Source organism: Astatotilapia calliptera, chromosome 7 (genome assembly GCF_964374335.1).
Source record: "Astatotilapia calliptera chromosome 7, fAstCal68.1, whole genome shotgun sequence".
NCBI lineage: Eukaryota > Metazoa > Chordata > Actinopteri > Cichliformes > Cichlidae > Astatotilapia > Astatotilapia calliptera.
In genome coordinates, this window is record NC_137428.1 from 5923701 (window position 1) to 6212058 (window position 288358).

At 40.2% G+C, this 288358-nt stretch overlaps 2 protein-coding genes and 1 long non-coding RNA gene across 4 annotated transcripts; 2 read left to right on the forward strand and 1 right to left on the reverse strand.

The window, feature by feature from the left end:
- The first annotated feature begins 282 nt into the window (after positions 1-282).
- On the forward strand, positions 283-89144 carry syt9b (synaptotagmin IXb). Of its 2 annotated transcripts, XR_013910273.1 has the most exons (9): positions 283-1069; positions 48947-49122; positions 52048-52265; positions 52969-53509; positions 74235-74355; positions 74482-74653; positions 74752-74881; positions 81476-82399; positions 82758-89144. XR_013910273.1 is itself a non-coding variant. In XM_026172774.2 (8 exons), exons 1-8 carry the CDS (start codon positions 922-924, stop codon positions 81551-81553), a joined length of 1584 nt encoding a protein of 527 aa, XP_026028559.1. In that variant the 5' UTR covers positions 283-921; the 3' UTR covers positions 81554-89144. The 2 variants fall into 2 exon arrangements, 1 of the variants encoding a protein (XP_026028559.1); XM_026172774.2 differs by having other exon boundaries at positions 81476-89144.
- Positions 89145-107366: 18222 nt separating this feature from the next.
- On the reverse strand, positions 107367-225950 carry spon1b (spondin 1b). The gene is made up of 16 exons (XM_026172776.2): positions 225472-225950; positions 224108-224214; positions 205771-205904; positions 191983-192056; positions 190904-191017; positions 189971-190119; positions 139342-139406; positions 136407-136608; positions 131432-131572; positions 129351-129426; positions 126348-126530; positions 115597-115767; positions 113758-113925; positions 113454-113612; positions 108572-108769; positions 107367-107850 (listed from the first exon to the last, which is right to left on the reverse strand). Exons 1-16 carry the CDS (start codon positions 225695-225697, stop codon positions 107696-107698), a joined length of 2322 nt encoding a protein of 773 aa, XP_026028561.1. The 5' UTR covers positions 225698-225950; the 3' UTR covers positions 107367-107695.
- A 14699-nt stretch (positions 225951-240649) lies between these two features.
- On the forward strand, positions 240650-241269 carry LOC145429850 (uncharacterized). Its single transcript, XR_013910181.1, has 2 exons — positions 240650-241171; positions 241207-241269. It is a non-coding gene; the product is annotated as an uncharacterized LOC145429850 (long non-coding RNA).
- Positions 241270-288358: the final 47089 nt, after the last annotated feature.

Here is a 288358-nt window from a genome sequence, read left to right on the forward strand (position 1 = left end):
GCTAAGATGTGGAGGTCGTTTTTAGCCAAGGCTTTAATGTGACATTTATCCGTCGTTCTCGCCCTTCATTACTTCCATCAGTAAAGGTCAGGCTCGTACATGTGGGCCCTCGCAGGTGTTTGAGCCCCTTACATCTACTACCCAGGAGCGCAAGCGGATATCACATTACTCATGTGATTACCTGGTGAAAGGAATCCGATCTTTGACTTTACGCATGAGATAAAAGAGAATAAGGAGATAACCAGGGTGAGATTCCGTGACATTTCCGTTGTTTAAGAAGAGGTACACAGATCTCTTGGCGGCTTTTCTTCCTCAAAGGACTTCGTTGGTGTGGGAAGGGGGGCGCTGATGGAGGCAGAACTTCCTGTCTGTCTTTTTGCATCCCAGTGCGTGGAGAAATAATTGAGTGCAGTGAAAGCCGAGCATTCATTCAAAGACCTTGACTGGCGCTACTGAAGCCTGGAGGCTCAGTAGTGATTCAGCAGCAGCGGAGCAGCGCTTAGGAGATAGTGGTGGTGAGAAGGAAGGAATAAAGGGAAAAAAGAGAAAAGGAAATTTCAAAAGAAGGAGGTGAACAACGTGAGCCGCGCGCCGATTTGGAGCCGCGTTTTCATCGCTTAACAACACGGAGTGAAAGGGGATTTAAAGAAAAGAGAGAGAGAAGCCGGTGAAAACTTCTCCCATCGCGGCCAAAACCTTCTGATTTTACTTAAAAAACAATTAAACTCCGGGAAATTCGGTTTGCAGCGGATTTTGACGGATGCGCACCGGAGCTATCCAGGGGTGTAGCCGCGATTCCCGTCGTGCGTCTTTGCGCTGTTAGAGGTGGTGTGTGACTGAGTGTGTGTGAGAGAGGAGGATACAGATAGAGGTGGAGGATCAGCCGGAGTGGCCGACCAGCCAGAAGGATGCTGGAGGGCAATGCCTGCAGAAAGAGAGGATGAGATTTGTCGAAAGGCGCTGGAACTGCTCTCGGACCTTTGCTCCAAGGGAGAGGTGCAGGACGACAACTGCCTGGATTTCATTTACTACTTCAGGGATCTGGCCAGACCCCGTTACACGGACTCAGGTAAGGCTCCACGGTCTTCTCTTTGATAAAGTAGGATAGAGTTATATTATATCCAACACTAACTCGTGGCAGTTTAATTTTATTATGAGCTCCAGGAGCTCCAACAAATAGGTTTTTTTTAGTTTTTGCTTTTATCTTTAGGAAAGCACTAAACAAACTCCAGTTTCCCCAAAATACACGAAACCCTCAAACCTTATTCCTCCAGTGTGTGTGTGTGTGTGTGTGTGTGTGTGTGTGTGTGTGTGTGTGTGTGCGTGCAAGACTCCAACTGTAGGAAAAACGGTTGCTCTGTACAATCACCACATTAAGAGAAACGTTCAGGGGAAAAAAGCATTTGAACCTTTTCCTTTTAATTGTATTTTTGCAGTAGTAGTCAGTCTAAACAGAAAAGAACTTTTTTGCTCCATGCACATAATTGTATTTCACTATTTTTCCAGTTCACTACAAATGCATTAAGAGTGTGAATTGTGAACTTGTTGCTTGCATCCATTAGTGCCAGCAGAATCCACAAAACATTTCGGATCTATAAGTGAGTGTGAGTGTTTGTTTGCAAATGCTCCGGCGGCATCCATCAGTTTCTTCACGCAGACTGAAAGGGAGTGCTGCTTTGATTTCTCTTTTACTCTGACAGCCTGGAGAGAGGCAGAGAGAAAGCCCCACCCGATAATTCCACATAACTGCCATCATTGTGCAGACATAGCTCCAGCAAAAGGAAATAAGGATCGACAACTTAAATTAGTTACTGTATTTTACACAATCTGTTGGGCACACCCAATAAATTTAAAGTTTTTCAGCAAAACCTTTAGAGATAAAATGAAGTGTAAAATCAATGAATTTGAAAGTTTAGAGAGTTACTTTTACTACATATTGATATGATGTCCTTCAATCTTTGTTTGTTTTTAAGAATCATCCATTTGCAGCCATCGCAGCCTCGCAGACCCCTGCAGCTGTCACTTTCACACCGTGTTTTCTGAAGTGCCTCCCACATCTTGGTTTGGTTTGACTGACTCTTTTTCTTTCTTTTAAATACCATGTGGTCAGGGGTTAAAGTGGGATTTGGCAGGTGTGCACTCCTTAAGATCTGATGGAGCGGTGAAGTGCGGTGAAATGACTCACTGAAAAATAATTGACTTAATCTTCTCTACTGTAAGCTGCAGTAGATTTTTCTTTGTGGACAGGCTGTGATCATCTGACCTGTGTTGCTGCAGCAAACTCTGATATTTATTGTTCCTTGTGGTCTTGCAGATGTTACATGAGTCATTGTGGGCTCTTTTTAAACCATTAGCCAGTAAAAAGATAATATAAAGGTGGAATTTGGTGTTGCTGAAGCACTTCATCGAATAACTCCTACCTTTAACTTAACTGAGCAGAGAGGACAGTAAACACAGTCTACCCTACACCGGATCTACAGTACCCATTACTGAAAAGTTTGGCTTGTCCTGTATAACCTTTCAGCCAAAGTCAGTCATTTGCAGTAAAATCACCACATAATTTCAGAATCACAACATTTACGCATTAATTGTCTGATGAAAAAAATCGAGCAAACTTACATCACAGTTATCTGACTTTAACTTTTTAAACTTAAACTTAATTTTCAAATATCGTTACTGTGCCTTTAGCTTGCAGACAGATTTTGTGCCAAACTGCATATAAAATACTGTATTTGGTGATATTTGTTAAGCCATTTGTGTGGTTCGCTTCAAAAAAAATCACCACATTTTAAACTCACTCAACTCTATCTGCAGTTGCTAGACGCTGATGTACTGCAGCCACAACTTTATTGAGATCTGAATGCATGAATGCATAACAGGGATGAGAAGGAAAAGAGGATGTGTGGAGAGTGTGCATGCTGGAACATGGAGACACATTACTTTGTGATTTATTGAGTGAGTATCTCCGTGGCATCGGCTAGAACGAATGCCAAGCAGCAGCGTATGAAAAATCAACTCAGTTGATGTCATTATGCATTAAACTATTATTATCCTCTTTTTGATTCAGACACTTCAAACTTCCATTAGTCTGAAAATAACACTTTTTTTCCTCCAAACCTTTTAGTGGCCAGTCTCTCAGATATTGATTGCTCTATGTCAGTGTTTAGGTGGCTGGTTCGTGTCAAAGTAACATCCACACGTAGGCCGGGACCTGAGGGTTTATGGGAGAGCATTGCACTATAAAGAGGTGATTAATTTTCTCCTCTCCTCCTGTCAGTGGTTTTAATGCTGTGGCTCAGTGTATTTCCCTCCTCTTGTCCTTGTGTCTGTGTACACATATGTTGTTTTTTGTAGATAACCGCATCCTTTACACATTCATCATTAAGCATATATGATGAGGCGGAAGTTCAAGCTTCCACTGGCTCCTCTGAGGAGCTCTGACCCACTTCCTCTTGTGTTAGAGTTCTAAAAAATGCACGTGCACTGTTTGATACACAGCAAACAACTGTCCCTTCGGGAATTGCGGGAGACTGGAGCTGGGCACAACTTTCTGATATCAATTAAATCTGATAAAATCTGATTAAAAAAAATCTTTAGTGGGTTTGGCATGAAATGAAACATAATATATATATATACACTGAACAAAAATATAAACGCAACACTTTTGCTTTTGCTCCCATTCCCCATGGGATGGACGTAGAGACCTAAAATTCATTCCAGATACACAATATAACCATCCCTCCCAAACAGTGGTCACAAATCAGTCCAAATGTGTGGTAGTGGGCACATCTGCTATATTGAGATAATCCATCCCACCTCACAGGTGTGCCACATCAGGATGCTGATCTGACATCATGAGTAGTGCACAGGTGTACCTCAGACTGCCCACAACAAAAGGCCACCCTGGAATGTGCAGTTTTGTCTCACAGCAAAATGCCACAGATGCCACAAGCAATGAGGGAGCGTGCAATTGGCATGCTGACAGCAGGAATGTCAACCAGATCTGTCGCCCGTGCATTGAATGTTCATTTCTCAACCATAAGCCGTCTCCACAGGCGTTTCAGAGAACATGGCAGCACATCCAACTGGCCTCACAACCGCAGACCTCGTGTAACCACACCAGCCCAGGACCTCCACATCCAGCAGGTTCACCTCCAAGATCGTCTGAGACCAGCCACCCAGACAGCTGCTGGAACAATTGGTTTGCACAACCAAACAATTTCTGCACAAACTGTCAGAAACCGTCTCAGGGACGCTCAACTGCATGCCCGTCGTCGTCATCGGGGTCTTGACCTGACTCCAGCTCGTCGCCGTAACAGACTTGTGTGGGCAAATGCTCACATTCGATGGCGTCTGGCACGTTGGAGAGGTGTGCGCTTCACGGATGAATCATGGTTCACATTGTTCAGGGCAGATGGCAGCTGAGAATGTCCCAGTTCTTGCATGGCCAGCATACTCACCGGACATGTCACCCATTGAGCATGTTTGGGATGTGCTTGACCGGCGTATACGACAGCGTGTACCAGTTCCCACGAATATCCAACAACCTCGCACAGCCATTGAAGTGGAGTGGACCAACATTCCACAGGCCACAATTGACAATCTGATAGACTCCATGCGACGATGTGTTGCACTGCATGAGGCAAATGGTGGTCACACCAGATACTGACCGGTTCTGGGTCCCCAGACCCCCAATAGCGCAAAATACTGCACATTCCAGGGTGGCCTTTTGTTGTGGGCAGTCTGAGGTACACCTGTGCACTACTCATGATGTCAGATCAGCATCCTGATGTGGCACACCTGTGAGGTGGGATGGATTATCTCAATATAGCAGATGTGCCCACTACCACACATTTGGACTGATTTGTGACCACTGTTTGGGAGGGATGGTTATATTGTGTATCTGGAATGAATTTTAGGTCTCTACGTCCATCCCATGGGGAATGGGAGCAAAAACAAAAGTGTTGCGTTTATATTTTTGTTCAGTGTATATATATATATATATATATATATATATATATATATATATATATATGTATATATATATATATATATATATATATATATATATATATATATATATATATATATATATATATATATATATATATATATATATATATATTGGAGCAGAGGATCGCAAGTTCGATTCCTGCCTGGGGCGTCTGTATCCAGTAAGGGTCCTAAGGCTAGACCCCCTATGCTAAGCAAGCCTACCGCAGACATGAGCGAGACAGATAAATATGAAGGCATGCCGGCTCGGACGTCGCCCGGATCAACAAGGTCCGCGTCAGGTGTTGAGGGACCAGGGCACCCTGACTAAAAGTGGGCTACTGGAACAAGAAGGCATCGGTGGGCAAGAGACGAAAACAGGGCGTTGTTGGAATGCTACTACGCAAGTAACCCCGGCGGAAGGGGCTACATGAATAGGATGAGGGACCTATGGATTCTTCGATACCCAACATCCACAATGACGGCAAAATACCAAGGGCTCAGAGAAGAGCTCGAGAGGATTGGAGGGTGAAGGTAATGGTGGTCCCAGTGGTAATCGGAGCACTAGGTGCGGTGACTCCCAAGCTAGGCGAGTGGCTCCAGCAGATCCCGGGAATAACATCGGAGATCTCTGTCCAGAAGAGCGCAGTCCTGGGAACAGCTAAGATACTGCGCAGGACCCTCAAGCTCCCAGGCCTCTGGTAGAGGACCCGAGCTTGAAGGATAAACCGCCCGCAGGGGCGTGCTGGGTGGTTTATATATATATATATATATATATATATATATATATGATATATCATGATTATAATAAGCCAGGAAGTATTAAAAGAGAAGTTCAAGGATATCCATTTTTCTTCGCAATAATTCTGTTGTACAGTAATTGACTGCAATTAAGCCAGTGGCACAGCAGGGGGCGCTCTCAGGATAGTTCGCGATGAATAGTGTGTCATTATTATGACACATTTACACCTGCTTCTAGACAAAACAAAACCAAAACCAAAACCCTTCCACATTTAATTTAGTCTTTGCATTTAAATCAGAATTCAAATAAAAAAATATTATGATATCCTTTAGTTTTTCTCACCGTGAAGCAAATTTTGCCCTTAAATCACTAGCATTTCAGTAATGCATGCTGATTGGTGCATTAAAAAATCACATGTGTGAAAGAAACAGCTCTCTGATGTGGTTGAAGGTGACGCCTAGAGCCTGACTGATACAAGATTTTGAAGACTGATGCTGATACCAATATTTGCAAGCAAAAAATTTGATATTGCGATGCTTCAGCCAGCATTTTTTTTTCTTTCAAACACATGAATAAACTGATTTCCCCAACATTCCCCATCTTTTATGCTCTACCTGACTCTGCATGGATCTGCTGATTATGTGTGTTGCCAACAGGAAAGTTGCAGATTGCACTCTAGTGCACAAACTCTGCAACATCGCCACTCTTAAGGATGTTTTTTCAGTCTCTCCTTTTTTGTTTTTAACTTTTCATTTACTGGCTGTTACAGCACAGTACAGATAGAGCTGCTGTTATTTAACATCAAGTGAAATTTGCTGAAATTCTCAACCGGCTGTTTTATGTTTAAAATCAGAATATGTATCATATTATCTAAAAATTGAATAAAATACGGCTCTATTCAATCTAGACTATCTTGCGAAGACCCTGTGAGGGCTTTTATGAAATCAAAAGTCTAAAAAGCAGGAATTTTCAATTATACTCACAGTAGTCTGCTTTAATAATGTGTAGATACGCTACCACACAGTTTAAACAGTCAGAAATTTCTAATGTGTGAATGCATCGGTGCAACAACCTGATTGGCTCAAATGATTTCAGTTCATCTGGCTCTCTTTTGGGAAAGACGACAGGATAACCTTCAACTTTGCTCTTACCGAATTCTGCAACAATTTCTTTTCAAAATTGTCTGAATGCCATTTCTCTTTCTTAGACTGCCTCTGACAGTACTTGTCCTCAAGAGGCTAAGGCTGAGTAAACTTGCAGAGAAACGATATATTAAAAATGACAAAAAAACATCCAAAAACAACAAAAAGAGCACACACCTCAAGACAAAAAACGTTTTTTCTTTCTTAATTATATTGAAATTTCCACTCAGCATATGTATGAGATCCTAATTAAATGAGCAGAGAGAAAAACAAAACAAAACAATGCATTTTGCATTTTAAAATGGATTTTCCACTAGTGCATTTTCTTTTTAACTTGTCCCACTTAGAATGAACTTCTCTTCTGTTTCATGCATGTCTCTGTTGTAAAGACAACAAAAAAGGAGCTGGATGAACTGTGCAGATGACTTTATCGCTTCACACTTACCCACAACTATCACTGACATGAGTTTGACGAGTCAAAGGCAAAATGTGAAGTTAAACTTACATTTTAGTTAATGGGAGATTACCAGTAATTCTACCTTCTACTCAAAGGCTTGAGGGGACACTAAACTGAACTATTAGACACATAAATCCAGCTTAAATATCAAAAGCACATGTACTGAACTGAGCAAAACAGCTCTACCCAACAGTAATGATCTCAGAATAAAAGCTCATGAAATCAGAGGCTGCTTTTGGATCAAATCACCCCCGTGCTCTTGCTGGCCTGTGTGCCTGTTAGATTGAAAAGCATGCTTCTTAGTTTCAAACTGAACTTCTCCTGTATCTCTATTTTTAAGCATGCAGCCTGCTCCATGCTGGACCTCCATAATGGAACCAGCTGTGGGGGCAAGATTAGTGATGCAATCACCAAGCTTTTTTTCTTCCCTGCCGTCTCTTATGCACTTGCTAAAACTGCTTCTTTCTGCCCATGAGAACAGTCCAACAAAAGGATATCTTTTTAGATTTTAAAATATTTTTGGAGTCAAGCTTCAACTTCTTTTAATGTATGTTAATGGTATTGAATGCAATAAAATGCAAAAGCAGGATTAACCTAACTAATTTCTTCATCCTTCATGTGCTATGATTCTGCAATGCAAAACAGATGTATTACTAATATGTACACATAGGTGCTGTGCTGTGAGATCCAATCTCCGAGGAAGATGAGGCACTAATTCACACATGCCTAGTTTCCAGTGAAGCTTCATTCAGGATAATTATGTGCAAGATAAACCAATTATATTATGACTCCTACGAGCACTTCTATGACTCACATGTGTGTGAAAAAGAGTTGGACGAGAAACATTTAAATAATTTGCAATTTGCTTCATCCGGGCAGGGATGCACCTATTTTTTATGTTTGTGTATACATTCTCAGTTACTACTAGCTAGTTTAGTTGTTAACTAGTGTTTTTCTGTAACTGGTTACACTGTTAAAACCTTATATTTGACCTCATGAGAGAAGTCCCAATCCAGGAGGAAGAGTTTAGTGAATTTATTCATAGAGATGGTGCAAGTAAGGGTTGCTTACAGGTAGATGGGCACAGGATCAGATATGTTCCATGACAGCAGGATGGCTGTGTGACATATCTCCCCTGTCGTGGAAGATTTGCAGTCGGACTGCGTGAGAAGCTGCTTCACCCATTATGAAGTTCTTACTGGGAGGTATGATTAAGCAGCTCTAATGTCCTGTAATGCTGTTTCATTGTAGCAGCTATCCAGATGTTGTCATTACTGGGCTATGACAAAGAAAAAAAAGGCAGGTTCATGTTCATGCAAAGTTAAGGGAATATCTCTTTTCCTCTCCTTTCATCCTTTGTGAAGAGTTGTTCCCAACAACAACTTTCAACTTTTGATCAACTGCTAAATTCAAACAGAGCAAAAACGAGGAGATCCAGTCCAGTTTTACTTATAAAGCCTATTTAACCTTCATGTCGCGTTTAGGTCAAGTCTCAGTCAAAACAATGAGCATAGGACACTATTTCAAACTGATACGTTAAACATTGTTTAAAAAGATCAAAGATTTAAAAGTGGGCAATACCAAAAAGTTTAATTGTATTCTATGATTTTTATACAGGGAGTGCAGAATTATTAGGCAAGTTGTATTTTTGAGGAATAATTTTATTATTGAACAACAACCATGTTCTCAGTGAACCCAAAAAACTCATTAATATCAAAGCTGAATGTTTTTGGAAGTAGTTTTTAGTTTTAGCTATTTTAGAGGGATATCTGTGTGTGCAGGTGACTATTACTGTGCATAATTATTAGGCAGCTTAACAAAAAACAAATATATACCCATTTCAATTATTTATTTTTACCAGTGAAACCAATATAACATCTCCACATTCACAAATATACATTTCTGACATTCAAAAACAAAACAAAAACAAATCAGCGACCAATATAGCCACCTTTCTTTGCAAGGACACTCAAAAGCCTGCCATCCATGGATTCTGTCAGTGTTCTGATCTGTTCACCATCAACATTGCGTGCAGCAGCAACCACAGCCTCCCAGACACTGTTCAGAGAGGTGTACTGTTTTCCCTCCTTGTAAATCTCACATTTGATGATGGACCACAGGTTCTCAATGGGGTTCAGATCAGGTGAACAAGGTGGCCATGTCATTAGTTTTTCTTCTTTTATACCCTTTCTTGCCAGTGTTAAGGTTCAAAATATTGGGGATGGAGACAAGAGCAAAAACCACAATAACAACACTGGTCCGGCCGGGTTGAGTCAAACGATGATTTAATGATCACACACGTGGGAGATGGACACTGATGCAGACAGCCTCAAAATCTCAAAATGGTGGAGCATTGCTCAAACTTTTATAACCTCTGGTGCCTCCACCTTATCATAAAAAGCCTAAACATTCACATGCTCTCTCTCACACAGCGCCTAAGCTACGACCTTGGCTCCCTGTTTATCTGCTCCTGCTGAAATGGGGCAGAAAACTCCAGCACACTCTGTTCTCTTCTACTCAGACAAATTAGACAATAACCTTCTGCGAACAGTATTTCTTATAACTCAGCAATATAATGCATCATAAAACAATATCATTCATTCACAACAAGTCAGCAATTTAATGTAATGCAAATCAGTTTAACTAATGCAATAGTTATCAGCTTCTTCTAATTCAGGAGAATAATGCAAACTAAAACTACATAATAATTCACAATCTTTAATTAGGGGTATAACATGGCATAAAATAATATCATAATTTTACAATTCCCCCTGATGAGGTCATTAGAATAATGACCTCACAAACACCCTGTAGCCCAGTGTGGCCGGGTTCATCTCTTCTCACTCCTGAGGTCCTTTGTCCCCCTGAGGGGCGAACCATATGTAAGATGACCTCTGTGTTTGCGCAAGTCAGGTGCAAGACAAACTATTACTACAAGGATAGCAGGTCCAGATGACACTCCCCTGTTCTCCCACAGCTTTATTTGATGTTCCCTGATACCATTCAGACGTAGACTAGAACCTCTGTCCGAAGAGCTCTTAACCTTTATTTTATTGCTGCAGCTACCAGTGTCGTCCAGTTGGGTGATCCTCTGCTCTTAATTCCTCAACCTTAGGGGTTAGACAACCCTTCAGTCGTAACACAGATCAGGGGATTATTCTGCTCCGATTTCAAACAACGATCTGTGTATTCTCCAGAAAAAGGAACAGGAAGGTGTCCCCTTTTTGCCCAAAAGCCTCTCGAACTTTGTTGGTCTGGTGTTTCCGGATTTCCGCCAACCCCTTCATGGTTATTGCTGTGTTTATGGGATCCATCCTTTTGTGGTGACTAGCTGGAGCCCAAACGCCATGACCCTTGGACCCAGTTGATGTCTCGGCAGTCACTGTGTCTGACTCTGCTACGGAGGATCCTCGCATCTCTGTGACCTCGTCTGGTGTCTGTTCCTTTCTCTGTAAGAGACAGAAAACCAAAACACCTCTCGTCCTAACCCTAATAATCTAATGTTGTTATCTACTGACCTTCTAGTGATTCAGAATTGGTCTAAACATTCAGAATGTCCCAGGGACTTATTCTAATCATATCTTATGTGTGTGTAAGCAGTGTTTGCATTTAGCCCTCCGCACTCAAGGCATTTCTTACACTTTATCAGTCCGGACAGTCACGCCGAACGAAGCTTCTGACCTTCAAAAGGCCGAGTGCCAACTCGTTATAAGCACATTTGCAAGGTGTGTCTGAAAATTATTAAAACCCCTCTTTTTAACAAAAGACAAAAAATTAACAAATCTTCTAAACGCTATTCAGTTCATTTCAATGAGTAATGATTAAACATGAAAGTGATAGTTTATGCTTTTTCACTGATTCTCTAAAAGGTCCGTCTTCTCGGACCGCTATTAGCTTAAGCTTTACCATTCCTAAATTATTAAAGACACAAATGAAGTTATAAAATGTTCAAATAATCCTGGTTTGATGTTAAAGCTCAACCTTCCCCCCCTTTTTTGACACATTCCAATGTGTCAAATCAACGGAGCTAGAACATTCAAAAAAAAGTTAGGCAGCTACAGAATTTCCCAGACTCTTAAGGTGATCCGCGTGTAACGTTCTGACTCAGGTATTTAATATTTTAATAAATCTCGTTTAATTAACTGCCACTATTTAAACTAACCTTAAAGACATAATTTAAGAAAAGATCACAAAAAATAACATGATATCAGTGTTTTGTAAGCGCATGCGGCCTTCTATGCTCGAAGCCTTTCCCCTCAATAGATCAGTCAGACATTCGCGCTGACTGTAGCTTTTAACCCTTATTAACTTGAGCACAACTCTACAATGAGCAACAAGTTGCAATATGTATAAAAATGATCATGGTTACACCTGCAATGAAAAATTATATCATTATCCTAACACCTGTAAATGGAAGATTCATCAGAGGTTATAACAATCACAGGAACACAGATGTTAGTATAAGGTCAAAAGCTTCAATAAATGATCATCGATGCAATACTTGTTGCATGATTCTCATACAATAATAATGCTGACATTGAAAATAACAGTATAACACCCCCTTTTGTCCCGTTTCACTTGACACCTAAACGTTTATAAATGCCTCTCTAATTCTTGATTTTATTTCCCCCTTTTCTCCCCTTACTGACCACAGCAGGGGGATCTTAGTTTTGAATCAGCCATGAATCCAGCTCACCTGATTCATCAGTGAGCTCCACCATCACTGGCGTCTGACAGGGTGGCGCTGCATACTCTTCCTTTAATGTCACTATTTTCAACCTGTTAATTAAAGTGTTTAAACCTGAAGTCGACTACGTCCACAACAAGTCAATACAGCTGTAAATGAGGCCAATTATCAATCTATTACCAATCAATAACAACAGATAACTTCTATTTTATGCATGCTTTTAATCAACCACTCACCCAGAGGATCTCCAATCCCAGGAAATGCCTTCTCCTCCTTTAATGAGTCTGTCCTCCTTCCATGCCCTGGTAACTGGTCCATCCAGAGCCATATGATCTCAAATATACATACAACAAGCCAAACCACACCTTGGTCACACCAACCCCTTTCCACCCCCAAGATGTCCAATGCCATCCTAGTATGGACTGTCAAAAGTGGCTTTAACGCTGACTGTTCTGACAATCCATTTTATAACGTTCCTGGTCAGATTTGCCAATCTCTGCACCAGAGTTTTAAACGTTTCGCCATTTTCATTAGGTTTTATCTTTTATTTAGTTTCGACTCCAGATTTTCAATTATTTGCCAGTTGTAATTAGTTTTTACCAATTCTTTGCTAGTTTAGTCTAGTTTTTATTTTCTGAAAATCCTTAGTTTCAATTTAGTTTTATTTGTGTTTTGCAAAAGTTAAGTGTAACAAAATCTCAGTTGCATCATATCAGTCATGCTCTTCTAATTATCCTTGGGTATTGAGACTAATAACTATTAACTCTTGCCGCACCGAGTGTTCCTAATTTTGGTTAAAGTTAATTGATAACCTTTTGAAGGCGATTGTTTCACACCTTTATTTAGATGTCCCAGTCCTGTTATCTCGGGATACATCACGCTGCCTTATCTGGGGTTAGCTGTTTTCTTGTGATGCGAGTTAAGTGGGTGAGCTCTTCAAAGAGGGGGAGTGTGCTCCCCCTGATGAGGTCTTCTAGGTAAGCTAGATTAACCTTCTTGTGTGAGCTTTTCAAGTGCACTTTTAAAGTTTGTGGGATTTTTTGTTTTATAAATGTCCCTCAAGACCCCCTGATGACCCAGTAATTCATTTTTGCGCACTGTAGTACACATTTAGTTTTTTGCTTGTAGCTCTCATACTCTACTTGCCACTCCTCTAAGTCCTGATGTTTCTTAGAGAGGACAACAGAACCTTTAAAATTATATCCCATGTGTGGGGGTGTGGCCTTGCCAATTGTTTTTCCCACCTTTTCAAAATGGCTGGCGTGTCCACAAGCACATTTTATGGAAGAAAGAAAGGTAAGCTTGATATTTACAATTAAAATGTTTTGTTAAACTCAGATTTTTATTTTATTCAAAAAATAAACATCTGGTAAATAACTTCAGGGGTCTTTAAGAATTAGGCTCATTTACTTTCACAGGGAACATGACTAATTTATTAATGTGTGCTCTACACATTGGGACTTTATATTTATATTTATTTCACTTTTTCCTAATACCCAACTTTTGACAAAGGCGGAGAGAATTCTTAACACAATTATTAAGGGAGATTCAAACATAGATTTTTCAAAATATGAGAGGGTCAGGACCCACTAAAAGCCACACAAAGATTATCGAGATGCAGTGGCAGATGTAATAGAGAAAGACACAGGGCCACCTGAAATCTGTCGTCCTATCTGGTGCAAAACCAACATGTAGTAGAATCTGGAATTTTGATTTTGAGTTAAAAATAAAATATGGGTAAAATGCAGAAATGTTTTCCAGTAAAGTAAAAAATAAGAGTCGCAATTATAGTTGAATCCATAACACCTAATTGTTCCTACGAGATCACGTCGTTGCTGAGAGTTATCAGTGATCTCAACGTGTGAAAAGAACTCACAGTATCTGGGGTTTAAGCTCCTCTTGGCTGAGAAACCTGGGACAAACATGTGAACAAGACCTGAATAATACCAGTAATGAAGACTTCTCTCCAAAGATCAATAAAAGGAAGCCCCAATCTGATGAGAATCTAGCAAAATATGGTTCACTCCACTTGCCTGAAATGGTTAGCAGTCCAAGGCATTTCAGTTGTAGAATGATTGGGTACAACAATGAAACAGATGTGAGATGAGGGAAGTGCCAAATGTTCCTTTGTGTCTCCAAATAAAATCAGTACTTACTCAGATATCCTAAATAAATTGACTTTTGTGAAATAGAAAGGTCAGTGCCATCACTTATTCCTAAACCAATAGTTTACAGTTAGTGAAGTGTCAGTGACTTCTGGGTTGGCCCCTGATCTTCATCTTATGAGATTGTTATTTTAATAACACTTGATTCATTTAAAAGAAAAAAGAAAAAAAGAAAAAAGAAAAAACGAAAATAATTTCTCCCTGTTTTTTCTTATTCTCTGGGTCTCAGGAGGACATTACGTCCCTCTCCACTACAAGACTCTTGTTATGTCTACAAAACATTTATTTTTAACTCAGTCATATTAAAATCATCCTCAATTCTATTCTGGCGCTGTCTCCCGACTTTTCCTGACCAGATTCTGCGGGTGAACGGAGCAGCAACCCAGACGACTCGACTAACGTACTCCCTCAATTTCACTATAGCAGGGCACGCACACATCAATGCAACCAAACACATTTTGCTATAAATTTAGTTAATTTTAGTTAGTTTTGTGAACATTCAGTACAGTTTTAGTTAGTATTCCTTTTTGTTTTGATTTTATTACCGTTAACGCAAATTCTTTCCAGTTCTACTTTTCGTTATTTCATTTGTTGTCTTTAATAATAATAATCTCCTCTGCACCCTTGAATAAACACCATTAACATGATCAACCTTTTGCTGCTTGTTACTTCACCATCTTATTGAATCAACTACTTCATGCTTATGTGGTTTACGACATTATATTTATCTAAATCTCCACTTTGTGTCTAAATGTTAGAAGAATTTTTGAGGGTCAAATTTTGAGAATTTGACCATAGTGAAAGTTATGGCATTATCACCCCCTTTGGGGATTACCTGTTTCCAGTTTTGATGATATTCCTCCCCGTTCTTTATTTTTTTCAAGTACCCCTCTTCGGTGGCGAGAAACTGTTGGTGTGATCAAGCGGGTGCTGTAAAAACAAAAGCTCAGGACAGAACAGTCACCAGTCATGTACTTCATTCAAAATTAACAAATATTAAGCTTCATATTGATCCTCTGAGTGTAATGGTACATTTTAATTTGCACTTCTAAAAACAATATTTTCTTTATTTTACTCTTGTTCTTGTGCAGCACCACCCCTCAGCACATGCCCCTGTTATTTTATCTTACTTTTAAATTGTTGACTACTTCAAGAGAGCGCCCAAAAGACGGGGACCAGTGTTTATCATTACATATCTCCATTTTGAGTGTGGCTGTCTATCATTCCCCTCTTATTCATAGGCCTCGGTGGAGGGTTTTTTGTTTGTTTGTTTGTTTTTTTTTCTAAAATTAATTGACTCTCTATAGTGACCCACTATGGTTAATAATAACATGCTCAGTCATGAGTGGGATCAAACCTTTTCTTCACTTTAGCATTTAATATTCCCAACAATATAATGTAATACCTTAATTAAAACACAGCTAATAAAACACAATTTCCTTAATGCAAACATCAGTAGCTCAACATTAGCAACCAAAGGGTTCAGTCTGCAGTTCACACTGCTGTGAAGCTACAGCTCTTTAGTCTCTGTCATTCTTCTGTCCTTGCAGACAAAACAAAGCAAAACAAAACATCCACCCTTCTTTTACAGGCTGGGTGAATTGTCTGTGGACATTCAATAATCCTAAAGTCAGCACCGTTTTTGTCTTAGTATCAAGTCAGTTAAACTTTTAGTCGTCAGTCCATGACTTTTAGTCGTCAGTCATATGCATACATCCACACACATTCATACCAAAAGTTGCTGATAATGGAGTCTCACGCGCAGCCTATTCGAGGCTCCATCACCAGCAAGATGACGTCATCATTTTAAAGGAAACAGCTCCTTGTTTGTTTTTCCTTCTTTGGACTGGATTGACTCGCTGCAATCCTTTTAGGCTTCAGGATCAGTGTCCCATATAAGTCAATTTTCTCCCAAGCCCATTATAATCATGGAGAAAAAATACTTTGCGACTGTTTTCAATAAGAATATTTTATAGCGCTTTAAAGTTCAATCTCTCAGGCCTGGATTAAAGAGCTGATTTATTAAATCAGGAACTCACAAAATACCAAAATATCACCACCGGTGGATCACACCTCTCAGATGTTCTTATCTCAGTGCACTGTAACAAAAGCAAACACAGACGTAACCAATTAAACACTCATATAATAACAGATACTGGGGCCCATTGCAAACATGTCCAAAATTCAAACCATCTTTCTCTCTCTTAGAGAAAGAGAACAATCCAAACCTCACTGATAGAATCAACCTAGTGTCAAACAAAACCCAAAGATCAACCAAAACTCCTTTTTGCACCAACAAAACATGTTGGATTTACTTGACTCAATAGTGGACACTAGTTACACACCAACTCTTTACCTTGGCAAAAACGTAAACAACTAAGTTGAATCAACACAACCTTTTCATAATCTCTTCGAAATAAAACTCACACCATTCATTCATCATTTCCGCTCTGTACCACTGCTCCTTGTTAGACTGTGTGAAGCACAGTAAACAATTCAGTGGAGGCTTTGAGCCATAAACAGACATCACGCACAGACATGGCACAGACATTGTTTTCATTATCAAAGTACTTCAGACCATGTCCTCTAAATCTACACAAATGCCCTCTGCGTGGCATGAAATACATTTAAGCAGTAAATAATCAATCAGTTCTTGCTGTTGTAACCAACTCCGTATTTGGATGTTTGTGTGCAGCATTTGTTAGTAAAGCATTCTTCATTGCATCAGCGTGTGTGTGTGTGTGTGTCATTTCTCCCTCAATCAACGAGTGCATATGTTCATATGTATGTTTCTTTTCACTCTGAGGCGGTGCATGTAGATGTGTGTGTTTGTGTGGGTGTTTGTGTTCATCACTTTCCTGTTGTAGTGTTCTGGGTAAACCACGGCCTGAAGCGTGCCCTGGGTCCTGCCCCCCTTTTCAGTCTGTTTGCATCCATTGGTGCTGCTGCTCAGAGTTCTGTCCATACTGGTTCTGGCCCCAATTGAGGCAGTCCTTTTCTCCAGTGTCCAGCATCTTCTCCTTATTTCGCTCCTCCTTAACTTGACCCTTTTGCTTCGGTCTTCCTTCAGGGTTTTGATACGCAGCTCAATTGTCTGGATGTCCGTTTGTTGCTTGCAGAAGTACGACTGCTGTCCGTTTGTTTGCAGGTGGAACGGCTGACATCCAGAAGGTGTATAGGAGAGTCTGCAGCTTCCACCTCCCCAGTGGAAGACCTCAATCTTTGTTCTGTTAGTTTTACACAGGCCTCAAGGCTCTCTGGGATCCCTTCTTGCACTCTCAAGCCCACGGCTGAGGTCGTAGTCGTGGTCCCATTCCAGGGGAATGGAGTCCATGGTTGTTTGGGTGTCTCGGCCCGAGCGTTCAGTCCAGAGCTGGGCAGCCCAGGACGCTGAGCGATCGGAGGACGGCAGAGGCGACAGGAAGCCATCCCCCTAACGTTCGCTCCATAACAGACCGGACAAATCACACTGCTCATCTAGCTCCAGGATGCTCCGGCCTGATTTCAAGTCCGGTGTCTTGGACTCCAAGCCTGATGGGTTCGATTTTCAGCTAGCTCCTCCTGGGCCATGCTCAGTTTCTGCTCTGATGCCTCGAGGTCTTATTGAGGGCAGAAACCTCAGAGTCTTTTCCGTAGAAATCAGATTTAAGTCCATTGATGTTTTCCTTGCTTTGCTCCACGGCCTTTTGCGGCTCTGCTGTTCGGCTCTTCTCAGAGGTCAGCTCCTGGCCGAGCCCCGACACCTGTGCCTTCAGCTTATTTTCTCCTGGTGTTTTGTCCATTCTGAGGTGACCTCAGTTACTCCTCCTGTCCCTGGCACGCCCTTTTTGCTGCCCGATGGTCATTGTTGGTCCGTCACTGTCCTGCACAGCTTTAATGCAGAGTGGTTAAGGTCAGCATGGTTTTGCTCGGCCTCACTTTTCATCTGGGCTTGATGGGCGTCTCGTCACAGCTCTGTCAGCTGAAGCTGTCTTTTTCCATATGGCAAGAATGTAAAGAGTGTGTGAGAGGGGTGTGTCCAATCAGGCACAATGCTGGTGGCTTTGCGAGTGCCTCGTTTTCCAAATCCAGATGTTTATTTGTCACGTACACAGCAACAGAGAGAACAGTCTGTTGTTGGGATGGCTGAGGTCCTTCACCATCTTCCTGGCCTTGGTCCAGCACCGCCTGCTGTAGATTGAGTGCAGGTCAGGGTGCTCGGAGCGGATGGTGCGCTCAGCTGATTGCACAACCCTCTGTAGTGCTTGTCTGTCCGGCATGGTGCTGTTCCCGACCCAGACAGTGATATAGCTGCTCAGGATGCTCTCAATAATTCCTTTATATAAGGTGGTCAGAATCGGTGGTGGGAGCCGGGCCTTTCTCAATCTTCTCATAAAGAAAACACGCTGACAGAAATCTCCCCGTGTAGTGAAACGGGCCTTGGATTACCGCTCTCCGTCTCTGCTGCATGAGATCATTTTCCTGCAGCACTGTTGACATTTTCAAGTTGTTGTGGGTCCAGCTGCTTTAGCATTTAGTCAGGGTCACATCAAAGATGGTAGAGGAGAGAGCAAAGATGGTAGAGGGGAGAGCAGGAGTCCAGGGTCAGCCTCGGCTTTTCCGGGCCGACAAAGCAGCCTGTAATCAAGCATAAAGAGAAAAAAAAACAAAACAAAACAAAAACAAACGAACAGGAAAATCATGTTGTATTGGCTGTGTTACTCAGAGAGGGGAAAAACAACGGGACCAGGCCCTGTGTCAGCCTTCTCTCCCCCTTTTTTTTTTTTTTTTTTTCACCATATAATCCTCTCATAACCCACCAAGCTGACAGGACAACACAGGTACATGTTAAAATTCTTAAGATCATGTTTAAAGCACAAAAATGGAATTTTCTTTCATTTAGTAATCACTTGTATTAATCAATCAGAAGAAAACATGTCACAATTTGACTTTTATTAACCACTAAATTTGTCGTGTTATCACTGGTTGTGATTTTTTTTTTTTTTTTTTTGAAGTTAAGTTGTTATCCTGCAACCCAGAGGGTTTATTTGTTAGTAGTGGATAAACTTTATTGTGTAACGGCGGGTGTATGTTAAGTTTCACTGCTTTAAAGTTGCTGGAAAATCTTCACATGTTCATGGGTGTAAGCTGTTTCTTCATTGCGTGTATGTGCGTTTGTACATGGGCTAATTTAACGTTTTTTCTCAAACGAGGCATTTCTCTAGCACGTGCCTCTCTCTCACATTTCTCTGCTTGTGTGTGTTTTTGTTTCACCTTCTTGTTGTGATGCTCCAGGCGCCTTCCCAACCTCCACAAGTCTGTTGGCCGCAATTTTATGTGTTAAAACTTCTCTTAATTTCTCCTTTAATTCTCTGCTAGCTGCTGTCTTTTCCACAGCTGCTGATTCTTGCTGAGTTTGGTTTCCATTACTATAATTTTGCTTCGGCCGCCGTGCTTGTGGGGGCAGTTGGTCCAGCCCCATAGCCACCTGTATCAACACACTGAGAGATTTATTTAATATCATTTTCATTACTGTTAAATAGACTAGCAGGCAAGACGCCCACCTTTGCACTGCAGACTACATGCCAGTCTCCCAACACACTCCTCTCTGAGTTTCAGCTTTAAACTCCAACATCATTCACACCCCAGTCATTCAACACCTTATTTGTAGTATCATAATCAGCAAAATCAACGTTTTACTTACAGGCATGTATCATTGTTTGCAAATCAAAATTATAAAACTCAAAAACACGCTAAACAGCAACAAAAGTCCTCTGTGCGCGTCACAGCTCATTTGCATGTTCACACACCGTCTAAAAATAGCTCGCAGCGCTGCAGCTGCACGTCACACACAGGGTCACACAAAGCTCAGACAAAACTCTATTATTTTATATTACAAAGACGTCTTATATTTACAATCACTGACAGGCCTGACAGATTCAGCACCTAACAAATTTCGACAAATTTAAAATAACGGGTCTCACCGAAGAAAGTCCAACTTTTTTGTAATCAATTAACCAGTATCTGTTTCCTCCAGAACAGCCTATGGCCTGATTTCTAAAGAACCTAAACAATTTCGACAAATTTATCATAACGGGTCCAACCGAAGAAAGCTTCGCTTTTTTGTAATCAATTAAACAGTATCTGTTACTTCTGGGAACAGTTTCTGACCTAACTTCTAAATCCCTAACTCAATTTAACTTTGTCCAAACAAGCACATGACACCGTTTTAAACGATGAGGAGTCTCGGTAACTCCTAGCTTATTTCGGGATGCCCTGTACCCCACAGTTAAAGCCAAACTGAACTACCCCTGTTCGCCGACAGGTCAAGACCGCGCGTCCACGGCCAGGAGGGAGCGTAACCTCCGGGCTATGTGCTTCTTAGCAGACTTCTGGGCTGCCGTCCTATAATAATTTTCACCTAACCGATTTTGAGAAATTTTACCATAACGGGTCTCACCGAAGAAAGATAACTTTTTTACGACCAATTAAACAGTCTCTGTTACTTCTGGGAACAGTTTCTGACCTAATTTGTAAAACTATTAACCAGTCTCTGTTACTTCTGGGAACAGTTTCTGTCCTAATTTCCCTACCAAACTACCTGAGCCTTCAGCTCAATATCCAGGGACTCAAACCCAACATTCTCTGTTACTTCTGGGAACAGTTTCATATTTCTTCAACTTCATTAAATACTCTTAAGCAACTTTAACTGCATACCACACGGTGATTCTCATCAAAATCAAAACAGACACTCTACCAGTAATTTCAGTGAGTAGACTTTAATTTAGTCATATCCAATTTGGCACATTTTGGAAATAATTCAACAGGTAGTGCCTTACCTTTAGATAAGCCGGCTTTTGTCCACTCACATCAGACCACTGGCTCGTGCCTGTCCGTTCGACAACCTCGGACCGTCCAAACTTTTAAATTCCACCCCAATACCACAGGACGAGCCCCCAAGCTGTTAAGGTTCAAAATATTGGGGATGGAGACAAGAGCAAAAACCACAATAACAACACTGGTCCGGCCGGGTTGAGTCAAACGATGATTTAATGATCACACACGTGGGAGATGGACACTGATGCAGACAGCCTCAAAATCTCAAAATGGTGGAGCATTGCTCAAACTTTTATAACCTCTGGTGCCTCCACCTTATCATAAAAAGCCTAAACATTCACATGCTCTCTCTCACACAGCGCCTAAGCTACGACCTTGGCTCCCTGTTTATCTGCTCCTGCTGAAATGGGGCAGAAAACTCCAGCACACTCTGTTCTCTTCTACTCAGACAAATTAGACAATAACCTTCTGCGAACAGTATTTCTTATAACTCAGCAATATAATGCATCATAAAACAATATCATTCATTCACAACAAGTCAGCAATTTAATGTAATGCAAATCAGTTTAACTAATGCAATAGTTATCAGCTTCTTCTAATTCAGGAGAATAATGCAAACTAAAACTACATAATAATTCACAATCTTTAATTAGGGGTATAACATGGCATAAAATAATATCATAATTTTACACCAGCCACGCTGTGGAGTACTTGGACGCGTGTGATGGAGCATTGTCCTGCATGAAAATCATGTTTTTCTTGAAGGATGCAGACTTCTTCCTGTACCACTGCTTGAAGAAGGTGTCTTCCAGAAACTGGCAGTAGGACTGGGAGTTGAGCTTGACTCCATCCTCAACCCGAAAAGGCCCCACAAGCTCATCTTTGATGATACCAGCCCAAACCAGTACTCCACCTCCACCTTGCTGGCGTCTGAGTCGGACTGGAGCTCTCTGCCCTTTACCAATCCAGCCACGGGCCCATCCATCTGGCCCATCAAGACTCACTCTCATTTCATCAGTCCATAAAACCTTAGAAAAATCAGTCTTGAGATATTTCTTGGCCCAGTCTTGACGTTTCAGCTTGTGTGTCTTGTTCAGTGGTGGTCGTCTTTCAGCCTTTCTTACCTTGGCCATGTCTCTGAGTATTGCACACCTTGTGCTTTTGGGCACTCCAGTGATGTTGCAGCTCTGAAATATGGCCAAACTGGTGGCAAGTGGCATGTTGGCAGCTGCACGCTTGACTTTTCTCAGTTCATGGGCAGTTATTTTGCGCCTTGGTTTTTCCACACGCTTCTTGCGACCCTGTTGACTATTTTGATTGTTCGATGATCACGCTTCAGAAGCTTTGCAATTTTGAGACTGCTGCATCCCTCTGCAAGATATCTCACTATTTTTGACTTTTCTGAGCCTGTCAAGTCCTTCTTTTGACCCATTTTGCCAAAGGAAAGGACGTTGCCTAATAATTATGCACACCTGATATAGGGTGTTGATGTCATTAGACCACACCCCTTCTCATTACAGAGATGCACATCACCTAATATGCTTAATTGGTAGTAGGCTTTCGAGCCTATACAGCTTGGAGTAAGACAACATGCATGAAGAGGATGATGAGGACAAAATACTCAATGCCTAATAATTCTGCACTCCCTGTATGATTGTGTAAGATGAGAATGAGCCAGCTGTGATGCCTTATTCTTTCACACCCATGTGGTGCAGAATAACGATCAGATATTATACACTGTGTGTAAAAGTGAAGTCACTGTGACATCACCCATTGGTTATTGAGGTGTTGTGAAGCCTTAAGTTTGGTATTTGAACTCGGAAATGATGAATGAGGGGCCGTAGATGCTCATGTGTGCTAGTCCCACGTCAATGCATAAGGACTAGAAAAGTGCTATACAAATGCAGGCCATTTACCATTTAATAAGAAACACATTTTATGAACTCAAACTCATGTTGTTTTTAATAAGACTTATTAGAAAGTAATTACTAGATTATTATATTGCTAGAGATCGAGTGCTGCTGTCTCAGACTTTTATGGTTTTACATGTAACAAGAGTAGCTTTGTAAGAAACTTGTGGTCTGCTCAGAAAATGTTGTCACATGCACAAAATTAAATAAAAAATGCAAATAAAATTCCACCCTTATTTGTATAACCGTTTCATGCTCAAATGTACTGCTAACATGAAACAGAGATGCACAATGACCGTTTTAATCATTTAATAAATGACTTGATTTTTTTGTCACACAACAGTTTCTGCCTCTGAATGTTAACATTACTGTTTTATTGTCTTACACTGAACACTAAAACCGGGAGAGACAGATACAATGCAATTCAATTTTATTTATACAGCGCCAAATCACAACAACAGTCGTCTGAAGGCACTTTATATTGTAAGGTAGACCCTACAATAACACATACAGAGAAAAACCCAACAATCATATGACCCCCTATGAGCAAGCACTTTGGCCACAGTGGGAAGGAAAAACTCCCTTTTAACAGGAAGAAACCTCCGGCAGAACCAGGCTCAGGGAGGGGCGGGGCCATCTGCTGCGAGTGGTTGGGGTGAGAGAAGGAAAACAGGATAAAAGACATGCTGTGGAAGAGAGACAGAGTGAGAAAGGTGACTGAAGAACAAACACTCAATGCATCATGGGAATCCCCCAGCAGCCTACACCTATTGCAGCATAACTAAGGGAGGATTCAGGGTCACCTGATCCAGCCCTAATTATATGCTTTAGCAAAAAGAAACGTTTTAAGCCTATCTCTACTAAGAGTAATCTTGAAAGTAGAGATAGTGTCTGTCTCCTGAATCCAAACTGGAAGCTGGTTCCACAGAAGAGGGGCCTGAAAACTGAAGGCTCTCCCTCCCATTCTACTTATAAATACTCTAGGAACAACAAGTAAGCCTGCAGTGTGAGAGCGAAGTGCTCTAATGGGGTGATATGGTACTACAAGGTCATTAAGATAAGATGGGGCCTGATTATTTAAGACCTTGTATGTGAGGAGCAGGATTTTGAATTCAATTCTGGATTCAACAGGGAGCCAGTGAAGGGAAGCCAATACAGGAGAAGTCTGCTCTCTCTTTCTAGTCCCTGTCAGGACTCTTTCTGCAGCATTTCGGATCAACTGAAGGCATTTCAGGGAGTTTTTAGGACATCCTGATAATAATGAGTCCAGCCTGGAAGTAATAAATGCATGAACTAGAGATACAAGTTATAGTCATGGGAACGATGTTCAGCCGAAAGCAGAAAAGCTTTATTTTCCATGCTTTCTAAGAAGAGTGATTGATTAAATGTTAGGAGAAATAGGTTTGGGTTCATTACACCCATGATTGCATTTTCAAGGTATTGTTGCCAGGCAACACAACATTATTGGAAATTTGGTTTAGAAATCTCTGATGATTTTCTCGAATGAGCCCAATAAAGTTAATGTCTCTTCTCTTCTTTGTGAGGTGAATAACACTGATCTTCCTCTTGCAAAACAACGTTGTGCTCAGAAAACCTCAGGTCCTGGCTCACGAGCGAATGTTACGTTGACCTACCTGAACATTGGCAGCAGCCTACTCCAGCAGGATGATGTCTCCTGTCACACCACAAAAGCTATTTGGGATTGGTTTGAGCAGTGCAACAAAGACCTCGGGGCACTGACCTAGCCTCCAGACATCCTGGATCCCAATCTAACACCTCTATCAGCTGGAAGCATCAAAACAAGCTTGAGGCAAAGTCTTCCCCTGCCTCTTAGCTGGACCCTGTTCCTATGCACGCCATCTGTTTTTACACCACCCCATCTACAACCGTTTACTGCTTGACACTTCAAGAGTGTTTTAGAGGATATTATCCCCATTCTTCCCCTTAAACCCTCACTCCTGTGCCATTCCACCCTTTCACCACAGCTATTCTCTCTTATTGACCCACTGCTGACTTGAACGTAGCAGCTTATTGAACTGTACTCAGTACTGTACTCCCTGGAGTGAAGTCAACTGTACATAGAAGAGTTTAATAAGATGACTCAATGCTAAGATCGCTTATTGACAGTGTGAAACTTTACAACACTCAATAAATCGGTTATAACATTGGCTTCGTCCTCAGCTGATTACCATGAAGTTGCAGTCAACAACAACAACAAAAAAAATTCGACTAAAAAAAGAATTCACAATTTTTCTAAATGAAATGAGTCTGTCACATAACGTGGCATGCACTTTATTTATTAGCCCTGTGTTTAACAAGCAGCACAAATTCAGGTTTATTTTTCAACATTTCAGCATAAACACCCGAGAACACAAAATACAGATTACAAAAATTCATATGCTGAGTTACCGGAGTGACGTACAGATTGAGATGTATGATTAACATTAACAAATGAAAGCTGTGTTTGTTACTTTCAGCTGTTTGAGTTAAGTTTAAGGATCTGTATGTGTGTCCCCAAAGCAAGAGAGCTGCACAGCCAATTACTTCTAATTCAACTCAATTCAAGTTTATCCCAAATCCCAGTAACAGTTGCCTCAAGCTCCTTTATACTGCCGAGGATTTCCAACATAAAGATTGTGTTTCACCGTCCTGACCAATCCACTATCTGCTGTGTACACCCGAGATGGGGAGGTGTTACACACAGCCACAGTTTTACTGTTTTAGTCTAGGCGGCTGAGCGGTGTTACACGTTTTGCTGTGATATCAGCATAGTGATATATATGGATATATAGGCTAGTTTCTTTGATCTCTTTACAAATATTTAACTTAAGATTCAGTGTCAAATCAAACGTCAGAATTTAGAGTAGTGGTTACTGCACACTTGGATTATTACACTCTTTGATGTTTACGACAAGCCGTGCTCAAATGTTCAAAAACACTAAGACTGATTAATTGTGTTTATATTATGTGTGAATGTGTGTGTAAGTGACAAAATAAAACATGTGATCTAAATACACTTCTAGTATAACCTACTGAAGTTAGATAAGCTATCACACATGCAGAGAATTCTTGCATTGGAAGTCGTTCAAAATCAAAAGAATTTTGTGAAAAGCTCTGATAATTCATTATTTATAATATGATTTCATATATATATATATATATATGAAATCATATTATAAATATTATATTATGATATTTCATATATATATATATATATACACATACATATATATATACACATACACACATACATATATATATATATATATATATATATATACATATATACATACATACATATATATATATATATATATATACATATATACATACATATATACATATACATATATACATATATACATACATATATATATATATATATATACATATATACATACATATATATATATATACATATATACATATACATATATATATACATATACATATATATACATATATATACATATATATATACATATATACATACATATATATATATATACATATACATATATATACATATATATATACATATATATATACATATATACATATATACATATATATATACATATACATATATATACATATATATATACATATATATATATATATATATATATATACATATATATATATATATATATATACATATATATATATATATACATATATATATATATATATATATATATATATATATATATATATATATATATATATATATATATATATATATATATATATATATATATATATATATATATATATATATATATATATATATATATATATATATATATATATATATATATACTCAACAAAAATATAAACGCAACACCTTTGTTACTGCTCCCATTCCCCATGGGATGGACGTAGAGACCTAAAATTCATTCCAGATACACAATATAACCATCCCTCCCAAACAGTGGTCACAAATCAGTCCAAATGTGTGGTAGTGGGCACATCTGCTATATTGAGATAATCCATCCCACCTCACAGGTGTGCCACATCAGGATGCTGATCTGACATCATGAGTAGTGCACAGGTGTACCTCAGACTGCCCACAACAAAAGGCCACCCTGGAATGTGCAGTATTTTGCGCTATTGGGGGTCTGGGGACCCAGAACCGGTCAGTATCTGGTGTGACCACCATTTGCCTCATGCAGTGCAACACATCGTCGCATGGAGTCTATCAGATTGTCAATTGTGGCCTGTGGAATGTTGGTCCACTCCACTTCAATGGCTGTGCGAGGTTGTTGGATATTCGTGGGAACTGGTACACGCTGTCGTATACGCCAGTCAAGCACATCCCAAACATGCTCAATGGGTGTCACGGCTGGCGGAGTGAGCCGTGTGGAGTGGAGGAAAAGGAGGACCCAAAATGCAGCAAACTGATGATACGAGTGAAGTTTATTTACACGGTGGCAGTGGCAAAAACAGGCAATGAAGCATGAGTAATGACAAACCTAAACTGGGAGAAACTAAAGAGCAAACCTGAAATCTTACAAAACGGAGAGCGGAGCAAAGAGACGCAGACCAAGGACCAGGATACCAAGAAACACAGACGAGCCGACAACGAACACAGACCGACACCCACTAAATATACCCACACAAGGTAATCAGGTAATCACACACAGGAGGGAAGAACAGCTGAACCTAATACACCTGGGGACCGGAGGAGACAAGCTGAACACAATAACAACAGACACAGACCTTCAGAACAGAACAGGAAATCCAGAACACGAGCCTTCAAAATAAAACAGGAAACAGACTGATGTACAACACAACACGGGGACATGAACAGAGCACCAAGGACAGACACAGGTAGGGCTGACAATACACCAAACTTCAGGTTAACCCTAACTAATACAGATCAGAAAAAACGCAAAACGCTGGGTCAACGACCCAGGACCATGACAGTACCCCCCCTCCAAGGGCTGGCTCCAGACAGCCAAAAACAAAAACAAACGACCAACCCAGGGCGGGCGACGGGGGCCCAGGACGGAGGGACCAACACCGAGCAAAACAAGCTCCAGCGGACCGAGGGAATTGTCCAAAACAAAAACACACATGCTGGAGTACAAGGACAAAAACACAGTTCAGGAGGCCGGCCCAGGGGCTGACAGCTCAGAAATCCAGGACAGTTCATCTTCTGAGGCCGGCCACGTCGGCGACGCAGATCCATAAGCCGACTGAGCGGAAGGCAGCGGTGGCGGAGTGGAGGCAGTTCAGGGGGCCGACCGTGCACACGGCAGCGGCGGCAACAGGGAAACCGTTCAGGCGGCCGACCGTGCGGACAGCAACGGCGGCGATGACAGAAGTCTGGAGGCCGACCGTGCGGACGGCAACGGCGGCGATAACAGAAGTCTGGAGGCCGACCGTGCGGACGGCAACGGCGGCGATGACACAAGTCTGGAGGCCGACCGCGCGGAAGGCAGCGGCGGCGTCTAGGAGGTCGTCCATGTTGAAGATGACGCTCCACCAGCGGCCTGGCAGATGACCGCCGATGTCGAGGCGGCAGTTTGGGACCCGAAGGTGGCGTGGCCGTCGCAGCACCAGACGAGACCGAAGCAGAGGCTGGACCAGACGAGGCAGCTGATGAGGATGCTGAAGCAGAGGCCGGACCAGGCGAAGCTGATGCAGAAGCCGGACCAGGCGATGCTGACGAGGATGCTGGAGCCGGGCCAGGCGATGCTGAAGACACGAAGGCTGGAGCCGGACCAGGCGATGCTGAAGACGAAGCTGGACCGGGCGAGGATGAAGGCTCGGAGGCTGCAGCTGGCGAGGATGATGAGGCTGCAGCAGGCGACGGCGTGGAAGCCGGAGACTGTAGCGCTGCAGGCGTGGAAGAAGCTGCTGCTGCCCGCGGCGTGGATGAAGCTGCAGCTGGCGAGGATGATGAGGCTGCAGTTGGCAGCTGGACGGGCTCCTCGGGCCCTCCAGCTGACGAGGCAGGAGGCTGGCTAGGTTCTCCTGAACCTCCAGCTGACGAGTCTTGAGGCTGGACGGGCTCCTCGGGCCCCCCAGCTGACGAGTCTTGAGGGTGGACAGGCTCCTCAGGCCCCCCAGCTGACGAGACAGGAGGCTGGCTAGGTTCTCCTGAACCTCCAGCTGATGAGTCTTGAGGCTGGACGGGCTCCTCGGGCCATCCAGCTGGCGAGACAGGAAGCTGGGCGGGCTCCTCGGGCCCCCCAGCTGACGAGGCAGGAGGCTGGACGGGCTCCTCGGGCCCCCCAGCGAAAACAGTCTCTGGACCAGTGGGCACCGGGGCCCCTGGAACACACAGGTCAGAACCAGTAGGCGCACGGGCCTCTGGCAGGCACAGAACAGAACCAGTAGGCACACGGGCCTCTGGCAGGTACGGGTCAGAACCAGCAGGCACACGGGCCTCTGGCAGGAACAGATCAGAACCAGCAGGCGCACGGGCCTCTGGCAAACACAAGGCAGACTGCAGCTGCACAGAGCATTGACCCAGCTCAGGCAGCGACAGCCGGATACAGTCCTCAGCTGGCTTCTTAATCTCCAGGGGTCCAGAGTCGGCCGGGGGCTGGGACCCAGCCTCTGGGGAGGCCCTGGAGTGTGTCACAGTCTCTGGGCTGGCCAGCTGTTGCGGACTGACAACTGCGTTATGTGGTGTGTCTCTCTGCTTGACATGAACAGGTGAAAAACAGTGCTTTTCCGGTTGGATGGACTCGACTTGTAATACAGGCGGAGCTGGTGAAGATGGTGGCTGAATAGGTGGCTGAGCTGATAATAAAGCTGATGAGTCTCTTGCCAATTGAGCTATTGACTGAGCTATGGATTGTAACCAAGTGTCTAATAGGTCTGGCTGTGACTGTAATGGAGGTGGCGATTGAGAGGCTAACAGAGCTAGTGGCTGCTGGGCGGCTAACTGAGCTACCTGCTGGGCAGCTGGCTCAACAAACACAGCCCCGGAATAAACAGTCATTCGAGCTGGCGAAACAGACGGAGTGTCCTTTCCACTCACCACAGCCGGCAGTTCCGAAGTCCTAATCTCCGGCTGTGGGGCGACGCGCCGACGGCGCGATCGTCGCTTCCTCCCGGGCAAAACCTCCGGCGGGCCGGGCAAAACCTCCGGCGGGCCGGGCAAAATCTTCACCGCCGGGCTGGGTTGGGAAGCGGTAGCGGCTGGTGGGTGAAGGTGCAGCTCGTGAAGGATGAAGTCCTGTGCGAGCGGGTGAAGAGAGTCCAGCAGCCAGGAGTGAGCAGAGATGAGCTGCTGTAGCCTGGCTTCTACGGCGTGGTGAAGCTCTTCCTCCTCATGCTCGAGCCACAGGTTGACCAACCTGGAAACTGTGTCGATCACTTCCTCCCGAAACTCCTGGGACGGCGCGGATGCTGCTGGGTCCATGTTGGTCGGCTCGTACTGTCACGGCTGGCGGAGTGAGCCGTGTGGAGTGGAGGAAAAGGAGGACCCAAAATGCAGCAAACTGATGATACGAGTGAAGTTTATTTACATGGTGGCAGTGGCAAAAACAGGCAATGAAGCACGAGTAATGACAAACCTAAACTGGGAGAAACTAAAGAGCAAACCTGAAATCTTACAAAACGGAGAGCGGAGCAGAGAGGACCAGGATACCAAGAAACACAGACGAGCCGACAACGAACACAGACCGACACCCACTAAATATACCCACACAAGGTAATCAGGTAATCACACACAGGAGGGAAGAACAGCTGAACCTAATACACCTGGGGACCGGAGGAGACAAGCTGAACACAATAACAACAGACACAGACCTTCAGAACAGAACAGGAAATCCAGAACACGAGCCTTCAAAATAAAACAGGAAACAGACTGATGTACAACACAACACGGGGACATGAACAGAGCACCAAGGACAGACACAGGTAGGGCTGACAATACACCAAACTTCAGGTTAACCCTAACTAATACAGATCAGAAAAAACGCAAAACGCTGGGTCAACGACCCAGGACCATGACAATGGGTGACATGTCCGGTGAGTATGCTGGCCATGCAAGAACTGGGACATTCTCAGCTAATGTTTGTCTTCCAATTTTCAACTTATGAACTTAACTAGAGAGACACTGCAGTTTTCTCGGTCAGTTCCAGTTGACCATCCAATGACCATGTGACCAACCAATACAGATTTTTGACTACTCTGATTTTAATTCTGAGAACTGCAACTAACAGCATACACAAACACATTTTTTTGATACAAAATATTATTTTAATGACAAATGATTCAGCATTACAATTTCTACCAAACTGCAATAAGTTATGAGATCTTCTCTCCTTTCAAAATAAAATGCTCCGCTACTGGAAAGATTTAAAAACTACTAACTGAAAATGAGTTGCTGTACTCCCACCTTTACCTCACATATTTTGTCTTACCAAACAAAAGCAGAACCAACAGTTCAAAAACAAAACAATGGTCAGTTATTTACATAATTTTCCAGAAGCATATTTTTATATCTTACAATATAACGACCTGGCTGATTTCTGTTCCTGACACTGACGATTAATGGCCAGTTATAATTTGGTCAGATGAGCACATATCAACCAAACACCTGACCAGTCGACCCCGAGACTATAGTCTTTTTGGTTAAAACGAAAAGAATTTAAAGATCAACAGATGATCAGAACTGATCTTTCTTAGAAGATGAAAATTTGTATCAAATCACATGGATATTTATCCAACCAACTGACTAACACTGCCTCTATTCAGCTAGCATGTGTCAGTTATATACAGATATTTATAGACGAAGATATTAAGCTTCAGTGTAGGACGCAAAAATGCTCTCCTGGTGATGCTTACATCAGTACAATAGTGTAATTGCAGGTTATTGTCTGCGTAGGTGTGCTGGATAGTATACAGGACTAAACAGAAATCATCATGACAGTGTTTTATGTGCCCCTGATTGGCGTCTGCTCTGTACAGAGACTAAACAGAGGGCGATAATCAGATTTCTTCAGAGGCATAGGGACCTTGGTATCCACTCTTCACCACTAATGCATGCAACCACAGAGACGGTAATGCACCGGAGGAGCAAAAACAAAGCCAATAATAATGAGCCAGAGTAGAAAGTCCCCTAACAGTTAACATCAGTTAGAGTAGTGAATGGCAGGCTTATTTCACAAGAATCGGCCCCACCTAGATTCTACCATGTGCGCTTCACATTACTGTAACGTCTCAGTCATTTTGGGCTGTGGAGAAAATTCAAATGTTTCCTAAAAGATGCCCATTATTTTGTGATTCTACAGCCCAAATTACCAAATAAGTCCAGGCAGCCCGTGTGATACTTAGGTGATAAAGGGTTAAGGTTATTATCAGGATGTATAGAGCTGTTAATGAACTGCAAAATGAAGCAGTGAGAGAGAGAAGGCTATGTTTAGACAGCCCTGTGTCTTAAAGGATTCACATTAAACATGATTATTAAATGGTTTGTAGAAAGATATGTCTGATCTACTACAGACCCAGTCTCATTTACATTAGCACCCCCAAATCAACCATATATAATGTACCACTTCCTTTTAAAAGGTTCTGATTGCAAGCTTGTTTCAGCCATCACATAACAAAGACAGATAAAGAGAAACTTTGCATACTGCGAGGCAGAGGTCCTGATTAACGAGGTACTGCTTAGTATACAGTTAATTTGGTCTCACAAAAGCGACATTCTCACAAGATGTGGACAGCTTCAAAGAAAGAAAGGAAGAGGTGGAGAAAACAAACAATACAAAAAAAGAAAACTTGGAAAAAGTTCATACACTGTGTAAAAGCTTTGTGGTTTTGAACAACTGCTAGTTGAGCCATGCTTCTATTTGGATTGTGCTATTAGCTATTAGCTGTTTGTTTGCAGCCTCTGTTAGTCTCAAAGCCTTTTAGATACTTTTGTAACCACAAAAATCTCTTGGATGGAGTGTCATGAAATTTTGGACATCCAGTCAAATAGTTCAATAGCTGCAAGATACCTGCAAGACACAAAAGTCTGTACAGATATTTAAGGGTTTGTTAGCATGATTCTTAGGCTAATACGCTGACATTTCCAGAAAAAAATTTATATTTAAACATTGCATTATTCAATTTCTGTACAGTGTTTGCTTAACAAGGGGTAACGTGGTTTATATGTACATGCAAATGTGAGTGACTGTCAAAATAACGTATGTTAAATTAAACATATGAAACTGGCAGGAGCATTCAAGTCTCAAAGTGCTGGAGGCCCTCTTTAAACCTCAATTTCTGCTTATTCTGAGCCTCAAAACAAGTCAGCCTTTCTGAACGGTCGGGCGGCCTTAAGTGTTTTGCTGATTTAAACAACGCCTCATCAAAGAGAGATTTAGTCCAAATCAATAAAAGCAGCCATCTGTGTGTTCACTTTGGGGTTTTAAGCTTCAATTGGTTCAGAGGCAGGAGTACGCCTCCGCCAAGGCTTCTATCAGGACAATCCATTTGCATTGTTGGGCAGTGAAAATCTAACTCTGATCTCTTCTGCTGATGTGCTTCCTGTTGGTAAAGCATTCTGTTTCACAATCTGAAATGCATTGCTTTTTTCCACCATTTCCTGTGCAACGAGTGGTTGATGGGACTCGTGAAGATGCCTTGTGGCTCATTTGCAATTAAAAGTAATAAAGATGTATCCAAATGGCACCTTTCAGGACCAGATTTGCAAAGTGCTTGTCATTAAAAGCATCCAGTGAGCAACAAAACAGCAACCAACAAAATCAGTTTGTCAAAACACACCAATCTCTTAATTACTCTTACTATGGGTGTTAAGCTGTTGCCAGGTGCATAATAATTATCATATTTAGCCACTTGTATTAAGCATGAGCCCTAATTCTTTCATTTCCATCATCACTGTTCCTCTTACCATGGCAGTAATGCATTATTGGGGATGACAGTGGATCCAATCTCATCTCTGCTTACTATCAGAGCTGCTTCTATTTCCACTTGAAATACTTTTTTTCTATGAATATCTGATTTTCAGCATGTAGCACCTCTGCTTTTACTTCATGTGAATGAATTTACTGTAGAATATTAATGGCCTCACAGCCTGGAATTCTTTGAAACCTTGCATTCAAACAAAGGTCTAAAACACCATGCATTTCTTTTCTTATTCATTTTTAACTAAATGGCTGAGGCAACATAGACATCATAGACAGTGTAGTGGCTATCTTTGTTTCTTCTTGGAATTCTCTATTTCTCTTATATCTAAAATAAGAGTCTGGATGGACAAGAGGCTGTTTTACGCGTCGGTTTGTGCAACAACGACGGTAAAACCATCGTGTCGCTCCGCCATTCGCTTACTTTATTTCTCACAAAACTTTCACAACAAAAGCACCATATCCTTTTCAGGCTTTTCAAAATAAAGCATGTAATAACTATAAATGGCGCTAACATTCCGGCCCCTAATTGTTACTGCTAAGGCATAACAATTACATATTAACACAATAGAGCGTCATTTAATATCAACACTCATAATCTAACTGGCTTAACCAAACATATGAAACATAAGTCATATGTGTTGAACATATATCTGTTACACATGAGGCTGATATTCAAACTGTTGCCTCCATTTCAAGCAACAAACATAACTTGTCGATAGGCCTCTCCAAAACGCTAGTTTTGGTTTTGACAAACACACGTCTGACAAGTCCATGTGAGTCTGGAACTGTTCTCTCAACCTTTCCCATTAACCAGGAACTTCTTGGTGCACTGTCATCGACTATGAGAACAACATCTCCTGGTCTCAGATTTCTCCTAGTCACTAACCACTTCTGTCTTTCTTGTAGAAGCGGCAAATACTCTTTAGTCCAACGCTTCCAAAAAATGTCTGACAGGTACTGCACCTGTCTCCACCTTTTTTTTGCATACAAGTCCTCTCTTTGAAACAATCCAGGTGGCAGTACTGGCTGCCCTTTAAGAAGAAGTAGATGATTAGGTGTAAGTGCGTCTAAATCATTGGGGTCATTAGACGCTCTTGTTATTGGCCTGCCGTTGACAATTGCTTCAACTTCACATAGCAATGTCCGCAAGCATTCATCATCCAGAGGTTGCTGCTTTAGGATCTGGTTAAGAATTCTTCTAACTGAGCGAATTTGTCTCTCCCAGATTCCTCCAAAATGTGACCCTGCTGGGGGGTTAAATATCCAGGTGATGCCCTTTTGCATGAGCATTTCTGAGATTTTTGAATGATTCCATCCCTTGATTGCTTCACGCATTTCCCTTTCTGCACCCACAAGGTTAGTGCCATTGTCTGATCTCATGACAGACACTTGACCTCGTCTTGCAATAAACCTCCTGAATGCATTTATGCAAGAATCAGTCTCAAGTGAGTGGGCAACTTCTATGTGTATTGCTCTAACAGCAAGACATGTAAACAATACACCATATCGCTTAACTCTGCTGCGCCCATGCTTGACCTCAAAAGGTCCAAAATAGTCTACGCCCACATTTGTGAATGGAGGTTTGTCAGGAATCAGGCGATCTTGTGGCAAGTTTGCCATTCTTTGTTCACCAGGTTTCGCAGATGTCCTTCTACATGTTACACACTTTGACAGGATCTTTCTTATTGCTGAATCTGCCTGTGGAATCCAGAATCTTTCTCTCAGCCTGGATAATATGTAATTCCTTCCTCCATGGCCTGTTTCTTGGTGAATGTGTCTCAGAATCAAAGTAGAAACATGATGACCTTTAGGGAGAATCACTTGATGCTTAACATCGGCTGGTAGTGCAGACTCATGCAACCTACCGCCAACCCTTAAAACTCCATCCTGGACAAAAGGATCCAGCTTCACAATGTGACTGCTCCTTTTAAGCTTGTCACCCTTTTGAAGACTTGCAATTTCTTCTGCGAAGCTTTGATTTTGACAAAACTTAACAATCTCAGTTTCTCCCTTTGCAACATCTGCAGTGGTAAGTGAAGATCCCTTAATACATGTTTTGAACTGCTGCATTTGACCTGCAACCTTTTCAGATTTCCTTTTACTGCTGTCACAGCCACTTGCTTGTGACGTGAGAAGCTTCCGATGCGCACTTAACCTGCCAAGCAGCTGCTTGAACGTAAGTATCCAGGAAACTGCCTTTTTTAGACGGTACCAGTCTGAATAGTGAGAGATCAGTTTGTTCACTGGATTTTCATGTAATTTTGTAACATCCACACTCATCACCTCTTTGACTTCGACATCATTTTTTGGTATTTCTTTAATGTCCGGTGGAATTGGCCAGTTTTTCTTATCTTTTGTCAAAAACTCTGGCCCAGCAATCCAGTTTGAACACTTCATGAATGTCTCTGTGTTCATTCCTCTTGAAGCGTGGTCAGCAGGGTTTAATTCAGAGTTTACATACATCCACTGACTTGGTTTTGTGTTGTCTCTAATAAGTGACACTCTATTTGCTACAAATGTCTTAAATCTGATGTTCTCGCTGGAAATGTACTTCAAAACAGTGCTACTGTCAGACCAAAACACAGATTCTTCTTGTGGCATTTGCAGCTCCTTTCTCATGAGCTTGTCCATTTTTACAGCAACTGCAGCTGCTGTCAACTCCAGACGTGGAATTGTTATCTGCTTCAGAGGAGACACTCTGGACTTGCCCATAATGAATGAGCAGTGAGTTTCTCTTTTCTGGTTTGTGATACGGAGGTAAGTAACGACTCCGTAACCTCTCTCACTGGCATCAGCGAAGTGGTGCAATTGTGTAGATATGACCACTCCAAATCCAGCAGGTTTCAAACACCTGTTGACGGTAAAGCCATGAAGTTTTGAAAGCTCTGAATGCCAAACTTGTGACCTTTGAGCCAGTTCAGCTGGGATTTCCTCATCCCATGAAATCTTCCTGCCACATAGCTCTCGCAGGATGATTTTTGCTGTCAGAATGACAGGAGACAAAAAACCCAATGGGTCATATATTGCACTTACAAATGAGAGGATGCCTCGCCTAGTCTTTGGCACAGGTTTTTCAGTTATCCTGATCTTGAATACATCTGTCTCTGTGCACCAGTTCACTCCTAGGACTCTTTCCTCTGGTAGTGCATCATGTCTCAAATCCAAATCTTTCATCTCTTTTGCTCTTTCCTTTTCAGGAATGGAAGCAAGGACAACTCTGCTGTTGCTCATCCACTTTGTTAAGTGAAATCCTCCACTCTCACACAATGCAGTCAGGTCCCTGACCATAGTACATGCCTCTGTTTCATCTGAAACTGACAGAAGACAATCATCTACATAAAAGTTGTTCAGAACAGCATTAACTGCTGCTAGTGGCATTTTTTCTTTAGCATCTTCTGCTGCCTTTTTTAGTGCATAGTTTGCACAGCTTGGGGAGGATGTTGCCCCAAACAAGTGCACCATCATTTTGTATTCTTGCAGAGGTTCATTCAAGTTCCCATTTGGCCACCAGAGAAAACGCAAAAGATCACTGTCCTCTGGAGGTACTCGCACCTGGTGATACATAGCTTCTATGTCTGACATCAAGGCAATGTGATCCCACCTAAACCTTGTTAGTACCCCAATCAGTGTGTTCGTTAGGTCTGGCCCTTGCAAGAGTTCTTCGTTCAGTGATTTCCCTTGAAAGGATGCTGCACAGTCAAAAACTACACGGAGTTTTCTTTTCTGAGGGTGGTACACCCCATGGTGTGGTATGTACCAAACTCTCTCATTTTCAGGGGTAGTCTTTGTGTTTGGTACCTGAACTGCGTAGCCTTTATTCAGCAAGTCAGACATGAAGCTCTGATACTCCTCGTGAAACTCTGTGTTTCTGATTAATTTTCTTTTCAGATTCTCTGCCCTCTGCATTACTGCACTGCGGTTGTTTGGCATTTTGACAGCTTTGTTTCTCAAAGGAAGACCTATGCTATAATGACCATTAATCCTTTCAGCTGTGCCATTGACAGAATCCATAAACATGATGTCTTCTCGTGACATTTCCTGTTTTTCCTCAGAAGCTTTCTCTGGAAAATCATAGTTGAGCTGTTGCATCAAAAGATTCTCAACATTAGTGATAGAGATGCGATTTACTGAAACACTCAGCTCTCTGTCAGAAGGAGTAGAGCAAGAATCTCTCTTGAGAGGGCCATTGATAACCCAACCCAGGACTGTTCGAACAGCATATGGACCGTTATCGTTACTATGAATAATCTCCCATGGTTCCATAGCCTTGTGCACATCACATCCTATCAAAAGTCCAATGTCTGCGTCTGAATGTGGGAACTTGATTTGCCGAAGATGTGGCCACCTTTTTAAATCATCCTGTGTAGGGATGTTCTCTCTAGACACTGGAATGTCTGCATGAGTGTAAATGTCAGGAAGATCTATATAGGTGTTCTCATTTAAACCACACACTTCTAATCCTGACAGGTGGTAACTTGTCACCATCTTTTCTTGTCCCATTGTGCGAAGCATGAATTTTGTCTTCTTACCTTCTACACCCAGTTGTCTCATCAGTTTTTCTGAACAAAACGTGGCTTGGCTCCCATTGTCCATGAATGCATAAGTCTCAATCAACTTATTGCCTTTCTTCAACTTAACCCACACAGGAACGATCGATAACACATGAATGCCTTTTCCGGCCCCCGTGGCTCCACAAATTCTGCCTGAAGTGTGTGTTTCATCACTTGTTGTGGGAATGTCTGAGACATTTCTCTGGATGCAATCGTCTGCCTTACTGTCCTCCTCCTTTGTCCAATGAAGCATACTTGGATGTCTCTTAGAGCAGTACTCACACAATGATCTTTTCTTACAGTCCTTACTCAGATGACCTTGTGTCAGACATGCAAAGCACAGACCCTTTGCTTTAAGGAACTCTAGTCTTTCTTTGTAAGGCTGGTTTCTGACCTTTTGACATTCTGCCAGTGTATGGAGTTTTTCACAGTATATGCATGGTTTCTGGAAGGCATTGCTAGTGTGACAAGAAGCACTTTTATTAATTTCAGGTGACCTTTCATTTGCAGCTTGTGTTACACTTGTAGCAAATGTGCTTCCCCTTTGCCTGGATGATCTAGTCATTCTCACATTTGCAGATGACTTTGCTTTGTCTTCAGCATCCTTAATGTCACCATACAAAGGATCTGCAGCTATTTTTGCTTGTCTGTTTATGAATCTAACCAGATCTGAGAACTTTGCTCTCCTTCCACTTGTTTCTTGAATGTCAAAAGCAGAGACTCTCCACATTTCTCTCATTTTGTATGGCAGTTTAGAGACAATAACTCTGAGGTTCGTGGGGATCTCCATCTCTTGCAGTTGACTGATGTCTTGCATTGCATTGTTACAACCAGTGAGAAACAGTGAATAGCTATGAAGAGCCTTTGCATCATCTGTTTTGATTTGTGGCCAATTGAATGCTCTGTTCATGTAGGCAGTTGCAATTCTCAGTTCATTACCATAATGACAAAACAGCAACTTCCTTGCCTCACTGTAGCCTTGTTGAGGATTCATGTGCTGACAACTTCTTACCAAATCTCTGGGCTCACCTCTGGTGAACTGTTCAAGGTAATATAACCTGTCACTGTCACTGTCAGTTTTGTCATGAATTGTATGGTCAAAGGCTCTTGTAAATGGTATGAACTCAAGTGGATCACCACTAAAGATGGGAATGTCTCTTTGAGGCAAATGTGACAGTCTATGTTGTTTGACTAACATCTCAGTGATATCATTTTGTTTCAACATGACTTCACATAGATTCATTGGAATAACACTGGCATCAGTTTGGTGCAAGTCATCTTCTTGTTTTACACTGTGACTGTTTACCTTTGAATGCCCATCATGTTCACCTTGTACCTTTGGCTCTTGGAAGCTGAATTGCTTAACAGCCGATTCACACTGTTCCACATCATTTTTACAGCTGTCATATTCACAGTCCTCTAACACTTTTATTTTGGCTGTAGAAGCAGCAATAGCTGTCTCGATCTCAAGCTGTTCTCTTCTTGCTTTTAACTTACATTCTTCAATGTCCAAGGCTTGTCTCTGTTTCAAGGATGCGGCTCGTGCGAGCAGAGCAGCGCGCTCTGCTTCTTCTTTCTGCCGTACAGATGATACCGAAGAAGCTCTGGACGATCTTGATGAGCGGCTACTGACTGAGCTTCTTCCAATGCTGGTACCTGATTTCTTTGCAGTTAGTCTAGCAGTCACTGACACGCTGTCATCTGGGCTCACGTCGTCGTGATGCTGATGTCTTGTTACGATGATCCATTTCTCAACTTCAGTCATAAACGCACTGAACTGCTCCTTTTTTGGGTTGAACCAGAGCATCTGGTCCACATTCCTTTCATCTTCTGGCAACAGCGACAGTACATCATCATTTGCCCGTAAGAATTCTTCATGCAGCTTTGAAAAGTTACTTAAATGTTCATCAACAATGTCAAGGCTTTCATTCTCTTTCATCAGTCCGCTAATTTTATTCATTTTTGAAGTTAATTGTGACAGCTTGGACCTTCTTGCGTTTATGTGCCTGCCGAGCTGTTCTTCCAAACCTCTTTCGGTGTACTTTTGCGCCCTCTTGTGGCCAGTCCCGCTACTGCAGCTCTGTGCCCTGGGCCTGCAACCTTGCGGGTCTTTATCTGCCATCTCTGCCCCTTTTACACAACTTCTTATTCAACAAGTGTTCATGAAACAAAATGGTCTATGACACAAAGCTGAGGCTTTCGTAGTTAGTGTCATCTTCTTAAGACCAAAAACACTGTCACTGACTTATTTGTAAGAAGTTGAGAATCGCAATTGTTCAGTTTTAACACGACTTGTAGCTTAGCAGCATATCATAGTCCAAAACTTTATCCATGAAAGCTTATTTCTTCTTTTCTTAGATTCTTCATGCATACAGCTCTGTGCACTTAACTGACTTGCTGTATCAAACTTTGCACGATCTCATAGCGATGCAGTCGTCTTGCTCGGGAGCATGATGGTTTTACTTAATGTAGTGGCTATCTTTGTTTCTTCTTGGAATTCTCTATTTCTCTTATATCTAAAATAAGAGTCTGGATGGACAAGAGGCTGTTTTACGCGTCGGTTTGTGCAACAACGACGGTAAAACCATCGTGTCGCTCCGCCATTCGCTTACTTTATTTCTCACAAAACTTTCACAACAAAAGCACCATATCCTTTTCAGGCTTTTCAAAATAAAGCATGTAATAACTATAAATGGCGCTAACAGACAGGTATACAGAGCATAGACAGGTGGACATAGACACATTCTAAAATATTGTTTTGAAGCCTCAAGATGAGCGTTTCTGTTGTCACCATGTTAGTTCCAAAAGTCGAGATTTCAGGATGGTTGAATGAACTGACAGTGAAACTGCGCGCTCACTTGTCTGCCCTAAAGTGTTAGTGGTCAAGAGTGCAGTTTCATAGCACAGGTAGTTCTCTTTTTTGAAACATGAAATGCTCAATAGTTGCAAAATAGATTCAATTTTTTGTTCAATTTGACCTAAAAAGAGCGACTGGGCCCAAAAACTTGGCATTAAAAGTGTTTATAGAGATCTCAGTCTTCTATAGGAGCAGTGGTATTTTCTTTTTAAACCACAGCTATCTCCATGCAGGCTTTTAGGCACTTTTATAGTGGCTTCAATTTAACTGCATCCATGTTTTATACTGTAATGTCAACTTTATGTATCTAGTGTCTAGAGGCACTTATATAGTATATTTATATACTATATAAAGTGCATATATAGTATATAAATATACTCTGAAATCCTTCATGTTTTTCCTTCTTGTCTTCAAAATCATGCAGTCATTTTTTGCAAAATCCATTAACCTATCAATTTTCTACCACTTATGCAGTGATACTGAATTAGGCATATTCAAGCGTGCATTTTTTCAGAATTAAAAAACAAAGAAAAAAATAACATATGAGATAAAGTAAAAGTCAGGGTGTGCTACAGAGTACCTGTTAGAGTGTGCTCCATGTAGCAGAGCCTCTGTTCTCACAGCAGAAGCCTGGGTTTAATTCTGTCTTCCACCGCAGGCCATTTACTGCATGTCATCCATCACTATCTTACCTTCTGGTTGTTCAGCTGTCACTATCTAATAAAATAAAATAAAGTCTTTAAAAAATATTAGAAGCAAAAATGGAAGATCAATCCTGTCTAGCTACTTTATTAGTCAAGCAACACAGTGGCTGGAGTCATCCTTCATTGTAACTTTTTCCAAGGGAAAATGAACACAATGTTGTCCAGATAATGACTTATGAAGTCTAATTCTGACAGGAGGAATAAATATATTAGCCTAGGTATGAATTAGGCTACAAAGAGAAGCGGTGGGCTGACAGGAAGCATGTTGTACTGCTTTAACATCCACTTCTGCACTGATTGCACTGATATACGCCACCCCTTAAATCCCAGCAGCTATTAGAAACTTTTTAGGTGTACCTGTAATTCCTTTATGTATAGTCACATAAAAAAAAAAAACCCTAGAAACCACAACTCAGACAATTATATTAATCAGAACCTCTCTGACCTTTTTTTAATTATAATTGTCAACTTCCTTTAGTGAGGAGTGAGCTTACTGATTAGTGGAGCTCCTGAATCTAATTAACTGCCACCAGCTGTATAGAGCTGATGCCTTGGCGCGTTGATTGCACCCTGCACGAGAAGCTGACAAGCTGAGACACCCTGTGGCTTTAGAAAGGGCTGTAACAAATGTAACTGGATGAAACCACTAGATCAAAGAACAACAGTGTTTTCAGTATTTAAAAAAAATTCAAATATTGAGCAGAAGTGGGTTTGGAAGGAACACGGTGAGCCTCGAAATCTAACACGGTTGATCTGAGTACAAAATAAAGATATTCTGAGCTGCATTGTGTTTCAGTTTTTTTAAAAGCAGGATTTTGGGTGTGAAATATCGAAGCAAATGCATCACCTATTTGGCACATCAAAGCCAGAGCACAGCAGAACAAGCTGCACGCTTTGTATTTGTGCCAGCTGAGAGCATAAGCCAGGCACTGTGTCGGGGACACATATTGTAGATCATTTTTTTCTGCTTTCAGTTCATCCCAGCTGCTTGCAAAGTGCAGAGCTGCGCACAGGAGGACTGTGTTCTACCTGCCTCATTTCACAAATCATAGTGCTGACTCTGCTCTACTTCTAACGTCCGTGTAATGCAGAGCTTTGTCGACACATTCAGAAAGCTTTATGTTTTACCCGTCTTATTGTGACATGGCATGTCTTTACTGTTGTACACCACCACACTGAATTTCAAGTGAAGCAAATAAAATGGGATTAAAGTGCCTTGTCACACCATTAATTTGTTAATATTGCATGGCATTAAGTGGGGATTTTTTTTACGTTGTCCCTCTATTTTCATAGGTTCAAAAGTAAGTTTTTCCATTATAATTTGAGTGTTGAATTTAATGTTTAAGCTGGGCGTTCATTTGATAGGTGCTCATGGGAACGTGCAGTTCAAAGATGTCTCGAATCATATGGAGGAGGCTAGAAAAAAAAAAAAAAAAAAAAGCCTTTTACATAAAGAGCAGAAACTTTTAAAGTATCTAAATCCACATTTTTTAACTAAATAATTAACTATTTTAGTAACAGGTTTTGCTCCTTTTCCTTCTTTCGGCACCATTATGTGATGCCATGGTGGGTCGCCCAGTTCAACTGTATTTATATAGTGTATCAGTCGCCTGAAGGTGCTTTTATATTGTAAATTAAAGCCCCAACAATCACATGTCGGCCTCTGAACAAGCTTAGCAACAGTGGGAAGAATAATTCCCTTTAAACAGAACCATGCTTGGGGGGCAGGTGGGCTGCCCCTTTCCTTCTCGCCTACATAATGGGAGGTCCCCAGCAGACTAGGCCTTTTGCAGCATAACTAAGGAAAGATTCAGGGTCACCTGATCCAGTCCTAACTATATACTATAAAGCAAAGTTTTAAGGCTAATCTTAAAAGTAGTGGGAGCTGGCTCTGCCTTGCATTTATAACTTTATCTCCAAACTGATCAACTGGACCTGTTCCTCTGATGCACTCACCTCTAGTCTTGTCCATCCTGGGAACTCACAATGAAAATCTTTTTCATCATCATCAATACCATGTTCAGCTCTTCCTTAATGTCTGTATCATCTCCAAGCAATACATCATAGCAGGTTTCACTACCTTGCAAACCTTTTTCAGTCTTGCTGCCATCCGTCTGTCACAAATCACACCTGACAGTCGTCTCCACCCACTCTGCCCAGCCTTCACTCTCTTCTTCACCTCTCTTGTGCACTGCCTGTTGCCTTCGATGGCTGACCCTAGGTATTTTAACTCATCTACTTTTACTACCAGTGACAGGCTTAGAAAAAAAATTAAAAGCACTCACTTGGAGAGTCAAAATTCAAAACTCAGAGGCGCCTTTGTGATTGTAAATACAGAGGATTTACCCACAAAATGTAAACTGTGACTAGGTTTTGGTAAGAAAAAGGTCAAATTAGGCTTTAAGAAAACTTTTTTAAATGCATGTCCAGTTCTGGAGAAAGAACTGCTCATCGTTACTGAAACTACCAGAATCATATGATAAAAGACAGTAGGGAGAAGGAAAGGTTTGTGATCTACAGCACATCATCACGTCATCTATCAAACATGATGAAGACAGTGTTAATTCATGGCTGTCGGAGGAACTGGGTCACTGGGATCATGATGGAAGTAGCAGAATTCTTGAGTGTATAAAGCTGTTCTGTTTGTTCAGATTCAGGGGGATAAAGTAATATGACACATGGATAATAAAACAAAACATAGGGGCAAAAATAAGTGGTAAATCTTAAGATTGCTTAGATGAAAGCAGTAAAGAAATTAAATATGTGCTTATATTAAACTCATCAACAGGATTCTTCTTATTTCCTACTTATTTGCATTCAAATTTCAGCCTTGATTAAAACTGCAGGGAGTCTGGAAAGTAAAAAAAAAGATAAATTCTCTTTAAAATGGTCTTCACTGTCACAGCAGCTTATTCCTTCAGTGTTTGCGTTCTGCAAGCTGAAAACCTCCATGAGTGAAAGTGTATTTGCATCATGCATCTTGCACAGTGATATCGTATTGATCTAATGTGGCACTAGGTATAAAGGTCAGCAATATTAACGCAGCGGGTAATGAGTGTACTAATGTCTGCAATCGACATGTTGGATGCAACCTATCCCTACGTGATGCTACAGTGATGTGTTACAGCCGTAGTGAAGGTAAACAACAGCAACAACCTGATTGAAACTGGCACAAAGTTGATCCTGAGCACATGGTGACCATGTTCACATTCACTGGCTTTGTTGAAGAAGCCAATTATAGTTGTTGCTAAGGAAACCATTCAGAACTGAAATCTCTGTATCTTGTGCCACTTAATGTCCTATAACCTGACTCGATGAAGGTAGCATCTCCAAGGTAAATCATTAGTTGTGTAGCATAATTAACCAGTGTGCACATTCTTTTTTTAATCTATATTTTTGGGGGGCATTTTTGCCTTTACTGGATAGTGACAGTGAAGACAGACAGAGGGGAAGACACAGCAAAGGGTCACAGGTCAGACATGGGGAATTCTGGGCAGGTGGTCACTTGCTCACCCACTAAGCTAAACCAGCACCCCACTGGGCACTTTGAATAACATAGGTACATATGGACTTTATGAAAGTGATTTTCCATTTGTCATGATACTGCTTTTATTCCTAAGTGATTACAGTACATAACTGTTTTTTGATTAGGTATCAAAATACTCATTTACAATAACAAGCAATCATGCAAAGCAGGGATAGACATGTTCAGCAACAATACTCAGGTAGGTGTTTAAGCAATACTCAGTTGGTACTAAGGGGCCTAAAGCATTGCCAAGAAAACATTTCCTACACCACCATCACCATGTTTATGCCAAATGTTGACCTTACAATCCAAATGTGTAAGCAGAAAGTGAGACTTATCAGATCTTCTATTGTTTAATTTTTGTTGAGTCTGTTTGCTGTGCTTCACAGGAATGTCACTGGGTGTGATCATCTGCTGTTGTAGCCCATCTTCTTCATGGTTTAACATGATGTGAATTCAGAGAATTCTGCATACCTTATTTGTAATGAGTGTTTTGTTGAGTTACTGTTCCATTTTTTTCTTGAGAACTGCTGCTCACTGGATAGTTTCTCTTTTCCAGATCATTCTCTGTAAATTCTAGAGGTGGTTGTGCGGGAAAATCTAGTAGATCAGTTGCTTCTCAAATACTCAGACCAGCACCAACAACAATGTCGGCGTTCAAAATCACTTAAATCACCCAATGCTTGGTTTGAACACGTCTACATGTCTAAATGCACAGAGTTGCTGGTGATGAGGATGGTTAGATATTTGCATCCAGTAGCCAATAAGCGTGAAATAAAAGCTTTATTTATAAATATTTATAATAAAAGACTAATTATATGTATTACTTAGAAAATATGGGGTGTTGTGTGCAAATCACTTTCACAGTGTGAAAAAACTCATCTAAATGTTTTTCAAAACTTCAGGATGCTGTTTTCATCTGTGTGCTTAGAACCCGTTTCTGCTAAATTGATTTCAAATATTTCTACATAAATCATTCTGCAAGGCTGCTTTCCTCAGTGATTCTGTATAAAGTAAAAGTAGAAGTTGAAATAAGTTGCACAGTAAAATGCAAAGAAAAACATCAAGTACTAAACTCTAATGGCATCCATAAATTAGCTGATCTAACCCTGGTTTAAGCATTCTCTGCTGTACTGTTAAGAGAAGCTCTTAGCTCTGCTTAGCAGGAACGACAAATAATAAACACTGTTAAAGAAGAATGGGTTCACGACCACAGATGAAATGTAATATAAACATGGCTTTCGGCAGCTGTTAAAAATGTAGAACAGATTCTTGCTCATGTGATGGCATGCCACTGGTACACAACTACTGCAGACATTGTGAATGCTGAGTTTATCACTGCTATTGTTCAAGCATAATCAAGGCTGCAGGGCATTGTACTGAGCAAGGAGCCTCAAAATTTCAGACCTTTGTTTTTGTGCGAGTTTGATTCAAAATGACTTGCAGGAAGAAAAAAAAAGAAAAAAAGGAAGATCCAGAGCGCTCAGTCGTGTCTCTAAGTTTTCCTCTTTAAAGCATCTTATCTCAGCAGACATTCTTAGCCAAGCTTTTAGATGAGTTTGAAAAGGCTGCTTCACAAGAAAGAGGTATCAACAAACATTATCTCTCTGAAGCTACAGGGTGCTATTACCTAGCAGATAAGAGGCAAACTCTCTCCTTAGCTAATGGACGACAACATTTTATCCAGTTGTCTCAAACGTCCATCAATCACTACTGCAGTCTGGAAATAAATATTGCATATTTTATGTGGTCCATACAGATGGAAATACAGAACAGATGCCCTGTAAATAGAGGGATACACAGGGATATTACAATTTTTAATGGCTGGAAACAGCACTGATGAGGACTGTGAGACAAAGAAATAAACTTGTGGCCAATAACCCTAAAACAATGAGTGAGAGACATTAAAATGCATTGCAGTGCGGAACCACAGTTTGGATAATCATTCTCTGTGGGTTTGTCACAACCAGAGACCCTTTCAAGTTTGCTTTAAGAACTGAAGCATTTGCGTCATTGTTTATTTAATGCCCTAATTGTTAATTTAACAATTGTTAATTTAATTGTTAATTTAATGATAAAAATGTAAAACAATACCTAATTTGACAATTTCTGTTTGCACAATGGAACCCACCAAAATCCAGGTGTTTCACATTAAACCTCCTCATTGACATTCGGTCTGAATTCTAAGATGCGTAAACATGTAAATGTTGAATAAGCATGCTCCTGGTTATGGCTGTTTGGACCCTGTACAACCTTCTGTACTTTGGTTTCTGGGTCATATTCAGAGCCCCTCACTCATGCAGAAGTCCGGTCAGTTTGTCAGATATTTTCCCAGCACAATTTGAGCCCCTTAGTACGAACTGAGCATGACTTCAGTGCCACAGCCTGCCTGTTTATTCAGCTAACCATGTAAATTCCTTCATGACTACAGTGTACCATGTCACAAAGCTCAACTAGCCAGTTTCACCAGGGAACTTGGTACTAACTAGGTGTGCCTAATGAAGTGACCAGTTAGCATAGATGTGTACAAGTCATGTAATGTGATATAAGATACGATAATACACTTGTGCTTATACTTATGTATACAGTTGTTTGCCTGTATACATTTTCTGCAGCTTCCGTTGGCTCTCAGTGGCACTCCCGCTACTTTATGTAAGCTGTATTTTCTTAAAGCATCTTTTATTTACTACAGCTTCAAAGGCAGCTGGGCTTTATTTGAAGCAAGCTTTTGTTATTATTAGTATGTGATTAGTGTATGCAGTGTATGTATCCTCCACTAGACAAACTCTCGTTTTTCAGCATTATGCTGTTAACACTAATTCAACAGTTCGGTGTCCATTTCAAATTAAAAGCCCTCTTATGTTTCTGTGCATTCAACAGACCAGGCAGTGTCTGGCCACAACACATTCCTGCACATGTTTTCCTGACTGTAGGTTATTTGCAATTATTTATACATTGGTTTGTTCACCTGCAAAATATCCATCCATTGCGCACCTATAATTATGTGTGTTGCACTGAAAGTGTCAGTTGTTAGATTTGTGCATTTGGATTTTTTAAAAAAAGAATGAGTGACATCTTTCCACATTTTCTTCTATCTATTCAGTTTTTAAAACATCCTAATAAGAGGAAAGATTATATGACTGTTGAAAAAGAATTATAATTAATAATAATTATTTATTAGAATTAGGTAATAATTTAAATGGGTCATCTCTCCCTGATCATTTTTTCCCTTTCAAGATTGTTTAGAATATTTTGATGTGGCCTTTTAGCACCTTATCAACATGGTAATGTATCTCTGTCTAATTGCTGGGATTTTTGGATAGTTCATTAAACATATTTTTTCTTAAACTTTAGCCTACTATGAGAAAATGTTATATTTTCTTCTTTAACTTTGCATTCTTAATAAACACAGTCTGTCCTCCGTAGGGAGCTTGGTTTATCTGTGCCAGCATTTTTCACAGGCAAAGCTGCGTTCACCGTTCGCTGAGCATCTCCGCCTCCTTTTTCTCTTCCATCTCTAGATGTATCGGTGAGCCTGTTGTCTCTGCTGGTGACCACCTGTGGTCTGGCTCTCTTCAGCGTCTCCCTCTTTGTCTCATGGAAGCTGTGCTGGGTGCCACTAAGTGGTCGTTTCCTCCCAGATGTCCTCAAGGGGGCACACTTCTTGGGAGGAGACCAACAACCTGTCCTCACAGAGGTAAGGAGGAAGAGCAGGGTTAATTACTTGTATGAGCAACATTTAGTTTTAATGGGAATATCATGTAAACAGAAAGGAGCAGTAAAAATCATTTTTTTAAAGAATACTTTTCTTTGAATTTGCCAGTATTGAATTTCACAGTACAGATGCAGATAGGAAACCAGGGGTCACAAGAGGATATCACATGCAACCAACGTCGTATTCGGCCAAAATCCAACCCGGTTGTTACAGTGATATGGTCTGCATCTTCGACAACCAGATACTCCAAAAATCTCCAGTGAAAATTGTATTTCACTTTGTCTTATTGCCGCTTTTTTGTATGTAATCAGTCTACTTGCACTGCAAGATTACTCCTAAAATAATACGGCCTTTATAGAATATAATTTATATAAAACTCTTATACAACACAGTTTAATACTTGATATTGTACTTATGTTGTCAAACTGTAATGATGTTGTTAGATAGCCACTGCCAAATTAGAATTAAAATCCATTTTAAAGGTCATACTACAACCTCATACTGCAATATTTAGAGCTGCTCAGCTAATTGGTACACGATGATAACCTGAACTGAAATGCTGCTGATTGCAAGCAGGTGTCATCTATACCATCAGTGTCGCTTCTGCAGCTCTGCTACTGCCAGCCATGTCTTTCTACATTGAGTTTACCTTTGACAATTATAGTCACAGTTGTGCCAGTGTAACAAACGGGGACACTAAAGCGGTTGCGCCAGAATGTCGTGCTAAAAAGAAAGATTCTTTAAAATACAAGGGGGAGCAAGCGAGTCAGATACCAAGGGCACAGAGATGAAGCAGGTCTGATCAGAAACAGTTTATTACTAGTCCAGAAAACACCAATAAAAACCACCCTTAAAAACACACACGATAGAAATATTATTGACAGATAAAGCCCCCCCAGCTAAAACCCAATGCTAAAGCTAGTAAAAATACAATTCTCTACATTTACTAAAATCCCCTGATGTAATGTCCCACAACCCTGGATGCATTATGGGTCCACCAGCAGGCCAGAGATTCCCTTGCATGAGTTGGGTCCATGCCAGCCCTGTCTTAGGCCGACGAGGAGGAGCCTCCTATCCCCCTCTTGTCCACTCACTGGGCCCACCACATCCCAGCCCAGCTTCCATTTCACACCGGAATCCTCCACGCGATGCCACCATGGATCCCCTCGCGTCAGCACCCTGCAAATACACAAATAGGGGCCAGAAAACTCGTCCCGGAAGAGACCCTGGCTTATAGCCATGGCAACCCTTTCCCAGCACAGCTGCACCCAGCATATGACAGTGGGGAAAGCGTTACTCACATATGCCCATGTGCAGTCAGTCCACAGTGGATAAAAACCATGTCACATAAAACACTAAAAGCAATAGAAACAGAATAAAACCATGCAAATAAAACGACACTCATAAATAAACACTAAAAATCAGAATAAAACCCATATACAAGATATACACAAATTTCCACTGTGTGACACCAGCTCACATGTGGCATGGAATGGAAATACCCAGGTTCTGGGATCAGTGCAACTGCTGTACTTTTTGCACATTGGCAATAGACAGATAAGCTGGAAAAGTTGAAAACCCTTTATAAACCCATCCAACTTTCTCTATAACTATATAACTAACTATACTATGTTGGAATTTTTGCGTGAGAATGCAGATACCCAAGGTAATGTATAAAACGGTTCAGGGCTACAGCTATCTTCTTATATATTCTAGATATTAAAAATGTAATGAAAAGCATAAATTATGTAATGCTATTGCCATGATATAGATATGACTATGAAAAGTGGTTTGTGGTCTACTTTTGCTGACAAATGTGTCACATCCAATCTCTACAAAACAAACAACTCACATGAGACTAACCTGTTAACATTGGTGCTAACGAAGAAGCACACGTGTCATGCACAGGTACAAGAAGCAGTGTCTCTGAGAGTCTGCTCTTTTGAATGTTTTGTTGGGCTTGTTGAAGCTGTTGGGACTGGGCAGTGTAACCTTATCATTCTTCTTGGTCTGTAGAGTTTTTTCACTTAAAATAATTCCAGCTCTACTCAACTTTTACATGACTAAAGATCTAATCACCCAGAGTGATCCAAAATGTCCTGTTCTCTATTAATGGCCTTAAAGAGAGAACTTAGTAACATAATTTTGCATCTGTTTCAAGCAGTTGTGCTATTTGAACTATGTATAATTATACACACAAACAGGAAGCCCTTTTTATAATGTGTATTTTCTATTTGACTGGGGTTTTCTACTTGGCATTGTACTGGTGCGAGTACACTGCCACCACTACTTTCAAATTGTGTACAAATTTCATCCTGAGTGTTTGTCGTCTGAGCTATGTTAGCGCAAAGGGAAGCTAAAACAATTGTTTCCTTAATCAATCAAAGCTACAGTCAAAAGATTTGCTTCTTTTTTGGTGGTTGTCTGCCAACTTTACATCGATGATAAGATCCCAGAAACTTAGGAAAGACTTACTGGACTGTCCTTGACCTATTTTTCATTTCATCTAGTTCTAATGCTAAGCTAACAACCTTGCAGATATCAATCTCTTTATTTGATTGTTGCCATGCACTTATTTTTTTTACTTATTTTCCAAGAAGGGCAGTCTTTAGAGCTTCATATTATAACATTTTAACCGTGATTAGTGGCAGTCGCGCTACAGGAATAAGTCTACAACAGAAACACATCATGTTTCAAAAAAGTACATGTCTTTTAAATTTTTTTTTATCTTAAAATAAGAAAAAGGATAATGACTCAAGTATTTAAAGAGGTGGAAGCATTTCAGGTTTAAGGCACTTCTGTTTAAAAATACAGCCAAGAAATTAATTTAACAGTCCAACTAAGCATTCCCACATTATATTTTTTTAATAGCATGCAGTAATGCAGACACTGATGTGTGCTGTGCAGGTGGACGGGGAGGAAAGGGAATACAGTGAAGATGGCTGTGTGAAGGAGCCTTCGGGGCCCCCTTCGGGTGTGCCTGTCCCGGAGTCGGCCTTGAAGATAAGCCACACATCACCTGACATCCCACTGGAGACGCAAACTAAGGTGGAGAAAAACCATGCTCACACTCTGGCCAGGGACAGGGTTCAGAGACAGATTACTGAACCTACCTCTTCTGTACGGTAAGTAGTTCTTAAAACTGTTGTCCAGTATTTAGTGTTGCTGACAGGTTAAATACAGATGACAGACAGAGTTCAGAGATTCTTAATTAGGAAAGTGACAGTATACATCAGGGATGTGTGCTACAAAGCAAGTTCGGGATATCCAGGATATCTTTTTCTTAACTTTCTTAACTTTTTCACTTACCCTGTTGGTTCTTTCATACCAAATGTTAACTTCCAACGTGACATCATTCATTCAACTAATGCCAGGTGAAGCTTCACATCAGCTGTGATTACACTACGACATCCTTAGCATAGAAATAAAGGTGTTTTTAATATTTATTGATGCGTATCTGGGAACAACAGACTGTATATAGTTTGTCAGAACTACAGGACCTATTACTGTCAGTGAAACTATATCTTTGGAATCTTTAAGGAACGGTGACAATATTTAGTTTTTTATATTTTGCTCTCATTTCTCAAAAATAACTCCCTCCAGAACATTTTACATGTGCAGTATAAGTTATCAAGGAAAATTTGTACCAATCTTGTAACACTGAAAACGCAGGGTTAGACCTTAAGTTAGCCTGTTAAACCCAAAATCCTACTTTGTAGTACAGGCCTCAGCTGCTAGAGAACACAGTAGATGCAAAGATTTAAGAATATATTTGCTGAATAATTTGAATTGCCTTATATACCTTCCAATTACACCACTTTGTTACAGGCACAACTCCTTCCGTCGTCAAATGAACTTATCCAATCCCGACTTCAACCCTGCTCAGTTCCAGCGCCAGGAGTCTTTGTCTGGTTTGGGTCGGATCAAACCAGAACTTTACAAGCAGCGCTCAATAGATGCAGAAGATGGCCATAGAACCTCTAACTGTGGGCGCCTTCACTTTATCCTTAAGTTTGACTTTGACCTGGAGCAGCTGATCGTGAAGATCCACAAGGCCCAGGACCTTCCTGCCAAGGATTTCTCAGGGACCTCTGATCCTTACGTCAAAATCTACCTGCTGCCCGACCGCAAAACCAAGCACCAGACCAAGGTGCACCGGAAGACACTCAACCCGGTTTTTGATGAAGTGTTCCTCTTTCCTGTGGCGTACGCAGATCTGTCGAATCGTAAGCTACACTTCAGTATTTACGACTTTGACAGGTTCTCTCGCCATGATTTGATTGGCCAAGTGGTGGTGGACAACTTCTTGGATCTTTCCGACTTTCCCCGGGAGACAAAACTGTGCCGGAACATACAATATGTAACCTCGGTGAGAACTAGCTTCTTTACATTCTTTGACTGTCCATTTTACTCTCTCTTCGTCATATTAAGGCCACATTTATTACATTTACTAAACGTTTTATTATTTATTGTCAGTACCATGAGACTTGATGGCGAGACCGACACTATCTGTAGCTCCCAAAATCCCTTGTCTTTTTTTCAGTCTGTAACAAATCTGCTCAAACAATCAAAAAGAGCAAGAACTCCTGTAAAACCCTGTTATAACAGCAGAGGGAAGGAGATAAGTCAGCGGACTTGTATCTCATTTCCCCTCCAAGTGGAACTCATCTGTGGTTTCAAGAGGCAAAGACATAAAAATATACTTAGACACAGTTAATGTTTAATGAAACCAGTAGGGAACACTTGGGGGTAGTGACCCAGATCTACACATAAGATTAGGGTCGGTTTGACAGAGATACAGTGACACTGTCTATATTACATTATTCACTGGAATAAATCTACAGCATTGGTACACAGAGTAACTCAGTTAGGAAGTTAGATCCTCCTATCAGGGAATTTGTTATATCTTCCCTCCTTGTTGAACAAGAGTTACAGTATGGGATAGACATTTTTGTTGTTGTTTATGGGCAAATAGTGTCAGATCACACTGATTATGAGCAAATGTAATCTGTTTATGGAATCGTAATGGGCGGACTAGGATTAAAAGACCGTTCTGCATATTTAGTCATTTGTAAGTGAAGCATTGCTTCATTGTGTACGGAAGTTTAGAAGTTAAGCCTTACACTAATCATTGAACAGAAATCATAGCATTTATTCCTCAAAACATACTCAAAACAAACTAGTGTATAATCTGATTTTTAGGCTGGTGAGATATGCAAATAGATTTAGCAGAGTAAAAACTCCAAATGAGAAATTCCGTGTTTTATTTAAAGCTGGTATCAGACTTTATCTTCATATTAGTCTTAGTCACGCTGCTGTAATTAGGCCATTTGAACAAAGAGATGCTGAAGTCAGGTAGACAAGTGAGTCAAGGACAAGGGTGGAATAATTAATTTCGTTTTGAGCCTGTAAACAATTTACAGAATAAAAAATAGGCCAAGGCTCTTGATTATGGATGCAGTCGATGTTTTCTGTGCTTTGTCTTTGTAATGACATATCCATTAGTCGTACAGAAATAGTTTGTGTTTAGCACAATAAAACACGCAACCAACATGGCGGTGATGCTATACACCTGCAAAACATAATCAGTTGTCATTGTAAGCTTGCTTGCATGATGATGTTTGCATTTAGCTCAGTTAGCAACGCCTCACTGTTACCATACGAGTGTAGAGGTTGTTGTGCGCCAAGTTGAATAGATGCACTCAGGCAGGTAAACGATGGCTGTAGCTTCTGGGTGTGAAAAGTGATGCTTGTGCAGAAATGCTTTAAACCCCTCTTATTAACTATTCGTAAACTGTTTACTGTAACATTTCTGTAATGAAGTGCCTTGATATTAGTTGTTGAGGTACCTTGCTGATGCATTTGTAGTCAAACCATTTACTTTTTCCCTTACCTCTTGCCGCAGCCCTTTGCTCTGAAACCAAAGACATGATAGTGTGAGTTACATTTTTCAGTTTAGTAGATTTTGCCCTGATTGCAATTCCAGAACCAAAGTGTCCACCAAACAGAACATGTCCTTTTGTCCTATTATGCAACTCCTGTATCAATTGAGCATTCAGTGCAATTGTGATTTTTCTTTGTTGTTTCTGTTCCCTTGTCTAATAACTGTTGCAAGCAGCATTTTACATGCAAATGATTAATTAAGAGTGTTTACATAGCTGAAGATGGTGTTAGACTTGTGTTCCTGCTTTTATCTGTGATTCTGTTTATAAAAGAGGCCCATACGTTTGCACGTCTTTAGAAAAGCATCTGACAAATACAGTGCATATGAACATGTGTGCCAAAGTGTCAGGATTGTGACCACCACTCAGCCTAATTTTGAGGCTTTGAAACTTACAAGGCCAACGCAGCTGCTCCTCATCAACTAATTAAGTTCAAAGAGAGAAAATGATCGTTAGCTGGGCCAGCGTTAAACCAGTTCTGACCTGTTTGTGCCTCGTTAACTACAGTGATGTGAAGACGCAGTGGGACAACACTCCCACCTCATAAACACACACATACTAATCTCGTTGGTTCACAAATATTGTTTCCACACTGCGCAGACTCAACAGCATTGCCAACTAAATAAGGTCAGTCTAATTGGGTCAGGCCCTCCTCTGAGACTTTCAATATGTGATGTATAGCTGTCCTGTCTTGTATGTCCAAGTCATAAGGCGTCCACTTTCTAGATATAATGCCTTTTTAACCATCCACCTTAACACCATAGATAAAAATGGACACTGACAGACATCTCCAACTCTGCATAGTTTACCTTTACCTTTATTTTCGTTTTAAGCAAGAGGATATACAGTATAGTTCAAGATGTCAAACTCAATCATACGTGAACTTTAGTTATAATGAAACAGTGCCATTAATACAGGTTCTATTTGACTGAATCACCTGTACTTCAAGCTGCAAGGCTGAATTAGAAGTCACTTTCTATTTTTTGAATTGGTGAATGGGTTTTTTGAACAAGAACACCAACTTTGGCAGATGGATAGTTTGGATTGGTGAAGCTGTATGTGGTCGTTATTAGGTTGAGTTTGGTTATCACTGAAGTATATTTTTAACCTGTGTCACATCAAGTCAAGAATAGACCAGAAAGAGCCCTGGTACTATGAAAAAGATCACACTCAACACACGTAAAACAACGGACATGTCAGCCTCTAGAAAATGAATGAAATCAACTGGTAAATGGATACATTTAAACACAAAGGCCTCCATCACATAGTTTATATTGTGTCCACTGACTCAACTCTCTGAGAGCCACTGTCACACAGTGGGTAAACAGAGAGGGTAAAACTATCTCACTCTTGCTTATCACTAGGAAATCATAGTTATACACTATTCTATCAATTTACAGTGGAAACCGCATTTTCTATTTTTTTAATGTGACAAGAACAGGAAGAGAGCGAGATCATGCTGAGTTGCATGCTGAACATTTTGTAAATGTTTTCAAAGTATTTTCTCCATATATCTTAATATGACCCAATCTGACTTTTAGCTGGTTAAATTTCACAGGATTAAAAAGGATTTTTGTAAAGTTGCTCGGCAGGTCTTTTATTTTTATTTTGCTGCATTCATGTCAATTTTGTAAAAAATTAAAAAATATGACGTTGACGGCTTGTACAGCAAGTAACGTTAATCCAAACTGTAACTTGAGTCTCTCTTAGCCTTCAGATTAGGCGTCCATAAACGAGGTTACACGTGTAACTGTGCTTCTCTGTTTCCAGAAAGCAGTCAAAGCCCAGAAATCTGTTAAAACAATCCCATGTTTTTATATGCATGCACAAAATACATAGATAATGATTGTTCTCTCTTATTTTTACAGAGAACCAGTTTGATTACTCAGATTTGTGTCTGCACAGCCATGTGAGCGTCTCAGGATTTTAGGTCTATGAGGGAGGTCTAAAGAAAAATATAAAGTTTCTATTACCTCTTTCACTATCCCCAGCAGAACTAGGTTACCTCCCTTGAGGTTACAGATTGGGACCCCGTGTTGGTCTTCTCACAGTGTCTGTGCATTAATCATGGCTCTTGGCAGTGAATGAACCCCTAGCCATTGCAGGCCATATGCACTGGACTCTAATGCATACATGTTTCTGAGTTGCATGCTTATAGACATCAGAGCCATGATGTCTATAAGTTATGGTTATGTATATAAGGTTAGGCATAAAAGCAAATTCTCAAGATCTTGAACCTGTTACTCTAGCATGTTGATTTTTAATTAAAATTAACATATTTCTAGAGTTTTTATAGCCCCAAGCAAGTAATAGAAAGATGTTTTGTGAATTTGTGTCAGAGTTATAACACTTGTTATGTTGTTGTTGTTGCTGTTAATGTGATTAATTACTGGAGCAGCTTTTGAAATCCTACTCTGGAATGCTTTGCTGGCACAGGAAGGAATGCAGCTTCACTTTGTCCTCTATTTTTCAGTAGCACTGCAAAGGACTTCAGTCATATTAAAAAAAAGATATTATACATACGGGGATTTTAGCGATGATGAATTAGGAAAAGGTTAAAATGGCCAGATTATATATCAAGACGCATACTTTTCGTTTTCATCAGTGGATTACCAAATGGGTGAAAAGGAAGTTCTGCATAACATTGTCCTAAAACTAAAAGCTTACTGACTGAACTGCTTCAGTTATTTTGGGAGTTTTGTCTTTACTCATCTCTTTTCACTTTCTATGTGTTTACAGACCACTCTGCATTTAATCATAAGTTATTATTTATTTCTGGATCCCACCCTCACCTTGAACTCAGATGGCCCCGCCCCTCCCTGAGCCTAGTTCTGCCGTAGGTTTCTTCCTGTTAAAAGGAAGTTTTTTCTTCCCACTGTTGCCACATGCTCTTATGATTGTTGGTTTTCTCTATATTATTGTTGGGTCTTTACCTTACATTATTTTTATAGAGCGCTTTTCTACTCTCTCAAAGTACTCAAAGCGCTCTATACAACATGCCACATTCACTTTCTTCTAAACTTTGAGTGCTTCCTAACCAGGGATTGAACTGGTCAGTAGGTGACCTGCTCTACCTCCTGAGCTACAGCCACCCCACTATTACCTTTACATTTAAATGTAATAAGATTTTGAAAATTCATGTTGTCCAGCTAAACTATACTAATGGAAACATAAACTGGAACAAAGAGCTAAGACTTGAGTTCCGAAAGAAGAAGAAAATCTGATATAAACAATAAATAACTAAGAACAAAACCAAAAAGTAAAAAAAAATTTAAAGCCCAAGAAAACTCAAAATTCTGGGTTGGGGACTCAAAACCTTGACAAGCCCTTTCTATATGTTATCTGCATTTTCTCCCTTGAGCTATGCAGCTTCCTTGAATTATTTGCTTTCCAGCAGATGACTTTTTGCCATATAGACGTCTCTGTCCTCTTTCTTCTTAGCGAAAGATTTTTGGGGACAGCAAGGACAATAAAGAGCTCAGAGCCACTGTAACCTGCAGCGTCTGCAGGGCCAGTCAATACTATTGACTGCAATCTGCTTGGCCTGTAATTAGGACAATGATGAATGGGGTCAGCATGTACATTCAAAGTGTGAGTGTGTGTGTTGTTAATTCAGTAAAGGAGCTTTCCATTTCCCGACAAGGTCCTTTATCCATAATAATGGCATTTTTCCTGATTCATTATAAGATTTCTACGTTTCTTAAGTCTTGCTGTAAAGGTATATGCTTTATACGTACATGTACAATGTATTTATATTGAGACAATAAGAGTATGAAATGCCCCCCAAACTGTTCAGTAGCTTGTTATACAAAGCAAACAACTACTGGTAAATTCTACTTCATGTTCATGCATGCACTCAAAACGTGTACTTGCTAAAAACGCTGAGAGTGTATGTGATTGACCTGAAAGGTATGTATCTATCCTCACCTGGTTTAATGTTCAAACCCTTTCCATGCAGGTGAAATCTAGGCTTGCTTGTCCTGTTCAGACACCAATGAAGGTCATAGGAAACAAATAATATCCTATTCAGTGTGTATGTATATATATATATATATATATATATATATATATATATATATATATATATAATAGCAGTCTTTCCTCAGAGGAGCAGATAGGATATTGGCATTCCAAGTCCTCTATTCTCAGCAGACGTTTTTACCCTCTAAAATATCCTGTTAACCCTTTAAAACCGATCAGAGCGGGCACGCTCCGTTTTGTGCAACTACTTTAAAATCCCGGTAGCTCTGCAACCATGTGAGCTAGCGCAATAATTTTTTTTGCATATGAAACTGGAGGAGTTGTACTTACATCTTATGCCATCAGCTTGTCCTCGGTCACAGTTTCCTTCCACATAAAGCTTTGCAAAAACTGCATAAAAAGCGCTTGCAGCAACAAAAACATAATATTCCAGAAACACGCCTTGCCGATCCGATCAGCTGTTCATAACACTTCCTACGTTGGAATAGATGTCAGCGCGAACTATCGCATGTCCGCCATGACCTGCCCGAAACCGGAAGTGACGCAATTTTTGCGGAAATGTAGTTTTTATTACCGTCAGGGCCTCATGTATGGAACGCCAGGACTGCCATAATGAATTAATTAAATACACCATTAAATAATTAATTAAATGTGGCAATAATTAATTAAAATTGGAATTAATTAATTAAATAAATAGTTATGACACATGTAATTAATTATTGACACATTTAATTAATTATTTATGTATTTCACATTTTAATTAATTATTGACACATGTAATTAATTAATTATTGACACATTTAATTAATTATTTATGTATTTCACATTTTAATTAATTATTGACACATTTAATTAATTATTGACACATTTAATTAATTATTTAATGATATATTTATTTATTTCATTTTGGCAGTCCTGACGCCTGGCTCTCGTCATGAAATAATTTTATCTGTCAGCCTCACCCATCAAACTCAGGGGGCGGGGTTAACGCTGCCCATGCAGCTTCTCTAACATTTGATTGGTTGCCGTGCAAAGTAAGTCAAAACAGGTCGATCCTAGAAAATCGATTGCTTGTGTAGACTTGGGGCAGCCAGTTATCCCAGAATGCAGATCAAATCACAAGCAGCAGTGGTGGTGGTGTAGTTTTAAAATACCCCGTTTTTCTGTCACCAGCTACACTTTTAACAGTGTTTTAGCCGCGAATGTCGCGACGTATGTCTGGTCAGGTTGTCAACATAGAACATGTTTGCAAAAGTGCTCAGATGTTTTCAGAGATTTCACTAGCTCTGCTAACAGTTAGCATGCAGAGTGCACCGAGGGGGTTACGTTAACCGGTTTGTTTACATATTCCACTCTCCGTGTTCCACATGTTGCATTCGCAGATTCTCATTTTCACCGAACGATCGTCTCTTTCCGCCTGGTCTTGTGTCTCTGTGCTTCTGTAACATAAAGAACGAGCTGACATTTTTCTCACGAAACCAGCGATCAGCTCAACAGACCCTCAGTTTACCTGCATGCATCCTCCTCCTCATCTGTCAGCTGTTTAACACCTGCTGCTAATTCAAGAAACACGCCTAGTTACCTGGTGATAGTCACAGTTTAACTGGGCAGCCGGTGCTCGATATAACGCAATGTCAGCGCATTTTTCTGCACAAGATAAGTAAATATAGTGTTTTCCCCGAGCGCAGAGCTGCTGGAGCTCGTTTCCTTACAGAGCACTTTATAGGCGAACAGCTTTATCAGCGGCTGATGTCCAATCACCGGCACACAGCTTTGAAACCTCAGCTGAGTTTTAGCTCTCAGTGGTTAAACGCTGGACTTCATTCACTCAGGTTCTGTCTGTCGGGTCACGTTTACTTCGCTGTTTTATTTACAACTGAGCAAATCGGTTTGGCTGAGGTTAAAGTTACGTTTCATAACTGCATAGTTTCACAGACGTTTAATGGTTCACTGGCACATGTGTTAGACTGAACTATCATCTAAATATCATCTGTTTTTTAATAGTTATTCAACTGTATTCTAAGCACCAGCTGTCTGTTAGAATGTGATTTTTTTTCTCTCTCTGTTGGCAGAGGTATAAAAATGCGCAGGAAAATCTGACATGCATGGCGAACTTCACCGACGATATTTAGGGAGGAATAAACACACATCAAACATAAATGAACCATTTGTCTGTCTCCATAATTGAGAGAATTTTCTCTTCTTATGGAGACACTCTCTCTCTTTTTTTTTTCTTTTTTTTTTTTTTCGGTCATGTTATGTTTACCTGTCAAAGGCTTGTTACAAACTATGAAACACATTGTGCAGACTTCTGGATGTTAGAAGAAAACTAATACTGCTCATGAATGAGACTAAAGGCAGGAAGGTGTCCTTTAAAACTAAACATGTTAATAGGACCTCCCTGTTTATATCATAGTTTATGATATAGCACGTGTATTTCAGTAATAGCCTGCTGAGGCCACTATACGTGCTGGCCTCATATCAAATGTGAAGGCAGACTGAGTCTATGTTTGACGTTTTTTATATCTAATCTTCCTTTTCAAACATTTAAACAGCAGCGAGTCTGCAGCTGAGGGAATACAAATTCAAATTGTCGGAACAGGTTTGCTCGTTTCTTGGATTCATTTGGTGATTTATTAAATGTATAACTGTTATTCTAATCTGCTGCTGAGTCTCTTACACTTTTCTTTATGCTGTATATTTTCACGTCTCTGGAATAGTTGGCAGTTAGATAGTCAGCTGGGAAACTTTGTGTTAACTCATGGAGCTGAGGATATCGTGGATATGCTGACCTCGCTGCGTGGTGTACAGAGCGAGGTCAGCATGATTAATATTCACAATAAAAATATTAGCCGAACATCATGAAGTCTGTATGTGTTTCATAGTGTCGAACAACCTTCGTACAGTTAAAGCCAGCAGTTACTACATGACGGAAACACCAACGTTATCTCTTTTATGTGTTTATACACAGGTCACGCTGATTACTGAACAAAAACCCAAAGATCAGATGTTAAACAGATTTATTTGCTCTCTCTCCTCCTTAAACATGTTTTTAATGTTAGTTATAATTCAGAATTGGCGACTGAAACACGTAGTACACATAAGAACATCAGGAAATAAAACATCGATAAATATAACCTCAGTAAAAGAAGTCAGCGGGGGTTACTACAGCTGTGTACCGGGGCCTGCGCTTTGTCGGTGGGATTGCTTGCGAGGCGAGCGGGTCTATCCCACGCTTTGCCGTGAGACTGGGCAGACATCTCCGAAATCATCGAAACACTTTTGCAAAGAGGCTGTATCTTGACAAACCGACCAGACACATGAAGATTAAACCACTACATTCTCGGCTAAAAAAATATTAAAACGGTATTTGGTAACACACAAACAGGGTTTTTCAAAGCTCAGTTCTGTTAGCTTCCACATGCCGGTTGTTGTGTGCTAGAAACAATGGCCACCAGGCCAAAGCAATGGTTTTGACTCGATCAGCGTTAACCCCGCCCCCTGAGTTTGATGGGTGAGGCTGACAGATAAAATTATTTCATGATGAGAGCCAGGCGCCAAGACTGCCAAAATGAAATAAATAAATATATCATTAAATAATTAATTAAATGTGTCAATAATTAATTAAAATGTGAAATACATAAATAATTAATTAAATGTGTCAATAATTAATTAATTACATGTGTCATAACTATTTATTTAATTAATTAATTCCAATTTTAATTAATTATTGCCACATTTAATTAATTATTTAATGGTGTATTTAATTAATTCATTATGGCAGTCCTGGCGTTCCATACTCATGAGCCTATACTGGTGTTTTTAAAAGTTATGTTTGACTTTATGACTTTCTGTGTTGATTCTGGGATGCTTAGGACTCATATTGCACTGCTGGAAATATTTTATTTTGATATATATGCTGTTTTTGCACTATAATATTTATTTTCGTTTTTCCTGCAGTGTATAAAAATTGGTGTTTTTCAAAAATAAAACTATGAAGACACTCAAAATAAATTTCCTGTGGTAGGAAACTATTTTGTGCAACTTTTCTGTATTTACAGTTTTGAGGGATAAGCCTCTTAAATTTCTCTAACTAGAAATATATGTTTAAAAAAAACAAAACGATTTTCAATTTTTTTGTAGTTTATTGCACTTTTTTGCAATTTATGTAATTACTATGCACTTAATGCATACATATTATTAAAATTTAGGATGTAATGGTTGTAATGATGTATAGCAACTTGAAATGCTCCCAAAAATGGCTCCACAGCATGTAAAAATATAATATAAGCTCTGGCGGGCTTGGTTCTATGGTAGGTCTTAAAGGGTTAAAGAGGGTAAAAAGCTAAATCGCCAAAGCTGTAACGTAGTGGCTATAAAAGGTAATATGGACTTTCTAGTACTAACATCTCAGAGGTAATTGGACAATTAACTCACAAGTCATTAGGCTGAAGAAGCAAAGAGAGAGCAAAAAAAGTTAGGAATGGGCAAATCAGTCTGTTAATCTTAGATTGACTAGAGTAAGCATGCATTTTATGCACAGTGTGCCAGAGGAAGAAATGTTCGGATCTATGGATGCATCTCTGCTGGAACCCATGTGACAGAGCAACTTTTCCTTTATAAGTTGCAATGGATTTAGTTTGCTTCTTTACAGATTAAAGTCTTACACTAGTCTTACTCGACTGGACGTTATGAAGGATCCTTTTGCCTAACCTGATTCTGCCAGGGTGTATTTATTTATGCAGCTGAAGTTCAGCCTAGTCAGTGATTTATTTATTTCCACCATGTTCATCCAGGCAGATATATTGTACTTCTGACTGGCTCTCATGTAACAGGATTTCCAGTGTTTAAGGGAGTCAAATGCTCTGATGCTTACTTTTTGGTCCTTGTAGTTTTCATTTCTTTTACTATTCAAACTGAAAAGATGAAAAAGAAAAGAAAAATCTTGAAAATTTGATTGTAATCATAAATAACACTGCAGTGCATATAGTACACAGAGAATTTGTCACAATCAGATTGTGGCAGTTTACAGATATTTATTCCAGAAACAAGAAACATCTAACATCTAATGAAAGGTTGGAATAACAGACTCGGGTACTCCTCTGCAGGAACAGGAACGGGCAACAGGTGTGATCACTGAAGCGAAGGTAACCCAGCCCACATCTCTAAAAGGAAAACAATTTCTTGGCTCAAAGGGACCATGAGTTTTGGGCAGGAAACAAAGGGGGTTGTTACCCTAAAGAGGTCTTGATAGGAGAGCTTCCAGTAACTGCAGAGGTGGAAGTGTTAAAAGCATATTTAATCCAAGTTAGATAGTTAATACAGGAGGTAGGATTTGAAGAAACAAGACAACGTAATCCAACTTCTAACTCCTGATTTGGTCTCTTAGTTTGGCTGCTTGATTGGAGATGGAACCCTGAAGACAAGCTAATAACACTAGGTCTAAATGCCCCACAACAAGTCTTCCCTACTTAGGAGATTAATTGAAGGCCTCTATCTGATACTGTATCAACAGAAATGGGAGAACACGTGCTGGACAAGTAGTTGAGCAGTCTCTGTGGTCAAACGGGGCTTGGGTAATGCTATAAAAGGAGCAGCTTTAGAAAATCTATTGATAAGGGTGAGCATTATATAGTTGCCTTCAGAGGAGGGCAGACCAGTAAAAAGATCCAGAGCTATGTGTGACAGAGAGTGACTAGGAACTGGCAGGGATAGCAATTGACCAGAGAAAAGTGGTTAATAGCTTTGTGGTATTCCAAGTTTCTGAATAAATTGACTGTCTAACAAGCTTTGTTTAGCTCCAGAGTCAATTACAGCTTGGAAAGTCACAGAATCCTGAATAAAACAGAAGGATGCTGGCAACAACATTTTAGAAACAGTTTTAAATTGGGTGCTTTCCACCAACATCCCCACTTCTCCTGGGAGGCATTTTCTTTTGGCCTCCTGGGGCTAATGAAATGGCCGGGTTGGCCACAGTAGATGCAGACTTCAGCCTTGATCCTTTTCTGCAATTCTTGCAAAGTTAGTTTAAGCACGGCTGAGCTGCACTGACTCCTCAGAATGATCCTGTCCACTGACACCGGAAGTGGAAGTTAGAGAGGATCAGGTGGTAGGAACCGCGGATAACTGGAATTTAAGGTTTCTCTCCAGAACCTGCTTCTGCTGGTGATAGTTAACTTTTATGGTTAATGAGATTAAATGATCCAAACTGGCAGGGTCACCTTGAGAAGATAGCTCATACCTGATAGAACATATACTCTCGTTTCAGCATCCAAAACTCAACAGAAATTGCTGCACACTTTCACTTACTTGACATAAATTTTAAACCCTCCTTGCTGCCTCTTCCTCATGAAAAGGATGGTCAAAAACCATCCTGAATCCTCCACAAATCATTCATAAATGAAGGGCTCAACAGGGTTATTGTTTGGGTAAGATTCTTCCCACAAGAGAGCCTCATTAAGTGGTGCATTTAAGAGGGGTCATTTGTAAAGGAGCAAGATGTTTAGCTAAACAACAGTAACCATTGCAACAGAAACCATCCACAATAACCCAAATGACTTCCAAAGGGCTCAGGACATGGAACAGATGGAGGGCAGGGGTTCAGCTTCAACCATCTGAGGCGTGCCTGTGGGTTCAGTGGGGCAAGGCTGTGTCAGCTCATGATTTGAATTGCACTGTTCATTTCATTTATTTCGCCATTTCTTTCTGTTCATTTGAGCCATTGGTGGACTACTTGTAGCTGCTCAGCTGACAAGCTCTGAATCTGCTCGTGTTGGCCAACCAACAACATGACATGGGACACAGCTGCACGCATGGCCAAATCGTTCTGTCATAATGAATTGGAAAAAAGACTCAAAAGGAGGACTCTTACGTCAGTTTACAGATCATTATTACAGCAACAATACCAAATAATTAATCAAAGTAACCGAATCGGGTAAGTGCTGCTCTATAGGAATGGGTCAAAGTTTCCTGTCGGAGAGGGAAACAGGAGTTAGCTGAGATCCACGTGAGTATGAAGTACTTGGTTATCTTTAGCAGCTGACTGCAGGGGAGTATACAGGCAGCCAATGGAGTCCAGAGGGAAAGAGAAAGAAATGAATAAGCAGAAGAGAGCAGGCAGGCAAGTGAGCAAAGCACATCTTCCTCCAAAAAGAAGGTGACTGGCTGGAGTTAAGCAGGTAAGTGTGGCAGAGAGAAACTAGAGATCTTTCAGGCTGGGGAAGATGGAGGACTCTGTCTTCAGCTGTTGTTCTTCAAAGTATCACTGGGAAGGAGACAAAAGAGCATGGTCTCAGACCGAACACACACAAGGAAAACTTGATTTACAGCAGAGGGCCCGATCACCACCATAGGCAATAATGATCTGGCAAGAAATATGAGCACCACCTGGTCCTTAAATATGGCATAGCTTGAGTTTGACCGCTAAAGAGCCCAGCACCCCACTACTCACAGGGCAGGCCATCCAAAGAACCTGACCCATTACTACCCCTGAGAGTAGTAATTGAGTAAGGAGATAAAGGGAGAGAAGAAAGAGAATTGGGGAAACCGAAAACCTCCCATTACAGAGCACAATAACCTTAACGCAATGATTCATTGACATATCTATATATGTATCTCTCTCTCTCTATATATAGGGGTGCAACGATATTCGTATCGATATTGAACCGTTCGATACAGTGCTTTCGGTTCGGTACGCATATGTATCGAACAATACAACATTTGTAATTTATTTTATCAAATTTCCTTCTGACGATGCTGTCTGTGTTGAACGCTCAGTGAATCTGCGTTCGACTACTCCGCCTAGGCTGCACTGTCGAGCGCAGATCCGCTGAGCGCTCAACACAGACAGCATCATCAGAAGGAAGAGCACAGGGCAAGCTAGCCAGACAGAAGTTAAGCTCTCCTTGCAACATGGCAAATTGAACCCCCCCCCACCCTCATTCAGATCTGGCGTTTGGAATTATTTTGGTTTTCATGTGACGTATGACCCTGAAGGTAAGCGAGTCATGGACTAAAGTAAAACAGTATGTTGGATGTGCCACGCAATGCTTAATTACATGGGTGGGAACTAGTGTGTTAGCGCAGTTAGCTCATTAACGTGTTGGCCGTCTAGCCCCATGCACGGGACGATCAGGGGTAGCTGGTTAACGGAGATTTGCCGTGTTGTGGTTAAGGTCATTTCAACGAGATTAACCTGAAAGCACTAGTGGGAACACAACGAATATGACTGCACATTTACATCATCCTAGTGCAAAGACAAGTGGAAGCAGACAAAAACGACAAGCATGCATGCTACAAACTTTACCCGAGTCATTTAGACAGCCGTTAGCACATGATTCTCCTTATGGGGACCTGCTATGTTTAATATGCTGCTGAGAATATGGCCCAGAAGAAGCGTATAGTATAGCTTTTATTTTGGAAAGAGCCATTTCTCTGTAATAAACTCTCTTTTCCAAAGATGAGTGATTCCTCAATCAGATACAGGGCTCGCAAAATCGCTAGCTCGACGTCCCGGGGCTAGCGATTTTTCCAGTCGGGCTACCAAAATCTATCTCTGCCCTGCCCGTCGGGCTATCGTAGGAAGGAAAAATATATGTCAATGCTTTTGCATTCTTTCGGAAATGTAGCTGGGTAATTATGTCATTGGCATCAGTGAGCCACTGTCAATATGTGACATATTGAAATCGCGTTTGAATTTGCGCTTGTCTTTTGCTTTCACTTTGCAATTGCGCGAACTGTGTATAGAGAGCGACGGTACTGATTGGTGAGTGATGATAATTTGCGCACCAATTCCTCTGACATCATCTTATCAATCGTTAGCTTACTACGCAAACATGACGAGTGAAATCTCCCGCAGCAAGCTTAAACATGTGAGAGGATGCAGAGAATCGCTGAGCTTATGTGAATGTGTGTGTAAAAGCAGCAGGATATATATTTTAGTTCTGCTGAGCCAAATAAGACAGGTCAGGGTGAATAAGTGACAGCCAAAGAAAAGCTTACCACAAAACGGAAAAGTTATGACAAATCAGACTATAAGGCAAAAAGAAAGTGCAGCTTTATGGTCAGTGTTGGGGAGTAACGGAATACATGTACCGCCGTTACGTATTTAAAATACAAAATATGAGTAACTGTATTCCGTTACGGTTACCGTTTAAAAAGGTGGTATTTAGAATACAGTTACTTTGTTGAAATAAATGGATTACACTGCGGTACTTTCCTGTTTCATTTTGTCGCGGGTCAGGACTGTTTGGTTTTGTTTGACAGCTACGTTCTGTTGTTCCAGGCGGCAGCGTTACGGTTGCCATGGTTACAGGGCGACGCTCTCTCTCTCTGTCTCTGCGACTGTGTGTTTCCTGGGTGAGAGAGCGCCTTTTCGTTGTTGTTGTGCTAAGCTAACAGACAGAATGCTACAAGCATAGCTCTAAAGAATGTAGCATCATGGGCAGTGTAGTCCGTGTTGCAGGGAGAATGGACTGCCATACACGTTATGGGTCTGTGAGCGCGAGGAGGGAGAAAAAGGGGAGTGGAAAGGTACGAGTTGTCATCGAGGAAAAACGGGAGCTGGAACCATGTAAATATAATAATAACCACTTCAGCCAAGAAGAGTGCCTGACGAGCCCAGTTGTAAGTAAGCTATTAAGACTCAACTGTACACCGTGTTCGTGTTTTCCTCCGAAAACAATAAGTTCCGTTGGAGCAGTCTTTCAACGCCTCTCTCTGTCTCTCGCAAGAAAAGTTGACCCACACAACAAAGTAAAGCTATTTTTCGGCTACGAGCCGACAGGGACCCCGCCGTATTAGTCAGAGGTCCCTTTACTACAGTTCGGAGTCGCGGACCTTCAGTAATAGTAATAAATCACACAGCAATAGTACATTCACGTAGTTGTAAAAAGCATGATAATATATTAAGTAATCCAAAGTATTCAGAATACGTTACTGTCATTGAGTAACGTAACGGAATACGTTACAGAATACATTTTGGGGCATGTATTCTGTATTCTGTAATGGAATACATTTTAAAAGTAACCTTCTCAACACTGTTTATGGTTTCATGGACAAAATAATTTCTGTGGCTGCAATATGATGAGCTATATAACCATAAGTGGTCCGCATTCGCTGTCAAAATAAAAAACACGCAAAGGGTTAGGGTTAAATTTAAAAACTGTACTTTTGAGTTAAAATATATATTTATAATTTTAATCAATGACAAATTAAAAAGGCATGAACATTTTTTTTGTATCGAAAAAATATCGAACCGTGACACCAAAGTATCGAACCGAACCGAACCGTGAATTTTGTGTATCGTTGCACCCCTAATATATATATATATATATATATAGTCACCATCAAGTGCGGGATCTACCAAGGAGATGCTCTGTCCCCACTGCTGTTCTGCATAGGCCTGAACCCCCTCAGTGAGATCATTAACAAGACTGGCTACGGATACCGACTACGGAACGGAGCAGTTGTCAGCCACCTCCTGTACATGGATGACATCAAACTGTATGCCAAGAGTGAACGAGACATCGATTCACTGATCCACACTACCAGGCTATACAGCAATGACATTGGAATGTCGTTCGGACTGGAGAAGTGTAGTCGGATGGTAACAAAGAGAGGGAAGGTAGTCAGAACTGAGGGGACTGAACTACCAGAAGGCAACATTGCAGACATAGAGGACAGTTACAAGTACCTGGGGATCCCGCAGGCAAATGGGAACCATGAAGAGGCCGCTAGAAAGGCTGCAACCACCAAGTACCTGCAGAGGGTCAGGCAAGTCCTGAGGAGTCAGCTGAATGGTAAGAACAAGATCCGGGCCATCAACACGTACGCCCTGCCTGTGATCAGGTACCCTGCTGGGGTAATAGGCTGGCCAAAGGAGGAGATAGAAGCCACTGACATAAAGACAAGAAAGCTCCTTACCATGCATGGAGGGTTTCACCCCAAGTCCAGCACCCTGAGGCTGTACGCTAAGCGGAAGGAAGGGGGCCGGGGACTGGTGAGTGTCAGCAACACAGTCCAGGATGAGACAACGAACATCCAAGAATACATTGGGAAGATGGCCCCAACTGACCGAGTGCTCAGTGAATACCTCAGGCAGCAGAAACCCAAGAAAGAGGAGGGATACGAGGAACCATCATGGAAGGACAGGCCCCTGCACGGTATGTACCACCGGCAGATAGAGGAGGTGGCTGATATCCAGAAATCCTACCAGTGGCTGGACAAAGCTGGACTGAAAGACAGCACAGAGGCACTAATCATGGCAGCACAAGAACAAGCTCTGAGTACAAGATCCATAGAGGCTGGGGTCTATCACACCAGGCAAGACCCCAGGTGCAGGCTGTGTAAAGATGCCCCAGAGACAATCCAGCACATAACAGCAGGGTGCAAGATGCTAGCAGGCAAGGCATACATGGAACGCCATAACCAAGTGGCCGGCATAGTGTACAGGAACATCTGTGCCGAGTATAACCTGGAAGTCCCGAGGTCAAAATGGGAGATGCCCCCAAGGGTGGTGGAGAATGACCGAGCTAAGATCCTGTGGGACTTCCAGATACAGACGGACAAAATGGTGGTGGCTAACCAACCGGACATAGTGGTGGTAGACAAACAGAAGAAGACGGCCGTAGTGATCGATGTAGCGGTTCCGAATGACAGCAATATCAGGAAGAAGGAACACGAGAAGCTGGAGAAATACCAAGGGCTCAGAGAAGAGCTCGAGAGGATGTGGAGGGTGAAGGTAACGGTGGTCCCCGTGGTAATCGGAGCACTAGGTGCGGTGACTCCCAAGCTAGGCGAGTGGCTCCAGCAGATCCCGGGAATAACATCGGAGATCTCTGTCCAGAAGAGCGCAGTCCTGGGAACAGCTAAGATACTGCGCAGGACCCTCAAGCTCCCAGGCCTCTGGTAGAGGACCCGAGCTTGAAGGATAAACCGCCCGCAGGGGCGTAAGAGTTTTTTGTTTGTTTTTTTTTTTATATAGTCAGTAAAATTTAAAGTAGAAGAAGCATGAATGAAAGCTTTGTTTAAAGCTGTGGAGATCTAATGAGCCAGTAAAACTGTAATCAGTTTGCCATGGATACAGTGATTGTTAAAAAAAGAAGAATGGAGTATTTCACAGTCTAAGTGGCATCTAAGTGGTAGAAAAAGTTACTCTCAATCTACAAATGGAATGGAAATTTCTGAGTACAGATTGCAGCTGCTTGCAGTCAGATTCAGTTTATAGAAGTACAAAATACAATTATGTCAATAAAGCATGTGAAATGGGTAGGCCGTATAAAGTTGAGTAAAAACAAAATCTTTGTCAAGTCAGTTCACGTTTGTAAAATTATTTAAATACATATATGGCTGAGCAATGAGAACTTTACAGGTCCTAAATATTAGGATAGCATTTTCTGGGCACCCACTTTATTTTAGATGAATAATTTAACAGCAAATCTGCTTAATAAAGTAAAAGAGGAATACGTTTCTTGTCTAATGGAATGACTAACTCTATTGCCTTGGAGTGCAATTGTTCAGTACTTCTGTGATGCTCTGCAGTATCAGGCAGCCAAACAGTACGGTCTACTACCACAACAACAGCAACTGACAGAGACTCTTATTGTCACAGCACAAAATGATTGTTTAAAGTTGTTTAACATTCCACTATGTGCTGTTTTGGTGGCTGTAGCCCAGGTGGTAGAGCAGGTCACCTACTAACTGGACGGTTGATGGTTCGGTCCCAGTCTGCTCTAGTCTGCATGCCAAGTACAAGACGCTGCAAGATGCTAACCCCATGTAGCTCTCCAACGCATCCATCGGAGTGTGGATGTTGGTTAGGAAGCACCCAGAAAAGTACTGTGTGCAATGTGCACGTTGTGTAAAGTGCTCAAGATAGAGTAGAAAAGCACTATATAAGAACCAGTCTATGTACCATGTGTCATAAAAGATATATTTAAGACGTGGTTCTTTCACGGTGACATGTTAGCATGTACTATTGCCTCACAGCAAGAAGGTCCTGAGTTTAATTTCCATGTTTGTGTGGGTTCACCCCGGGTACTCTGGCTTCCTCCCACAGTCCAAAGACATGCAGTTAATGAGGATAGGTTAATTGGAAACACTAAACTGCCCATAGGTGTGAATGTGAGCATGAATGGTTGTCTTTGTCTATGTGTTGGCCCTGCGACAGACTGGCGACCTATCCAGGGTGTACCCTGCCTCTCACCCTAAGACATCTGGGATAGGCTCCAGCAACCCTGAGAAGCACAAGCGAATAGATGGATGTTTCTTTGCTTCTCATTACCAGTAGAAAAAGTTGCTGTTTGGTGCAGCACATAAAGAAAGTGCTTCATATGCTTTTTTATGTCTGGATGTCTAAGAAATATCAAACACAGTGGTTTATTTCATCATATCAGAATGTTAAACATGACACTTTAAAGACCGGCTACAAGTGGAAGGACGAAGCAGAATGATGAACGAGAGGAGAGTGATCAAGTTAGACTGCGTGATTATGAAAGACACAGCTAGAGAGAGGCTCATAGATAAAGCCTGGCTGCTCCTGAGGGAGAGCAGGTGTTAGTGTTATAATTGGAGAAGATGGACCGTCCATATGCTCTCTCTGCTTTATTGGAGCGCTTTAAAGCACCACTCTAATTTCATTGGCCGAGCGCAAGTGACCATAATCTTGACCGCAGGCTTGATTTGAGTGCTCATAAGAGTAGTGACCGACATCCTATAGTCTGAAAACTTTAGTATGTGTGTATGTGTGTGTGTATGTGTGAAATAGGAGAAGGAAATCACATTATCCTGTAGTGAGCTGAAGGGCTAGTTGATCTACCTTCCCCGCACACGCTTACCTTTATGTGAGTGTCAGAGTGTACATTCCTGTGCTTGTGCCCCAATTTGTGTGTTAAACCTCGAAGGCTTCATAAGCTGCATATCATTAATGCCCGAGGCTCACAGCTACACCAATAATGTGGTGTTGGAGGTAGATTTCGCCTCAGCAACACGTGTGATGAATCAACTCATCGCCCACTTAGAATGTCACAGGTCCTGGACGACGCATGTGCGCGCGTGTGTGTCAGTGTGCTTGCAGGCATGCATATGCTGTCATCTATGATGAATTAACTCATTTTGTTCAATTTGATTTTCAGTGATTTTCAGCTGAAGACTCTGAGCAGTAGCTTCTTAATGGGCATTTCTGCTGCTCTCATAATCAGACTCCAAATCATCTTGTACAGTATGCGATGGAGCACTTATTAATTTCCAAGTGAAACAATGGTGTTCCACTGTCTCTGCTACATCTTTAACAAGTCTTTCTAGTAGACTGGTTTCTCCTGACGAATCTTAAACACATTATCGCTAGTATCCTCTGTATTAATCACTCTTAACCTGCTTTGCTACCCTATCCATTGAAACTTGTATTTTTAGTTCTTATTTTAAAAACTGCAAATCAGTCTTTTGAAGAAAAAAAAAACCTTTTTGTAAATATATCACTTAATTTCTAAGGTTTCCTAACACGAAGCTAACTACCAGCCAGATATGTGAGAGGAGGCATAAAAATAGAAATCAGAGTTTCCCTGTGATAAATCTTGTCAGTGCTTGTACCTCGTAAACGCACTGCTCACTATCACACCATCACACGTTATTTTCAGATGTGTTAATTGGGAAAAGAGTCTGGCATATGCATGAATGTGAATAAGAAGCGGAAGCAGTGACGTTTTTATAATCTTAGTAGTAGCTCAAACTTGATTGTAGATTCCACACATTTTAGCACAGACTGATACTGGGATACAGTAATGCCGTGGTTATTAGTGATTAATGATGAATCATCCAGACATGATTCTGAAAGGCTTCCGCGTTTCAGCCACGATCCATATGTGAAGTTCCTCTGGTGTTACATGTTGGATCCGCTTTAACTGTGCTGCTCATTATAAACCAAAGCTGCTTTTATCCATAATCGGTTTCCTGAAATAGATGTCTCTTAGTTTTTATTTGGTTCCTATTCCTTCATGTTTGTTCTAACAGCAGTTGTGCTTTTCGTTACCCATATAGTATAATTTTATCACCAAACCTCTTAACTGCCAATATACAGATCCCTGTGTATCTGTGACTGTATTGTTGAATCTAAAAAGTTAATTAAAGTTGATGATGTGCAGTGCTAATATAGGAACACAATATATTTGTTTGTAGGACAATGTGGACCTTGGAGAGCTGATGTTCTCACTGTGCTATCTCCCAACGGCTGGCAGGCTTACCATCACAATTATCAAAGCCAGAAACCTCAAAGCCATGGACATCACTGGAGCCTCAGGTGGGTGCCGATCAACAGTACAGTGTGTCCAATAAGAGGTGGTGTAGGAAGATGAGGTATGCATGCATTAGTGTGTGTATATCTGTTTAATTATTTCTTCAGTCTTAACACCTTTTCTCTTCTCAGATCCATATGTGAAAGTGTCTCTGATGTGTGATGGTCGAAGGCTAAAGAAGAGAAAGACATCGACTAAGCGTAACACTCTGAATCCAGTGTACAATGAGGCCATTGTGTTTGATGTTCCTCCTGAGAGCATTGACCAGATCAGCCTGCTAATAGCTGTCATGGACTATGATCGGTGAGTTACCTCTGTACATTTAGCACTCTCATGTGACATGCCAGCGCATTTTAGAACATTTTAGAGTCTCTGTGGGTGCTGATTTTTCTGTCCTCCAGGGTTGGGCATAATGAAGTGATCGGGGTATGCAGGGTAGGCAGTGAGGCCGAGAGCCTTGGGCGAGACCACTGGAATGAGATGCTGACGTACCCACGGAAGCCAATCGCACACTGGCACCCGCTCATAGAGGTATGGCCTGCTTTGTGTACTAGGTGTTTTAAATTGAAGATACACTTGATAAAAGTCTTGTAAAATAAAGCAAAAATATAATTATTTTTCATGAGGATACTGGAATATTTTCTTAATTGTAATGACATCTCTTAACATAGCACTAGACATAACTTAGAAACCACAAAGTCCCTAATGAGGCGGTGGATGAAAGGTTGAACAACCATAAGCCATTTTTCAGTTGGTCCTGAGGGGAGTAGAAAGGTGTCCATCAAATTTTATGGCCATCAATCGAATTCTTTATCATAAATGGTTACAATGTAGAGACATTTAACTGTTAAAAGAAAATATCAAGGCTCAGTGTGGCTCAATCTACAATAATTTAGATATACAATGACAGCTATGTATAGGAGAGAAGGCACTGGACTGTTTGAACCGGATTGATGTTTCAATCATGTGGAGTGAGAGGTCCCCTAAAAAGTGGAGATGAAGTGTGCTGTTTTAAGAGCAACGGCCATGTGCAGAGTAACTGCAGCAGGATGAGGCACACCATGGGTATGGGGTATGGTGTTGAGGCAAAAGTATAGAGAAGGTCAGCTGTTGCACTGTTTTTGTGGATCTACAGAAAGCATATGATAAGATGCCAAGAGAGGAAATGTGATACTGCTTTAAGAAGTTGGGAGTTGCATAGAAGTACTGTATGTGAGGGTGGTGCAGGAAATGTATGAGGACAGCAGAACAGTGGTGAGGTGTGCGGTAGGTGTGACAGTTGTTTTTTTTTTTTGAAACAAAAAAGTGAAGATAAACTGAGGAGAGATTGTGAAGGTAGCGTAGTTAAAATACCTGGGGTCAGCCATTCAATAAAACGGATAATGTGCAAGAGAGATGAAGTAAAGAATGCAGGCAGGTTGGAGTTGGTGAAGATGAGTGTTATCTCCACCAACTCCAACAGATTTGTGAGAAAAGGATAAGATCCAGATTGAAAGGGAAGGTTTGTATGATGGAAGTCAGCCCGAGATGGTTTGGGCAAGTGCAGAGGAGGGATAGCAGATATATTGCTCAAGCGCTGTTGAAGATGGACCTACCAGGCATGAGGAAAGAGGTAAACCACAGAGAAGATTCATGGATGTGACAATTGTGGACATAAAAATAAGAAGGCTAAGGATAGTGTGAGATGGAGGCAAATGATCTGCTATGGCAACCACTAAAGAAAGCAGCCAGAAGAAGGTTTATACTGTATAATGAGAAACACGCATATAAAGATTTCCCCCATACTTCTGATGCAAGGTATAAAAGTTAAGTAGTCACCACAATCATTAAGATCTATCCTCTGGGTACCAATCATTTCTGAACCAAAGAAATGGATAGTCTATATCTGATATGCATTCAGATATTTTACTGAAGAGAGTTTTATGTATTTATGGATTAAAAGTGAGGGAATCACCAGTCAAAGGGATTCATACTCTGGTCCAGAATTTAATATTTAGCTTCTGGATGAATTGACATCAAACAAATGCCATTTGAGCAGGAAAGCTGTGGATCAACTAACTGGCATTGGTTTCCTGACAAGAAAGCTTTTGCCATAGAAAACAATCAATTTAGCATATCAATATTAAGGCTTCTAAGTGGCCATTCACTACTAATGTCTCTATTAGCTTTGATTTCAAATATGGCTTGACTGCTCATCTCTGACTCGCCATAATATACTGTCCATAAAAGATGGTTTGTACACTCTATCTGGCAAGCAGTAGCAATGGAGGGGGTTGGAGAGCTAAGCTATCAGCTAGTATTTGCTAGCTTTGTTAGCAAGATCCATAAACTTTGTGAACATATCACACAGACAGTCAAGTGCTAGCATTTTTAGTACAAAGGACATGAAGTGACATAATTTGCAGAAAATTTTCATTCAGAAGGCAACAAAAAGACATTGTGCTCGATATGTTTATGCTTAGGACACAGCCTGCCTTGGCACTATGAATTGCACTTAAAATATAGACATATATTTTATGAAATTATATGAAACCCATTGATTTGTGAATGCCCATTAAAAACCATATAGTACAGCATTTTCGTCATTGCCTTCCTGGTGTAGATCTGACTGAAACTGTACACATATTGGGATTATATCCTAATATATTATTGTGGCAATGTCTTTTATACCATCTATGAAACTAGCTAAATTGATGTCACAAAGTAAAATAGCCAAGGGAAATTTCCTACACACTTATAAAACTAGAAGTCTTTTTGTAACCACAGGTTTTGTAACCATAGATTATGTCTGGCAGACACCAGGCTCTAAAGATGTTTATGTTTGCTACAAAGTTTTAGCAGCCAGCCTCAAGTGGCTGATTTGGATGTTCTGCCCCTCCATCCCTTTAAAGTCACTCTGAGGCAATGCTTAAGCCAGATATACTTGTGTAATGCTCAAGTAACCATATATACAGAGATCCATTGAGTTACAGTAGTCTGAGGCAGTCCCAAACAACTGCTTTTAAATGCTTCTCTTACCTAAAAACAGTTCTGTCAGAATAGCGCACTATTGCGATAAAAAGAAAACTTATTTTAAATAAGCTTCACATTCCGTGTTAAATTTATGTTTTGTATAGTTCATTTGACGATATAGTGAATGAAAAAGAAATAAAACAAGTACTCCACAACCCCTGTGTATGCTTGACTTGTTTTGTTGTGATTGCCACAGCAGAGGCGCCTAGCTATCAGAGAAAGGGAGGGAGACATACAGAGAGGTGGCTACATTTGGTGAGATGCTTCTATTTCTGAATTCCCAGCCCACACTCATTAAAAAAAAACAGAGCAAGCTAAAACAGATGCTGGACTGATTCATGTAAATTTATGATGAGTTGTCAAAGCCAAACATTTTGGTACTCAGCTAAAGGGGGTCACAAGATAAAAACACCTCAAAATGGAAAGCTGTCCAGGCAAATGTAATGACTGGCATCAGCCATGGCGTGCATTAGCAACTGCCAGCTTCATGTGCCCTGTCACTTATTTGCACAATTTAAAGAAGGACTTTGACTGAAATGAGATAACTTTAGCACCTTATAGTGATTAGCAGCTAGCTAAAGGCTAACTTGCTAGCTACTGACACTGGATTTAGCTATCTGTAGATTTTTTAACACAGGAAGTAGAATGGTCACTATGAAATCAGAAGCCTGGAAATTTACATGGTAACCAATAATAACTATTTCAAAGAATTAATGTGTGATTCTAGAGTTTTTAATAACATTCATTTGTTACGTCATAGCTCCTGCAGCGGTACCATCTGACTTTTCCAACGATATTGTCAATTTAAACAGACTTTTATATGATACCTTTAATCATTTTGGGGTTTGATGCCAGGAGCATACATATAAATTTTAAATGAAACAAAGATGTTTATTATAACTTAATATTTCCCTAGAAAGGGCCTCTGGATGATAAAATATCCCATTCACTAATATTATGTTTATTAACTGGTTGCTTACTTTACACATTTCAATGACTTTAAAACTATTGGTATATATACATTTTGAATTTTTACATAAATTATTTATTAGCATAAAAGAACAAAATGCACATCAATTTAGTGCTTGCCCCTTAATGAATTCCTATTATTTTCTTTTTCTCATTTATAATTCAAGATCATCAAACAAATTTTAATTTTAGACAAAGATGACCAACGCAAATACACAATGCAGTTTTTAAAACATGATTTCATTTGTTAAGCTGCCTGTCAAAGTGAAAGAGGCTAAACACAATGCAATTATATACAATGCAAACAAATTGTCATAAAAAACATAAACATAAGAATCTATTTTGGTAAGTAGAAATACTTTTGAATTAGGACAGCTGGGCTCCTTATATTGTGTGGTAGTCTTATGCTTTAGTTTAACACTGTGTATTTTATGGAGGTGAGTTTTGAACTTTGAAAAGTACCAATTCATGTCCCTTTAAAAAACATTGTTTTTAGTCTTATCTGCTATGTACACCGATTTCTTGGGATTCTTAGAATAAATCTCTAAATTCTTTTCGATTTATTCTTTTCTGTTACTCCTGAAAGGCTCAGCAGTGATTTTTTTAAGATCAAAACTTTTTTTTGTATCAACACTTTGTCTTTGTGTTATTGTCAATTAAACGTAGGCTTCAGATTAGTAGTAATTCATTGCATTTTGTTTTTCTTGTCAATCATTTTTGAAGCTCTGATGCTTTAATTTTAGTTTTTCTATCTCATAATCTGCCTGTGAATGGTTTGCTGCCTCTAAGTTTGAGTGTGTATATTGTAAAATTAAACAAAATTCAACTGCTTTTTGAAAATAACATGCAGGTTGTTAAGTCTCGTTTTACACCACAGTGTCAGTCCCCACTTCTCCAAGTTAACAGCTAAGTGTTGTACTAAGAACCACATAAAGCCATAAAGGAAGCCATCCTAAAATAAAGTAAATGAAGCACTAGCTGTCACACTGTGTACTTTCAGTATTGGTGAGAGGTCAATGACCCTGATATTTCCAACAGTGTTGAGGCCAGAGGAGCTCTTTCACTGTCTCTGAGGCCATTTGTGTAGCACTAACACACCCATCCACACAAACAATGGGCTGTGTCAAACACTCACCAGTAGCATTTCTTGTCTAAGGCCATTAGCAGCAGCTCTGGACTAGAGCAGCAGAGTCTGAGATCTCATCTAATGGCTTATTTGTGTAGAGATCCACACAGAAGACCTAAGGGAAACTGGCTCGGGGGATATTTCACATCCTTGCACACAGTTATACACACATATGTAGCTGAAGCCTATGCATAATATGTAAGCAATGAGTATTCACACATTCGCACAAAATTTATGTTTCAACAAATAAAACTAAACACATCTGACAAGTTGGCTTTCACACTCACACACATGCACACACACGTGGCTTTCACACACACAGACATGTGCATGTCTGTGTGTGTGTGTTTTTCTGACACACACAAACACTTGCTGGTTTCCTGTCCACTTTAGTTTACGGCTTTTCAAAAGTGTTGGACTGACCCGCTGACCACTGAGAGCATTAATAATTCAGCAGCTTGAGCTCTTCGGCCCAGACTGTAAACTCTCTCTCTCTCTCTCTCACACACTCACACACACACACACACACACACACACACACACACACACACACACACTGCACACACACAGTTCAGACGTTACTGAGTAGAAAGTAAAGTAAATGCAGAAAGTTGAAAGCTCGGTTGCTTCCACTTTGTCACATGAATGAGTAACTAGATAACAGACATGCACACTGAAGGGGCTGCTCTCATGAAGTGAGGTAAGTGTGTTCCCAAGCCAGCTTTGGAGTTTATATCTCTGGATTTTCAGTCTCACAGGGCTGGCTCAGGTTAAAACATTTCTCCATGGTAGTGTGCACCTTCATTCTGCTCCCGGGCAGGTTCATTTCACATCAAAGAGGACCACATCAAAATCATAACACCAGCTCTCAGATAAAAAGGCTCACTTTGACAGAGTCCAACCAATTAATTATATAGCATGATTTCCATGGGATTTCTGTGAGGAACAAATTTGTGGTTTATGCATTTTTCACATTTTGCACTTGTCATAGCAGTATTTAAAAGAGAATTTACAAAACAAAAGATGACTGGCGCTTAATTCATCTTCATCTGTGAAGCTTTAAACTGCTCCACATAACCAAACATGACACAGTGAGTATTTCACAAGATTTTTAGAAACTCACCCTGTCTGCCTGCCCACCCAGCAGGGTAACAACAATACCCCATCGGCCTTTTAATGGCTTTAATGGGGTAAAAAGTTTTTTAAAAAAAAACATGTTGAAGATCTGACTCGGGCTGCTGGGGTCATCATGCTGTCTGTGCAGATGTTTGGAAAGAACCGATTTTGTGTTAGTAGCAGTGGAGTTTATGTCTTGGATGCAGTTTGCACTTCAGTTCAATATAGCACCAAATCACAACACGTTTTATATTGTATGGTAAAGTCCCTTTTACAGAAGCATGTAATGTAAATGTGATTGTTGGAACATGCCTGTTAGACGGAAAAATATTGACCTGCACCTTTGTGTTTTGCACTTGGTTTTGCTTTTACCTCCTGGAATGGATTAGGCACTAAAAATACTGGATTACCATAACAAAGATATTGTGGTTTGGGTTGAAAAACATCACTTTGCACTCATTACCATATGGTTTTATATTCAACGTGTTGGGAGTGACAGCCCTGTCTCATACAGCAGACAAGGGATATAACAAATGGGACTGAGAGCAACCTGTTAAATCTGAGGCTAGTTGACTAACTGACATGACTCATTATATAGATACAGTATGTGTCAGGTGAGCCACCCCCATTTAATTTTGAAGGGCATTTCCACATGTAGTTCATGATTTCTCAGCTGCGGAGGCTTCCACTTCTGAAAAATCTTCTTATTTAGAAAAACTGCCACAACTTTCAAAGCACATTAAGGTCTGCCAATTAACCCAACAGTCATAGCAAACCTGGATGCAAACCATCCTGGCTTACAGTGCATATTTACTGAGTATGTCAATCCAGTCTTTGGAAGTTTCTAGACTTTCGTTCCCTTTGGTCTTTAACTAAAACTCTCTTTCTCTGTTGTGGTTCAGTGGGTTGGACAAGGAGCGACGGTGAGTGGAAGCCAAGGAGGATCCACCAATTCCCTGAAGACACCACCATCACCATAACCCCACACACACACACACACGCACGCACGCACGCACGCACGCACGCACACACACACACACACACACACACACACACACACACACACACGCACCAGTATACTTACACCAACACACACAGACACACACAGATATAGAGCCTCAGGGTGGTAGAACAACGGGCCAACAGACAGTCCTACTTGATGTTAAAACATACAGTACAAAGTGTGGCTAAGAAGTGGCTGCAGCAGTGGGCTAACATCAGCTATAAGCCAATACTCAAACTGTGTGTCATTAGATTGAACTAGGTGTTAGTGTGATAAGGCTGGAGCAAAGTCTGATTCCCACTTCCTCTTGTGTCTTCACAACCAAATAAACACTTAACTACATTCCAGCTAAACTAGTACAGTACTTATTGAGCTGTTACTGACAGTATTAACAGATTATCTAACAGATTAAGCTTATGCCTCTTTTTTGTTTATAGGAAAATTGCAGTTTGTGGACCAAAATATTATATTTTTAGGTGAATATGCACAGCTGTGACGGTTGATTTGTGCAAGTGATCAGCTATCGTAGGCAACATATTTGCTCAATAGTAGGATTTAGAAAGGCGAGTTGCAGAATTAGAAAGCATCACTGTTCAGATCAACACATTTCAGCTCTTTTAAAAGTTTTATTTGTTGTGTTGAAGATTCATTCTCATCATGCATTTGGTTATATCTTGTGTTGCCTTTATCACTGGCAGCCGGAGCAGACACGAACAGAGGAGATTCAAATGCAAACCTTAGTTTTACTTCACTGGGCGAAGACGATTTCCTGTTAAGAAGTAAAATTGAAGAGGATTTGATTTGATCCAAGAATTTGTAAAATGTAAGAATGAACATTTTTAGTGCATGTTAAATTGGCATCCTTTTTTTAACAGGGTGTGGTCATAATAAAGGAAACATAAGTTGTCATCGGTGGAAAAAGAGCAGTCCACTCATCTCATCTAAGGCAAATGAATTATGATTGTTTTTAGACATCATCCTGATAACCAGACATAAGTGTCATCATTACTTACTAATGTTATTTGGCTTTACAAGAATTTACAATTACAATTTCAGGACAAACATTAATAACATGAAATAAAAGTTTTACATTAAACTGTATGACTTATGGTTGACACTGTACTCTACTTGGTGTCTCGTCTGTCATGGTTACTTTTGGAAAATGTTTTACACTTTTGCAGATAAATGCTGACTGAAGGTTTTGACTGTTTTTAAAGCTGTTGCACTGGAAACAGCTGTGCGCTTCTGCTGGAAACAAGACTGATGAGCCATGAAAACAAAACATAAACAGGAATCTGTGGACTGTAAGATCTAAAGAAGTTCTGCAGAGCAAAATGGGGTTGTAAACTTCAGTTGTTATTTTCAGTAGCTAAGGCAGGGGTCCTCAACTCCAGGCCTCGAGGGCCGGTGTCCTGCAAGGTGAATGGAAAGGGTCTTTTACAGGAGGCATTACTGCCAACATGAGCTCAGTTTGCTTCAACATGCTGAATTTAGGCGATCTAAATACTCTGAATAAACAGCTGGCTTGTTGTAGTTTGTCTGATTATGTGACTGCTCATGTTTTTCTGTCTCCTGTAGTGATGTCACCATGTTCCCAGATGCTACAAAAAATAAAACCCATGTTGTAACAAATCAGTTATCCTTAGGGACTACACAATGACTGCAGATGTTATTGTGCAACCCCTTTGGGACTCCTTTGTGCCTTTTTAATGTGCTTTGCCATTTTGCCATTCAGTGTTCCAATTTAGAGAGGTGCTTAGAAGACCATAAAGGTGGTAACTCTTAATAATTTGCGAGAAATGAGGAGCTTTTGCAATGAAAGGGGTCCTATAAATTTTGTTTGTTTGTTTTCTGTTATATACAGAATATACAATAGGAGGTGTTTATAATAAAGATGGCCAACATTTAAAATAGTAATCCCTGTGTGCCAAAAGATGTATCTGTTCTTAGATCTGTATGATGTCAGACAGAGGGGATCTCCATAATGTGGTCATTTTAGCACACAGCTCTGACAGTTCAAGTCATTCCTTATGAGGGGCAGCCAATCAGAAGAAATCTGGCTGAAAGGGAGGAGCTAAAAAGGTTTGTTTCAGACAATGCATGAATTGAGATGGTTTTAAAACTTTGATTCATGCAAAGCTACTTTAGTAAAGTCTGATAAAATAAAACAAAGCTGGAAATGAGCATTACAGGTCCCATTTAAGTTAATTGAATGATTCCACAGTGAAGCTGCCCTGTCCCACTGTTATGACACTCAATGTTGCTTTTCTTTAACTGGAACCATACTCTGTGATAGTAATTTAATAAGCCAGTGTTTGTTTGTTTTCTAACTAAAATCTGTTTAATTTCAGATTAATACCAGTATTGTTTATGGCTCGGTATTGGACACTGTCACGAATAACAGTTTCCTCTGTGTTTGTAGGTACCATGCATGCATCATTTTTTTCATGAGTCATTTTTAATAAATATCTTTTTTTTGTGAGATACTAATCATATTGTAAACACAAGATGTATTATGAACCTAAGGCAGAGTGTGTACATTGTCCATTCAGATGTTATTAATAAATATTTCTATATATAGCATGGATTGATTTATGGGTAGTGTGAGATGCAGCGAGAAGATGCTTCAGAGAGAGAATGAATGAGACAGATATAGAGACGTGTATCCCCCTCAGGCCTTCTGCTAACACCTGTGTTGTGAGCTCTCCCAACAGAGTGCTGTGATTGAAAGACCTATGAAAACCTTGTGACAGACACACTTTCTCTTACACACACCCTCAGTGATGCATTTGCTGCGCTAGGACCTCGCGCTCACTCAAAAGTCAACATTTAAAATATCAACATGTCTGGGTCTGGTGTTCCTCCTCTGAACATTTTTCCAATTAGCAATAATTTGGACACATTAAACGATAGCATATCAAGGCTCCGATTTAATTTTTTTTAAAGACAAACTGCAAAGTGAACATTTCCATATAATTTCAGATTTGCTAGACCAAACAATGATTAAACAGGCCCCATGAGCACTGGAGCCATGTTTTTAATCTTACAAAGTCAAATATTCCAATTTTCATCAGCTAATCGCTTTTTTTTTCTTTCTTTTTTTTTTAGCTCACAATGCTTTTAATCACTATGCTGTTTCATTTAGGTTAGTGAACTAATTTATTTTTCAAAACAAGCTCTGGTAAAACTATTCAATGCGTGCAGGACACGTTGTGCCGACATCTGTTCACAGTGATTAGTTGTTCTTTAAAAAAGATATCAATGCCTTTAAATCCATCCATTCGCTTATCCTTTTCAGGGTCTCGCGGGGGGGGGGGGGGCGCTGGAGCCTATCCCAGCTGTCATAGGGCGAGATACACCCTGGACAGGTCGCCAGTCTGTAGCAGGGCCAACACACAGGGACAGACAACCATTCGCGCTCACATTCACTCGCACATTCACACCTAATGGCAATTTGGATTTTCCAATTAACCTATCCCCACAAGCTGCATGTCTTTGGATGGTGGGAGGAAGCCGGAGTACCCGGAGAGAACCCACGCAAACACGGGGAGAACATGCATACTCCACACAGAAAGACCCCGGCCTGGTGTTGGAATTGAACTAAGGACCTTCTTGCTGTGCGGCAACAGTGCTAACCACCGTGCTGCCGCCTTTAAATCCCTATTGCAATAATCTGATCTGTATATCTCACTCAGTAAGCGGTTTGATGCTGCCTCAGTTGTGTGTGGAAATAATGTTGTTATCCATCTGCCCAAGGTTGAGTTTTGTCTGTTGTAAGATGAGCAGTTTTGACTGGGGAGATGACGTCCAGGTTCCAACTACATTTGCTGGAGTTATTGCAAGGTGCTACCGCCAGCAGTTACCGTCAGTATGAAAAAGTTATTTCAGGCTATTGTAATTTATGAACAAATTATTCGTCTTGTGCATTTGTTAAAGTGGCAATATTTGCCACAGCAGCTTTATGCCTGTCTATCATGAAAATATAATGATCCCTAAACCCTGCGTCGTGATTATAGTCCCTCATAAACTCAAACTTTCATTGGTCTCCTCTGCCACTCCTGGATTCATGTGCAGGTGTTTCATTTCCAGTTATCCCAGCAACTGCAGCACAATCTGGCAGCTACGGTTAAGATTCTCTTGGTGGCAGCGACATTCTCCAAAATGGAAACAGCTTTCCACATTAACCCAAGATGAGTTTTTGAGGGTGAAGGAAGTTGTCAGTGTCTTCCTACAATACCACAAAGCTGTATTTAATTTTATTGAAGCCTAAATCAAAACTTTACCACAGAATTTTATAACATGGGCACTTGAAAGTGGCTTCCTGGAGGTTCAAGTATAAGCCTGTTATAGCCAAAGCAGTCAGCATTTAAAGGACACTTTAATATCATCTAAACTGGGGGAGCTGCATCCTGTAAGTCTTCTTTCTCAGACTCTATCGTTTCATTCTTTTGCAACTATTTCTAAAAAAAATATGAAAGAAAAAATTGTCCACAAAGTGTGTAAAATTACCCCCTGTTGGAACTATTTTTATATGTTGTTTACAAGAAACCATGGCTGTGTCCAATGGTAAAATTCAATTTTGTTCTTCACAGAAGAAAATTCACATAACAACACAGGGAGTCTCTCCTTAGATCAGCCTGAAGGTAGTTTATTTTAAGCATTTGGGGAAAAACACGGCTAAAGTTGTTCCTTTTCTGGTGAGGCTCTCAAAAGTTTCAAATCAATTTAGAGCTGTAGCTGGAGTCGAGAGAAACCCAAACAGACGTACATCTCATTAGTGTGCCAGTCAAGTTTATTGTGATGCTTCTCACGCTCAGATCATTACTGCCATGATTTGATTTCCCCCTCCTTTTTTTTTTAACTTAATCTGCCGGTGTTACAAAAGCCTCTGCATAATTAAAAAATAAATAACACGCAATAGTTGATATCTATTTATGATTACATCACCTGAAGCCACTTTATGTTTCAAATAATTTGACTGTAACTAAGACTTTTCATGAGATAGCCGTGCAGTAAAGGATGTCATTTGCTGTGGGACCTGATCGATCTTATCTCTGTGTGTCAGGGATAATTATGAATTCTAAATAATTACTGTAGTAATTGACAATTTTTACCAACTCTCTGACTGTGGAGACACTTATATCAATCCTCCTGCAGTGTGATGGCTAAACAATTTACTAAACTCTGTTATGACGTACAAAAACCCCAAACATTCATTGGCACAAATTATGAATCACTTTCTCTGACAAGTAAGTATTGCATTACATTTGAGAAAAGTAACGAGTAATGTGTAATAATTACAAAGAAGAAGAAGAAGAAGAAGATGAAGACACAGATTGCACTGAGACAGAGAAAGGGTTTCCTGCAGAACCCACTGCAAAAGCAAACACGTCCCTACTCAATTTTAATTAGTTTGCCTTAATTAATCATGTACAGTAGTTTATAGAAGGACTTTTGCTTACATTGAGTTATCTGTTTTATCTGCCTTTGTGTTGATGTGTGCATATTTATTATTGCTATTATGTGCTTAATTTTTCTGAGGGCAGAATAAGTGTGCAATGCAAGTATCTAATGTTTAACCTCAGTTCCTTAAATTAGCAGTGCTGTGATCAATGACGCCTGGTCAATGTTTGTGTTCAGGGATATTAAAATGTTAATTAAATCTGTGTTCCTGTAAGTGTGTGGTGTTCGGGGCACAAGAATGTGACAAAAATGTATCTGAGTCGCACAAAATCTCAATATTGTGTACGAATGTCTACTAATTTAGACCACTCACATTTTCTTAGCATATTTATCATAAAATGCGCTAAAATAAGAATTCAAGTGTGTAACTTGTGTATACGATGACATTTCCATGTGATTTTTCACATGTAAGAACAAGTACAAGTACTATGCACTTCCTAAGTTGTCATTCATTATTGTGATTGAATGAGACTGCATAATTTTAAATACCTGTAGTTAAGCGTACAGTTTTTTAACTGTTTTTTGTTGCCGATTTCTTTTATAGTCTAAAACTGTGTGTTACGTATGTTTACGTTCAAAAACATAAAGGTTATTTTTTTCACTGTTGAAAAAGATGTGGTGAAGAGACACTCTTTGCCAAGTTGCTGAAGCAAAATGAGAAGAAAATGTTTCAACAAAATGAGTTATTAAGCCAATCAACCAGATTTCCCTGGTTGTCTTGCTGCTGAGAGTTTGACAATGAAGACCAAACAGAAACACAGCAGAAAGACAAGAGATGGCTGATTCAACAGCGAGACAATAAAGCAGCAACGGTGTGGAGTGATGTATTCTGTTTGAGGCTTCCTGTGTTACACGTTCAATGGGATGACACTTCCATTTTGGAGCGTACAACGGCACCAGGGGAGCCAAAAAGATTCTCAACTGTGAGAGAGATGAAACCACAAAGACAGAATGCTGATACAGCATTTATGCTGATCATGGCAACATCATCAACCATTTGGATTTACAATTTCAAGACGCAGATCATTCATTACTATCAAATCTGGGGCCCATTTCAAAATAAAGGTGCATTAGGGAAGATAAAGTGCTTCTTGGATGTAATTCAACTTATCAACAGGCACTAGAAATGATCCAATAGCACGGCACCTTCAGGCTGCATATGGTGCCAATTTGTCTGCTTAATTTATCCCTGTTGGGTTCTTGAAGGCAATTTGTAGAAAGCGGCTGCAAAGCACTTTCTGAGAGGTATGTGTTGCTCTGTGGATATTTTGCACTCTGGTGATCGCTCCTGTTGTTGTGATGGCTGCGATGGGTGCATAAGTGCAAGATGAGTCTTATGAAAACACGTCTCACCATAGGTTGGGCAGCACTGGCATGCTGTCTGCAGTCACACTGAATTTTCTTTCTTACTCTGTCGCTTCAGAAAACAGGGAATACATTCAGACAGCCACCGTTACTGTTGCTGCTTTCATTATTTTTTTTGTTTTCTTTTTTTTAATTACAAACAAGCAAACTGTTATTGGTTCTGGGTTTTATTACCCAGGGACTTTGAGGGGCTTTTGGACTTTGTGATTCTTGGTATTTCTTTGGGTAAATATTGATGTGTCTTTTTTCCCATGTGTATTAGTTCTCTCCTTGGTCCTTGTTTTTTTTAAATATTATATTTAGGGTTTCCTACCTTTGTGTAAAGTTTCCACCAGTGATGGTCCCCACGTTTGGTTATTTCCTGTTTTATTTTGGTAAGCTGCATCCAGTGTGTCCTGTGTTCATTTTTGATTTTTTGTGTGATTAGGTTCAGCTGTCTTCCCCTACTGTTTCCCATATCCTTGTGTGTTTATTGTCTTTGTTTCCCCTCGCCCATTATCAAGTCGTCCCACTAGCATTGCTGTATCCATTGGTTTTCCCCGTGCTTCCCATGCTTTATAGATTTGTTGTTACCTGTTTCTCTACCACCTGTACTTGTTCTTTTCTTAATAAATCAACACTTAGCTTTACATATAAATAACTAGGCTTCCGTTTGTGCTTCAGACCTGGGGTTGTGTGTTTTGTGTTCATGTCTCCATATCCCAGATATGTAAAATAAAGATCATTTTTAAAGTAAAAAACCACTTTGAGCCGTGTTTTCTTGGCCCTGAAGAATCCAAAAGAACCGGAATTAATAACTGTCATCTACTGCATCCTGTATTTAGGTCATCAATCTTCCACCACACCTCGCACAGCATAAACTGGTACAAATTCTTTTCTTTTTTTTCTTGGGGGCAGCAGACACAACCTGTGAGCACAACACTGACATATGAAGTCTATACAGCAAATAGTTGCTCATTTATGCAAACAGAAGATAAATATCAAGATCTGCAGTAATTTGTGATCATGTTTGTCTTTTTTTTTTTTTTTGGTGGACATCAGTTCCACCAACAAAATGCTGTAATACTGAGCCTATACCATCAAGTATGAGGCGAGTGAACATGCTGCCCAAATAGCTGATGGTAGCTGCACACAAAGTTGTCTTCCTCTAATTGGCTCCCCCAGCACATGCACATGTCGACTGCAATGCTAAAGCTAATTCACAAACAGTGTATATAAAACACGGATTTAGTTTCCAGGTCTAAAAGGTGAATTCAACACTAAAGTGCATCTTTTTAATCTATATGTATATACAGTATGCATGTATTGCTATTAGCCTTTGAAAATCACCTTTGCCAGAGTATCTGGTGAAGCTCCTCTGTTGAAAAGCGTAGCACTGTTTCCTTGACACGTGGTCTTGCCTCTTTCAAAAAACAGCCTGTGAAGATTTTACCATCAATATCGACTAACCTTGACTGCACAGTTACATTTACATTTTACTGTAATATGCCTTTCATCATCATGACTTTAGCCTTTGGCCTTTGTGATTTTGTAGTTTTACTGTATACCAATGCTAATTCCACTAACATTCAATACAATCATGCTCGAATGAATGAATTTATCTTATAAAGATAAATCGAACACCAACTTTTTTTTACTGAAATACTGAAGTGTTGTGCTTGTAGTGCTGTGATTGAACGTTATTTTGTTTTGAGCACAGATAAAACACCTTGGAGAGGGAAAAAAAGAAAACAAAAACCAACATTTTATATCTTACACAACAGTATTACATGAGTTGTGAGAGGAAAATAATGAAACATAACTAATAGTACTTACACGCAATTCAGTTTTATTTTCATAGCACCAGCCAGAAAAATAGTCACCTCAAGGCACGTTATATTTTAAGGTAAAGATTTACAACATTAGAGTGAGAACTTCAATAAGAAAGGAGAATTCAATTTTAGCAGGAGGAGACCTCTGGCAGAGCCAGCCTCAGGCTCTCTCACAGTAGAGAACAGATGAGAAAACAACAAACACGGCATAACTAAAGGACAAATTGCAATACTGGCGTTAAAGACAGAGAGAGTGGAGACGAGCTTAATTCCTTTATGGGATGTCCCTGAGCAGCTTGTGCAGCCTATAGTAGCATAACTACGATGAGATAACCCTGATCCACTATTAACTTTATGAAAAAAGGGAAAATTAAAGTCTAATCACTCTAATAATAATAAGTCTAATAAGTTCAGATTCCAAGCTGGGACTGGTCCCAGTTTGGGGGGTCCAAAGACTCAGTGGGGTTAGCTGGTGATTCTAAATTGCCCGTTGGTGTGAATGTTTGTCTGTCTCTCTGTTAGCCCTGTGACTGCTGCGATAGGTTTCAGCCCAAACTAACTTTTGATTTTCCTCAATGAGTACAGTTGACAGATTTAAAGAATATATCACAATGAATGTATTATCCATTTGTACAAATGCAAACAAAAACCCTTTCAAAGTAAGATGCTAGCAGAGCTGTAATGGCAATGCCATAGAAGAAGCAAAGCAGGAGATAGTCCTGGAGGTGTATGGCCCAGGCTGAAGTGCAATTTTGGTTTGAAGACAGCTGCAGTCATTTCAGGACAATTTATTTTTCTGAATACTATGATACCACATGTATTTCCTGTGCAGCTTTTAAATAATTTCCTCACTTCTGGCATCAGATGGCTGCTATGTGCTTTTGACCAAGCTAGCATGGGGACCCTTTAGCCACACATTCACAGATTTTGGTGGGATTGTATAATAAGATAAGATAAGATAAGATAAGATAAGATAAGATAAGATAAGATAAGATAAGATAAGATAAGATAAGATAAGATAAGATAAGAAGTACAAGAAAGTACAAGTTTAAGATCAGTAAAAGTTAAGAAATAGAATAAGATAAGATAAAATAGAATAACATAACATAATATAGAACAAGAATAAAATACTTTATACAATAGAATAAAGTACTATAAAAAATAGAATAAAATATGTACAAAATAGAATAAAAATGCTCTGTTATAGTAGGAAAAAATGGTATGCACTTGGTAATATTGCACATCAGGTAGACAGTTACATTTGTGTATGGGATGTGTGTGTGTGTGTTTGTCTGCACATGTGTGGTTATCTGCAGAGACCATGTTGTAGAGTTTGACAACAGTTGGGAGGAAAGACCTGCAGAGTCTCTCCGTCCCACGTCGTGGGTGCTCCCCAGCAGAGATTCTGCCACCCCAGCAGACCGTAAAAGATGGCTGAGGCCACCACAGAGTCAAAGAAGGTCTTCCCTCCAAAAGACCTGAGTCTCCGCAGCAGCCTGCTCTGCCCTTTGCTGTAGAGAGCATCTGAATTATGAGTCCAGTCCAGTTTATTGTTCAGATGAACAACAAGGTACCTGTAGCTATTAAGGTACCTGTATTAATGGGTGTATAGATGGATTGCTACTACACAGTCAACGGAACATACTCACAGGATACAACATCACAACTTGTGGTCATCCTCAAACTTATATATACACTATAATAATAACATCTGCAGGAAGCTCCTGAGGATGTTTTACCAGTTGGTGGTTGCTGGAGTACTTTTCTATGCTGTGGTGTGCTGGGGGAGCAGCACAGCAAAGAAGGACTCATCCAGGCTGGAGAAACTGATCAGGAAGGCTAGCTCTGTGGTCGGCATGAAGCTGGACACTCTGGTGACAGTGGCAGAGAAAAGGACATTAAAGAAACTGCTGGACATTATGAACAATGCTGGGCATCCTCTGCACACGGCCATAAACAATCAGAAGAGTCTGTTCAGTGACAGGTTGCTTCTCCCCAAGACAAGAACTAACAGACTTAAAAACTCCTTTGTCCCACACGCCATCAGACTGTTTAACTCCTCTCTGGAGGGGAGAGGGAGGGGAAACAGGAGGACAAAGGAGGGGGGAACAACTAAGCTGTAGTGCCTCTTCACCTCACTGTACAATACCTTGTGCAATACTTTTTGTAAATAGTCAACAGTGCAATAGACTCAATACTTGAAATGTGCAATTCACTTGTATTTTTATTTTTTATTCCTATTTATTCTATTTATCCCCTTTGTATATTTTATTTATATTTGTCTCTGTATATATATATGTGTGTGTGTGTGTGTGTGTGTGTGTGTGTGTGTGTGTGTGTGTGTGTGTGTGTGTGTGTGTGTGTGTGTGTGTGTGTGTGTGTGTGTATATATATATATATATAACAATTCTGTAACTGTAACTTCGGTCGTTGCTGTGCTTTTTTTTGGAAGTCGAATTTCCCAGAGGAACCCACCCGAGGGATTAATAAAGTTCTATCTTATCTTATCTCTTATCTTAATATAAAATAACTATTGGCTGCTTAAGCATAAAGACATTTGTATATCTACCCAAAAAAGCTGATTGTATAGCGTCACTACAAAACATACATGCCAACACTCCTGGTTTTTCCTGTAGAATCCCGAATTTCAGTGCCCCTCCCGAAAATCTCCCTGAGCCACCATTCTCCCGAATTTCTCCCGATTTTTCACCCGGACAACAAAATTGAAAAATCATATCGCAGATTGACCCAGCCAATTCCAGTTTCCAACCATGGCTACTACTACTGCAGCTACTTAGTTTTAATATTACACTTGTTACTCTTTCTTGGTTGCAAAATAAACTTTTAACATATTTTCAGGCGAGAATGTAGCTGTGTAAACTTCAAATATCTGAGCCGACGAGAACAGCAAACTCCTGACACATCGTTTTCAAACCCCCACAGTCTTTCGCTACTCAGGTTAAACATGATATATAAGTCACTTAGATAACGTAAAAATGTTATTATTTGGCGTTTTTCAGTGTTTTATTTGTTCGTGAGTAAATCGGTTTGGCTGAGATTAAAGTTATTAGATTAGATTAGATTAAATAAAACTTTATTGATCCCTCGGAAGGGTTTCCACACAGCTGTATACCCCCCCCCCCCCCCCTTTTTTTTTTTTTTGAATGTCACCCTAATTCAGAGGTCTCAAGGTTGGCAAGTATGCTACAAAGGCTAAACATTCCAAGTGCTCACAATCACCATTTCCTTCTTTTGTAAGCTGTTAACATTTAATTCAAACGTTGCCTGAGGAAGACCTCAAAAGCCACCAATGTTAACATTGCTGCTGTTTAGACCATGTCTCCAATGAATACTGGCTTTAACAGATCAGGTAAGATTCAATAATGTCTATAAAAACACAAACACCCTCTTTTTGCTCTTTGCTTAGGGAGATCTCTGCTCTTCAACCCGGCTGATCTGATCTTTTATAGTGATATTTAAACATTTTTAACCTAAACTACAAATTTGCTTTAAATTGTGACATCTTCAGAAATTTGGAGGTACTCATCACAAATGCTGTCAGAGTTGTTCATTCTGCTCATGCAGACATGTAGGTGTCGAGCTATGGCTTAATTTGAATACACTCCCACACTCTGTTGCTTTGTGCCGTTTATCTCTCCATTCCCATTTTAACAGATCACTAAGGATACCACATTCAACCTGAAAGGCTCATTTAATTCATTCAGCCAAACATTTACAGGCGGGCTGAAGCAAACCAAAATCAGATGAACTTGCAAAATCAACCTTTAATTGCCTAAGAGGATTTTATAATCAACTTTATAATCATTCACTGCACATAAAACATGGGCTAAGAATAAATACTGGATTTCATGATATTATTTTGTGTATTTCTGCAAGTTTGGGTTTGTGCATGCATGTAGCCATTCTTAGTTGATCCTCAATCCTATGGTCATCCTGGTTGCTTGAATAAGGCTTATAACTGTAAACAAGCAAAAGCAGAACATAACTGTCCTTTTTTTAAGGCGCTGTTAGGGAGCGACTGAGTGAACGAATGCTGCCTATTCTGACCGAGAACTCATTTCCAGAGGATGGGGTAAATGTTGCTCCATTTTTACCTTCTCATTAAATAGAGACTGCATGCATGTGTTTGATCTGTGGAAGAACAAGGGCGGAAGAAGAGAGGTAAAGGGGGTTGGGAGGCAGTTCCGGGATCATCCCACCAGTAAGAAGCACTTAGTTGAAAGAGCAGCAAATGAGGTCACTTGTCTGCAACCACATCATCACCGATGGGATTTAAACAAGCATCAGCTGTGCTACACACATGTGCACAGACGCACACATACTGTAATTGCTCAGGCATGCTAATGGCACCACTATGGAGATCTATTATATTCTTCCTGTCACTGAACATTGAGTTACTAACTTGTTTGTGATCTCTGGGTGGAAACACATGCAGAAACCTGAGCTGATGCCCTCTAAGTGCGGAGTAACAGAAAGTGTTGTTAAAACATGAACCTGGCTACAATGAAAGATGTGCATTTCAGGGTACAATGTCAGCAATAAATTACTAGCTTCTTGGGGTAAAAGACAGAATTTCTTTTGCCCCAGTTAATCCTGAGATGCTGCTTGTGTATGGGCAGAAATCTGTGCCATCAGAAACTGAATTTGAATAAGTTCAATTTGAATTTGAATTGCTCAGATTGAATCTGAATTGTAACTTGAATAAATGCTTTTGAAAACTGAATTTGAATTAGTCTAATTTGAAATTGAATTTATGGTTTGAAAATGATCATCACTAAATTGAAATTGAATTTTATATTTTGAAAATGAATTGATTTGCTTTGAAACTGCATTTTATCCTTTAAAAATTCAGCTCTCGAATAATTTCAGTTTCACTTCTCACCATTCAGTTTCAGTTCTACAATTCAATTTCAGTTCCAAAATTCAGTTTTTTGGAACTTACATCCGGTTCCGGTTCAAGCGCAGATTAATAGAACTAAGTTTTACTAGCGGACCGAAAGTGTTACTGACGGGAATCTACAGCGTCTTGAGCTGAATTAAGACTTCAGAAGTCATTCGTCATGTCGAATGACCAGCGGATAAACTCTCAGGTTGGTAATAAATGTACTACATGTATAAGAACAAGCGTCATGTTAACAAATAATAGCCGTACAGTAACCTTTATGCTTATTGCAGCTGTTAGCTAAAAACTAGGGGTGCAACGATATTCGTATCGATATTGAACCGTTCGATACAGTGCTTTCGGTTCGGTACGCATATGTATCGAACAATACAACATTTGTAATTTATTTTATCAACTTTCCTTCTGACGATGCTGTCTGTGTGGAGCGCTCAGTGAATCTGCGTTCGACTACTCCGCCTAGGCTGCACTGTCGAGCGCAGATCCACTGAGCGCTCAACACAGACAGTATAGACAGAAGGAAGAGCGCAGGGCACCTCCCCCACCCTCATTCAGATCTGGCGTTTGGAATTATTTTGGTTTTCATGTGACGTATGACCCTGAAGGTAAGCGAGTCATGGACTAAAGTAAAACAGTATGTTGGATGTGCCATGCAATGCTCAATTACATGGGTGTGTTAGCACAGTTAGCTCGTTAACGTGTTGGCCGTCCAGCCCCATGCACAGGGCGATCGGCGGTAGCTCGTTAACGGAGATTTGCCGTGTTGTGGCGTTAAGGTCATTTCAACGAGATTAACCTGAAAGCACTAGTGGGAACACAACGAATATGACTGCACATTTACGCCGACATCATCCTAGTGCAAAGACAAAAACAACAAGCATGCTACTAACTTTAGCCGAGTCATTTAGACAGCTGTTAGCACATGATTCTCCTTATGCTGCTGAGAATATAGCCCAGAAGAAGCGGATAGTATAGCTTTTATTTTGGAAAGAGCCATTTCTCTGTAATAAACTCTCTTTTCCAAAGATGAGTGATTCCTCAATCAGATACAGGGCTTGCAATATCGCTAGCCCGACGTCCTGGGGCTAGTGATTTTTTTCAGTCGGGCTACCAAAATCTATCTCTTCCCTGCCCGTCGGGCTTTTGTAGGAAGGAAAAATATATGTCAATGCTTTTGCATTCTTTCGGAAATGTAGCTGGGTAATTATGTCATTGGCATCGGTGAGCCACTGTCAATATGTGACATATTGAAATCGCGTTTGAATTTGCGCTTGTTTTTTTTGCTTTCACTTTGCAATCGTGCGAACTGTGTATAGAGAGCGACAGTACTGATCTGTGAGTGATGATAATTTGTGCACCAATTCCTCTGACATCGTCTTATTAATTGTTAGCTTACTACGCAAACATGACAAGTGAAATCTCCTGCAGCTTAAACATGTGAGAGGTTGATCGCGCAGAGAATCGCTGAGCTTATGTGAGTGCGTGTGTAAAAGCAGCAGGATATATATTTGACTACGATGACCTGGATGACTGAGAACCTTCACAGACAGATATATATTTTAGTTCTGCTGAGCCAAATAAGACAGGTCAGGGTGAAGAAGTGACAGCCAAAGAAAAGCTTACCACAAAACGGAGAAGTTATGACAAATCAGACTATAAGGCAAAAAGAAAGTGCAGCTTTATGGTTTCATGGACAAAAGAATTTCTGTGGCTGCAATATGACGAGCTAAATAACCAGGGCTGCACATAAGTGGTCCGCAGGTGCGCATTCGCTGTCAAAATAAAAAACACGCACAAGGGTTAGGGTTAAATTTAAAAACTGTACTTTTGAGTTCAAATATATATTTATAATTTTAATAAATGACAAATTAAAAAGGCATGAACATTTTTTGTATCGAAAAAATATCGAACCGTGACACCAAAGTATCGAACCGAACCGAACCGTGAATTTTGCGTATCGTTGCACCCCTACTAAAAACGCTAATTTAGCGTAGTTTGCCCTGAATTCAGCTTTGACAAACAAATATGATCGACTGTTTCTAGTAGAATTCCAAAGTTGTCATCTTGTACCCTCTCAGAGTACCCCCTCTGTATGCTTGCAGAGACCCCTACAGTAGGGAAACATGCAAAACGGTGCCCAAACCTTTGTGTTTTAGCTTTATTTATGCCTTACACAGCATCCAACTCTTTAGCTAACTTAATAACTTTAGCTAAAGTGAATAGTTGGTCTAATTCAGTAGTGCAGCATTACTGGATCACCTTTGTTTGAAGTTTGCCACATCTCCTATTGAACTTGTTCGCCAGTTTGTGGGTCCAAATCGGAGGAACCTCAGAGCTGTGAGAATACAGTTTAACCAAACCCAAATCTTAAAACACAATTTTTTTTTAATCAGCCTTTTCTTAAAATTTCACGGGTGACTTGAATGACTCATAGACAGGAAAGTTGGGTTACTACCACTCGGTGTTGTGTCTTTAGATGTGCTCTTTCCAGGTAACACCTGTGTTTCCTTGTTCACATGTGCTCTTCATGGCTGCTTTTACTTCCTGTCTGTGTCTGTTTCCTACACTTGTCCCTCCTTGCCCTCATTGGTTGCATCTGTGTCGTATTTGCTCCGAGTCATGTGCGCCTTTCGTTTGTTTTCAGTCTGTCTGTTTACCTACCCTATCTGATCTCCAGCTGTGTCATGTCTTATTTGCAGTCCACTTCTCCTCGTCTTAGTTCACAACACAGTTGTATCCAGTTAAGTCCTCTTCCTGAATATTTGCATGCAAAACATTTCAGTTTTGTCCCTTTCTAGCGTCATTTTCAGTCCATGCCAATAACATATTCATTCATCCATTTCTATTCAGCAATAGGCATCACATAAATCTTTTCGAATGAATTTTCAAGCACATCAAAGGTGCAAAGAAGCATGTATGTTATTTTTAGAACATGAAATGAAAAGCAGAGAGACTCGATTGACTTCTGTAGATGAGATCAGATCATGCATATTTCACATCTGCTGGCAAGTCAGATCTCTAGACTTTGAGCTCCTGGTGTCTTTCAGTTGTCCGCTAGTAAACTGGATAAAGCAGAGCCCAGACGGACAGGCAGATTGATGACCCTGAATAAAACAGGGGTTTCAAGAAATGCTTTCTGAGGTTCAGGGAACCGCATACAGTATTTTTATGTATGTTCTTTCTTTGGAGATCATGATTATGACTTGCTCTCTGTAGTGTTCTTACTAACTGATCATAAGCCTGAGCATCTGGCATCACAAAAATAAGTGGATTATCGTTGGGATTTTGTTTGTTTGTTTTGGGTTTTTGCTTGTTTATTTGTTTTAATTGGATGGATTGCTGGGAGTTCATATCAGGCATCACCAGCAAGTGCATTTTATTCAGTGAAGTGGGATGCAGTTGCATCCTTGGTCCCAGGAGGGTCCCCTGCTCTGTCATTTCCTCTAGCACTACCACGAGGTTTACAATTATGTAATTCAATGAAATGAAAATGCGACAAAATATTTTTGCTACTAAATTTAGCACACACGTTTTCCTATAAAAAGAAATTGTGGTCACTATCTTGGTATTTTACAATCTTTCACTGACTGTGAGTGGGTTGAACACGTCCACTGCTTAACAGGTGAACTCATGATAAAGATTTTACTCATTTTAATCAGGAAATGTCAACAGTCTAGCATTCCAAACCTAGGTGGTGAATATCATCATCCTAAGCACCTGCCCTATAGCTTAACTTGGGATTCTGCTTGATTGTCCTGTTCCTCTCCAGGTTTTTTAAATTTTACACCTTTAGATACAATAATGTAAAAAGAACGTTTTCAACTTAGCACATATTTCCTCCATAGGAATCAAGAAGGTAAGTAGTAGCCAGGGACTGATATTCAAATGCACATGACATTAACATGGTAGCACATGGTAGGTTTGAAAAGTTGCTTCCATAGAAATGACAAGACTTCTGGAACAATATCCTTTGGAAGATGAGACCAAGGTGGAGATGTTTGGATGCTGCATACCATTTGACAAGCATGGTGGTGGAGGGGTGATTATCTGGGTTTGTTTTGCGAACACAGGACCTATGCACCTTGTGGTCATTGAGCCGACCACAAACTTCTCTGTTTACCAAATATCCTAGAGTCAAATGTAAGGCCATCTCAGTGACAGATAAAGGTCGAACAATAATCTGAGTCAACAGAATGGCTGAAAAAGGAAAGAGCTTTCTGCCACACAAATCCCCCACAATGATGTGAACTAATAAAGTCATGCAGAAATTAATTTAGTCATGTTTTTACTGCTAATGTTGGCTCTACAAGCTACTAAATCATGGGATGTACTTAATTTCCCCAGGACTGTGAAAGGCCTGTGCCTCTGAAATTCTGGACTTTGCAAAACAGTGCCTACTTTTATTGAGTTTAAATGATTGCAGAAAGTTTTTTGTACTCATAGCTGCTGTGCAGTCTCTTAAATAAAGCATTACCCACGTGGCATATGGAAACAATGTATCTATTACTGGAACACCAAGTCATGAAAGTGCAGTCACTTCATATCTTACTGTTAGAATGTTGAGCAGCTTGACCTGAAATCTTGAATAGATGCTTAAAATTTGAGTGTTGAATAAGCAGCTTCAGTTTGCATAACCTCAGATGTTTATATTCTAGTTTGTGTTCTATTTTCTTCTTTGCTGTTGATGCTGCTGTGTCCCAGTTTTTTTCTTTCTTGTGGAAACCACATCAGTTTCTGCTTGTCCTCTCAGTGAAAACAGTGAACCACACAGAAGCCACAATGACACAGGACACAAAGCAAGCTCGGTTCGATTTATTCACATATTACCTGCTGCATGTCCGAGTAGCACTGCGGTGATGGGCACAGCAGATATGGAGCAAAAGTGGGACGAGAGTGGCAAAGAGATGGAAGCAAAAGTGCAAAATGGTGTGGGTATTTTAGTGAAAATGTTCTACAGTATGTGATGTTGCTGTGAGTATAGGTACTTTTATAAAGGATGAGTGTGAAGTCCATGAAAAAAATCAAATGTATGCATCTTTTATTTCATTAAAAATATTGTAGTTTATTGCTAGTTTGCCCCTTAATTGCAGGGTCAGTGATTAGAAGTGTCCTGCTTCCAAAGGATGGAGGTGCAGAAGGAATATTGCTTCCAATAAGGAATGAATGTGGCCTGAGATAATGTGCACGTGACACCCAAACAGTAGAACAACAGTTGACTTCTTAAATTTGCAAGTTAGCAAAACTCTTAAGAAGTATCAGACACAGATACAAATAAGACACTGTCCCTTTAAATCTGCCTTCAAGAATTAACCATATTATACAAATATTTAATCGGATTGCTCTAACACTGTGTTCCCTCTCACGCCCCCTTCCCTTGAGAGATGCTGACATCCCAACGTCTCTTTTGAATGCTCCACAGCTGCTTTTGAAGGGTCTCCAACACTACGGTTCTGCTCACAGCAAGAAATCCATTGAGCATGTTCCCTGAACCATTAAAACTATTTGAAGATTTTCTAGCTCCGTTTGGAAAGGTGAACTTAAAAATCTCAACTCAAAAACAAACAGGTAGATTAACTCGAGAAAAACTTGAGAAAAGGTCAGCCTCAGAAGGCAGAAAGCATTTATGGAGAGTAAATCCAGCAGGGTAAATAACAGGATCCAGCTCTGCCTCTTGTCTTTCTGTCACTGCTACTGTTCCTCAAACAATGCATCATAGCAGGTCTTACTACCATCTTGTAAACCTTCCCTTTCACTCTTGCCGCTATCCTTTTGTAACAAATCCACCCTGACACTCGTCTCCACCCACTCCACCCTTCCCGCACTCTCTTTTTCACCCTGCCATTGCTTTGAATTGTTGACCCAAGTTATTTGGATTATCTACCTTGAGTTTTTATCAAGGTAGATGAATCTACTGCATGTTTACCTTTCTACCTGACACAGGACAGGATGGAGCTACAGCACTATGCAAAAGTTTTAGGCAGGTGTGAAAAAATGCTGTAAACAAAGAATGCTTTCAGAAATATAACTGATTGTTTATTGGCCCCAAATGTAATCTGCAGCAGGACAACGAGCCCAAACATACAGCCAAAGTCACTAAGAACTATCTTCAGCGTAAAAAAGTACTGGAAGTGATGGTATGACCTCCACAGAGCCCTGATGCCAACATCATCGAGTGTGTCTGGGATTACATGAAAAGACAGAAGAATGTGAGGAAGCCTACATCCACAAAAGATCTGTGTTTAGTTCTCCAAGACGTTTGGAACAACCTACCGGCCGAGTTCCTTCAAAAACTGTGTGCAAGTAGAAGAATTGATGCTGTTTTGAAGGCAAAGGGTGGTCACACCAAATATTGATTCGGTTTAGATTTCTCTTTTGTTCATTCACTGCACAAAACCTTTGCACAGTACTGTATGTTTTCATGTTTCATGCATACAACAGCTTCGATCTCTACTTTCCAAATGTTGCAGCAGAAATCAAGTCTATCACGGCATCCACAGATTAGTCATTACAGAGGAGAGCAAAACAGCTGTATTGGAGACAGAAGAACAGAACTGCCATAGTTTTGAGAATATTTGACATGTTGTGTATTTAGAGATGCTTATTCGCATTCCTTTATTCTAACAAATTTGAGTTATTATTGCTTTCCTACCAGCTTGAAGCAGTCTGGCATTGCCTTCTAACCTCTGACATCACCGGATCTTTTCCCTTTTCCGATCCTTCTCTCTAAACTCCAGAGATGCTGGTGTGGGAAAATCCTAGTAGATCAGCAGTTTTTGAAATACCCAGAACAAGCCTTCTGGCACGAAAGTTAATTAAATCACCTTTCTTCCCCATTCTGATGTTCGGTTTGAACTTCAGCAGACTGTCTTGATCATGTCTACATGATTAAATGGAATGAGTTTCTACCATTTGATTAGCTGATTAGATATTTGCAGGAAATTGCAGTGAACCTGTGTATCTAAGTGGCTGGTGAATGTATGTATTTATTATGAGGCTTCATTAGAGCCTCTATGTCTAATGAAGGAAAAAGGCAAACACACAAGCCTGAGTGAACAAATAAGTGATAGTGCAGGCAGACAGCATCTAGTGTAAGCCTTTTTGATTTAGAATATATATTGCACCTATGTGCAGGACACCAGATTTTCTCAAGAATTGTACAGGAGGCATCATTTCATATATTTACCCTTGCCCAGCCAATGCCCCTCTGCTTGTTGCTAAGAATTCAAAATAACAACATGAGTTTTGGGAGTTAAATTATTAAATATTGCAGCAATGTTATCACTGCATCAGGACACCTATCCTCAGATGAGCTTTTCAGGGTCCAAGGTTTTAAAGGAAGGTGACTGCAGTCATTGTCATGGGAACTGTCATAAAGTGCTTGTGCTCTGTTCGGAGCTGAAAGCATGTCTAATTGTTGCTCTCACTGTTTGAGCTGAAACCCAGCAGCTTCAAAACATCATTCAATATTGATCTTTGGTGCATAAAAAGCTATATTGTACTTTCTCTAGCATCTCTTATTCATAAGAATATGATATGTGGGCTGACTTGATGACACTTAAAGTCTCATTGGATTGCACAGGTTTGTTAAACAAGCAGTCAAAGTTCAGAGTTGCAAGTTATGAGGCTTCAGGTTTTATGAGGTTATTATATTTTTAAGTTAAGTCAGTTTAAATATGTAGTTTTTGTGCCTTTTATCTTAATTAATAATAATAATAATAATAATTTTTACACATTTTTCTGGAATATTAGAAATAACAGATTGTATGACTGTGGTCTTCTTATTAGACAGAGAAAACCAACTCCGCTGAAGTCATAGTAATGTCATTGTAGGACATGTCAGGTTTGCCTGCTATCATTGTGAAAGTGTGGCGTTTTATAGAAACTGGTTTTCAATGCAGGTGCAGCAAAAGGAGCCATTATGGGAAATGTATAATTTCATGTGTTGGAACTTAAAAACAAATGACGCAGACTGCTCTACCTCAGCTTTTATTTTGGCCATGTTTTAATGTCAGGTATAAGCATTTCAGTAGATGATAGACAGCAGATGCAGAGTAGGGTTATAGCCATTATGAAGCTGTTAATCTGACTATAAGCCAACAATGTTAACAGACACTGAATAAATCGGACTACATTTTTAGTCCACTCCTACAGAAGAACTGCCGTCCTCATGCCTGTATCTCCATCTAGTGGAATTAAATTGCAAGTACATCAGACACAAGAACTAAATACCACAAAACCGACTGCAGAATAATTACCCTGTCACTGAAGTTCATCTCCTGGATTACTTGTATCTTCTCATCAAATAAGCCTGGCTGGACTAGACTAGGGCCCCAAACTCTGTGCAGTTATAACAGTCAACTACAAGCCAAAATGACTTGTTTAAATCAGTTTGGCTATTATATCATCTATGAGTGTAGCTGATATACTACCACCCAAAAATGTAATTATATTAGAACTATGAGCTACTCAGCACTCACTCCTGTACTAATTACAAACTTTGGGGTGAGGAAAGAACCAGAAATCTTGATTACTATGAAAAAGACTATTATTTATGGTAAGAATAAATAATAAATAAATGAAGATACATATTCTCACTGAACCTGGACTCCTCTTTGTGTCATATTTTTCAATCCATGCATACAGTCATATTAAAAAGCAAATACACCCCGAAAACAAATCATCTCGTCTTAAAACGGTGCTAAAATTAGGCAAATACAACGTTTTTGAGCAACAACATGACATATTACACAGTCGTGTTATTTACTGAACAAAAACTGAGCCAAAAATGTAGATGCAGTGTGTGAAAGCAATGATTTTCAACCTTTTAGAACCATTTTTAGTAGCAATAACTTAATTGTTTTCTGTACGACTATCAAATGCTCACATTGTTGTGGAGGAATTCAGGCCCAGTCTTCTTTACAACATTGCGTCAGTTCATTGAGGTTTGTGAGGATCCATTTATGCACCTTTATCTTGAGGTCCCACCACAGCACAAGTCCAGAGTTGCTGCTGTACTTAGGATCGTTGTCCTTTCGCATCACACAGTTTCAGCCATGGCTGATGGACCTCGCATCTGACTCCAGATTACATTATGATCACTGAAAGGTGAAGTGAGTAACACAGGTCATCTGTTCATCTGGTAGTCAGAACTGTTAGTCCGGCGGATATGTTAGGGAGCAAGTGAAATGTGGGAAAAATGGACACAATTCAGTGATTTAAGCAAGTTTGACAAGGACCAAACTGTGATGACCAGGCACCAGGACTCCGGGCAGTGTTTTGCTGGGAAACACTGGGTCCTGCCATCCATGTGGATGTTACTTTGGCACATACCACCACGTATAATCAAAGGATTTTTGCGCACCATGTACATCCTTTCATGGAGAAGGTATTCGTTGATGGCTGTGGCCTCTTTCAGCATTATAATGCGCCTTGCCACAAAGCAAAAGTGTATCAGGAGGAGGAGAACTACAAGTTTGAGGTGTTGACAACATCTTCTCCAGGCCAGTCAGTCCAATTGAGCATCTATGGGATGTGCTGGAAAAAACAAGTCAGATTCATAATGGCCCCAGAATTTCCACAACTTTGTTGGAAATATCTTGGTGCCAGATACCACAGCACACCTTCAGGGGTCTAAAGAAGTCCAGGGCTCCACAGGCTGGAAATGTTTTGGCAGCAAAAGAGGAATTAGCACAATATTAGGCAGATGGTCATAATGTTATGCCTCATGGATGCAATAACTACTTTTATTATTGCTATTTATTTATATAACTTTTAACATTATTTAACATTAAACAGCAGTATGATAACTAATATCCACTTACCAGTAGTATTGTTAAAATATGTCATTTTCTTATCATGAATTAAAAGAATAATAAATTGGTGTTTTGCAATGTTTCACTACTGATCAGCAAGTTTGTTCTCATCCTTAAGGCATTTAAATACAGCAAATATAGTTTAAGTTAGATCAATTTTGTAGTATTGTAGTCATCACTTAGCACTTTATACAAGACCTAATATTAGTTATCAAGGAACTATTTATTAGCGGTGGTTATTATAAAGTTGTATGTGTTTCTTTTTTTATTTGAAGGACAATATTGCATCTTCACTTGTCACCTTGCTGTCATTGTTGGTTCTTACACAACATTCTGAAGGAAGAGCTTCATTAGTGCAATGACACCATGACTCTCACATTTACCATTTTTTTTATTGTAAAGGTGGTTTCTTACAAAAGAGTCACATGGTACAGACATAAAGAAACAAAAGAAAGAGCCCTGTAAATAAAAGAAAGTGACTTCAGAGAAAACATCTACAGAAAACACACCTTTGTGTTGACATTCTTATAAAAAAAATGCAACAAAATCTGCTAAGTAATGCAAAAAAATAAAAATAAAAAATCCCCAAAAGATTTTACAGATCGATTTTATCTTCACAAAGCGCAGTAAAAACAATACATTGGAAAAATGTGTTGTAACCAAGGTCCCAGTAACAGTCTGCTGTACATTGATCTATCCTACAGGTTTGAATACTGTAGAAACTTCTATATCCTCTACAGTACATATGCCTTTTACAGCCAGCAGATGTGTAAGATGTCTAAGACACTTCTAAGGCTCCGTCTGAACAAAGCAGATACAGTCATTTCGCTAGTGTTTTACGACCACAACTACAGCTGATAAAGCGTGATGTCCAAATAAAACATAATCACCTCTGAACATGCTAAAATAAACTCTTCTGACAGAATGAGAGCTATCGCAGGCTTGATGCTACATCAGCTGAAATGACAGATAAACAGCAGTACAGTATATAAAGACTCATTTTAACAGTATAAAACATCTCCACTGAAATGGTCTGTTCATAAGGAAAGTGGTTTTTAGTAATTACATAGCAGTGTCATTTATATGTGTTGGTTAGATAGTGAATGTACGTATGTCCTCAGATTTTTAGAGACTTCTGTGTTACCATCTATGTCTTGCAAAAAAGAAGAAGAAGAAGATTTTCACAGTTAGTTTGCAGTCAATTATTCAATCCGTGGGATTTTTTTCTCACTAGAACCGAAGCTCATTTTTAAAGCAGTGGGTAATACATCCTAAAAATGTTTCTGTTTCCATTATCTGACGTTAAGTTTATTTCATACAACAATAACACTGGAGTAGCACATTAACATTTTGAGAAACAGGCTTCTTTTACACTGATCCAATTGTGTTGGATGTATAAACTCATCCTCTGATGTTTGTGAGAACCAACTTAGTTTGTTTAGCCTGAAGTCTGAAAGCAAGGGGAAGACTTATCCTGGCTCTGCAATGCAATTGCTGTTTCACTGTCACCCTTACAGTGACTGCACATGTCCAAAAAATAGCCCTTCACAGAGCCCAGTGGAAACTGGTGTGCACTAAACATTTTACATAATGAGTGATGTGTCATTGAACTAGACACACTAGAAGATGGATTTTGTGCTTTTTGAACAGAGCCACTCAGTGCGTTTTCTCATTGTCTTTTATGTAGTTTTCATTTTCCCTCAGCCAACCAGGTAGAAGTTGCATCCTTTTACCACACAAACTAAGAGTAATAATTAAACATGGCATTACTCCAGACAGATCACAACTTCACACTCGGTCACAATCCCGGCTGATTCCCTTCTACACATTCATCCATCCAGCTTCTCCACTGTCACTACAAGCTGCTTTGCAACTGCCTTCCACCCTGCTCCTCCTGTTACCATGTGTCTGACCTTATAGTACAGATGTACTTAATATTCTTTTGAGTATACTAGCTCTCACTGAACTAATATTTTTCCTGTGCAAGAAATCTTAATATTACAGTAGCACTGGATGAAACACTAAATCAAAGTAAAGTAGTATCACAGAATTAATGGCATTTAATGGTCAGATTAAAGTTGTCTGGTAGTGTTATAGGAGGCATCTTAATAGGGACAAAGCAGGTTAACATATTTCCAATACAGAGCGTGTAATCCACTTAGCTAATGCTAATTTTAAATTCTCCCCAGTAGAGCCTTTACATAAACAGTACATTAAAAGTATCCAGCTTTCATTAAAATGCTCAGCTCCTGATTTTTAGTAGCTAAATCAATGTTTTGTAGGTGCTGCAGAGGACAGGGAGATATTGGTGAAAATACACAGAAAATACTTTCCTACTAGGAGTAAACAAAACCCAACTAAAAAGTTAAAGTTTGTTGCAAAATATGTATTAGGTTACTTTAGCGTCAGGTTTCTTTCTTCTTCTTTTTTTTTTGCAGGACACAGGCTTTCTCTAATACTTCCACTATGCTCTAAAAGGAAAATAAATCAACCCAGCTAACTAAATGTCCACAAAATCGTCACTAAAACAGCATGTCATTATGTCTTATTCTTCTTATTCCTTCCCTTTCTTAAATCCTTACTTAAATCCTCAGATTTTTCCAATAATAACCCATAATAATCCTGTACGTCTCCTCCCAGCTACATAAAAAAAATCAATCTCTGTCACCACTGTTTTTAATGAATTCTGATTTTCATGTTTAATCCACTGCACACCTCCCTGCCTCTCTGTAGCTTAGCAGTGCCCCCTAGCATTCCCGAGCGTTACAGGCACGGATCTCCTTCCTGTCCTTACAGCCTTTGGACTTTGTTCTTTTCTTTGCCACCCTGAAACGCTCCTGGATCCCTCCCCCGCACGGTTTGGTGCACTCTGTCCAGCTAGACCACGGCTGCATCCTGCAACCTGATGGAATAAAACAGACTCTTAGTTAATAGAAAAAATTACAAGGAAAAGCAAAATATCCAGAAATTGCATGAACTTAAACATTTGTTCATTATTTCTCTTATACAGAGGCTTCGATCTCAGAAGGAGAGACAAATCCCTTCGGTTGCGTCAGGAAGGGCATCTCGTGTTTTTTAAGAGCAAAAAGAATGATCGGCCAAATCAAAACATGTGGAGCTATCTACTTTAACAGTCTCTTGTGAATAAGGGAGCAGCTGAAAGTAGCTTCACTGAACATCTCTGCTCTGTGTATTCTCATGCTTGTCTGCACTCTTGCTCGACCCTTTGCATCGACTATCTTCTGTTGTGGACATGGATGCTAAAGACTTAATGTCTGTGCGTCACATTTGTTAATGTGGTATATTTACATATTCTATATTTCTATCAGGAAACAACTTTAGTTAAAACAGGTCACAAAATCAAACTCAGGCGATGTCATCGCGAGCCAATGTAACCTCATGGATCTGTTGATACGGTTACTCACGTCTAACTAGCTAGGTCCCACATGGAGCCATGCCACCAAAAACAAACAGCTGCAGATGGACATATCAGGGTTTGTCTAGTATCTCAGTCCTGACTTAAATTGCTTTGCTGGAATAAAACAACTAACCATCTAAAACATCGGCTCGTTAAAATGTCTAAATGCTACATGAAGCAGTTTCAACAGACTACCACGACCAACCTGGCACCTCTTCCTCCTTAATCGGTTTTCGCCGACACTTCCGGAGCTTGCACTTCTTCCTCTGGATGGTCTCAGGACAATAGCTGCCTCCAAACTGTGGCTCCACTTTGATCATACGGGTCCGAATGGTGTGTCCTTTACCACAGGTCTTGTTGCACTCTGACCACTCTGTCCACTCTGAGACCATGCAGTCGACAGCTAGATAGATGGAAGGAAAAAAGGAAGAGAAGAGGAAAAGGTAAACATGGAGGGAAAGACAGGAATAAAGGCACAAAATTTAAAAAGAGCTACTCCAGGATTGGTGAGCTCACTTGACCTCATTATCTTCTCCCTGGCGTTTACTTAGTGTGCTTTTGTCTTGACTTTGTCGGTTCATTGTTACATAGCCCTTAAATATTATTATTATACCATTTTTCTATTTCTATATCCATTTCTTTCTTGGTTTTTGCTTGGATCCTGATTCAGTGCTGTCACCAGCATGACACCATGAGTGCTGATGAACATTTACAGTTACAGCCCAGAACAAAGAGTCTGGAAAAAAGAGAGTGTTGCACACCATGCTAACTGCGGACTGCGGACTATAACGGACTATAAACGACCAGCTTCTTCAATGATGAATGCAGATGCTTCACTGGCTGATGAGCTGAACACGTTTTATGCTCGCTTCGACGCCGCAGCAATTAAAACAACAAACGGCTGCGCGTGCTCGGAGTGCACCAGTGAAGAAAATGCATTCGTCATCACGGAGCATGCCGTGAGGAACACCTTCAGGAGGGTGAACACCAGGAAGGCAGCAGGACCAGATGCAATCCCTGGCCGGGTCCTTAGAGCCTGCGCTGACCAGCTAGCACCGGTGTTCACGGAGATCTTCAACCTCTCCCTGGCCCAAGCTGTGGTTCCCACGTGCTTCAAACAGTCCATTATTGTCCCTGTTCCAAAGAAACAACAGCCCGCTTGCCACAATGACAACCGTCCAGTAGCACTGACTTCAGTTGTAATGAAGTGTTTTGAAAGACTGATGAGAGATCACATCACTTCTTCACTTCCTGCCACCATCGACTCACTTCAGTTTGCTTACCGGACTAATCGTTCCACAGACGATGCCATATCTCACCTGGTCCACACATCCCTGAGTCACCTGGACACTGGCAGAGGGAGTTATGTTAGGATGCTGTTCGTGGACTACAGTTCAGCATTCAACACAATAATTCCCTCTAAGCTTTTCACCAAGTTGACGGATCTAGGACTCAGCTCATCACTGTGTCAGTGGATCCTCAACTTCCTCACAGACAGACCCCAATCAGTGAGGGTGGGAAAACAAGTCTCCCCCTCCATCTCACTCAGCACTGGAGTGCCTCAGGGCTGTGTTTTAAGCCCCCTGCTGTACTCACTGTACACTTATGACTGTGTAGCCACATCCGACACCACCTCCATTGTCAAGTTTGCTGACGACACTGCTGTTGTGGGCCTGATCTCCGACAACATCGAGACGGCCTACCTGGAGGAGATTAGGAACCTGGAGACCTGGTGCCAGGAGAATAACCTCCTCCTAAACATCAGCAAGACTAAGGAGCTGATCGTGGACTTCACTACAAAGCAGGCGAGGAATTACAAACCCCTCATCATCAGTGGCACGCCAGTGGAGAGAGTGGACAGTTTCCGATACCTGGGTGTCCACATCACTCAGGACCTGTCATGGTCCTGTCACATCAACACCCTGGTTAAGAAAGCCCGTCAGCGTCTCTTCTTCCTCAGAAGACTTAGAGACTTCCATCTGCCACTGAAGGTGCTCAAGAACTTCTACTCCTGCACCATCGAGAGCGTCCTGACGGCAAACATCTGCACCTGGTTTGGGAACAGCACCAAGCAGGACAGACGAGATCTGCAAACGGTGGTGCGCTCGGCAGAACGCATCATTCAATCAGAGCTCCCTGACCTGCTGTCCATCTACACCAAGTGGTGCAAGTCCAAAGCTAGGAAGATTATGATGGACCTCTCCCATCCCAACAATGGACTCTTCTCACTATTGAGGTCTGGGAAGCGCTTCCGCTCCGTTAAGGCCAAAACAGAGAGAATGAGGAGGAGCTTCTTCCCCCAGGCTATTCGGGCCCTGAACCAGGTGTAGGACTGGACTCTCCCACACACGTCACCACACGCACCACCACACATTTCCTATAATCCTATAATTTATAATCTTTATAATCTCTTCTGCTATTTGCACATTCTTTACTGTAAATTCCTAAGTTAATTTGTAAATTCTGTAGTAAACTGTAAATTGTAAATATTGTAAAACTTTTCTTCTGTCATTTAATGGTCGGGCATTGTACAGCTACAAGCATTTCACCCCCATGTCATACTGTGTATGGTTGTGTGTGTGTGACAAATAAAATTTGAATTTGAGTTTGAAATTTGATAACTAAGGCTACGTTCACACTGCAGGCGAAAGCGCATCAAATCCGATTTGTTTGACCCTACGCGACCCATATCCGATCATGGTCTGACAGTGTGAACGGCGCAAATCCGATATTTTCAAATCCGATCTGGGTCACTTTCGTATGTGGTACTGAATTCGATACATATCCGATGTTTTAGAAAGCGACTGCTGTTTGAACGGTCATGTCGCATTAAATCTGTCTTTTACGTCACAAGACAGACGCCAATTATCAGCACCGGAGAAGCGCCCGAGAAGACATCGCGAACGCTTCCTGGCCATCCCGTGTAGATGTCAGTGAAACTGTTGGGAAGACAACGTTGGAGAAACGTGATAACTTTATTTGTACTGTATAATCTGCAGATTCTGACAGAAATCTGCAACTATCCTTTGAAGCACCGCTCCTCTAAAACAGCAATAAGGATCATTATTAGGTTATTTACATTATTATGTAAATAACAAAATAACTTAAAGCAAAAATTGGGAAACGTAAAGTCGGAAGTCTTTATATTAACGGCCATCAGTCAAACAATACTGTTTGCTCTGGGTCTAAACAGAGCGCGTTGTGTGTGAAGTCTTCTTTTGCGCATGCGGGCCGCTTTGAGGGTTCACACTAGAGCGCGTTTTCTGTCGCATTTTATTTGTAGTGTGAACGAGCAGACAAAAAAATCGGATTTGATCAAAAAATCGGAATTGAGCATTAAGACCTGCAATGTGAACGTAGCCTAAGACTTAACTTTTGTGTCTGTCTGGATGTACATGCAACTAGTGTATTCACATTAAACAGATCAACTCCTAATGAGCACGGCAGCTGCTCACTTTTATACCAAAATTATAAAGTTAATGCAGATAAAAGATTTCTAAAAGCCAGCAGTGCATGCTATATCGTGATTGGAAATGACCAATCCAATATGGTGTTCAGTCATGTTTTTGTCACACTATAGTGCTACTAGTCACATGTGGCATGTGGTCAATTTAGGTGAATGGGCTGAATTCATTTCATGCAAAGTTGCTACATCTTCAACACGACAAAACGGTTTGTGACTAATTTATCATACCAAAAATTTTTGCTGTGCTCAAAGGCAAGTGATTACTATTGTCAATTCTCTGCCAGTCCCCTGCTCTGCAAGTTTCAGCTCTTAAGCAATGACATATGACTCCACATAGTCCCCAAGTCTGAGAAAAAGTGATGGGGGCATGTTAAATAATTACTGAAATACACTGTAGGCAAGGAGAATAAATCTTACTCTTTGGCTATGAAGATGGGAATGACTCTGTGCTGTGTGTGATTTATGTCTAGTAAGTGTGGCAGCGCCACTGTTTTAGTCCTGGAGGAAATCACTGACACCCTGATTAACTAGCCCCTTCTATAGTCAAACAAGAAAAGAAAAGAAAAAAAACGTTTTAACACCTTTCTTAGTAATATCATTAAAGCCTGACCAAAATGTGACTTTTGAGGTTGATACCTCAGGGGGTAGGTTTTGTTTGAGCATTAGGAGGGGCACAGATGAAGTCCAGGGTCCTATCTGAGGAAATATGGAGGATGAGACTCTTATTTCCTGCATTCTTAGGGATCTTTGTAGAAAGGACACCATTATTACATATCAGCTGAAGTTGTAGTTGAAATGAAAACACAAAAAAATCAGGAATCAGTTCACAGTTTATCATATTGGGATCTCTTTTGCCTTAACTCCTTCTGGCATAGATTCGGTGAGCTCATCAGAACATCCAGTCTTCTATTGTCCACTTTTGGTGAGTCTGTGCAAAATAGCCTCAGTTTGTTAATATTAGCTGACAGGAGTGGCATTCGATGTGGTCTTTTGTAGCCTATTTGCTTTAAAGTTCAATGTGCTGCGAGTTTAGAGATGCTCTTCTGCATCCCATGGTTGTAACAAGTGGCTATTTTGAATTACTGTTGCCTTCCTATCAGCTTAAAGCATTCTCGCCTTTCTCTTCTGACCTCTGGAATCAACAAGGCATTTTCTCACAGAGAAATGCTGCTCATCGGATATTTGGATCTCTTTTTCCCACTATTATTTGCAAACCGTAGCGATAGTTACGTGGGAAAAACCTGGTAGATCAGCAGTTTCTGAAATATAAAGTCACTTAAAGCAATGTTAGTCACCGTTTTAATGGTCAGTTTGAATTTCAGCAGGTTATCTTGACCACCTCCAAATTTCCAAATGCATTGAGCTGATGTGATCAGATATTAGCATTAATAGGTAACTAGTTACTATATTAATATACTCTGGCTTTCTGTATTACTTTCAAATATTTAGTCTCCACTTTTCTCATGTAATCCTGTTCAGTTAATGCAAACAGGGATCGTTTAATCTTCAGCGCTCTTTTGTGTTTGACTGGTTTTAGATGTGAGAGTGTGAGCTGTACCCGGTATCTACCTAAGAAGAAGAAGAAGAACAACAACAACAACAACAACAAAAGAGCACTTACGACACTCAGGAAGCATGCACTTCTCTGTCTGCTCCAGCTCTTCAGTGCACTCTGCAGGATCAGACTTCAGCATCCTCTGCCGTGTTCGGATCCCCCGTCCACATGTGACACTACACTCACTCCACTCCGACCAAGGCGACAGCATGCAGGGGATGGTATCTGGTTTAAGTGATACACACACGTAATTATAGTATTTGCTCATTCATTACAGTCAGCTAAAATAAAATGCAAATGAAGTGCTAATATACCAACAAATGCTCATGCAAAAAAACAACATATGACAAAACAGCAACTGTTGACTCACGGCATTCTGGCATCATGCATTTCTCCACTTCAGCTACCTCGGTCTTACACATGGATCCATCTATAGGGGGCATCTTTACCATACGCTCCCTTCTTCTCATGCCTATCCCGCAGGTGACGCTGCAGGGATCCCACTCCCCCCACTCAGTCACCACGCAGCTGCTGGGTGCTGTTGGAAGGACAGAATACAAAAACCATCTCCATCCATCAGTTTCAGCTCAAAATTGAACATTTACGGCAAAAATGTATCGTTAGTTCACTTTCAGTTAATATATGTTAGTATTTTAAGCACAGTGGAATAACTACTGTGCAAATTTGACCGACCGATCAATAATAGAGGACAAGTAGGAGAAAAAACACTCTTTTTACCTTTAAAAAAACCTAAAAAAAAAAGCCATCACTGTGATGTAAATACGATGGTTTCTACTCTGTATTTTTATAAAGAGCTTATAGATCTGCCTCTCCTTCAGTTTCCACTTAATTCTGACCATTAATAAGAAAAACTCCTTGCTCCTTTAATATGCAAATGTACTCAAGAGATAAAACAGGCTACTCTCCAAATTTACAAATACAGAGCACATGTTTTATACAAGACAGATAACCTTCCCCATCATTCACTTAGTGAATACCAGGAACAAAGCTAGAAGTCTGACGACCTTGAATAGCCATATCTGCTCAGCGTGTCTCTCATGAATTCAATAAAAACATCACAAACAAAGATGATCACAAATAGTGCAATATCGACTCCTATCAAACTACAAAGAAGCAACAGACACTACGGCAATGAAGCCACTGGCATGGACAGTGTAACAAGACTCAGGCACAAAAGGCATCCATGTGGGTCAGTTAGCTCATAACCTCTGTTGCTATTACTGTTTATCAAGTTACACACTCTTCAGCCACACTACAGGGGGAATTATAAAAAGCTTCCTCTGTCTGTTGATCTCAGAGATCTGAGCCAGTCAGACTCCTCCTAGACTACAAAACACATCATTTTTACTTTTTACTACTTCTAAAACCTGTTTTTATGTAAAAATGTAAGTGACTTTACTTATGTTATTACATTTGTAACCCAAAGTGAGAGTTGGAGAACATTTCTTGGTGTGTAAAGTAGGTGTAATGCAACCACTGACATCCCCCAGGTGATCTGGAGGTGTTGGTGAGGAGAGGGAGTCTGGCATCTCTGCTTAGAACGCTGCCCCATGACCTAGTCCTGGATTTGCAGTAGATAATGGATGGATAGATGGACAGATGGATGTTTGCAGAAAGTGCACTGCATTAAGAGAAGTCCAGTCCCCCCACTCTGTTTCAAAATGGATATCAGAAATGGCTGCCTGAATGCCCTCAGAGAAAAATCACATATATCCTACCCAACAGATACGATCTGGCAACCTTATATCGGCTCTATAGGAACAACTTCCTTATCAGCTACACACATTTTCTGGCACCAGTGCATGTTAATGCTAACATCCAGATAAAATTGCTGAAGTAACTTCGCTGCTACTTTCATGTTTTTATTAGGAGCATAAATACATGTGTTCTAAACTATGTTACGGCCATGAAATACACCTTATTCACCAATTAAATGTGCATTATTTATTTCATTTATGTCATTATTTTGTCACTTTGTTCTTTTATGCTTCTTTGACAACGTTTTTTCTTTTTTTGGTTGGACTATTTTGCATATTAAACACGGTGAAATTAGATGCTCTAATTTAAAGACGACAGGCTACATTAAACTCTGTGCGAAAAAGAAATGTAGCAGCTGGCTCAAATTAAAGGCATTGTTAATTTGGTTGGTTGGGTCAATCTGTTCATACGGGAGAAAAAACAGACTCACAGCATTCATCGTTGACAACACACTTCTCTGTCTCCTCAGTGTTGAGCTGGCAGAGCGAGCCGTCCTCGGGATACTGTTTGACATATCGCTCTCGAGACCTCATCCCCATCCCGCAGGACACGCTGCAGGCCGACCAGCTGATCCACTCTGACATCATGCACGTCGAGGGCTCTGTCCAGCAGGAAGAGAAAGCAGACGACCACCAACTTGTTTTTCTTACTGAGTAAACACCAGCATTTGTAATTGAGCAAAATTCAGTGTTGTAATTTGTGCGCAGTGTATGCAGTATAAAAGTAACACTCTGGAAGTCTGTTTCCACAAGACGTCATAAAACATACACTGTCGCCAAAATACTTTTCCTTGTGAACATTCCTTGTTTCAAAAGAGACATGGAGAGGTTAAAGGTCAGATTTTTGGAAATCAGTTTTTTAAATTTTAAAGAGAGTCCTTATTTAAATCTGCTGACTTACAAGTGGCAGCCATGAAAACAAAAAGCCACCATGCTGTCCTGTGCCTGTATGACAGTGAGGTAGCTGATATCAGCCGCTGCAAAGCACAGCTGGTTACTGGAATGAGATCAACGGAGCCTAAAAGCTAAATTATCTGTATATTAACACTAAAACAATAACAAGCAGCTCACCTTACCCACCTTTGGGGAAATGGAAAAACCTATTGATTGAAAACTTACAAACATACATGGAAATACTGTATATAAGGCAAAACCAGAGTTTGTATAATTCTAATAAGTTTAGTCAGTATCTGATATGAGTGCCTTTATTCTTTGTCACAGCCTGAATTCTCTTAGACAAGCTTTTGTGTAATTTCTTTTTAAGTTCAGGAATAGCTCTCCTAAATTTTACACAAATCACTGCATTTCATTTTTTCAGAAGATGCTTTTGAAATGTCAGCTTCTTTAGATGTTTTACATTTTATCCTAGAAGATTTAAACCATTGCGGAAAAAAGACTCAAAAATTCCCAACATTTGCATGCAAAGAAAAGTAATTTCAATAGGAAACGTGTTTTATTGTCCCACCTGTGCCTTCTGCAGAAGCAGCCTTTCTGCTGCTAAAACCCAGTATTGGAATGGGACCTTCAGATCTTCAGTCTAGCACTCTCCCAAGTGAGCTATTTCAGCTTCACTATCTCAGTCAAGAGGTCCTCATCAAAAAGAATCCATACAGGAGCACTTGAGTCACAGGATTCTCTCTCTACACACCAAACCAGAATCCCCCCACAGCTGCTTAGGTTTCAGACTGTTCAGTCATCTCAGAGTTGAAAGTGTCACTTTTAAAAAAGCCCTTCCTCGGACACTGCCTTAACTCTCTTTTAATAAGGCGAGTTGCCTGAGGGACAGTCTTATTCACAGCAGGGGCCTTCAGGGAGTGGAAGTCAATATGTATGACCTCGCTGTGTATCAGCTGAAAAGTGAACTGCAGCTTCTCGAACTTAACAAGGTTCCACTCTGGTATATTTTATCACTATTAGCCAGAATGGTGCTTCGGGATCTCCCTGTTCTTCACTTACAGAGAGACGCTGTATGAGCCATCTTGTTCCAACACCTCTTCTGAGAATAGCGACTAAGACAGTGAATCAAAAGTGACAAAAGGGAGTCAGATACAAAGAGATCGTTTTGTAAGAATTTTTTTAAAAGAAGGAGCGAATGAACTTCAAGCAACTTAGCATGGGTTTTTCTTTTTTTCTTCTTTTTGGAAAAGTATAAGCCTCCTACCAAACTGAGAATAGTGTTACTTATCAGAGGTGGCCTAATAAAGCAGAGCGAAGTGAATCATTAATAAAAGATACAGGTATTTGAAGCTTGGATGAGGCCTCTAGAGAGCCAAAATATTTCCCAGGAATATTAATCACCCTTGGAGGCGGCCTCTATCCAGCCCCAGCATGAACCCTGCAATTATCCATCTCCCACTGCACACTAACGGAGCGCTAAATGAAAACAAAGGAGAGGCGCTCAGGAACAAAAAGCTATCCATGTTGCTGGCTGGTAATCAATAAGAGGAGTAGTGAGGGGTGGAAGTGTGTGCATGTGTGTGTTAGAGGCTTGTTGAGCCTTGAACAGCTGGAGCTTCACTAGTTTGAGGCCTTGTAGACATCCTGGGAGCAAAAGAAGAAGAGCGAGGAGGTGGGTGGGGAGCAGACAGGCGCTGACTTTACTGCCTCCCAGTATTTGTTCCAAACAGACAACTTCACCGAAAAACGGGTAAAAGCAAACTTCCGAAGTTTTCTGCTTGTTTGTGTGCTTGCTGTCATTTTTTTTAAGCAAAGGTCCATCAACTCTGACTGAAATCAGACGAAAAAGTTTCTCATTTGGCAAGAAGAAAGAGAAACTGAGAGTAGGAGGAAAGAAATGTGGAAAAAGTTGAAAGTAATTTGATAACCTAGATTAGCGTGAACTGCCAGCTTAGTAAATATGTTTGTGTGTGTGGGCCCTCACTTTGTGTCAGACTGATAATTGGCTTCCCGCACATACACAATCCTCCACTTGCTCTTATTAGCTTTAACATAAGATTGAAAGCACGGTGCTTTGATTTCTTTTAGAGATAAACACAATCAAATCCTGATTTAAGTATCCTGGATGCAGCAGGCCATCCGGCACCAAGACCTGATCCACATAATCTTTTATGTTTGAGTGAAGTAATTAGGGTATCCAATTACCAGTGTTTACTCTGTGTGATTAGGGATTTCCTGTATTTTGTCACATATTCCCTTGATGAAACTATATAAACATATCTTCAGATATGCGTGGCCTTTTTCTCAAATGGAGCTTTCATAGTAGCTAGCTGGAGATTGATTGAGTGATTGATTGGTAATTTATTTCAACATGTGAACAATATACAAGTACATTTAGAAAAGAAATGAGAGAAAAAAAAATATACTATACAAATTACATACAAAAAAACATTCTGATTAATTTACATGTTGAAAGGGAGTGGGAAGAAGTATACACTTATTTAATCCCACCCCTGTCCCATAAATTATCAGTGAATATTTAGTCAGCTTCCTTACTGATATAATTTGTAATAAAAATAGTGAACAGATTTCTGATATACTATATACTATAATATCACATCATGAATTTTTTGTTTGTTTGTTTTTAAATAGAGACATTCACTTAATTTAAATATTTTCCTTTTCTTTATAGATCGAGAAGATCATATTTTTATAACTCTTTTTGAACAGTTTTATGTTTGGACGTTGCTTTAATTCCATATTCAGTTTGTTCCATAGTTTCACTCCTTGAACAGAAACACAAAAGCCTTTTCTTGTAGTACGTACCTTCATTGTTTTGAAGTTACAAAAACCCCTTAAATTATAACTTCCTTCTTTCAAAAAAAACATACTCTGAATATTACCTGGCAGTTCTTTATTTTTTGCTTTGAATAGAATTTGTGCTGTTTGGAATTTCACTATATCGTCAATTTTCAATATTTCAGACTGCAAAAATAGTGAGTTTGTATGTTCCCTATAACCTGCATTGTGGATGATTCGAATTGCTTTCTTTTGAAGAGTAAAAAGTGAATGTAATGTGGTTTTATAGTTATTGCCCCAGACCTCTGCACAATAGCTTAAGTATGGTGAAACCAGTGAACAGTAGAGAATATGAAGTGATGTTCTGTCGAATACCTGTTTTGCCTTGTTTAGTACTGCAATGCTTCGTGATACTTTGGAATGAATATATCTTACGTGAGCTCTCCAGTTAAGTTTTTCATCTATTATTACCCCCAGAAATTTATTTTCACTGACTCTTTCAATATCAACACCATTTATTTGAATCTTTGCATTTGTATTTAAACTACTATTTCCAAATAACATAAGTTTAGATTTATTCAAATTTAATGATAATTTCTTTTTATCAAGCCAGAACTTCACTTTACTTATTTCATTAGTCATATCCTCCAATAAATTCTGCAGATCATCACCAGAGCAAAAAATGTTTGTATCGTCAGCAAAGAGAACCATTTTTAATACTTTGGACACTTTACAGATGTCGTTAATGTACAAGTTGAAGAATTTTGGACCCAAAACTGACCCTTGGGGTACACCACAAGCAATGTCCATACATAAGGAGCAACCACCATTTATTTTCACAAACTGCTTTCTGTCACTTAAATAACTCCGGACCCAATCTAAAACTACCCCTCTGACACCATAACGTTCCAGTTTTCTTATTAATATATCATGATCTATAGTGTCAAATGCCTTTGTCAAGTCTATGAATAACCCAGCCACATATTGCTTTTTGTCTATGGAATTTGTGATGTATTCTATTGAATCTAATAGTGCCGATGATGTTGATCTGCTTGATCTGAATCCGTACTGACTCTCAGTGAGTAGTTTATGTTTATCTATAAATTTTTCCAGTCTGTTTTTAAACAGTTTTTCAAGAACTTTTGAGAATTGAGGTAGTAAAGAGACAGGCCTGTAGTTTGTGAAATGGTGTTTGTTTCCAGATTTGTATAGAGGTATAACTTTTGCTATTTTCATTCTGTCTGGAAATCGACCAGTTTGAAATGATAAATTACAGATGTATGTAAATGGTTTTATAATAGCCTCAATGACTCTTTTAACCACTATCATATCAATATCATTACAATCCAAAGATTTGTGATTTTTACATTTTTTGACAATTTCAAGAACTTCATTTTCATCAACGGCTGTGAGAAACATAGAATATGGATTTCTGTCAATCAGTGTATCGGGTTTTTCCTGTGCTTTCCCAGGATGAGTGATTGTTCTTGCTAAATTTGGTCCAGCAGTTACAAAGAATTCATTGAGACTATTTGCCACAACATCCATATTGTATTCTTCATGGTCATTACAAATGAAATACTTGGGATAGTTCTTTTGTCCAGTCCCACATTTTATAACACTGTTCAGGATTTCCCATAATCTTTTATTATTATTTCTATTTATATCTAATTGCTTCTTATAGTATTCCTTTTTACTAAATCTAAGTATATTAGTTAACCTATTTTTATATCTTTTGTATCTGATTTCAGCATCTTTAGTTCTCGTTCTTAAGAACTCTCTGTATAGAGCATTTTTCTTTATACATGCATTTTGCAGACCTTTTGTTATCCATGGACAGTCCATATATTTCTGTTTCCTACTATATTGCTTTATTGGACAGTTGGTATTGTACAGTAATGTAAATATTCTAAGGAATTTATTATAAGCACTATTAACGTCCTGTTCCTGATATACTTCACCCCAGTTTTCCTTCAATAAATCTTTTTTAAATGCATTCATTCTTTCTTCTGTTCTTACTCGTCTGTACTCTTTTTTACTGTCCATTTTATTGATCTTGTAATTCCTATCATAGATTGTAAAAATTGGAAGATGGTCACTTATGTCGTTAATCAGGAGTCCACTTACAGTCTTATTTTCAATGTCATTTGCAAAAATGTTGTCTATGAGAGTTGCACAATGTGATGTAATCCTGGTAGGTCTAGTAATTTTAGGGAATAGATTCATACAGTGCATTGTGTTTATAAATTCCTCAGTGGTTTTATGTTTATTTGGGTTTAGCAAATCAATATTGAAGTCTCCACAAATGAAAACTTTTTTGCGAGCTATTTCAATAAATGTTTCTTCTATCCAGTCTTTAAATGTCTCAATACTACTACCTGGAGCTCTGTATATTCACTTTTTAATGACAAAGGTGCCACCTGTTTCCTTCCATAAGCGCACAGTAATCCCTCATAACAATAACCTAAACTGTCACAATGGAATTTAGGTAGAAAATAATTTCACCGGGCTGTGAAATATAACCAAGGGAACAAAATTCAATTGGTTTAAGCCACAATGAACCACCCAGAGTCACTGAGTGCGGTTTGTTTTTGGAATAAGATAAATAGCGAAGCTTTAATCTGCTTATTTCGAGGGTTCACTGATTGCCCCTCTTGTTGATCCGATTTTAATGTCTCAAACTCTAAAAGGATTAGGACACAGGAAATGCAAACTTTTTTTAATGCAATATTACAAAATTGTGTTTTGATTCATTTAGTACAATTTGTGACTGTGACATTCCACGTGTCGTTGCTCTGTTAATTTCTGTAATTATTGTTTGTGTATTATTATATTTTTAACTTCGTCGCTATTAAGTTTAGGTTTAGGTCCACTTGAAACAAGCTGAACATTTCAGTAATGAGACTGAGAGCCAGAGTAGTCAATGTCGTAGCTGTGAAATGATGACTCGGCTTAATGGCAAAGAGAAAAAGCAATGAGCCCAGGTGGTGTACTGTCCAGGTTTTCTGTAGTGAGGTCTCTGCCCTCTCTTCAGGGGAACACAAATGCATTTCACTTGTGTTTTTTAGGTCAGGACACCTTTACAGAATACAAAAACTTCCTGCTAAAGCTAATCTTTGAATAGTGTGATGAGCTTTTTTAACAGACTGAATTTGAAATTGTGAAGAGAAGAGACTCATTAGTTTGTTGAAGCATTTTTAAAAATGGTTGTTGTCATGTTAGTTATACATTCAGTCACTTACATTACAATTTCTATTCCATCGGACATGAGATTTATTTTTCCAAACCAGCCACGAGAAACCAACTTATCTATCTGGCATTACCATTTTAAGGGGGCACTGATGTGTAACCATGCCAACATACTGGTTTTGCTAAGGTTTGATGATGTGGAGCAGAGTGAGGTAAAAAACAGTTCAGCACTCCCCAGCTTTCCTCTGGGTGCAGAAGACAAGTGAGTGTTGGCTGCTTTGATTATTGCTGTCGTAGAGCACAGGTTGAAAATGCTTAACAATTTAACATCAATGAATATAACTCTGGTTATACAACCTGTGTAAAATGTCAAGAAAACACCTGCTAACTGTTTAACCACAGTTAGCAACAGTTCATTCTTTTCTGATACAGGATTCTAGCTTTTCAACAGCACTGAGTCTTCTTTGTCGTAGTTTTCATTCTGGCTGAAATACACACAGACATCCATGTAAATGATGTCTGGATGGGAGCATATCCTCTAAAACCTGTATATACCTTTCAGCACTGATTGGCAGCTTGACCATCTGCAAAGGCACAATGTGGATGTGCATAAAGCAAAGAAGAAACTGCCTCTCTGAGATGCTCTTTTTACACCCAGTCATGTTACTGACCTGTTGCCAGTTAAGCTAATGAGTTGGTTTTCAGTACCACTTACATTTTCATTTACACTGTTTCCGTATCCCAACTTTGGAGACATGTTGCGGTCATAAAATTCAAAATAAACCAATATATTTTATGACATAAGTAAATGTCTCAGTTTAAATATTTGTTCTTTTGTGAGTACAGTTTGGACTTTAATCGTTGAATTCTTTATAGTTACTTTTTACACAGTGTCCTAACATTTTTGGAATTTTAGTGATTTAGTGATTAATCAGAGTTCAAAAATTACACTTTAGCATCTTTAATAAATTTTAATACTTTTAACAACTGAATGAAATTTCAAAATTGTGGTTAACCTGAAATCTCTATTCAAACTTTTGGACCCAAGAAAGTCGCAAACTAAATACCATTTGGCCTTATAAATACACTATCAGCATTATTAGTGCCATTTTACATACTGGGGATCTTAACACCTGACAAATTTATATTTATTTATTATTACAGATCGTAATTTATGTTGATAACTTGGTTAAAAGATGCTTAAAGGATTTGTGAATGTGTTCACTGCAGTAGTACATTTAGTTGAAGATCAGATTGAAACTGAGATTTGAGCCGATTTATGTCACTCAAGGAATTAACAGCAACTTTTAATTTATTTTACACTAGGGGGCAGCAGGAAGACACAAACAATGCTGATTTGGCTTGTGGCAAACTTACTAGTCATAATAACGTACCTTTTTGAAATGAAACAAGGGTCGAGAATATAACAATAAACACAAAAATAAACAGACATTATATAACAGAAATGTTTTTTAATTTTTTAAATCTTTTGTTTCTGTTGTACTGGCTTAAAGGACCAATAACAAGATCATACTGGAAGCCAGAAGTCCAAAACTCTAAAAGCACATTTTTAAGAGGGAGTTCATTTAGTTGTGTTGCACAGATACTTAAACAGTCCTCCAGTTGTTCTTATTAGCTTTAACAGAACAATTTAAGCTTGTTTTGACGTGTGCTGCATGTGTTTGGAAAGAATATAGACATTTAATTATTCTGCTGTCACAGCATGTGGGCAGACGTGTCAAAAACAGATGGACGATGTTTAATTAAAATGCCTAATTTACTGTATAAGAAGGTATTTAATTAAAAGTAATGGTGTCACAATTTAAAGACATTAAAGAAATCTAAATTAGTGCCACTCAAGAGTTGCTCTTAACTTTTACAGTAGGAGAAAACAAATAAATGAAATAAATGTCTATTTTCCACACTGTGAAGGACATCTTTTTTTTACTTCTGAATTTGTATTTTAGATCATTTTTATAATGTTATTTGTAGAATTGTAGAATCAGGGCTCTTTAGTAGGTAAAAATCTTCTCTTTTGGCCGTCCTCAGAAGGAATTCAAAAGCAGTTACTTTAAATTTAATAAGGAAGATGAAAAATGATGTGCATTTGCATTTTGTCAGGGTTATTAGAGGTCCTTCTACACAACTGTATAAATATTATTTAAATGGACTGATTCTTATATAGCGCTTTTTTACTCTCCCGGAGTGCACAAAGTGCTGTATACAACATGCCACATTCACCCAATCACACAAGTACTGTCTCTAAACTGAGTGCTTTTCTAACAACATTCGCACACATTCACAGTCCGATGGATGCATCGGAGAGCAACTTGGGGTTAGTATCTTGCCCAAGGACACTTGACATGCAGACTGGAGGAGCCAGGGATCGAACCACCAAGCTTCCAATCAGTATTTGACCTGCTCCTGAGCTACAGTCACCCGATATTTACTGAAATAAATCTGGCTGAGAAATCTTAATCTCTTCTAAAGCCTCCATTATTAATGCAGACAAAACTTCAACAGCCCTCAATCCTATGGACAATCTGTAGAGAGAGCTGAAGCAACATAAAAGATTTAGAGACCTTCTATAAAGAGGAGTGTGCCAGAACCCCTCCTGGTTTCCTGCCACCATTTGCTAGTAGGGATGGGTACCGGTATCCGGTGCCATTATGGCACCGGTTCTGACATAAACGGTAGTAACCAGACCGAAAAGCAGCGCACATTTCAGTGCTTTATTTCGGTGCTTTTTTTTCCTGAGCTGTGATACACTTCAGATTCTAGCCAATCATTTTACGTTTCCAAGTATAGTAGGCGGGCCCCGGTGCGTAGGTTCTTTTAGAGCAGAGCTACAGATTAAAAATGCCCAAGGCGAAGTGGTCAAAAGTCTGGCTGTACTTCACAGCAAAAGATGCAAACTCTGCAGCCTGCAACAAGTGCTTTAAGCTGATACTGTGATACTGTGTAAAGGAGGTAACTGATGAAACACCTGGCAACGCATAGCGGTTTTTTTTTTTAAAGCCGAGAAATGCGCCGTACCTACTGCTGGTGTGGTGCCTGTTATCAGACCCCTAGTTAGCAACATCCCCCAAGAACCCGAAGAGTAGAGTCCTGGCCCCTAGCCCTGCCAGTGTAGCAGAAATGATGATGATGGCAGCAGCCGTTCTTCTCTGCGTGAGTAGCTTAATGTTGTTCTGTGTAATTTACGTTGAGTAGTAACCACGTTATTACATTAATGTATGTAAGGTGAACTAGCAAACACCATCGAAGTTACATGCGGCTGTCTTCTTGTTTGATGGCAGATACTCCCTTCACCCTGGCCAAAAAGGCTAAAATGACCAAAGAAAAAGTGGAAAACAGCTAAACATGAGAGGTTTTTGGACAAAGTTTGTGTTTTTTCCATTGTTTAAGCACTGCTTCCAGCCAAGAGTGATACAATATGTGCCCTCTAGCTGCAGAAAAGGCTAACATTGTTATCTTTTTACAAAAAAACAGCTAAACATAAGACGTTTTAGAACAAAGTTTGTGTTCTCCATTCTTTAAGCACCGGTTCGAGCACCATTTAACCACCGGCACTGTTTCAAAAGTACCGGTTTGGTACTGGTATCAGATAAAACCTAAACGATACCCATCCCTATTTACTAGTTATGCTTTGCTTGGGGATCTTATTTCACTTAATGACATGCAAATCAATTTAAAACTTTTATGTAATCTATTCTGGGCCACAGAATGAAACTACCATAAAGTAGTATTAAGTAGCAGCCAGGTGCTGCTAATCAAATGCGCCTGATTAACTGATCATCAGTAAGTGTGATGATCTCTATAAAAGCTAAAGCTTTTGCAGTTTGCTGGTGTGAAGAATTTAAGGGTGTGTTGACGCAATGCTACAATCTTCCCAGGTATTCACGTCCTTGCAAATTCACTCCAAGGTCGGAGCGGTGCTCAGAGAAACCACAAGAAAACTTGAGCACTACATCTCAAACTTAAATATTCTCAGCTGTTTCTTTCGATTGTGGTATTATGTGTTGCTTTTAGGGATTCTTTTTAACCTACTTTACTTTGTTAGATTCGGTTCAAGTGACAGTAATCAGTCTTAGGTGCAGCTAGTGAAAGTAAGAAAAAAAGTGGTTAGTCACATTTAATTCATGAGTTAACAAATTACTTTTATCACACAGAGCCAGGTAGGCTTGAATAATGTTCTTCCCTTAATAAATGAAACTGCCATTTAAAAACTGCAGAGTGTATTTGCATGAGTTATCTGTCAAATAATACCTGTGTGTGTCTGTGTGTGTGTGTTTACCCTCTCTGCTGCATCCTGGGCCCATGCAGGGCTGGAAATCTTGAGTGTGGGGACACGGCACGCTGAGATCCAGCTGGGCCTTCAGCATCCTTTGTCTCATCCGGCGACCTTTTTCACATGTAGAGCTGCTACAAGCTGACCAGGGAGACCATCCTGAGTAGATGCACGTCTCAGGTGTGTCATCTACGAGAGAAAGATTGGGATGACTGGGAGAAGAATAATTTCATTTTTTTCAGCAAATAAATTTTCTTTTGCAAAACTTAATTTTCCCTTTCACTCCAGCAAAGTTGCTGAAGTCATTTGTCACATGCAGTGGGAGGGGTGAGGGACTGCACTGACATTGATTGTATAAAAACTGCATCCAAAGGTGATTACCACAGGTAGTCGACCACAAGAGGCCACAAAGTGACATCTGAGGGGGAGAGAAAGGAGCTGAAGGGAGAAGCTGGAGAGGAGTGTGATTTGTGAATGTCCTGTCCAATTATCAGTGATAGCAGAGCTATAAGAAGTAGCAGGGGTACTGGCTTCAATTAATAATGCTCCCTCAGGGCTTCAGAAAGGCAGAGAAAATGAGACGAGAGGCGAGAGAGAATATACTGCCAGGCCACAGAGACAAACGTGAGTGGGTCCAATTCTCTGGGATAAAGTGTAATGACAGGAGAATGAGGGAAGAAAGGAACTGCCAACACTAAGCGGAAGGTAAGAGGAGCGTTGAGCTGATGTGTAAGCGAAAGCGTCAAAGCTTCAGGTGGACCTGGGGGATCAGCCCAAATAGATACTCGTCTCTGTAGTGTCATCTCATGCAGAGATAAGGGAGAAAGCGAGGACAGGTAGCGGAACAGAGGAGGGGAAAGAAGCAAATGGCTCATGACTGACTGAGGAAGACATTCATTAGGTGGCAGAATTCTGCTGTGTGGGCAAAAACCTTCCCTCTTCTCAAAGCCACTTCTAGTAGAAATAGGCTACGTGCAGCATAAACAATGTCATGCGACAACCCATATATGGGCTAAAAACTGTTAAACCATTAAAAAACAGGATTTAAAAAACAGGTTACAGCAGGCAGTAACCTCTGGATCTGAAAAACTGCTTCAGTGTCTACAAACATGTGTCAGTCCTTACAGACTGCCATTTAAAACAGCACTGAAAACATATTTACAGCCTCCTTTCTGTAATTTCCTCCTTAATAACTGTACACTGGGTGGAAAAAAAGAAACACCCTCCGTGCAGCCATTCATCTAGATCTCATTTTGATTGACGGGCATCTCAAATTTGAAAGTGGAAGTCATTTTTTTATACAACTTTTATTAGTCTCTCACATCGTTGAGGAGAAATTTTGGCCCACTCTTCTTTACAAAGTTGAGTCAGTCATTTGATGTGGACTGGGACAGAGGTGGACTGGGGACAACCTCTCAGTTGTGGTCCCCACCCCTTACTTTAGTGGTCCGGTCAAATTTGACCAGTTTGTTTTAATAGCTCTTAAATTAGCATAACAAACATTTTTCACCACCAAATTCAGTTCAGTGGGTCTTTCATTTGGTCGTTCAGTTCCCATTCATTTCCTATGAACACCACAGATGCAACAAGGTTGATTAAAACACTCAAAATTCAACAAAAGGGGGGTGATCATCACTTTTTTAAATGTTCAAGTGCAAAGTGTGCAGGATGTCATAAGGCCTTGAGGCAATCAGACGTAAAACACAATATTTATGAGTGTTTTAATTTGTAAATCTATTAGATTTGACCCAAACATGACAGGTACCACAGGCATCTGTGTACCATCACAGCACTTCAATTTAGGTCTGGACTTCGATTGGGTAATTGAATTCTTTGTCAGCTATTGTGTTGTAAATTTGCTGCTGTGTCTGGGATCATTGTCCTGTTTGGAACAAGCTGTTGGACAGATGGCCTCATATTTGACTCTGGAATACTTTGGCGTCCAGAGGAATTTATGTTCAATGACTGCAAGCTGCCCAGGTCGTGTGGTTACAAAAGAAGCTCAAATCACCACCCCTCCACCACCGTGCTGACAGTTGATACTAAACATTTCTGCTGAAATGATGTGTTTGGGTTGCTCCAAACGTGGTGCTGTGCATTCTGGCCAAATATCTCTACTTTGGTCTCATCTGTCCAAAGGACATTGTTACAAAAGGCTTGTGGTTTGTCCAGATGCTGATGTTTCTTTTTCCTACTATCATGAACTTTAAGATTTAACATCCAGACTGAGTCCTGTAGAGTCTGAATTAAAACAAAAACCTGTGCTTTTACAGAGGAAGGCAAACCTCGTGATCAGGTTGATTTAAATAGCAACACCTTGCTTCTACTTATCATCTTAATTCTCCTTCTTAACAATTTGTAGAAGACGCAACAGAGTCCTGTGAAAACTTTTTCACATAACTGTCTTTTCTATAAAGTTTAATGGTTGAATAAAAATAGAACTACTGTCATAACCGTCATAATGAACGTCTTATGACTTTATGCCAAACAGTTAACTCTCACAAACAGCTTTCATGTGCAGAGCCTCAGCCATCAGTGTCCAGACTGAAAGCATCTCTGCTGCATCACAGAATATCAGGTATGTTTGATAAGGGCAGGGCTTGCTCCAGACGCAACTGTGGGGGTCTGGAGCTGTGGGGCGCCCACCTGCACACAGCAGGGTGGAGACAAAGCCCTGGCAGATGTGTGTTATGACTGTGTGACCTTCCATCTGAGTCTCAGATGATACCAGTCGTGTCTGTAATGAGCTGTGCGTGCGTCCTTGATAATCTGAAGACACTGAATCCCTATTGTGGCTGCTCATTTTGCCAGGAACAAGGTTTAATAGTTAAAGTAAAAGTTTTGCGAACAAAGAGGCAAGTTCAAAGCACAGGAATGCAATATCTTATAATCATGGGGTTTGAATAATTAGTTAAACACTGAGGCTCTCAGGTAATCTACTATGTCTTGTTTGGGGTCTTTCCCTGAACAACTTTAATTAGGAAAGAATGTATGTGAGTGTGTGTTTACCTGTCTCCTTCTCCTCTTGTCCGATATCTGCTACTATGTCATCTATGGTGTCGGGGACCACATTACACTGCTCCCCCTGTGCACACGAGGAAAGATGTGACCACACACTTAAACACTATCAAAAGCATGTTGACAAAGCGTGACTTTGAGACTTTATTTCTGAAGTTAAAAATAGTAGTTTAACATAGGATGAGTAACACTAATTTAAGGCAGACCGCTTATTCATTTACCCTTTTTTCTGCTGTGTATGTACGTACTATATGAATTTTAAATAATAAATTACTTCAAAGTACTTCATTTCAAAAAGTTTTTCTACAGTTGGCTCTCTATGATCTCAGTGAGATCTCACACTTACAGCCGCCCACCTACTCCTGAAATCTTTTGTTTATGAGGGCCAGCCAATTAGGAAAAAGGTTGGCCTAAAGGGAGGGAAAAGGAGCTAAAACAAGGTCCAGCAAAGGTCCCTGTAATTAGGGATAATTTTAATTGTCATGCATAGATACTTCAGTATCTTCACTGCAGTGAAGTATCTTTGCATGGGAATGTAAAGATGCTTTATGATACTTCAAAAAGCAGTGGAAAAACTGCATGGGTCACATGAGGCAAGACTAGTACCTGTGCTGGTGAGCTAATTTGCAAGCAGGTTTGTCATCTGCTGACCTTCACTGGCTTTGCTAACCATTATTACAACACAAACTCAGATTCTAACAAATCCCACAATTAACATAAAAAGCTCACTGATGGCTGTGTGTGTGTGTGACTGGCATTTTTATTAGTCAGATTCAAAACTTTTTTTATGTTAACTTTAAAGTTTAACCATCTACAGCAGGTGTCAAACTCTGGCCCGCGGGCCAAATTTGGCCCGCAGCCTAATTACATTTGGCCCGCGAAGCCACACCAAATTACTATTAGAGCTGGCCTACTGGTATTATACAGCTAATATTTATATTGTTTAGTATTAAGCTTTGTTTGTTCCATATTCAGTTTTCCAGCAAAACTTATTTGAGTCCATAAGAAAAGATTCATTCTTATATCTGGAGGGAGATTTTTTTTTCAATAAATATTAATGTTAGCCCGCGACTTTGTTCCAGTTTTGAATTTTGGCCCACTGTGTATTTGAGTTTGACACCCCTGATCTACAGCAAAGGCATCAACCACAGTAGAATTTCACATAATTTCCTATGAATTAAACTGTGTGCCTTTATTTGTGGTTGGGATTCAAATTTCCCTTATTTCAACATGAAATAAGTTAGGCGTGAAAGTACACATAAAATAGTACACATAAAATAGTACATGTAAAATAGATAAGAGCCAAAGTCAAAATCGCTATTGGCATTGTTAGGATGCCTGGGTCGTTGACCCAGGGTATTTGAGTTTATTATATTATTTATACTTTTTAGTCTTTGGTTTCTTTAAGTTCTGTCTTATGGTTTATGTCTCTGTCTTCTTTAGTTGCTCTGTCTCCCCTATCACCTGTATCCCCTTGTCTAGTTCGCGTCTCTGTGTATCCTTAGTTCCTATATCCCCGTGTTCAGTCAGTGTTTGTGTCTGTCCTGGTCCCACGTCTCTGTTCCCTCTGTAGTGCCTGCATGTGAGTCTGTGTTATGTGTTTCCTGTTTTACTTTGAAGGTCTCTGTGTGTTCAGTTTACGCTTCCTTTTGTCTCATCAGTTCTGATTTGCCCCAGCTGTGTTTCCCTCCTGTTACCCATTCCCTGATTGCTCCCTCTGTGTACTTAAGCCCTGTGTTTCTCTATGTCAGTGTCGCGATCTACCGTTTACCAAGCTGTGTGTTCTGTCAGTCCTCCGGTGTTAGTTTATTTTGATTGTTTCCAGTTATGTTATATTTGAGTTTAACATTAAAGCGATTTTGAGTTCACATCTGTCTCGGGAGTCTGCACCTTGGGTCCTATCCCTGTCCGCACACAGCCCTCACCTAACAGGCATCTGTTTCTGCCAAATTTTTATATTAAACAACAGTGTAAGAATCGGTCCCTTTAAGGTCTCACCACAGTAAAAAGCTGCAATGTATAGTTGTGTTTATTTGAAGCCCTAAACACATTCACACAGATGAAATTTTTACCTTTCTAGCAATGCGTTCCACCACTACCCTGGCCACAGGGGTGATTGCTCCGCCCTCTGGGTCATAGAACGGGCTCTGGAGGTGGTCCAAACTGGTCAGAGGTCGGATCTTCTCCTGAGGAACGGTGGGCTTGTTTGGTGACTAAAAGAGGCAGAAGAAAGGGTGTCGATGAGTTTATAAGGTGTTTAACATGAACTATAAAAAATAATAAAGCATTTATATTATAAGTGATAAAATACATGTACACGCTGACAAACCTAATGATATTAATTTCTATTATGTTTTAGATGTTTTATTGGTTTAAACATTATATAGATTGCTGCATCCCTCTTTTATGCTTTTAGTAATCTCTCTGGGCAAAAATATTCCACCATAGCAAAACTAGACAGATGCTATCGCCCAACTAAAGGCAGACCTGCTATACTGAAATCCCAATCAAAGGGTTCTTACTTTTCACTTTTATCTCCCTAGGTAGATGTCACAGAGTTTCAACGTGAATCTAAAGGTGAATCAGCTCTGACGGCTCTTTAACAATCAGGGGAAAGCGGACGTGTCCAAATAATATGCAATGGCTAAAGAACGGGTCGTGAACTGAAAGAGAGCTATTCACACTCTCCCATATTAGGATTGAGCAAAGCACTTGGTCTAAGAAGAGATGGTGTCCTAGAGGAAAACATCTGCTCTCCTATATTGTGCATCCAAAATGCCAGAAAGAAGAGAGTCCCAGTCCTCCACTGAGGAATGGTTAGAGTAATTAAAGTTAAACAGCAAATATTTAGGGCATGGCAATTACTTGTGGGACAAGAATACTAATCCAATAGCGGCCTATTGTGAATGCATGTCTGTGAAACAGGCGTTTAAAACGGGAACAACATAATTCTTCTTGAGTGAAACAAACAATACAGAAGTGGCTTATTCATAGTAGAATAATTTAAAAAATGAATAGCAACACAATAGCTTTTTGATTTTGATTTTCCATTCTGTTCCAAAATGGAGAGGTGGGGAAGTAAAAAAGGCGTGAAAGATCTTATCGAGTCGCAGATTTTCCCATAAACCACCTGGTCTACAGCTTCATTTCTGTTTGATCTCACCATGCATCATTTATATCCATTCAAACAGACCCTTAATAGGAGATACTTTGTTTCCAGGTATGTGTGTGTCATAGCATGTGTTGCCATGTTCAGTGAGGAGATAAAAACATGTAACAATAATGAATTATTCTCTGTGTTCTCTCAAGTTAACACCGTCCTGTTTTGATGTATTTTAATATATTCAGCACCAGTAAATAAGCCATTAGAGGAGGTACAAAGTTACACTCACATCTCCACTGCAATAGTGTTAATGATTCTCTTCATAACTCTAGCATGGTGACGCTTTGGCGCTGTGTTGGAGCTATGCAGAGCTTTGCAGGTGCACATCTACATGTTAGAGTTGTTTATTGCCACCACAGAAGATGTTAAAATTAACAGGAAATGATTTAAGCTTTACTTTTAATTCAAAGGTTATAGGAATTAGAGCCATAAAAAAAAATCTCCACTTTGATATAGTTATACATATATTATATCCAGTACAGGTCCATATTGGCTTGGATGTCGCCCAGATTAACAAGGTCCGCGTCAGGTGTTGAGGAATCAGGACACCCTGATGAGAAGTGCGCTTCTGGAACAAGATGGCATAGGTGGGTAAGAGATGAAAATAGGGTGCTGTTGGAATTTTACTACACAAGTAATCCGAGAGGAACGGGTTACATGAATGGCATGAGTGACCTATGGAATCTTAGACACCCAGGATCCAGATTGACGGCAAAACAACTAGTAGCTCAGTGTTCCAACATTAGGAAGAAGGAACTGCTCTCACAGCTGGAGATTGATGAGGTACAACACAAATGCTACAGCAGCAACCTCCCTGAACAGGGTCCAGTAACCATCACAGTGGCAGACATCCAAGAAAGGCAGGAAGAGTTGGACAGCACCAGGCCCTGACATGGTTCAGCCAAAAACCTACCTCAGTACCACATGGCAGCTCCTGTCAGGCATCATAGTGGCTAAAGGTTGTCAACAAAAGAATTGTGGTTACTGTAACTTATGCATGTTATGTATCTGCTTAACGCAAGAGGGGGTGTGACACCCTGACATATGAAACATTTTAAGTATGCTTTCTAGTGGGGATTTATGCTGAGGATTGTGATGGTGTATTTCTTCCCACACGTGTGTTTAATAAAATCATTGGTTGTTTGTCTCACACCTCAATCACAAATCGGGACAATGATCAGGCACATGGCTACAATACATGAGCAGGGCACAGAAAGGAATTGGCAAGAATACCAGAGGAGCAAAACACTGACTGACCAACCTGTGCACTGCCTGGATTGATTACAAGAAGGCCTATGACTCAATGCCCCTCACCTGGATCCTGGAATGCCTAGAACTGTACAAGATCAACAGGACCCTAAGAGCCTTCATCAGGAACTCAATGGGGATGTGGCGTACAACATTAGAGGCCAACTTCAAGCCCGTAGCACAAGTCAGCATTAAGTCCGGGATCTACCAAGGAGATGCTCAGCCCCCACTGCTGTTCTGCATAGGCCTGAACCCATATGAGATCATTAACAAGACTGGCTACGGATACTGACTGTGGAATGATGCAATCGTAGGCCACCTCCTCTACATGGATGACATCAAGCTGTATGCCAGGAGTGAACGAGACATCGATTCAGTGAAGGTAACAGTCGTCCCAGTGGTAATCGGAGCGCTAGGTGAGCGACTCCCAAGCTAGGCAAGTGGCTCTACCAGATCTCAAGAACAACATCCGAGATCTCTGTCCAGAAGAGCGCAGTCGTAGGAACAGCAAAGACACTGCGCAGGACCCTCAAGCTCCCAGGCCTCTGGCAGAGGACCCGAGCTTAAAGGATAGACCGCCTGCAGGAGCGAGAGGGGATTTTTCTTTTAAATATAATGTATCAAGTTCAAGCTTGGCAATGTTGGCTTATTAAATGACCATGTACAAAAGACTCTGTTGCCTTGGTTACTGGTTGAATTCATATTATCCTCGCATTTGCTAAACTGAATAGCTTTCTTCCATCTGCTTAACGTCATTTCCCTGCTTACTTTCTCCTACATGTCCACTGGATTATCTAACTAAGACCAAAATGTAAAAAGAAAACCATTTTCTTCTTACATTTTGGTTGAAAAAAAAATTGTATTTGTGGAAGAAACAAAAAACAATAAAAACAGCTTCACTAATGTCTGCAAACACAAAAACTGCAAAAGCATTTTTGTATAGTTTATGAGAAAGTGTCTGGAAGACTACGTTCCTCCATATGTCTGCATGTGGGTGGCAGGAATTCAATGTCTGATGTACAGGACGATGCATTCATTATCTCGTAGTAAAACTTTTACAACAATACATTGTTTTTACCCAAGAAGACATTATCGGCTTGGAATGTGTGCCATTTAAGGACAAAAAAAAAACAAAAAAACAGCAGGGTCTAGGCAATGCATAGTTACATATATTACTTGTGTTATAGCCCACATTTTATACAAAGGCTGACTCATACACAGAATAAAAGAACATGGTTACAAAAATAGCTCACTACTGCTCAAAGTTACATGTTTTTAATGAGGAAACTGTATACTTTGTGTATACTTCCTTTTGAAAATGGTGAGTAAATTGACGACACTTTTATTAATGTCCCTAATTTTATAACTTCGAATACACGTGCATATACAGACAAAAACCTTGAATTATATGAATGTGAGTGTCAGTGTCAGTTAGAGCGCTTAGGTAGAGACTATGTGATAAAAGACTAAGAAGAAACACTTCCATGTTTACAAAGTAACAGACGTGAGTTGAAAGAGGACTGGTTCTATGTAAGTGAGGTTTTTGAAAGGTATTTACCACCTCCACTCTGCAGGGTAAGCTCCTTGCTTATTCATGAGCTTGTAAACTATAAATAAATCCCTTTAGTCTCCAAACGGTGGGTTAATATGGATGAGCACCTTTCATTCCAAAAATGAAGAAAACTAAAGAAGTCTCTCAGAGTAACAGACAGGTGAAAGTCGAGAGTGCTGTGATGTGATGAGACAATTTGCTATAAATTCTGTTTAATGCCAGCACAGCCGCACAGCACTAAACCTTCTAATAACAGGCAATAAACAGTTTTATCTCTTAGAATTCACTTGAAGATATTATACTGCGTAGTCCATCTGATCTGGTGTTAAAAATATATGTAAATATTTGGTCTGGTCAGAACATCATGGAGTAGTATTACACCATGTCTAGAGGTATGCCACAAGCTTGTCTGCTGGAGGTGCAGCGTGCTAAGAGTGGAGCCTACATGCTGGACCCCATGTTGATTAAAGAAAAGTTAAAGATTGATCTGCCACATTTTCCCTCCTGCACGAGCTGATGTTGAGCATTTGATGCTACATAAAAAGGCATATTTCTTAAAGCTAATTGTCCCATAATTCCTTAATGATTCCTGTGGCAGTTTTGTTAAACTGTGACAAATCTTCGACGCCTCTTCTGCCTGTCGCACTTTACAGGTGTCTTCTAGTGGCAAAAACGTTTGAAATAAATAGAAAGGTTCTCCGAGAGTGTTTTCAACCAAGGCCAATGCCTTATTTCACAATGTTAGCGAAAATGATCCAGATACTCAGAAAATTTTCATGGGATGAAATCACCTCAATCGGGGGTGGATGTCGCTCAGGAGGTAGAGCAAATCACTTGCTTATCGTAACGTTGGCGGGTCGATCAAATATCCCTGGGAAACATACTATTCCCAAGTTGAATGTTTGCAAATGTGAGATACACTTACATAGAAAAAGTGCTTGTATGAATGGGAGAATGAGGCAAGTTGTATAAAGAGCTTTGAGTTTGCATTTGCATCAACAGTTATTAACTTTAGCCTGGCACCTTTTATGTGATCTTGCTAACCAACAGCAAAGATCACACTTGTAGAATCAGGATACACCACCTCATATGTGACGCCACTGTCAGTGCCTGCATCCCACGGGATGAGGTCTGTCTCCAGTCTCTGGACCCAGCCACACTCCTTGGTACAGAGGTCCTCTCCTGACAGCCCCACATTCCAGTCTGGGCTGGGCCCGAGCATGGTGAGGAAGGACATCAGGTGACGTGTCCGGTCTACGGAAAACTCTGCTGAGGGAGCTGCTCGCCTAGGAATGGTGGTGGAGAAAGAAATCACAGAAGGTAAATAATTCAAAGCATATCCTAAGTACTACTGTAATGGCAGAGCATAATAATGTCATCATTATATCCAACATTCAGCTGTTGCAGTTTCAGTGAAAAACAGCCAGTTTTGATGTCATGACCTCTGATCTATGCTGCACTGCTAATTGCTCGATAATTGAGGCTCTAAAATGTCCAATTAGCGACTGAAAATTGCTCATCATTACATATTCGCTTTGCAAGTCCAAACGGTAGTGAAAGCACTAAAGCTACTCTGATTACAATAAAGTAAGCAATTTGAACTTTCTTTTAAAAAGACAAAACAAATCTTCTTAATTATCATGTATTAGCAGAGACATATGTGCAAACACAAATATTTCAGAATCACCTGACAAGTCTGCAAACAAAATACAACAAAATGAGCCTATGCTTCAGACGCCCAGTGAGTGTGTGGAGGTATAGCTGTGCAAGCATGTGTGCGAATGTTCTCATTAGTAAATATAATAGTGGCACAATATATCGCAAATGACAGACAACGCTAGGAGGGGTAATTAAACAGATGTTTAGTGAAAGATACAGTACATTAGTGTGTGTATGCGTGTGCGTGTGTTCATGCTCATGCAGTGCTGAGGGCTACAATTGTGATAAGTTTCTAATTGCTCTTGAACTAATTCCAAAGAGAGCACAGGATGCCAGAGTGTGGAACTATTCAAGTGAGCCTGGCTTTGGAGAGGCGCATAAAGAAAACCGTCATAAAACAATTACGAGTATGTTTATTAAAATGTATGCATTACATTACAATAGTATCTGAATTTTAATTATAATACAAAGTTCACTGAGTGTGTCAGAAATGAAACTTTTAGCCAACGTTTAGATACTTATCCTGCAAATTAAGAATTTAATACTGCTCATCAGGAAGATTAGCTTTCGTTTTTTTGTCATTTGCGGAGAGGTCACGATGTCTTGAAATTGCCACCTGGTAATCAGTAACAAAGACAGAAATATGAATCTCGTTCCGCTTTGTCTTTTGAAGACAAAGAAGTAAATCAATAAAAACTAATTCTTTGCTGCGTTGCTTCAAACCAGACAGATTATTTTATGCTTTACAAAACAGACACTTTAAAATAATTTTGGCTTGAAGGAACAATCTTTTCAATTGGACAGATTGATTTAGGGCCTAGAAAGTAACATATTTTTATAAATTTACAAAACCAGGCATTTCAACTACAGGAGATGCAAACTGCCCTGCAAAACAACGGTGCACCTACCAACAACAGTGGCCGGAGTTGGCCAAGCCAAAGATACATAAACATGGGGACAACATTTTACATTCAGGAAAAAAAACATGCAAACGGCACTATTATGTCTGGTTAAATGTTCCCTAGCAAATACTGCACGTATAATGTACGAGGAAGTGAGATTAATGGGCTAGTGAGATTTGTCTCCTAATGGAGACTCCCTTTAAACTTGGCTAACTCAACATGATAAATAACGGTAAACACATAACCCAGTCCCAATTTTGGCTTAATATCAGCTCCAAGCACCACATTTTCACTGCTTTCTTTCCTGGGGACATGTTGTAAGATAAGTATATATTTCCTGGTGAAGGAATACACATGCTACCTGGTAAGCCACACATTAGTATCAACACAAATGGAACCTTGCAGCAGGGCAAACTGTATTAGTCACAAACAGATGGTATAAAGGATGGATGGAGCTTCTGGTTTAAAGGTGAAGCCAACACGGAAGTGGCTAAAACCTGACAGCCTTTTATTGGCCACCAGGTGGCGATACCTGTGGCTGCAAAAAGACTTTCAGTCCTCTAGAGCAGCAGTCCCCAATCGGTTTAATGTCAGACAATATTTTCACGGACCGGCCTTTATGGTGTCGCAGATAAATACAACAAAATAAAATGATACGACCAAGGCAAAAACTGTGGTGCTGTATTTTGTAAATATAATAATAAATGCAAATTCACTGTGTAATTGTGTAACTTTATTAGCAGCGTCCTCTTGTTTTGTTTTCGCTTGGTCCAAAGTTGCTGCTTTCATTCTACACTGCTATTAACTAAAGGTAGGCCATCTATCAGCAAGAAGAAAAAAAAAAACAATAAATACAATTAATTTCACTTTGATCGAGTGAAGAACTAAATTGACTTCCACTGTTTTGAATTGAATGAATCAAATAGCCTATAATCAATGTTCAAGTTTCGAATTTTCCACTCCAACGTTCAGCTTTCACACAAACAGTAAAATAAATATGTTCACTTGTAAACTCAAAAGATTAAGAATTTTCTGCAACACTGTTCTCTTATTTGCAACCAGTGTTGCTTATTGTTTTTAAATTGTTTGACCTTCTTTATATCGCCTATTGTGTCTGAAGCGCTCCATCTGTCTATTTTGTAGAGAAGAAGAGTCAAACGTCATATTAACCCAGATTAACAAAAAAGGTTTAAAAGTCAATAACTATGTTCAGGATACCCAAGGTCTCTGATTGGGGTTCTTTTTTTTATCATTTTGTCAGCTAATACAATGTTAAGGTAAATAATAAATAATACACAAATAATTAGGTAATAATAAAGTAAAATAAAAACTTTAATCAAGAATTTGATTTTATGGCTGATGTTTCACAGGTTCAATTTAAATTTTCAATATTTCCAACCACATCTTTCCAAGATGCATCTCACCCTTGAGCAAAACTGACACTGTAGATATACTTACAGGTTGAAAGGCTGCCACGCAGGCCACTGAGCCTTCGTTTTAATGACGGTCAGTACTTCATCTCCCTGCAGAGCGAAAGATAGAGAGACATTTACAAGAAGTCATTTGTCACTAAATGGATGACTGTAAAGGGACAAAAAAGAAACATTGAAAGAGAAAAGGACAAAATTGACAAATTGACATGACTGAGGGTGAGTACTCCCATCCAAGGACAGCAAAGCGTATTCCACTTTTCAAAGGCTTAAGAGCCTGGACAAAGTGTGTCTTATCAGGACAAAATGACTCGATGCTGTCTTATAATAGCTGTCTGTCATTCTAGCACAGAGCCACACTTTATACTCTGCGCAGCACCCACCACTCTCTATAGTCTCTCGGTAGCATTATGGCCACTTTATGGACCGCGCAACACATTATCTATCATAATGCATCTCATCCAATTATTCAGCCAAAAGCAGGAAGACAAATGATGAATTTAGTGTGGCGCAGCACTTGATTAGAACTGAATTGGAAAGTCGAAATGTGCCCTTTCTGCTTTAATAAGAGCCTTTATTGTGTTTTCTCCACCTCCATCTTTTGTCTCTTTCTCCTTAAAAGACAAACACACACAGACACACACCGACACACACACACACACACACACACACACACACACACACACACACACACACGCGCGCGCACGCAGTAACACACACACTCTTGTTTTCTCCTCACTGCCCCAGGGAAGAGAGGAAGAGAGGAGGCTTTCAAGGCGACTGTAGAACCTTCAGTCAACCAGAAAAAGGGATTTTTTTTTGTTTTGGCATATCCCAAACTGATTCAGGTGTGTGTGTGTGTGTGTGTGTGTGTGTGTGTGTGTGTGTGTGTGTGTGTGTGTGTGCGCGCGTGCGCGCGCGCGTGCGTGTGCGCGTGTATCTTGGTCGGTTGGTTGTTGGGTGTGCGGGTGTTTGCATGTGTATGTACATGGAGGAAAACTGGTGTAGAAGCAAGTGTCCATCTTCTCTTGAGAGTCGCCCGGGGCTCTGTGACTTCTTTGGCTTCAGACCCCACCAACCTCCTCTCCCTCACACACACACACACACACACACATACACACACACATATACACACACACACACACACACACACACACACACACACACACACACACACACACACACACACACACACACACACACACACACGCGCGCGCAGATATTTATATGACTACAAAGAGCCAGAGGAGCGGAAATGCAGTGCCATCTCCAAAAGCTGCCATGATGGACTCAAAAGAGACAGACTCATAAATAGAAGGACACATGAGCCATGAACGGATAACAACACAGGAAGGGCGTCATCCACAGAGACAGCAATAATATATGCGTTTTTTTCATATTTTCACTTGAAGCAAATCTGCTTTTTGTGTTTCTTTCACGAATCCACAGCAGCTCCACAAAGTTCAATTAAAAACAAAAGCTTAGGAGAAAAACAATTTTGTCATGATGACAAAAAAAAAAAGTATCTTGATTGTATAATAGACAACAGAATGCTTTGATTTTATCATCCATCAGCATATTAATACACAAGCTCTCCTCGTTTATGTGGCACTTTCTTCCAAAGTCATATAAGATAGGAAATGATCCATGCTACAGCAGCTTGGTGTGTCACTGAATACATTTTTTCTCTGTTGCTTTAATGAGACACAGAGCAATGACTCATTTCACTTTTCAGTGTCATTTTAGTTTAACTTTAGCTACTGCTCTCACACTGACAGAGGATGGTTTAGGAAAATCCAACAAATCCTCATCACAGAGTCTAAAACAAAACTGCAGTGTCCCCATCAACTGGTAGCACAGAGATATGCAAAAAGGCTTCCATTAGAGCCTTGATACGATGGCAATGGCAAAACTGGACACAGATAACTCTTTTTTAACAGCCTGATAAAGTCTGGATTTGGAAGCCGACTGGGTGGCAATAGAGAAAGCCACAGCGTTTGGGTGCTTTGAGTATTGCCCTTTAATTTGTGTTCGCTCTGTTTAGCTGTGTTTGGGTTTACACACCACAAGCCAAGGAGTACTTTACAAGGATCCACATTTGATGAGTTCAGGGTGACCAAGCCGTCTCACTATTGCCAAAAAACATGGTGTGTTCGGGTGCCAAGTACAGAGAACTGGAAAAACATTAACACATTTAATTACCAACATTTAGGGCCATTTAGTTTTGGATGATTAGGGACAAGTTATAGACAAAAGTTAGTGTCAGTTTGCAAGCAGACCAACGTTTACAGAAGATTTGAAGGGAGAGAACAACTAAAACGTATTCTTACTGATAAAATGACAGTTTATTTGAGTTGCTGACTGGTTACAAATCAGTTTGTAGAAGATTATTATATCTCTTTTATTATAAAAGTTAATAAATACTGTGTAGAACATTTATACATATGTAAGGTTATTTTAAAGGTAAGCCAGACATTTATAAGACTTTTTACTAGTTATTTATCCATGCATACAAAAAGTCGTTGGTTAAGTTTTTCAAAAGATTGGGTTTTTGGTTCAAACATGATGTGTGTTGAGTGAGACTGGTCACACTTTTGCACTTCGTGTGCATCTCTGAGACATCAGCAGCTTGGACTAAATGGAAATGACACAGGGCTCGCTGACCTGGCAAGAGGGATTCTCGTGATCTTGTGAATCGCATAAAGAATCCAGCTGCCTCAGATGGTAATGGGTCAAAATTGTCCAGCAAAGAAGGAAAGAAAATTGCATGTGGCTCATTTTGAAAAGCAGTTTCAGCATCTTTTCATATAGTTTTGCAGACTTCTTATGCCCAACAAGTTGTCAAAATTTCAACATTACATGTAATGTAATAATTCAGTCCAGGCTTTAGGAGACAACAAAGTCGTCTGTGGAAAGGTTGAGGTATTCAACACTGGTGCTGTTTACATAGGTTTTCACACCAAGGAGAAAGTGGGTGAAAGATTATGTACATTATGTACTTTTTTTCTGTTCAAATGACGGATAATAGGCTACTAGTTCCTAATATGAATAAACTAAACATGACTAAACATTTGTCTATGTTTCATCTTTCTTGTTTAAACATGAGAAACTCAGTAATTACACAATTTATACTTTCAAGAAACACATTCTCAGGATAAACATGATGAAGGCAATTTTCTCTGTCGTTCTTTCACCATCTGCCATTACCAGACACTCTGAATGTTTTGGTTCAATTTAGGCTAAAAGAAACAGCACCCTGTTCTTGTGAAACACTCCCGCACATTTTATGGCAGACCTCAGCCAATATCGCATAATGCAAAATGCTTTGTAGAGGCTCATAGGAGATGCAAATCTTCCTGTAATGGTCTTGTTTGTTTATGGCAATTATCGTAATGGCACAAAATGACTGTGATTTAGTAATGTTTAAATGCACATTACATTTTCACGAATGTTTTCGAGGAGAAGAGAAACAGGAGAACAGAAGGACATGGATTTAGAGACGCTTGTTGGGTAAGGACAGAAAACAGGAGGGAAAGATTCTGGAGGAGGAAGAAGAAAAACGACAAGCATTCGTGAAGTGAGACAAGGAGGATGAAAGGAGAGAGATTTTAAAAAGAGCAAGGCAGGAAATGAGAAGACTGAATTTAATGGTGGAAGAAAATGACAATCTGAGAGGCTACGGACAGGATAGAGCTTAAAAAGAGATGCACACATACATTTAGTTTGATTAAAATGACCTTACCTTCATCACACTTCCCTAGCATAATAACTACTCCCTCCATGCTTGTTTTGTTCTATATTACATTTCCTCAGGTTTGGGAAGCCTTTTAAAAACAATAGCATAAGCTATTTGGGGGCAGGTTAAAGTAAAGACTGCTTTGTTTTATTTGAAATTTGTCACTAGCCTAAATTTTTGGTGATCTTGACCGTGCCATGATCATAAAAGATGGATTTTGCTATTGTAAAACAGCATCTCAGGGAGTAGTTTATTGAGGACTTGAGACACAATGAATCAATTCTCTGCACAGTTAAACTAGGCTGATCGCCATCTGATTCTAGGTACATACCGATGTCATGTACAGATATGAGACTGCAATTTAGTTGTCATCTAATTTTTGGAAGGAGAAAATTCAAAAGCAGGCAGCAGGAACAAACAGGAATTAGGATAAGTGAGAAACAAGGAGCAAGGTGGCTGGTGATGAACTAAACAGCCGAAAGATTAGGCCGCTGACAGGTGAAGTGACTAACACTGATTATCTTGTTGCAATGGCATCTGTCAAGGGGTGAATTACATTAGACAGCAAGCGAAAAGTCAGTTCTTGAAGCTGATGTGACAGAAGCCCAAAGAAATGGACAAATATGAGAATCTGGGCAACTCTGACAAGGACCAAATTATGATGGAACACCCCCATATCTCAACATGTCAGCATGTAGCTGCTTTGGCTAAATGAGAGGGACCTCCGCAATAGAAGGAAGGTGGTTTTATGGTGATGATTGACCGGTGTACACTACAGACCCAGTGGAAACTGTACTCCAACACACTGTATTCAAGTTTAGTTAAATGCTTAAGTAAATATGTTGAGATGTTCACTGTAAGAAATCAATGTTTTTCACTTTAATATTTAACTTGTCCGCCTTGGATGCCTACTTTGGGTAACCCTTGTTTCTGTTTTCTGAATTGAATGGTTCAGTCATATTTCTGGCCTGATTCCTGAACAAAATAACCGGGTGTTAGTGAGGTTGACCTCTGCTTATACAGCTTACAAGGGCTTCTCTTGGAATGAGGTGGTCATTAAATGGTCATCAAACCACGTCTTTATTAATATATACCGAGGTGTCAAAGCTCACCATTAAGACTACAGGGGAGGAGGTCAAAACCTATCTTTATGGGGAGAAAAGTTAAGAAAGATTCAATTTTAAGTTTAGTATCCTATTTTACTAACCCCACTAATCCTAAAGTAAAGCGCAGGCTAATGAGTTATAAAAGGTCTTACTATCAACTACAATACTGGAAATCGATGAATCCAGTCTCAGCTGGATTTCATGCATTTGAACCAATAATTCATCAGACATCTCAAAACTGTCAACCTCATGTTGACAGTCATCACTGGTGATAACCCCAACTCTCACCTTAGGCCACCAGAATATTTCATTTTTGTTTTTATTAAATTCTTCTTTCAAGTCTTAGCACTGCAGAACAAAGAAAATAATAATTCTAACTGAAATCCATCAAAAACTATTTTATTATTTCCTCTCTCCAAAAAAGTAGAGTTCGGGTAAAAACAAATAGCGTTAGGACAGGGTAAGAATTTGGTTTATTACCTACGATGACCTCCGAGTCTTCATGGCGATAGTTTTAACAAATGCCACTGGTGTAAAAGTACAGGTCGGTTCTCTCTCTGTGTGTCAGGGCTGAAGACAAAACCGCTTGCTGGTTTGTCTAGACTCTAACTTAATTTATCTTTAAGTTAAATTAAATTAAAGCTATCCAGAAACTAACTATTGTTACACTTTGGCTGATGAAAGCTCCCTCCTACAGTCTTTTCATTAGTAATGCAGGCAACAGAAAGGTAGAAGAGACGCCTTTGGGAAGTAAACAGTTAGCAGGTGAATGAATCTTCTCTGCCACAGCCTTTTGTAAATGAATTAGAGTCTTGCTCTGTTAAGCTGCTAGGGTGGCTAATTTTACCACTTAAAATGAGAGTTGAATGGGCTACTGTACTGAAGTGCCAGGGTAACACAGTATTAGACGTCCACACACATACAGGTTGGCTAAAAACATACATGCAGAGAACTATAATAGTTTTATTACAATACATTTCTTCTTTTCGCCTAATCAACATCACAACATTTTTTAATGTCTTCCACATAGATGCACATTTACTCATGTGTGCAAAGTGTTGAACTGAGAACCCACTGTTGGGTGAGCGCTGCTCTGTCAGAGACTCAATGTCATTCGTGTTCTGTCAGACTGTACAGCAGCAGGTGTCACAGCAGTGAAGAAAAAGCTGAGGCCCAGGACACATATTACAGCAAAATTACAAAGATTAGTGAGTGACACTGCTGGCAAACTCTCGGGCACACGGAGCCGAGGCGAGCAGCTTGAGGAAAATAGTGCTGTGACTCACTGCTGTCCATGCGGCATCTGAGCTGTGACAGCAAATATAACGTCTATATCTGGACAATCAGACTGATGGATGGGAAAATGGTGACAGGGTAAAAGCAAGAGACAGCGACGGAGATCTAGAGCGATGCGGACAAAATGGATAAATATAAAAGCAGAGATGGAAGCGCACCCGACGAGCCGGTGTGTTGCATATTTTTACCAAATTAAAAACTGAATGATGAAGGCAGAAGTCGAGAACTAATGTTTCCCATTAGGGCAAAAAAAGCTTTTAAAGTCAGTTCAGCCATCAATAAATAAAACAGGAAATAGCCAGGGGTTGAAATGTTTTTGCAGTATAATAATTAAGAAAATCATCCCACGATTGTCCAGAATGGTTTCTGCAGCTTGCATCACAATAGCTCAATGGCCAAGGAGGTTCATAAATGTTCACAGACTTGTTGACATAGCAGAACTTCAACCTTCAGCCTATACGCTGATGAAGGCTGTAAGGTCTTAATCAGTTATGCCAGTCAAGTGTGAAGATTTGATCACTTACTAAAAAGCTGATGCACAGGGAGAGATGCCGCAATCTTTGCTCATCCAGTGTCGGGTGTGTTTATGACCTTTTAACCGTTTCTCAGAAAGGAGTTTCAAGTTTTGATTTTAAGCATTGGTCTGCCAATGCATCGTTTTTACATTACATTTTACAGCCACATATAATCATCAGCATCAAAAGAAGACACAAACTTTTATAAGACTTTTTCAGTCTTTAACAAAGACTTAAATTCAGCCTAATTTTATAAATCAATACATATTTAACCAGCAAGCAATTTTGTTGTACTCCTGTACTGTTGTATCAAAATGCAAATGCAACCTTTTTGTTGTTTTTTAAAATTATTTTGGATTATGAAATGACTACGATCAGTGCATTCACTTCAGGTACACACACTACTCTCAGATAGCAAAAAGTCATTTTAATATTGCAGTGAAAAAGTGTTTGTCCTGTTTTTTGGCATATTTGTCACATTGTTCAGAAAGTAAGTAAATAAAAAATGCAGTTTTTAAAAAGACAATTTAATTTATTAAGAGAAAATGTTATACAATACAAGTATAGGAAAGAAATGAATCCAACCAGGAATTTCATCTCATTCTCCAACGTGAGAGAAGAAATGAGACGTATGTCAGACAAGTCTTCTGGGCTCGGAAGGAGGGGGAGGAGTCAATGAGCTGGGTAGTGTTTGCTGAAGAAATGTCTCTGAGAAGGTTAGGTTGAAGTTAAAGCATGTATGTAAAGCATCTTAAAATAATCTCAGGTTAGGGTTGTGTCTGCTTTCTGCAAGAAAACAGTTGCGGTACCGTAGCTATTATCTGGAGTCACGTTCCTGTCTACCTGTCCACAGCTCCACCAAAACTAGGTGGGATTGCAAAATGCTCCACTACGTATATATTAGGGGTGCAACGATATTCGTATCGATATTGAACCGTTCGATACAGTGCTTTCGGTTCGGTACGCATATGTATCGAACAATACAACATTTGTAATTTATTTTATCAATTTTCCTTCTGACGATGCTGTCTGTGTTGAGCGCTCAGTGAATCTGTGTTTGACTACTCCGCCTAGGCTGCACTGTCCAGCGCAGATCCACTGAGCGCTCAACACAGACAGCATAGTCAGAAGGAAGAGCGCAGGGCAAGCTAGCGAGACAGAAGTTAAGCTCTCCTTGCAACAGGCAAATTGAACCTCATTCAGATCTGACGTTTGGAATTATTTTGGTTTTCATGTGACGTATGACCCTGAAGGTAAGTGAGTCATGGACTAAAGTAAAACAGTATGTTGGATGTGCCATGCAATGCTCAATTACATTGGTGTGAACTAGTGTGTTAGCGCAGTTAGCTCATTAACGTGTTGGCCGTCTAGCCCCATGCACGGAGCGATCGGCGGTAGCTCGTTAACGGAGATTTGCCGTGTTGTGGCGTTAAGGTCATTTCAACGAGATTAACCTGAATGCACTAGTGGGAACACAACGAATATGACTGCACATTTACGCCGACATCATCCTAGTGCAAAGACAAGTGGAAGCAGGCAAAAAAAAGCAAGCATGCTACTAACTTTAGCCGAGTCATTTAGACCGCTGTTAGCACATGATTCTCCTTATGCTGCTGAGAATATAGCCCAGAAGAAGCGGATAGTATAGCTTTTATTTTGGAAAGAGCCATTTCTCTGTAATAAACTCTCTTTTCCAAAGATGAGTGATTCCTCAATCAGATACAGGGCTTGCAATATCGCTAGCCCGACGTCCCGAAGCTAGCAATTTTTTCAGTCGGGCTACCAAAATCTATCTCTTCCCTGCCTGTCGGGCTATTGTAGGAAAAATATATGTCAATGCTTTTGCATTCTTTCAGAAATGTAGCTGGGTACTTATGTCATTGGCATCGGTGAGCCACTGTCAATATGTGACATATTGAAGTCACGTTTGAATTTGCGCTTGTTTTTTTGCTTTCACTTTGCAATCGTGCGAACTGTGTATAGAGAGCGACAGCACTGATCTGTGAGTGATGATAATTTGTGCACCAATTCCTCTGACATCGTCTTATTAATCGTTAGCTTACTATGCAAACATGACAAGTGAAATCTCCCGCAGCAAGCTTAAACATGTGAGAGGTTGATCGCGCAGAGAATCGCTGAGCTTATGTGAGTGAGTGTGTAAAAGCATTTCAGTTCTGCTGAGCCAAATAAGACAGGTCAGGGTGAAGAAGTGACAGCCAAAGAAAAGCTTACCACAAAACGGAGAAGCTATGACAAATCAGACTATAAGGCAAAAAGAAAGTGCAGCTTTATGGTTTCATGGACAAAAGAATTTCTGTGGCTGCAATATGACGAGCTAAATAACCAGGGCTGCACATAAGTGGTCCGCAGGTGCGCATTCGCTGTCAAAATAAAAAACACGCACAAGGGTTAGGGTTAAATTTAAAAACTGTACTTTTGAGTTAAAATATATATTTATAATTTTAATAAATGACAAATTAAAAAGGCATGAACATTTTTTTGTATCAAAAAAATATCGAACCGTGACACCAAAGTATCGAACCGAACCGAACCGTGAATTTTGTGTATCGTTGCACCCCTAGTATATATGTAATGATCAGCTGCCTTTTACAGCTAAAAACAATGCTTGAACCAAAATACATAACCAATCAACTCACAGACAGCTGGGCAGGAACTTGGGGTCATATTTTGATTATATTTTATTGATATTTAGTGTAATTTTCTCACAGACACAGTAATCCTTCAGCACTGATTTCCAAGACAACAAAAAGCTACGAAAGTCCACATTCTGGGGCACGTGGGGCAGAAACAAAAGTCCATGTCCTTTAGGGGATTACTTTTTTTTTTTTTTTTTTTTAACACTTTGTTAGTCCTTTCTGAGTTTTGGCTACACAAATTTGCCTCTTTGGATACTGTGATTATGGGTCCATTGACAGTGACAACACCAGCTGAGTAAACTGGTGGAGAGCAGCTGTGCTTGAATTTTCATATTTGTGGTGCAATAAAAAGGTAGAACTGGAGCCCCGTTGATGTGCAACCCGTTCATCTTTTTCTTTTTGTCGTCTGCTTGGCTTCAGCCCAGCATCTGCTCTCATTTTGTTGTCAATATATGTTTATTTTTGTATTGTTCAGACAACATACAACTGGTACATCTACCAGGTGTTCAGCTGAAATCAGGTCATGTAAATATTTGGATTATAATGCAGATTGAACCAGTTGGGTCTGAAAAAAAAACCAGCCAGTGATATTAGTTGGTAATTTAAAAATGCCAAATCAATCCTACAAAAACAAAAACTAAACTACAAAAAAAATTACCAAAGGTGAAGAAACAAAGATACAGAAGGATCCTAGACTTAAATAACACAATAACCAAAGTGTTTCGAGTAGGATTTTTAAGACTGGAATCAATAAAGATACTTTGTGATTTAAAAATCCAATATAATTTTTTTTTTCTTTAGACACATGAATTAGTCCAGGATATTGGCAAATGGCTAATATTGACCGATATAGCCACCCTCCCCATATATAGGCTCTAGTTGCCATGGCGATATTACACATTGTTTGAGTGATAACGTAGTAACATAAAATAATGATCCTTGGCGATATGTGTCCTGTCACTTATCAACCATCTTTGAAACACCTCCAGCGAGCTATCTGCAAGACAGTCTCTCAACTGGGAGGGAATTATATATTCTGTTACACTATCCAATGGGACACAACTTCTTTTACAGGATCACCAGTCAAGCCTGGTAAAAATAACGTCAAAAGTCACAAAATAGCAGTTCTAAAGGTTTTATTCCCAGCACAACAACACGACTGGTTAACATCCTTCCTACTTTTAATAGTTTGATAACTTTTTAGTTAGTAGTTCAGTACGTAAGTGGCAATTATTGGGAAACGCATTGATGGAGGAAGAGGGCGTACTCTAGAAAGAGTAGCTTGTAGCAGTTTATTTAAAATAAATACATAAACAAAAATAAGTAAGAGCTCATTCATTTTAACCTGCACAAACTGAACTTAGAGTTATTCCCTGTGAACATCATCACTTTTAATTATCCGATCAAACGTTATCACTAAAACATCCATTTCCAATGTGTAAAGTAAACTTTGATGCTCCTACATTTAAGCTGCCCAGCACCCAAAAATGGATCCAGTCAAGCGTAGTATTAAATATCCATCTTTTCTAACTTGATCAAAACACGAATTAGCAGAGGGGATTAACGTGCACGAGGGGAACATTGCATTGTAACTAGAGCTGCAACGTTTCATTGAGCAATTCAAAGAATTCGATAATAAACAATTCTGGACACAAATTCTTTGCTGCGATGCTTCATTTAACACATGGCTCTGTACCGCGCCGATGTATTAAACGATGTAAACGTGAGCATTTCACCCACATTCACGACTAAAAACAGAGCTGCAGAAGTACAAACACTTCAGTACTTGAGTAGAATTGATTTTAGGTATCTGTACTTTACTTGAGTTTCATTGTACTTGAGATTATTTATATATTTTTGCATTTAAGAAAATGTTTTCTTAAAAACATTTATTTGAATGTAGCATGTAAAAACAATCAAAGGATTGAGTTATTTGCAGTTGTTAAACTTTAAAGCACTGTAATTTTTGTTTCTTTTCTCTTTTGAATATTTATTATTGCTCATTAATAACACAATAATTATTAAGAATAAGAATTTCTTATGCGATTACTCGATTAATCGATGGGATAACCAATAGATTATTCAAGTATTATAATAATAAGTGTAACACTTACAGATTTTCGAGTACATTTTGTTTGTCAGCTAGATTGAAACATACTCGTGTGCACAGGACAGAGGCAGACACACAGGCAGCCTGCAGCATTCTTTCCCAAATCCCCTCAGTGATCTCAGTTCTGCCCACTTATCACTCAGCTCAGTTTGGAATGAAGTTTTGTCTGCAGGGACTCTGCGACAAGAGGCTCTGTATTGTCTTTCCAAACTTGGTCTAATAAAGGAAAATGAGCCTGGGGACTCTGGGAAAAGGTGTCTAATAAAAAATCAACACTGCACTAATGCAATTACAATTGCATAGGGGCTGTGGAACTGTAACTCAGTCGGATAAAATTCCCAGCTTAGGTCAAAGTGTGGGAACACACACACACACACAAACACACATCCTCTTCTCACATGCACATGCTGCACAAAACCGCACTCAGGAAACCCATTTTGGTTTTAGGCAAAGGTGAGTGCACGATGAAACAATCTAACCTTTTAGAAACAACAATTCTCATCATCTTACAGGATATATCTTCAGTCATTTCTCAGATATTATCTTGCATACACACACAGTATCTCAGCTCGGGAGGTTATTTATCAACCATCTGCGACGTCGATATAAAGCCATGGGGCATTTCACATCATCTGTCCAATTACATTGTAATTTACTTGTCCCTCAAGCTAGGTGCTGTAATTGTACTATACAATATAGCAACCAGTGTTCCCCTACAGCAAAACCAAGAACAGATTTCAAATAAACAAAGCCAATATCTCCTTTCCCCTGAAGACTCACTAGTTCCAAATCAATCATATAATGTGTTTTTTTCCCCAAGACAACTGATGGACTGTGACAGTGAAATGTTTTGTGCTTTAAATGTTTCTCATTTTAATTTTGCTTCTGGAAAGTTTGTTCATTTCCGTGTACATGTAAAACCCACCATAACTCATATTATAGGAATTTGAGTTAAATTTTAATACTTCACATAAAACACACATATTGGATGTCAGCGTTCAAAATCAAAGTAATGGAGCAATAGAAACCACATTAGAAGTGAGACTTTACGACTGTGTTTCTAATTGTAATGATGCTACTGGCAAATGTTGTAATGTCAGCACATTAAAACACACTGTTTTATTTGACGCTGCCAATTAAAATCCTGGTGTTAGTACAGAGAAACAATTCCCCATGGTTTAGGATTTATAGGCGTTGGATCTGCTGTGACAGCAAAAACCACACCCACTGTTTTTAAAGCCACAAAATCTAAAATCTGAGGCAATAACCGATAACACTGAGTATCCACAAGAAAGGTTGAAGAAGAAGAGCAAGGGGAAGGGGGTGGTTGACCAGGCAAATTACAGCTTTGGCACAGCGCACTAGCTGGTTTACTGAAGCCTGGAAAAAAATCTCAGGGGACAGAGATTTGTCACATTGAAGAGGAAAAGGTCCTAGCAAGGATAGTAGATTGGGACCAGAACTATCAACCACAAGATTATTTGACGACTAGGCCTCTGAATCAGTTTTCTGATCCAGTTAAAGTTGTTAGTTCCATCCTTGTTACTTCTTTTAATTTAAAAACACTAGTAGCTTACTTTGGGCATGTTTGGATCTCAGGAATAGCCTTCTCTGAGATGAATACAAAACTTCCTGTTAACTCAGAACAAAGATCATCTTTTGAAAACCCAACATCCTGTCAGAAGCTAGAACAGACTCAAAAACTCTTCCAGATACATCAGCATATAGGGTTGGCACAACAAACAGCAAAACAGCAACTATCTCAGTTCCCTCCACTTTGGTTTCCTTGTTTCGATCTCACAGCTCCACAGTTAATAACCATTTTGCAAATTATAACATAACCTCATGAGATCAGTGGGTCCCACATTGTAATCAAAGAGACGGCCCTGAAAGAGCTGATAAATGGGCTGTTCCGGTAAACTCTGCAACACAGTTCCAGCTGTGAAAACAATGCTTAATGCGGGCTGGCCCCCAGTCGGAAGCCTTACCAATAATATTAAAACCTAGTGCTGAATGTAGTGTCACATGTAATCTAGAGATGGTTTGACAGAGTAGAGTAGAACAAATGCACTGAATTAGTTAAGTAATCTCCTTTGTCAGAAAAACCCCATTTTCTTTCCACTTACAGTCACAAGGTTGACCCAGAGAACCATATTAGAGACACGCTAGCTGCTTTTAGACCAAACATGTCTGGGTGCTACTCAACTTGAGAAGTCACCTGGGAACTAAATATCTTTTAAGCCTTTTTCTGTTTGCAGACCCTCTACTAACAGGAACAGTGGAATCGTGCATTAGCTGAGCAGCTGCTGGTAAAGCAAAGTCACCTAAGATTGTCCCTTACTTTCTAATCCTTGTGTGGGTTCTCTCCGAATACTCCGGGTTCTGTCAGCCCTGTAATAGACTGGCGACCTGTTCAGGCTGTATGTCGCATTCGTCCTATAAGAGCTGACATCGCAACTTATTTCAAAACTGGAAGGCAAGAGTAAAGAGTTGAAAGCACAGCTGAGTGAAGTAAAATGGCTCTGTATAATTTATCCATTTGCCATGCAAACTACTTAGAAACCAATTTTTTTATTTGTAAATTTGTGACAGTTTTAAGTATACTTTAGTTGCAGTGATGTGTGACCAGATCTAGAATTCACTCAGTGCAAATCACCTCTGGTTGGGCAGTGGTGAACCCTGACAGGGGCCCTAAGTCAGTGAGCATCTCCTTTATCTCTCTCAGAAAAGCATGACTTCCCATGTCTGTCTTCACGGCATCCATAATGTGTAGTTTTAGAGGCCTGTGTGCTCCATTACTATATCCTTCAAGTACTGATGTCAACCCAAGGGAACTTTTTAAAAATTGAATTTTTCTAGAATAGGCAAATATTTAAAAACAATAATTGTTATGCTTTCCAGACCAAGTTCTTACTGGTCAGACAATCAAGTCCAGTCTCCATTATTCACCAGTACTGCCTTTGGAGCACTCTGGAGCATTTTTATTAGAAATACGTGAAAATTAACATGGTTTGCTATGAGGTACTGTCCTACAAATGAGTTTAAGCTCCAGATTCTATGAATGAAATTAAGGTATCTTGTTAGCCGGTGCAGTTTATGGATGTAGCTTGTTAATTTTAATCTGTTCTGAATTTTTTCTAATTACATAAAAGTGGCAAAAGCTACAGCACAGAGGCTTCAAAATGCTCATCCACAAACCAGCATGAGACTAGCTGTGTCAGTCTTTTGTACTGTCCAAGATGTCTTTTTACAATCTACTGAGGCTAAAAAGGCTGGCAGGTAGAGTCACTTCACACACTTTGGCAGACTAATTGATTGTTTTAGGAGCAGGTAGGATTGCAGCCAGGATTTTGTTGACTGCAGCCAAAGTGATTTCACATGGGCCTGCCCTCTCCAAACCATTAAGGGCACAGGAAAAAAGGCAATATTTTTTTTTAAAAATATTTGAAACTGTAGCTTTTCATGACATTTAAACTGTGGTTGCTTCCTACTGGTGTAGCTTGGTATTTTAGAACAAAACCGGCATCACAACAGTGTGATGTTTCAGTGTTTCAGTGCCAAAAATGTTTTTATTTGTGTGTCTATGTTTGTTTGTGTTGGTGTGCACATTCCCTGTAACCCGGAGGCCTGGTAATCCATCAAACCCGTGTCAGGTGTAATATGTGATACGTTCACCTGAGGAAACATTGTCACATTAGTCAGTGTGGATCAATGTTGAGTTTTGTCTTGGAAAATCTCTCTGTCGCAAACAACCAAACAGCTACAATTAATAACAGCTGAAGAGCGAGGTTTTTTTACGCCGTGCATGATTTACAGAGCTCCGTGGTAAAGCATATGCACGAGCTTTTATATTTACATGAGCAAAATGCGAGCGAAAGCACACCCACAGATCATCCCACTTTAAAGTGCTAACACACCTATCGTGCCGTTTGTTTATGTGTTTGCCGTGCCATTAACTGTGAGGTAGTTTGGGAAAATGGATGACTACTGAATCAGAAAGGAATTTGTTTTTCATCACCGGATCCACGGAAAAAGAGGAAAACATCAAAACATGTTATGACAGATTAAGAGAAAAATACTTTGAAGCTCAGATGAGAAATTAGATGTTGTCATTACAATAAAAATAAGTCGACTGACATGAAAGCACGTTTGAAAGTGAGTTCTTGCAGTAGCAGAAATGGGGGTGCTTTGGCACGAAGCCTTTTGAATTTGCATTTGAAGTGGATCTGGAAATGACGTTTTAAAGACTTCTATCCATACAAGGCTGCGAGCACTCATCCAAGACACCTCAAAGGCTTTTAGACTAGGCACTCAGGTTTAAATTTGAAACATCATTATCATCAAGATCTACTGGAGATGAGAAGAGAAGAGGAGGGGTAGCCGAGAAGAGGTAGAAAATTTCATCTTATTAACCTGAGTAATTTAGTACCTTGTCTTGTGTAATGGGAGTCTCGTACCATTAGGGGGCTTCTCCTCTTCTCCTGCACACTGTTTGTCCATTTCCCTGTTCCTCTTGGTCCCTGTGGTGACTGCCAATTCTTGCCATATTGTTGCAATCACTCATTTCAAGTAAACCTCAACTGATTGGCTCTTTTGTTTCTGCATTCCGGGGAAAGAAAGGTTCTGACATTTTCTCAAGCTTACAAATGTTGCTTTTAGCATAGTGGGCTACAGATAATTGATCAAAACTGCAATCTTGAACCTTTCCTTAGCTGTAATTTAGGAAGAAGGCAAAGGTCATTATGTGCTCAGCTGAGAACTGGTTCTTTGCTTCTGGCAGCTAAGGTGATTATTTTGAAAGCGCCTCTGGCAGTTTCATTTTGTGCTGTATTATGGTAGACTGAAGGAAAAGAAAGCCCTGACTGACCTGAAAGAAACCTTTTTATATAAAAGAAGGAAGATAACATGCTGCTATTTTTTTAACGCCTAGTTTTTGCTTAAGCGTTCAGGATTTAGTATTTGTTCTCATGCATCGTTGCCTTGCTACGATTGGCTGGAGGGTGGGCAATATTTTCCAGTTACACCACAGCCCTGACGTAGGACTGGGAACCTTACTAAGGTTAACGTTAACATATTTTTTCGGACAAAGCCAGCTGAGACAGGCCGGTGCCAAGGCTGAGATAAACGAGGAGTTATCTCATAAAGAGGAACAAACAGTACTCCAAGAACAGACAAAGCCCAGCAGAAACCTTGAGGAGGAGCTCCATTTGCCCCCACCCGGGAAGAGCCTCAGAAAGGAGAGACATCTAAGGCAAGAAGAGGGGTCCCTATTTGCCTCCAACTCTCTCAACAACACCAACGACCAGGACCAGGACCAGGGACCACGACCTTCCCCAGTCCCCCAAACCCCTGACAGGCCATCACCCTCCTCCCCCTCCCTTTCTCCCTCCTCCCCACACCTGAAATTCACTGAGGAGATGATGGAGCGGGTCAATGCTGGGCTCAGATCTACCCCCCGTCCCAATCCTTTTTTGTCCCCCATAAACCCCTCACCAGAGCGGCCAAAGGTTCGCCATCGAGCCCCACCCTCAACAGAGCAATCGAAGTCACATTGCCCAGCCTCGCCCCCCTTAGTTCCTCTTCATGCCCTGTCTCCGCAGTCTGATGCGTGATGTGTGAAGGGTCCGGGCTGTGAGGATTATGGCAGTGATGACTTTTCCCAGGAGAAGCTGGGACCCTGTTTACTAGAAGGTTTTAAAATTTCTGTACTTTTAGGTGACAGGAGACATGTGGCCTGGTCAAAACACAGAGAGCTGCACTCTAAAAGATCTTTAAACATAGTAAACATACCTTGTGTGCCACAGACTGCTCCCAAACACGAGGGGACAAGTAATGCCTCTAAAACACTTAAGTTGGCTTTATTAAACATTAGATCTCTAGCTGGGAAAACATTTTTAATTAATGATTTAATCACTGAGCACAGCCTTGATTTTATGTTTCTAACTGAAACTTGGTTGGACCAAAGTAACAGTGGAGCTGTTCTCATCGAGACGACCCCTCCTAACTACAGTTTTATCAGTGAGGTCAGGGCGAGCAGGAGAGGAGGAGGGGTTGCTGTCTTATTTAATGAATCATTTCAATGTAAGCAGCTATCTCCTGGAAGTTTTCAGTCTTTTGAATATGTGGCTTTACAGCTGAAGGCCCCATCCAAAGTTGTGTTTCTTAATGTTTACAGGCCTCCCAAATACTGCACAGACTTTTTTAATGACCTCAGTGAACTGCTGTCTGTGATCTGTGTTGATTTTGACTGTGTAATTATTGCTGGGGATTTTAACATTCATGTGGACAACCCTCAGGACAAAGGGACTAAAGACCTGAGTAACACTCTGGGCAACTTTGGGCTGACTCAGCATGTAACAGAGGCCACACATAATAGAGGACACACTCTTGACCTACTGATCTCCAAAGGCCTGAGCATTTCAGAGGTTACTGTGTCTGATGTGGGCCTGTCTGATCATTACTGTGTTTTCTTTGAAAGTAAAATCTCAGCCCACACAAATATATCAACAGCAGTGATCACAAAACGGTGTATAACTGAACACAGTAGTGCAATTTTTAACCAGGTCTTCCCATTAACACCTGACCTGCCCAGAGGGTCAGTCAATGAGCTCGTCAATAGCTTCAATGCTAACATGTTAAATGTAATGGACACTATTGCTCCCATTAAGGTGAAGGTTATCTCTGGAAGGAAAAAGTCTCCATGGAGAAACTCCACACTGGTGAAAAATGAAAAAAGAGAGTGTAGGAAAGCTGAGCGCAGATGGAGAAAAACAAACCTCCAGGTTCACTATGACATCTATAAAGAGAAACTTCACAATTATAATTTACAACTGAGGAGTGCAAGGAGGTCCTACTTCTCTGACATCATCACTAAAAACAGCCATAATGCTCGGGTCTTATTTTCTACAGTTGACAGGCTAACAAACCCTCCTGTGCCAGTGGCAGCTGAACTTCATTCGACCATGGCCTGCAATGACTTTGCCAAATTCTTCACTGAAAAAATCCAAAAAATTAGACAAGCAATTGGTACATCAACAGCAGATCCAGGATATGTACTGTGTCCACCAAAAAACTGTTTAAACACCATGAAACAGTTTCAACCTATTAACAGCAAAGACCTGGAGGACATCTTAGGTCAACTGAACTCCTCCTCCTGCTGTTTAGATGTCCTGCCAACAAGTTTTTTCAAAAAGATCTCAAAGACTTTAGAGTCAGACCTGTTACAGATCGTCAACTTTTCTTTATTATCAGGTGTGTTTCCAGAATCACTAAAAACTGCTGTAATCAAACCTATACTGAAAAAGGACAATCTTGACAAGACACAAATGAACAACTACAGGCCGATCTCAAATCTCCCGTTTTTAAGTAAGATCATTGAAAAAGCAGTTTCTCAACAGCTCAGTTACTTCTTAAAACAGAATAATTGCTACGATGCCTTCCAGTCAGGTTTTAGACAGAACCACAGCACTGAAACCGCTCTGACCAAAGTGTTTAATGACATATGTCTGAATACAGACAGTGGAAAAATGTCAGTCCTAGTTTTACTGGATCTCAGTGCAGCATTTGATACAGTTGACCACAACATATTACTCAAACGACTGGAGAACTGGACAGGTCTTTCAGGAACTGTACTAAACTGGTTCAAAACATACGTAGAAAACAGGAAATACTTTGTATCAATAGGTAACTTCACATCTGAGCAGACAAGTATCACATGTGGAGTTCCCCAAGGTTCCATCTTGGGACCCCTTCTGTTTAACATCTACATGCTCCCACTGGCACAGATTATAAACAACAACAAAATAAACTATCACAGCTATGCAGATGACACACAAATATATATCACAATGTCACCAGGAGACCGAGGCCCTGTACAGGCTCTTGGTAAATGCATTGAGGAAATCAATGACTGGTTGTGCCACAATTTTCTCCAGCTAAACAAAAACAAAACTGAGGTAATAGTCTTTGGCGCCAAAGAAAAACGATTACAGGTCACCAGAGAACTTCAATCTATACATCTAAAAACCACAAACCAGGCGAGAAATTTGGGTGTAGTGATGGATGCAGACCTAAACTTAGAAAAACACATTAAGACAATAACAAAGTCAGCTTACTATCACCTCAAGAATATATCAAGGATAAAAGATCTGATGTCTCAACAGGACCTGGAAAAACTAGTCCATGCATTCATCTTTAGTAGGCTTGATTACTGTAACAGCATCTTTACAGGTCTACCTAAAAAATCAGTCAGACAACTACAGCTCATTCAGAACTCTGCTGCTCGAGTCCTCACTAAGACCAAAAAAGTGGACCACATCAGTCCAGCTCTGAGGTCCTTACACTGGCTGCCTGTCCGTCAGAGGATAGACTTTAAAGTTCTGATGCTGGCCTATAAAGCTCTGAATGGTTTAGGACCAAAATACATCAATGACCTCCTGACCCAGTATGAACCATCCAGATCCCTCAGGTCATCTGGATCCGGTCTTTTATCAGTTCCCAGAGTCAGAACCAGACACGGAGAAGCTGCATTCAGCTTTTATGCTCCTTAGATCTGGAACAAACTCCCAGAAAGCCTCAGATCAGCTGAAACACTCAGTTTATTTAAATCCAGGTTGAAGACTCACCTGTTCTCAGCTGCATTTGAATAAAGCACCAAATCCACACTTTAAGCTTAAATTTCAAAACTTACATTTAACTACTGATTTTATCTACTGTTCTGATTTTATCTGTTTTGATTTTATATACTGTTGTTTGTTTGTTTGTTTGTTTGTTTGTTTGTTAATTAGTTAGTTAGTTTATTTGCTTGTTTTATTCAATTTTAAATCATGCTTTTTATTTGTTCTTGTTTCTAATGTCTCTGTAAAGCACTTTGAATCACCTTGTTGTTGAATTGTGCTATACAAATAAACTTGCCTTGCCTTGCCTTTAAACACATTTGTTCCATTCGTTCTTTGGAGCCTGAATCGGGTTTTTGTAAACACCAGAGGAAAAAAGGAAACCTGTTTGGTCTTCACAGTAAGTCGTGTTTGTGCCGGTGAGGGCAGATGTTAAGGTCTGCTAGTAGAAATGCACCAGGTACAATTTTATTTCCAGTTTCCTCCCAAGTCTGATCTAATTATCTAAATCTGATCATGACAATAACTCTGATTTTCAGCATCATCAAACATTTTCATACGTTTTCTTTAACCCTTTCATGCATGAATTGTGACAGCCGCAATCAGGATTTTTTAAAGTATTTTTATTCATCTTTAGGCATGAAAAATTTTAAACATGTACTTTTCAAAGAGTTTTTTACATGTCCACTTAGGTGGACAACTGGCTGACCAGTAGGTGGCAGGGTATGGAGTGAGACATCAATGTCCAATATAGTGGTTTATGTGCAAGTATACCATCATCACTGACACAAACACAAGAAAACAGCCTTTGAATAGCTGTCCACTGTAGTGACCACTTTGTGTAAAAGGGTTAATGTAAATATCAGTCCACGTACTGAATAAAACACTGACCATTTAAATAATTTTTATCCTTTTTTCAATTTTTTCCTACCAAAAATTCTACAGGTTACAGGGGCAGGGCATCTTTCCACAAATAAAATCTGTATATCCAACTTTCTACAAAATGATTTCTTCAGTGTGCTTCATGCCATGCAGATCGGGCAGAACATTTCACTACTTTTACTGAAATCAAACAAAAAAGCTTAATCTTTAGAGCTGAGAGTTACTTAGAGTCACAAAGCTGCGAAAACAAAGGAAACGTCGGACAGCCGGCTGCTGCATTAGCATTATGAGAAAGCTAGACACAATTACATTTTTCAAAAAAAAATCTCTTTGCCCAAATCAAGCTGCCAAGTTTGTACTGATTTGCATATTTGCACAGCTCATTCTAGCAAGTGGAACGATGCAAGTTGTTCCGGTTTGACTTTGTTATATTGCTCAACAGACGCATGGCTAATTTGATCAGCAGGCAATAAGATACACCTGAGGCTACACAGAAACTGACAGACAGCAGTCACTCACTGATTGGTTGGTGCATCTATACGTAGAAGTTAAACTAATGTTTACTAAGGGACATCGTTTGAGGCAATTCACACAGCTCCCTCTAGAGCCACTAAAGACATTATACAACTGCTTTTACGTAGAAAGTAATCTCTCCCTGACAGTCAAAGTAGCGCTGGCAGGCTACCAAGCTATTATCACATAAATCTGTGTCTGAGTGGTTAGTTCTCTGTCAAAAGTTACCTCTGAAAAAATCTTTTACTTTGAACTGTAATGATAATGACAAGCTGTATGTTAAGATAATCAGACCTGCAGACTTCTTCTGAGGCTATCACCGGGTCTGTTTGGATGAAGTAGCTGGAAATCTTTTACCACAATCAAACCAATCTGCTGCGATCTGTCTGTTATATCTAATCAGGGACTGATTTACACTCCAGATACAAGGTCACTGCTGCTGACCCGACTGTGGTATCAGCAGTAAAAGTCATGTGAACCAGAACTACAAAGTGCGATTTAAAAGCAACTGAATTTGTGTTACAGAGTACAATCAAAGCATCAATGTGACTGAAAAAAATACATTTTGAACACTTGTTAAGCAGAAAGACATGAGTGAGGAAGTAGAGGGGAGTAAGTTCACTAAGGTGCAAAAAGAAAAGCGCAAGGAAGAAAAACAAAGCACAAGTAAGAACAGACGATGGAGAGAAAGCCCACGCAGCGCGATGAGAGCGAAGGAAGTGAGGTCAGGGTGGGGAGTAAGAAAAGTAGAGTTTTGTGAAGAGGAGAGCAAAGAAAAGGGAGAGGGGGGAGGTCAGAGAGGGAGTGAAAGTCCAGTAATTGCTTTGACCTTGAGCTGAGCTGAGGTGTAACTCAGTCAAAGCGAGTGATGAATTCCATGCCCTCGGCCCTGTCGCGGGGATAAAGCCACCGCTCGCAGGGATTTTTGTTTATGACCACTTGGAAAAAAATATGGAGGGAGGACAGAAGAGTCGCTGAAAGAGAGCCTTGCTGGGCAGCTTTCACAGTCGCAGAGGGAAACCAGTAAATGGAAACGGTGAGCTGGAGGGGTTGCTTAAAGGCCAGAGAAACAAGACGAAGTGCAGTAGAAATAATTGTAACACGTTTGGGGAAGATCTATTTTGGCTGTGTGACCTGTCAGACGAATGTTTATGACCACTGACAGACCGAGCTCTGGAGAAGGACTCGGAGAAAGCGGTACTCGCAGAGCTTCTCTTCACTTTCTTTCCGGGGTTATAGCAGCTCCAGCACACATTAGCAGGTTTTTCCTGCTCATTAAACTTTCATAAGTCTTATAGCAGCTACAGGAAAATGTCATATTCTGAACGCCTTATACCATGTCACCCACTGTATGAAGAATGACCTTTTATACGACTTGCTTTTCATAGTGTTTCGAGCACATAAATGATGTCACATTGTTCTAGTGGTAAAAAGTCCTTGAAGTTCGAGACAATTTCATTTTTTTCTAATAAACAAATACGCAAGAGTTTGATGATGACCAACGCCAAAATGTAGACACATATTTTACTTGATACGAAAAACCCTTAAAAAAATGTGAAATATAGCGCATGTTTATTTTCTCAAACTCTGTACCTAATAAAATGAATCAAACAGAAAATGCTGATTCTTTGCAAATTTTGCTACCAGCAAATACTGAAAAAGTATAACCCCATCACCCACCTGATTCTAATCACTGACAACTCACTCTATTATAGGTTGAAACCTCAATAGGAAATCCTCAACTGATGCCGTACCTGTTACAAGTTAGTCAGTTGGGAGGCATCAGCACTGTTAGCAGAATGTGCTGATGGTGCAGACGCAACCATTACTAGGAGTTTGGGCAATTTACCACCACACCTGGACCATCTTCCTCCCTGTTATTATGTGTCAAAACAGCACAGCGTTGCTAAAGTTAGTGAGCTAGGCTAACATGCTTCAATATTATACCAAATAAAAGATTTTGTTAATTAGAACTTAGAACTTGTTCAGCAACATACTTGCCTAACTGGGAAAAATAAGCAAACTTTAGAGATACAGATTACAGTTTGGTTAAATGCACGTTTTTGACCTGCAAATTCACAACAACAAAAATATTTGAATGTCTCTGCAGGATTACTGCCCGTTTCCGAGCGCCTCTGTCAAAAGCTTTTTGGGAATATGGTTACGTTGTATATATTTTAAAATACTTAAATTATAACCAAACTTACTAGGGCTTCATTACTCTGGCCCCTTAACCCTGTCAGATTAAATTAGGTCCCAAGTTACCCGAAATAAATAGCGGGGCCATATTTTTCTCTGAAATGAGGGCTACAAGTTTCTATAAAAGTAATTACTCCGTAAACTACATGTTAGTCTCATTATTTATGGGCACTCTTATGCATATTACGAACACTCTTGCAGATTGCCAAGTACTCTGCACTTTCTACACTGACCACCACTGAAAACATTTCTACCTACGCATTCCTAAAAACAGCCACTAAAAATCCCTGATTAACTTGATGGAAATGACACTGCTCTCTAAAGATGCGACTGCTGCTACAACTTGTACTTGAGTTCCTGGGTCCTCCGTACTACCTGTCTCCCTGAGGAACCCATGGTAATTATCTTGTCATGGGGCTAGATTGGTGTGTTGAACACAACTGATTACACCGAGGCTGATTGGCGCAAAATATAAATGGCTCCAGCGTCACTAATGAAGAGGGATGTGAACTGGTGTCAAGCTGCTGTCACGCAGTAAATGTCAACCCGCATGACACAGCCACTGAGGTTGAGATGATGGCCCTGATTACACCTTATCATCCAATATCCGACTGATAACTGTTAAACAACAGTGGAATGACAGGAATAACATGGAAGAGAGAAATCTGTGGAAGAAATGGAGACAGAAAATGGGAGAGCACAGACAGTCGACAGCATAGAGGAAGACATAATGTCTGCGTGTGACAGGGTATGAAAAGTGAACAAATTATTTAAGCCAACAAAAATGAAATGATGACTATTTTTAAGTTAAATTTCTTGAGATATAGGGGAAAAGTACTGTGAGGACAGATTTAGTGTATACTTTACATAAATGACTTTGGGCCAATCCATGACTGATGTGTGTTTTTCTATCGTTGTCATATTGAAAAATTAAGCTGTTGCCAATTAGATGCTTTCCAGATGGTACTGCATGATGGATCAATATATAAGAGCACATTTTTGCATTCATAGTTCCATTAAATCTGACAAAATCCCCAAACACAGTTCCAAACCACAGCAGAACTTTCACTGTTTTACAGTGTAGACACTTACTGTTGAACCTCTCTCCTCCTGACCCGACCTCCTCTGTACACACTGACAATGACTTGTGTTTCCCTTCCTTAGGAATGGCTTCTTGTATGCTACCCTTCCACTGAGACCACTCTCATGAAGCTTCAGCAAACAGTAGATGGATAAACTGAAGGGTCACATGCATTCTCAGGTCCTGTGTCAGGTCTTTGCTAGATTTTTTTCCCCTTTAGGACATTTCAGACACTGCTGCGGATATTTTTTGGCATCAACTTCTTTCGTCCAACAGTTTCGTTAAAATATTTACGGGAAAAAATGATGTGTTGGCAACAGCCTGCTAGTAAAAATGTGCCTAAAGATATAATTTAAAATGGGTTTCGTTGCCAAGCTGCCCGTTATGTGTAGACACAACATTGGTTCATCACTTGTGTTAGGTGTCTTTTTTATGCTTGAATAAGTAGCTTAAATAATACTAATCTGAAAATAATAAAAAAAAATCAGCCAATGCCCAAAGAAAAACTTTAAAAGACCTCCAGCAGGAGACTACCTGGAGAGCTGGATATGCTTGGAAGCCAATAATAAAGTCTCAAGTGGCCTTTCAAGGACTACATGGCACCTGTGGACAGCAGGTGTTAATACTCATATAACTACTGGCATGCACAGAATGTTAAATTGTTATCACAGGGAGAAAGAACAAGTAATCACAGGCTAATTTCATTTACTCTGTTTTGAACCTGTGATATATATAGGTAATATTTAACCATTTAGCAATCGCAACAGTGCTGTCTACAACTTCTGTAAAGAAACCAAGTCATATGTTTAGGCTGGATACAAGAGCAACAAGCAAGGCTCTAAGACAATGTTCTTCTGAGCAAACACTCTAGCAGCAATCAAAGCCAATCACAATCTCAATTTTATCTGAAAACCAACAAAAGAATAAGAAAGAACAAGTTAAGGTGAGAAGTTTTTAGGTTGATAAAAACAGGGCAGGAAGGAAGAGGAAATGGTCAGGGGTAAAGATACAAAACAAAATATAAGGAAGGAAAAGAGAGACAGTAAAACATCCAGAATAAAAAAAGGAGTGAAAAGTATAATATGTAAGCAAAAAGTAAGGAAAGCAGAAGCTGATTTGAGAAGAAAGTGAGGAGAATAAGTGAAATGCATCAAAGAAAGAAGGTGACAAACAATGCACTGTTTACCATATGTCATTCTGCTGATGTGTTGGGGATTAAAGCTTCGGTCCACATGAAAGAAGCAGCCTCATTATAAAACTCCCAACATATTGCTACCTGGTAGGCGTGTGAAGCTAACAAGCTACTGTACATCTCCCTATTTGTTGTTAGTCATCTGTGCATTCCTGTTACCAACTAGACAACTGATCACCTCACCTCTGTCTCTCTCATGCATGCAAAAAGCCACACGCCCAAACACACGTCTCCTGATCAAAACTTAATCTCTCTTCTCCAACCTAATCAGATACAATGGAAAAAAAATAATTAGGATGAAAATCTATGGTGGGAAGCATGCTAATACGTTAAAAAAAAATCTGCTCATTATTTCAAGACTGGAAGACAGACTCGGATCTCGCCCCGGGGCCCGCAGCTTGGGAGATAATTGGAGATTCATGATGTGATTGTGACTATTGATGATAGAGGAGAGGGGATGGTTGGCCACTGTTAATCTTGACCCGCCTCCAACAGAGACGCTGCTGACATAAACAACAGGTGTGGACTTGGATCTTAGCGTCCATTCACGGCTTTTAATGAATACAAATTCCCAATTAGGAGAGGACACACACGCACATGCACGAACACACAAAAGCTGCAGATGCAAACATAGAAAAGTGGCAGCTGTAAAAACGCAACGGCGCTCCCTGTGGAGTAGAAACAAAGGATTAACAAAGGGGAAGTGAAGGTATGTAATCATTTGTCCTCAGCCTCAAAAAGGTCGACGCTGACTTTGGATAGAAAGCTTAAAATTGAAGATGTGGCTATGAGTGAGTGCAGAGATTGAGGCGACCTTGGATGTGGTAGTTCGTAAAAAAAAGATGTTCACCACAATGCGATTAAGTTTAACAGAATAATCAAGAAAATGACACATTTTGGTGAATTGTTAATCAGTGTTTATTGTCATTTTCTTACATTTTGGATAAAAAGTTGCCAAAGTGGGCAGCTGCAATAAAGGGAGGGTACAATAAACGCAAAGGTGGGGAATAAAGTGAAACATGTAATGCTGTAATGAGCTCATGTAGCACTACCTGCTCGCATGAGGTGGGACATCGTATGTGCAGGAAGAGAGAAGAGGGACATGGTGGCATTGTTTCTTATTTCCAGCATGTCCATCCCAGCAGGACAGCACACAATCACCCTTAACTTCATTTACATACACCAATGACTCAACATGTAGACATGCGGTCAGCTAAACATCATTAAAATTGCCTGGTTCTTTACTTCTTTATAGCTTTTTTTCCATGTGATTTTTTTTTTATATATGGAGAAGTAAACAGACGCGCAGCCCAGTAAGGTACATTACCACTTACAGCTTGCCTAAAAAATAAATATAACTAAAAATCACAGGTGCAGACCCAGCTGGTTTGTAATAGACCGGTGCTAAGTGCAGATTGTTCTCACTGTATCATATGGAGAAAAAAAGAAACCAGTAAATATCATTTGCTCCACTGGCCAAAAATAGTCCAGGTCTGATATCAAAAACTGCAGTTTGTTATGAGGCAGATGGCCAGAGGAAATGTTTCCACATGCAGTGGTGGTGTAGTCAGACACTCTCTTACAAACCAGGAGATACTGAACATATTACCACAACTAGGGCTGCCACAAATGATAGTTTTGATAGTCGACTAGTCACCGATTATTTTTGCGATTAGTCGACTAATCATCATCCATTGGACGTAAAACGTACAGCTTTTTGCACCAGCAGCATCTGCTCTTATATAACTATCATTAGCTTACAGCTTTAAGTGTTTAAGGTAAAAATAAAGAAAAGATTATAGTTTATTACATTTTAATGAAATTTGCAGATTGTTTTGGTGAAGTTTAATAAACTCCTTGCTATCTAAAATATAACAGGACACCGGAGTATATTCTCCAGCATCTCACACTTCTGATAATCAGCTGTCTGCTTGACGTTTATTCAGCTGTGTAAAAACTATAACTTTGATCTCAGCCAAACCGATTTACTCAGGAACAAATAAAATACTGAAAAAAGCCAAACAATAACATTTTTAAGTTATCTAAGTGACTTATATATGTTTAACCTGAGTAGCGAAAGACGGCGGTGGGTTTGAAAATGATTTGCCGGGAGTCCGGTGTTCTCATGGGCTCTAGTGAGCCTTGAACCCGGCTAGCTATCAAGCTAGTGGGTAACAGACGTCTCTGAAAACATCGGAGCGCTTTTGAAAATATGTGGTGTCTTGATAAACTGAGCAGATATTTGAGGTTTACACAGCTACATTCTCGCCTGAAAGTATGTTAAACGTTTATTTTGTGACCCAGAAAGAATAATAAGAGTAATATTAAAACTAACTAGCTGCCGCCATTGTTGGAAACTGAGCTGGGCCGCGCTATGAATTCTGGGACAGAGCTACTTCTTCTTCGGGGTTTAACGGCAGCTGGCATCCTTGTACATGCAGTGCTGCCATCTTCTGTTTCAGTCCGTTATTACACTCTTAAATCCAACTGCTTATTCCTGCGTCTTTTGTGATCTTTCAAAGCTTCAAACAACGCGTCGACTATTAAATCAGTCGTCGACGGTTTTGATAGTCGACGTAATCGTGACTAGTCGACTAATCGTGGCAGCCCTAACCACAACGACAAAAAAAACATAATACAAGAAAAACCCCAAACATGTCTTTCTTTCATACACACAGATATTAGTGACGTTTATTTTTTATACTTAGAAAATCATATTTATGCAAATAATGTATATCTACTTAAAAATGATAAAAACCTGCGGTGTTTGCATTTAAAACATGTACACATCACAATATTTAAAATATGTAGCGTTAAGTGTTGACAGTGAAAGGCGGAGTGTGATTAAACCTGGCACGTTTTCTTGCTTCCTCCTCTTCCCACGTTGCACTCGTTGTTTTTCTAAGTTCTAATTAACAAAAGGACATTGTGCACAACGTACGAGGCAGAAAGCCCAAGAAGGACATTCAGCTAATCTTCTTGAAGAGCAACTTTAATTTGAATTTCTTTCTGAAGACCAAAACTAATCTGCTTATTACTGCAAGAAAAAGCAACAATTTCCTGACATTCGTTATTATAGATTTTTATTGTTAGCTTCTCTTGAACAATTAATTAATTGTAAAAAAAAATGCTACTGCTTCGTGTTGTGTTTATGAACTCGATGATTAAATTATTGTTTGGTTCACGTCTATAATAAGAGCTGCTTTATCGTTGCAATTCTATTCCAGCTACAATTTTAATCAAATTTTCACATTCACAGTTAATTTACTTGACCTAACTGCTGAATGACATTTAATATTTTATCTGTCCCTGTGTTATAATTGTAGTGTGTTTTTACAGCTCAATCTTCAGTCGAGCTGAATGTTTGCAGATCTTAGTTTAAAGACATTTTCAGACTGAGTGCAAACTTCTGGCTGGGAGCAACTTCATACAAAATTAATGAGAAGATGTTAACTCACCCTGTGTAGCAGCAAATGAGGCAGCATTTATGCGTGTTAAAAAATATTTAAACTAAAGCACAAAATCTAGGCTCGTAGTAGGACTTAATGATGAGCAGACACAGCTCTCACTTTGGCCATACTAAAAGGACATAATGGTTGTCTGCTGTTGTGAGACACTGCGGACAAAATGGTTTAAGTCCAATAATCAGATGCTTGGGGTCGGGTGGGTTGGGGAGTGCTGGGTTTTTACTTAGGGGGCTGGAGGGAAAACAGCTGCTCCACAGAATGAGCATTGCTCTTCCTGCGTCTGGTTCAACAGTCAGCCAGAGACTTCATTCCTGCACCCTGGGAGGCAATCTTCTGATAGCTTGATGAAACCGCAGATAAAATTCACTTCACAAAAAGTTTGAAACCACCTCGAGGCGGTGCTCAACCCCTAGAAGAAAGTCAGTCACTCACCCTCCACGGCTTGTAAAACTTATTGCTACTAGGACAGGGTAGCAATTAAAGTAGACTCAGACCTTTTTGCGTCTGGTTTATGACAGCTGGAGTACAAGAGGACACATCAAGTAGAAACTGCAGGCAAATTAAAAACTACTGCAGCAAGGGATGTGGATTACTCCCACTATTAGAAGGTTTAAAAAAAGTACTCAAAGTGAATGGTGACATCATTGAGGCTGATTTTTTTTAAAGGGACTAGCCAATCAAAATAATCTACTTGTGTTAAGCAATTTGTTGTATTAAAGTCTGCAATCTACCAACAAGCAGCCAGTGCTACTTTGATAAGGTCAAGAAAAAAATTAACAGGTTATGTGCATGTCAAAATGAAAGCCCAAACACAGAACACTGAAAGCAGGGACACGGACCAAAAGGCAAGCTTTTCATAATTCACAAAAATGTCCAGAATTCCAGAAGAACAAAGTTTGGAGGGGGCGAAGTACAAAGGTAACAGGACTATAAATCCATATGGGAACAAGAGAACCAATGAGAATGGGGCATACAGTCAGAACAGAGGGACAAAAGGAAAACGCAGGAAGGAAAAACACAATTTGCTTGTTAGGTGTCGACAAAGCGATCCTTTGCTTTTTGCCTTTTTGTAAAGATTCAAGTCCCCAACATTTGTGCATTTGTCACTATAGGCCCAAATCTTTTTTAATGCTTCTAAGATTTCAGTCACATCAAAAAATTCAAACCATGCAGCATAATCTTCATACTCCAGTTGTACATGGGGTCCTCTCAGACATTTACTGGAGAACTTAAGGAAGGTTTTATGTTTTGGGGGGGTTTTTTTGGACTATAATGTGATGTGTTCAGTGTGAACAGTTTTGCACTCTTAGAACTGCAATAAAAGACACAACATTAAAACACAGCTCTGCTTTTGGTTTTGTGGATTTATCATCATTTGAATGGCAAATTTTGGAACACTCAATGCCCTTTGTTCTCCTCTCGCTCTCATTTTCAGCCTTTTCCGTTCCAATGAGGCTTAGGTAAAATCCCTTTACCACCCTCCCTTTTCTTCTGAAACAGGGAAAAGAAACCCTGACAGTGAAATAAAATGACCAAACAAAATAAAACAAAGTAAGACATGCCAAGGACAAGACAGGCCCTGCGGTGCCAGCCAGCCTAACAAACTGTCTCGCCACAGCCTCAATCTCCCCCATTGATTTGCTGACAGGGGATCTTTAGCCCTGAGTAAAAACAATCCATCGGGGACACCGGTTTCTGTCAGTGCTGTGCATTTTGAAATACCTTATTAAACATTTATGACCAGGCACACGTTATTACAACCACAATTCTATTAATCTAATTCATCATTTATACATCACTGGATTATCCATTCGGCTGTGCTGTCACATTATCTTTACAGACTGAATTTCAAAGTGGCCTTTAAAAAGATCACTCATTTATAGGGATCACATACTGTATATTTAAAAAAAAGAACACTGTGACATATCACATTTGATAGGAGATAATTCAACAGACAGTTGAAGTGTCGCAAAAAACATTAAAGAATTAAAATGTGGGAAAACTGCAGAATAAAGGGCCCTTTAGAGCCAGCAGTCATCTCCACAGTAAAGAGGATATGTTACAGCAGAGACCTGTGAACGCGAAAATTCCCCAAGTGCATCTGAGCATTGAGCTTAAATGAAGTCCCACTGCAAAGTGAAGCATTAAAGCCTTTCAAAGTAAGATGAAAGACAGACAGAGGCATGAGATGTGCTATGAGCGCCGTCGTCATCCTGCCTAACACTAGAATGTAATTGTAAACCTTCTTTGATGACTGCTGCTAATAACTATGCTATAAAATCCCATTTGGATTACATAGTCTGTCTAAACTTTATTTGTCTCAGGGAGTCTCTGGATTCTGCATTAAAGCCTTTTGAAAGCCTGACTAACAGCTTTCATGTCGGAATCTCCATATGGCAGGAAGTGGAAAGTGAATTTTAATGCCTCAAATCGGGGTGCTGATGTCCATAAAATGGACATTTATGTTCACTGGGCTAGCTGATGTGTCCCGCTTTATATCAAAAGGGGATGAAGGTGAGAAATATCTCATGTCAGAGAGTCCAGCTGTCTCTGGAGTTCTGCCCAGTGCTGTTAGTGAAAGTCTGCATTTGCCTTTTCAAGTTTGAATTGGTCTCTTCCTCTGGGGGGGTAGAAGGATCTATACCTGACACCAGAATTCAATTTAGGCACAGAGCATGTTTCAGTCCAAGAGCTTAAAACTGCAATAGTAACTATGAGGGCGTACTTAGGCACAGCTGTAGCTTGAGCTAAATGCTAAAATCAGCATGCAAACACATTGATGTTTTCGCGTATTCAAAAACACATAATTACATCCCACCTACACAGATAAAACACAGCCAGTTTAAATCACAGTATTGTTGATAGCCCACGTGTTAAATATAACTGCAAGCACATTTTGCTTGAGTAGCTGTAATTGAATTTTTTTAATTCTCTCAAGTTCGTACAAACATTTGTTTACTACACAGAACATTGAATCTAAATATTGGGAAGAATACAACAGAGCTTATGATTCGATTTCTTTTGTTTCAATTTACACCCAACAGTGTTGCTGTGAACTCAGCAAGTTTCAACTGAGGTGCTATAACGTGCACACGCTTGTGGGTGGAGGACAGTAAGCTGAATAAATGTGTTAGAGTTTTGATAAATGTCTGAAAGTGCTGCAACTACAGTAGAGCTAAATGAACTAAGATGTATTACTCACTGTGCAGCTCTGAAACTTTAAAAAGCTTAAACCCGGATGGTGCAGTTGGGTCTAACTTCAGAGATGTTGTAGGTGTACAAACTGTATTTTTACCATTGAGATAGACGAGTGACAGAAAAAAGTAACATTTGTGCTGAATGTAGACAATTTCAAGACAGGTGAGGGACTGAGTACAGCAAAGAGGGGCCCATGTATCCATAAGAAACAAGGCACTGTCATATAAATGAATAAAGTGTTGTCATTTCAAAACAACACACCAGCAGAGATGTGATGTAATGGGCAGGGAACAGTCTATAGACATAACTGAAAAGAGACAGGCAGCTACATTAAAAAGTATTCCTAATATTCCAACCCGAAAGTGATGAAGCTGTGATGGAGACACATTTTTCAAAGCAGACCGAATGGTACATCAGATTGCCTCAATCAGAGAGGAAAGTATTTTAAAAAAATGCAAATTATTTATTTGCATTTGTCTTTGATCGGCTTTTTAATGTTAGAGTCCAGGTCAATGACTCAAATTAGTAGAAGTGAGGCCTAGTGAACATCTGGCAGGTTTGATAAGCACACGAGTTAATCGAATTGGCAGCGCGTGTAATTTTAAGCCTGAAAGGTCACACGCTACAGTCGTTGTGAAGGGGGAAATTAGCTCAAACTGACCAAAACTGTATTTTTGCCCTGGACTCTAGAAAGTCTTTTCTGCAGGGTTAACTTGAACATTTTTATATTGCAGGAAATCCCCATCACAGGAAATCTCACAGTCTAAGAATGCTAGCCTGTCATTTTTCATATATCCTCCATGGTGAACTTGATGTGTCGGTCCACCATAGTGAGCCCGTATGTGTCAGGAGTATCGAAACAGCTGAAACACATGAAACACTGCGTACCTGTGGCTTTCAAACCCCAAAAAAATGGTGCCCCAAAAATCAGCCCACCCCAAGGATCGGGTCCTCCAACACAAACAGAGTAACATAGTGTACGCTGTTAAGTGCCAGGAGGATTGCCAGGATTTATACATCGGGGAAACCAAACAACCTCTGGCAAAGTAGATGACACAACACAGAAGAGCCACCTCGTCAGGCCAGTACGCTGCAGTCTATTTACACCCGCAGGCCAGTGGACACTCTTTCAATGACGAGGATGTACACATCCTGGACAGGGAGGAACGCTGGTTTGAGCAGAGAGTCAAGGAGACGACGTGAAAAGGGAAAAACATCTGTGAACTACTGAGGACGGGGCCAAAGGGTACATCTTTCACCACCTTACAATGCTGTGATTGCAGCCATTCCCCAACTCTCTGTGAATGGGACTCATGACCATTGATCAATGATGATCAATGGTCTTGACAATTTGCATATTAATGCATATTAATGATCACAGAACTGACCTTTCAGTCATTGTACAAATGTACTGTTTATAAGGTCAGGGAAACCTGCAACCAGCTGAGACTGAAGAAGTCACTTGGATGAGTGATGAAATGCTTCTCCCACTGAAAACGCTACGTCCAGATGAACAAAATCAACTTTTCGGGATTGCAGTCAATACCCATTTTCACTCCGATTTTTACACCTTGGCTCGTGTGATTAGGTAGAGGATCAATAGGGGGCCCATGACCCTCTTGGGGGACACTCACATAGGGCTTAAAATTTGGGACTCTCCACCAGTTGCTCTTAGAACTGAAGAAGTTTCTCAGGTGAGAGGTGAAAGTCCAGATGCTTTTCTTTCCAAGCTCCTTAGACTACGATGACCTGGATGACAGAGAACCTTCAGACAGTCAACAGGTGTTGCTTTGCAGCCTCATGTTGCCATCAGTGGAAATCAAGTCTCTGCCAAACTAAAATATTGGATTTAAAATGAATCAGCTGATGCAAAAAGGAGGCTTTTAATAAACGACTTCCTCCAAACGTATGAAGATTTTTATAGTAAAAACAAATTGTCAGATTGTGCTGTCTGAGAGAAACACCCTGAAAAAAGAAACACTGTTCTCATCCTCTCATTCACTTCACATGCCACGCTACCTCGAAGAAGCCGGCTCCTCACTACGAAGACAAGGATCTGTGTTTAATATTAACAAGATTATTCCACAGTCAGTATAAGGAGGAAACAAAAAGACGAGAGATGCCAGATGCAGTCATTAATTGGTATTACACACTGATGCATGAGTGAGATTGACATGAAATAATTTTTAAAACTAGGGAGGATGTGTCTTGCCTGTCACCGTCCCCACTTCATTCGTCCAGTTGTCTCCCTCCTGCAACTCTCAGCCAATTAGAGCCAGTTGAGAGACATTGTCTGTCTGTCAGCCACCAAAAGCTTTTCAAAAATCCCCCAGGACTGACTCTGTGAACACGATGTGTGCATCTGTGTGTGCGTCCTATTGTTATCGGCTGCTCTCTAACTTAACAAACCTAACGCAGGATCCATAATATTACTCCCACGAGTTCACAAATCAAGATACATGCAGAGGAAAAGTCACACACACACAGACACACATACAGCCAACACTGGGTTGAGCTGTCTCTCATTTTTCCAGCCTCCTCCTGCTCTCACAGACAAATGAAGTCCAAAGATAGTGCAGCTGACAACACCCTTCACAGTAACCTGCTGTCAAATCACCCCAACACCCAGTAAAGAGCACATACAGCACAAACATGCATGAGGTGATAAAGTGCGTGAAATAAAATGTCTAAACTATAAAAAATACACAAGCTAAGCATTGTTTTCTCTAGAGCAGCAGTACTGGGGATAAAAGGAGAAGATATTCTAGTTGTATTTTACTGAGGATGATATGTATCTGACTAAAGAAAGAAGCTGCCTGGAGGCAGAGAAAATGTGTGAATTATCAGTGTGGTGTACGGCAGCAGCGCGAATTCGTCCAAGACACCAAGAGATATCAAGGTGAGAGTCCTACTACAATGAAAAACAATCTTGTAATAAAAACTGAATTATCCAACGTCTCCATCAAGAAACGCTGTACCTGGAAGGCTTGACCAGCTGCCTATCACCCGTTTCCCTGAAAGGACCACACGATGTGAAACAGATGACGTGTATTCACAACAACTACTTACCCTCACATGTGAGTGTTTGCGTGGTACCCTCACAGGTGAGAGCTTTCACTTCCCCACTGAGGCCTTTTGAGCAGAGCCAAAAGACAGTTCTCTCAATGGAGTTTAGAGGCTGTGACGAGTTGACAAAACATTTTGTCAACGCGTCACGGTTTGTGAACATGCAGAGAAAGTACATCACTTAGCATTACTTCCTCGCTTCTAAATGTGACAGATGTCAGCAACGAGAAAGGAATGGAAGGAGAGCTTTGGAGCACTCTCCGAGCGCCTTGCGTTGTCTCTCTTTATTCAGCGGTGCGCTCCTGACTTCTATGGGAAGCAATAAAGATGTAGGGAGTGGTTTTGTGTGTGAGTGCATGCGTGCCTGCCTATCTGTCCTTCTGTCTAGTGGCACGTCTGTAGCAATTTCCTGTGAAGTGTTTTGCAGAGAGAGAGGAAAGTGAAGGATGGAGTTCTTGGTCCTCTTCTCCCTCTCTGTCTATTCATCTTCATCTTACCCCCCACCCTCTTTCTCTGACATTCTCTCTGAAATAAAGACCTTCAAAGCAGGGAGAGATAATGCAAACACTATGAGATTACAGAGAAAGGAAAAAGCAAGAAAAAAAAAGTACTGACATTAGGATGAGAATGTCAAGAAACTGGAAAACCGATAAGACATTGGATGCACATTTTATTGCACGTAAATGCTGTGTGCTTTACATAAAAGGAATGTAGCATATGCCTTTGATTGATTGATCATGCTCATAAGAGCATGAGAAAAAGGAAAACATTTTTGGGTGTTTGGGAGGGGATGCCAGTCAGTTAGGCAGTGAGGTGTTTGAAGAAAATGAACGGGCGAAAAGGAAGCAAAAATCCCGAGAAGAAACAGTAACATTATAAAAAAAGAAAAGCTGAGAAAATAGAATAAAAATAGGAAGCCACAAAGCCTTTTTGAGTTTATTCAATTAAAAGATGACATTCAAATTTAAGGTCATGGCCTGTTCCAGGAACACTGAGATTACCCTTTGTAAATAAATACGCTACATGAAAAAAAAAAACAATAATTAATGAACTTCTTTAGTTCCTCTAGAAATTCATTTGCTACACTGCTCATTATGTGACATCTTTTTCAGTTTGACTTTATGTATTGAATTCTATCACAGAGCCGGCAGCAACGTTGGTGAGAGGCAGCAGAAAGATAGCAGCAACAATTCTACTGCAGAAAAGGGCAACATTTCCTCTACAACATTCAAGCCTGTACAGCTCTGCTTCTCTTACCTGTTGAAAGTGAAGCTTTGGTTGTTACTATTATATTACACTGTTTGGCTGCTGGGTCATTTTCCTCGAGCTCTGCACTACCATTGTGGACTGGCTATGGAGCAGGTTAGCATATTACCTTCACTTTTATAGACGGATAGCTGTCCGTGGTCTGGAAATAGTTTGGACTTTACTGTCATGCTATAATGCATCTCCAACACATAAAATCTGTAGACTGCTAAACAGAGAAGCCCTCTCCCTCTCCCAGCCACCTCTTCCAGCTTGTCCGGGGGAACACCAAGGCGTTCCCAGGCCAGCCGAGAGATATAATCTCTCCAGCGTGTCCTGGGTCTGCCCCGGGGCCTCCTCCCGGTGGGACATGACCAGGACACCTCACCCAGGAGGCGCCTAGGAGGCATCCTTATCAGATGCCCGAACCACTTCAACTGGCTCCTTTCGATGTGGAGGAGCAGCGGCTTTACTCTGAGCCCCTCCCAGATGGCTGAACTTCAAATCAAATCAAATTCAAATTTTATTTGTCACGTACACAGTCATACACAGTACGATATGTAGTGAAATGCTTGGACAACTGCTCGTGACCTAAAGAAAACAAAAAAGGAAAAGGCTATGAATAAGATAGGAAATAAATATGAAAAATTAAAAAGGGTAAATTTAACGAGGAAGGAATAAAATATAAATTAAGGTTAAAAATGAAATAACTGTACAACACAAATTAGAATGAAGGGTAAATTTAACTGGGAAGAATAAGATAAAATATATAAATTAAAGTTGAAAATAAAATAACTGTACAACAAAATACACAATACACAATATAGAACTATATAAGAATGTATGAAGAAATCTAAATATAAATAAATATATACACAATAACAGCAGCTGTACAAGTATTAACTGGAAATGAAGAATATAGTGACCAGTGTTGTGCAAAAACAATGTCCAGAAAGTCCAGTGTGCGTGTAAGAACCATATGTGTGGGTCAGTACTGTGTGGTGGTGTGATTGAGAGACCGTATCGCCTGCGGGAAGAAGCTCCTCCTCAGTCTCTCTGTGTTGGTCTTCAGGGAGCGGAATCGCTTTCCTGACCTCAACAGAGAGAACAGTCTGTTGTTGGGATGGCTGAGGTCCTTCACGATCTTCCTGGCCTTGGTCCAGCACCGCCTGCTGTAGATTGAGTGCAGGTCAGGGAGCTCGGAGCAGATGGTGCGCTCAGCTGACCGCACAACCCTCTGTAGAGCTCGTCTGTCCTGCATGGTGCTGTTCCCGAACCAGGTTAAGATGTTTCCCGCCAGGATGCTCTCTATGGTGCACGAGTAAAAGTTCCTGAGCACCTTGGAGGGCAGTTGGAAGTCTCTCAAGCGTCTGAGGTGGTAGAGACGCTGACGGGCCTTTTTCACCACGGTGTTGATGTGACAGGACCATGACAGGTCCTGCGTGATGTGAACTCCGAGGTATTTGAAGCTGTCCACTCTCTCCACTGGGCACTCGTTGATGACAGGGGTCTGCTAGTTCCTCTCCTGCTTAGTGCTGAAGTCCACTATCAGCTCCTTTGTCTTACTGACGTTTAGAAGGAGGTTGTTCCTCTGGCACCAGTTCTCCAGATTCCTAATCTCCTTCACGTAGGCCGTCTCGTTGTTATCAGAGATCAGGCCCACCACGACGGTGTCGTCAGCAAACTTGATGATGGTGGTGGAGCTGGTAGTGGCCACACAGTCATATGTGACACTTCTCACCCTATCTCTAAGTGAGAGGCCAGCCACCCTTCGGAGAAAGCTAATTTCTTCTGCTTGTATCATGGGAGCCCATCCTCCTGCAGGCCACCCGCAGGAGGGGCCTTAGGGGTTGAGTGCATTGTGTGCCGGGTGGCGGCCAGGAGTGGAGGCCTCGTCACTGGTCGCCAATACTGGCGACTGGGACATGGAAAAGAAACTAACACATAAAAATGGCTTAAAACATGTTAATTTCCCAAAAATAAAAAATACAAATATTTTAATTATTTATTAGAGCCGAGTCTATGACCCAATCATTAGCAACAGCTTTTCCTCTTAAATTTCTTGAAAAATGGTCGTCAGTCTCTTGACAGATTTGGGCTCCCATGGTTGCTTTGTGAACAACATCTAATGGCCTTTGTTACCCTTTGTACAAACAACTTTTCTTAACTTTTCTTTCTTATTTTTTATTCTTATAAGCCTGCTAATTTTGATCAGCTAAGTTTTTTCTCACTCAATACACAACAGTAGTACTTGTGAGGTCGGGCTTTTAACCAGGGACGTGCAGAGGGGGGGGCTAGAGGGGCTTGAGCACCCGCCCCTTTCCTGATGAGTGCCCAAAGTGCCCTTTTGTTGAGGCAACTTTTAAATTTTTTTTATTTATTTATTTATTTTTTTTATGTGTGTGTGCGTGCGGAGTCCTGTCTGTGCCCCTCAACAATAATATTTAACTATTAATCATAGTTTTGCTAAATAAAAGGATCTGGCTTGCATCAGTCACATGATCACATTTAACCAATGATCGCCCTCGACGGCAGAACGCGCTGGTTACGAGCCGGGAACGAGCTCACAAAGAGCACGCGCATTTTTTGCGGTCCGGAGCTGTAGGAGAAACACAAGTTAACTCAGAGACACAGACTGATGCGACAAACCCAGTAAGTAGGTGTACAGCGTACACTGTAGTGTATAGCACCCAGGAGTATTGGCTTATTACGTACACGTTGGTAAGCTGTCTTGTTGCAACTGACGAACTGAAACAAACGAGCGTGCTGTGTGTGCAACAGCGCGACAAACATTACCTGTCCTTTTATTAACTGCACAAGTAGTGCTGGTCATAGCTGCTGGCTACCTGTGTAAGGCTGTCATGGGTCTGTAGCTCTGTCACCGTTTTAGGGAACATATTTAGTTTTAAAGTAAGTTTCTGGGCATTTCCTGCCTTTCTGGAGGGATTATATTTCACTAAAAAACGATCTAATATGCATGTCCACATAATAATTATTATAATTATAATATATTAAAAAACACACGCTGTATTTTAAAGAACATACATTAAGAAGCAGATTATATTAGATTTATATTTTAAATAAGACAAAAGTTGGATTTTACAGCAGTAAAATGATTGTATCTCTACAGTTTAAAAATGTAATAAGCTTTGCCCCTGCACAGAGTGGATAGTGAAACAAATGGAATCATCATAAATACATTATTTCATATTTATTACTTCCCCCTCCTCATTGCTTTATTATTGTAGCTCTAGTAATAAATAATAATGTAAGGATGCCCATAGTATATACAGTATTCTGAAGAAGGTCTAAAATGTCACTGTGTGTGCATGTGTGTGTTTTATTTAGCTGGATTTAAAAAAATATTACTCATGATATAACATTGTGCAGACATGGCTGGTAAGGACATGAGGAGGAAACAGTAGGAGCTGTATGAGGCTACTAAAGGCAGTGCTATAACATTTTTCTGTCATCATTTTATTATAGATTAAGTGCAAGAGTTGTTAGGTGTGGATAATTAGATTATAGTTTATTGCAATAGCAAGTTGTGCCTTGTTCTCAGATAGACAGCAAGTGGAGAGTGATATATGAAATGATGGGAAGGAAGGAAGAAGAGAAGCAAAGAGTGATTCACAGGCAGAGCCGAGTTTATGTCACAGTTTTTCGTTGCCTTATGGTTCCAAGCGCTGTCACCAATCTTTGCATTTTGCTATTATCTCATGACACTTGTTTAATCAGCTACCATCTCTCCTGTGGACTTTTTAATGTCTACAGTCTCAGATCAACACAGCCCTGCCCTTCCCATATTAGATTCTTGATGAATGTGTGTTGTTGTTATTCAGCATGGTTCAATGTGCCCCTTTTTAACTTTGAGCACCCGCCCCTTTAAACCTCTCTGCACGTCCCTGCTTTTAACATCAGAGTTGGAAAAGCTGAAATAGCAAAGGAAGAAAGTAACCTTTTACAGCAGGTCAGCATTCCCTTTCCCCCACTCCATCCCAACTTTTCACCCTCTCTGATACTGGTTTTGCCAGAGGTCTCTTCCTGTTAAAAGGGACTTCTTCCTCGCAACAGAAAGACTTTTAACCTACAATATAAAGCACCATGAGATCACTGTTTTTGTAAACTGATAATAAAAAAATTTAAATTGTATTTAAACTGAACTTTCAAAAAAAAGTATAAAATTTCCTGACATGTTTTAAGGATGGATGAAAAAATTTAATAATTAAATTTTGAACAAAGTGGACAAAAAAGAAACTGCAAAGAGAAACAAAAAGCGAGACAGAAGATAAAAGTATAAGATAAGTAACTTAAGGAACTAAAGTTTTTCCACTTTGAAGAGGGAATGGGGAAAAAAAGAAAATAGATATTAATAAAGGCAATTCCTAATGAAATGAAATAATGAAAATAGGTTCAGACTAGCAGCAGAAAGCCACAAACCTCTTGCCATGACCATCCTCTGTGGCACAGAGGTCACTGTGACACATTTCAAACTTTTTGTGAAAGTGAGATTTTAAAAGCGTCACTTTGGGCAGAGAAAATGTCAGATGCAGTTTTCCCCAGGGAGATCTGATAGGTAGTAGCTCAGGGCAGTAAATGGTCAGGTCTATGGCTCAGGGCAACGTTTGGAGCGAAAACCTGTGTCTGTGACCACCTCTGTCCACCTCTCTTTATACCCCTGCCTCCTTTGTGTCCCTGTTTTAAAAGGAAAAAAACAAAACATGGATTCTGGCTGCTGCCTACAGTGCTAAAAGCTGAACAAAAAAATGGTTTCCACAACAACAGCTGTAGTCATAACACACAGTGCCCTGAAGCGCTTGCTGAGCAATGCATGCGGAAAGAAGAAGATTGCGATTCACCAATCCTTTCAGAGGTAAGCTGGAGTGTACAAGTAAAATCACCATTAAGGCAAAGAACGAAATTAAGGTAATTAAAATGTGACCAACACTTCTTCATTTTAAAGTTGATACAAATTTCTTGTTGGCCAGCAGCTCTTGACATTTCTCTGTCTGATCTTGACGTGATCACAGCTGGTTGAGAGTACGTGGCATTTCAGTGGAAGTAATAAATCAGGTAGCTGCAGGTTTTTTTTGTGTCCTCTATCGTGAGCTGTGGCATTAACAAGGATGAGAACGTAATCCCTGGCCAGCAGCACTTTACATTTTACAACCTCCATTCATGTGATGGTTATAAACTCTCTGCCTCATGTGACATTTGAAACCAATCAATAATTAAATGCGGCGTGTAATTTTGTTTCTTGAGTTGGAGAGTGGTGACATTAAAACATACTTTTGGGTCCCAAAGGGACAAAAATCTCTCATACTTGTCTGCTCTTAACCTGCTGACATGAGTGATTTTCACTTTAGTTCACTAAAGTAAAAACCAGACACTTAGCATTATTATCGCAGTGGTGGCACCAAAGGTTATTTAGGAATCATTTGTGGATGATCAAGAATTTGTAGCATATTTAATAAGCTGCCCCATACAACTTGCCAATAAGAAGATTCCACGTCTTTAAACAGGATTTAAACAGCCAAACCATAAGCGAAACGTCAACATTAAAAACACACACTGATCAGATTAAAACTACCTGACATGGGATTACACTGTGCAGTGATTATCACTGTTTCCCGACAGTAAGGAGGTCCAAACCCAGTGGCTCAGTGGGGCCTGTGTGGAGTCTGCATATTTTCCTGGAGCCTGCACTGTGTTCGCCCATAATAAGGGTGAATCCCGCCTCTAGCCTCCGAGCTCAAGACCTCCAGAAACCCCAAAATGGATATGCATTATCTCATTACAATGCCATGTTCTGCTGGGAAAACTTGGACCCTTTGTCTGGATGTCACTTTCAAATGCATCACCCACCTAAAGTTTGCTGCAGACCTCATTCCTCAACTAATGTCTCTGTAGCCAGCATGAGCAGAGCATGTTGTCATTACAGTGGCAATTCCCCTTAGCAGTGAGCTCTCCCATTAGGATAACATACCCCATCACAGTGGAAACTTGCTGGTTAATTTATGAATGAGAAAAATCAACAAAAAACACAAGGTGCTAATCTAGTCTCCAGATCTCAATCCCATCGAGCTTTAAACAAGCCCAAGCCCTCACAAAGCCCAGAGATTCCATGTTCCCATCATCACTCCAAAGCAAACACTGCATCTGTGCTTTACCGCTAAAAGGATACAACAGCTGACGGTAGCACAGCACCCCTGAATTTCAGGGATTTCACATTTTGCCAGGTGAATTGCGTTTTGATAATCTTGATAACCATCTATCAACATATGAACATATGATTCTTTTATACTTCAACGTTTCTTAATTCGTGTTGTAGTCTAAGAAGCATTTTGTAAATCACCTTTGATTATGTTGCATCCACATAAACAGTCTGTGTGAAGTACAAAAGAAGGAATGGATAACTTTTTAGCTTTAAAAAATGTTTCTGCATCCACTAACAGTGAGAGAGTGCCAGCAACGCGTGTGCTTGCCACACCAAAAGCCCTGAAATATTGTCCAGCGTCCCCAGAAGCAAAGTCAGCAGGTGACCGATAATGGGTTCCCAGATTGCATCGTTTGTAATGTAGGCAGCAGGTTTTGTGAAAGTGTTCTAATTCAATGCATTAATCACAACAAACATTTGCAATACAAGTAGTCAGACCAGGTAAAATGTAGTTATACACACATCTGTATTAAACACATTGTGCTGTGGAACTACAGAGCTGGGCGATATAAGATTTTTTCATTTCACGATATGTTTTTTTCATTTCAGGCAGGCGATAACGATATATCACGATATAAGCCAAATAACTATATTTGTAAGATTTAAATGTGCAGTTGCTCACAAGTAAAATGTGAAATAATCAGCAGCTTGTTTTTATTTAAATATTTATTTCCCATAATAAGTTCAACAGGGTAGATGTACTTAAGGAACATGAGACTTTTTCAGATAAATAAAGGCAAATATTGCAAACTACACAAAAGGCAGCCGCTAAAGCGTTTAAGTTTCAAAATAGAACAACCAAAACAGACTACTAAATTGTCAATTCTACTTGGAAACAAAATATTAATTCTAAAAATAAATCTTAGTTTGTTTTACAGAAGAACAGACAAAATTGACTAACTTTTGTCAATATCAAATAAACTGAGAACTAAAAGGAAATTCTCAATCTCTCCTTGTTGTATAGCTTAGCTTTTCCAACAGTTTTAACAGTTACTTAAAACAAAAGCCAAATGGCGAATTAGCGCTTCCAGTGAGAGATTGAGCATGCACCGGTTTATTGTATTTCCAGACTTGCTTTCGGCACAATTTACAGTGCACGCTACTCTGTTTTTTGTCAGACTTGAAATAGCCGAAATACCTTCACACTACGGAACTTCTATGGCTCTTCCGTTCGACAATCTCTCCGGCATTGGAACCATCATCTGTTTTCTCTTCGGTAACCTTCGGTCACATTCTCGGTTGATTTTTCTCTAGTCGGCACACTCATTTCCTCCATTACCCGGGCGGCACGGCGGCTGGCTGCTTCCCAAACAAATACACATGTGCGGCTTGGCACTTGTGCTGTACGTAGCAAGTCACGTGACGTGACGCTGCGGCTTTGATTGGTTGCTACTTAATTTGGATTGGCTGTTCTTTTTTTTTTTTTAAGAGGACAAGAGCGGTGAGGTCTATCGCAATAGTTAAATTTTTCTATCGAGAAAAAGTTATTTCGCAATAGATATCGTTATCGTTCTATCGCCCAGCTCTACCTTATGGTGATTCGCATGTGTTACCAATTAAATTCCTTCAACTTGCATTAAATATATCCTAATATTGCTAATGATGCTGATTAAACAAACAATGGAATGGCAGTTTTAAAAAATTTGAATAAAATCCTTTAAACTCTACCTGAGTGTAGTCGTAGGATTACAGGTACTATAAAAGGTCTGCAGCTTATTAACTTCAGTAAACTGCCAACAGCACTTGAGGTTACTGGCATGTTTAAATCTGCAATATAATGCTCTATGTGCACTGTGATATGAGCAAATTTTCCACAGGCTCATGCATGTTGGGCTGCGCCCGCAGGGCATTTGTGCAAACGGGAGTGGATGCCAGGTGCAGGAGGAGGACGGACGGCAAGATCGGCAAGTTCAGCTTGACCAAGCAGGAGAGGACTGTTGTAAGTCGTGTCTTTAATGAACGCAGAGGCCTTGTGAAAAAATGTCACAGCTGTTCACTCTTTTGTAATGCGACACACGCGGCTCTGTCAACATCATATTTAGCATCTAAATGTTTATGTACAGAAAACCCTGTGTTTAACTTTCAATAGGTTATTAAATCTCATGTCAGTGTAGGTACATCATCACAGTGAGAGCCCTGAGGTCTCATCTCCCCTCCCCGGCCTGTCTGTGTCTCTGTCTGCCAGTCTGCTTGTCTTGTGCCGGGCTTAGGCGTTTGTTAGATGGGGAGCATTGGCTGGCGCTGCGATGGAGAGGTTGGTCTTAAGGCTTTGTCCACACATCACCACAGCTGATTGCTCCTCTGGATGGTTGGGATTCTCAGCTAAGACAGGGATTACTGACCCATGTCGGCTTCCCACCTTTACAGCAGCCACTTCGATGTTCACCCAGTCTGAACCTTAATGCCCCAGCGAATTGAAAGAAAAATGTGTATGTGTGTATCTGTGTTTTACTTTTCTTGTGCCTGAAACCTTGGAAAGTTAACTAATATATATTTTTGAAACAGATACCCAACTATACATAACCCAGCTTAAAATAACAAAGCACAGGGCCCTGTGTGGTATTGGTATTTTGGTACCAAGCACATTTTTTGAGATTGCAGCTTCAAGCAGGATAATGTGCCATGTCGCAAAGCTCAAAGCATCTCAGACTGGTTCTTTGGACAATGAGGTCACTGTATTCAAATGGCTCCCACAGTCACCAGATCTCTATTCAATAGAGCTCCTCATGGATGATATGGAAGATTTACAGAAAAGTTGCAGCAACTGTGTGATGGTGTCATGTCAATAAAGGCCAGGATTGTTGAGGGGCCAAGGATGCTGTATCTGGAACACAGCTCATGCAACAAACTCAAAATCATCAGTTTACTGTCCATAGCAATTTACTCTTTACCGTTCACCTTTAGGATATTACTAGGATATGAAATCATTCTTTCAAACTGAAAAGAAGGAAAAATGTCATTCATACTTATCTGCAGTTTAACATGTATAGTAAACGCCAGTATCACAAAATTCCGTTCCAAGCTGAGTAAAGCAGATGTTCTTTCTTTTCATCAACATCTCTAGCAGTGTAAAAATGGGCTGACTTGGCTTATGATTAAAAACTAGCGAATCGACAACCTCAAGCAAAGTACAACAACAAAAGAGCAACATGAAAGAGGTGCCATTCTCCCTCTTATGCGTCAGTGTAACATCAAAACACATTTCAAGCTGCTATTTTGAGGCAGTCAGTAGGTGCATTTAAAACTACATAAAAATTCATCTTAGTCAGTGCACATATAAATGAGAGCGTTAGAAGTTTTCCAAAAAAAACCAAAAAACTGTACCAGATCCTGATCATTTGCTGATGATTTGCTGTTTACAGCACTTCAGATTTAGGTTTGTGATGCTGACAAAAGCCAAAACCAGAAACAGACACTTGGCATTCAGCACATATTGTGGACTTTTCCTTTGGAATCAATTTTAAATACTGTACAATACATAAATATCCGTTTCACTGCCACTTATTGAAGTAGTGTAGCCGCTCTGTCTCAGCTATCCAAGCTCACACTGGATGAGGAGCAGGATACGACTGACACGCTGCCAGTCCAAAACAGCGCAAAAGTAGCTTTCAAACAGGATGATGATATGGACCATGGGCAGTCAACAAAGTGTAACACACTGCAACTTCAACCACTGCATGCTTGAAAGACCAGCTAACAAAGGCAAGTCATCATTTGGGGAAGGCAAAATAAAGAAAATGTTGATAATGTGTTCCTGAATTCACTGAATCATATAACACAAGTATGGAAACACTTTTAAATCCAAGTGGAAATGTCAGCTTTGTGTTAACACTGTAAATAAAGGCATTTAGCATCTGTTCCTCCAAATAACTCTACAGATCTTTTAAACTCTTTAGAAATGAGAGACAAAGGTACAGAAACCAAATGACATTTCCATAAATTTATACCATATTATTAAATTTACTAGTATACATTACTAGTACAATTATAATATATTCTTACTGTATATGACTATTTTCATTTTTTGTATTTTTGAACTACTGGGTTGATACTGTATTTATATATTTTTTAACTTATATATGTTATAGGTTTAGTGTATCTTAACGGATATGAATATAAAAATCTTAGATAAATAAAAATAAGCCAGCCTAGCATATTGAAAGACTGAAACACTGCAGGTCTACAGTACATTTTCACATGAACAGGACATACCGATTAAAAAAAAACAACCATTTGAATCATGGGCGTATTAGAAAAAGTTTTTAAGACTTGGTACAAAGTCCAGCAACTTGATAGCTGACATTCCAGTCTACAGTACACAATCAAGCCATCTCATTCTACCATGAGACAGGCTGAAGTTTTCATTGTCTCAGGGTGGTTATTAGCCCCAGAGACAGACAGAGCCAGCCAAGAGAGGAGTTAGGGCTGTCTGTCAGCTTATAATGTCTCCACACAACAGCCCAAACCTAAACTGACAGGCACACACCACACTGACAGCCCACCAGCACCACGCTATTGTTCCCTCGCAAATGGCCAGGACGCACCTATCAGTGCCCACAGAAACAGCGTGAGGCAGAAAGAAAACACGCAGAGACATCCATATACTTTAGGTCAAAGCAGTTCACACAAGCAACATTAATGTAACATTTTAATCAGAAGACTAAAATGCGCTATCACAGTAATCACAGTTTTATAACACACTAACATACTGAACATTAATGTTAATGTAAACTGAAACACTGTGTAAACTAAAATGACTGCCAGCTCTTTTGAGAGATGGACAAGAGAGCTTATACTATTTATATTGAATATTTCTGTGTAAAATAAATGCACGTTATAAAGTGTTAGTGGTATACAGCAAAATAGGCTCTTTTAATGCAGTCCAACGTTTTGCTATGTGCAATCACTGACATCATTTTATTTTTCCCCAGTCTACCTGTTATGACATCTGTTTATTATAACCTTATTTTGTTTCCACAGTACATCGTGTGATTCTGTGCTTTAGACCTGAAAATTCAGTTTGACATTCCCTTAAAGTTTGGAAATATCCTATAATCAGGTCTTACAAATCAGCTCTTTGCTCCTTCTATATTTCTGGAAAGCAAACAGGGAGACAGGAATTAATGAAAGAAACGGCTGAAATAAACTAGAACTATATCATTGTATTATTTAAAAATTGTATTTATTAATTCATTTTTTGCGAAGAGAAGCCTTCACAAAATTCCTAAACAGTCACACCTGCATTGCAGGCAAGGGGAAGAAAGGGCATTGTGTTCATAGTAGTGGTGCTGGACAGAGAACGATGGGCTCCAGCTATTCTCCTTAGAGCAGGATTGCTTATGTAACTTTAATGCACTTTAGTTATAATTACATAAAGTTATATTCTTAACATTAATCCTGTTTTCTCATCCTCTGTTACTGCATAATGATTATTGGCAAATGACGCTGCAACTGAGGCTATATTCCCCAACCAAAATAAGAAATAAAAAACAGAACAGGGAAATGGAAAACGAGATTTTTAGGTCCTTTCACCAGAGTCAGAATCAAATGTATCAGATTTCCACCACATGCAATCCACTTTAAATCTTTACATTCAGCAGCAATTAGCTACCTGTGTAGCCAACACAACAGTTACTTGTACCAGGAGCTTAAATGGAATTTCATGGTAAGAAGAATTAATCTAGACTGGGGGTTCAGCGCTTGCAGGATCCTGCAAGGGAGCCTTTGGGCTTTGTTACCATTAGTGCCTTACAATGACCCAACCTGCTGCTGCACTCGTTCATCCAGGAGTGGTCGATGGACCCCTGCGGGGGATGCAGCGAGATGATGTAATTTTATTGACGTTATAAGATAAAAAGAACTCAACTTTTACTTTTCTCTTGCACTTGAAAGTCTGTGACCAATAATACCCTTAATGTCCCAGCATGTAAGGCAGAAGGACTCATCAGACACTTTTGCATTTGCTTTTTAACCCTACATACAGAGAAGAACCCAACAATCATATGACCCCCTATCAGCATGCAGTTTGGCAACAGTGGGAAGGAAAAACTCCCTTTTAACAGGAAGAAATCTCCAGGAATCTCTTGAGTAATTAAAGAGTCTAACTTCCAAATTACTACATTTTATTCACAAATTTTTGCTTAATTTTGCTGCTGTAGCCACAGAGCCCCTGATTTCTGAGAAATTCAGTGATTTAAAAAGTCTTTTTTCTAAACACTACCCTTTTTCTACATTTCAGCTATACTTTACTAAATCAAAGCTAAATACTTGTTTTGACACAACAGAGCAGAAACACTGTGGACTGCAGAGACACAAGCACGAGTCATCAGAACGGAAACTAAAAAATCTAAAAACAAAAGTCTGAATATGATTGGGTAAAGATTTTGGCTTTTATAGGCTGGTTTTCAGAACCTTTTATTCACAAATTCATCCATATAAGATTTTACATGATGAATGGAAAAATTGAGGATAAAAATAAGGTCTTGTGCTGATTATAAATGTCTGAAATGCAGTTCTCAGTCACGTATTGCAGCAAGTAAACTCCAAGTGAATGAATGAATATCATTTATAGACGGCAGGTTGAATTCTAATTCAGGATGAAGCTATGCAATTTGCAGTTGAATCCTTCCACGCCACCTTATAGTTGCTGGGACTAATCCCAAGATGTAAAAATCACTGTTCCTTTAAGAATTGCAGTACATAAATGTATGAAAAAAATGCCTTTTGGTAGTCCAGCATATAGCTATAGGAAATTATATATTATATTGACAGACATCCAAGCATTTGGGTTACACACACACACACACACACACACACACACACACACACACACACACACACACACACACACACACACACACACACACACACACACACACACACACACACATGCTCAAGCAAACCTGTCAGCTGTGTCCTGTTATGCACTCTTCTCTATCTGCGCTATGTTTCAGTTTTGCCACACGCACACACGAAGAAGAAGAGCTGAGACAACAGCTCGTCCTCCCAGTGTGCTATCCAGTGAATGCCTTCCAAAAATATCCGATCCCCTAAAGGCATAGTTCAGTCAAAAGAAGTTTGCTGATGGTTTCCAAAGGAATCTGATTTCATGCAGTGGCTAGCATTAAAAGCTGTCAATATGCATCTGTTTTAATAAGCAGAAAGATCATAGATAATAATGCCGAGACATGATGTGGAGATGGGAGTGTCACTGTGGTGCTGCACGTTCATCAGCGGCAGCTTTGAAAATGCGTGTTTGCTCAGCGTGCGTGTTGGTGTGTGTGAGCAATATTTCAGCTTGTTCTTCGAGCAACCTGTCATTAATCTCACAGTATGTTGTAATAACCCTCGAACCTGAGCGCCTCAAATGATGATTATACCATATACACTGTTATGGTCTAGAATTGGTGGTTTTTATTTATACTTTTGATGTGTCGTGCCACTAGAACTTTTAATCCAACATGATGGGAAAGGATCATATGAAAAGATAGGAAAATAACACTGACACTTCAAAAACGGAGTGGGTGAGAACCCACAGAGAATCCGTATGATGGTAATCCTACCTTCTGTCGAATCTCTTCTTCCATCTTGATGGGGGAGCCAAACTCAGCCACCTGACGGACTCCCTCACTGGCATAGCCTCCGTACTCCCACAGCACATAACTTCTGGAATGGGATGCACCAATCAGAGCTGACCAGTGGTTGGCACGTCCTACAACACAGGAAGTCAGGAACACTCTTAACTCACTGAAGCTTATGACAACATGTTTATGATTTTTTTAAAAGAAAACTTTTGTTTCAGTTCTTTCATTCACTCATCCTGACTCTGTGCTCATGTTTAACATCTTTAATTTATTTCTACTAGCAGTTTCAGTTACCAGAAGTTACCACAATTGGTTAAGTTACAGTTGTACATGCGTTATGTGTTGGACTGTGTACAGAGACTTAGTGAAATCTCGTCATTTACCACGAGGAAACCTTTATAAGCCAAATACTATATAGACATATGTCATCTAAACCTTCATAGAACACAGACTTGTTTGTTGTGTCTATACCAGTGTACTTACACTTGCCAAGTTGTGAGTGTATAAGGCAAGCATATCCTAAAGCTGAGTTATAGGAATGCTATACACTTCATATCCTCAGTGGCTGCCATCTGGGCTACACATCAATCACATTTCAGACATCAAGATGAAGAAAGCGCTAATTCTACCTACCTAGCTAAAAGTGATTTTTATCAAGCAGAACATGTAAACTGGATTCAAACCCAGCACCTTCCACCTATTTATTCACTTATTTATTTACTATGAGCTGAACTTAAAAAAATGTCAAAATGTCAAATTATCAAACAGTTTTTTTATCGTTTCTGTCATCACGCTGCCATCTTACAATACTTTTATACATTTTTCATGCAGACCTACAGAGCATTTCCAGGTACCACAGTGCACTGTGTACATGTATGCATCAGTCAGAAGATGTTGAGAAGCTGAACTCACTTGGATAATCTTTAGGATGTACTTTCTCCGACCAGTTTCCATAAAAGGTGAGTCTGTACTTGGCGGTTCCACAGGCACAGCACTCAATGGCAGGAGCTTGTGTAGCTTCACCCTCTACGAGGAGACAGAATGCGACGATGACAGCACAAACAAAATGACACTCGGGTGTAAAAATTTGAGGTTAATCGGGACGCAGGGCCCTGATTAATCCTAAAAAACACATTTCTGGAGTAAACAAACAGACACACCAACGTGCAAGGTTTGATATAAATGCACACCTGCATAAATTACCTGGCAACTGACAATTTGGAATCACCGAGAATGACACAAAATTACATCCCCGGAATAAACCGGTATTAAAATGACACATTAGCTTTAACTCAGGCTTATAAATATTCAGATTTTGCCCAGGACCAATGTTTTGCAAAGGTAGGTCAAGGGGATTTCTTGAATATTTATGAATCACCAAATTATTAAAAAAAGAAAGCCTCACTTGACATCTAAGTTATAGCAGGATGACTCACAACACCTAACTTACGTCAGCAAATTGAAACAGGGCGGCTTGATTGGCTTGCATAATAGCCTGGAAAATTAGATTTCGGAGAGGTAAGGAGGATTTTATGAAAGTAAAATTCCCCTGAGATTAAGTTTGAGAAACCACTCGTCCAGGCTCTCTTTTTTTATTGTACAATAAATGTGTGCATCAGAGCTGAGAGAGTCCTGACGCCTTATTGTCTCGCAAGAGCGCAGTGTTTATCAGGCTGGCTGTGAGCTTTAGGAAGCTAGAGTGCCATTTTTCTCTGCAATGAAATCACAGGTAGCATGAAAGCAGTGGCTGGGCTCTGCAGCGAAACAGAAAGCAATATTTAAATTCCCATGACATCCAGGATTTGTTGTCCTCACAATTTTCCCCAGCTGGCTTTGTTGGTTTGAGATTTTTTTAAATATAGTATGAAATAAAGGGAGGTAATGTGCTCCAAAGACGGAGGGGGGGTAAACTACACGTAGAGCACAGGACACTAGCAACATGATACACAATCAAGAATGAAAAGAAAGACTGGATGGGCAGCTGTTATTACCTTTCTCGCACAGTTGAACGGTGAGAGAGCCTTCATCCTGGAAATAGATGACTCTCTTCTGGACAATACTTGCCCTGGAGACACAGAGAGACATGTAGTGAGAAAGGCAAAGAAGCAGAAGAAAAGTGAAAGAAAACAGAGAGAAAGTTTGATTGTGGGAGGAGTGCAATAAGAGTAGTAGATGGTTAATAGGTGACCGAAGTGTTTTTTCCACTACATGATCCATTTAATCTTCAGCGGAAGGGGGAGGGTGATGGGCTCCCCGAGGTTAGACAGGGAGTACACATCTTTTCACAGGAGCAACGTCCTATTCTCCAAACCCCATGATACAGTCATCCTGCTGCAATATGAAATGTATCACAGCAATCATGCCCATGGACATGAAGAAGAGAGAGCAGGGATTACAGTCAGAGAAGGAATATAGATCTTTCCATGGATTTTAGATGAAGCCCGGTTCTAAGTTATGAGCTAATACTGGCTGAAAATGAAACTCCCCCAGTGAAAATAGGCTGTTTTACCAGTACTATTTACATTTCTCTTTAGGAGAAAGGAACTGCATTACTCACACTGCACAGATAAAACTCTGTGTGCTCTGGCACTGCTATTGAATCGCTGAGGAAAAGGACAGGAAAATAGGATGAAGAAATTGTTGGAGGAACACTAAGGCATGATGGTCTTACAACACTTTTGCAATAGATTTGCAACAGTTATATAGAGTTCGAAATCATTCCTATGCTCTTATATATTTAGTACAGCTTTTCATAGATGAAAAATTGACTATCACGAACACCAAGCTGCTGCCATTACATTTGCAAACTACGAGTTAAGACACGTTTTATCCTTGATAAACTTGTTCTTCCCAATAAAACTCGCTAAACTTACTTTTCCAATGTCTTGGTCTCTGGAAGGGCATCTATCTCACACTGGGTGTGTTTTCACACAGCTAAACTATTGGTCTGTGAAATGGTTCAGTGCAGCATAAAAGGACATCTTCGTAGGCAGGAACAGGTCAGAACAGATCAACACATGGTTATGGTTAACGAAGCTCTCACACAACCTGCAAGTGACATTTTAAAGAAACTGTTCTGACCAAGGTGATCATTAACTGGAATAATTCACAAGACCCTTCTAAAGAGCATAACTTGCCAGAAAAAGCCAAAAAAAGATATCAAAAAGTTAAGAAGCATAACTGCTTTATGTAGTTTATTATGAGAGGATAAGAAGGTTGATTATCTCTCCAGACAAACAGATAATTGAATAAACAATGTTTATGTATTATATAAATTTTATTTATAATTAACTAAATCACTATAGTTTTGCTCATCAATGGCTTTACATACATATAATAAATGTACTCGAAGGAACCAGTTGCCAAAAAGAATGAGACACATCATTTAAGACACACTACCCTTGACTTGAGAGGCAAATAAATAAAAATATATATATAATTAGGCATATTGTTGACAACAGGTCATTGTTAACAAGTACAGAGTAATGAATACCAATGTCAAATTTCAAATTGCATTTAAATATTTGATTACAGTAACTCTGATTTTCTTCCTCTGCCAGAAAACCAGAAAATCTTCCTGGTCAAATTTTGAAGGACAGGAAAAAGAATGAGAACTGCCTTGATGATCTTGAGTCCTGTGACTTTGCAGTGCTTTTTCAATAATTCATGTTTGTATTGCTTGCACATAAAATAAATCACTGGATTAGTTATAAGTTATAAGCTTCATATTTTTTCTCTGACTAAAAAAACCCAGAACGACTACATTTTAATGGAAATTGTGTCGATCGGATGCAGAGGCTTTTAAATTATAAAATGTAATTACTTGCATTAAGTTTGTGGGTCTTTTCTTTAATGTCTGATTTTAGTGTCTTGGTTTTAATATCTGCTTGTTAGGTAGGTATTCAGGTTTCAATTTGGGGATTTGGATTTTTCCCTCTAACCTTTCCACTCGATATCCATAACGTTGACACTAAATGCAGCCATTTTTCATACCTCTTTCATACATTAAAAAAAAGGGTCTAGCAGAAAACGAATGGACAGTATGTTACTGCTTTGCATTAACCTCTTCCTAACCAGGGATAGTTTTGTACTCTCCAGCGAGGCTTCAACAGAGACACAGAGAAGTGGTGCAGAATTTGAGAAAAACAAAAAAAGATTTGTTTTGTGTGTGTTCAAATCCCCCCACAGCCCCACAAATATGATTTTCAAAGGCCAAAAATCACACACATCAAGAACCTCATAAAAGCAACACATGTTGATTGCATAGATTGTCCTGAGAAAATGAACCAACTTGATTGTGCATTATGGGACTGAAATTATACAAGCTTCCCCCCTACACACGGAGGTAATCAAGCTTCAGTCATGAAGCCTAAGGTTCTGCAGATATTATGCAATTACACAGCATACACCCATTATTATCCTAAATAATGTCTCACAGTAGCAGGAATTTCACAGCGACTCCACCTCATATTGTAGAGAGACATAAACCGAAAGAAAGTGAGCTGAACAACAGTGACGGTGGAGACAGAGGAGGGACGGGCGATATTAAGTAGGAGTTATCGGTTATATTGCTCCTATAAATCTTACACAGGCTGAATGGTGCAATATACCCTGCAACACGGGTTGACTGCCTGGGCATGAAATTGAAAAACAAAAGTGAAATATGCTGACTATTATTTAGGCGCCCTTGACAGATTTAAAGTAAATGTGTTAATAGTTTGACTGGCATTAATTATCAGTTGGTTAAATGTATAAACAACAATATATCTGATAATATGAAAAGATACATTTTAACTTGCCTTCAGCTACACTTTCCTCACTTTATAATATCCTCCCTCTACTAGACGTACATCTTCAGTGCAATCAAGTCTGCATGTTTATTCAATTTAGTTGCGAAATTTTGTCAATTTCAGGCCAGTGCAAGCTCAGAAAAGAGCACTAGAGATGTGTGGGTGGAAACAAGTTGTAACACTGTTGCTGCTTTTCCCGCTGGTCCGAAAAAGGTCAAAGATGACCAAATACAACATTCCAGCAGTGTACAAATAGGGGCTATATGGTAGAATACACACTATAGGCACCGGATGAAAACTGTTGCAACGTATCTGCTGGACAATTTATGCAAAACGCTAAAACTACTGTCGGTAGCTGAATGATGACATTTTTTCAACGTCACCTGTTTAGTTAACACGTGTAGTTCTGCTGTTCTCTGCGTACCACAATTATTAACACGCCTTACAGGCAGGTGGCACAATAGTGTCAGTCTTTGTCATACGTTTTACGTGAATAAAACATTTTAATTTTTTTTAATGGGAGTGACCTTTTAAGTCTGGACTCCTGCAGCAATTATGTTACAGCCTTTCTAATGATCAACAGTCTCTTTCTCCCTTTATGTTGCTGAAGGTTTTTCCTTTCTCTTGTCTTCCATGTTGGGTCTTTGTTCATTCTTGGCTCCCTTTCAGGCTACTTCCAGTTTTATTTTGAAGTTTAGGGCATCCACCTCTTCTTTATTACCTTTCTCTTCCTAGTGCGTTTTTTGTCCGTTCTCTGCAGCCCCATAGGCTGTCTACTGAACTACCTCTTATTTTTGCATTCCCCATTGAGTTTAGTTCAGGCTTCCTATTTGTCATTTCTCTTGTTTTTCTTTGGTTTTTCTTTGTTCTCAGGTTTTTACGTCACCTTTGTGCAGGTTGTGTTCAACACCTTTTGAAATTAGGGGCAGTCTGCCTTCTTCCTTCCGTGTGGCTCATTGAAAGATGATTCTAACACCACACTGGCACTTGTGAATACTGCAGAAGTGAGCATTTCTGTTAGTGAGAAAGTTTTACTTATGGGTTACACATCCGCTGACCTTTAAGCAAAAAAATGAAGAAAAAAAATCACTGATGCACACAGTCTGCATTTTTGCTACAGTTTCCAGCCTTCTATACTCCTGTCTGGCATTTCCTTTTCCTTCATCTCTCTTCTCTTCAGGTTTCTTATTAATCATACTTCTAATGTCTGCTCACTCTTCTTCTGGGAGGCTTTCGTTGGCGCTCCCCGCTGAATCTTTGGTATGCTGTTTCGATTCATGTGGGGAGAGCCCCAGGTGGCAAAACCAATACATACAACTGTGCAACTATTCACACAAAAATATCAATTTCACTGCATGATAAATGCTCGATAGAACAATAACAAACAACACAGAAGTAAGGAGAGGAAACTCAACTTAGATGAAAAGATCAAGAATCAATTATCCTGTTCAGTTCTACTCTGAGCATTTATTCAACTATAAGCAAAAACTGTGTATGTGCAGGAAACAATCCAATAAAATGTAAGGCATAAGTTACATAATGATGTATTTATGTTTGCAAATAGGAAGCTGTTAATTGATGAACAAGGATGAGAGCGAATCCATAAAAATATGAATTAACCATTCAGTGCTTGTTCTTTTTTATTAAACGTTTGACGAAACATCGTTTTGTACAAGAGTAATTATGTTACAGTTTGCAGATAAGCGACTATGAATCGCATTGGGTGCACCAGGAATAAATTTTTAATTATATAAGGCTGCATTTGTTGGTTTGTTTAAAGTGGAAGTGAAAGCAAAAAACGTGTCTGTAAATTGAGTTCAACTTAGTAATTTAAAGGGTAAGAAAAACGCTGGAGGGCATGTCAAAGTGGGTAAGTTCATTTCATACACTTAACTCCACAACTCTAATGCCATCATTATGTTTTTTGGGGACCTCTGGCCAATTTAAATGCCCATTGTATTAATGAGAAATTAAGTGTTGTTTTTGAGCTGTGTGTTACACGAAGCACATTACAGCGAGGATCGTAACTGAAGACGATCCTTGACTGCACTATGGTGGATCTGGTGAACTCAGGGAATAACCAAAAGGAACTATATAAACCATTTTTTACTATAAATTTCTGAATGGGAATTATTTGCAGTCCATCTAATTGCTGTAGCAGCCTATACCGAAAACTTGTTAATACAAGTCGTTAATACGGGGAGTTATTGTGATGTCAGGATTCACCACTGCCTGCCTGTGGTGCTGGCTAAACACAGCGGGGTCCAAAACCCCATGTGAGGTCAAACAGTCCAGCAGGAATCAGGGACAAGTGTGAAGGTTGAATAAACCCACCAACATGTTTGGGCCTCACAGCAGGCAAAGCAAAAATCAATCTAGAAATGATCAATTTCTTTTTCTATGAATGTATTTGTTTTAGTATTCTGAGAAGCACAACGTTAACAAGAACTGTGTTTTTAAAGGCTGGCCATACTTTAAATAGTCTAGTTTTATAATCAGTGAAAAAGCATTTTCTCTCGTTTCTCAGAGAATCAGGACACAAGAGTTTAAACTCTGCTGTCAAACAGATTCAGTGCAGTCAGACCCGTGCCATCACTGAGCAAGCAGATGAATTGTGGCCTCATCCCCTTCCTGGAGTCCTTCCACTAACGGCTTTGGAATACTGATGGAAAGATCAGGCAGGAGGTCAATGTGAGGTGACAATGTGATGAACAGATGGCTGAAGGGCAGAATTGGAGAGAGGAGGGAGATGTTTAAGTGTAAACCCGATCAACAAAGTGATCAACCCCCCATCTTCCCCCATGCACACTCACTTTCTCTCATCGCTATCCATCTCTCTGTCTAGCTCAGCTCTCGGGGGAAACGTCTCCCAACACTAAAAGATTTTTTTCAGGAGTTCGTAAAGATTAAAGAACAGATTCAGGCTGAGCTCATCAGAGATACAGAAGGACCTTAGTGACCTGGTGTGGAAAACAGACAAACACACACATACACAAACACATATCCTACATCCACAGTTATTAGTATACAGGCTCCTCACTCTATTGAAAGATAAAAGTCCTAACAAGGCAGAAATATGAAAACCTTTCTCCTCAGAGCTCTCTTCATAACATGCAGCAGTTGAGTCTGGATGATGCTTTGAAGATGCGGAAAAGGAGGGGAAATATGGGTGGCTCACCATTATTAAAGTAATCTGATATGATTTGACAGTTTCCCTACAAAAAAAGAAATGCAATCAAGTCATGTTTACTACAGTCTCAAGATATAAACAAAACCCTGTAAAGCCAAGAGTTTTCATCTACTGAGGTTTGAAGATCACTTCGAAACGACGAGTGCTCTAGTGCTGTGAGTTTTCTTTTGATAGTTGATGATAGTTTATGTGGGTAGATTAGGAGCTTTGCTTTTTGGTTCAAAGGATGGAAATATTAGCACCAAAAGAAGAAGACGAAAACCTTAAAAGTTACAGAAACTACGGCTTGCGGCTCAAATAACTACATGTCATACATGAAAAGTTGTAGTGACAGCTTTTTGCTGTGTCAGCCGGGGAAATCACTAAAGCTCACTGAAAAATCATTGCAACATAAAAATTTCAGGGCTGAGAAACAGTTAAAAAAATAACCAAATCAACTTCAAAAGAAACTCAAACCATAATTAAAAATTCAAATTCTATGTAAACCTGGAGCAGTAAGCTTTGTTTGATTTGGGTGTGATGGGCTGTGGGTTCCTTGGACTGTCTCAGAGAGAGCGATGTCTTATTGTCAACAACATCACTGGCTGAAACACTGAACTGAGTAATTCCAGAGATGTGTGAATTAGACCATCAGAAGAGTTGCCGTGGTGACAGGATGTGATGCCTGTGGGTTTGTTGAAAACTCTGGCAATTGGAAGTTTTCTGGCAAATCTCCTTTGTGAAAACAACAGTTGTTCAAGTTTCCAAATCAATGATATTTTGTCGCAACGTGTTTTGCTCTAAGTTGGTGTTGGGAAAATCTTATTTTTATGACATCATGATTATCAGGACTGAGCATGTGGCTCATGTCATCAGCAAATGGTAAAAGTTGATCGGTACAAGCTACGTATATACATATAGCCCTGACTCACTCAGCAATATCATGGTTTTAATTCTTTGAGTAAATAGAATCTGATATTTTATATTAGCCAATTATTCGACCATGAAAGAAATGAAAGCTAGAGGAATAAGCCTGTTATCAAAATATAAGTAAAAGGCAGATCATTCAGTTGCTATAATCTCTTTTTTCCACTGAATTATCAGAAAACAGATAAGGCATGCAGCAAATCAATGCTCGTTTCTCTTCCACTGCATTTCAGACATTAAAGTGATGCATTTTTGCTTTTGAAATATTCTCTTATATTCAAGCTCAAAGTTGGCTATATAACAAAGTTGTTTGGAAAAAGTGTTTCAAATTGATAAGGTTATTTTGGTTGTTTCAAATGTGTTTTTCATTCTTGAAAATCTCATGTAGTTTCCTCCTGTACTTGTGAGCAAAAATGCATTATGAGCACAAAAAAGATGTGGGCTACACAGTTACCTTATTTTTTCCAGCATTTTTATATATAAATCAGAGTCAAGTGCCAAGTCATAACTTTTCTTAGGTTTGACCAATTTATATATTGAGCCTGCACACAAAGTTAGAGAGACAAGTTTTAGAGGGTTTTGGACGTGTGCAAAGGAGGGATAGTGAATATAGGCCTCCTAATAACAGCAGGATAAGAGGAAGCCCAAAAAGAAGATTCATGAACTGAAGGAGGACATGCAGAGCGTTGGTGTGACAGAGGAGGATGCTACAGTTAGGGTGAGATGGAGGCAGATGATCCACTGAGATGATCCCTAAAGGAAGCAGCTGAAAGTAGAAGATATTGATTGAATATGCTTTATTTTTAAAGGGCACGTATTATTCTCCTTCCCAGCGCCATATTTTCATTCGTGAACTCTATTTTTCGATGAATCACAGTTCAAAATAAATGATAATCTCAACAAATAAACTTTATTTTCTTATGTTAGACCTCAACACAGCTCTTCAGTTCATTTTCTGTCTAAAAAAAAGTATTTTAGTTTCCTTCCCCAGATCCCTTCAAGCCACATTGAAGGCTTGAAGGGAGGTTGCCCCTTCTAAACAACAGATTTGAACAACAGATGGGTAAGGGTTCTGTCCCTGAGATGAGCATGTGAGGGATGTCCACTCTCACTGACATTATATAAGGTCCAGAGTAGTAAAACCTTACTAACTAGTGACGCTACTGTTCTCATTTATTGCCAATGGATCTTGATTTTTGACATTTCAGAAGATGTCACATGTTCAAAGTAAGCAACTTGCTGTTAAACATAGTGATGTAAGGTACATTTAAAAATTTATTATTTATATTTAACAAAACATCCCTAAATTTAGGGAAATGATAAAAGGGATACCTTTTTGGATTTGAATGTATGAAAGGGTCACAGCCTCTGCAACTGACCACTGACCACAAAGAGAAGTGAGACATTTTAAAGCACACATTGAGTGCAGATCATAGTATGAGCAAGCCTGTAGAAGCTGCTATGTAAAGCTTTTGTCCACCCATATAGCTGCTTTCACACTTGCACGGCCGCCCCATACTTTTCTTACATTTCCCAGCAGAGCTTCTCTGCGCTCTCTAACAAGGCAGCACCCTCGCCTAGACCAACAAGAGCATTTTCCATTTGTCAGAATGCATCTGATGGGAAGATGTGTACATGTAGGAAAGGGCCACTTTGGACGATGTCACAGCATAGTTCAGGATGTCCTCGGATTTTGAAATTCTGCACAGCTGTTCTCATATTGTCATCACAGATAAACACGAGTTAGGCCAACACTAAAAAAACAAACAAAAACGCAGCGTTTCCACCAGAGCTAATTCTGCTCAGTGATAAAACAAACTTAGTCAACAAACGTTGGCAAAATTAATATTTAAACATTTCCTCTTTTCAGGCGTTCAGACACTGACGATGGTAGACACAGTTTTGTGCTTTATATAACACTAAGTATATAGCGTATACAAATAGTTTATTTATAAAAGTGTTATACTTGTAGTATTAGAGCCAAAGCATTAAAAATAAATACAGTGAAGCTAAATATGCAGTAGAAAATAACGCATACAGTGCCTGTGAGGGGTTTTTACAGCTTGTTTCCCTCAGCCGGAGGCTACACATTGTTTCCAGACAGACAAAAAAGCCAGATGAATGACGACAACTTGACCAGTTGAGGGGGAGGAGGGCAGGCCTGACGGTACACTACCTGCCTCCAGGAGAGAAGTTACACACAGTTGTTGTTAGTTCCACTGCCAGCGAGAGCTGAGCAGGTATAGCACATGATAGAGAGCGCTATTTAAAAGCTGCAGACATGTTCTGCTTGCCAAGAAACCGATGAGCGTGTTTAACAGCCGGCTTCTTTCAGGTGTTCTCAGCTCACACATTCCTTCACTGTGTGAACTTTAGAAAATCGCTTTTTCCAAGAAGCAGCGATGTCAGGTATGGACATAGCAGTCGTGATAACATGAATATTTTCATCATTGCCTAATCAGTACAGTTTTTACTTATCATTTATTATGTAAACTCTCAAAATGTATTATTATATTATTGACTGAGTTTGCTATTACTATCCACGCCACTGTAGCTACTAATGTTTTTATCACGTGAGTCTGTGTGTGTAGTGTGTAACGGGTAAAACTGACCCCGACACTTTGAGCCCCTGTTTTGTGATGGCACGACGTGCATCTGAGGTGTTTAGTCAACAGTGCAATAATATCATTTTAAATTTCCATCACTTATAATAAAACAAAACTAGATGCTGGAATCAGAAAAGTTGTTAATTGTTTAGTTTAGTTATTAATTGATTATTCAAACTGTAATTCATCAATGTTGATTATTATAGGACTGTAGTTACCATAGAAACCGCTAAGATCTGGCAGTTGTTTCACTAAAAGTCAGACGGAAAGGAAGCAAACCTACAGTTCAATCAGGTTAGCTACAGTAGGCACACTCACAACCTCAGACATAATCCCTTACATGCACTACAGCTCAAAACTCTGATGGAGTTCTATAATTGACAGTTTGAGTAACAGACACGATTTTTATTCTCTTGGGAGTTTCTTTAAAATTAATCTGACAGTCTGACAGACTTTGGACAACAAAATAAAACAAATAAATAATATGTTGTTCAAAAAAATTAGAGGAACACTTTTTAGTCCGAGTATAGTGACAAATGAATTAAATTTCTGGGAATCTGATCGGCTCATTTAGGTAGCAGAGGCTGTTTTTAATCCGTTTCAGCTGTTTTGGTGTTAAATTAAAAACAGGTGCACAAGAGGGGCAACAACGAGACAACCTGCAAAACAGGAGTGGTTTTACAGGTGGAGGACACTGACATTTTTTCCCCTCCTCATCTTTTTTGGAAGGAGGCTGCAGGGAAGACCCAGGACACACTGGAGATCTTTCTAAACCTGTCAGTTTACTGGGTGTTCACTTTCCCAGCAACAAAGCACGCAAAATACAGGAGTGGATGTAATAGCAATTAAGTACACTACAATAAGAACAAAAAAGGCTTCCCAAAAAGTGTTAAACCTAAAGTAACATAATGAGACAGAGCTAAATAAAAGAAGCTCACAGAGAAAGCCTTTTATTTCTTGGTTTGCAGTTAAGACCAAAACAGACAAACAGAACTTGCTTTTGTAACAAACAATTAACATCTCCAAAGCACTGACCCCTGTGTGTTAGTTTCTTCCATGCAATGCAAGTTTTTCTTCTAGCAACCTGTGCGCTGCTGCTCATGTTCGGTGTATAAAACACAAAGCAACTATTCTTATAAAGTTTGAAAGCAGATCTTGCTTTTCACCACTATATTTTTTTTTTAATAAGAAGAAATAAAAACCTGCAGCTGATTTTGCAATTTAAAAAAACAAAACAAGACCCTCTTTTTAAATGCTACAGTTGTCACTAACAGCTTTATCACCCCCCCTTGCAAAAAATTATAATTGCAATGATTCCAAAATAGCAGGTGTTGAAGTTGGCATCGAATGAAATACACAATCCCAGAGGCTTTCTCCAGCACTGAAACGACCAGTGGGCTCATACGGGGGGGAAGAAGTACTGGAACGCTCCCAACTGCAGGAAGCTGTATTTGAAAGTGCCTGGAATGAGCCAAGAGACATGTGTTTGACGTTGTGGACGGACAGCATATTTTTTCTCCAAGCGAGTGAATGCTGAGTGGGATGAAACAGATCGCAAGATAAAGAGAGGCGGAGAGAAGAAGAGCATTCCCACAGTGGGATGAAAATGTGTAGCTTTGCTGTGAAGATTGCTAGAAGAAGTGAAGTTGTGCGGGGTTTTTTTGCCACTCTCAGAATTGGCCAGGGTAAAGCTACATGATTTAAGACAGCTGCCTGTGTTGTCCACTAAAGCGGTGTTTTATAGCGCAAACCTACTGCAAAGTATCTCCTTCCTGGCTGATGTGAATCTGCTCCTCGACACTGTGAAAAGCATCACGGGAAAAACAGAATAGATCCGAACAAAGATAACATGACGGGCACGTTACAACAGCAGAGAGCAGACCGTTAAGAAAGAAGACGAAGTGAGACGAGGAAGGCGAAGATGTTAAATGAAGTAATACTAAATCTCTATCTCGCAGCTGACAGACAAAAGTGACAGAAAAACGAGGTGAATTTGCATAGCAGATGTTCCACTACATAGGGCTAGATTTATTGAACCGGCAGACACCGGGATGGCTATGTGCCATCTGTCATACAGCAAAAGCAGATAAATTAAAAGTAACAGCTGTGAGTATACGGTGGAGGTGAGGGCAAGTTATAGCAACTCGCTCAGTGGAGGAAGAGATGCATGTCAGGGAGGTTATTCCCTTTGGGAAGTCGGATTGAAGAGATGGAAACAAGCGAGAGAGAGAGAGAGAAAGCTAAGAAAAAGAAGGCATACCTGTGGAGAGAAGAGGAGAGAGGCAGACGCCTTCAGAGGTGTGCTCCCTCTGAGTTATCTCAGTTTATCATTTGTATTCTCAAGTTGTCAAAGAGTGGCTCACAGCTACATATTGCCATAAGTCACTGTAGCTGTCTGAGCCCACACATCATTTGTTTTTTCCTCGCACATGGCTTGAATTATACGTCACACTCCATCATGTATTAACGGGAAGAGCTATTTGTTTTCTGAGAATATTAAATTTGTAGAAGCATAAAGTGTAGCCATTGTGCATAACAATCATCCCCTTCGTTCACTAAAATCAGCTTTGTATGTTCCCGCTCTGTTTCTCTCCCATAATTTTCATTAAAATCCAGAAAAACAAGTAGCCTTTAAAAAAAATGGTCTAATAAGAATAAATGCCTTTGATTAGTTTGAATCTCAGAGAGAAACATTTCTTTCCTTTTGTTTCTACACCTGTACATTTTGCTAATGCATTTGTAAAAATGGACATAAAAACAACATTTTACTGACTGATTGCGAACAATAAAAACATTACCCAAAGGCAACGGTCAACCCAGACGGCCAACACTCTCTGCTACACCTCAAAAACTGCTCAGGAATGACTCTAGGAACACAATGAAAAAAACAAAGTTCTTATTGTCGAGCATCAGCTGTGTAGGGATCCGCCCTAAAAGCCCCAAGACTGAAAGAGCCAGACCACACTTCATCCTCCAATCAGTGGTGTAAATGTTGTGGCTCATCTGCATATTACACCCCAACCAATATATGCATATGTCGGGTATGCATATATCGATGCATGTTCTTCCTATCATTAGAATTCACATACAGTGCATTTTCTCGCCTTTTTTATTTATTTAAGGAAACACTGTTATCAAAAAAAGAGCTCTTATTTTATGGAGGCTTTAAAATGACTAATAAAAGGCACAACACTGAACAGTTATTGTTCCTCCAGTGCGTGTCTAGACAAAATAATACCTCCTGATACCGTGCACCTTCTTTAGAGTTTCACAGCATTTCTCCTCAGAGTCGCTGGCGCCATTTCACACATGCACATAAAGCTAAGGTCACACACACTCCTGAAATTACACAGAGGTTTAGAGCCCCACCTGCTTCAAACCACAAATTGCCCCCAGTAATCACCATCCATCTCTCCTTTGTAGAGCTGGTCCCTTTACAGAAGCTAATGCGCGCACCAACTAAAGAAACACCTGGCATCAGCTTACTTAATGTGCTGCCTATAACCGATTACGAGTATCTGTAAAAGCAACAATGACCACACCAGTGAACTACATTCACTAACAGGAGAGATTCTGCTTTGCGGTTGTTTTGTGAAGGAAAAGAAAAAGTAAAAAGGGAGTAAAGTGCTCCTGATGTTGTAGAATTATTTAAGATGACACATGGATGTTAATCTGACCTATTCTTATGCTCCTTTCTATTAGATACTGTTGATTTCCAGCAGCATGAAAACCAACTTGCTCAAACTTGCTTGAGTAAAGTTATCTGTCACTTTGACCTTTATGGTTTTGTCACCATGTACAAAAGAAAAAAGAAAAAAAAAACCCACACACAGACAAAACACTCCTATCAGCTAGCAGTGACTGATTTAAAATCTGCCATCATGGCGTTTAAATCCAGACACCTGTGCCTATCACAGTTCAAATAATCTTTCACTATGTGTTATCTTTAAGGTTTGATTTTCCATAAACATGTACTATTCAAGCTTTAACTGGCGTTATCAATCTGAACTTTTAAACCTGTTTTGACGCAAGAAGCAGCTGTTTTTTTTTTCTTTTAACTTTACTAAACGTCTCTGTGATGAATAATCGTAAAAGCAAAATTTGATCTGTCATTGTATATTTTACACATGTTTGTATGGGATATTGTATTTGTTTTAAATGTTATATACCTATGTGGTATGTGACTTTTGTTGCTATGATGCCAGGTCTCTCTTGTAAATGAGATTTTTAATCTCAATGAGATTTTTACCTGGATAAATAAAGGATTAATAAAAAAAAAAAACTTACTTAAGTATAACACAGCCAGTCCCACTGGGTGGTGCTGTCCATAAGACCTGTATCCTGGTGCGTCTGCGAGGCGTGCTCTCTGTCACCGCGGGAGGACAGTTGGTCATGAACTGTGTCTCGTCTTCATCAATGATCTAGAAAGAAAAGGATGAGCATTCAGTATTAAATGGCTTTGCTTCTGAAAAGGTCACTTTGAACTTTATGGCATCATATAATGTTGGTGTTCCTAAAAATTCCCTGGAAAAAGAGAACCCAGATCAATCCAGGCAAGGGAATTCAAAAACAATGTTACAAGCAAGCCTCACAATGCAATACTGCACCTCTATGCTCTGCCAAGTAGCATAGACAATATATCAAACACAGTACACACAATAGCTTATTAGACAATGATTACTTATATTATTTTAGAAGAGCGTGCATTAAAAACCAGAGGCAGGTAGAGTAGCAGCACAGAACAGAGCAGGCATCAGTGACAACAGATTACACTCTTCAAGTTTATTGAAACTGACGAACAATTACACAAAACATAAAATATTCTGTAGGTTTTCAGAATAAAAGAAATGTAGCAGAAATTGAGGTTTCAACAAAATGTGAAATAGAAGCAAAACACTTTTGCGTGCTGTCCTTGTATTTAATGACTTTCTGCAGCACATAAGGAGTGAGATTGTGTGCTGGCTTTTCTATTATTATAATAAACTATACAGAGTTAACTGGAAATTTCTATTTGCAACTTTACACAAATTTGGTTTTGGAAACTCTTTCGTAAGCTGGTTAAAAATATTATATAATTCCCCAACAGCTTGTGTCAGAACAAATGACCAAACATCCTCCAGCTTCTGTCTCCTGAGGGGCACCAGGCAGGGGTGCCCACTCTCCCCTTCACTGTTGCAATTTTTATTGAGCCACTAGCAGCAGCAATTAGACAGGCTACAACAATTAAGGGCATAAAATGTAAGAATGTAGAACATAAAATCAGCCTTTATGCAGATGATGTGTTACTTTTTCTCCAAAACTCACAAACCAATCTCTCTGTGGTAATTGCATTGATAAACTCTTTCTCAAGAGTCTCAGATTATTCAATTAATGTCACGGCGAGTGAGATGAGCCGTATAAAAATAATAAATGAGGATCCAATTGCAGGCAGTAGTGGAGGAGTGAAGGTGGTTTATTGGACACGAAATAAATATAGACAAACAGCAAATGGAGCACGAACTAAACTAGACTGGAGACAACTAAACTACTGAATACAAACCGGAACTCAAACATGAAGCAAGGTGGACGACGGTACAAGATGGTGACGGCAGGGAAACACACAGATGACGCAGGGTGGAAACACAGCTGGGAATAATCAACAAGACGAGACAAAGGTAAAACTGAACACACTCACATGAGACGCAGACCTTCACAATAAAACAGGAAACAAAACACACTTTACTAAGACACAGACTAGACAGAGACAGACTTGAAATGACATATGAAACTAAACCCACATCTTAAACCCAGATAAACAGAACATGGAACTCTAATAATAGACATAAACATTACCATAACACGACAAGAGAACAAGAACACAATCCCTGATGCAAACTTAAATCAAAACACAATAAACTCAAAATACTGGGTCCAACGGACCCAGAACCGTGACAATTAACTGGTCAAAATCAACAGTTCTTCCGATTAATTGCTCCTTCCATAATCGTTTTTGTTTTTTTAACATATATTTCTACAGGGCTCTAGACTAACTTTTTGCCATGGGCGTACCGGTACGCCTAACTTTAAAAAGTTAGGCGTACCAGCACCAAAGTTAGGCGCACACAAATTTTATAATAATTTATATAATATGTGTTTTTCTGGATACACTGTGCTTTTTTAGCATTCAAAGATTGATGACACCGTGTCAGAGCACTGGCTATGAATTTCAGAAGGATCAGGCCTTAACTTAACAAAAAAGTTAGCAATAGTTCCTTTCCTATTACAGCTACATCCACTTCTGTCGTGCCTAGGCTGCTCACTAGGGCTGGGTATCATCACTGATTTCTATAATCCATTCGATTCCGGTTTTCAAAGTCCCGATTCGATTCAACTTAGCCTCATACAGTCAGAAATATTATAATTCTGATCATTTATCAGTACTGACTTCATCAGAATTGTGAACATCACAGCAGATGCCTTTGTGTCAAAGTAACTGAGAATAAAACACAGAAAAACATGAAGGAGATTTTCCTGGTCTGGCTTTTTATAGCAGATAACCTTAAAATATTCTACAATGTTCTGCATATAAAGTTTAAATTTCTTCAGTATTGAACAACAGAAAAAACAAGCTTTCTTGTCCGAGGTCATTTAAGTGAAAAAAAGAAAAGAAAAAGACAGCAGCCGACAGCGCTGTAAACAACGGTAGACTGGTAGGCAATAAGCGAATGAATAATACAGAAAACAGAGATTGGAGACGGGAAACTGTTCTTGAAGTACAGAGAGAGATAGAGAGAGAGCTAGCTGTGCATGAAGTGTGATTTTAATAGTCGTGGAAGCAAAACAGCAAAATTCATGAGGACATTGATCAAATGTGAAGCGCAGTTTGCTGCTTCTTTTGCTGCTGGCTCGGTGGATTTTGGTTGGAGAGACAAAACCTGCAGCTCAGAATCAGCGCAAAAAGACATAATCACAGCGCGGACCGGACGCATCAGAATCGCTAAGCTCCGACAGCGTGTCCGTCTGCGGGCCGTCGGGTGAGAAAGCCGAGAAAGACAAAGTTGATTCTGATGAGTCGGTCCGCTCTGTGTTTACGTCTCTGTGTGGAATCCGTGTACCTGCTCTCATTTGCTGTTTGGTTGTTGTTGAAATGGTTTTGTGAGCTTTAATCTGAGAATCTGGAGTTTCTGGCAAAACACAGTTATATTTAAAAGTCGATTCAGGATTTAATGAATTGATATCGCTTTATTCAAGCTACTCACCTCCCACTTCCACCTGCACTTTCAACTGGACCACGGCCAATCAGAGAGGTCCCGCCCCTTACTATCTCTGATTGGTTTAGTCCACGATAGGGGCATAATGTGTGTCTGTTGTTGACCACAGGGAAGGTTGCAGATTTTTTTTTTTTTTTTTGCTACCCGAACATTTGGTCGCACAGGTGCAACCAAATATCTTTTTTAGTCGCACCACTAAAAAATTTGGTCGCATTTGCGACCAAATTGGTCGCACTCTAGAGCCCTGTTTCTAGTTAGAGAAATTTAAGAGGCTTATCCCTCAAAACTGTAAATACAAAAAGTTGCACAAAATAGTTTCCCACCACAGGAAATTTATTTTGAGTGTCGCCATAGTTTTATTTTTGAAATACACCAATTTTTATATACTGCAGGCAAAAAGAAAATAAATATTATAATGCAAATTTGCAAAAAAAAAAAACAGCATATGCATCAAAATAAACTATTTCCAGCAGTGCAATATGAGTCCTAAACATCCGAGAAACGACACAGAAAGTCATAAAATCAAACATAACTTTTAAAAACACCAGTACAGGCTCATAAGGCCCTGATGGTAAAAAACTACATTTCTGCAAAATGGCGTCAATTCCGGTTTCCAGGACATGGCGGACATGCAATAGTTCGCGCTGATGGACATAGGAAGTGTTACAAACAGCTGATCAGATCGGCAAAGCGTGTTTCTGGAATATTATGTTTTTGTTGCTGCAAGTGCTTTTTATGCAGTTTTTGCAAAGCTATATATGGAAGGAAACTGTGACTTAGGACAAGCTGATGGCATAACATGTAAGTACAACTCCTCCGGTTTCATATGCAAAAAAAAACTATTGCGCTAGCTTATGTGGTTGCACTGCTACCTGGATTTAAAAATAGTTACGCAAAACGGAGCGTGCCTCCTCCGACCGGCTTTAATCACTACTTTTTAGCCAACAGGCTTCAGTTCATCTCTAGATGGTTAAAACACACCTTCTTAGATGAACCCTGGATAGATGTTGAACAGGCACTATGTAATAATCTAGAGATTTCAGACCTACCATTTACCAGCTCAAACATCAAACAACATGAATGCTTTAAAAGCGTCAACATCAGCTCTTCTCTAACAGCATGGTGGGAGTTTCTAAAAATAACACTGTCAATTTTATTCCGCAACCTAGACATCCACATTACTCATACTCTCATCACACATACATATAGGGGCTTGGGGGTGGGTACATTATACAGCATCCAGAGGATGGTCAGTGTATTCAAACCCCCCTCTGGCGCTGGTGCCCTACCCTTTAATTTTAAATGCATATAGACACTGAGGGTTTTCGGGAGGAGCCGTGCTGCTCTCTGGCAGGAAGCACCATGCCCTCCTGTGTTTTAAATGCACTTTAGAACAGCACGCAGCAACACTACATATGAGCAGGCGGAGGGAGGTTTGGGGTCTTCACTCACCCCCATTCTGTTAACCGTCGGGGCTGGGGGGCTGGGAGGAGGTGCTGGCCGTCGGATTGGGGTCTGGGATGCGGGGCCTCCCTGCTACTGCAGATAAGGAGGCAGTCTGCTTTTCTCCACCACAGAGAAAAGGGTTAAATCTCCTGGGTCCGGGTACCCCCACCCCCAGAGGGACAAACCATACCCGGACGTGGGATATAGAGTATGTTTGGGGAGTGTGAATGTCTGTACAGTGTCTATTTGTGTCTGTCTCCACGTCGGGTGAGTGCCGAGTATTTGTTTGTGTATATAGGGGTGGGAATGCACGTTTGTGTCTGCCTCTGGCTGCCAGCAGAGCCCGCGGGCACGTCACTGCAACCCCCTCTGGCCTCTGCTCTGGGGCTGCTGGGTGACCTCTCGTTTGGGGCTCTCCTCAGCTCTTCCCAGGAGGGTGGCACGGTTGCCCCTCTGGTGGTCCTCCTTGGGTCCTCGCATTCTGGGGCCTCTGGATGTCTGGGGCCTGGATCTCCTCCATACCTGCTTCATGGCCTGGGGGACGGGGCTATGGCTCCCCACACTCCCTAGCAGATCGTTACACGGAGAAACCTTTTGAATACAAGTGTGCTGATCCACACAGGTGTGCACACAGGTGTACACACGGGTGTTCACAGACACAAACTACACCTTTCTTGGCTGCTGCCTCAAAGCACATTGTGTGCTGTCAATCTTGCGTACTGCACAATAACATGTAATATTTAGTATCTGCTGTTATCTACTGTTAGCTAGTTTATTGTGATGGCTTTGTATTTATTGTATTGCTCTTTTTGTTTGTTTTCTCTTCTGTTCTTTCTTATCTCCATACAGGTTATCCACGTGTTTTGCTTGTGTTTCTTTTTTTTTCTTCCCCACTTTCTCACCGTCTCTTCTCCCCTCTATTTTTCTTTCTCTCCCTCTCTTTCTTTCATTCTTTCTCCCTGTCCTATCCCCCAGTCATGTCTGTCCCATCTGTAACAACCGAAAATAAAATAAAATAAATACATAATTATAATAAAGGTCAATCAAATGGACCAATATGGCAAGGCCATGATGATCCAATTGGTAAATCCGCTTGGCATCTTTCTTGGCCTTCAGGCAACAATTCTGATGGCTAAAGATACAAAACAAAAAAACAAAACTATACTTACAGGACAGCCAGAACACAAGAATACGCTTATAGTATAAGTTGATGCACAGAACGAGAGGTCTCATCTTCATCAAACGGCAAGAAAAATGAAATGTTTCATGTATTATATGATGGTGAAAACAGAGTGTAAATTTAGTTTTAATATGATTTGTTTTACCATTTATGCTTAATCTTAAGACAATATCAGAAGCAGTTTTGATGACATTGACAATTGCTGCTTTTTGCTACTCGGAATCACAGAAATGACACCAGTTTGGGCTGAAAGCAAAGTTGTGGGAAAGCAGACAATTTGAGAGTCCCTGAGAGAGGCTTTGGATAATAACAAACTTGTGTATTCATGACATGTCTAGCACAGTCCCTTCGGTACTTGGACCTTGTCAGACATTTTAATAGACTAAACACACACAAAAAACAAAAGCACACATCCACACATCACCTCTGACCTAGTAGCTAGCATTCTACAGCTGCTTCGCCTCAACAATAACAATGACCTAACACCCAGTCCCAAAGTCCTGAGGACAAAAAGAGGGAGACAAGAGTCACAGACTCTTCTTCATTGGGTTGAGAGAAAGGCAGAGTTTTTTGACAGAGGAATCTAAACATATATTAAGAATAACGAGGTGGATTCAAAACAGAACATGTACAAGGATGGCGCAAAGATGCAGTCTAGACATGAGGAAAACTCTGCTTAATTTCTGTAACAGTGCTGGTGAACATTTAACATTGAGAGAAAGAGCACAACAGTGCTACAGAGTGTGTGATCCTCCTCATGTTATCAGATTGGTTTGCCTATCAGACAGCACTGCAGTCTGTTTACAATAGAAGCACAATTCACTTTCCACAATGTTTAGGAGTTATTGATGGGAATTTTTGTCCTTTCGTTCAGAAGCTGCATAGACTTCCGAACAGAGGTCAGGATTCTGTGCAGGCCAGTAGAGTTCTTCTAGACTAAACTCACTCATCCATGTCTTTATGGACCTTGTTTTGTGCACTGGTGTTGGAACAGGAAGGGTCCATCCCCAAACTGTTCACACAAAGTTGGAAGGAGGCGATTTTCCAAACTGTCTAAGTATGCTGAAGCGAGTTCTTAAGAGTTCCTTTCACTTGAACTAGGAGGCTGCTACTTCGTGGCTGAGTTGCTGTCTTTCCACTTTCTTATAATACCACTAACAGTTGAATGTGGAATATTTAGTAGTGAGGAAATTTCATAACTGGGTTATAAAAGGTATCATCCTATCTGCCGGAATTCACTGAGCTCCTGAGAGCGACCAATTCTTTTACAAATGTTTGTAGAAGCAGTCTGCATGCCTAATCACTTCCACTGGGACACCAGAATTCAATCATTTGGGTGGGTGAGTCAATACTTTTGGCATATAGTGTACATTATAGGTTAAAACATATCCCATGCATATTTAAGACAGTTACGTCTTAACCCAACCCAAAACAAGTCAAGATAGATATTTCAGATTGTCAAAGTGAACACAGGGAAGACCCAGTCCAAATTTAGGTAAGGAAAAAGCACCTGGGTCAAGAAAGTTAATTTCCATGTCAAGACAGAATTTTCAGGCCAAGGTCAACTGTAACTCATAATGGCAGTTCTCGACTGCTCTCTGTCTGAAGAGTGAGTGAACTTGCTAACTCTGCAGAGTAAAGTGAAGACTGCCTTCAGATACTTAATTTGCATGTAAATGCACATGCTCTAATTATAAGGGGAACTTGTCCCTGCTTGCCTTCTAATTTAGTGGTGTAAGTGAAAACAAGATGCTAAAATCATAGTTGGACAAAGGATGGCTGTGGTGCTACCCGAGATCTATGTCAGAAAGACAAGAATACAGTTTTCTCATTTCTAAATGTGAATCTTCAAGTTGACTTTAAAGGTTGATCCACAGAAATGACATCATTCACTGTTTCTCAAGTTGGAAACTGTAGCACTTTAACTTCATTTTATCCAGGCTGAAATACAACTTTCAGAGCATTTAATATCCAGCATGACTACCTTGCAAACTTTTCAAAACACTCATTCCACCATTGATCTATTCAGCGTTTACACTGCATAATGAGCCTTTTATTATGGCCTAAAGAACAGATCAAAAATGAATGCATCACAGCAGTGCTTATTTTCAGAACAGTGCTGTCATGTTGACCCAGCGCTTTACTCAGCATCACGGTCATGTCTTGTTTTGTTTTTTTTATTTAATACTTAAAAAAAAAAATTAATTCTAACCAGACAGTTTGTTAAGTTGATGCTTTTAACTGTTTGTAAAACATATATATAATCAGCCAATCACATGGCAGCAACTCTGTACATTGAAGGGGAAGAAAGGTGATTTAAGTGACTTTGAACATCGTTGGTCTCAGACAGACTTCTCTGAGTATTTGAGTATTTCAGAAACTACTGACATACTGAGATTTTCCCATGCTACCATTTCTAGAGTTTACAGAGAACAGTCTGAAAAGGAGAAAATGCCCAGTGACTGCAGGTCTTTAGGCTAAAATACCTTCACGATGTTAGAGGTCAGGAGAATGGTCAAACTGCTTTACGCTGATAGGAAGGCAACAGTAAGACAAATAAACCCTGGTTACAGATGAGTTATACAGAAGACCATCTCTGCATGCACAACACATCAAATCTTGAAGCAGACGAACTACAGCGTTGGATGCCACGCCTGTCGGGTAAAAACAGGATACTGAGGCTACAATTTGAAAAAGCTGACCAGATTTGGACAACAAAAAATTGGAAACATTTTGCCTGGTATGATGAGCCTCAAGTTCTGCTGCCACATTTGGATTGTAAGGTCAAAAATTGACATAAATAACATAAAACCGTGGCTCCATCCTGCCCTGTATTAACAGTTCTGGCCGGAGGTGATGCTCAGTTGGTAACCCTTGTACCAGATGAGCATTGTTTAAAGATGACAGTATTGTTGTTGACCATGTGCATCCTTTTATGATCACAGTGTGCCCATCACCTGATTGCTACGTCCAGCGTGATAATATGCCATGTAACAAAGTCCAAACCTGATAAAGAACAGTTGGGACTGGTGGACCAGCAGATTCACATCATGGTAATGGAGTTGAAAAACATGCAGCAACTGTGGGATACGATCATGTCAATATGAAGTGCTATGCTAAAAAAGGGCAAGTCCCAAGTCTGGAAAAGGACACAGTTAAGAGAGATAAATGAAATGCCACTTCAAGATAATCTAATGTTAGAAGTCAAGAAGGTTAAGGTCACAAGTAAAGACTCCAGTCTGAAACACTGGCTTTAAAGTCACTGCACGAAAAACAGTCTGAAGACAGGCGAGTCTTAAATTAAGACAAGTATGCAAATCTGCAACTGCACTAATCGCAGTGAGGCTTTAAGTCCAGACAATAAAATCCCCATTACGGACAGCCTTGTAGAAGAACAACTACTTACACAGTGGTGATATTTCTGTCATGACTATTCTGTAAACAGTAAAGCTACTAAAAAAGTCAGACACATTGAATGTTCAACCCATATTGTTCAATCACCCAAAATGTGCATGCAATGGAAAGACCCTGAAAGAACGAGTGAAGGCGTGTGAGAAGACTCGCAAAGCAGCATTTATTTTCACTGCACACCCCGATGTCTACGAGTGTCCACGCCACGGTTTGTCTGTCTCAATCTCGCTCTCTCAATCTCTTGCTCCATGTTGAGACAGTAAACACAGATGCTTCAGAGTCCCTGCACAAGCAAACGCAGAACTGTGCTTACACACACACACACACACACAAAACAAAGAGACAGAGAGCTCAAGACAGACAATGCAAACCCACGATCCCCAGAGAAATCTGACAATAAGAGTGATATTAGTGTGCAATGCTATGCGTGTTGGCGTTTTTTTTGGTTTCGGTTGGTGTGTGCACAGACTTTGCAAGTTAGTAATTAAATGCAAAGCAGTTACAAAGGAATGAATACAGTTAAAACCTTTGGGACTTGAGTGCAAAGATAAAACTTTTCAGAGGAAAAACATAAGCAGACAGAAAGATAGATTGAAATGTCACGTCAACACTTGAAGACGAGCTTATTTCAGAAAGTAACAAAGTTCTCTTGTCTTGATGAAGACCTTGGAGGCACCGACATTTTGCCTTGAGCTTTCCATCAATCAAAGCTGTGCTATTACTGCAGAACACCGCCGAGATCTTGGGGCTATCACCAATATTGCATCATATTACATTTTTTGTCTGAGCCACCCAACCAAGGGAGAAGTGTCACAAATCCAAACAGCTACTCTGTAAAAGAAAAAGAAAAAAAATCAGACATGTGTGTGTGTGTGTGGCTCTATTTCCTAGCAAATGGAGCCAATTCTGTGGCTTTTGGCATTCAATTACACAAAATAACGCTGAAAAAGAGGGAGTGCATTGTTCATTGGGTCTATTTCATATAAAAAAAAAGCCCCAAAGCTCTTTTTAAAATCTCCTTCTTTTACAGTGATATCCACATTTATAGAGCACTAATGGTTTGCGGGGGTCATTTCAGAGAAACTCTTAAAACCGTTTTGCTGTCACAAAGATCAGACCAAAGAGTCTTCATCTCTTGTTTGTGTTCATGCACACTAGAAATGGTCTGCCAGGTTTTTTATGAAGTCTCAAATGATTTGCTTCCTGCCCTTCTTTCAGTTTGTTGTGTTCTCTTTTCTCACATTATTGACATGTGGTGATAAAAGCGCTGAAAACATCAGACAAGTCTGTCACCTTGACAAAACAGCATATTTAGGGGGCACACTTAATGACTGACCCACAGTAAAAAGACTTTGTATGACAGAAAACTGTTTTTAACCTGTTTCTCAAACTTAATTATATAGTCACTGACTTTTCGATCTCTACAAATATACATTTGCATATCAATGTGCAGAATCTGTAGGCAGCAGGCAAAATCCCGGTACTGCAAGCTTTCTGGGTACTCTCTACATGAAATCATGGGCCTTAATGCAACCACAAAAACCCTTGGCTTTAATATCACAGTAGATTTTGAAGAATGTATTTGCATTGTTACAGTCAGGCTGTAAACAATGACCGGCACACAAACAGGAAGTCTTGACCTGGATGCTTTGATGATGTTAGATATCAAATATCTGAATATGTGATAGTTACACAGGAAGACTCATTGCTTCTGGTGACAGCACTCAGTGACAAGTCATCAGATGATAACCAATGGGTTACCAGATTGCTGGCTTCGCTTCCATGGTAACCAGCTGTTTCATTCTGTGTATGCGTGAATCTGGAGAAGTTAAAACCAACAAAAATAACTAAATAAATACATTTAAAAACAGAACATTAGACTTTTTCAGTAAGTTACCTTTATCTATCAGTCAGTAAGCAGCTGACCTTAGTTTTAGTCAAACAAAATCTCTGGTACAATGAACATTAAGCATATATAAACAGTTCAAATGGGAGGAACATAAAAGGTGAATAACTGTATGAAAGGTTACTGGTTTATTCCAAATGGCAGAAAGCCTCGCCTAGAGTCCACGGTAGCAATTTAACTTGAATAATACCTTATCCAGTCATTTTTCTAACAGATAAACATGTTTAATATGCATATTCATTGGGTCCCTTTGTGTATGTATGCATGTGCCTGTCTTCCAACCTCTTTTGGCCCACAGAGATTGTTTAGGCTATTGCCAGCACGAAACAGCATGAACAAACTATACAGGCTCCTGCACAGACCCAAAGTGAGTCACAGAGAGTGGAGACCACTGCAGTCACCCTCGATCACTTTTTCCTTCCAAACACTAAAAATGAAGTGATGATAATTTCCGTGACAGCAAACAGTGGCAATTAGTTTTTCCTCCATCCATCCATCCATTCGCTTCCAGTAATGTAGATTAAACCACAATTTCACACAATACTGTGTTATTAGGAATTTGTCAAGTGGGAGGAAATCTTTGGATCCTAATTTGGTCTTCATTTTTGGAGCTTCGTTGTGCTATTTTTTGCACACAACTTCCCAGCGATCGACCGTCAGTCAAACAGTGTAATTAGTATAATGTCAGAGGGCGAAACTTTACTTCAAAAGAAGAAGAAGAGTTTAATTGCAAGACCTGGTACCTCTATTTTGTGTTCCATCAAACAAGCTATTCACTGGTTGTTTTGCAGTGGTGTTGCTGCAGTAGTGTTTTCTATTACTGGTTTTGGGGTCCAATATGTTTTTCTGGTTTATCAGCAAATAAAATTTCAAAAACAACCAATGTATCAATAAGGAAATATTACCAGTTTGGTAATTGCTTATAACAAAAATCTAAGCATGAGCACATAATATTTTGATTTAGGTAATAAAAATAAAAAATAGCGCTTTGGGTGTGCATATGTTAGAGGACAGTGATGTATGTTTTTTCTCTTTTAGGCTACTTTTCTCTTGTATTGTATCCTGAACACTGAAATATCCATCACAAAGCTTCTAATATGAAGTGTTTTTGATGTTTGAACCTGTTTGAATAACATCGTTCACTAAATGTAATTTGGGAGTTTGTAGAAACATTAGTGGATCTCCTGTTTGTTGCCCATAGCTGGCTGTGAATCAGATTATTGCCTTTGATTTTAATACATACCTGCAGCATTACACACCATCCATAAACAAAGAGTGATATGTGCATTTGCAATAAAATCTTTTACGCCGGATGGATCAGAATCTGAAGGTAAATAATCCTGTGTTCTCTACGTTTTAAACATGTCAGCTGTTAAACAGACTCCATATTTATTTGTCGGGAACGTTTGTAATAAAGCAGACACACTCTTGATGAATCCTATGTTCCATGTGAGCTGTCAGTTTTCATCTTCAGAATAGCCGCAGGACCCATACAGTCCCGTCAACGGCTGACTGTTAGCACTGTTGCCTCTCAGTAATGGCTCATTGGTCGTGGGTCCAAATCTAGGCTGGGTCCTTTCTGTATGTTCAGCTTCCTCCCAAAGACATGCATGAGGGTTAGGTTAGCTGGTGAGTCTAAATGGTTGTCTGCCAATATGAGCCCTGCAACATATGGTGCCTTTGCAGGGTATACCCCGCCTTCCTCTTAGTGCTTAAAATCTGATACTTTGTTACTTTTAATTTTACCAAATAATAATATGTGCCTGTGTTTTCAGTAGATTACGGTAGCTGCCCCCTCATCAGGGCTGCTTGTTGGTGACACATCAGATTTGTGCATTTCTTGATCGATGACATTAGTCATTGAAATGAACTGATACATCTTAAAATTTTCAATTATCTGTTGTGCATTGTAAGTCCGACTCCTGGCAATGCCATCTCTAGTTGTTCTTATAAGAGTGATGGAACCAAGTATGAGATCAGTTCTTTTTTTTTGAAGATTAACCTACTGGGAACCAGTTTTCTGTTGTTTAAGTTTAATCAGTGATGGAGCTGTAATTACTTATGCCAAATAAATATTTCCTGCAGACAGATATTTAAAATTCACATTCATTGCAGCAGAATAAAGTTATCAGACACCAAAGTGCAGCAAATGCTCTTGCTCAGTATTTGGGTATTGCTTGAATAACCATAATGTTAGATTAAACTGCGATGCAGATTTGCATAACGATCATTTATTTATATGTTTTGGATGGCTATAAAATGCCCTAAAATGATATGTCACCTACTTCTGAGAATTCATTTTGTCAGACACTCGAAGAGCTAGAACTGAATCCCCAAAGAATCAAAGAGGCCTGTACTCATTGTCTTGATGCATAATGTATTTAATAAGTCTTAATCAGAGCAGCGCGCATTATTTATGCAAACCTCAAGCATCTGAAGCAACCAGCTTGCCAGGCATAATAAATAGAAGTTGTGTAAACTCTTGGAAGTTCCTTGAAGTCAATAAGCACACAGTTGTCCTTGTAATCTTCTGCCCATCAGAAAACAGAGACGGGCTGTTAGAGGCGGTGCTTGGGCTTTGGGTGCTAACAGAAGCAATAATTACTGCAGGATTACTTTAGAGGGTGATTACACTACATATCAGGTCACCATCATTCCAACCCTGCACACATCCTTCACACCCTTTTCTTTATAGCTCTCCAAGTTCTACTTGGCTTGTGTAATTGCCTCTGTCTCAAGCCTATGGCTTTAAACGGATTGAGTTTGTTTATCCCCAGCTAAACTCAGAACCCCGGATAATCTGTGCAAGAAAAAAAGAAGAAGATAATATCTCCCGTCTGCTCAACGCTTCGCTTATCCAAACAAGCTCCGTTTGTCTCCCTGAGCAATAACACGTTGCTGGCCTAGATAAATATGACCCACGTCCCACAGTAACACAAGGAGGGCTGGGAAAAACACACACGCAGTCCCACTCTTATACCCGTATGCCCATTCAGCGCATGTATAAGCACAAAGGCACACATTTCAGAGCAGACAATGAGTGCCGGGTGAGTGCGATACCGAGTCTCCCTCACAGATGCACACTGGCAGCACATGTTCTCCAAGGTCTGACACATTAAGGCAGAAGTCTTTTAATGGTAGTAATGGGGACAAAGAGAAGATTATTGCTTAAGCAAAAAAAACTATGAGCAGCAGCTCTCAGTTGTGGTGTTTTAGTGAAGCAGCAGGCGGGCACATTCCAGGACAGCTGCCAGAGACAACGGAGCACCGGAGAGCAAGGAGAGAGAACAGCCATACAGGGAAACACAACTGTGTTCATTTGGCTTCTCTTTCTATGCGCAATAACAATCATGACTTTGCAGAACTAGCAGCATAATTAACTTGAGGAAAATAAAGTTTCAGGCATTGTTGTGCATAACTCATTTCAAGTATTATTATGTAAACCTCAATGATAAAGAGAAGCCTGGCTTGATGGATTTAGGTCATTTAGATAAAAAGCCAGACTCACTGTCATGCTGCATCTTCTCTTATCGACCCACTATTATAAAATGGGACACAAAGGACAGCGTATTTAATGAATGAAGTCATCTTAATAACTTGTTTCTGTTACCAAGTGAATCCAAAGTAAAGTTTGCATTTCGATAATCAAGTGAACTATGCTAGGTATCCGTTTTTCAACCCCCACATTAACTTTTCAGAACTTTTCCAAACCAAGCAGTCTTGACAAGAGCTTATCTCATTGGTCCTTAATCATTTCCCACATTTTTGGGAAAAGTGGAAATCACAACTGTCAATTAAAGAACAAAGAGAATCTGATGGATTCTACCAATATGTATCAAACAGATTGCAAAGGCAGATTGTCAACTTTAATTCAGTTCAAGCTCAGCCCACACTGTTCCAGTTTCTGCTCTCTGCCTACTCCCTGGTATCAGCTTCACTCCAGACTCTGCTGGGACTCTGAGGTTGAGACAGGGAGGTGCAAGGAGCAGAAATCACACAGAAGTTTGAACTGTTTAAACCAAAAAGCTAGTTAGCTGAACTGCATGACTGCCCAGCTGAATTAGATGTCACCGAATGTCCTTCATCTGAATTCAGACAAAACCAAGGTCCTATTGGGAGCGACCAAACAATGTGGGGTGTTTCTGGAATCTTTGTTTTCCTACAGTGAGCTAGAAAGAAAAATCCACATTTATAAAGTTTACTTTTTCTGCCTTAAGAGGTTTTCACAACACTTTCATCCTCAAGAACTCAATTTTTCAGACCAGCACACAGCTAGTTTCAACAGTTGGTGTTTTTCTCTTTCGTGTTCAATGTTTTTAATGGATGACTTTTTTGGGGGTGTGTGTTGTTGTTTATCCTCTGGCTGCTGTTTGTCATTTATCATTTGCAAAGAATGTTCATTAAAAATGTTCTTGTTTGAGAAGTTGGAGAACAAACCTAGAGGCAACTCTGCTGCAGGAGGCAAAGACAGGCATGTGAGACTTCACACTATATAGAATTACCAGAGCAAAAGCAGCCCAGTAAATGAACCAATGAACCAGTAAACAAATATATTAAGTATCAGTTCAATCTCTCCCTCTCTTTTAGTCTCTGCGGGCAGAACAAATGACTGTGAATTAACAATTCACCTGAAGAATGTTGGAAAAAACTGATATTTCAGCAAAGCCTGGACATTTTTATGCATTTCTTTAAAAAGATGCTTTAAAAGAAAACTAATGTCACAACATGGATTTATTTAAAAGTACATTTAAAGTTTGTCTATAAAAAATATAGAAATACAAATGGAATAATGTTCAGAATCACCTGTGTTTGGGACCCACCACAGTGTGCAGTGTGCAACCAAGAACCCAGGTTGCATGTGGGGGATGAACTGATAAGTGAAATTTTTATGTCTAGGTTTAATTATTTGTATTTTTTAGCACCTTGAAGTGCATCTGCAGTATAAGAAATAAAGGTGTTTTTTTTCTTCTCTTGAATCCTTTTGTCAGGGCCAGCCCCACTGATGGGGTGCAGAAACACCGCAGGTGAGGCTTGGACAAACAGGTGGAAAATATAAAGTAAAGGTAAGGTGAAGGATTTTTTTTCTTAGAAAATAAACAGGCAAGGATTTCCTGACCGTTATTCAAGTAAAGTTCAACTTGAAACCGTCTTTTGTTGTTGTTTGATGTGAACTTTTTTGGGTGTTGAAGTGAGGCAAGCTGGAAAAAGTGAGTGTCTTTAAATGAAGAACGGCAAATACGGCTCGTTTCAGACAAAGAGTGAACTAAGGGGCTGCACCAAGATGCTAACCCCAACTCGTCGCGGCAGATGGCCCCGCCCCTCCCTGAGCCTGGTTCTGCCAAAGGTTTCTTCCCACTGTCGCCAAAGTGCTTGCTCATAGGGGGTCATATGATTGCTTTACAATATAAAGCGCCTTGAGGCGACTGTTGTTGTGATTTGACACTGTATAAATAAAATTGTATTTAATTTAATTATATCCCAATTCATAAGAATTATTTTGGATTGTGATTCATGCAAAGCTACTGAGATAGCAGACAGCGTTAAGATTATTATAACAATCCTAAACACTGTATTTAGCTGAAGCATTATGTAGCCCTTAGTGATGTTTAGGAAGTTTAAAGACTGCCTCGCATACATCCATCTTTATTAGCACATTTGGTCGCCTGTGTCGCTGATTTGCTTATTCATTGCAATGACAAATGTTAATGTACAATAAAGCTGTCAGTAAATACTAGAAATTCAATCACAGAAACAAAATTTTCCAAAAAAATGCATTTGAATGTGAAACTTAAATACATTTTTAAAAAGAGCACAACCAACAGACCTCTGTTTTCCAAGTTCAACAGAATGAGAAGCTGGGATTCCACCAGAGAAGCTGTTAGACCCACCTCTGTAGGGGGGTTAACAACCGATAGCCCACCATAAGGCATACTGTGTGTGTCAAAACCAGAACAACATAGGTCAAGCTTTTGCTGACTCAGTTTTCATATACACCGCTGCCAGAGCAGAGAAAGCGGTGACTGATTCAGCGTACCATAATTGGTAGTGGATGAATATCAGCGGAACAAGTTAAGGCAAACTGTGTTAAGTCATAGCACTTGCCTGAAACTTACTGTTTTAATTTTACTTGTGAAGGTCTTTAGTTCTACTAACTTTCGAGGCTCTTTCAGCCTGTTAGGCTGCATAAATAACAGTTAAAGGCTGTAGTAATCTAATTACATACATGAGCTAGTTTGTCAGCTTGTGCCTAAAAAACAGAAAACTCTCTGGTGATTAGGCCTGATGGGCAGATGGAGGCGGTGGTGGTGGAGTGGTCAGGAGTCACAATATTCTAATGGTTTGATTTTGTAGTGTGAAACCAGCAGCAGGAATAAGCATCGCACCACCCACATACTTGTTTTCATTTCAGTCACCGTCTGATAGCAGCTCAAAAAAAAGCCACTTTTAAAAACATTGCTCTCCTTGTGGTCAAACTCTCCTCGGGGTGTCTTTAATTAGTGTGTTTTGAAGTAAATAAGACAAATGCTGAAAAAAAGAGAGAGAAGTCGTTCCGCACAGTGTTACGGATTTAAGATAACTGCTTCAAACGTGGGAAAGTTCATATATGATTGGCTGTCCAGATTCCAACTTTCACTCTTTCTACTGGGATCATCGGGTTTCCACTAAGCTGTTTAACCAAAGCCATGGAGGTCCAGCAAACGCAGATGTTCCTAGCATGATTGAAATGGAAGCTTGTGGTTTAGGACAAAGAGACTGATAAATAACTGACACTCACTGGCTAAAACAAGTGGTTAAACCTTCTCAGTCCTCTCTTTAAACCCATGGTTACATGAAAGCGGCCTCTCGCTCATGTTTGGTAAGAGTCTGGTTAGGATCAGCATGTTGAAACACAGCTACAGATGTGTGTTCCTGTTTACACTGAGCAGGAGGTAATTGAGGAAGTCTGGCCCTCTCTTCAGGAGCTCTCTGCCGCTCAGTGGGAGTTGTGTTACTACTGAACCAAACATTTCACATCTCGCTCTCTTAACTCTCCTTGTTTATCTCTTTTCTCTCCGTCCCTATATGCCTCTTTCTCTCCTCCTCTGCCTTCCCCTTCTTCCGCTGAAAGAAATATCTGCTATTTAGCAGGGAATGATGCCATGTCTGCCTCACCCTGAAAGAGCTGCACCAAAGCGGTAGCAAGAATCTCTTTCTTTTTCCACCACAACAGCTTTCTAGCTTCATCCAGGGAAGCTGTGTTGCATCTGTCAGCAATACCTCCTTTAACCTCCGTACCAGAAGACAGCAGGGAGCAGCTAAGTCGACTCCCATGTGCATTAAAGCATACAAATGAGTTCATCTTTTGGGAACTTTCCCAAGGAGCAAAGAGCACATTCGGTATGCAGCGATCCCACCTCCTTCCTCCTTCTCTCCACACCTGCTTAGCCTTACCTGGAACTGGCCGGTGTAGTCGTCATCTGTGGTGCCCTCTCTGCCCTCTTTCAGTGCGATGAGAGTGAAGCCTCTGAAATAAGCAGGGCTGGTTGCCAGGAGGACCACTGTAAAAGATGTGTGCATAGAAACTCAACAATAACACAAAAGAGGCGTTTACATTGTTACATCAGGGTCTTGCTGTTACAGAGGGTCACCCAGGGAAACATGTAAAAGCAGCACTCCTTTGAGTATTGGACTGATGTGGAAGAGTGAGGGATATAAATACTAGTTTAGCATCTCACAGCAGAATAAAAAAAGACTATAAAACTATAAATCTTTTTGGAGTTTTGTGTGGGGAACAGGTCAGGAACAGGAGCCAGATAATGAGATGTGGGTGAAATTTTATTTGGCTCAGCCTTACCTTGACTTTCATACTATTTGTCTTAAATTTGCTCCTGGCGCTGAGGAGAAGTGTCAATATTATCAGCTTTATCTGTTTGGTTTTTTTAGTCAACTTATTTCCTACTTAAGCACCATGAAGGCTGGGGGATATTTCTTCTTTGGTGGTGTCCTTCATAGGACCCTGATAGCTGATTAAAATTTAGACATGGATTGCTGAAATGTGGTGTCACAGCCAAAAACATTGCATGATCAGGGGTATGATCACAGCAGGGAGATTTTAAAACAAGGTGACCTTTTTTTTCTTTTCTTTTTTTACAATCCGTGTTTTAAATGCCTGCAGCAAAACTGCAGCACATCAGGTCACATCCAACACTCTTCCACTGGACTCATTTCAATTTTTAGAAAAAAAAGAAGCTTTGTACTTAAAACATGCCAGTGAATTGTGATTACAATTGATTAGTGATTCTTCTAAACTCATCAACAATCTCTGTGCCACAGGCCAAAGAGGCCTTTTTTGAAACGTGCTCATATTCATCTGATAGGAGGAGTTTAAATTTGTAGGGGTCAGCTTAATTGGAGCCAGATCTGTGTGAGTCTTCCTGTGGATACTTGTATGTTAGTGTGTGTTTGCGTCCATTTCCTGGCAACGAGAGAAGAGGAAGTGAATATAGGTCAGACATTATAACTCTAAGTATCCTTATCAAACCAGTACTCTCCCAGAAGGGGCCAGAGGAAGCAGACTGGGTTTGGAAAATTGCGTCCTTCAGGCTACAATTTTCTAATAAAATGTGATTGCTGTGGTTATTACCTTGATGCCAGTGAGAACATGTGATTACACATAGTTGTGGTTTTGGAAGTGAAACACAGCAGAAATTGAAAAGTACACGTGCCTCTGTTTCAACTTGGCAAACAATCCACTTGCTAAATTTTCTGAGGATTGCGCGCTAATTGCGCAAAGTGTCAAAACAAGCCAACTCTACCTCTGTAAGTGCTGCCAGGCCGGTAGGTATCCGGGTCTCCCTCCACTCTGAGCCTGAACTCATGGTGCCCATCCCTCCGGGTCCCGTGGGTCTGCGCCCGGAGGATCCGCCCGCAGTACCCGTCCGACCTCCCTCCGAAGGGCTCCTCCACGAACGCGATGGCGTTGCACACAAAACTCGAGACGAAATAGTACTGCAAAAGCAGCAGATGCAGATACATCCCCATCTCGGAACTGCAGCCCGGAGATGGAGCGTACGCTGGCAGTTCAATCAAAACAATACACAACCCAGCAGGGGAAAGGCGAAACAGCGGACAGAAGAACAGTTCCTGCCCCCTCCCCCGGGAACTCCCACTGAACTACGGCAGCGTCACAGTCAGTGGTAAAGGTGAAGAGAAGGAGACGAGTCCATCCTGAAGTGAGGAGAGCGCGCGTCTGGGGCGCACCACGGTAAAGCGGTCCCGAGAGGGGAGAGTGAATGAAGAGCTGCTGCCGCTGCTGCTGTTCCTAAATCAGTCAGTGGTGCTGATAGAGAGACTGAAAGCAGACTTGAAGGACTTGAGGGAAAGTCCAAACGGTAGCTTAATGAGGACCGTTTACCTCCCACCCTCCTTCCTCCGTTCGCCTGAAATACGCACAGTAACACTCAGTCTGTGTGGTTCTCGTGGGGGAAATTACAAATGTTTTGCCTGGTGGTCTAATGTAAAAACAGATTTTAAACACTCTTAAAGACACCAGGAAGTCGTTACAACCGTAAAAGTCTAGTTACTTGCAAAGTGAAGCAGGAACAGACCCGTGAGTCTTTTTCCTGAAATGCTATGCGCATTTTATCCACATTGGCCCAATGTGAGCGATATCATTTGCTTCTTTCATGTACTTTGTGTATTTGTCCATTTGCCTGTAGTTTAATATGAATGACACATGTGACACATAAACACAACATTAAAGTCTCTGAAGCTTGACCGTCAGACAACAATGAACCGTAAAAATGCGTAAGTGATCGTTTCAATTGCGTCATTCTCATCATAATTTATTTCACTGTTTTATTCCATCTTTCCCCCTCACACATCTAGTTCGTGTAAAGCACCAATTCATCTCCCCTTGCATCTACAAACACACTAACCACAACCGCTTTCTAATTATTTATGGAAGCCAGTCAGTTAAACCGGGAGGCAGCTTGTTCCGTCCAGCAGGTGACGCCAAAGTATCTTTGCGCCTTAAGCTACTTGGTAAACTTGTCACTCTTCTCATCACCGCACTTTTCTTCCATCTCGTCAAGTTTTATTATAGTATGGAGAAAAGTATGAGGGATTATGGAAATGCGGCGGGGTGTGGGTTTTAGGGCTCATATTAAATGTGTAGTTTGGACTCAGCTGAAGCAAGAAGTTTAAGTTAGATGATATTTTGATCCATTTCCCTTTTTTTAATTTATCTTGTTCCTTTATGACATTTTACAGCCCTCATTTTATTCTGTCTGACATATAAAGCAACTCTGAGTAACTTTAATTTCTGCTTTTATTTAACCGATATCATCAATGACAGCTTTTTGGGAGAACAAATGTACGCGTGGGTGTGTGTTTAAATAATAGATGACACACAGAATTGAGCTGGACAAAATAAACTTGTACTGAACTTGCATGCAATTATAATTGACATGTTGTATCTGCATGCCAAATATGTGTGCATGTGTTCATACCTAGGGAGTATTACCTAACTCAGAGTAGAGCTGGAAATAGTTAAATTAAACGGTATTGCCTGTGATAGAGCCCATCTGGAGGTACTCTGCTTTATAAGCTATCTGACGGATGTCTGACGTCTGTAGCAAAGCTTTGACCAAGATGTGGAGTCCGAACAACTCATCAGCCTCTCAGAATGAAAACAGCCTGCTTGTATGCTAGCCAGAAACATTCCTGCAGTGAAACAAAGCTTTTCAGGAGAGAGTATTGGTGTAAAATGTCCTAGTCTGGTCCTCTGGAACATGTTTTCTTAATACTGTAGAATAGCAAGAAGCAGTTTAATCTCATTAAGTATTTACATTAAATGTGGTTATGCAAGTTTTACCAGTGAAGTCAGAAGAATTCAGCAGAGTAGTAGTATGAAATGAGTTCCTTTGTCTCCTGACTATAAGTTAATACGAGAGTGTAAAATATCTCCTTTGTGTAAAAAGTCCTGTAGCCACTGCATCTGTCTTGTCTAGTCAATCTGCCTGCCTAAATAAGACTTGCATGAAGGTAATAAGGTTCTAATGCAGGAAGTATAGGCCAAAAGGGTGTATTAAATATGAAAATTGCACTGATCTTAGAGTGTGGAAGTCATTTCCTCTAATGGACCATAAAGATTCTAAAAAAGCTCTTGATATCATGCTCAAGTGTGTAATAGAATTTCTAATCATTTTACAAAGCCCTTTTTTTCTGCACATAGAAAGCATTTTCTTTATTTAATTCAATTCATTTCAATTGTATTTATATAGCACTAAATCCCAACAGTTGCCTCAGGGCGCTTTATAGTGTAAAGAAAAGGACCTACAATAATCCAAAAAAAACCAGAGAAAACCCCCCCAAATCATTTGACCCCCTGTGACAAAGCGTATTGGCGACAGTGGGAAGGAAAAACTCCCTTTAAACAGGAAGAAACCTCAGGCAGAACTGTCTCAGACAGGGTCAGCCGTCTGCCGCAATTGGTTGGGGTGAAGGGAAGAAGATAGGACAAAGACACGCTGTGGAAGAGAGCCAGATAAATAATGACCAACGATTAAATGCAGATCGGTATATAAACACACATTTCTCCCACTGAAAACACTATGTCCAGATGAACAGAATCAACCTTTTGGGATAAACACATAGTGAGTGAACAAAAAAGGTGAGTAAAAAAGAAACACTGATTGCATTATAGGACGCCTCTTGCAGCCTAGGCCCAATGCAGCGTAAGTAAGGGAAGAATCTCTAAATTTACAAATATCAATAAGGAAAGTTGTAAGCCTAATATTAAAAGTTGAGAAGGTGTCTCCTGAATCCAAACTGGGAGCTGGTCCCACAGAAAACAGGTCTGGAAGCTGAAGGCTCTGCCTCCCATGTAGGAACCACAAGTAAAACAACAGTCTGAGAGCAAAGTACTGGACTAGGGTGATACAGTACAATTTAGGATAAGATGGGGCCTGATTATTCAAGACTTTGTATGTGATGAGAAGAGTTTTAAAACTGCATTTGACAGGGAGTCAATGAAGAGGAACCTCTCTTTCTAGTCCCTGTCAGTACTCTTCCAGAAGGATTTTGAATCAACTGAAGGCTTTTCAGGGAGCTTTTAGGACATCCTGATAAAAAATGAATTACAGTAGTCCAGCCTAGAAGCAATAAATAGATGATGATTATCTAATTTTAGAGATGGTGCACAAATGGAAGAAAGCAGTCCTACATGTCTGATCAAAAACAACTCCAAGATTCCTCACAGTGCTGCTGACGGCCAACCCAATGCCATCCAGAGTAAGAATGTTGTTAAATACCTAATTTCTAAGATTTTTTGGGCCGAGTACAATAACCTCAGTTTTATCTGAATTTAGAAGCAGGTCCATGTCTTTATGTCTTTCAGACATTCCTGTAGTTGAGCTAGTTGGTGTGTGTTATCTGGTTTCATGCATAGATAAAGTTGAGTGTCATCTGCATAGCAGTGAAAATGTATTCTTCTGATGATACTGCCTAAGGGAAACATGTATAATGTAAACAGAATTGGTCCTAGCACTGAACCCTGTGGAACACCATAATTAACCTTATTGTGTGAAGAGGACTCTCCATTTACATGAACAAATTGGAATTTATTAGATAGATATGATGCAGCGCACTGAATACCTACAGTATGCTCTCGCTGTGATAAAATATGGTCAGCAGAATCAAACGCTGCACTGAGGTTTTAGCAGGACGAGGAAAGAGATGAGTCCACTGTCAGAAGCCACAAGAAGATAATTTATAACCTTCACTAGTGCCATTTATGTCTGTGAGATGGTTATGAGTAATTTAAAAAAAATTTATTTGTGATGAAATTCATAAAGTCATTACTCGTTATGATTAAAGAAATTCTTGGCTCAACATAGCTCTGAGTTTTTGCAAGCCTCATTACAGTGATGAAGAATAACCCAGGATTCTTATTTCCTTCAATCAGGGATGAATAACAAGAGGTTCTGGCTTCACAGAGGGTATTTTTGTAGAGCAACAAACTATGTTTCCAGTCTAAATGAAAATCTTCTAAATTTGTGAGATGCCATTTACTCTCCAGCTTATGAGTTATCTGCTTTAAGGTCCACATTTGAGAGTTATACCACATCAAGTACTTCTGATTCAAGGCTTTCTTTTTCAGCAGACCCACAGTATCCAGAGTCGTATAGAGTGAAGATGTACAACTATTACCAAGATAATTGACCTCTGTATGAGTAGGACTCAGGGAGCTGCTCTGCACTGCACATGCAGGTGCAGAAAGGACAGGTGAAGAGGCTATGCTGCTAGCGAGTCAGCTACAGTGAATCCCTAAATACCGTGAATATAATTAGTAGGTGATTCAACACAGAGTGTGCTTTGGATAAAGCGTATGAAGATTACACCGCGAAATAAGACAGTATCTGAAAGTTTTAATTAAATGGGCTCCAGAGCTAAGCTGCACAAGCACAGCACTAGATTACTGTCATGGATTGACAGCAATTATTTAATTTATTTAATTTATGTGTGTCTAATTGAAATGTGATGCTTTTGTTTGACAGATACTTAATATTGAATAACCTGGGAAGGATGGAGACTATGTATCTAAATGTAAAAAAGTTTAAAAACCTTCTTTAATATTTTATACTGGAAAATGTCTAAAACGAACCTCACTAAAATCCTAAAAAGCATTGTGACATTATTTAATGATTGCTGTCATTAAGCAACAATTTAGGGTTAAAAGCTTTGCTTTTAAATTAAACTCCGATGCAATTTGATCTTTTCAGATTATATGATGACTTGCCCCACTATAATGTAGGACACAGGCTTTCCACATTGAAACCGTGGATGGCTGGGATCCAGATAGGCATCAGAGACAAATGAGATCTATTTATCAAATTAAAATACTTGATGAAATCCAGTGTATCTACTACTGAAAGCAAATTGAGAAAAGTTGAATTAAGTAAAAAAAAAAAAAACAACCCTCAAAGCTGAGGACTATGGGCTTCTCTTGTATAAAGTTAGTTGAAATGTCATTTGTAACCTCTTGGCCTCAAGGCCAAGCAGCAAAATCTGTTATCTCAGCTCTCTTGGAGAGGCATTCATCATTGTGTCACGATGTCTTTAATAAGGATAGAACACTGTAGAGTGCAGGCACACACACACACACACACACACACACACACACACACACACACACACACACACACACACACACACACACACACACACACCATCAGCACCACCAAAGCACTGACAAGTGATCACTGATCGTATCACTGCACAGATAAAAGAAGATCAAACAGGTACGATCAGACTCAATGAAACATAATTACGACAGACAGTGTGTTTGTGTGTTTTACCCAGTATGTATGGAACTATACATGTGTAGTGGAAATATACAGCAGGGCAGCACGGTAGCACGGTGGTTAGCACTGTTGCTGCACAGCAAGAAGGTCCTGAGTTCAATTCCACCATCAGGCCGGGGTCTTTCTGTGTGGAGTTTGCATGTTCTCCCCGTGTTTGCGTGGGTTCTCTCCGGGTACTCCAGCTTCCTCCCACCGTCCAAAGACATGCAGTTTGTGGGGATAGGTTAATTGGATAATCCAAATTGCCACTAGGTGTGAATGTGAGTGTGAATGGTTGTCTGTCCTTGTGTGTTAGCCCTGCGACAGACTGGCGACCTGTCCAGGGTGTACCCAGCCTCTCGCCCTATGACAGCTGGGATTGGCTCCAGCACCCCCCACGACCCTGAAAAGGATAAGCGGTAGCGAATGGATGGATGGATGGATGTACTTTCTGAGGCTGTTTTCCACTGATGCTGCACTACAGAGAACATCACATTAAGAAAAATAATGATTTTGTGTAATGCTAAAGTGATTTCTGCATCTCCTTCATTGTGGGACAGCGTCAGGCTTAAATGCTTTGATTGAATATCATGTATAAATGCATCAGTTTTGAAGTTTACAACCTTTACAAGCTTACAGATTTTGTAAGGCATTCTTCCCCAGCCTCATTTGTGGCACCAATGTTGCTTTTTGTTGGGATACCCATCCATTATCTGTTCTAACCCAGAATTTCCCAAATATGAGATAAAGCATTTCTCCTCTTGCAGCAGATAGTACCTGATACTGTTGCGGTTGTTACTGTTGTTTTTTTGTTTTGTTTTTTTGTTTTGTTTTTTTTTTTGGGGGGGGGGGGGGGGGCATCAACTGATGCACCGAAACACCCTCTTTTATGAGGGCACCACTTAGGCTCAAGCAAAAAGTCTGGGTTAAAATAAAAACCTAATAACCAATCATGATACCTATTATCTCTGGTTTTGCCAGGTCTGCTAAAGAAAGCTGCACCGAACATGCTTTGTAGCACAAAATTGCTTTCATGTTAGTTGACATGTATTTGGTTCTTTTTTATTGTGGTTTGTGTTTTTTGGACAACAATCAGATGGTCTATTTGCTGAATGTAGACATCGTGTGACACCCACCGTGTATCAGACACAATCCACTAAACAGTCTTGCCACCTCCGATTAAAACCCAAGTTCTTCAGCTTCCTTAGCATCATGTTAGCATTACCGAATGATGTATTTGGCAATGGAACAGTTGGCATCCCTGCTCCAGCTAATCCCATAAGAAGGGTCACTTTTGCAACACAAGTGGACTTACTGTATTTCATAACTACTGGTCTAGCTAACCAAGCTGACCAGGTTGAGGTGTATTATTTGTATTAATGTTCACCAAAGGAGGGGTCTTAATTGTAGACTTTGACTATTTACCTCCTTAAATGTATTCTTGACTTTTATTTATTTTAGAGCTCTGTCATTATCTGCTTTAGCTTTCTTTCATGGTCTTCCAGGCCATTAATCAGTTGTCCAAACTGCAGGTATATTTGCAAGAGAATCATTAAATATATCAGTCAGGGCATTGAAATCCCACCACAGCAAACTTTAAGGAGAACGTCAAAAAAAAAACCTAAACCTGCAGCAGTGGATGTAGCTACAGTCTGTGGACATAAGCAAATGATCATTTGCATGTAGATTAATTCGACAAATATTTCAAGCAATGTCCACTGTTGTGATTAGTCGTATGCATAATACAAACTGCAGCGCAGGATTCTGACTGATTGGTTTCATAAATAGGATTGAAAGAAAATAAAATGGAAATTGTTTGGAGATGACTGCCTGTCCAAAAGCAAACAAGTTTGAATTCATGATATTCATGTGGAATTGTGGAAGATGATGATAGGCCAGTGACATACCAGTCTGTTCTACCAGAAACAGGGACACACACAGTCCTATATTAGAGTCTGCTTCTTTTCTCTCACTTCTCACTGGATTGCAGGAGTTTGGGCCCAGTGAAAATCACTGCTCTGAAACGGCTGATGGCTATGCAACAGTGTGTCTGCCAACAAATTATAGGGGCTGAACATCTATTATAAGATGTCAATCAGCCACACTTATTCAAAAATATTTTAATGTCTGAAAAGTAATTTCCACGTGCTCATGTTAAATCATTCATGACAAATGGTGAAGATAAAACGGCGTGAAAGAACATATATGGAGATGACTTTCATGCGGACCCCATGCGTGGACATCTCTGTTCCGTTTCCAAACCCTCGGCGCCCTGACACTCACCACAAATATCTGGTTCTGTCAATCAAATTTAACAAGCTATAGATGGAGGAAGCAGTGATGGGGTGGAGGAAGGTGGGGGAGGAAATGTGCTGGTGACTGCCCTCAAAACGAGAGGAAAAAGGAAAAAGACCAAGAAACAGATTCAAAAGAAGTGACTTAAAGTAACCACAGGCTAGAGAAGCACGTAATGACTCGGGCTTATATTCATCCTGTGTTTACCCAGCCAAAGGCTTCACCTCAGGTTGCCCAAGCCTTCTGATGGCCAATTAATGACTGCCGTGAGAAAAATACAACATAGTTAAGTCTTTTAATTGTGTTGGAATAGATGTTGAGAGTGGGCATGAAAAAATAATAACTTAGTTCACAGAATTAATAAGAACAAAAATCTCTTTCAAATGTAGATTGAACAGTATGAAATCCACAACACTACTGCCAGATAGAATAATTGAGATGGCATTTGGAGACGGAGCAAGTGATCAACTTTCAGTTCTTTCTGCTGCCCCTTTACCTGCAACCAATTTATTTTTCTATCAAATTACTACTGACTGCATGCAATTATTTGTGTTTCTGTTCTGCCTCACCAGCCTGGTCCATTGATCTTGGGTTGAGCTGTTCATACTTTAATTTTGTCAAGACAAAACGAAGCTAGCAAACAGTCATGCGTTGTTGTGATCATTTGTATTCAGGGCCTCAGAGGTTCAGTCCATAATGGGTTTGCTTAGTCATCATTATCACTGCTAGCTTTAAAAGTTTGGACCAATTGTTTGTTTTTTTTCTTGGATAAATTACCAGCTGCAGATTTAGTGAATGGTGCTATTCATTAAATGTTACAATGCTAACAATGTAACAATGTAAAAGGCTGAATTCAGTGAACATTATGGATCCAGTTTCCTAGAATTTAGCCACACTCTAAGCCCTCCAAAACATATCCCGCCTCATCTCTTTTTTTAACACTTTAAAATCAAAACTTATTAAATCCATTAAATAGGGCTTGAATCTAGGTATTTAAACCAAAAAACTTACCATGGAAATGAGTTTGACCTTTAAAACCAGTGTAAAAATGGCTACTTTTTTTTATACAACTGGAATCATAGTCAATACAAAAATACAAATTTATGCACATACAGTGCTGTGAAAAAGGATTTGCTGCCATACATTTTTTTTAATAATAAAAATGATGATTATTATTGTATATTTGGGAAGCAATCCTACTTAGACTCCTCTGTGGTTATGGCAGGCCATGTCTAAAGCCCTGTGATATTGTTCTCGAGGCTGACTGGCACTTGCAGTGTGTTTCTGCAAAAAGTGGATCACCTCATTGACAAATCTCATTCATCATTTCTTTCTGTGCTGGGTCACTTTCGTCAGGACTGTTTCACTGGCCTTAGTGATTGCTGAACTCTGAATACAGCACAGCCGTGTCTGGAACATTGCTTTGACTTTTTCATTCACTGCTTCTGGTGAGCTTTCACATCATAACAAAAAGTCAGACAGCTGAATCGCAGGCCATAAAAATGTTCTTTTGCCCCCATTTGATAATTTTTTCTTCATCATTCTCCACTTCCCCTCTCATCCTCCTCCGTTTGACAGCCTCTCTTCCACTGTGTTCTTAATCTTTCTTTTCTTTAAAAATATTATATTGTTTTCAAAAGGCCATCTGTAGCCCCTTCAGCCAGACTAATGATCTTCTTTAGACGGCTCTTAGGCTGATTAGCAGCATGCCAAAAATACAATCAGGAGAAGAAAATACGCAGAATGCCATGAAACATCTTTTATCGAGTTGAGGTGAATTACTGAACTAATCATTTTATGATGATAACATTTAAGTTGAAATCACATTGTTTTATAAAATTAGTTAATATGATTTTCAGAAACTGTATCATGGAACAACATGTAGACTGTCATTCAATGAATTCAACACAAATCAATTTAACTTTAATGTGAGGTCCAAATCCAGCTGCCGACAACATCAGGAAAGAGCCAGTGAAGACCGAGAAGCACTAAATGCATAAGGAACAACTGAAACAGATGACGTGGTCCCTCGTGTGTGTGTGTGTGTGTGTGTGTGTGTTGAATTACCTCATCCCAGGAGCCGGTGTGGCCTTCTGAACTCTAGCTAATGCACCTGTTTGTCATTACACTTATCTGCTTTATGTAACCCCTGCTTTCTTCACCATTCATCACCAGATTGTTGAGTTGCTCAGCTGGTAGAATAGCCCAGACTGCTTTTTGTTTTCTAAAATTACATACCCAGCCTATCCTTCTTGTCAAGCAAGTGTTCTCGGTGGGTCTGGAAACCTATCTATCTTCTACCTTCTGAAGAGACTTACCTGAGAGCACAGCTAAACAAAGAATGTGGTTAAAACGAACAGTACCTGTGAGGTCAGCTAATCAGAGAAGGGGATTTTTGAAACTTTGGATACATAATAGCAGGCCTCTGGAGAAACTCACCTGTGAACTAAAGCTATCAATGCAATATTTTTATCATGTAGCGAGCAGGTAGTGGACCCAAATGCAGAACGCAGGACTTGGAAGTGGAACACATAATCAAGCCTTTATTGCTGGGTGTTTAAATAAGTGCAAAATGATCCATTGGAAAAGCTGACTGGGGGATATAAACTCCTAGGGAACACAGGGAAACTTGGGAAGCACAAGCAAGAGAAAAGACAGCAAACAGTAACTACGGGAACCACGGAGCAGACAAGCACACAGTAATGAGGGAGAACATGACAATGAGCAGAAGGTGACACAGACAATAAACAAGATAACGAGGGCAGTGGAAACAGGTAGGAATACAGCTGAGACTCAAAACAAGACAGAAGGAAAACTAAACAGAAAGTACATAAGATGAAGGACTAACAAAATAAAACAGGAAGTAACTAAGCACGAACTCACAGACAGACGAAAACATGATAAGAAATGGAAACAGATGGGAAGCTAACAAAAACGAGGGATGGAATGGAAATACAACCTTAACTGAAAATAGAACCCAGATAAATAAAACTAGAAACACAAACACAGAAGAAAACTAAAGATATCAAGAACAAAGGGAAAAACAGAGAAATTACAGCAAACATGACACAAACGGAAACAAGACAAAACAAAGAGATGGGATCAGAACTGACACGAGAACACAAGGGAGGCAAAAATACATAAAAAATAAAATGAACCACTGAATAGAAGCAGATGAGAAACAAGACCCAGGAATGTCAATATGAAGAGAAATCAGGAAATGCTGAAATTAGACAAATCTCTAAACACTGGGTTCTAAACTGCTAATTAAAGCTGTTAACCTTTTCCAGTACGTGAGTTTGAGTAACAGAACATAGTATACAGAGGACATGCTCTTTTTTTCTTAGTGTTGCCCAAACACCATTCATTTACTTTTCATTATTAAATTTCCTGTGTGTGTTTGATGATCAGTGAAAACGTGCTCAGTGAGGCTCATAGGCACTGTATATGCTAAAGAAGAGGGATCAGATTTTCATGGCTATATTAGGACTATATGTGGTCCAAAAAGATGCTTATCTTGGGTTTAATTTGGTTAAAATATGACAGACTAGTAACTATGAAAGCAGCAAGTGCAGTGGACATGTGATATCAAGGTCTGGAAACGAAATAAGACTCAATTGAAGCAGTTGAAGCTTTGTTTTGTTCATCTGACTGTTAATTGTTAAAATGTTTCCCACCTGGATCAAACACAGTCTGGATATTTCTTCTGTTACAACACTGAGATTGAAGTGCAGAAGAAGCTCAAACTGTGCTTTTTATCTACAGTAACCTCCTAACCATAAATGCACTGCAGTATTTTCACTGCTTGGTTTTTTGTTTTGTTTTTTTACCTTCCTGAATTTTCTTCAATTCACCCCAAACCAAAATCTCGGACAATGACAAAAAAGCAAATCCTTTTGATGTTAAAGAGGCCTGCTGTTGCAGCTCAGGACCATAATGACTATTTCAGACTGCATTTGTGGCCAACATACTCGAGCATATTGAATGAACTTTTGATCTCTCTGCCATGTGCAATAATAGAATGAGTATAGAATGATTGAAGGTAAAAAATTAAGCTGTTCATCATGTGGGTCACTGCCTCTGGTGGTCTTTTTACCGTGGATTTGTCTACTGCAGGGTTCATCCAGAGGAATCTCACACGAATATATAACTGGAAAAGTTCATGACATCTTTTCTTGTTCCTGAAAACTGAAACCCTGAACAAACAGATCTCAGCTAAAAATAAAGTATACCTTACACACACACACACACACACACACACACACACACACACACACACACACACGCTAGAATTGCTGTCCTGCACACATCTCACTTAAAATGAATGCCAGCTTGTAATTCTTTCTGCTCAGTCATGATTTTATTTTGTATATTTCCTGCAAGAATGCATATAAGGATTTTGCTACAAACAGCACATAATTGGTTTCAGGATTCAAGGTAATGTTTGTCGCAGTTCACTTAAAGGTTTCACAATCCATTGTTTTGGGAATAGCAGAAATTTCCTCCACCTGGTTTGGATCATTGCATGATGAATGGGCAGAAAAATTACTTGCAAAATCTTGTTATAAGACAGAAAACAAAACAAAAAAAAGGGGGGGGGGGGGGACTGTTAGAATATCTCTGATGAACTGCTGTACTCTTGTAAACTCCTAGCACAACAAACTTTGTTCACCAAGTAGTTTTTTTCCCATCAATAATAAGTATTTCATTTTGTTTTGTTACTTTAACTGATCAAGCACACACATCCATACATATGCAATAATACTAAGTGCAATAATCCTTTCTATCATCGTTGTATTTTTACTCAGTTGTATATAGTATTTGTATTTGTATTCTATTTTTATCTTATTGTATATTTATTTTATTTTATTCTACTGTATATAGTATTTTATTTTATTCTATTCTGTACAGTTGTGTACTGTATTTATTCTTATTGTATTCTAATTTTTGCCTCATAACTTTTGCACTGTCCACTTCCTGCTGTGACAAAACAAATTTCCCACGTGTGGGACTAATAAAGGTTATCTTATCTTATCTTATCTTACACGAGCGGAGCCAGGGACATCATCCTGAGCGTCTGATGCTTGAAAAGAATTCAGGAAAAGGCATGATAGCGTCACACAGTTGTTCCCGATTTGTTGACTGCACACCCATGATGTGACTCTCCTGTTCCAGCACATCCCAAAGGTGCTCTGTTGGATTGAGATCTGGTTACTATCCATCCATCCATCCATTCGCTTCTCCTTTTCAGGGTCGCGAGGGGCGCTGGAGCCTATCCCAGCTGTCATAGGGCGAGAGGCGGGGTACACCCTGGACAGGTCGCCAGTCTGTCGCAGGGCCAACAGGCAGGGACAGACAACCATTCACACTGACATTCACTCGCACATTCACACCTAGTGACAATTTAGATTAATCAATTAACCTATCCCCACAAGCTGCATGTCTTTGGACGGTGGGAGGAAGCCGGAGTACCCGGAGAGAACCCACGCAAACACGGGGAGAACATGCAAACTCCACACAGAAAGACCCCGGCCTGATGGAGGAATTGAACTCAGGACCTTCTTGCTGTGCGGCAACAGTGCTAACCACCGTGCTGCCAGATCTGGTTACTAATGATAAAAATTAAAAATTCACACTTTACTTTTGCTTTGTAAAGATGGTCACATTGTCCTTCTGGAAGCAGGACAACGTGCGGAAGATGCTCACTAGACTGGGTTTAAACCTAATTTTGTTTTGATAATTATTTTCCAAGTATTTAGACTCCTATTTAAGTATTTAATGGGGCAAATAAATGCAAAATATATATCTTTAAGTACCTAAAGTAAACTTCAAAGTCGCCAAAGAATAGCCTAACTATTCTTTAATAAGTTTGTGTCTTCCATGAAAAGCATGGAAATACTTCAGGTTAAACCTAGGGTTAACCTACTAGTCAGCTATGTGAATACATAAACATTTTCCAAATCAAGGACAGATAAGGGTAATGGGCAGGGTTTTGGTTCTGAGTAAGATTCTGTAGCTCTTGCTGTGTGTGAAAAAAATTTAATGCATACAATAACATATAACATGTTTTATTTCCATTTTCATGTTTTTACCTCCAAATCTGAAGCCATGGTCCTCAGGCAGAAAAGGATGGAGTCCCCACTCCGGGTCAGGGACGAGACCCTGCCCCAAGTGGAGGAGTTTAAGTATCTCCGGGTCTTGTTCACGAGTGATGGGAGAAGGGAGCGGGGGATCGACAGACGGATTGGTGCAGCAGCTGCAGTGATGCGGACGCTGTACCGTTCTGTTGTGGTGAAGATAGAGCTGAATGTAAAAGCGAAGCTCTCAATTTACCAGTCGATCTACGTCCCTACCCTAACCTATGGTCACGAGCTGTGGGTAGTGACCGACAGAACAAGATTGCGAATACAAGCGGCAGAAATGGGCTTCCTCCGAAGGGTGGCTGGCCTCTCCCTTAGAGATAGGGTGAGAAGTTCGGCAATTCGGGAGGGGCTCAGAGTAGAGAAGCTGCTCCTCCACATTGAAAGGAGCCAGTTGAGGTGGTTCGGGCATCTGACAAGGATTTGTTTTAGGGGTTTTTTTTGCAATTTTATTTCTAATTTTATATGAAAAAAGTTATCACATTATTTTATTCCCTTTAACATCATGCTGTGGCTCATGACAGATTTTTGTCCATCAACATCTTGAATGTGGTGTGGCCATTCATAAAATTAGAAAGCGCAGACTCAGAGAATGGTAACTCTGGTTATTGATTATCCCCAGTGGACAATTTTACCATGATATCTAACACCTGCACCTTTTCTTTCATCGGGAGCCACATACAAACATGTAGATGATGTGGTCTGTTTAGTGACCTTATGATTAGGGATGGGTATCGTTTAGGTTGTATCCGATATCGGTGCCAAACCGGTACTTTTGAAACGGTGCCGGTGCTTAAACGGTGGTCGAAACGGTGCTTAAAGAATGGAGAACACAAACTTTGTCCAAAAACCTCTTATGTTTTTATTTTTAGAAGTCTCTTTTTTTCTGCAAAATGATAACCAAGTTAGCCTTTTCTGTTGATACAACATACCTCATTTGGTTGGAACTGGTGCTTAAACAATGGAAAACACAAACTTTGTCCTAAAACCTCTCATGTTTAGCTGTTTTTTTTTTTGTAAAAAGACAACAACGTTAGCCTTTTCTGCAGCTCTATATGGCGTTATTTTTGTGCCACTATTCTGAGCGCACATAAAAAACAAATTGCAGATGCAAGTGTTGCATTTTGAGGAGAAATTTATTTTGAGCGAAGAAAAGCTGAATTTGAGTGAACAAAATTCATTGCTGCGTGCAAAAAATGTATTTCAGTGTTTGCTATTATCCACACACACACAATAGCAGCCTGTCTTGCTCAGTTTTTTGCACTTGCGCTCGCTCGCAATGTGTTGCTCACGCTCTCAACATTTCTGCCCGTGCATGCTCAACTCTTTCTGTACACTGTTATATTTGTGCCACAAAACCAACCAATCACAGACTTGGATGCAAAAATATTTGATTGGCTGTTCTGGTCTCCAATCAGCTCAAAATGACAAAATGCAATATCCCAGAATCCATTTCGACCAAAGCTCAAACAAGGCAGTGGTGGAGAAACACAGAGTGGTGGAGTTTGAAATATTACTCTTTCTGGGTCACAAAATAAACTTTTAAGATATTTTCATGCTAGAATGGTGCTGTGTAAACTTCTAATATCTGCTCGATTCATCAAGACATCACATATTTGCAAAAGTGCTCTAATGTTTTCGGAGATGCCTGTTACCCACCAGCTGACCAGGTGGTCACTCGGATTAAACAGGTGTTGCAGGTGTTTTTCTTTTTGCAGGTGTTTTTCTTTTTGCAGGTGTTTTTCTTTTTGCAGTGTTTTTCTTTTTGCAGCATTTTTCTTTTTGCAAGTGTTTTCTGAAGTTGCAGTCCGTTTGGCCTCTCAGGGCCACCGTATGTTTCACTTAAAATTTGTTTAAAAGGAAAAAGCTGAAAATTTAAATAGTTAAAAGTTGAAATGTGAATAGTTGGTTTTTGTATTATATGATTTATTTATTAAATTTTATGTGGAGTGAATAAATAAAAGTATATTTATGGTGGCCCCTAGAGACAAAGCACGTACAAACTTCAAAACACGTACAAACCCTGAAGCACGTAAAAACTCCAAAACACGTACAAAAGACAGCAGAAGTGCTCCAGGATGCTGGGCGCAGTGTTGAGCTTTTGTTGCCTAGTAGCTAAACAACCCAGCAAGTACCAACGACTGGATTTGGTGTGTGGTAGTAACAGGTAAATGAACTTTTTTTTTTTAATTGTTTGAATATATATGAGTGCTTGTGTATAAATACACAAACAATACACATATGCTTTCAATTGTTTAATTTAAGTGATCTAGGTAGCTCTGTTTTGGAAGTTCAGTTAACGCTAGCAATGTGTTTTGGAGTTTTTACGTGCTTTTTGTCTCTAGTGGCCACTGCATATATTTATATTAGTGCTGTCAATAGATTAAAAAAAATTAACTAACTAATCTCACAATTTTCTGTTATTAATTGCGATTAATCTCAATTACTTTATTAATAGCCTGGCTCCAATTACATTTTTTTATTCTTTATATTTTAAGTAATTATCGTTGTTCACCGAAGTCCAGTGGTCTCCGGTGAGAGCGACATTCCTTACTTGCACAAGCTTGCTGGACTGCTGAGCCCTCTGGTCCCCATACAAAGTGTGCAGTCTCGACACAATGGTTCCTCTCGAGGGCAGATTGTAACACTCATCTCCTGATGCAGCACGAATGACTTCTCTCAGTCCATCATCTTCTACTATGCTAACTGGTCGGCAGTTTTTAGCTATCCAAACAACCAAGGAATTGGTTACCTTTTCTCTCACATTTTTTGTTATTCGTCCACAAGCACCATACTCCTGAAGCGTAGACTGGCGAGGTCCCGTAGAGGTGGATTCAGTTGGGTGTTTTGCTCTCAGGTGATACACCAGTGATGAACTGCTTCTGTGGTACTTGAATTCAGCGTTGCAAATTGTGCATCTTACTCTCGTTTTGTCCAACAAGCCATCAGGCAACTTCTTAAAGAGAAACTTTCCACCCAAAAGTCCGCCCTCGTCCATGCTTGCGTGTGTTAGCTAGTGTTAGCTAGATAGTAGCATGGTGTCACTTCTTCTTCTTCTTCTAATCATTTCTGTCAGGCCAAATGCCAGCATAGCACACTGTTGCCCCCTCCTCCAGAGGTGCTCATGAATTTAAAGGTCTTAGATTACAGGAAATTAATAAAAAAACAAAATCAGCGTTAAATTTTTTTAATCAATTAAACATTTCGCGTTGATCTTAACAATTAACGCGATAATTTTGACAGCACTAATTTATATATAAATATATATAAATAAAACCACTTTTTTTTTTACATTAGTAATTCCATTTGTGCATAATTTTATATTGTTGTTAATAATAAATTAATTAAAGCAACAAAATAACATGAAGAGCTGGTTCGGAGCTGAAAGAGCTCTTTTTAGTGAGCCAAGCCGAAAGAGCCGGTTCTCTAAAAAGAGCCGGTTCTCTAAAAAAAGCCGGAAATCCCATCACTACTGTGAAGTACAGCAAGACTTCTGACCGCTTCACCTTGGCCATTTTTAATCTGTAGTTCTGCTGTAAAAGAACGTATGTACCTGGGCCCGCCTACTATCCTTGGAAAGGTAAAATGATTGGCTAGAATCCAAAGTGTATTACATCTCAGGAAAAAAAAGCACCAAAATGTGCGCTGTTTTTCGGTCTGGTTACTACCGTTTATGTCAGAACCAGTGCCATAATGGCATCGGATACCGGTACCCATCCCTACTTATGATCCTTCCAATGGTAATCACCTTATTCGCCAAATACCAAATATTGATTTTGTGATCTCCCTCACCTTTTGGCCAAAATACCATTTTTGCACACAAAATCGCCACATAATATTTTCTTAAACAATCCTCGTGGATAAACAACCCTGTGACCTTTCTTCTAGTACCACCCTTCAGTCAAACCGTTTAACACCTCCACCCACATGAGTATGAGAAAGTGTCTGCATGCTTGTTCACACTCTTACTTCTCCTTATAACAGCTGCTAGCAGGGTTTTAGCCTGTTACAACAGGTGTTGTCTTTTGCTTTTGGCATCTATACCTCCTCTTCCTTGGTTATTAACTGGCAGCCCTTTGCTTTGATTAAAGGACAAGTGTTTGCCACTCACAGCACTGCCTACAGGTGATGCTTGTTGTGGCAGCAGATGGTGTCATGTGTTGGCTTTGCTCCTGCTCTTATCATGGCAAAGTGGACGAGTCAGCTTATTTGTAAATGTAAACTTAATTTACCCAACACAAATAAACTACAACACAATGTGGGTATTATACGAGCTTAGCAACACTAGCCTCTGAATCCTGCACTTCCAGGTTGAAAGCCCCCCAAAGCCTTTTTGGTCATAAATACTGTCAGAAATATTTTTGTAATATTATTGCAGTTTTGAATGAACCTTCTCAGTCTGGATACAATTATTTACAATTTGGTTTTACAGGTTCCCTTGAAACAAATTTTAATTGTTGTGGTGCTATTAAAAAGGAGTGTAATTGCTCGCTCAGTGGAAAATGCTATTATGTTACACACTGCTAACTATTTTTTTAATAAATACATTTGGTAATCTAGTTGGAGTAAAGGAGGCATCATGCGTTCTAAATTAAATGTAAGGTTGGTGGTTTGATCCCAGCTCCTCCACTGGCCTTGTTGCTACAAATGCCAATAAATGCACTGGCTGAATTTGTCACTGTATCACAGATTTGTTTCTGCTAGTTAATTACAACCCATGCACTAAGGTTAAAGAAGAAAAAGCTGCAGCTGTTAAGTAAATGAGTTGGGTTCACATATGAAATTACAGAAGTGTTAATTTATTTTATTCAAACTTTATATATCCAGGGAAAAAAAATGAAAGTATTGAGATTAAAAATGTATTTTAAAAGTGTGTCCTGACCAAAAAGGCAGCAGTGGTGTACAATCATTTGGTCACACATGTTTTTTAAAAAAGGAATTAAATAATGAAAAGAATATTATGACATAATGATGCTTTGTGTAAATAATTAAGACCCAAATAAGAAAGTGGAAGTAACTATCAACAGGCAACAGTAATCACGGAATACTGGGAAGCAAAACTAAATAACAAATAACAAAGTAAACACTACCAACATGAACTGGTGTGTAACTGTCAGCTACTCATGCTTTTACGTATAGCAAAGAATCCATAACAATGTTCTTATTTGCTTTGTAAGCTACTTCTGCTGTGTTTCCCTTGCAAACACTAACCAAGTGAGGCTTGCCTGGCATCAACCTTAAATAGTTTGTATCCTTGAATTACTTTTTCATTTTTTTAGCTAGATAATTTATCAGCATGTCCCAAAAACTTCAAAGAAAAACATAAATAAAGACTGCCGTTTATAAGATGAATATTTTCAACCCCTAGGTGTCTGTTTTATAGAAACATTAAATCCCATTTAAATTCCTACAAAACCTGCATGTATATGCATAGCGGTTAAGTATTTAAACACTCAACTCCTTGCTGCCTTTTATGCACAGACTGACCACCCTTTATTACTCTGTAAAGAGCCTAAGGCTTTGCAGTCTTAAAGCAGCTACAATAGCTGTGAAGCACTAAATTGCCTAGCATCGTGCCTAAGCAAACTCGTCCACTTTGCTGCATGCATTATCATATTTTTAAATCCACCTGATACACTTTTGGAACTAATTGACCACTTTCTGTGGAAATAAAGCATCAAGGACAAATAGGGAACACGCTCTTTCACACACTTTCAATATGACCTCAAGAGCACACACACACACACACACACACACACACACACACACACACACGCCTGTCAAAGCCTTACACAGTTCAAAACTTAAATCTTCTAATTCTCCTGTGAGTACACTTCTCTCATATGTATGTTAATGAATCACTGTCTCAGCAAAACACACCCTCAGCAGCAAGGGAGTTTAAAGACCACCAGCGCTCAGTGAACCCTGGTGTCCCGAGAGATTTCCTGCCAAGACATGCCTCCTTTTTCTGTACCTGATATGTTTTTCTTCCTCAAGCCTGCATTAGCAAACGCCTTTGTCCACAGCTCTGGTGTTTGTAAATGGATATAGATAAACGCTTCCAATATGTCTCCAGTGTGAGTGACCCTGCATAATGCTAACTGAGCACATTGTCATGATTTTGTAAAAAAAAGTTTGGGGAAAAGTTGTTTCGGAATACAGCATCAATTTTGTCATTAAATACATTCAGATGGATGCGGTGAATAAAGCACAATATGATACTCTCAGGCAGTGTACTCAGCTAATAGCTCCAACATTTACTATCTGCCCAAACTCTTCTTAGAATATTTTCCATGTCTGGAATTGAATTAAAAACAACTTTATAATAAAGTGGCTCAAACTTGCCCACTTCCTGGGGCTGCAGATTGGGGATAAGATAGGTTGAATGTACCAATCGTGGTAGGGAGCATGTAGCATGTGACTTTTGTTATCTTGTCACATTTTTGTTCTAAGTGCATGTTGGGTATGAACAGTATTTAAAAAGAAGAAAAATGACACATTCTGAAAGGATAGTGTTAGAGTCATCACAATGGTGACCTAGACCTCAGTTATGCACCAAATAAGCAACTGCTTGATATTCTATATGTTTCAGAGTGACAAACTTGTTATCATTTTTCTATTACAGTAACAGTGTTTGATAAATTCCATCCCTACATAGTTCACCCTGGATCAGGTCACAGAGGCAGCAGTCTAATCAGAGAAGCCCAGATCTTCTACTCCCTCCAGCTCTTCTAGGTGGGCACAGCCAAGCTGGAGTAATCTTTAAGTCGGCCATGCCTGCAACAGCTCACTTAGAAGAAATCATGGAGGCAACCTGAGCAGATGCTGTAACACCTCATCTGGATCTCCCCTCTGCCGCTTTTAGTTATGAGTGCAGGAATGCCCATATGGAAAAGAAATAGTAAAAACTTATATGACTTAACTCATGAAAGTGGCCACTTTCATGAGTAAATCATATAAGGCTTACATGATTTACTCATGAAAGTGGCCACTTTCTCATTACTTTCATATATTGTTTTAGTAAGTATCCAAAACATACAAGTTTCATTATATAATTTTTCAAGGGATCTTATATCTGTTTTTACTCTTGTATGCTTTTCATACAAGTTTCACACAAGACAGGTACAAACTTTATAAGATTTATATATAACTTTTCCATATGGGTGTACTTGACCCATAAATCGTCAGCCTCACCTTCTCACTCGGCTCTGCATCACTGCAGATGCTGATCCAGTCCATCCTTCACTCCTCACTCATTCTTTGTGAACAGGATCCCAAGATACTTGAACTCCTCCTTTTGTAACTAATTTCTAACCCGAGTGTACAATCCAGCCTTTTGGTGTACGAGGACCAGGACTTCAGACCTCACGCCACTTCAGACTTGGCTGCAAACCACCCATACCAGCTGGAGGTCTTTGCTCGGCAAGTCTGATAAAGTCCAGTATTTTATTCACTTTGTCCACCTGTATGTGGCAAGCGTGTTTTTACTGAAAAAAGACCTTTGCACGTGGTGGGTGTTTGTATGTCTGTGGGCTGACTTTGTCAACATGAAAGTGAAAGACATACAATGACATACAATGACCAAACTTTCTACATTTGTTGTTGAGGTGATCTTGAACCTTTACAGGCATTTTAGATGACAGTGAAACAAAGGTTGAGTATGAGCCCAACCTAATGATTGTTGAGAATGAATGAAAAAAAAAACTTTAACAAATGTCTAAAGAAACAAAGAAGGGTTGGTTGCAGCGAGGAATATACTGAGAGTAATGATTCAGATCTTTGTGGCTCTTAATGTTTCACAGTCATTTAGCTGACCCACCTACAACTGTTTCAGTTCATTCTCACAGTACTCATCTACAGAAATAGCTGCTGTCCATGAAGGAGCTCTCTGCAAATAGTCAATCTCATCTCAGAGGCCAATTTGATGCAAATCAGTCTCCCAAGTGGCCAAAAATGTGTTTACAGACAGTAATATTTCGGTTTTGTGTTCACTTGTTCTTTTACTCCTTAGACTAATCAATAATTCTGAATTTTTGCTGTTAATTTTATTTTAGGCCTTATAAGTCAACAGTAGTTCAGTTCAATAATTCAGCATGTTCCAGTACCAAAGTGGACGGTGTAGCTGATTGTGTCCAGCTACAGCAGCAGATACTATTACAAAAGGTGTTTACATGTCTGTGGGCAGATCAGATCTGTCTGTCTGTGCAATCAAGAAATTTTGCAGATATATAACTTAGAGCAAACCGAAGGCTGAATTTGAAGATGGGTAAGACATTAAGCTAGTTGCTGAGATTTGAAAATGCATTTAACTTTGCTGAGAAATAGTTGAGTGTGAGAAAAAAAATCCATTTTTTAATGGTCACATGGGTTTGAAACCAAGACCCATATTTTTTCCTCCAATTTTGCCTCCTGTACCATCAACCAGTCTAATCTAAATAAAACAATGGATTATTTACAAAATGCATTGCCGTTTGTCTAATCTCTTGGCCTTGGTTGGCCAAGAAAATTAATCTGTTAATGGATTATCAGTGATTGCACAGCAACCGCTTTAAAGAATGAGATAAAGGCTCTCGGTTTTAAATGCACAAGCTCCCTTTTACTAATTTCTTTTTAATTAGTAACAAACAGCAGGAAAAAATGAGGAGACAACAAAGAAAAAGGGAAATTGATTCAGCATGACTAGGCTATTGCTTATGAGAAAACATAAGCTTTTAAGAAGCTCTCACTTCATCACATGTGGTAACACAGCTGGTGCTATTTTAACTGTGTTTTTCATTTTTGTGTTTGTCTAACATCTAACATTTTTAAAAACTGTAGCAGAAAATACAACAGTGGTATTTTGCGCCCTTTGGCAGATGTATGTCTTTGTCTGTGTATTTGTGGACAGACAGTCAGTGACATGTAAAGATGTAGTAATGTCTGTTGGGTGTAATTAAAGCAAACCTTGAATTATAGAGCCATCATTTAACCCAGTGTTTCCCAAACTTTTTTTGCTGGGCCCTTTGTTTTACATGAAAAACGTTCGCGCCCCCTCCATCCCCCTGCGCCTGCACGCACGCACATGCACTAAGACATCCTCCAACCACACACACTCATATTTTGCTCCATTGCGGTTTATTTCACACCTCAAACATTTAGTAAACAATTAAGCAAATACAAGTAACCTGCAATAAATGACAGGTAGTAATAAAATAAACTACTAACTCTTTTACGCTACGTCCGCACCTACACAGGTATTTTTGAAAACCAGCTGTTTCATCCACACGTAAACTCCTTTATTGCAGACAAGGAATACAGAGTTTGTCTGGCAACATCAAAGGTATGTGCCTCTTTTCACGTCAGGCTGTGCTCCACGTTATTGTTTACATGAGATGAATTGCAGAATGGCAGATCGAGACGAAATACTGTTACTGTTAATCTGACTGTCTTCAGGTTTTACATGCAGTTACTGTCCCTCCATTTACAAAGGCAGAGGCGTCACCATGTGATTATTTTACATGTAGTTGTTTTTTCTTCTTCTGTGTAATAATATTCAACATTGCTATCAATACATTTGTCAAAAAATGCCTCTCTGTGCAAAATGGGTTTAAAAACATGAACAACTGTGGGATGCTGTTTGTCCGTGAAATCGTGGCAAGATCGGCCTGATATTATTTGTATCCCGCTGTAACTTTACTGTATACAGAGCTAACATCTCCAAAAAGTCAGGAGTAGTTAGTCATTACAAGAAGTGTTTGTGAACTAAAAATCAAGAATGTGGGATACTGTTTGTCTGTGATTTGAAGAGCCCAGCCCATGCTCCCAACAAAGGGAAAACCAATTCTGCAGGGGAGACCTACCTCGGCACTTGTGCAGGTGAAACCAAAGGGAAGATATGCTTCACCATATTTTCTAGTCTTTGGCTTAGAATGAAGTTGGTTTGGAAACATATTCAGCTATGCTTCATCTCCTGCTTTGCGTTTGTGTGGGAGCCCCGTGCTAGCAGTGTCCAAGCGTTTAGTTTTTTTCCTTTTCTTACCGCGCACCCGGCTCTGCCCCCCCCCCCCCCCCCCCCCCCCCAGGGGGCGGGCCCCACACTTTGGGAAGGTCTGGTTTAACCTAACATGCATGTTTGGAGAATGTGGGAGAAAATCCAAGCAGCTGTGGAGAATATGCAAACTCTGCACAGAAATGTTCCATCTAGATGGGAGTGAAAGTAATTAGAAAATATTGTCCACAGAGACCATGAAGCACGGGGAGTCTGAAGAGTCGCATCTTTTGGACAGGGTTGTGTGTTGGTTCATGGATTTTAAAAAAAAGATCTTATGTTGTTACAAAATCTCTTCTCCCGCAGCCTCATCTTCCTCTGGAGTCCACCCTTTGCTAAGGTGCCCATTTCTCAAAGTGCTTGTCTTTTCTGTGAAGATGCTGCAGTCCATACAGATGCGCTGTCTTGCACATTCTTCCTTGCGCTTGTGTTTCTGCCTCTGGGCCCTTCTCTTTCATTTCGATCTTCTCAGCCACTTTTTAAACAGGTCCAGTTATGATAGCTGTTACGTCTGAAGGGTCAGCAGAGTGGCTGCCTTATCAACTCTACAGTTGAAGGGCTTTCTCTCTTTTGTCCCATGCATCTGCTCCATCTCTAAAAATTACTGAGATGTCCTTCTTGACAGTGAAAGATGTCATCTTTGTCTCTTTTTCACTGATATCCGAGCTTGCATCTTATAAACTTTTACTATGTGCAGGACTGTCTCCTGTACACCTCTGCATAGCCTGCAGGTTGGGTACTGTCAGCTGTTATAGAGTCCTGCCTCTATGAAGCTGGAGCTTAGGGCCTGTTTTTGTGTAGCCATAATCAGAGCTTTTGTGCTATCTGTTAGGCCAACCTTTTCTTGCCACTGCTGTTCTTGATGTCAGGAACTTCCTTGGTCTGTCAGTGGCACATCCAGTGGAGGGGATTAGTTTCTCCTTCTGTTCATTGTCACTGTCTGTCTTCAGCTGCCTAAGGCGCCCATCTAAGGGGAGGCCTTGTTCCTGATATATTAGATGTTATTTGTTTTTTCCTGGATCGTGGCTCTGACACTCACCAATCATCGCCCTCCCTCTTTTCATTGCTCTGAGAGCTTCAGGCTGCTGGACTTTGAGTGGAACTCCCGGTGCTTTGTTTTTCTGTCTTGACATTAGTGGCATCTATCTCTGCATGTGGCTTAACCAGCTTCTCAGCACCTGTGTTACTCACTAGAGCTGTTTGGCCGTGGCTACGCTTTTAGTATCATTCATGTTGACATTTGTGGAATACGGGTACTTGGAGTTGTCCTGTATATACTGGTTCACCATCCTTCTATCTGCCACCATTTGGCCACAGTCATATATATGCTTCCTTTTGCAGTTGGGTCAGGAAAGTTATCCGACTTAAAACAATGCCAAATCAAACAAGCAGTGTCGTTGCTGGTGACCTCTTGTCACATGGGAGCAGCTGAAAGTAGCATGTTTGTTCAAAAGTGGGTGTGGTGTGACCGATGAGTACCCAATTTTCATGTAATAACAATGATTCAGTCCTCATAAATTGGAACGTCGCCATGTTGATAACTGTAGACGCTGGTATTATATCATTTTACGGCATCATTCTCTACACTGCTTTATATTCTGCTGCACAGCTGTCATCTTGTTACACTGATTCAAAAGCTTCAGATTAAGCAAGTGACTACAATTTGGATACCCACTGCCACAAATGCACGTCTTTGGATATGCACGTCTGCCATCTGCACACAAAAGACTTGATTACAGTATTGCTTTGTGTTTGTCTTGGCTGTGTTGATAATGATTGCTCAAAACACCCATCATCTTGTAGAAGAGAACTGTATCAAGATTGCTTTGTTAATGGTCACAAAAGGACAAGATGATGAGGATTGAACTGTCTCTTGGTCTTCATCAGTTTCAACGATGCAATCTGGGCCGAGAATATTGAAAGCTTTCTATCAGGCACTGAAAGAATTTAATAAACAAAACTTTATTCTTGTAAGAAAGTTTCATCTGAATGTGTAAATAAGTTGCACATTTTTTCCCTAAATTGTCACGGTCCTGGGTCGTGACCCAGTGTTTTGTGTTGTTTATTATTAATAGTCTTTGTTTTTGTCTTATTTACAGTCTCTTGTCTTTGGTTTCAGTGTTATTTAGAGTTCTTAGTCTTTTGGTTTCTGTCTCTCTGTTCCATGTTTGCTTTGTCGCCCCTATCATCCATATCTCCTTGTCAAGTTTGTGTCTCTGTGTTATGTTTCCCGTTTTACTTTGACAGTCTGCATCTGTGTCAGTTTTACTTCCCCTTGGTCTCGTCGTTCAAGGGGTGCATCCTTTGGAGGCCGCATTTGAAGGCTGATTACTTCACAGCGACGCGACATAGGCTGTCCCAATTTGAAGACTGCTCCAAATACGGCTGACAAATTCGTCTTTCATTTCCCCGAATTTGAAGAATGAGTCGGGTGCATCCTTCATGGCCTAAACTATCCCAGAGGAGCGCGGCTGAAGAGTTTGAAATATTACTCTTTCAAGATATTTTCAGGCGAGAATGTAGGTGTGTAAACTTCAAATATCTGCTCGATTTATCAATATATCACATATTTGCAAAAGTGCTCTAATGTTTTTGGAGACGTTTGTTACCCACCAGCTCAAAAGCTGACTGGGAGGTCAAGACTCACTGGAGCCAGCGAGAACAGCGCTCTCCCGGCACATCATTTTCAAACACCCCTCGGTCTTTTGCTACTCAGGTTAAACATGATATATAAGTCACTTAGATAACTTAAAAATGTTATTGTTTGGCTTTTATTTTGTGTGCTTTATTTGTTTGCAAGTAAATCGGTTTGGCTGAGATTAAAGTTATAGTTTTCACACAGCTGAATAAATGTCAAACCGAGAACCAAGATTATTATCGTTAACGAAAACTAACGAAATAACGAAAACTAGAAGTGAAAAAACGTTTTCGTTAACGGAAATAAAAATAAAAACAAAAAAAGGAAAACTAACTAAAACTGTAATGAGTGTTCACAAAACTAACTAAAATTAACTGAATTTATAGCAAAAATGTGTTTAGTTTTCATTGAATACAATAGTTTTCATTGAATACAATAGTCAAGGGTGAAAATGAAGTTTAGTTTCCAGATTTTTTTCTTGCTGTGTCTCATTATGCCAGCAGGTGGCAGTACGTTAGTCGAGTCGTCTGTGTTGCTGTTCCGTCCACGCACAGAATCATGTCAGGAAAAGTCGGGAGAAAGCGCCAGAGTCCAATTTGGGATTACTTTGAATATGACTGTGTTTTGGATAAAGCAAGTGTCTTGTAGTGGAAAGAGACAACTTATGAGGGACATTTCTAAAGGGAAAAAAATCCCACAAACCTTAAAGTGCACTTGAAAAGCTCACACAAGAAGGCTAACCTAGCTTACCTTGAGAAGGTAAGGGAGCACACTCAACCCTCATCCCCAGAAACAGAAGCTAACCCCAGGTAAGGCAGCGTGATGCATCCCGGGACAACAGGACGGGGATATCTACATAACTGTGTGAGTCAATTGCCTTCAAAAAGTTTATCAATTCACTTGAACCAAAATTACGAACACCCGGTTCTTCAAGAGTTAATAGTCTCATTGCGGCCAAGATATACATTTTATAGTTGCCTGGTATCAATGGTTGTTCATCTGCCTTTATTTATTTATTTAAAGAACCCATAGGTGGGAATGTGAGTAGTCGGTCTCTGCGTGTTAGCCCTGCGACAGACAGGCGACCTGTCCAGGGTGCAGGGTCTGGTAGCTGGAATAGCAACATACCCAAGGATAAGCAGAAGAGAATGACTGATATGATGAAACTGGGATTTTGTTACACTTAATTATTGCAAACAACTAAAACTATAACTGAAACTAATCAAAACTAAACTGAAACTAAGGATTTTCAAAAAAATAAAAACTAAACTAGCAAACAATTGGTAAAAACTAATTAAAACTGATATAAAATTGAAAATCTGAAGTCAAAACTAAATAAAAATAAAAACTAATGAAAATTGCAAAACTATTAAAACCCTGATGAGAACTGATTAAACAGAAGTGTGAGATGGTAGAGAATTTACTCCAGTGTCCTGTTATATTTTAGATAGCAAGGAGCACATAGCTGAGTTTATTAAACTCCACCGAGACAGTGGTGTCGCAAATCTGAAGGCTAGAGCATCCCATTTCACAGCCTCGCACTTCCGGCCGTCTTGGTCTTCGGAGGACCTTCGCAGTCTCCGTGGGCGGGTCCTCCGAAGGATGCAGCCCCTGAATTGAGATACAGCCTTTGATTACTCCTAGCTGTGCTCTTCCCTCTTCTGTGTCTCATTCCCTCATTATCCCTCTGTGTATTTAAGCCAAGGGCGTAGATTTGGCATGGACGGAAGAGACATGTCCCCGCCAATATTGAGCGATTATTAAATTGTCCCCACCAATAATTTGATCTCTTCCAGTAAAGAAAAACAAAATCAAATCAAATCACTTTTATTGTCACATCACATGTGCAGGTACATTGGTACAGCACATGTGAGTGAAATTCTTGTGTGCGAGCTTCACAAGCAACAGAGTTGTGCAAAATACAATAATGTAAACAAGCAAATACAAGAATGGCTAATAAATATATGTACAATATATAATAATATATGCATTTCTGGATGTGTATACTAATTATTTTTCTACGTGTGTGTGTGTGTGTGTGTACACATATTTTACAAATTAAATAGAGTAAACAATAAATAAAATATATAAAAATATACAGAGTTGAGACATGTACAAAACAGTGGCATTACTGTACAGTATGGAGTGCATAATGTTAAAGTTCCAGTAGTGAAGCTGAGGTGTCTATGACGTGTTCATCAGTCTGATGGCCTGATGGAAGAAGCTGTCTCCCAGTCTGCTGGTTCGGGACCGGATGCTGCAGAACCTCCTTCCTGATGGAAGTAGTCTGAACAGTTTATGGCTGGGGTGACTGGAGTCCTTGATGATCCTCCCCGCTTTCCTCAGGCACCGCTTCCTGTAGATGTCTTGGAGGGAGGGAAGCTCACCTCCAATTATCCGTTCAGAGCACCGCACTACTTGCTGGAGAGCTTTGCAGTTGTAGGCGGTGCTGTTGCCATACCAGGTGGTGATGCATCCAGTGAGGATGCTCTCAATGGCACAGTGATAGAAGGTCCTGAGGATGCGGGGGCTCATGCCAAATCTTTTCAGTCTCCTGAGAAAGAAGAGGCGCTGCTGCGCCTTCTTCACTGTTTTGTTTGTGTGTACTGACCACGTAAGATCCTCAGCCAGGTGTACACCAAGGAACCGGAAGCTGCTCACTCTCTCCACAGCAGCGCCGTTGATGGTGATGGGGGTGTGTACTTCTCTGCACCTCCAGAAGTCCACTATCAACTCCTTTGTCTTTGCGACGTTGAGGGTGAGATGGTTGTCTTGACACCAGTGGGTCAGGGCGCTGACCTCCTCCCTGTAAGCCGTCTCATCACCATTGGTGATAAGACCCACCACTGTAGTGTCGTCCGCAAACTTCACAATGATGTTGGAGTTGTTAGTGGCTGTGCAGTCGTAGGTGTAGAGTGAGTACAGGAGAGGGCTCAGTACACACCCCTGTGGAGCACCAGTGTTCAGTGTGATGGGGGATGAGGTGATGCTGCCCAGTCTGACCACCTGGCGTCTGTCAGACAGGAAGCTAAGGATCCAGCTGCAGAGGGAGCTGCTCAGTCCTAGATCCTGCAGTTTCCTGTCCAGCTTCGAGGGAACGATGGTATTGAATGCTGAGCTGTAATCTACAAACAGCATTCTCACATACGTGTCTCTCTTCTCCAGGTGTGACAGGGCAGTGTGTAGTGTCAGGGCTATGGCATCATCAGTGGACCTGTTGTGGTGGTATGCGAACTGTAGAGGGTCCAGTGAGTCGGGTAGTGCAGAGCAGATGAAGTCCCTGACCAGCTTCTCGAAGCATTTGCTTACGATGGGGGTCAGGGCTACAGGTCGCCAGTCGTTCAATGAGGAGATGGTGGAGGATTTGGGTACAGGGACAATGGTGGCCATTTTGAAGCGGGCTGGGACTACAGACAGAGAGAGGGAAAGGTTGAAGATGTGTGTGAACACTCCAGCCAGCTGAGCCACGCATGACTTGAGGACGCGGCCGGGAATCCCGTCCGGACCAGTAGCTTTGCGTGCGTTCACCTTCCTGAAGCACTTCCGCACATCCTCCTCAGACACAGTGTGCGCACTGACGTCATCCGCGGTGCGCACACTGTCCGGTCTCATGGTGTTCGCTGTGTCGAATCTAGCGTAGAATACGTTTAGATCCTCACACAGAGAGGCCGTGGTCTGCGGTGTGCTGGTTTTCCCTCTAAAGTCTGTGATCGTGTTTAGTCCCTGCCACATACTCCAAGGGTTGTCAAACTGTTGCTCCACCCTGTCCCTGTACTCACGTTTGGCTGCTTTGATCGTCTTCCAGAGTTGGTAATGTGCGTGTTTGTAGTCCGATGTGTTCGCGGAGGCAAAGGCGGTGCTCCGTGCCGCGCGAACATCTCCGTTAATCCAGGGTTTTTGATTTGGGAAGGATTTAACTGTTCTGGATGGGACGACATCTTCCACGCATTTCCTGATAAATCCGCAGACTGAGTCTGTGTACTCGTCAATGTCCCTAGCAGCCACGTGAAACATTTCCCAGTCCGCGTGATCAAAACAGTCCCGCAGCGCAGACTCCGATTGGTCCGTCCAACAGTGCACCGCCCTCCGGGTTGGAGCTTCCTGTTTCAGCTTCTGCCTGTAGGCGGGCAGGAGCAGGATGGAGCGGTGATCTGATTGGCCGAATGGGGCGCGGGGGAGGGCTTTGTACGCATCCCGGAAAGAGGTGTAGCAGTGGTCGAGTAGCCGGTCTCCACGAGTGTTAAAATGGATGTGTTGGTGGAGTTTGGGTGAGACTTTCTTCAGGTTTCCCTTATTAAAGTCTCCGGCTGTGATAAACGCTGCCTCTGGGTGTGCGGTTTCCTCGCTGCTGATCGCGCTGTACAGTTCCCTGAGTGCTCGGTCAGTGTCGGCTTGTGGGGGAATGTAAACAGCCGTAATAATCACTGCTGTAAATTCCCTCGGTAGCCAGAATGGCCGGCACTTAATCATCAGGTACTCCAGGTCCAGTGAGCAGAAGGATTTGACCGGGTGCACGTTCGCATAATCACACCAGCTGTTGTTGATCATGAAACACACACCACCGCCTCTGCTTTTCCCAGTAAGATCCTGTGACCTGTCCGCGCGATGCACGGAGAACCCCGGTAGTTGTATTGCGGAGTCCGGTACCTTGTCCGATAGCCAGGTTTCTGTGAGGCAGATCACGCAGCAGTCCCGCATCTCTCGCTGGAATGAGATCCGTGCCCGAAGCTCGCACAGCTTGTTCTCCAGAGACTGCACATTAGCCAGTAATAAACTGGGTAACGGTGGTCTGTTAGTGTGCCGTCTCAGTCGAACCAGAACGCCAGATCTTCTCCCTCTGCGTCGGCGTTTGCGGCCTCCAGGGCCAGAGAACAAAGGCGTCTCAGGTGAGATGAATGGGGGGTCTGCAAACGGAGCGTCCGTGTTGCAAAACTTGAACTCCGGAAAGTTATAAGAAAGACCGTCTTTTATGTCCAGTAAGGTTTGTCGGTCGTACACAAGGAGACATCTGCTACTCGCGAAAAAAATGAAGGAAAAGTAAAATTAAACACAGAAAAAAGCTGTTGCTTGGGGGAGCTCGCGACGAGGCTGCCATACTCGGCGCCATGTTGTTTGTATCACAAAACCGATAGCAAGAAAAAAAACGATCTGTCAACGTCTCATTCACCCACGGTACACAAAGAGTCAAATTACGTTCTCTACTGGAGTCCTATGACAAATATGGCCAATGTGATTGGCTGTGCCTTTCAGGGAGCTCTGTTTAGTTTTAGCAGCGGCAAGCCTGCAAGGAAGAGAGGATGATAGCAAAAAGGAAGAACCTGGATACAAGAAAGTATTTTTCAAAGAAACCTGTAAGTCACTTAAAGTCAAGTTCACTCATAAAATGTGTCCGTCATAATAACGTTACAGGCTATGCTAGGCCATACATGCCAACACTCCCGAATTTCAGTGACCCTCCCGAAAATCTCCTGGAGCCACCACCACCCAAATTCTCCCGATTTTCCACCACAACAAAATTGAAAAACCATATCCCAGATTGGCCAATTCCAGTTTCCAACAATACTATTACTAGTAGCTACTATTACTGCAGCTACTTAGTTTTAATATTACTCTTATAATCCTTTCTTGGTCACAAAATAAACTTTTAACATATTTTCAGGCAAGAATGTAGCTGTGTAAACTTCAAATATCTGAGCCGACGGGAACAGCAAACTCCTGACACATCGTTTTCAAACCGCCGTGGTCTTTTGCTACTCAGGTTAAACATGATATAGAAGTTACTTAAATAACTTAAACATGGTATTGTTTGGCCTTTTTCAGTGTTTTATTTGTTCCTGAGTAAATCAGTTTGGCTGAGATTAAAGTTATTAGATTAGGTTTCTGCCAGAGATTAGTAATATCTTCCCCACTCGCTGTCTGAGGAGGGTGCACAGTATCCTGCGGGACCAACATCACCCTGCGCGCCACCTTTTCCACCTGCTGCCCTCAGGGAGAAGGTACAGGTCTATACAGGCCAGAACATTCAGACTGGCCAACAGCCTGTATCCACAGGCTGTGAGGCTCCTGAATTCTGCCCCCCTCCCCTCTCTGCCCCCCTCTCACGGACAATAACCATATCCAACTTCTTAATAGCACTGAACTGGTTTGCATTGGTGCATTATATCTTTATTCTCTCCCCCCCCCCCCCCCCCCCTCTTTCTTAAATAGACAACCATCATATCACACAGTACAATAATATTGAACGGGTTGCATTGTTGCATTTTGTCATGTTTCTCAGGTCTTTGTCTGAATGTCCTATGAACATTACCTGTCTTGTTCTCATGTTGTTGCTAAGGATTGTCTCATTGCACTGAAGTCACACTGGGTTAAATATTTACACTTGGGTTTTAAGGGGTATTTGTTTTTTTTGTTTTTTTACGGGTTGTACGGAAGCCCCAAACGCAATTTCATTGTTCTTTGACAATGACAATAAATAAATACTTGACTTACTTGACTTGACTTGAGGTTAGATTAAATAAAACTTTATTAATCCCTCCGGTGGGTTCCTCTGGGGTTTTCACACAGCTGAATAAACGTCAAACATTCTCCAAAGTTACTTTCCCTTAGTTATTAGGGCACTGTTTCCAGAGAGGCTGAATGTAGCAGGGTCACTGTTTCTTGCTAGATATGGTACATGAAAGACTGAAATTTCTTTCCTTCAATGTCAATGGAATACTCAACCCTATCAAACGCTGATAAGGCTGATATTTACAAGAGACGCATCTAGACAACACAGAACATAAAAAACTACAAAAGATGGGTTTCACTAAGGTGTTTTTCTCATCACATAAATCAAAGCACAAGAGGGGAGTTGCAATTTTGATATCTAACAGGGTTTCTTTTGAAAAAATGTATGAAGAGAAAGATGAGGACGGTAGATATGTTTTGGTCAGGGGAATGATAGAAGGATCTGTTTTCACTCTGATCAGTGTATATATTCCACCTGGTAGCACTTTTTCTTTTTACAAGAAGATAATAGAGTTGATGATTACTCAGTCTAAAGGATTCCTGGTCTGTGGAGGTGATCTGAATATACATTTAACCCCAAACCTTGATATATCAAAACAAACAGGCTCCAACAAAGCAATTGGCAAAAAAAAAAAGTGAAAGAGCTGATGAAGGACATGGGTTTGATTGATGTATGGAGGGAAATGTTCCCCAATACAAGAAGATATACCTACTATTCCTCACATCACTCAACATACACTAGAATAGACTATTTCCTTGTTTATAGCAGAGACAGCTCAAGAATTATTGACTCAGACATTGGAACAATAGATCTTAGCGACTATGCTCCAATGCATATTGTAGTTGACTTGGAGGGAAACAAAAGAGATATAATATCAATCAATCAATCCATCAATCAATCAATCTTTATTTATAAAGCACTTTTCATACAAAAAAAAAATGTAGCACAAAGTGCTTTACATGGTTAAAAGCAGCCCACCCCACCCCACACTGGAGATTTAACCCCAGCCTACTCAATGATGCTAATTTTAGGAAAGAAATGAGCAATGGAATCCAACTGTACATGAAAGAAAATGATAATGAAGAGGTACCGATACTGTGGGATGCAGCAAAGGCGGTGATAAGAGGAAAAATCATTGCAGCTGCCTCAAGGAAAAAGAAACTTTACCAGGAAAAACTACAGGATTCCCAAAAACAACTGAAACAGCTAGAAAGCAGCCATGAACAAAACCAAAATCCAGCTAGGCTAGAACGAATTAAAAAACGAAACGAAATTAACTTCATGTACACTCGGGAAATTGAAAAGAAGATGCTATTTTCTAGACAAAGATATTACAAAAATGGCCCTAAATTCACAAAACTGTTGGCATGGAAACTCAAGAAACGCCAAGTGGACAATACAATATACAAAATAAGAGACCCCCCAGAAAAACACATTGGAAAGTAAGCAGGACAAGATCCAGTCGGTCTTTGAAACTTTTTATAAACAACTCTTCTCTAAAACTATAGATGTCGGACTTGATCAAATGGACACATTTCTTGAAACGCTCAATTTACCTACCATGAGTGAAACCCCAAATAAACAACTAGCCTCTGAAATAACAGAAAAGGAAGTAGAAAATGCTATAAGAAACTTGAAAGCTAACAAATCGCCAGGAAGTGATGGGTTCAACTCCGAATTTTATAAAGCATTCAAAGAGGATCTCATTCCTATATTGAGAAATACATGCAATTGGGCACTTGAAAAGGTACAAATCCCTCCCACCTGGAAAGAAGCAATTATATCTCTTATTCCGAAGGAGGCCAAGGACAAGAATGAGTGTGGGTCATACAGGCCGATTTCTATACTTAACGTAGATTACCGTATCTATACATCCATAATGGCCAAACGAATGGAAAAAATACTCCCTAACCTCAAACATAATGATCAGGCTGGCTTTATACATAAACGTCAAACCCAGGATAACACAAGACGCATTTTACACATAATGAACTATACAACAACATATAGAGCAGGCTGTGATCCTCAGTCTTGATGCTGAAAAGGCATTTGACTCTGTTTCTTGGCAATACCAATATAGAGTATTGCATAAATTTGGTTTTGATGAGCCGATAATAAATAACATAAGGGCATTATATGATAATCCGTCTGCAAGGCTTAGGATTAATGGCCACCGAACTCAATCTCTAACATTGGAGAGGGGAGTGAGACAAGGCTGCGCCTGGTCTCCTCTTCTCTTTGCTATCTTTCTGGAGCCACTTGCCCAACATATTAGGCAAAACAGAAAGATCGTAGGTATTACAATAAATGATGTGGAACATAAAATAGCATGCTATGCCGATGATGTACTCTTATTCCTAAAAACACCTGAGGAGTCTCTGCTGGAGGTAATGAATTGTCTTAAAAACATTGGCCCAATGACAGGATACAAACTGAATCTAAATAAAACTGAAGCCCTTCCATACAATTATAGTCCATCTGAAAAGCTTAAACAAACACATCCATTGAAATGGAACACAGACTCAATTAAATACCTGGGGGTAACACTTACTAAAGATACTGTCATGATCCTGGGTCTGCTGACCCAGCGTTTTGTGTTTAGTTTATGTAGCCTTCAGGTTTCCTAAGTTCATCGTTTTCATGCCTAGGTGTTTCTAGTTATTTTCCCCTCGTGTTTCCACCATGTTAAGTCTCCCCTGCTTTTCATGTATTTCATGTCTGTGGCTTATGTTGTCAAGTTCAGGTTGTCATGTCTATGTCTCACTCTGTTTCCTGTTTTATTGTGAAGAGGTCTGGCGTTTCTGTGTTCATCGTGTTCAGTTTTACTCTCCCACTGTGACGTCATTATGTTCATGTGTGCCAGCTGTTTCCCCAGGTGTTGCCACTTCCCTCATTATCTTCCTGTGTCCATTTAGTCTGTGTGTTCTCAGTCATTCTTTGTCAGGTCGTCCGTTGTATTCACCCGTTGTACTGCTCCGTTGTTCCTATGTCTCCGCTCCAGGTATCCCTGTCAGTTCGTTATGTTTAGAGTTTTGTATGTTTCGTTTTAGTTCACCCAGTTTAGGTCATTGTTTAGTTTTCATCGATTCCCTATTATTTTGTACCCTCGTTTCTTGCCTTAATAAACGGCTTGTTTTGTTATTCACATCTCATTTCGGTCTGCGCTTGAGTCCTTCCCTGCAACATACGGTCTGCCCTAGCCAGACCGTGACAGATACAAGTAGACTATTTGACAAAAACTATAACCATTTATATCAAAGGGTCAAAGAGGACCTTACAAAATGGAATCATATGCCATGTTTGAGCATAAGCTCTAGAATAGAAACCATCAAAATAAATGGTTTACCAAGATTTTTATATCTGTTTCAGACCCTCCCACTCCAGATTAATCAAAAAGACTTTATTGAATGGGATAAAAAGATTTCTAGATTCATATGGCAAGGGAGACAACCCAGAATACGATACAAAACATTGCAACTGCCTAAAGAGAATGCGGCTGGGTTTAAAAAGATACTATACTTCAGCAATGTTTAGGGCTGTGCTGCACTGGTGCGATCCCTCATACAAAGCAGCATGGAAGGAAATTGGAAGCAAAATATTGTCCAATATGCATATACAGGCAGTTCTAGCGGATAAAAATCTACAGGACTACATTTCTGAAATAAGAAATCCCTTGGTAAAGGCCACACTAGGGGTCTGGAAAATGGTGGTAAAAGAAAATAAGTTGGAGAAGGATATAAAAATATTGAAATGGTGTGCATACAATTCAAAATTTACACCAAATCAAATGGACCCTAGTTTTATAAACTGGATAGATAAAGGAATCACATCGATATGTGGTATAGTAAAGGAGGATGAAATCATGAGTTTCCAAACTAAATGTTTCATTTAGAAAACCAAGACCACTATAGATACCTGCAGTTAAGAAACTTCTACACCCGAAGCATCAAAAACCAAACACCCACTTCAGCAAGGCCACTTATCCAACTCTTTGTAAATGCCTATAAGTCAGAAACTAAGAAAGGCATAATCTCACAAATATATAAAAGTGTTCATGATCTCAGCAATTATTCAACAAAGTATATAAAAGAAAGATGGGAGAAAGAGGGAGGTCAGACAATCACAGAAGAGGAATGGCAGAACATCTGTTCTTTTCATTGGAAAAGTACAAAATCACATGTATGGAAGGAATTCTGCTGGAAAAGTTTCACTCGTTTTTTCATTACCCCAGCTATATAGGGAGTGCAGAATTATTAGGCAAGTTGTATTTTTGAGGAATAATTTTATTATTGAACAACAACCATGTTCTCAATGAACCCAAAAAACTCATTAATATCAAAGCTGAATGTTTTTGGAAGTAGTTTTTAGTTTGTTTTTAGTTTTAGCTATTTTAGGGGGATATCTGTGTGTGCAGGTGACTATTACTGTGCATAACTATTAGGCAACTTAACAAAAAACAAATATATACCCATTTCAATTATTTATTTTTACCAGTGAAACCAATATAACATCTCCACATTTACAAATATACATTTCTGACATTCAAAAACAAAACAAAAACAAATCAGCGACCAATATAGCCACCTTTCTTTGCAAGGACACTCAAAAGCCTGCCATCCATGGATTCTGTCAGTGTTTTGATCTGTTCACCATCAACAGTGCGTGCAGCAGCAACCACAGCCTCCCAGACACTGTTCAGAGAGGTGTACTGTTTTCCCTCCTTGTAAATCTCACATTTGATGATGGACCACAGGTTCTCAATGGGGTTCAGATCAGGTGAACAAGGAGGCCATGTCATTAGTTTTTCTTCTTTTATACCCTTTCTTGCCAGCCACGCTGTGGAGTACTTGGACGCGTGTGATGGAGCATTGTCCTGCATGAAAATCATGTTTTTCTTGAAGGATGCAGACTTCTTCCTGTACCACTGCTTGAAGAAGGTGTCTTCCAGAAACTGGCAGTAGGACTGGGAGTTGAGCTTGACTCCATCCTCAACCCGAAAAGGCCGAAAAGGCCCCACAAGCTCATCTTTGATGATACCAGCCCAAACCAGTACTCCACCTCCACCTGAGTCGGACTGGAGCTCTCTGCCCTTTACCAATCCAGCCACGGGCCCATCCATCTGGCCCATCAAGACTCACTCTCATTTCATCAGTCCATAAAACCTTAGAAAAACCAGTCTTGAGATATTTCTTGGCCCAGTCTTGACGTTTCAGCTTGTGTGTCTTGTTCAGTGGTGGTCGTCTTTCAGCCTTTCTTACCTTGGCCATGTCTCTGAGTATTGCACACCTTGTGCTTTTGGGCACTCCAGTGATGTTGCAGCTCTGAAATATGGCCAAACTGGTGGCAAGTGGCATCTTGGCAGCTGCACGCTTGACTTTTCTCAGTTCATGGGCAGTTATTTTGTGCCTTGGTTTTTCCACACGCTTCTTGCGACCCTGTTGACTATTTGGAATGAAACGCTTGATTGTTCGATGATCACGCTTCAGAAGCTTTGCAATTTTGAGACTGCTGCATCCCTCTGCAAGATATCTCACTATTTTTGACTTTTCTGTGCCTGTCAAGTCCTTCTTTTGACCCATTTTGCCAAAGGAAAGGACGTTGCCTAATAATTATGCACACCTGATATAGGGTGTTGATGTCATTAGACCACACCCCTTCTCATTACAGAGATGCACATCACCTAATATGCTTAATTGGCAGTAGGCTTTCGAGCCTATACAGCTTGGAGTAAGGCAACATGCATGAAGAGGATGATGTGGACAAAATACTCATTTGCCTAATAATTCTGCACTCCCTGTAAAGGCACATTATGATGAAGGAAGTTGTGAATGTTGGAGGAACTACGAAACAGCACACCACTACCATATATTTTGGGATTGTAAGAATATTAAGAACTATTGGAGAGAAGTCCATAAAGTGCTGCAAGACATATTTGGTACATATTTACCCTTTGATTTTAAATCCATATTTTTGGGGTACATACCCTCAGACATAAAGGGTATAGATAAATACTTATTTGGTGTGCTGCTGGCTGCAAGTAAGAAGGCACTGACTAAAAGTTGGTTGACACAGGATCCACCAACATTAAACAGCTGGATTGATGTAACTTTTGAAATTTACAAGATGGAAAAGATTACTTTTTTAGTGAATTTTGAGTACGAGAAATTTGTAAAACACTTGGGGAAAATGGCTCCGCTATATGAGTCCTATAAGGCCAGATATCGCTGATATTCAGCATTGAAGGAATGGTTGGGTAAATCTTTGTTTGCTTATTTTGTTTTTGATAATAACATGTACTAATGCTATGTCACCACCTGCTGCTGAAAGTGTTGGCTTTTCAGTTGCCCCCTCTCTGGATGTATATAGTTACTTACTATACCTGTCTGTACGTATGTTTCTTTGTTTTGTGTGTTTTGCTTTGTCTTCTCTTCCTTTTCTTTCTTTGTTTTTTTTCTTTCATACTCATGTGTAGAAAAAGAACTTGATGTGATGGCGGTCATCCACACTACTGTATATATGAGTCTAAGAATGAAGGAAGCCATCAAATATTGTACATTTCATTTTATTTTTTGCATAACTTTAATAAACACTTGATTTAAAAAAAAAAAAAACAGAAAACTGATTAAACAGAAGTGTGAGATGGTCGAAAATTTACGGCAGTTATATTTTAGATAGCAAGGAGCAGACAGCTGAGTTTCACTCCACCGAGAGAGCTCGTGACGTCATTCTGAAGGCTAGAACATCACAGTCGCTCACTTCCGGCCCACCGGGCTTTCGGAGGACCCGGCCCACTTAGACCGTGAAGGCCGGGTCCTCAGGTGGACGCAGCCTCTGAGTTTGGACACACCCAGCCTGTTTCCGTCCGGACAATAATAACGGTGACATTTAACTTATTTTATCCGATAAATAAATACTTGTAACCCACCTAAAATCTGCCTCATGAAAATGAACTGCTGTTCCCCAAGAATGTCAGTAGGTGGCACTATGAGATTGTTTAGTGCTTGTGAACTTGAGTTGAGAACTATAGAGAAGGAGAATAGCGCTAAGGCTACGTATGCTGGTCGGAGCTACTCACAGAGTTTTTCCTTAACCTTTTTCTTGAACAAGGATTGTGTGTGAAGACACAAATTGGATTTTACTTTTCCGCTTGTTGGGAAACGCGGACACTTTTTGTTGATGCTGATGTACCTCTGTTTTTTGTTCATTTCCGGTGAGTTGACTAACTGCGCTAGCATAGCAAGCTAATCGTTAGCTTAGTATAATGTAAATTTCATGTGTTCCTTTTAAGTGCTGTATTATGTTTTTATTTCTTCACTTGTGAATGTTTTAAGCCAATCGGAAATATTTCTTTGGAAGCTAGTAGGTAAGTTTTATTTATTGTAATGAGATGATAAATATGAGCAGTCTTTGGCTAAATAGTACTGCGACCACGTTTTGCACTTTCCTCGTGCATCAGTAATGTACATTCTCTCAATTCATTGGATTGATGTGACTGCTGTTCACAAAATATGAGATTTGAGTTAAATTTGTATGATGTGGAAATTGTTTTAAGGTTCTTTGATTAATTTTATTATTGATTGCATTAAGTCGTTATATACAAAGAGTGAGAGACATTTGGTCACTAGTGTTGATTAAGTTGTTATATGATATTCATGTAAAATATGTTCACTGCCCTGTGCAGGTTGGTTTTTTTTGTTGGTGTCTAAAGTTGCGAGCCAGGATTCCGGATCCCCAGCTGCGATGCAGGAAAGATTTCCAGCCTACTTAGAAGTGACAACTGCGTTACTTCTTGACAGATAAGCTTATGAGATCTCAGAACAATACACTACCCGGGTAGTACTACTAACATTAACACTATACACACACACTCACACACCTGAACTGAAAAGACTGAAAAGAACTCTGAACACTGAACTCTGAACTCTAAAACTGAATACACAGACTGACAAATATGGACAATTGGAACTGTTGTGAACTGTTGAATGACTGTTTTTGGTTTTGTTTTGAATAAATGTTGACTGTTCTTTTAGCTGTGTGTCATTCGCTCCTTAGTCGATTCCTAGAGGCCATAAGCCTAAGATCCTAACTTTCTCTACATTCAGTAGTGGTAAAGTATCGTGTGTTACATAGTACCTTTTCGTGGCGAGCCAGCCAGGAGCGATTAAGACACAGCTAATATTGAAATTACAGCATTCTGCAATAGCATAGTTAATTTTGAGATTGTGATTTATTGTGATAAGCTTTCAACTAAGACAACATTGAAAAGAGATGGATTTGGTACAGAATTACGGGGTGGATTTTAAACGGTCCATCAGTATTACTGGAGTTACTAGTTTCGATTCTGATGCTGATATTATTGCTTCCTTAGAGAAGTATGGGGTGGTAACAAGGATTCTGAGGGTCCCAAATGCACAACCAGATTGTGGGGAAACTGTTATTGCTGAGTTTGAGTCAGAGATTACAATGGGGGATAACGAGTCAGATTTTCCCCTTGAGATTGAAAATGTGACCAACAAGAATGTAAAATGGCAGGCTAGTCGCATTGAAATGCCAGCACTCCATCAAACTCCAGACCCTGTTTTGGCTGACTCAAGTGATGAAAGTGTTGACAGTTATTCTGACCACAGTACTACACCCTTGATAAAGACAGCAAAGTTAAAGTACAACCACAGACGGCCCCTTACATCCCGGCCAGTCACCCATTCAACTAAATCTCAGACTTGTAGAGTTGTTAAACCAAAGACTACTCCAACCAGACTTCCAGTGGTGACAGATGAAGTAACAAACCCACCAGAGATACAGCGTATAGTAGTGGAACATGTAATCAGAAATGACTCTGTCGCTACACATGGCCAATCCAAATGGTTACGCTCATTCTCAGGCCGTGTGCCAAAACCCCCCGGAGAAGTGGATTTTGAAACGTGGTGTTTACATGTTGAACTAATGTTCAATGATGGCACTCCAGTTGACATTCAGCGGAGGAAAATACTAGAGAGTCTTCTTCCCCCAGCATCAGATGTTGTGAAGCAACTTGGTTATTCAGCACATCCACGAGAATATGTCAGGCTGTTAGATTCTGCATATGGTCTTGTGGAGGATGGTGAGGAGATATTTGCAAGGTTCCTGAACACAAATCAAAATCCAGGTGAGAAAGCTTCTGATTACCTACAGAGGCTGCAAGCTCTCCTTAACACTGCTGTAAGCAGGAATGGTGTGATTCCAGCAGATGCAAGTCGACATTTGCTAAAGCAGTTCAAACGGGGTTGCTGGGACCATAACTTGGTCCTGCAACTGGAACTAAAGAAAGAGACCATGCCTGAGTTTGCAGAGCTTCTGCTAGAGCTGAGGACTGAAGAGGACAGAAGGGCTTCTAAGCTGGACCGGATGCAACGTCATTTTGGGCCTACCAAGATAAAACCAATTGCACACATGCATTCTGTCCCTGACTTCCCACATCACACTGACCCAAGTGCAAGTGTATTGCAGGCCTATATCTCTGAAACTGAGAGTCTAAAGAAGCAGGTTGCAGAACTGCAATTGCAACTGATGACAAAACCATCTAAAAAGCAAAGAAAGCGACAAGTTAAAGCAATGGAAACAACACAAGAGCCACCCGTACCTGTAATTGAAACTCTGGTACACCAAATTCCACCACGAACCCAAGTGAGAGCTGAGCCCAAGGCTTGGTTCTGTTTTAGGTGCGGTGAAGACGGCCACATAGCCAGGAACTGTGAAAATGCTATAAACAAGGCTGTGGTTGATCAAAAGTACAAAGAACTAAAAGCCAGACAGGAAGAATGGAAAGCCCAGCAGCAGGGTCAAGCTTTAAACTGGAGCAGGTTCCGGTAAGGGGACATACGGGAACCAAGAACATTCACAATAGTCCCAAGTCAGAACAGAGATGTCAAAGTAAACAACAACATGCTGAATCCATTCCGAATCACCTTCCAAATAGATTAGTTGGATCAAGATCTCTTGCAGAGGTTAAGATTGGGGAACTATCACATGGTTGCCTCATTGATTCAGGGTCTCAGGTTACCACAATTTCAAAATCATTTCAGTTGACCCACTTACCTTCTCATCCTCTTTTGCCATTAAATGATCTGTTAGAGGTTGAAGGTGCTGCAGGCCAAATTGTCCCTTATCTTGGGTACATTGAAGTTGACATCACTTTCCCACAGAGTTTCACGGGGAAGGACAAAGTTGTAACTATTCTAGCTTTAATTGTCCCAGATCACAGAGCAAATTCGGAAATTCCAGTCCTCATTGGTACAAATGCCCTTGACGTCTTGTATGAGGACTTCAATGAGCAAATGACCATTCCTGAGCATTGTGCTTACGCCCCTCTCATTAGACATTTGCATGCTATCTACAGAAGTAAAACAAAAACTGATAGTTTTGTGGGGACAGTCAAGTCACAATGTAAAACCAACTTAGTAATTCCAGCTGGTCAGAAAATAGCCTTAAATGGTCGTGTCAGAAATGTCTGTGCAGGCCCTGGATCCACTCTTCTAGTCGAACCCCACAGCCAGTCCAGCCTACCAGGTGGCTTGATATTTTCCAGCTATGTAATGTCAAAGCCACGACAGACATCCTTCAAAGTTCCCATTCTCCTAAAAAATGAGACAACGCATGATATCATTCTGCCAGCTCACCGTCCTTTGGCAGCGATATCTGTCCCACTTTCAGTTTCTCCTGCGAGGTCTGAATGTATGAATCGAACTGGAAGTTCAGAGCAGAAACATGCTCAGTGTTACACCACCCACGAAGTACAACCAAGTGACAAAATCCAGTTCGATTTTGGTGACTCACCCCTGTCAAACGAGTGGAAAGACAGGATCGCCGAGAAGCTGAATTCCGTGTCTGATGTTTTTGCTAGGGGTGAACTTGATTATGGTCACACCACAGTGGTGAGACATAAGATTCGGCTCTCTGATCCAACACCTTTTAAACAAAGGCCAAGGCCCATTCATCCCTCTGATTATGAAGCTGTCCGCCTTCATTTGGAGCAGCTGTGCAACAGCAACATTATTAGAGAGTCCGAGAGTCCATTTGCTTCACCAATTGTAGTTGTGAAAAAGAAAAATGGGCAGATCCGCCTTTGTGTGGATTACAGAAAGTTGAACAACCAGACGATCAAAGACGCTTATGCCTTGCCCAATATAGAAGAGGCATTTACAGCTCTGTCAGGATCCAAATGGTTTTCTGTTATGGATTTAAAGTCTGGATATTACCAGGTAGAGGTGGAAGAAGAGGATAAACACAAGACGGCTTTTGTCACACCCATGGGGTTTTGGGAATTCAACAGGATGCCCCAAGGAGTCACTAATGCTCCAAGCACTTTTCAAAGAGTTATGGAGAAATGCATGGGCTCCATGAACCTCAAGGAAGTACTGGTCTTTCTTGATGATCTTATAGTGTTCTCCAATACTTTGGAGGAACATGAAGAAAGGCTCCTGCGAGTTCTGAACAGACTAAAAGAATTTGGTCTCAAACTTTCACCTGAGAAATGTCACTTTTTCCAAAAGTCAGTGAGGTATTTAGGACACATTGTCTCAGAACAGGGAGTGAAGACTGATCCTGATAAAATATCTGCCCTCACCACATGGCCCAGACCCACAAACCTGTCAGAACTGAAGTCATTTTTAGGCTTCACTGGCTATTATCGCAGGTTTGTCAAAGACTATTCTAAAATTGCTAGGCCATTGAATGATTTGACAGCTGGTTATGTCCCTGCCAGGAAGCTGAAACACCACAAATCACCGTCAAACGGCGACTTGAACAGTCCTTTTAATGAGAAATGGACTCCCTCATGTGAGGAAGCTTTCACGATCCTCATTGAGAAGTTGACATCTGCACCAGTGCTTGGGTTTGCTGACCCCAGAAAAGCCTATGTTTTACACACCGATGCCAGTTCACATGGACTTGGTGCAGCCCTATACCAGGAAGAAGATGGTCGGTTAAGAGTCATTGCCTATGCTAGCAGAGGGCTGTCTAACTGTGAAAGAAGGTACCCCACTCACAAACTTGAATTTCTTGCGTTGAAGTGGGCAGTTACTGACAAGTTTGCTGATTATTTGTATGGAGCTGACTTCACTGTCATGACTGACAATAACCCACTGACCTACGTGTTAACATCTGCTAAACTTGATGCAACTGGACATCGATGGCTTGCTGCTTTGTCGAATTTCAATTTCAACATACAGTACAGAGCCGGAAAAAGAAATCAGGATGCGGATGGATTATCGAGACGGCCGCATGTTTCTGTTGAAACTGATGACAGTACAACTGCTGAGGATGAGAGAGTAAAGCAATTCATTGCAAAGTTTACGGAAGAGGGAAATAGTGCAACATTTCCAAAGGATGCTCTAAAAGCTGTATGCGAGAAGCACCAAGTACACATATCTCCTGACACTACTTACCACTACTGCCACTACTTACCTGCTGCAGTGGAGTGTTTGGCAGTGGATGCAAGTGCGATACCTGACGAGTTTGTTCAAGCCGACATTCTGACTGGTACTAGCACTCTTCCTCAACTCTCCCAACAAGATTGGGCTGCAGAACAAAGGCGTGACCCTATAATAAGCAGAGTCATAGACCTTGTCCATACAGGAAAACGCCTTTCCTATCGTCTTAGGCAAAAGGAGGAAAGGGAAGTCCAACTCATGTTAAGAGTACAGGATCAGTTGTCCCTAATAGATAATGTCTTGTACCGGAAACGAGTGAGCCAGGGCCAGACTCTTTTTCAACTAGTGCTTCCGAAGGAGTACAGGGAAGTAGCTCTTGAAAGTCTTCATGATGCAGTAGGTCACATGGGATTGGAAAGAACTGTTGACCTTGTGAGAACACGTTTCTTTTGGCCCCGAATGTTCCTAGATGTTGAAATGAAAATCAGAACATGTGAAAGGTGCATCCGCCGCAAGGCTAGAGCTGAGAAATCTGCCCCACTGGTAAATATTAAAACCAGTCGACCACTTGAGTTGGTGTGCATGGACTATTTGTCTCTAGAACCTGATAGCCGAGGAACAAAGAATATTCTGGTGATAACGGATCACTTTACGAAGTTTGCTGTTGCAGTGCCAACTCCAGACCAGAAGGAAAAGACCGTTGCCAAGGCCCTGTGGGACAAATTCATCATTCACTATGGCATACCAGAGCGGTTGCATAGTGATCAGGGCCGTAATTTTGAATCTGCAGTCATCAAAAACTTATGCCAAATGTTAGGCATAAAAAAATCAAGAACAACCCCCTATCATCCCCGTGGTAATCCAGTAGAACGGTTTAACCGTACACTGCTAGGGATGCTTGGAACACTCCAAGAAGACGACAAACTAAAATGGCGTGATCATGTGCAGCCATTGGCTCATGCCTACAATTGCACAAAAAATGACACAACTGGGTATTCACCCTATCAGCTCATGTTTGGGAGACAGCCAAATCTTCCAATTGATGTGGCTTTTGGACTTAATGTGAGTAGGCAGGACAGTGTAACTCACAGTGAATATGTGAAGAAGCTCAGGGAAAGCCTACAGGAAAGTTACAAACTTGCTGTGGAACATAGCGAGAAAGCTGCCCTACGCAATAAGTCAAGATATGATCTAAAAGTGAGAGAATCCACCTTGGAGGTTGGAGATCGTGTTCTTGTCAAGAATGTTGGAATACGAGGGAAACACAAACTAGCTGACAGATGGAGTCAGACGGTCTACAAAGTTGTAAAACAGCTCAATGACTCTCCTGTATATGTTGTTGCTCCACTCAAGTCAGATGGGCCTGAGAGGACACTGCATAGAGACTTACTGTTACCGTGTGGGTTTCTGTCATGCTCAGCGCCAATCGAACCCAGTCATGGAAGCCAAGAGAAAGAGACACCCAAAGGCGACACCTCCAAAGAGAATCCATTTTCTGAAGTTGAAGGAGACTATCATTATCTGGGTGATAATGACATTGTGGATTATGACTTTCCAGTAGTTTACGAAGAAGTCAATTACCCGGCTTTCATTACTGTCAGTGAAATCCCCAAAGCAACTGAGTCTGTGTCAGAACAAAGTGTGGACCGGGACGAGTCTGATCTAAACCCTGCAGTAAAGGAGTTTCATTCTGCACCCGTGGAGCTGGATGAGGGCGATGGTTCACTTCAAGGTTCTAGTGGAAATGACATTGGAAATGACCCTCCAATGAAAGAAACAGGTGTTATTGTTAATGAGGAATATTCATCTGTTCATGATTCATGTGCTGATATAGATCCAGCTACAGAAAATGATGTTGAACCTTTGGAAAAGGTTATTGACGTAACTCAGGAGCAGTACCAAACTGAAACAACCGGGTTGTCGGATGGAAAAGAGGGGAGTGATAGATATGGATTGGAGGCAGAAGTTGCTAAAGATGAAAAACCTCCAGAAACAAGAGAAATCAGGCGGTCAACTAGGAACAGGACTGAACCTAGCAGACTAACCTACAACACCTTGGGAAATCCCTTAACATTAGTGATGCATTTTCTTTTAAACAGTCTTGATCAGGTTTTTTCACATGCCCTTGGCTCAAACCCTTCCCCATGTGTTGGTAGAGTAAAAACCATTTAAAGTGACTGCTGTCATGCAGGGATGCATGCCCATTTAGGGGGGGAGGGATGTAACCCACCTAAAATCTGCCTCATGAAAATGAACTGCTGTTCCCCAAGAATGTCAGTAGGTGGCACTATGAGATTGTTTAGTGCTTGTGAACTTGAGTTGAGAACTATAGAGAAGGAGAATAGCGCTAAGGCTACGTATGCTGGTCGGAGCTACTCACAGAGTTTTTCCTTAACCTTTTTCTTGAACAAGGATTGTGTGTGAAGACACAAATTGGATTTTACTTTTCCGCTTGTTGGGAAACGCGGACACTTTTTGTTGATGCTGATGTACCTCTGTTTTTTGTTCATTTCCGGTGAGTTGACTAACTGCGCTAGCATAGCAAGCTAATCGTTAGCTCAGTATAATGTAAATTTCATGTGTTCCTTTTAAGTGCTGTATTATGTTTTTATTTCTTCACTTGTGAATGTTTTAAGCCAATCGGAAATATTTCTTTGGAAGCTAGTAGGTAAGTTTTATTTATTGTAATGAGATGATAAATATGAGCAGTCTTTGGCTAAATAGTACTGCGACCACGTTTTGCACTTTCCTCGTGCATCAGTAATGTACATTCTCTCAATTCATTGGATTGATGTGACTGCTGTTCACAAAATATGAGATTTGAGTTAAATTTGTATGATGTGGAAATTGTTTTAAGGTTCTTTGATTAATTTTATTATTGATTGCATTAAGTCGTTATATACAAAGAGTGAGAGACATTTGGTCACTAGTGTTGATTAAGTTGTTATATGATATTCATGTAAAATATGTTCACTGCCCTGTGCAGGTTGGTTTTTTTTGTTGGAGTCTAAAGTTGCGAGCCAGGATTCCGGATCCCCAGCTGCGATGCAGGAAAGATTTCCAGCCTACTTAGAAGTGACAACTGCGTTACTTCTTGACAGATAAGCTTATGAGATCTCAGAACAATACACTACCCGGGTAGTACTACTAACATTAACACTATACACACACACTCACACACCTGAACTGAAAAGACTGAAAAGAACTCTGAACACTGAACTCTGAACTCTAAAACTGAATACACAGACTGACAAATATGGACAATTGGAACTGTTGTGAACTGTTGAATGACTGTTTTTGGTTTTGTTTTGAATAAATGTTGACTGTTCTTTTAGCTGTGTGTCATTCGCTCCTTAGTCGATTCCTAGAGGCCATAAGCCTAAGATCCTAACTTTCTCTACATTCAGTAGTGGTAAAGTATCGTGTGTTACATACTGTAAGATTCAAGTTTTTTGTATATATGTATATAACCGTGAATAACGTGTTGCCATGTCCACCAGAAGAGACTGGACAGTATATATGTAAAACAAATATGCCAGCAGGTTATCTCAGTTAACGAGAGGAGCAGGCACGTGTTTGGCTGCTTCACATAGTGGACATTGAGTTGTTGTGTGGGGCACCAGTAGTCCATGTCTGTTGCTGTAACAGTAGTTCATGTTTAGAATAAAAAATCCCAGCTCACTGATTCGATCAGGGCAATAGTGCCTAAAATGTTGCTAATTTTGCTGAGAGATCTTTTACTTTGTGGTCATCTTAGATGAGTAGTTTTATGGACAAAAACCACCAGGTCATTCAGTGTTCCCTTAGTGCTAATTTATCAGAGATGTTGGTGTACTATAACTGAAGTGATGTTGTTAAGTCCTTAAAGTCATATCCTTTTATTGTCATGACTGTATTTGAAGCTATTTTTATTTTTGGATGATACCTGATTTATATGGATTATAGCTGAAGTAAACTAAAGTCTAAAATACTTAGTCATTTGCTTAATAGTAATTTAACATTATATAATTCACATATAAAACTATGAATTGTGATTTTAAATGGTTTAAAAGCAAGTAGAATAGCATATGTAGGAAAGTATATTTCTCTTCTTTTTATTAAGAAGCAAAGCCAAAAAGAAAAAAAAAGAAACAGGGCAGAGTTCGGTGGTTGAATCATCCGTCCCCACCAATGACAAAACCAAATCTACGCCCTTGATTTAAATCCTGTGTTTTCCTCCATTGGTTGCTGGTTCGTCTCTGTATCACCCATCACTTTTCCCATCTCAGGTTTTTTTTTTTTATGTTTCAGCTGTTTCCTAGCAAACTGTGACATAAATATACATTTATGTTTTATAGTAACTTAATTATTAGGTTGTATGCTTGATAGAAATGGTTAATAAATAGTGTGACAGGGTGATATTCCTATTGTTTAATCGATTTACACTGTAACCTTTTCCTAAAATATGTTTTAAATTTCCTTTTTCTTAAAAACAATATACAAAGTTTAACAGAATTAGTAAAAATGAATAAATAAATAAAAACAGTAAAATAAAAGAACAGACACAAAAGATAGTCGTCTGTTTTCACTGTTATTTGTAAGCATAAAGAAAATTTGCTTATCTTGTATGTAGCTAAAATGTCACATCAAACCATTTTTCCTTCTACCTGCTTACAACAAACAATAAAAATAAAACATTTCAGTGGAGGAAAACCTGGTAAAATTTGCAAGAAACAGAAATTAGAAATAGACTTACATTTTAGGTACACAGAATCATGTTTTTTTGTTTTGTTTTGTGGTTTTTTGCTACCAGCCTTTTTAATGGCTATTATTATAGTGCATCATTTAATGGGGGTTGTACCATCTTGCTTAACAAAAAACTGCTGAATGTCACAATATTTTAACATTTTTTCCTTGTCTTGGATATAATTTTTCCTTTCTGTTTAGAACCTTCTGCTACAGCCAGAAGGTCAAGATGGCGCCTGTGTTTGGCTGTGCCGCTGCCTTCGTCCGTGTGTTTGTTTATTTTATTTGCTATGGAAGTGTTTTTGCTACAGTTTTTTCTGGTGTTACCTCCCTTCGGATTTATGATCGTCATGCGTTGCTAGCGATCAAATCTGCAATGGATAGCTTTCAGAGTCAACGAAACGAGGCTGTTTTCCTACCGCCGTTAGAGCGCGACGCAGCACCAGGTCTACCTCCACTCTTGCAGGCTAGCTCATTTTTGCTTCAGCGGCCTCGTCGGAGAAAGCGGGGGAAGCGAGCCGGCCTTCACGTTCTGCTCCGTCGTCTTCGGAAAGAGATGGACCTTCGGGGGCTCTATTCCTGGGTTGCTACCGGTGAGATTCGGCTGAAACTTGTCGGAACTGGATTAATCCCCACAAATCACTATGTTTACAACCCAGGCTGTCATCTGAAAGTAGAGCTGGGCGATAGAACGATAACAATATGTATCGCGATATAACTTTTACTCGATAGAGAAATTAAGCTATCGCGATAGACCTCGCCGCTCTTGTCCTCTTAAAAAAAAAAAAAAAAAAAAGAACAGCCAATCCAAACTAAGTAGCGCAGAGCCGAACCAATCACAGCCGCAGTGTCACGTCGCGTGACTTGTTACGTACAGCACAAGTGCCAAGCCGCACGTGTGTTTGTTTGGGAAGCAGCCAGTGGGTAATGGAGCCAGCGGGTAATGGAGGAAATGAGTGTGCCGACTAGAAAAATCAACCGAGCGTGACCGAAGAGAAAACAGATGATGGTTCCAACACCGGAGAGATTGTCGAACGGAAGAGCCATAGAAGTTCCGTAGTGTGAAGGTATTTCGGCTATTTCAAGTCTGACAAAAAACAGAGTAGCATGCACTGTAAATTGTGCCGAAAGCAAGTCTGGAAATACAATAAACTGGTGCATGCGTCACACTGTGCGGCACATTATTGTTTCGGTGAAATGAATTTCTACAATACTGTTACTGTTAATTCTACTCTCTGCAGTGTTTAAATGCTTACATACGACTCTGTTCTGCTTCTATGCCCCAGCTTTGTTTACTTTTACCCACCGAGGCTTCTAGACTTCTGATTGGCCAACATTTCTGCACGGTTAGGAATCTAGCGCCACCTGCTGCTTTGGCATGTTCATAGCAGCGTTTTCCTTCATTTCTGCCTTTATGTGTGGACGGGATTATTTTTTAAAACGAAAACGGAAAATCTCCGTTTTCAAAAATACCCGTGTACGCGTGGACGTAGCCTCAGTCTCTGACTGGAAGCGCTAATTCGTCATTCGGCTTTTGTCAGACTAAAGTAACTGTTAAAACTGTTTGAAAACCTAAGCTATACAACAAGGAGAGATTGAGAATTTCCTTTTAGTTCTCAGTTTATTTGATATTGACAAAAGTTAGTCAGTTTTGTCTGTTCTTCTGTAAAACAAACTAAGATTTATTTTTAGAATTAATATTTTGTTTCTAAGTGGAATTGACAATTTAGTCTGTTTCGTTTGTTCTATTTTGAAACTTAAACGCTTTAGCGGCTGCCTTTTGTGTAGTTTGCAATATTTGCCTTTATTTATCTGAAAAAGTCTCATGTTCCTTAAGTACATCTACCCTGTTGAACTTATTATGAGAAATAAATATTTAAATAAAAACAAGCTGCTGATTATTACACATTTTACTTGTGAGCAACGGCACATTTAAATCTTACAAATATAGTTATTTGGCTTATATCGTGATAGATATCGTTATCGCCTGAAATGAAAAAAACATATCGTGATATGAAAAAATCTCATATCGCCCAGCTCTATCTGAAAGCATGGAAAGCCAAGCCCCATCGCGGCAGGAACCCTGTTTTGCTGCGCGGCTTACCGCATAGCGCGGACTCTGTTCCTGGAAACTCTACCCCTGTCCTGGTGAGTCGCAGCCTTAAATGGATGTTAATTAATGCTCGCTCAATCGCCAATAAGTCTTATATTTTAAATGACTTGTTCTGCTCTGAGAAGCTTGACTTCATGTTTATCTCTGAGACGTGGCAACGTGAGAATGAAGTCTCACATCTCTTAGAGCTTTGTCCCGCTGACTGCTCATTTCTCTGTGCACCTCGGATATCTGGACGAGGAGGTGGAACAGCTGTAATCTTTAAAAATACTTTCTTATGCCAAATGATTTCTTCAAGTTGCTACAACTCTTTTGAGATGCTTATGATAAAAATTGGAAGAGAACAGCCCATATACGGCATTTTAATTTATCGTCCACCTGGGTCTGCTGCAGCTTTCTTGTCAGACCTACAAGACTTTTTAACTTCCACTATTAAAATGGGCAAGGTTATCATCGTTGGAGATTTCAACATTCATGTGGATGACTCAACAAACAGTACCACTAAGGAGTTTCTGAGCATTATGGACTCTTTCAACTTTGTTCAGCATGTAGCAGGGCCTACTCATAGGGCTGGGCACACTCTGGACTTGGTCTTCACCTATGGTGTTTCCCTTGACCACATGAATTTAAATGAAGTTGTTTTTAGTGACCATAAGTCAGTCTCTTTTACTGTATCTGTTAATTCAGAGTCCCATCCTCAAGGTTCTACTAGGCGCAGGCGCTTTATTGACGATTCTATAATTTCTGAGTTTTCCTCTCTTTTTAATTTTAAAAGTTCCTCTAATGAGGTTGAGTTTCTAACTAATTCTTTTAATGAACACTGTCTTGCCATTCTAAATCAGGTTGCTCCTCTCAAAACCAGTTACTGCTCTGTTAGCTCCCGGACACCATGGTTAAATGATCAGACTCGTGGTCTTCGACGCTCCTATCGAAAAGCAGAGCGTCTGTGGAAGTCCACCGGTCTGACTGTCCATCGTGAGCACTTTAAAGAACTACTTTACATATATAATGAATCAGTCAAAGAGGCCAGATCCTCTTACTTCAATAATCTTATAAACCGTCATAAAAATAATTCAAGAATTCTATTTGATACCATCAACAGTATTGTTTCTCCTCCAACCCAGCATGCTCTGTTGCTTTCTGATGAAGATTGTAATACTTTCCTTAATTACTTTGTAAATAAGGTGATGGACTTGAAATCTAAAATTTCCTCAAGTGCCTCCCCTTATGAAGATACCCCTTGTTGTTCTGGATCATTTACCTCCTTTTTTCCAATCACACTAAATGACTTAATTATAGTTTTAGGTAAAATGAAATCCTCGTCATGCTCTGTAGATATATTACCTCACTCTGTCCTGTCTGGGTCTATTACCAGCATTGGTCCCACATTACTATCCATCATCAACAGTTCACTGAGGCAAGGCTGTGTTCCATCTTATTTTAAACACGCTGAGGTAACTCCTCTGTTAAAAAAACAGAATCTCGATCCTAGCTCTGCTAGTAATTACCGACCTATTTCAAAATCGCCATTTGTCAGTAAATTACTTGAAAAAATTGTTGAAAATCAGTTCAGGTCTCTATTATGTCAATTACAGATTCTTGACCCTTTTCAGTCTGGCTTTCAAAAGCAGCACTCTACAGAGACCGCTCTCTTAAGAGTCTATAATGATCTGTTAATGGCATCTGACGCAGGGAACTGTTCTGTGATCATTTTGCTTGATCTTAGTGCAGCTTTTGACACCATCGACCACAAAATCCTACTTAACAGGCTCAAGGTTTTGGCTGGTGTATCTGGCTCTGCCCTAGACTGGTTTTCTTCCTACTTATCAGACAGGACCTTCTCTGTTAGGACTGATAGGTTCTCCTCTAACACTGCTGCCCTGACCTGTGGTGTCCCACAGGGCTCAGTTTTAGGTCCATTACTATTTTCTTTTTATATGCTTCCTTTAGCTAGTATCATTCAACCTGTCTTATCATTTTTATGCTGATGACATTCAGCTCCATATGTCCTTTAAGCCTCATCAGCTGGATAGGCTGTCCACCCTAGTCCAGTGCTTAACCCAGGTTTCTGATTGGCTTTCAAGCAACTACCTTGTTCTAAATACTAACAAGACCGAGACCATGATCATAGCTCCTCCTGAGCTACATTCTAAAATCAGTCAGGTTCTTGCCTCTTTCTGTCCATCTGTCAAGTCAAATATTTGAAATCTTGGAGTAATATTTGACTCTTCTCTGGGCCTTGACTCTCATGTAAAATCTTTGTCTCGTTCCTGTTTCTATCATTTAAGAAACATATCTAAACTGCGACATATGGTTTCCTCAGCTGAACTGGAAAAACTCATTCATGCATTTTTGTCATCACGCTTAGATTACTGTAATTCCCTGTTTACTAGCTTGGATAAATCATCTCTCTCTCGCCTCCAGACAATACAAAACGCAGCAGCCAGATTACTAACTTGCTCTACCAAGCGTGTTCACATCACTCCCATCTTATATTCTTTACATTGGCTCCCAATAGAGTTTAGAATTCGCTTTAAAATTCTTGTTTTAACATACAGAGCACTAAATGGCCAGGCTCCAGATTACTTATCCAAGCTTCTTTTAAAATACACTGCTGCTCGTCATCTCCGCTCACAGACTCAGAGTCTCTTAGTTGTTCCCCATACACGATTGAAGACAAAAGGGGACAGAGCCTTTCAGTCTGTTGCACCAAGGCTGTGGAACAGTTTACCACTACAATTACGTTTGCTTGACTCTGTGGATTCTTTTAAAAAACAGTTAAAAACTCTTCTGTTCAAACAAGCCTTTTGTTGATCTACATATTTTATTTTATTTTTTTTACATTATTTACATTTGATCTTTTACATTGTATATAATGTCTATTGATTTTATTGTTTATTTTAATATTTTAATATTTGTGTACAGCGCTTTGTGATTGCCTGTCTGCGAAAAGCGCTTAATAAATAAAGTTTACTTACTTACTTACTTACTTACTGTTGGGTTTGGGCTAGTGATGTGCGGATCGATACTGAAATATCACTTCCTCCGATACCACTCATTTGTGTTCTAGAATTGATTCTCATATGAAAATATCGATATTTTATTAATTTAGGGTAAATTTGTAGTTTATCATTAACAGGAACAGAGTGGAAAGAAACTATATCATTCGGATTGTCTACATTGGAAGGAACTACTTCCTCTTCCGCCTTTCATAGTCATGTGAATGACTATGAAATGTGTCGCAGGCCCTGGCGTGAGCACTCACAACAGTGGCTGAGCATAAATGGAGTCATGTGCAGACGTATTTTACCTCCACAAATAGCCGAGACACGGTTTGCGATACATGTGGCAAGACAGTGAGGTGTTGTGGCAACACCACAAACCTCGTCAAACACCTCACTGTAAATCATATCACAGAATATGACGAGCGTATGTTGAGGCGAACTGAAGAAGAGGACAGGGACAGGTGCTGCTAGGTCGAGACAGATGTCTCTTGCGGAGTCCTTTAGTGCTGCAGCCAGGCAACATGCTCAAATGGCACAAAACTTCAGTTTTTTTTATTTCTTTATTTCTTTTTTTTTTTCTATTTGTCCCGTTTGGATCTTTAGCCATCAGAATTGTTGTCTTAAGGCCAAGAAAGATGCCAAGCGGATTTACTTTACCAAGTGGAACATCATGGCCTTGCCATATTGGTCCATTTGATTGACCTTTATTATAATTATGTATTTATTTTATTTTATTTTCGGTTGCTACAGACGGGACAGACATGACAAAGAAAAACAGAGGGGAGAAGAGACGGTGAGAAAGGGGGGAAGAAAGAAAGAAAAACAAACAAAACACCTGGATCACCTGTATGGAGTTTTTTTTTATTTCTATATGATAATTCTGCATTATTAAGTGATAAGAACAAGTAATCTGATGTCCTGTAATCATAATGAAGGTATAATATGAGATAAAATGAAAGATACAGTAAAAAAAAAAGTTTTTGTACAAAGTATCGGTATCGGACTAGTATCGTCGATACCATCCTGAATTTTACTTGGTATCGGATTGGAAAGGAAATCAGTGGTATCGCACATCACTAGTTTGGGCACTGAACCTGACAGAAGCTCACTTTCATATATTCAGCAGAGTACTGTTTAAAACAAGGGCTTAGTGGGGTAACATAGTTACCTCATTAACATTTGGGTTTAATTGTGTCAAAGAGGATTTACTGCTTTCCAGGTTACGATCGGGAACATAAGATGCTCCAAAGAGTCAGCATGTAAACAAACAAAACAAAACAAAACCTTAGTCTGCTGACCACTCAGTTTTCTGAAAAATATTGTCCCCACTCTTGGAAGTTCCCGGGAGCTCTGTGCATAAATACCGGGTCTAAAATACACTGTCTCATGTTCCTGACAATCAACAATAAATATAAATTCTTAAAAGCATTTTTTCTATTAGTTTCATAAAATTTGACCACTGTTCTGTTTTGTTGCAAATAAGTCAGGTTGGCATTTATCCCAGCTTTCCCTCCTGCCTTTAAACACTGCATTTTCCAGTCTTACTGGTTACTATGGCAAACAATAAAACCTTAACAAAAATAAATAAAAACTGCTTTTCCCATCACATACAGTAACTCAATCCTGCTTAGGCAGCAGCTGTATTGTGTTTGAAATGTTTGGATGTTTCTAATATTATAGTTATGTCTTCACTTGTCAAATATGATGCCAGACGGTTTCTTTGTGTTTCCAATTCATGCTGGCAGTATCATGAGTTGGAAAACCATCTATGTGTGACTCCAGGCTTACCAGTATTGGGATAGGTGAAGCCAAAGACATCAAAGATATCTAGTGCTGAACTTATATTCCCTCGATTTTCACAGGGGTGACATTCCAGAACCCCCCATGATAGGTGAAAATTTGCAAAGTAGAGACCAAATGTTTATTTTTATACATTTTTATATATATCTCGACAAGGTGGTACAGGGTGATTCGTATACAAAGTAGCTTAAATGTGTGAATAGCACCTTGATTTATAGGCTGGATCAGCGATTTTGTGTTCGGTGGTAAGAATTTAGAACTTGTAAGAATTTGTTTGTACTTTGATAGAATATTCTTTTAATTATTGTGCTATATTTTTATTTATATTCCACTTAAATCTGTCTCGATTTTATGGACCCATCAACACAAGGGTAAGCTGGACAAGCTGAGATTGGGGACAAACCTCTGGTCTTTGACAAGAAGATGATGGAAAACTTGTGTGCCAGACAACCTGCTCTTGTTTCACCACTCTGAGGTCAGTTACTGGCATGACCCTGTGCCTTCTCGGCTGACTCTGTATGGCCACAAGTGTTTTTGTTGTGCTGCATCTCTCTCCCCTCCCGCGCACTGCGCTCTACCGGGGCGGAGTCATGACCGCGCCAGCCCCTGGCTCGGACACCTGCAAACAGCCGGAGTCCGAGCTACCTGAGCTTCAGTGAAGGATTGTGTACATAGCCATCCCCTTCCCGTGCCTGTGTTCCCCGGAGACCCTCTTCCTGTGCCCCCTCACCTGTATATATCCGGACATGGTGTCTGTGTGTAAATAAATTGTGAACTTAAGTGACGGTCTGCCTCCGAGTCTCTCCTGAGCCTGACAGTTACCATCTGTATGTACGTAGTAAACGAGCCAGAGATGACCATGTTTAGATGAGAGAGCGGAGTCTTTATCAGCTAATGCTTGCAAGGTTGGTTAGCAACGTACTACAATACTAAAATACTAGAATTTCGCTCAGCAAAACTGAAGCACAAAGTGCCTGGGCTGTGCCACACAGCAGGCCGTGTTTTTGTCAGATCATTAAAATGTTCCAAACACACAGCAGAGAGGTCCACTGCAGGTGAGGCCTAGTACAGGCAATACCCATTAACGCCAGTACTGCATTTTTTAATATGGTTTCTACTATCGTAAAGGTGCAGATTTTAACATAAGAGTGTGTGGTTTTGGAGCCAGAGTCCCTGTTAAATTTTGACAAATTATCTCAAATAATGACCGAAAAGGAATGCAACCATCAGCGTGTGTGCCACTCTGTCAAAGACGAGACAGCTAAGTCATGTTGACTTGCTGAGAAGTATTTATCAAAAAGTACACAGAGCTGCAAGAAATACTGGAGGAAGTGGCTTCTACAGGACGTCAACTTTTCCAGTTATTGTACCTGACATTATTTGAAAAGTAAAGTTTTTAATTAGTGTCACCTACATTCAGACAAGGAATAATGCCATATGGCTACATGTGTGAAAGTCACACAAGTTCACTCCAATTAGCACCTTATCAAATATTAAAAAAGCTCCTGCAGGAACGAGGTGTTTGAATAACCTTAGCACCAGACTTTTGAGGGCAAAATGTGTTGGATTGTGCCTCAGGATGTGTTTGAGCAACTAAATTAGGTAAGATGTGACGACAGTCACATTTTTTTCTTCACCGGAAAGCACTCTGTAGTACATTATTGATAACAGATAACATCATCGAAATACAGTGAAACAAAGTTTACCTTCCAAACAACACAGAACAGAAAAGAAAAAGAAGCTGCTTGGTATTGTTTCATATTTGACCTATAGCAACTGTTGATTCTAATGAAAGTGAACCAAAAGACAATTAAAGCTGCACAACCACACACACACACACACACACACACACACACACACACACACACACACACACACACACACACACACACACACACACACACAGGGGAAGCTGCTATAAACCTGATATTAAATCAGAGCTCAGTCAGTCGGTAGAAAAACAAGACAATGTGACACACAGTAGCGTACACATGTCCATACCTCCCCTTGAAGTTATTTTTATTATTCCATAATTGATCCAGAGACTTCAAACAAAAATTTTCCAGTAGCTTGTTAAGGAAGTATTATGATGTTAGGAAGATAGAGGATTATATGGCTTTGCTAACAGTGTTTTTCTGTAGCTACAGTATGTGTGCTCCTGTTTTGGTTTTGTGTAAGAGAGTGGCTCTTTGTTAATGAAGCTGGTGATGCTAGAGCTAAATGGCTTGAATGTCTTTTTTAATTCATGATAATGCAACTGTCATCCAAGTGTTCTAAATTTTAGTGTTTGTGAAACTCTCTGTACGCTTCTGTAAAACTCCAACAGACGTGGCACTTTCAAAACTGCCCACAGTTCTTTCCAAACATCATTAAACAAGAGAGGTGTTGCTAGGCTCTGGTGCTACGATGCTGGGTGTTAAGTGCACATCCAGTGTCCTTTCTTATAAAAGGTCTGTCATATAAAGTCTATTACCATGGAAATGGTAAGGACTTAAGACCATGTGGGATAAGTGGAGCAGTACATTCACATATCACTTCAGACACATTTTATTCATTTATTTATTTATTTGTTTAGTTAAGTTTAGTCTTGTAATGGTTTGCAAATGAGTTTACCTGCCCCCCCATTATAAACCTTTCTGTGAGACTGCAGTCAGGTGGCTGAGCTACAAACCAAACCAACTATACGCCTTCTGTTCAGCTTTAATAATACATTCAAAGTTTTAATCAAATAAAGCACAAAGTACATCTCACATTCCACTTCTAAGACATTTTAAATACAATGTACAATGAATGAGTGAATAAATAAATACACATTTAAAAGTTCTGAATGCTCATCCGAAAGTAAACTGAAACTGAAACCTTACCTGATATGAATTTGGCTGCAGTTCCTTTCAAGGTCGCATTCTTGTCTTTTTCTGCACCATTTCCAGCACTATAGCTACTCTATATCTGGTGTTAGCTGTTGTTGACTTTCATGTTCAAGCCAGCTTTTTTAAACAATTAGCTACACACAGGAACTTCACCCTCTTTGATCCCATAGCTCATGTTATAATAAGGTTTATTGGTTTTATTGCATTTAGTTTTGAAGATTTTGTCTAAAACTGCTTTTGTCATAGTTTTGACCTTCATCATGGGTCAGTTTTAGTTTCACTGAGAATGTTATACACTAATTGTTTCTGTTCATGTAATTTTTTCAACATGTCTAACACTGATGTGTTTTTCTATAGCTATAACAGACAGGTTCAGCTGCAGGATATTGGACATCTTTTTCCATAAATCATATGAGGGCCAACAGATGCATGAAATACACCAACAACACACAATACAAAATGAACCAGAAAATAATTCAGACAGAACAAATATGGACAGCATTAATAAGTCACATATAATGGGCATGCAGGGATCAGTTCCCATTTATCAATCAGGGTCTGTAAAAGTAGCTCTGGAGAAATTGAACACAATTATAGGAAATCTTGCACTTGTATCTTAAAGGGGGGTCCCAGACTGCAGTAGGAAAATGTATGGAGATTTATAGTTTGTTTGCTCGTGTTGCAACACTGCAAGTGTAGTAGGTAGGTGTAGTCGATGACCATCTCCACGTTAATGCAGGTGCCCTGTACTGAGAATGCCGCTCTGCTTGCTGCCAAAATATGTATTATGCAGAACCCAGAGAAAAACACTGCAAAATTTAAACTTTAACAACATGTACGAGGACAAGTGAGCTTACTGAAATTTGGCAAATGACATGAATCCAGCAGAAGGAAATTAAAGCCTGCCTCTAATATATATCTGCTTCATATAAACCCCGTTCAGCAGCTGAGAATAAAAAGTGCCACTATTTGAGGACAACCCACGGTGACACAGGTGTCACCACACCTTTACGCACTGAGGAAAGTTCCTGTTCGAGTTTTAATATCGACCAAAACCTTAGTTTTCCTGAAAGTAAAAGTGGGTCTGGGTTCTTAAGGGTTAAATATCACACACAAACAACGCTGTTTTGAAAAGCAGAATACTTCATCTCAGGTCACTAAATTGCTTTTTCATGCCTAGTTACAACCTCCATTAACACGTCGTCTTGCCTTGTCTCCGTCTCCACATATTCTCGGGCCTCATGTAGTGTATCTGTCCCGCTTCATCCACATTAATGAGCTCCTCCTGCTGTAAGCTCTGATTTACACACCACGTTGCTTAGTGCTGAGGAAGCACAATTCTTGCCCATCTCCACCGTTTCTGCTCAATAAAACAAGAATAACACTACCAATATTCATCCCAACAATATTTTATCCATTATGGAGAAAGAAAGACAGAAGATGGGAACGGGACAGTGGCAGAGAGATAAATGGGAAGGTTCATTATCCATTATGAATGACTACCTCGATGCTCCCCTCTATTCAAAATGGTTTTTATAGCATCACAGAGTGCTGATGCAGTTAAAGTGTATTGTGTGCCTTGAATGATCAGGGTCTGTTTTTCCGAGGTGGAGTGTCCTTTGTGTACGGGCTGTAAACGCGCTGAGGAGGCGTTTCCATTAGGTGCTGCCGGAGCAAACAGCACCTTAAGAGTCCAAAACAAAAGAGCCATTCAAAAGCGCCCGCCGGATACAGGTTTGAATGCAAGATGCAATGAATCATTTTAATATAACAAGCTGGATTCTCACACATAGGCACATAAGCACTTTAACACAGGCGGATCCACTCATGTGCAGAGTAGCAGCATGTAAAGCAACCTACGGGGAAGGAATAATGATCCTTCAGTATAATGAACCATGTGAGACAGTAGCCAGTGGCCATACTGGGATCGTTGCCACTATGTATGTGAGTGAGAGAGAGAATAAAAGGATGCCAGAGCAGAATTCGTCTGTAAAGTTAAACATAAGGTTAGATTTACTGTCTTTGTTCCAACTTCTGTCTGACATCATCGTATGTTTTTCTGATTCCTATCTTCCCATTTGTCAGTATTTCAGTCACTGCAATTACTTCTGTAATATATAATGTGTTTCAGGTGAAACGTGGAATGTTATAGTTTGAAATATGAGTTTTATATACAATATTGTGCAAGTCTTTCACACCCCTCTTTTCTTTATATTTTGCTAGGAAAATAGAACTATAGGTATAGATAGGTGAAGCATTTTTGAAAACACATGCTGACATGAAAATAGAGCATTTAAGTCAATAATTGGTGTAACAGCCTTAATTATACATCACTCCCTGAACTCTTTCTCTGAAGATTGGACTCAAAGAGCAGAACCCATCAATTTTGTATAGCTTCTATTGTAAAAATGAAACAACTATTCAGTGAACAGGTAGGTGGCCCTGCCAGTGTTTGTATTTATTTAATCCTTTATTATTTATACATGACTGGAACTAGTGTTTCTGCGAAAGAGGAGTGCAAAGGTCAGAGGTGGATCTTGCAGTATTTGTGATTTGATTTTGATACCATCTTTGTTTGCATCTTGAGCAGGAGATTCATAGGAGTAGCTGTCAGGCAGAAGGATTTGGAGATGGCGAATGGGCAGGTAGATGACTTACAGGTAAGAATTTTCCCTTACAGAAGCAGTGTACAGCTGGAACTGTAAGCCTCCATTAAGCTCCCCAAAGTACCAAAAATCTGAGGAAACAGGACAGCTACTCTGGCTTCATGTGGCTTACTGATGCCCTGGTCCAGATCTGGGAGGAGATCCCCAGAACACCATCTGTTATC

What these genes read in the sequence shown, in the direction of transcription:
- syt9b (XM_026172774.2), top strand. Translation starts at nt 922, where the DNA reads ATGCCTGCAGAAAGAGAGGATGAGATTTGTCGAAAGGCGCTGGAACTG. An exon ending in ACCCCGTTACACGGACTCAG is followed by an intron (nt 1,070 to 48,946) that starts GTAAGGCTCCAC and finishes TTCCATCTCTAG; the next exon opens with ATGTATCGGTGAGCCTGTTG. An exon ending in AACAACCTGTCCTCACAGAG is followed by an intron (nt 49,123 to 52,047) that starts GTAAGGAGGAAG and finishes TGTGCTGTGCAG; the next exon opens with GTGGACGGGGAGGAAAGGGA.
- spon1b (XM_026172776.2), bottom strand. Translation starts at nt 225,697, where the DNA reads ATGGGGATGTATCTGCATCTGCTGCTTTTGCAGTACTATTTCGTCTCG. An exon ending in GCCTGGCAGCACTTACAGAG is followed by an intron (nt 224,215 to 225,471) that starts GTAGAGTTGGCT and finishes CATCTTTTACAG; the next exon opens with TGGTCCTCCTGGCAACCAGC. An exon ending in ACTACACCGGCCAGTTCCAG is followed by an intron (nt 205,905 to 224,107) that starts GTAAGGCTAAGC and finishes TTTTCTTTCTAG; the next exon opens with ATCATTGATGAAGACGAGAC.